General features: G+C 45.7%; 4 protein-coding genes across 6 annotated transcripts; 3 read left to right on the top strand and 1 right to left on the bottom strand.

Annotated features, from left to right (window-relative positions):
- Positions 1-4,395: 4,395 nt before the first annotated feature.
- On the top strand, positions 4,396-124,798 carry SEPTIN11 (septin 11). Of its 3 annotated transcripts, none has more exons than XM_056855146.1 (10): positions 4,396-4,425; positions 57,350-57,464; positions 61,839-62,034; positions 77,073-77,259; positions 82,667-82,828; positions 86,409-86,505; positions 90,160-90,328; positions 95,572-95,704; positions 96,351-96,538; positions 124,678-124,798. In XM_056855146.1, the coding sequence occupies exons 1-10, from the start codon at positions 4,399-4,401 to the stop codon at positions 124,691-124,693; spliced, it is 1,290 nt and encodes a 429-aa protein (XP_056711124.1). In that variant the 5' UTR covers positions 4,396-4,398; the 3' UTR covers positions 124,694-124,798. The 3 variants fall into 3 exon arrangements, with proteins under 3 accessions (XP_056711124.1, XP_056711122.1, XP_056711123.1); XM_056855144.1 differs by lacking the exon at positions 124,678-124,798 and adding an exon at positions 120,195-120,305; XM_056855145.1 differs by lacking the exon at positions 124,678-124,798 and adding an exon at positions 111,905-112,110.
- Positions 124,799-131,748: 6,950 nt separating this feature from the next.
- CCNI (cyclin I) lies at positions 131,749-160,234 on the bottom strand. Its single transcript, XM_056855147.1, has 6 exons — positions 160,078-160,234; positions 143,604-143,738; positions 139,235-139,309; positions 138,283-138,423; positions 134,935-135,165; positions 131,749-132,210 (listed from the first exon to the last, which is right to left on the bottom strand). The coding sequence occupies exons 1-6, from the start codon at positions 160,189-160,191 to the stop codon at positions 131,749-131,751; spliced, it is 1,158 nt and encodes a 385-aa protein (XP_056711125.1). The 5' UTR covers positions 160,192-160,234.
- Positions 160,235-231,071: 70,837 nt separating this feature from the next.
- CCNG2 (cyclin G2) lies at positions 231,072-240,774 on the top strand. Its single transcript, XM_056855311.1, has 7 exons — positions 231,072-231,202; positions 233,372-233,509; positions 234,532-234,782; positions 235,662-235,740; positions 235,828-235,926; positions 238,140-238,345; positions 240,521-240,774. The coding sequence occupies exons 1-7, from the start codon at positions 231,074-231,076 to the stop codon at positions 240,639-240,641; spliced, it is 1,023 nt and encodes a 340-aa protein (XP_056711289.1). The 5' UTR covers positions 231,072-231,073; the 3' UTR covers positions 240,642-240,774.
- A 13,530-nt stretch (positions 240,775-254,304) lies between these two features.
- TMEM237 (transmembrane protein 237) lies at positions 254,305-280,462 on the top strand. The gene is made up of 13 exons (XM_056855676.1): positions 254,305-254,322; positions 259,726-259,757; positions 259,984-259,994; positions 260,704-260,760; positions 263,090-263,203; positions 263,686-263,779; positions 265,868-266,022; positions 268,047-268,170; positions 268,561-268,752; positions 276,134-276,207; positions 277,032-277,125; positions 278,800-278,921; positions 280,360-280,462. Exons 1-13 carry the CDS (start codon positions 254,305-254,307, stop codon positions 280,419-280,421), a joined length of 1,149 nt encoding a protein of 382 aa, XP_056711654.1. The 3' UTR covers positions 280,422-280,462.
- Positions 280,463-287,792: the final 7,330 nt, after the last annotated feature.

Raw genomic sequence — 287,792 nt, forward strand, 5'->3', positions numbered from 1 at the left:
TTCTGAGATCAGTTCAGGGCAAGTAGGTTTACTCAAGTCTGAAATCACCTGCCATATATCCTCAATCCCACTCCTTAATAGGGAAAACCCTTCAGGATTGGGGACGGGGGCCGCCTACCCTTGATCAAATGGACCAATCAACACCATGTCTCAGAGACTGCAAGTGGCCGGGCTTCCAGATAGCCAATCAGGGGCTGCATTCGCACATTGCAATAGAGCAATCTCTCGCAACTGGATTGTCTTGTCCACACAGGAAAATTCAGTTGTGGATTACTATAATGCCACAATAGTGCAATATCCAACAATGTGTGGATACATTTCAAGTAACTTATAGCAAGATGATATTTCCATTCTCCTTCCTAAAGGTAAAGGTCCCCTGTGCAAGCATCAGGTCTTTCCTGATCCATGAGGTGATGTCACATCCCGACATTTACTAGGCAAACTGTGTTTATGGAGTGGTTTGTCATTGCCTTCCCCAATTCTCCTTCCTAGTGAAGGTTAATTTTAATTAAGCACTCTCAGCATTGAGCCACTGGTTAGTACAGCAGGGAAGAAATTTCTAGTTTACATTTCTGGATAATATGGCCAAGAACTTGGAAATAACCACTGAGTATTTTGAAGGATATTCTATTTGCTTAACTGTCTAGAAAATGGAAGGGAAAGCGCAGAATGGAAACAGGAAAGCGCAGTTTTGTTGCCTAACACTGCAACCCAAAGTGGACTTGTGTGTGTGTGTGTGTGTGTGTGTGTGCGCCATGAAGTGGACTGATGCCCTTCTAAACCCATTGAATGAGTTTAGAAGGGCATAACTCAGCTCAGGTTTGCAGGGTGGCAGATTAGTCTGCAATCTCCTTCCAAAAATGTGATTTTGTAGGGGGGAGTGGATTTTAACATGAAATCCAGCAATGTCAAGCTGGCCAAACCTTGAGTGCTAATTCTTTTACTTACAAATATTTTGGGAAAGTGATCCAAGTGATATTGATGACTACGTAAACACCAGCCAGTAGGTACTTACCGTTTTCCCTTGTTCAAACTGAAAAAAATAATAATCGTGTGCAACTGTTTCTTTTTTTCAAAGCTCCCCCAAATAAAGAAAAAATTACTGCTAGAGAGACAGTTGGGAGAATTTGCATGCCTGTGCAGGATTAAGGATGAATGAGGTTTTTGGAGCAACAGAAGTTTGCATTGAGGTGAGGGGGTGTTTGATGCTGCCATATTGTTCTGGGTTGTAGGAGAAGAGAAAGCAGAACCGGCCAAAGGTCGTCTGCATATCTGCCCAAGCTCCATCTGATACACGTAGACATTCTACAGGCACCAAAGGGCAACGCGGCTGCCTTTTGAAGACACCTTGTAAGTAGGGGAAAGGACGAGTGTTAAGAAAGTGGAATATGCCATGGGAGAATATGCCATGGGAGAAGAATGTTTACTGTCATTATATGTAAAGTGAATATATCTGAAATGGACACAGCATGGTGTAGTGGTTAAGAGTGGTGGTTTGGAGCGGTGGACTCTGATTTGGAGAGGGGTTTTATTCCCCACTCCTCCACATGAGCGGTGGAGACTAATCTGGTGAACCGGGTTGGTTTCCCCGCTCCTCCTCATGCAGCCAGCTGGGTGACCTTGGGCTAGTCACAGCTCTCTCAGCCCCACCTACCTCACAGAGTGTCTGTTGTGGGGAGGGGAAGGTGATTGAAAGCAGGTTTGATTCTTCCTTCAATGGTAGAGAAGAACCAACTCCTCTTCATTTCTTGTCTTTCCCTTCCTCTTCTCTATACCTTGGTTTTCTTATAGATTGTTACAGCATTTCGGCAGAGACCAAGCAGCCTGATTCTTTGCATAGTGCACACTTTTAAAGCAGTGGTTTAAATAACAATAAAGACACCAAAACAGGAAGCGTCATCATAGGTATGAGCTTTTGTGAGCAACAGCTCACTTTTTCGGATATATTAGCATTGGTAATGAGACAGGAATCCCAAGTCTCTATTCAATCCAGGAGTTGTAATTCAGCAGTCTCTCTTTCTAATCTCCCTTTGAAATACCTTTGTAAGAGAGTTCTCTTTCAAAGGGATTTCAAAGGGAGATTAGAAAGAGAGGCTGCTGAATTACAACTAATAATGAAAATCAAGACTATGCATTCTCCTGGATTGAACAGGGACCTGGGATTCCTGTCTCATTATCAATGCTAATGTCTCCATGCCTACTCCTCCTCTGCATATCACACCTAATCCAATCATGCCTGCTAATGTCATTTACTTGCTTTTGACATTTACATTGCCGTTGTGTGTTTAATTCACTCTTCTCTACTTAAGGACAGATGGACTCATGTTCTAGCAGTGTTTGAAGAAGTGAGCCAAGGCTCACAAAAGCTTCACTGGGACAGCTTTACTCATGGAGAACTGTGTGATTAGAGGAGGTAGTGCACAACTGTAGGTTGCACCCTGTAGAGGTCGCTCTGTCCATGATACAACATACTTGGCAGCTTCAGGCCCTGGGTTTTGGATGCTCTTAAGGGCGGGTGAACAGCCCTTAACAGTCTGACCTCTGTGTGGCAGAATCCAACAGAAGGTTGACTTGCAGGAAGCTGATTGACATTGAAACAAACTAGAACTGCCAGTCGTTCCTTCCATTCATTTCAAGGAGACTTCAGTGAGAACCTCCTATCCCGTATGTATTTGGTGGGCATCTGGGTTTGCGAGATCCTGCAGATGATTTTATTCATTTCCTTTGATAGTTATACCCTGCTTTTCTCTCTACAGCAGATTGCAACCATTCTCCCTGCTTCCAAAATATTGTCGAAGGCTTTCACGGTCAGAGTTCATTGGTTCTCGTAGGTTATCCGGGCTGTGTGACCGTGGTCTTGGTATTTTCTTTCCTGACGTTTCGCCCGCAGCTGTGGCCGGCATCTTCAGAGGAGTAACACTGAAGGACAGTGTCTCTCAGTGTCAAGTGTGTAGGAAGAGTAATATATAGTCAGAAAGGGGTTGGGTTTGAGCTGAATCATTGTCCTGCAAAAAGTAACCAAGGTAATGTGCTAACCATTGTCCTGTAAGTATCCAGATAATGTGCTAATGAGGGTGTGGTATGTGAATATGGAACCATTGTATCCTGAAGTGATCTGTTAATGTGTGAAATCCAAAGCTAATCTGCACGGCTACTGTTGAATGTAGTCTTTGTTAGTCTGGAAAGACTACACTCAACAGGCTCACGAAAGCTCATACCCTACCAGAAAATATTTTTGTTCGTCTTTAAGGTGCAACTGGACTCTGGCCCTTTTTGAGAAAATATTCTTGTTAGTTTTTAAGGTGCTACTGGACTCTTGCCTTTTTTGAGAAAATATTCTTGTTAGTCTTTAGGGTGCTCCTGGACTCTGGCCCTTTTGGAGAAAATATTCTTGTTCGTCTTTCAGGTGCGACTGGACTCTGGCCCTTTTGGAGAAAATATTCTTGTGAGTCTTTAAGGTGCGACTGGACTCTGGCCCTTTTTTAAGAAAATATTCTTGTTAGTCTTTAAGGTGCGACTGGACTCTGGCCCTTTTGGAGAAAATATTCTTGTGAGTCTTTAAGGTGCGACTGGATTCTGGCCCTTTTTTAATAAAATATTCTTGTTAGTCTTTCAGGTGCTCCTGGACTCTGGCCCTTTTGGAGAAAATATTCTTGTTCGTCTTTAAGGTGCTCCTGGACTCTGGCCCTTTTGGAGAAAATATTCTTGTGAGTCTTTAAGGTGCAACTGGACTCTGGCCCTTTTGGAGAAAATATTCTTGTTCGTCTTTAAGGTGCAACTGGACTCTGGCCCTTTTGGAGAAAATATTCTTGTTCGTCTTTAAGGTGCAACTGGACTCTGGCCCTTTTGGAGAAAATATTCTTGTTCGTCTTTCAGGTGCTCCTGGACTCTGGCCCTTTTGGAGAAAATATTCTTGTTCGTCTTTCAGGTGCTCCTGGACTCTGGCCCTTTTGGAGAAAATATTCTTGTTCGTCTTTCAGGTGCTCCTGGACTCTGGCCCTTTTCTACGGGTTCAGTAGAAGGCAGCTTGGTGCCACAAGTCCCCTCCAGGCAGAGCCCAGCTCAACCCCGCCCAGCTCGGCCCGGACTCGGGCATTGCGCGCCCGGGCGGGGGGGGGGTCCGCGCGCGCCCTTGGCCGGGCCTTGGCCACGCGCGGCCGGGGGGTCGGTGGTCGCAGGGCGCGCCCTCGGGCGGGGCGAGGGGGGGCGGCGGCCGGCCTGCCACGCCGGGTCCGGGCCGCCCGCTTTGCCGGGGGGGGGGAGACCCCCGCCCCCTCCCCCCCCCGGCAGGCGAATGGTCGCTCCCGGCCGGGCGGGCGGCCGCCTATAAGAGGGGGCGCGGGCGGCTGGGCGGCGCGCGCGAGCGAGCGGCAGGCAGGGAGGCGGCCCGGCGGGAGGATGGCGGTGGCGGTGGGCAGACCGGCGGTGAGTGCAGCGGGCAGGGGGCCCCGGGCCGGGCGGGGACGGCTTGTTGCAGCCCAGCATCCCCCGGCGCTTCCCCTCCAAGGCGCTGGCCTCGCCCTTCATTCCTGGAAGAGGAGGGGGGGCGCGTTCACACGTTACGCCGGGCCGGGAAGGGGGTCCGCTTGCTGCGCGCGTGGCCGTCGCTGGGGAGGGTTTTGCAAGGGGGGCGGCGGGCTGGGCCGAAGGGAGGGCGAGGCGAGCGGCCGGGCGGGAGCGGGGAGGGCGGAGGACGCGTGTCTGGGACCGGGTGGAGGAAGCCCGGCGGCGACCCTCCGCCGGGGATGGAAAGAACCACGAGGGCCGCCGTGGGAATCAGTTGGCTTGGAGGGGAGGGGAGGGAGCCGGTGGGTTTGGCCCGGAGGCCCTCCCTGCAGGGCCGTTTTGGAGATGGAGATGGCTTTGCTCGGGGTTGGTTGGCGGTGGGGCCTGACCCGGAGGAGCCGGGCTGGCCGGGTTTCGGACGCCAAGCAGGGTCGGCCCTGGTTGGGACTTGGCTAGGAGGCCACCTAAGAAGTCCGGGTCGCAGAGGCAGGCAATGGCAAAACACCTCCGCGCGTCGCTGGCCTTGAAAAGCCAAGGGGTCGCCACAGGTTGCCTGTTACATTTGCAGGCCTGTGACGTTAGGGGCCTTGGAACAGAGGCAGGATGCTGCTGCTGCTGTCGTCTTGCTTGGGGGCTTCCTAGAGGACCCTGGTTGGCCACGGTGTGAACAGACTGCTGGACTTCATGGGCCTTGATCTGATCCAGCATGGCCTTTCCTATGATCTAAAATGAATACTAGTCCCGATGCATACCTATTCTCTCTACTGTCAGAGGAGCATGCCTATTATACTAGGTGCTGTGAAACACAGGCAGGATGGTGCTGCTGCAGTTGTCTTGTTTGGGGCTTCCCAGAGGCCCCTGGTTGGCCACGGTGTGAACAGACTGCTGGACTGGATGGGCCTGGGTCTGATCCAGCAGAGCCTTTCTTATGATCTTATGTTGAATGTGACTTGAACGGCACTTTCCACCAAGAGTTGGCCACTGAGGACAAAGCATGTGGCTTGGAAGTTGTTGAGGTCTCCACCCCACTCCAAATCCTGTTTTTGTTATATCACCAAGCTTGATACAAGAAAAGCATCAAGACAGTAGCCCTGAATCTTCTCAGCCCCTCTTTTATTTGCAAGCAGGCAAAGGGCTTTGGTCAAGTCATGAGACGACAAGAGTCACTGGAAAAGACAGTCATGCTAGGAAAAGTTGAGGGCAGCAGGAAAAGAGGAAGACCCAACAAGAGATGGAGTGACTCAATAAAGGAAGCCACAGCCTTCAGTTTGCAAGATCAGAACAAGGCTGTCAAAGATAGGACATGTTGGAGGACTTTCATTCATAGGCTCGCCATGAGTCGGAAGCGACTTGACGGCACTTAACACACACACACACAAAGGGCTTAACTCTGAACTTTGACTGCATGGATCTTCTTTTCTCCTTCTCTCTCTGTTTGTTTTCTTCTGCTCTTTTTGGTTATGGGGGCCAAAGAATGCAACCACGTGATGGGTTCACCACCACCGCAGACTGTCTTAGGAAGAGCTGGTAGAGTGTGGGGGCTCAGAGAAGAAGGGAAGGTTCCCAGTTCAAATCTTTTCTAAGGGCAGCCGTGTTGGTCTGACTGTTTCAGTAGAAAAGAGTGAGAGTCCAGGAGCACTTTAAAGACTACCGAAATTTCTGGCAGAGTATGAGCTTTCGTGAGCCACAGCTGAAGAATTTCTTCAGATCTGAAGAAGTGAGCTGTGGCTCATACATACCCTGCCAGTAATTTTGTTAGTCTTTAAGGTGCTACTGGACGCTTGCTTTTAAGCTTCAGCCCATTGAAATTAATGGGTTAGACTGGAGTAACTCTGTTTAGGATTGCACTGTTGTGATCCACATTTGTGGGTTATAATACTGACTTATTTTGTTGGATAAAAATATACATAATGATGCACCCCTTAAACACTATGAGAGCAATCCTAAGCAGGTCTACTCAGAATCCCACTCAGGTCAATTCAATAGGACTTACTCTCAGGAAAGTGCTCTTAGGATTTCACAGTAGCCCTGACCCACCAGTTGAAGGCTAATATTTTAGCAAACCTTAACCCCCCACCCCACTCACTTCTAGATTGATTTGGCCAAGCTTGGTATTTATCCAAGGAAGTTTTACACCTATGAAGACTTTAGGCTGTTGTCACTGCAGGCCAAAAAACTGGCGCGGAACTTATTAGAAATAGGGTGTGTGGTTTGCAGTGTGCTGCTTGATAAAGAAATTATCTTGAGGGAACCTTTCCCTACACTTTTGCGGGGAGAGGACCGCTGTAGGGCTGCAGAATTTCCCATTTACCACACCTCTCGCAAGAGCATGCGGGACATAGGAAGTCTGTCTTTTAGGGCCGCATTCTTGGGAGGTTTTCAAATGTCCTCTGTTCGGGTGGCTGGCGGTGGTGATAACGGAGTACCGGATGGAGATTCCTGAATCCGGCCCTCTCGTGTTTCATCCAACCATTGTGGTATCCTTTGGGGGTCAGAGGCAGAGTTGCGTGGAAAAGCAGCAGAGAGGCAGCAAAGAAGGAACAGGATTGTAAACAGACCAAACAAAACCCACACACAGCCAGGTTGGGTACAGTATAGAAGAAGAAGAGTTGGTTTTTATATGCTGACTTTCTCTACCACTTAACGGGGAGTCAAACCGGCTTACAATCACCTTCCCTTCCCCCCACCCCCACAACAGACACCCTGTGAGGTGGGTAGGGCTGAGAGAGCTCTGAGAGAGCTGTGACTAGCCCGAGGTCACCCAGCTGGCTTCATGTGGAGGAGTGGGGAAACAAATCCAGTTCACCAGATTAGCCTCTGCCACTCATGTGGAGGAGTGGGGAATCAAACCAGGTTCTCCAGATTAGAGTCCATGTAAATGATAACTTCTTGAGCATTCTTTCTCTGTATGAAGTTCCCTCTAGAATAAAGATAGAAAAGAAGTATGGTGACTCAGATAATATGTTTGGTCTTCGTGGTTTTGGCAGAGCGCTTTCCCACACTGAAAATGTTCAGCTGCTGGGCCAGCACTGTACAGTTGTGGTTTGTTAAGGTGAGAAGGCACCGAAGAAGAAAAAAAGTTCACTTTGCAGCAGAAAGCGAGGTTTGCCGACCTCCAGGTAGGCCCTGGAGCTCTCTTGGAATTTCAGCTGATCTCTAGACTACTATAAGACATCACATATGACATCACATCCCTGCTGATCTCCCTCGGTGAACCCCGCCCTCCCCAGGGTCCACCCCCAATCTCCAGGAATTTCCCCACCCAGATCTGGCAACCCTACAGCAAGTCAGTGTTTTTAGATAAAAAATGTAAAAGAGTCCTGCATTACCTTAAAGACTGATAACAGAGATTGTGTTTAAAAGCCTGCTTTGGCAGATCAATGTAGTAGAAGAGAAAGAATTGGCTATTTTATATTATGCACACGCAGGATATAGGATTAGCCAAGGAGCTGTTATGCAAAGTGATTTTGGGAGACATGACTCTGCAATCCTGTGCCGAGTTATTTCTGTCTAAGCTTATTGATTTCAGTGGGCTTGGATCGGAATAATTCTGCATAGGATTGCACTGAGAGAAACTTATTCTCTCAAGGTATTTCACTTCAGGCCTTCTAACAACTGCAAACAGTAGAGCTGTCCCTGGGGAAATGCTGAAATGAAATTAGATCTCTGAAGGAGCTTTTGTATGGGGTTTTCTCCCCCCCCCCTTTTTTTGGTAGCTATGAATAAATCAGTTTCTTTTGAGAAGATGTGGACTTGGATTTTGCAAACTTCCCAGACAGCTTTACATAACAAGATTCTTACTGAAAGAGAGACAGAGCAAGAGACAGAAATCCTTTTTATTATGTCTATATCTTACAGATATGTTGGTGGAAGTAAATGCCGAACATATGAAGGTACTCTTATGCATCATCAGGCAGAGGAGAGGATGGAAAGGGGGGGAAGGGACTTGATTGACTTTTTCCTGTTCGTTTTTTTAAAAAAGTGCATGCCAGCGAGCCAGATGTTGCACATGAGCAAATGATTTCAATGTGGCTACTTTGAGAATGTGAAAAATAGCATCTGCTTTCAAGATGTGACCTGGCTTTCCTAGTTTTGGTTACTGTTTTATAGTGCAATTTGGAAGGGGCTCCTCAGTTGCATTCTAATTTTACATCTCCATTAAAAAAAATGTGTTGCTCTGGTGAATGGCAGAACGATAGAAGAATTTCAGAAGAAATGGGTGTTTTATTTTGATTATATAAAGTAGAAACTGTAACTTAGTAAAGAAGGGCTGAGGTATGTTAATAAATAAATGAATAACAATATAAAGGCAGTAGATTTATCATGTATATGAAATAGTTAAGTTTAGAGCAGCAGACAAAGAATAAAAGTAAAGTATAGAAAGGGTAATATCAATTGTATTAAGTATCAAGTATTGTATCGACAGATAGTCTGAGAAGTAGTGGAAATATGGATAAAGGATTTAGATAGATTATAGGTTAATTCAAATAGAACTCCCCGAAAGATTGTCTACGCTTTATGTATGTGTATGATTGAGAATGTTATGTTTGTTTGAAAAGTTCTAATAAAAATATTTTTTAAAAAATATGTGTTGCTCTGATTGCAGGAGGGGGAAAGTTGCATTGATAATTTTATGCAATTTTTAAAAAGTTTTAAGTAAAGGAATTCTTCTCCTACCACCCCCTATTTATTGAGGCTGCATTTGGACATCACATATAACTGTGGTTATGGAAAAATGCTGCAGGTTGTCAAATGTTATTCCTCCCTCTTCCTTCTCACATTGAGGATTGTGGTAGAATTGTGACTCTGGTTACCCCTGACATAGGAGGGCAGGCACATGGGTGAAGCAGAGCTGGATTTCCTCCCTCTAGCTAGGCTCATAAGCCAGGGTTCAATCTAGACTTAGAAGCCCCGGTTTGTGGAGAGGAAATGAGCTCATGTTAAACCTGGTGTTTGCATTGGTAGTTCATGGTAACCTCTCAGTTAGTATTTAAACATGACTTTTCTTGTGTGTGTGTCTGATTTGCACATGTGAACCTGGTAGCCAGCAGGATTTATGCATAGCTTTCCTTAACCGCAGTTATCGGAATGCAGATTTGGAATTTGTTTCCTGCTGAACCCAGAACTTGGAAGGGCTTGGTAGAAATCTGGCCACATGTGAGTTCTAGGGACAGGCAGTAGCGTCACAGAATCAGGTTGAGGTGGTGAGAAAAAGTGGGTTGAGGGCAGGCTTGTGAACAGACGCTTGCCTGCTCACCTATGGTGAGTAAGTATCAGATCCAGGTGACCAGACAGGAATTTGGGGGGGGGACTGAAAAGCGGGAGGGTTCTTCTGCACTTTCAACATGCTTATTTAGCCTTTTATATATTTAAAACACTTATACTTTTTTCAATCAGGAGTCACAGAGATGGCTAACATCATTTTTTAAAGTGTATAAAATCAAATACTAAACTTAATAAAACAGTATAATTGTTTTTATAAATCACCACGCACAGAGTGAGGGGCTGTGGCTCTGTGGTAGAGCATCTGCTTGGCATGCAGAAGTTCCAGGTTTGGGAGATCATGATAGAATAATAGAATCCTAGAGCTGGAAGGGACCACCAGGGTCATCTAGTCCAACCGCCTGCACAATGCAGGAAATTCACAACTACCTCCCACCCACACCACCAGGGACCCCTACATGCCCAGAAGATGGTCAAGATGCCCTCCCTCTCATGATCTACTTAAAGTCATAGAATCAGCATTGCTGACAGATGGCCATCTAATCTCTTCTTAAAAGCCTCCAGGGAAGGAGAGCTTACCACCTCCCAAGGAAGCCTGTTCCACTGAGGAACCGCTCTGACTGTTAGAAAATTCTTTCTGATGTCTAGACGTAAACTCTTTTGATTTAATTTCAACCCGTTGGTTCTGGTCTGACCTTCTGGGGCAACAGAAAACAACTCGGCACCCTCCTCTCTATGGCAGCCCTTCAAGTACTTGAAGATGGCTATCATATCATCTCTCAGTCTTCTCCTCTTCAGGCTAAACATGCCCAGCTCCTTTAACTTTTCTTCATAGGACTTGGTTCCTCATAGGATAGGGTTGCCATAAGATGGAAGTGCTTTTATGGCACATAACACATACACAATTGTTGGTTGCACATATAAACTGTCAAGGAGAGTTCCTCTGAGCACGTGTTGAGGTCTGCACTGACTCATCGTAGCCAATCTTCATAGCCAATCACCACACCTTTGGAACCAGGGGGCTTTCATGAAGTATGCTACTTCTGCATCCCGTTTCTTGAAACTGTACCCACTCTCTATGTGTGATATGCCCTAACTTGGCTGGGCCAGGCATAGTGCTAGAGTGTTGGATCTCAGAAGCTACACAGGTTCGACCCGGTTAGTATTGGGAGGGGAGACCACCATCGAAGTCCTGGGTTGCTGTGCAGAGGAAGGCAATGGCAAACCACCTCTGTTCGCCTCTTGCCTTGAAAACTTTATGGGGCCGCCATAAGTCCCTTGCGACTTGATGGGGGAAAAAGAAGTGTGATATGCTGTAGGGACAATCCTTGAGAAGTGTAACTCACCCACATGGAGAGGGGCCCTTTTTCCATTTTAGAAAACCTGGCCTCATAGCTTCCAAAGTTTATTGCATACAATCAAACCTTTTATCTAAACCCTCTCTTGCCGTATCTTTACCGAAGCCTGGCTATTGTGTTCATGGTCAGATGAGCTGGTTAATTAAGTTAATTGTTAATAAATTGCTAGGTGTGGCTGAGGGAAAGGCAGTTTTGAGCTCCTTGTGTTGCTAACTCTGGAGGGGGGGGGGAAGGGTGCGGAGGGATATGACCCGAAGCAGGCAAAAATTAAAGGGTGGTTTTGGATTGATCAACCCAGTGGTTCCCAAACTTTTTGGGCCACAGCCCCCTTGGATCCACAGACTCAACCCCAGGGCCCCTTACCCTATCCCATCAAAAGCATTATTCAAAATTGGGGTTTTCGTGATGAACTAAAGAAGATAATAACAATAAAATTTCAATACAGTAACCATGAATTGCACATCTATTCAAAATCAGATTAAAACTTTTTGGTTGAAATTTATTCAACAGAACTGATGGATTTGACCCAGTGGTACCAGCTCTTCAGAGTCTGTAAAAAAAATTCTGATCGTTCCCACCAAATTTGGCAGCCTGGTGCCAAATGTAAATTAGTGAACAACACAGTTGAAGGGGCCCACCTCTAGCACCCCCCTGCTGCCCCCATGCCTCTTAGTACCTCCGGTGGTACTGCCCACTTTGGGAACCACTGGATTAACCGAACCAAGTTAACTTTCTTGAGTCAGAGAATTTCTGAGATGGTTTTGGCAAGACAAGTTATCGGGATTTATAAAAGCAGGCATCTAAAGTAACCGAGGCAAAGATTACCAAGCACAACCCCTCTGTTGCTCTCGTTACTTTTTATGAGCAACCTTACCTAAGGTCTAACATTCTCTACATTTTGTAATGGTATAGTTGCTGTTTGTTTCTATCCTCTAGCAGTGGTCTGGCAACAGAAGGCAAAACCTCCCTAGTTCTTAATCAGGTGCCTTGTGGCACTTGGAAGACGAGCGCTTTTCTAATGTTGTTACTTGTTTTATTTAACACACTTTTATCCCGCACTGCATCCAAGAAGCTCAGAGTGGCGTGCATTGTTCTCCCCTTCCCTCCATTTTTATCCTCTGAAAAACTAGGTTAATCTTAGAGATGGTGACGGGTTGAAGATCACCCAGTAAGGTTCATGATAAGTGCGAATTTGAGGTCTCCCCAGTTCTAGCCCAGCACTAACTGCTATCTAACACTAAACATCCTAACTGTGCCCACATTTATTCTAATCTTTTGAGTCTCAGCTGAAATGTGTGAACTGACCCTTTCCTTTGCAAAGAGCTGTGTCGTAGAATCATAGAGTCAGAAGGGACCACCAGGGTCATCTAGTCCAACCCCCTGCACAATGCAGGAAATTCACAACTACCTCCCCCCGTGCACACACTCAGTGACCCCCTACTCCATGCCCAGAAGATGGCCCAGGTGCCCTTCCTCTCATCATCTGCCTAAGGTAATAGAATCAGCATTGCTGACAGATGGCCATCTAGCCTCTGCTTAAAAAACCTCAGGGGTAGGAGAGCTTACCACCTCCCAAGGAAGCCAGTTCCACCGAGGAACCGCTCTGTTAGAAAATTCTTTCTGATGTCTAGACGGAAACTCTTTTGATTTAATTTCAACCCGTTGGTTCTGGTCCAACCGTCTGGGGCAACAGAAAACAACTCAGCACCCTCCTCTATATGGCAGCCCTTCAAGTACTTGAAGATGGTTATCATATCCCCTCTCAGTCTCCTCCTCTTCAGGCTAAACATACCCTGCTCCTTCAACCTTTCCTCATAAGACTTGACCTCCAGACCCCTCACCATCTTTGTTGCCCTCTTCTGGACACGTTCCAGCTTGTCTACATCTTTCTTAAATTGCTTTGCCCAAAACTGAACACAGTACTCTAGATGAGGCCTAACCAGAGCAGAATAAAGCAGTGCCATCACTTCGCGTGATCTGGACACTATACTTCTGTTGATGCAGCCCAATATCGCATTTGCCCTTTTAGCTACCGCATCACACTGCTGACTCAGAGCATGAAAGCTCTACCTGTGATGGCTCCATTCATCCATGCTGGTCATCACATGGTGTGGAGACATGTGAACATCGACTCTAAAGATGCACCCAGAGGCAGAATTCCTAACATTTGTGAGACAGAACAGGGAGCGGAGGCAACAGGCTAGTTATTGTTTGTTTTTAAAAAGCATTTCTTTAAAATATGGCTTCGTCCTGAAAGAAAAACTTTGGTGACTGCCATTCAAGCCGCTCCCAGAATTGGCACTTGGCATATGCATTAGTAGGGTGGCGAGGTGAAAGGTCTGCACTGATAGAATTGGCGCTGGATCATTTGCCCCTCCCCCCCACCCCTCTGAACCTAGTGGGTGTGCGATAAGAACCAGTAGGAGAGGTTCTGTGGGATCCACACCCTGCTTGTGGGCTTCCCAGAGCCATCCGGATGCCGGGTTAGATGGTATTTTTTTGTCTGATCCAGCTAGGCTTTTCTTGTTTTTCATGCATTTTCAGTCACAATTTTAAAGATTCCTTTTGTTTGCAATTTGACATACACGCCGCACATGGGAAGCCGCTTTTCCCAGCAACAGACTGCATGGGCACTCCCAAGCCAAACAGTAACATGGGAATATGATACGTACTCTTCTTGCTTGTACAAAAACCCTTGTTCTGTAGCTGCTTTTTGCCAATACATGGTTGGCTTACAACATAATAAAGGATACTTTTTTAAAAAGGCTGTATCTGGTTTCTAGCAGGGCTGTGGGGTTTTTTTTAAGCATTTTTTTCCGGTCACTGCAGGGTTTTTTTCTTTCCAATTTCTAACCCTAGAGAGGCCGGCTCAGTCTCAGGGAGCGTGGGAAGCCGTTGAACATCTTCCTTAAGTAAGCGGGGTGGGGGGGAGGCCAGATTCGGAACCCTTTCAGTGCCGGCAATTACTCTGCAACATCATTCTCCCTAAGCAAAAACAGTTTCATTTAAATGTTTCTCCCCCTCCTTGGTATAAACTTTTCTTCTCCAGAGCAATACTTTCCTGGCTCCGCGCCTGCACTTGAAGGAATCTGATGGGTGTTTTCTTTTTTCTATTTCTCCTTTCCCCTTTGCCTCCTTCTCAGGAATTTATTCTCCTTCTCTTTAGGAATTGAAAATTCAGGGTAACTACAAAGGGTTTCTTTCTATAGAGGGCACGGATTGCATGCTCGATTGCCGGGAAGGTGGAGGCCCAGTCATTTGCCTGTGAGTTTCCAAGTGAACTTGGCAGCCTTTAGATTCCAAACAGGGTGCGTTTGCAATCGTTGGCGTTAGATGAGCGGGCAGTCACAGCGATTGCTCATTGGGCCCCCTTGAGTAGCTGAAAGTTGCCTGATGCTTTCCTTCTAAGTATGTGTCAGTTGTTTCTTCCAAGAGGAAAAAGTTTAAAGGATAAATAAGCCTGCCTCTTCCCACGCTGGAAGAAGAAGGAGAGTTGTTTTTTATATGCCAACTTTCTCTACCACTTAAGGGAGACTCAAACTGGCTTACCATCACCTTCCCCTCCCCTCCCCTCAACAGACACCCTGTGAGGTAGGTGAGACTGAGAGAGCTGTGACTAGCCCAAGGTCACCCAGCTGGCTTCGTGTGTAGGAGTGGAGAAACCAATCCAGATCACCAGATTAGCCTCCGTCGCTCATGTGAAGGAGTGGAGAATCAAACCCGGTTCTCCAGATAAGAGTCCACCGCTCCAAACCACTACACCACATTGGCTCTGACCAGTACTTCTAGGCATTTTAAGACCTTAATAGCAAAACAGTTTCAGAGGGTAGCCATGTTGGTCTGCAGTAGAAAAGCTTGATTCGAGTCCAGCAGCACCTTAGAGACCAGCAAGATTATCAGGTTATGAGCTTTCAAGAGTCAGAGCTCCCTTTGTCACCAGAGCGGTGGACTCTGATCTGGAAAACCGGTTTTGATTCCCCACTCCTCCACATGAGCAGTGGAGGCTAATCTGGTGAACTGGATTTGTTTCCGCACTCCTACACACGAAGCCAGCTGAGTGGTCAAATCAGCTTCCAAGGCAGCATTTGCAGCTTGAACTCTACCCTCGTTGGGACCGAACTGACCACAGTGTTGTGCTTTAAAAAGGGAAATGAAATGGGAAGGCAGACTTCAGGGTTCATAGATCCTGGCTTGGCAGCCAGCCCTGTGGTTGCCGTTGATCCCTCCCCTGTCCCAAGTCCTAGGCATCATGCAGAGAAGTTGGGGGAATGAGTGTTTTTTCCTCTGTCCTTGTGCTGAACTCCTGTAGATGTCACAGCCCGCTGCGGTTGCATCCTGCACAAGCCCCACATGAAGGCAACAAACCACTGTTATGTTCACCTAGATTCTCAATGAAGAAGATGAGTTGAAAAAGAGTTGGGTTTTATACCTCGCTTTTCTCTACCTTTTAAGGAGTCTCAAAGCGGCTTACAATTGCCCTCCCCACAACAGGCACCTTGTGAGGTAGGCGGGGCTGAGAGAGTTCGGAGAGAACTGTGACTGGCGCAAGGTCACCCAGCTGGCTTCATGTGTAGGAGCGGGGAATCGAACCCAGTTCTCCAGATTAGAGTCCACCACTCTTAACCTCTACACCACACTGGCTGTAGAGTCCTCAGTAAAGGAACAGGTTTATAAGCAGTGGCTCAAATGGGAGGTAGGGAGGATTCCAGCTCCCGCTGCTGGAGAGGAAAGGGAATATTTGGTGCCCTTGGCAGTGGATGTCAGGAGTCAGACATCTCCAGCGCTGTCCACTGGAATTAGTGGCACTATCTGCCATGGTTGCAAGTGATGACATCGCTTACCGGTGCCGAGTTCGGTTCTCCACTCAGTAGCTGTGCCAGCATGGTTCTGTCTATGGTGTCTCTGTCGCCACCTCCTGGCAGCTTTCAGTAACAGCACCCACATTTCCTTCTTTTTAGTGGCTGTTAGTGGTGGGAGCTAGGATCTTTCCTGTGACCCACCTTGTGAGCCCCTGCTGGTTTTTAATCTGCATTCTTCATATTGCCTTCCTTCAAGTCTTTGTTCGTGGAAAACTCAAGGGAGGGCATCTTTGTACTGGTTCCTGTGGGAGAGGCTGTGCACCACTGGCGAGGAGAAGAAGAGTTAGTTTTCATATGCCCATTTTCTCTGCCTTTTAAAGAGAATCAAACTGGCTTACACTTCCCCTTCCCCTCCCCACAACAGACACCCTGTGAGGTAGGAGGGACTGAGAGAGTTCAAAGAGAACTGTGACTAGCCCAAGGTCACCCAGCTGGTTTCATGTGTAAGAGTAGGAAATCAAACCCGGTTCTCCAGATTAGAGTCCACCACTCTTAACCACTACACCATGCTGGCTCTCCTGGGCAGAGCCTAACCTTTCTCTCCAGTTTTGGCCCACGAGGCTTATCGTCCTGGCTCTCGGATCAGGATGGTGACAATTCCCCTGATTTATCTAAGTTCATCCTAGCCAAAAGCCTGTTGTTGCTCTTCCCTTAGGATTGCAGCACACAGCAGCTGGAACTCATCTTGGGAATCCTTATCTGAAAATCCCGGCCTCTGCTTGTTAAAAATTGTGGAAGATCCTGATGTTGCAAGGGACTTCCCCCATGCATGTACTTTGTTGCCGCAAACAGAGATTATGCAGGCTTTTGATATGCTTGCAGAATAGGAGGTACCAGCTTCTCCTATAATAGTTGTGGTCAGGCATTAGAAGGACTCTCATGTTCCTTTATGACAGGGATCCTTGATGTGGTGCCCGTGGGCCGTGGTGCCTGCTAAGACCTTTCCTGGCACCCTCTGGGTTTGTTTCCCCACTCCACATGAAGCCAGCTGGGTGACCTTGGGCTATTCACAGCTCTCTTAGAGCTCTCTCAGCCCCACCTACCTCACAGGGTGTCTGTTGTAGGGAGAGGGAGGGAAGGGGATTGTAAGCCAGTTTGATTCTTTCTTGAGTGGTAGAGAAAGTTGGCATATAAAAACCAACTCTTCTCCTCCTCCTCCTCCTCCTCCAAGTGTTCTTAGAAAATGAGCAGGGTCTGGTGCGGCTTTTGCCCAGCAGGGCTTCTGATTGGTTGGCTGTGCATTTCCAAAAACCTTTGCTTTGGCTGCAACTGCCACCACAGCATAAGGACCGTCACTCTGTGACTGAAGGTAAGCTGCGTGTAAGCAACAAAATATTTTCTAGCAGTATGTACATTTAAAATGGCCTCCTCTTAACCATGGCTTCTTCTTGAATTTTGAAGAGTTACTTTTAGAGTTATGCATAACCTCTTTCCCTGACATTTTGTGGTTGGCTCTGCCTCTTGTGGCAGCCATTGTGTGGTTGTGCCCACCACCCTGTGTCAGAATTGCAAAGGTGCCCATGGGCTGAAAATGTTGGGGCGGGGGGTTGCTTTATGATGTCAAGGAGAAAGATCTTGGTTTCTTCAGGGCCGGGCCTTTCTGAGCGAATGCTGTCTAGGCTGCCAACCTTCAGGTGGTACTACCAATATATAAAGAGGGGAGTGGTACCTGAACATAAACCAATAGAAACCAATACTACTATACAAATACAAGTCTATTTTATATACATTCATTAATGGTTCCAAGAACACATGAAGCTGCCTTATACTGAATCAGACTATCGGTCCATCAAAGTCAGTTATAGTCTATTCAGACTGGCAGCGGCTCTCCAGGGTCTCAGGCTGAGGTCTTTCACATCACCTACTTGCCTGGTCCCTTTAACTGAAGATGCCGGGGATTGAACCTGGGACCTTCTGCATGCCAAGCAGATGCTTTATCTCTCAGCTATGGCCCTTCCATTACATCTATAAGCTTTTATACAGATATTGTAACATAAATACATAGGCTTTGACAAGGACCTCTTGGGACTGCAACTGCTCTTCAGGTAACAGAGATCAGTTCACCTGGAGAAAGCAGCCGCTTTGGAAGGTGGACTCTATGGCATTATAACCCAGTGAAGCCTCTCCCCAAACCCCACCCTCCTCAGACTCTACCCCCCAAACCTCCAGGTTTTTCCCTACCCAGAGCTGACAACCCTAGCTGCTGTCTGGGCCAGCGTACAACTGTAGGTGAGTGTTGATGTCAGTTCCTGAAGCTCAAACCGGGCACAAGTAGTGAGGCCGGCACAGCTAAGGATCTGAACAAAACCTCGCCAAGTTACAGCAAGCGAATGGGAGATGAGCATAGGCGAGCAAGTTAATGGAGCCCGAGAGCCGCAAACAGAAGCTGCTTTGTTTCACGGACAAAGCCTGCTAACAGGAAAGAATGGTTTGTTTTGAAGCAGGAAGGGCTGCCCATCACACTGGGGAAAGGTGGAATGGGAGCCTACAAATAGGTCTTGGGGCCCAGAAGACCTGGGGTTTCCCACAGAGAACCCAGCTCCGGGGACACTTGATACTCCATCCTGCCCATGGCCGATGTCCAAGCGGCCAGTTCTTAACCAAATAGTTTTCTTCCACAGAAATATTTTGACTGCTTAATCGTTCTCCATAATAACGTCTGGTGTTGCCTTTCTCCTTAATATTAGGGACCCAGGGCAGTTAGCAACTGGGTACAACAGAAATATTGTGCACTTCTAAAATTCAGTATAACTGTGTTCCATAGGTCAATGGGGAAATGTCCTAAGCCCTCTTAAAATCACAGAATCACAGAGTTGGAAGGGACCAAACAGGCCATTTAGTACAACGCCCTGCTCAGTACAGGATCAGCCTAGACTAGAGCATCGGTTCCCAAACTGTGCTCCACAAAGCATTCGGTGCTCCACGAAACATCTCCTAGTGCTCCATGAAGAGATTGGAAAGAAAAATATTACTCGGTTTAGTATATAGCTGCTTGGTGAACATTAGTGCTCCGTGACTAATTTCTCTCCTGAAAAGAGCTCCACAACTCAAAAAGTTTGGGAGCCACTGGCCTAGAGCACCCCTGAAAAGTTGTTTGCCCAGCTGCTGCTTGAAGACTGCCAGAGAGGGGGGAGCCTCACCCACCTCCCTAGGCAGCCGATTCCTCTGCTGAACTATCCTTACGGTAAAAAAAAAATTCTACTATCCAGCTGGTATCTTTCCACCCATAAAAAAGTGTCATCTTGCAGCAGACGTTCCTCAGCATTAAGAGGGAACAGCCCTTCCTCATACTGTCAGGGAGGCTATTTTGGGGTGGGTGGGGTTTAACAGAGACATCGTGGGATCCTGCCGACCCTGCCTGTACCTCTTTACAGAGTGGGGTTGACAGGAGAAGCTGATCTAAGGGGCAGAGACCTCTGCGATAATTTCAGTTGAGGAGGGAAATACTTATTTGCATCATTTATTCTCCTTTGTCGCAGAGACTCAAGGTGGATTACAAAATTTTAAAACAACGTAGGCTAGCCCGATCTTGTCAGATCTCGGAAGCTAATCAGGGCCAGCCCTGGTTAGTATATGGATGGGAGACCACTAAGGAAGTCCAGGGCTGGTATGTAGAGGCAGAGCGGGGATTTGAACCTGGGTCTCCCAGATCCTAGTCGAACACCTTGACCTCGACACCATGCTAGCTCTTGTCACGCAAGCCTCCGTATCTTCTGGGTCACTGTTTTCTGCACTCAAGTCTGCTTAGGCTCTCCAGCACAGTTCTGCTAGAGTTACTGAGAAACTAGAGTTCAATTGGGAAGAGATCCAAACAGCTGACCTTTCACAAGTGCTGCTCAGATGCGAATTAACTGCAGTTGGAGAAAGAATTTCTTTGGTCCACTTGATGCTCTCTTAAAAAATGAAAGGCTTGGGTGGCAGCCTCCAAGCCGATGTTATGCCAGTGTAAGGACCCCCCTCTGTTTTAGTGGCCTGTCCTCAAACGTAACATTGGAAAATAAGAGTGAAGAAGAAGAGTTGGTTTTTATATGCCGACTTTCTCTACCACTTAAGGGAGAATCAAACTGGCTTACAATCACCTTCCCTTCCCCTCCCCACAACAGACACCCTGTGAGGTAGGTGAGGCTGAGAGAGCTGTCACTAGCCCAAGGTCTCCCAGCTGGCTTCGTGTGTAGGAGTGGGGAAACAAATCCAGTTCACCAGATTAGCCTCCGCCACTCGTGCGGAGGAGTGGGGAATCAAACCCGGTTCTCCAGATCAGAGTCCACTGCTCAAAACCACCGCTGTTAACCACTGCAGCATTCTGACTCTCCTTAACCACTACACCATACTGGCATGTGCTTTGTCCGCACCATTTTACTTATTTATTTTACAACATTTATATTGTGCTTTTCCGAGACAGGTAACCATTTAAAACATATACAATAAAATCACATTTTAAAACTGTTAAAATCAACCTCCCCCCAAAAAACACATATAATTTAAACAGTTAAAAACAGTTCAAATACATACGAAGACGTAAAAACATCAATTAAAGCATTGGTCGGGAAGGAGGGATTTGTGTTGCCCTGTATGCGTGAATTAGGTTGATGTGGAAGTGTAGTCGTAACATAGATCCTAATTGGTTAAAAGGTAAAGGTCCCCTGTGCAAGCACTGGGTCATTCTTGACCCATGGGGTGACGTCACATCCCAACATTTTCTAGGCAGACTTTGTTTATGGGATGGTTTGCCAGTGCCTTCCCCAGTCATCTTCCCTTTACCCCCAGCAAGCTGGGTACTCATTTGACCGACCTCGGAAGGATGGAAGGCTGAGTCAACCTTGAGCCGGCTACCTGAAACCAACTTCCGTTGGGATCGAACTCAAGTCGTGGGCAAAGTTTTGGACTGCAATACTGCAGCTTTCCACTCTGTGCCACGGGGCTCCTAATTGGTTAGATTTTAAAAACTAGAGATCAGTAAATGACTCTAATCAAGCAGCAGATTTTGAGAAATAAACAATTTTTGTGTGTGTAAGTTCTCACAAAAACAAATACCAACTTGGGCTGCCTCGTTGGATATTGCGTCTTTGTGTTAAAGCAGTGTTTCGCAAACCGGTTGTGTTGTGTTTGTACAGGAGAAACCATTGGCGAATGATTGCTATATAGTGTGATTTCCAGTGATGTCTGGATATACCTAAAACCAAAGAAATTGCGCCATTTTCCTTAGGACCCTTGCCGTATTCATATGCCAATTCAATCAGATTGAAATCTGTTCAAATCTCATACGATTTTCTTTAAGCAGGTGACAGCCTGAACATCTGTTGGAAAAATGAGACTCTCTTGTAACGAGGACATGACAGCGTGTCTCTTTTGGCTGGGGGAGGGCACATGGAACAGCGATCCAGTACACACAGCAGCTTGATCCATTTGCTTGTCAAACGGCCAAAAAGCCAAATTTGCAAAATGTGCATTTTTTTGGAATAGCGACCATCTCTGCCAGGAGAAACAAAACACGCTTCAAGTACCAGTTGTGACCTCAGATGAGCTTTCTTGCTTATGTTTTTAAGCTTGCTATTGAGTGACACCCCCCCTCCAAACTTTAGTGGAAGAGTCTTACTTGGGGTTTAGGTTTGCCTGTTCTAGAGTCACAAAAGAAATGTGTGTATAAGTCTATGCAGATGGGAGACTGACTGCACCAATGCAGTGTGCAGATGTGAGAAGAAGAAGAGTTGGTTTTTATATGCCAACTTTTCCCACCACTTAAGGAAGACTCAAACGGGCTTACAGTCGTTTTCCCCTCCCCACAACAGACACCCTATGAGGAAGGTGGGGCTGAGAGTCCAAGGTCATCCAACTAGCTTCATGTGCAGGAGTGGGGAAACAAATCCAGTTCACCAGAGTAGTGTCTGCCACTCATGTGGAGGAGTGGGGAATCAAACCCAGTTCTCCAGATCAGACTCCACCTCTCCAAACCTCCGCTCTTAACCACTACACCATGCTGGCCCACTACACCATGCTGTGAGATTCAGCTTCCAGTTAGGAATGCTCCTTTTGTACTTAAAAAAATAATAACCACTTCATGGAAAAGTTGGGGAACCTTACATTAATATTTCCTCTTCCCCCCCTTTCAAAATCAGTAGCAATTCCTCCCCCCAAGCAAGCCTCTTCCGTGCTCATATATAGTTTTTGAAGAGCATTTCCAAAATATTGCAGGTGGTACTAAAAAACTGTTACGTTATGCGCTTTTTAAAGGCCGCTCTGTTTTGCCACTGAGCATCTTCCATCGTGTAAAAGACGCCAGCTTAGCCTTGCTGTGATCCATCAGACTCATTAATATTGAAAACTTGTCACTTTCATATGGCTGCTGATGCAAAGCAGGAATTTTCGGCAAATATCTTGACAACTGCAGGTGTAGAATTACCCTTCAATCTGGAGCAAGCAGCAGCTATATATTAAAATAATCAGCATTTTCCTGGTAGCATATGACCTAGTTTGCTTTTCCTTTCTTTGGCTGTTTTTAGGAATCTGGGCTAGACGTAGTACATGCATATTTTATGCGCTGATTTACTAAAGATGTGGTGGGTCTCTTCCGGCATGAACCAAATGTGTTTACTCAGAAGTAACTTGCTGAGCTCAATAGGATATGCTGTTTGTTACACATAAAGCTTCCTTAAACTGAATCAGACTATCGGTCCATCAAAGTCAATATTGTCTACTCAGACCGGCAGCGGCTCTCCAGGGTCTCCGGCAGAGGTCTTTCACATCACCGACTTGCGTAGTCCCTTTAGCTGGAGATGCCGGGGATTGAACCTGGGACCCTTCTGCTTTCCAAGCAGATGCTCTACCACTGAGCCACGGCCCCTTCTTCAAAGCAAGCCTGCAAGGGACTGCTTTTGTAGTTTATATTGGGCCCCATGCATGTCTAAATCAGTTCCAGGTCTCAGAGATCTCCATTTTGGCTTATGTTTGACAAAATGAGCTTTGACTCTCAAAAGCTTATACCTCAAAGATCTTTTTGGTCCCTAAGGTGTTACTCGACTCGAAACTAGCTCTTCTACTGCAGACCAACAGGTTTACCCTCCGAATCTATACAACGTTGTTCATCCCATTTTAAAATTTGTTCACCTTCTTTTCTTCCACCTGTTTGTCGCGTGGGGGTGGGGGGAAGGACGCTCCCTCCTTTCTGCCTGAATATTTTTTTTTCTTTTCCTCCTTTGGTTTGAGCTGGCAGAATCACACAACTGAACATATGGGTAAAATCCAGAGAAAATTAAGCAGGTTTATGTTCCGTTGAAGGCAGTGGAAATTAAACACACAGTTAACGTAAAGGTCCGTTGATGCTCTAGATTTAATGGCCTTAAGTTACAGGAGAGTTGGATTTTGGATAATCATGAGGAGACACTTCCTAATGGTAAGCTTTCGAAAGTCAAAGATCTCTTCATCAAATACCCTGGAAATCTTGTTGGACTTTAAGATGATACTGGTCTCAAATCTTACAGCCGACCAACATGGTTACCTTCTAAAACAACTAGTTCAAGTTGCCCAAAGATGCTTTCGGCTCTTCCCCATTGACAGCAAACACCGCCCCCCCCCCCTGCAATCCACATGGCAAACTGCTTTTAAAAAGGTAAAGGTAGTCCCCTGTGCAAGCACCGGGTCATTCCTGACCCATGGGGTGATGTCCCATCCCGACCTTTACTAGGCAGACTATGTTTACGGGGGTGGTTTGCCATTGCCTTCCCCAGTCGTCTACACTTTACCCCCAGCAAGCTGGGTACTCGTTTTATGAACCTCAGAAGGATGGAAGGCTGAGTCTACCTTGAGCCGGCTACCTGGAACCGACTTCTGTCGGGATCGAACTCAGGTCGTGAGCAGAGCTTGTTTTGACTGTAGTGCAGATTGCCCCTCTGTGCCACAGGGCTCCTTAAACTGTTTTTGAAACTCCGGAAAAGTTCCCAAAGCACAAAGAAGGATGTCAGTTGATTGCTTTTAGTTGTCTTATACCTTTTTGTTTTTTTCCTCTAATTACTCATTTCAGCAGGAAGCTCGTTTTGGCCTGTTAGCCCCACCCCCATCAAATGGCCCTTTTGCTTTTGCTGTGGGCAGTGTCCAGACTATAATATTTTACAGATCCCCCCAACGAAGTCTGTGCAAAATGCATAGGGGTCATAGATTGAACTAAATCTCCCATCGGTTCTCTTGTGTGTGTTTTTTCTCCTCTGGATTTAGGGTCATTTCAGAAATTCTTTAGCCCCTCAGCCTTTCAAATGGCTGCAGTGTTGTCTGCCCTTCTGAAAGGTTTTGGAAACAGGGATGCCGACCCCTGGGTGGGACCTGGGAATCTCCCGGAATTGCAGCTAATCTCCAGATTACAGTTTTCCTGGAGAAAATGGATGCTTTGGAGGGTGGACTGTACGGCATTGTACCCTACTGAGGTCCCTGGAATATCCAGGAATTTCCCAACCTGGATCTGGTAACCCTACACCCCCTGCCCCCCACCAGTGGCCATAGGGAACCTGGCCACCCTATTTGGAACTGTGACCAGCCCTGAAATCTTGGCCCTTAAATGACCTTCAGTTTTTTCTGCAGCTTCCGATCTGTTTTTCCAGGCCTCCTGTGAACTGAGGGAGAATGTTGATTGGAAACCCGGAGGGCAGGCCAGAGGAAGCTGGAAGAGCAGTTGACTTTTTGACAGATCGGGAGTCATTTTAGAGATTGAGAGTTCGTGGCTTCCCACCCATTCTCCCTCCTGCTGGGCCTGGAGTTGTTAAGTGGTGGGAACAGTTTTGGTTGCTGGGAAAATGCAGATCTGTTGCGACTTATGGGAAAGATGTTTGGATCCCTCGCTGCAATGTCCTTGCAACGACCCATGCATTCCTAGTAATAGCTGCAGACTAGCTGTCTTTTGTCAGCGCTTGGAAGCTAAGCAGGGTCAGTACTTAGATCACAGAATAGAATCATAGAATCTTGGAAGGGACCACCAGGGTCATCTAGTCCAACCCCCTGCACAATGCAGGAAATTCACAACTACCTCTCCCCCCCACACACACACAGCAACCCCTACTCCACGCCTAGAAGATGGCCAAGATGCCCTCCCTTTCATGATCTGGCTAAGGTTATAGAATCAGCATTGCTGACAGATGGCCATCTAGCCTCTGCTTAAAAACCTCCAAGGATGGTAGGCCACTAAAGAAAACTGGGGCTGCTATATGAAGGAAGGCAATGGCAAACCACCTCTGCTCATCTCTTGCCTTGAAAACCTAATGAGGAGGCACAATATCAATCTCAAGGATGAATAAGTTCTAGCAAGATTTTTTGCATATGATATAGCTTGTATTTTGACTTTTAATATGTTTTATTTGTTTGTATAATGTTAACCAAATATTTACTTGTATAAATTCAGTAATGTAATTATTATTTATTACGGATTCCCCTGAAGAAGCCCTCTGGGCGAAACGCGTAGGGAATTTTTATTCTGAGTAATTTAAAAATCTGTTTACCTATTTTGCACCATTGGCCTTGGCCTTATTTTTATTCCCTGTTACTGGTGCAGCCCTTTTATTTCTTTTTACTTCATGGGGTCGCCATGAGTTGGCTGCGACTTGAGAGCATGCTTTATCTTTACCTATTCCACACCTTTAAAATCACTATACACCTTTCTCGCCCTGATGTGGATGGGCCAGGCTAGCATGATCTCCCTAGATCTTGGAAGCTAAGCCGTGTCAGCCCCGGTTAATACTTGGATGGGAGACCACCAAGGAACTTCTGGATTGCTACCCAGAGGCAGGCAATGGCAAACCACCTCTGTTCATCTCTTGCCATGAAAACCCCATGAGAGGTTGCTATAAGTTGGCTGTGTCTTGGAGAGGGGCTGTGGCTCAGTAGTAGAGCATCTGCTTGGCATGCAGAAGGTCCCAGGTTCAATCCCTGGCATCTCCCGTTAAAGGGCAGATAGGTGATGTGAAAGACCCCTGCCTGAGACCTTAGAGCCGCTGCCAGTCTGAGTAGACAGTGCTGACTTTGATGGACCAAGGGTCTGGTTTAGTATAAGGAAGCGTCAGGTGTTCATGTGTTCACTTTCCATCATCACGCATTCCTAGTGCAGAGACACAACTGCCCAGAAAGCTTTTTTGACGTACCAACAGTGATTTAAAAGTATGGGAAGCTATCCTCTGGGTGTACTCCTTTCAATGAGGGCTGTGAAAAGCTCTGTATTTAATTTAAAAAACTGTTCCAAAGTAATCCAAATTATGCACTGTTAGAATTTTCTAACAGTTAAGAGTGGTTCCGCAGCGGAACAGGCTTCCTCGGGAGGTGGTGAGCGCTCCTTCCCTGGAGGCTTTTAAGCAGAGGTTAGATGGCCCATCTGTCAGCAATTCTGATTCTATGACCTTAAGCAGATGATGAGAGGGAGGGCATTTTGGCCATCTTCTGGGCATGTAGTAGGGGTCGCTGGGGGTGTGCAGGGGGAGGTGTGAATTATCTGCATTGTGCAGGGGGTTGGACTAGATGACCCTGGTGGTCCCTTCCAAGATTCTATGATTCTATAAGCTAAATTCTGTGTAAATGATAAAAATGTGCATCTATTTGGTTATGCTGCTTTCCATATTTTACATTGGCTCTGGGCATGGGCAAAGGGCTCAGCAGGATACTGGAACTCTGTTCAGTGGAAATCTTGCTCAGATTCTTCTCACCCCTGAGGTCTTGCCTAATGTTTCTATCACATTTTCAAGTATGTTTTCACAGCCCCAGGACTAGAAACTTGAAAAAATAAATAAAGAAAAGCTGGAGTTCTTAGGATGCTGAATTCTACGCTCCATGTGAATTTCATCTTTCAGGGGTGATGGGGCTACAGAAGTACCTTAAAGTGTTTATCTAAAAGGTGCGTTTGCAATCGTCGCAGTCACAGCGAATGCTCATTGGGCCCCCTTGAGTAGCTGAAAGTTGCCTGAAGCTTTCCTTCTAAGTACGCGTCAGTTGTTTCTTCCAAGAGGAAAAAGTTTAAAGGATAAACTTTAAAGGATAAACTCCCCACGCTGGAAGAAGAAGAAGAGTTGTTTTTCATATGCTGACTTTCTCTACCTCTTAAGGAAGAATCAAACTGGCTTACAATCACCTTCCCTTCCCCTCCTCACAACAGACACCCTGTGAGGTAGGTGGGGCTGAGAGAGCTCTAACAGAGCTGTGACTTGCCCAAGGTCACCCAGCTGGCTTCACGTATAGGAGTGGGGAAACAAATCCAGTTCACCAGATTAGCCTCCGCCGCTCACGTGGAGGAGTGGGGAATCAAACCCGGTTCTCCAGATCAGAGCGCAGCGCTCCAAACCACCACTCTTAACTACTACACCACACTGGCTACACATTACAGAGTCCTCACGTTTGTTGGGATCATACTTGTAAACCTTTTTGAGTCACATTGAGAAAGGCAGACTGTAAATGAAAATAATGACAACAGAGGACGGTGCATCAAGTGCACAGTGGGAGTTTTCTGCCTCCCGCACACCCCCCCGCTCTATTCTTCTTGTCACAAAAGCAGGCTGTTTTTGCATTTGGGAACTGGTGGAGTGGCTGTTGGCTCTTTTGTAAAAATAACATTACTTGCATTAAGTTTCACAAAGGAGCCAACACTGGCTCCACTGGCTATTAGCAAATGCAAAAGATTTTTAGTGTGTGTATGTATGTATGTGAGAGCCAGCATGGTGTAGTGGTTAAGTGCAGTGGACTCTAATCTGGAGAACCAGGTTTGATTCCCCATGCCTACACATGAGCGGCGGACTCTAATCTGGCGAGCCGGGTTAGTTTCCCCACTCCTATACATGAAGCCTGCTGGGTGACCTTGGGCTAGCCACAGTTCTTTTCAAACTCTCAGCCTCACCTACCTCGCAGGGTGTCTGTTGTGGGGAGAGGAAGGGAAGGAGATTGTAAGCTGGTTTGATTCTTCTTAAAAAGGTAGAGAAAGTTGGCATATAAAAACCAACTCTTCTTCTTTCTCCTTACTTCTTCCAGCCTTTCCCTGCCTGCTTTGGTCACAAGCAGAAAAGAGTCAGTTTGTATGTGGGAGGCAGACAATGCCCATCGGGCCTCTGATACACAACTCTTGGGTTGTCCCTCAGCAAACACATGAACTTTGCAACATGTAGACAGACCCGTGGAGATAGCCATATTCCATGGTTCACAGGGAAATAGCAGAACTGGTGGAACACCTCCTTTGCATGCAGAAGATCCTGGGTTCAATCCCTGATGACCCCTGTTAAAAGCATTTTGGGTGGCAGTAGCTGGAAATGGATGTTCTTTGCTTGAAACCCTGGAGTTCTGCTGGCAGTCAGATGGCCCATCTAGCTTGGTAATGGCCTGACTTGGAATAAGGTCTCTTTAAATGTTCCATCTGGTATGCAGGCCTAATTCTGGCTTCCAACTCTGCTTGGATGCAGAATGAGCACCACAAGAGTTGGATCTTGATCCAAAGGATGGTGCTGATTCCTGAACTTACTCCCCACCGAACTCCGGGACAGTTCCAACAAAGGCTTGCATCTTTGGCTGGAAGCTTTTTTTTTGGGGGGGGGGGTCGTTAAAAGCAGCAATTCAATCCCGTAACTGTCCTAAATCCAAAGAAGGAAGCTTGAACTGAAAAAATGAAACGAAACAGCTTTCCACCCCCCAAATATCAAATACCTTCCAGGACACCATGACTGGAGATGAACTGGCAGGTTTGTTTATTGTCAGAGTCCTCGGCCAAAAGAAGCGGGTATTGAAGCTCATCAGCAGAAAAATCCAGATCTGCTTATGGAAGTGGAGTTTCTCTCACCCCCCCTCCTTTGAGCCTCCTGCTCACCCCCGTTGAAGGAACTCGGCAGAACATTTATTTAGAGAACCTTCCAGCTCCAGCAGGCTGCGGGAACCTTGCCACGTATCTATATATTTTACTAAGCAACACTTTAATCCTTGTGTTGTACAATATTGTGACTACCAGCTTAAGAATTAAACCAACTTAAGTCCTATCAAGCCAACTGCAGCTAAACTCTAATTTGGTCTTGTTCCTTGTATGCTACAGACACCAATTGAGAAGAAACTGAAGGTTTAGAAGTGTTGCAAGGCAGATTTTGGCTAAACATTGAGGGGGGGTTGCTTTCCTAACTTTGAGAGCAGATCAGTGATGAACATGAAGTTGGCTTATACGGAATCATACCATTGGTCCATCAAGGTCAGTATTGTCGAAGGCTTTCACGGTCAGAGTTCATCGGTTCTTGTAGGTTATCCGGGCTGTGTGACCGTGGTCATTTGGTATTTTCTTTCCTGACGTTTCGCCGGCAGCTGTGGTAGGCATTACTCCTCTGAAGATGCCTGCCACAGCTGCTGGCAAAACGTCAGGAAAGAAAATACCAAGACCACGGTCACACAGCCCGGATAACCTACAAGAACCGAAGGTCAGTATTGTCTACACAAACTGCCAGTGGCCCTCCAGGATCTCAGGTAGAGATCTTTCACATCACCTACCGCCTGATCCTTTTAGCTGGAGATGCTGGGGATTGAACTTGGGACCTTCTGCATGCCTAGCAGATGCTCTAGCACTGAGTCACAGCCCCTCATGATGGTGCAAGAAGGCGGTGGAATGCTCTTCTTTGGAGGCTTTCAAGACAAGCTTGGACAGGCATCTCTAGTGGTCTAAGCAGGAAGTAGTTCAGAGGGGCTTGTAAGCACACCCCTTCTCTTTAGCCATACCCATTTAACACCATCCCCTTCCTATTAAAAACAATGCCTTTCCTTTGGGGGGAGAGCTAAGCAGTGTATCTTTCCACAGTGCCTGGATTAGATCCAGCGGAGAGCCCCCCGCTTCCCAGCTCTCAGGAGCCAGAAGGAGAAGCAGCCAGCAGTCATCTTTATCACACCTGGGCCAGGATCTCACTGAGAACCAAGAGCTCAATCCATTTTCAATAGACATGTTAAAATTTGGCTTTTAGTTGCCACAAACTGCTCTGAGGACCAGTTTTTGGCTGAAATGGATAAGGAGTCCCAAAGGCCAAAGGAGTCCCAAAGGCTAAAGGAGGTGAGGCAGGATGGTGGGTGAAGGGACCAGTGGAGGAAAAAGAAGGGAATGAGGGGCTATGGCTCAGTGACAGATCAGCTGCTTGGCATGCAGAAGGTCCCAGGTTCGATCCCTGGCATCTCCAGATAAAACTGTCAAGTAGTAGGTGATGTGAAAGACCTGTGCCTGAAACTCCGGAGAGCTGCTTCTGGTCTGAGGAGAAGACTGACCTTGATGGTCCAATTCAGTATAAGCTGGCTTCCTGTGTCCGTGTGTAACTTGGTGGTTGCAGTCTCATTTGCAATCAAACATACAGGCTCCATCTCAAGCTGTGGGGTCGCCTCACTCTGACGTCTGTGGGATATGTGATATGGGGAAAGCACACTAAGTGGTGTGGTGGTTAAGAGCGAGAGACTCTAATCTGGAGAACCGGGTTGGTTTCCCCACTCCTAAACTTGAAGCCAGCTGGGTGACCTTGAGCTAGTCACAGTTCTCTCTGAACGCTCTCAGCTCCGCCTACCTCACAGGGTGTCTGTTGTGGGGAGAGGAAGGGAAGGCGATTGTAAGCCGATTTGATTCTCCTTAAAAGGCAGAGAAAATCAGCATATAAAAACCAACTCTTCTTCTTTCTTCTTTGTCAGTATGCTTGTGCCTGGTTCCCTTTATGCATTTGATTCACCATGCTTACGACTCATGTGTCGAATGCTTTCAAACCATTGGCGTTGGATAGTAAATACAATAAATTCAGAAAGGGGCCCCCTAGTTTATTTTTAAATGAGAAATGCCAAGGAGCAGCCTCACTTATTATGAATACCATTCAAAGAGTAATTAAATTATCACAAACTCTTGTGGTTTGTTATGGAATTAATTGTGAGTATTTGGTACAGCATGCCTGTGTCTTTCTGCGTTCGTTGTTTGTGTAACTTTTTCCTAATTGAATTTTGAAGAATAATTTTTTAAACACTGACCAAACCAGATGTTTTCTTCTAAAACAAGTCAGCCAGAAAACCTGAAAAGTAAATCTAAGAGGACCGAACATAATCCCCACTTCAAAAACTGGCTGGTGTTCTTATTTTGGACAAACTCGGCTCTTTTTCTTGGGCTGAAATGCAGAATTCTGCACTTCACTGCATGCTTTATTTTTGACATTTAATCCATAATGAGTTGTACAGGTACAATACTCCTTGCAGTCAGATCCTAATTTGATTTACTCAGAAGGAAGCCCGCTGAGAACAGTACGGTTTATTTTATTTTAAGGTTTTTTTACTATGTTTGCATTATTCTGTTCTCCATTTTAGCCTCACAATAACCCTGCGAGGCAGGCTAAGCTGAGAGTGTCTGCCTTGTCCAAAGTCGCCCAGCAAGCAGAGTGGGGATTTGAAGCTGGGTCTCCTAGAACCTCGCCTGCCACCCTATTAAGCACACTTCTCAATACAAAGCACACTTCTCAAGCAAAGTACTTAGAGGTCTAGTGTTGCAAACAGGCCTGGAAAAAAATGTCCTGTCCCTTTAATTTAGGATGAATGTGTGGTAAATGGGCAGCTGAGGCTTTTCATGGTGTGGAGGCAAAGAACATAATCACGTGAACACGTACACATGAAGCTGCCTTTGCTGCATCAGACCCCGGGTCCATCAAAGCCAGTATTGTCTACTCAGACCGGCAGCGGCTTTCCAGGGTCTCAGGCAGGTGTCTTTCACATCACCTCCTTGCCTAGTCCCTTTAACTGGAGATGCCGGGGATGGAACCTGGGACCTTCTGCATGCCAAGCAGATGCTCTACCCACTGAGCCACGGCCCCTCCCCATCTGGTGAATAGCATCTCATTTAGTCTATATTACAGGGGTGGGACCCTTTTTCTCCAGGCAATTGGTAACCCTAAGTGCATCCTTGGTGGTTCTTTGTTTTAGGCCTAATTTAGGACCGCAACAGCAGCAGTAAAATGCCTTTGGTCAAGCAAAAGTTAGTCAGTGTGGTTTCACACATGCGGGACTTGGACTACATAACTTCAGACTGTAGGCGGTAGTTTGCACTTTTGAATGGCCTTTCGCGTTCATAAGTGCAGTGCGCATGGAAAAGTAGCACTGCAGGGGAAAAGCTTTGATTATTGTGATGGCTTTCTATTTGCAGGGAGTTAATTTTTTTTTGGAGAATTCCAGTATTCAGTCCTCTGTAATCCTCTGCCTGAAGTCTGAAATAGAATGTCTTCCAGCAAGTTTCTGCGCAAGGGAGGCAGGGGTTCAGAAAATCACACACACTCTTTGTATACACATCTGTCTTAGATTCCCCATGGGAGAGATCACTTACATTGGCCCAGTCGAGGAAGACCGTGGCAGGGGGATGGCAGCCCCCCGGGATGGAGGCTGGGCTGTATTTGGGCCTCTTTTTCTGCAGCAATCTGTTGACAGCTGACGGAGACCACAGCAGACTGCGTGGGAATGATTATTGGATTTGGAAAGCTGCCCTTGGATAAAGCACGATGTGAATATTCATGGTCTGTATCGCCCACCCGCCCCTGAAAATATGTTTTTCCCCCCCTTGAGCATAGCAAGAGGAACACAAACTACTGATGTACATACTGCTGGTAGGGGGTAGGGGAGGCACCACAGAACCCTTTCTGATAGTGTTAGTAGCTTGATTTTTTTAAAGAAAAGGCAACAGCAGAGTGGGATGAAAATAGTCAATTTAGTCATACGAGCCAGTGTGGTGTAGTGGTTATAGTGCCAAACTAGGATCAGGGAGACCCAGGTCATTTATGCATGAGAGTTTTACTAGAGGTTCGTTGCTTGCTGGACCCACACCTTCCTGTTGGGAATCTCTGACCCAGAAGTCTCCAAGCTGAAATCAAGTCCCCGCCCCTTGAAATGCTGCTCTGTAATTGGCTTACCTTGCAGAGCTTATGGTGAGAGCAAATTCCCCGCCCCCGACCCAATTGCTCCATAAAAAAGCATTTTAAGAACAAAAAACAAATGGAGCAATCTGAAAAGGGGAGGAGAGAAATCCATGCCTCGGTGTTAAAAAGCCTTTCTTCTGCTCAGAAAGAGCTCAGAGGAAGCAGGAAGCATTTGAATCCCCGCCTCTTTATACGCTGCTTTGTAATTGGCTGCATTCTTTCTGTGATAGAAACCAAGTTTGGTTATCCCGTGCTTTGCATTATGCATGGGGATTTCATCCAGGCTGAGCTCAGGGGGGAGGGAAGAATTGGGTTAACGGAGGAACGGGAAGTCCCGGGATTTGTGAGGGCTGACAGCGAGGTCATCTCTAATGGACGGAAAACTCATGCATAACTTCAAGGAACAAACGAGACAGACTGGGGGCAAACGTGAGTGAAAGTACCTATGCATAAACAACCCCAGGCTCAAATCCCCATTCTGCCATGGAAGCTTGCAAGGTGAAGCTGGACCAGTCTCATACTCTCAGCCTAACCTACCTCACAGGGTTGTTGTGAGGATGAAATGGAGAACGGGAGAATGTTGTGAGCCGTTTTGGGTCTACGTCGGCAAGAAAAGCAAGGTGCAAATGAAGTAACACAAATGGTATTTTGCTTGTTCAGAATTCCGGTCTTACCGTGGATGGTTTAATTTTGCCAGTTCTGTTTTGGCTCAAGGCCTCCCCCCGCCTCCCCTTTCAGTCTGGTCCAGTGAATTTGTGGTGGAGATGCGCCTTGCCTGGTTTAGTTAATTTGTGGCACAGACATGCCTTAACACTGAATCATGACTTTGAGCTTTTTCAATTGCAAAATTCTTTCCAAACAAAGCTTACCGCTAAAATTGTCTGCACAAAGAACAAGGGGGGGAGGGGTTCCCCCCCCCAATGCAGCGACATATGAAACAATTGTTTAAGTAAGTGGTAATTCCAGCCAAGTATCCAGAAATATTGCAACGAGCCAGTGATTTATTTAAAGTAACCGTGGGTGTTAAAGGTAGGAGGAAATTTCACAACCTGCGTGAAGCATTAATCATTGTTGGATTCAGGATGCAGGTTTTTTTTTCCCTTTTTCTTTGTTAGTTTGTTCATTTGTAGGATAAAGTGTTTTCTCTCTGCATCCCAGATGACACCCCCCACAACACAGAGCAAATTGTGTATTTTATTGGTACTTCACCATGATCAGTATACGCGTAGGGGAGGAAGGATGGGTTAGCAGGTGAGAAGAAGGGGGGCTAGAGTAAACCATGGTTCACACACTGGCCGCGGCAGAAGCTGCGTGCCTTCTGAGCATATGTAGGCTGTGTTCTCCTCTACAACAAATCCTCCCCATGCTGTTCTCTCTGTTGATGAGGGAGGGAGAGCAGGAGCTGTTGCACCAAGGAAGCCCTGCTGTGATTAGGTATTGTCACGGAGACATCCGGACCACATGCTCTTCGAGGGGGCGCGATGGAGAGGAGGCCCTGCCCACCTGTCCCGCCATTTTATCAGGGGCGAGGCCAGCGTGGGAACAGTGGCCAAGAAAGACAAGATCTGGACTTAATTTTCTATTATTACTATTAACAATTTTCAAAACTGTTTAGTCACTTCTGCGGAAGTCAGGTGATGGGTCACTTTTTAAGGTGGGTGGAGGGTCAAAAGGGTATTTTTGCTTTGTTGAATCTTATAATTTTGTATAATTATAATTGATACTCTTTTGTATTTTCTTTTTTTGTTTTGTTATTTTTGTATTTGTTTCTTTTGTTTTATATTATAAAAGTAAAAAAAATTTACAGCAAAATTCCCCCACAATCTGGCAGAAAGAGAAGAAGAGGAGTTGGTTTCTATATGCCAACTTAAGTTGGTTGTATATTGATCTTATTTCTTTTGTTTATTCCCCGTATGTGTTTTTGTGCTGGTCGTGGACCGTAATAAAGTTTTAGATTAGATATGCCGACTTTCTCTACCTTGGGCCAGTCATACACACTCAGCCTCATCTACTCCACAGGGTTGTTGTTGTGAGGATAAAAGAGAGGAGAGGGGAATGATGTGACATTGGGTTCCCATGAGAGAGAAAGATGGGATGTAAAAGAAGCAAAGAAGTATTTATTTATTTATTTAGAATATTTCTAACCCGCCCTTTTCAGAGTCCTGCTCTGTATATAAATAAATAGTATTGTGACAATAATATTGTATTGTTTTGCTATGACTTACTGTGTATCTGTTGTTCGAGCACATTTTATGTTTTGGATAAACATAATTCTGCACTGTCTGTTGCACACACCTAACCACATTTTCTGTAAGCACACAAAAAAAGAATCCTGTGGTACCTTCAAGACCAAGGTTGCCAAATGCCAGGTGGCACCTGGAGATCTCCCGGAATTACAACCGATCTCCAGACTACAGAGAAGATGGAGAAAATGGCTGCTTTGGACGGTGGGCTCTATGGCCGTGTATCCTACTGAGGTCCCTCCCTTCCCCAAACCCCACCCTCCCCAGGCTCCCCCCCAAACCTCCAGGAATTTCCCAACTGGAAGTTGGCAACCCTGTTAAACACTGGCAGATTCATTGTTTCCAGGCCCAGAGCCCCCTTCATCAGATACAGGAAGCATCGTCCTCATTTGGCAGATCATTAAAAAGGGGGTGTTTTGAGGGGAGAAAATGGTTATAGAAACAGAATCATAGAGTTGGAGGGGACCACCAGGGTCATCTAGTCCAGCCCCCTGCACAATGCAGGAAACTCACAACTACCTCCCCCACACACTCCCAGTGACCCCTACTCCATGCCCAGAAGATGACCAAGGTGCCCTCCCTCTCATGGTCTGCCTAAGGTCATAGAATCAGCATTGCTGACAGATGGCCATCTAGCCTCTGCTTAAAAACCTCCAGGGAAGGAGCACTTACCCCCTCCCGAGGAAGCCTGTTCCACCGAGGAACTGCTCTAACCAGCTGCAGCTATAGAATTCAAGACAGGCGAAGCTCAAACTATACGAGATAACCCCAGTCGCCATTCACAACAACGATGATTTGGCAATAACATCAAGCTTCCTAGCATTAGAGCACTGCATGCACAGGGCAGGGACTTTTAAGTCCTTGCTGGGCATGGCCTTTTCATCTTGGTGTTTACACTTTCTTTTCATCTCTACCCTACTGCCAGCTGACGATAGTGCTATTCAAATGAGGAATTGGACTCTCATCCGTGGACATTTATGCCCCAGTAAATCTGTTACTCTTGAAGGTGAAACAAGAGTTTTAAAAAGGTTTGCTGTATCAGACAAGCATGGTTACCACTCAGGAATTTGAACTAGGTGTGGAATTCAAGACTTCACCAAACCTACTTTGTTATTTCTAAAAGGGTGGATCAACCTACCTACTTATTACTGTTTGGGGTTCCCATTTAACCTTTTATTTGTATTAGATCAGTAGAAATATTTAGAAAAGTAAGTTTGTTTTCACTGAAGGATATATGTACACCCACATACTATTTAAGGGAGGACCGCTTTTTTATTTTATAATCAAAGGGGTACAGAAAGGAAAAAAGGGGAAAGAAAAAGCTAGAAATGTCCAATATACAATTGCAAAAGGTACAAATGTTCAAAAACAAGTCAAGCAGACTACATTACCCTGCTATTCTACTCCACTTTACAGTCAAATAATTGCCCAGATTGCACAATAAAAAAGAAAGAGAATATTCAGACCAGTTAAACATACAATATTTTCTGAAAAAAGCACCTATTTTATCTATCAAACATGTTTAATATCTCTACAATTGAGCTTTAAACTTAAAATATAAATGCCATTGGTTAGTATTTGCTTTTTTATTTTATTTTGCTGATATTAGTCTTCAACATATTTATCAAATAGTTTCCATTTCTCGTGAAACTGTTCATGGCTCGTATCACTGCTTGTGTTTATTGTATTGGTCATTTTTGCCATAGTGGCATATTCCATTAATTTATCTTTCCCTTCTTCAAGATGTGGAAGAAGGGATGACAGATTTATTGATGCTGTCCAGATTTCTAGTTCTTCTTTTGTGGTTGGGTAGGGTTGCCAGGTTCCTCTTTGCCACCGGCGGGAGATTTTTGGAGCGGAACCTGAGGAGGGCGGGGTTTGGGGAGGGGAGGGGCTTCAATGCCATAGAGTCCAATTTCCAAAGCGGCCATTTTTCTCCAGGTGATCTGATCTCTATCGGCTGGAGATCAGTTGTATTAGCAGGAGATCTCCTGCTACTACCTGGCAGTTGGCAACCCTATGGTTGGGGCATGCCATGCTAGTCTGGATTACTTTAGTTTAATAGTGGTGGGACCTACCTTCCTGAGTGAGGATTCATCCCCCGATTTGAGTCCTTGGCCATGATACTATGCTTAATGATGCAGATGGCCAGTTTGCTACTAGGCAGATGTGAAATTACTCCAGAATGTTTTGGGTATTCTGCTTGACACAGACTTTTATGTGCCTGAAGAAGAAGAGTTGGTTTTTACATGCTGACTTCCTCTCCCTTTTAAGAAAATCAAACTGGTTTACAATCTCCTTCCCTTCCTCTCCCCACGACAGACAAACTGGTTTACAATCTCCTTCCTTTCCTGTCCCCTACAACTCCATGTGACGTTCATGGGGCTGAGAGAGTTCACAGAAAACTATCACTAGCCCAAGGTCACCCAGCAGGTTTCATGTGTAGGACTGGGGAAACCAAACCAGTTCACCAGATTAGAGTCCACCGCTCATGTGGAGGAGTGGGGAGTCAAACCCAGTTCCCCAGATTAGAGTCCACCGCTCTTAACCGCTGCACCACACTGGCTCAAAGCTCTGCCCTCCCATAATTTTGGTCCTGTTTTGTTTACTTGGCAGCTAGATAGCCTAGGTTAGCCTGATCTCGCCAGATCTCAAAAGCTAAGCAGGGTTGGTCATAGTTAGTACTTGGATGGGAGACCACTAAAGACACTGGGGTTGCCATGTAGAGGCAGGCATCGGCAAACCATCCCTGCTCGTCTCTTGCCTGGGATGCCCATGGATGGGGTCGCCATAAGTGGACTGAGATTCTTCTTCTTTACTTACTCAGTTCTCAACTCTATATTTCCAGTATGCTAATTTGCAAGTATTAATAGGCTCTAAGGGATGCTGTGGCGTTTCCTCTTGCGCCTGTGTTGTGTGTGAACAGAACTTTCATTTTTACATCTCCCAAGAGCTTAGTGGAACCTGCTTTCTGTGAGACTGATGTACGCATGAAGCTCCCTTATAATGAACACAGGAAGCTGCCTTCTACTGAATCAGACGCTTGGTCCATCAAAGTCAGTATTGTCTACTCAGACCAGCAGCGGCTCCAGGGTCTCAGGCAGAGGTCTTTCACATCACCTACTTGCCTGGCCTCCTTAACTGGAGATGCCGGGGATTGAACCTGGGACCTTCTGCATGCCAAGCAGATGCTCTACCACTGATCCACCGCCTGCCCCCCTTGTTGTATGTGTGCAATTGACTGCAAACATAGGACGCTGCCCTAGAACCTAACTTGAAGGAAATACATTCGGTATTCCCTGTGATGCAATCTAAGCATCATGTGCTATACTTCATCAGAAAAGAATAAAACATGGCCTCATGGTTATCTTTGAGATCCCTCCCTAAACCCAGCCCCCCTCAAGCCCAAAATCTCCAGATATTTCCCAACCCAGAGTTGGCAACCCTAATTTAGAAGGCCGTGCTGCAGTGTGTAATGTTAGATAAGGCTGCAGTTTTTCAGCTACTGATTCTAGAGTATTCTCAGCAGAATTAATTAGATGCGTTGAAGAACTTGGGGCCAGTGAGCGAGAGAAGTGGTTTTGGAAATGCAACAAGAGTGAGAATGAAACCAATGAAAGCACCTCACAATTGGGGCTTTGTGAGTGCAATGTAATGTACTGGTTACAGGGCCTTGGGGAGAACCAGGTGCGAATCCCTGCTGTGCTGTCGAAGATTGCTGAGTAACCTTGGGCCAGTTGAACTCTCTCAGTGAGACCAACCTCACAGGAATGATGTGAGGAGAAAACTGAGAAGGAGACAACCATGTATGTATGCCACCATGATCTCATTGGGAAAAAGCCACCATGATCTCATTGGGAAAAAGCCACCATGATCTCGTTGGGAAAAGGGCAGGATTTAAAATAAAATTCTGAGTTTAATGCTGCACCAGCCATCAATTTAATGCTTCTGTTTAATAGGAGACAGTGATTGGTTCTTGTAGGTTATCCGGGCTGTGTGATCGTGGTCTTGGTATTTTCTTTCCTGATGTTTCGCCAGCAGCTGTGGAAGGCATCTTCAGAGGAGTAACACTGAAGGACAGTGTTACCCCTCCTTCAGTGTTACTCCTCTGAAGATGCCTGCCACAGCTGCTGGTGAAACGTCAGGAAAGAAAATACCAAGACCACGGTCACACAGCCCGGATAACCTACAAGAACCAATGAACTCTGACCGTGAAAGCCTTAGGCAATATTTAGGAGACAGTGATGCTTATATATGTCTGTTTTTTACATTTATAGTAGAGTCAGAATTGGTGAGCGTCAAAAGTGGACAGCTGAATGCCTGGTAGGGCACATAAAATATATTTAAATCCTCATTTGCTTTTAGAAGGCAAGAGTTTGTTTATACTGGCATAGATTATTTTTGAGCTTAGTACAAATTGTTAACAAATATTTAAATTGTTATAACATGCTGACAACCCTTGGTAGAGATTTTCACGTGCACACAGTGGGGGTTTAACTTTATTAATACGGTCAATTAACCAATCACATGCCAACACATCAAAATTTCCAGACTCAGTAGTTTGGCACCATAGAATCACAGACTCCCCGTCCAAATAAAGGTGTTAGAACAATAAAAACAACCCCTGATTAAAATTATCACCTTAAAATTTGCAAAATTGTAAAATAGTCCAACAATCATTCTCTAATAAAGTTCTGCATATTTTAATAGCAACAGCGCAGAACTTGGCAGTTTGGAGTGTAAGCTGAGGATCTTCTCCTAATAGGAGCCACACAGTGGGGGTTGGGAGAACTCATTGCAACTTGGTCGTAGTGAAATTTGAGCCACTGGCAAGTGAGAATGAGGAGACGCCTTGCGGATCCCATGAGACCCGCTGTCAAAGGGGCACCTTCCTGATAGCAGCTGTAGCACTGTGTAGAGATTTAGTGGTGTTACTACTGCTGAAAATGGCGGGGGACCATACCCATTGTGTGACCTGGAATTTCCTAGTGTATGTAGGGTGGGGCTCCCTCCTAAAGTAATCTACCCAATGTTTACCACCCGCATCACGCTGGGCTTTCAGCCAATAGTGGGCAAGTTTATGGCAGCGTGTGTAAAAGCAGATGGGATTTTGGAAGCGGCAGCATTCCTTAGCCCTGCTTTGCAGTCTACAGTTGCCAAAGCTTCCTCTTAACGATCCAGATGACTTATCCCTCCTGGCATGCGGCAATCCTAGTGGCTAGCAGATTCTCCTCCCTACATTTTGAACCTTGATGGCATATTTCTATCTATTCTAGACAAAACAGTAGCTGTGCCACACCAACGCTGTAATTAAACCTCAAAAAACAAAAGTATGTGGCTGAGGGACATATACTCATAAATATAATTTATCATGTACAAACATTATGACTACCTATATATAGTAACTAAAATACATCCACGGTTACAATCCACAATAATTCTACTGGCATAGACTCAAGAGTCCTGTTGCAATCCTTTAAGTTTGTTCTTCCGTATGGTGTGGATATTTCCTCAGCGATGCAACACCAGTAGATCAGCTGTAAACCAGCTCTTCAGTTATCAGAAAAATAGCAATAAATCATCTTCCTCAGTACTATTAGAAAAATATGACGGGTTGCCGGCTCCTAATCCCGTTTCGTAAAGATCTTCATCAGAACTTCACATTTGTCTTTTTTGTCCAGACTAATATATGATCTCTATATTACTATCCAGATCTTCCTCCTGCTTGGAGGCCGTGTACATATTTCTCCCCTATTTTATCTGCAAAACAATCCTGCAAAGTCAGTTGAGCTGAGAGACAGTAACATGCTCTTGGACTGACAGTATCATAGCAGAGCAGGGACGAGCTGGTCTCCCAGTCCTAGCCTGATATTCAGGGGTCTGAAAATTTGTTGCGCCTGTAGGCGCCTTTGGAATTAAGTGAAAGGGGAGTGGGTTCCAGAAGATGGCTTCCATGGGAGGCAGGACTGAACACAAAAGCTTCCTTGGGGAGGGCAATTACAAAATGGTGGGAGGTTTCAAATCGAGCATCCTTGTATGGTGGGGGACAGCTTTTTCTGAACGGATGTTCAATGCAGGCCGGTGATGCCTCCTGGGATATGAGGTAGAGGAATGCCAGGATTGGATCTTTGTTTTGGGAAAGAACTATTTTGGAGGAGAAGCAAGTGGGCACCATGAAACATGCCAGGGGACCACAGGTTCTCTGGGGTAGATTCAAGTCTAGTAATGCCTTAGAAACCGACAAGATTTTTAGGGTACAGGCTTTCGAGAGTCAAATCCCCCTTCGTTATCTAATTCTCAAAAAGCTCATACCCCCAAAATCTTGGGGTCTCTGAGGGGCTACTAGACTTGAATCTAAGGGTGAAAACGCATGGTCACTTTATCCTCCTTTAATCCCTGTTTCAGCCAGGATTCAGCCAGGATCAGACGCATGCGTTTCGCTTAATGTGTGTTCGATCCTGGTTAAAACAGGGATTAAAGGAGGATAAAGCGACCATGCGTTTTCACCCTAACTGTTCTACTGCAGACCAACATGGCTGCCCTCTTGAAACTGGCTCTTTGAGGGTATCTTTTTTGTGAAATTCTGTCAGCTACTTGAGGACATTTGGGGAAACATTGCATTACCGACAGGTCGATCGGGGTATTAAGCCAGTTTTTCTAAAAGCTCCTCTCCTTAACCACTTCAGCCGTGTGGTTTTGCAGGCACTTCTCTTGCCATTTTCTGGCTGGCCTGAAACACGAGAAGCGAATGTGCTACGGAAGGGGGAAATGTTTTATGATGTGGCTGTGTGGGAAACAACGCAACCGGATAACATTTCGCTCGGGAAGCTTGTTCGCCATAAAAGCAGGTCTTGTAATTTGGCTGTCGCTTGGTTGGCAGTATTACCTTATTGTGGACAAAACTGGGGAGGCCCCAAGATTTTCCTCAGCTAGTGGGGTTAATCTTTGACCCCGGAACCAGGAGGTAGATAGCTTAAACACCATGTTGAATGGAAGGTTGCACTTGTCTACTAACAACATAAGATGTTGTTATGTGTGTAATTAATAGCATTTATTTGCCCTCTTTCCCTAAACGGTGTATGAGATTATAGGAAGCCATTTTAAAGTGGTCACCAGTATGTCCTCGTAGTAATTGGGGGAGGGGGTGCTACTCCGGTGAACCCTGGTCTTTATGCAGATGTATATTTTGGCATAATTGAGGAAAGGGAAATTGTATGACACTAAGGTGAAATCAGGCTTTAATCTCTGAAAGGCAACCAAAAAAAGGCATGGTAGGCTTTTAGTGTCCCCAGCTACTAAACAGTTAACAAGTAGAGTTGCCAGGTCCCTCTTCCCAACGGCGGGAGGTTTTTGGGGCGGAGCCTGAGGAGGACGGGGTTTGGGGAGGGAAGGGACTTCAATGCCATAGAGTCCAATTGCCAAAGCAGCCATTTTTCTCCAGGTGATCTGATCTCTATCGGCTGGAGATCAGTTGTATTAGCAGGAGATCCCCTGCTACTACCTGGCAGTTGGCAACCCTATGTTTGAAAATATCTTATGATGGTTGTTGTGCCGATTCTCTTCTGCTGGCCTTCTCGGTTTTTGTTCTCTTTTAAGTGCTGATCTTGTGATAATCCTTTTATGTGTTAACCATTTTGTGGCTCTATTCATCTGCAAAAGTGGAACGATATCTCAAGTCAACAAATAAGAATAGCAAGAATAGTAACTGGACTGGACCAATTTAATTCCCCTCCCCTCACTTTAGAAGAAGAGTTGGTTTTTATATGCCGACTTTCTCTACCACTTAAGGAAGAATCAAACTGGCTTGCAATCTCCTTCCCTTCCCCTCCTCATAACAGACAACCTGTGAGGTAGGTGGGGCTGAGAGAGCTCTAAGAGAGCTGTGACTAGCCCAAGGTCACCCAGCTGGCTTCATATGTAGGAGTGGGGAATCAAACCCGGTTCTCCAGATTAGAGTCCACCACTCCTAACCACTGTTCTTAACCACTATACCATGCTGGCTTGGTCTAACCACTACACTTCACTCTTAACCACTACACTGGCAACAGATAATAGCTTACTGAACACATGAAGCTGCCTTATGCTGTATCAGACCATTGGTCTATCAAGGTCCATATTGTCTGCTCAGACTGGGTCTCCAGGTTCCCAGGTAGAGGTCTTTCACATCACCTGCTACCTGACCTTTTCAACAGGAGATGCCAAGGATCGAACCTGGGACCTTCTGCATGTCAAGCAGATGCTCTGCCAATGAGCCACACCCCTGCCCAGTAGAACACCAAGGTATTATTGTGGGCTGTACCACTTCAGGCCGTAAAGGGGACTGTGGTTTGGGTTTTGTTTTGTTTTTAATTCATGCAACAAGAAATCTAGCAAACCAGGGGGACAGGTTGTGGCCCAACACCCTTCTTCAGCTAGAAAACTAGTGCAGCAAAGAGTTATTTTCAGTGGAAATTCAGAAATACACACCTACAGTTTGAATGGTACACTCTGCTTCCTTTCCATTCTGATGTACGCGTAAAGCCACCATAGGTTAGAGAAGTATTAATTGTTCCTGTGCTGCGGGTGTTTAATTATCAGGCTCATTATGATTCTTTTATGAGAATTTAGCACTCTGGTATCCCCTGGGTTTCACATGCATCCGCTTTCGGAGACTTGTTTATGGTTGGAAATATCAGTGTGCCATTGAGAGTAATATAATCAAATGCATCAACGTTCCACTTCCCTTTGGGAGAACTGGGAATTTCCTCCAACACATCCTTCTCTCTGTTCATCTATGAAAAGAATGTTTGGGGTTTCTTTTTTATTATTATTTTGTTTCACTCATGCTGGTCGAGTTCCAGAAAGCTTAAGTATCTATTAATGCAGGGGCATGTGAGACGAATCCCATCAAATGGCCTTGTGGGTAGATCCCTTTTCTTTCCCCTCCTGCTACTTAGGTATTTCATTGCAGTATTTATTATGACTCCCTTTCAGAAGTGAGCAATAACCACAGCTGGGGGAGCTCTCTGAGGCATGGCTAATTATATATAAATTTCCCCCTCTGTTTGCATTTTGGCTTAAAACCTGTGATTTAGTGCCCAGTGAGAGATTTCAGCTATGGCTCATAGATCATTCCTGCACATAACAGCACCGTGACTATGATTATGGTTGAATTTAAACATAAATAACGATCTTTTTTTTAAAAAAAAAACCAAATTAGTAAATAAAACCCTAGACAATGGGTAGCCCATTTCTGAAGTGGGGGTGGGGACCTCCTTTGGAGCTGGCGTGACATCGCGTCAGCGTGGGTTCCACCATATCATGGAATAAGGTGGCATCTACGCTGGCGTGGGGGCAAACACACTGGCATCCAGGAGCTGTCAGCCTCTCTGCCAGCACAGCCACGCTGGCAGGGCTTTCCCACAAGGGAAAGTCTGCACCGGCTCTGTGTGTGTGTGTGTGGGGCTTTTCCAGGTGTGGAGCTGCCTTTGGGCTGCTTCCTAACCCTGTTTGCCCTGGAAACACCCCTTGGGCTGTGGTGGGGCTGTGCCACCTTTTTTGGTGGCACAGCCTCGCTTTGTTCAATGGGGCATTTCCCCCTTTTTATTATCACCTCTTAGTCTTTAGCCTGAAGAGGAGAAGACTGAGAGGGGATATGATAACCATCTTCAAGTACTTGAAGGGCTGTCATAGAGAGGAGGATGCCGAGTTGTTTTCTGTTGCCCCAGAAGGTCGGACCAGAACCAACAGGTTGAAATTAAATCAAAAGAGTTTCCGTCTAGACATTAGGAAAAATTTTCTAACAGAGCGGTTCCTCAGTGGAACAGGCTTCCTTGGGAGGTGGTAAGCTCTCCTTCCCTGGAGGTTTGTAAGCAGAGGCTAGATGGCCATCTGTCAGCAATGCTGATTCTCTGACCTTAGGCAGATCACTAGAGGGAGGGCATCTTGGCCAGCTTCTGGGCATGGAGTAGAGGTCACTGGAGGTGTGGGGTGGAGGGGGTTGGAATAGATGAGCCTGGTGGTCCTTTCCAACTCTATGATTCTATTATTTTTATTTTTTAAATCCCCCTTTCTTGCCTCCGTGGTGGCCGGGAGCGACGGAGGAGTTCCGCCTCCTCAGAGGCTTCCCGCACCTTGAAAACCCTTGCCTTGAAAACTGTCGCTGTAGGTCAGCTGTAAGGCACCACTGGACTTTTATTGTACTATAACAGGCCCCATGTTCCATGGGAGAGGTGGAGACAATGAAGCATGTCTTTTTCCGACGCCCATATTATAGTGGTCTGAGGAGTTTGTCCATCCTCTAATAGTTAAATTCATAGAAAGTCCAGAGCAGGTATGGATGGATAAATTATTAGTTGACGAAAACCCTACGATCTCAAAACAAGTGGCCAGTTTTTGTGCTGGTGAGATAGAAGCCCGGAGCAAGAAAAGGGCTGATGGAAAGGATAAGGAAATTTAATAAGTATAGTAATTCTGCTCCAAATTTTACACTGCTGATAGTATTTTGTCTGTATTTTATTTTGTCTGTTACCAGTTTTTTAAATGTAAGGTTTTAGATTTTGGATTTGTAGCATAGCAATGTAGTGTGATATTTACTGGTCTATGACTGCAATAAATTATTATTATTACTATGACAGGCTGACACAGCCACCCCTCTGCAATCAACCAGTTTTATTTACAGAGATGCATGTGTGTGTATTTCTTGTACTTGCAGCCTGGTTATGAGATTCGGTATTGGTCACAGAACAATTTAGCATCCAGAAAGTCTTTCATTCAAATATATGTGTGTGTATGTGTGTGTGTGTGTAAGTGCTGTCAAGTCCCTTATGACCTATGGCAACACTACGAATTAATGGCCTCCAAAACATCCTATCATTGACAGCCTTGCTCAGGTTTTGCAGACTGAGGGCCGCGGCTTCTTTTAGTGAATCAGTCCATCTCATGTTGGCTTTTCCTACTGCCTTCAACTTTTTCCTAGCATTATTGTCTTTTCCAGTGATTCTGGTCTTCTCATAATATGACCAAAGTACGATAGCCTCAGTTGATTCATGTTAACTTCTAGGGGGAGTTCAGGCTTGATTTGATCTCGAACCCACTGATTTGTCTTTTTGTTGGTCCTGCACAGGGGACCTTTACCTTTAAACTCTCCCGTAACACCACATTTCTGCTTGATTTCTCTATTGGCCCTCCAACGATGTCAACATATACAATTGTCTGTTTGACTGCCTGGTGTGCTTGCAATGAACAAATTGTTTCATTCAAATGCAAGGTGTTTTTCCTCCTAATCCTCAGGGTAGGCAGAAACAAATTTGCAATGCATAAGAAGCATCTGATAAAATCTGGAACTCCAGAGGAGAGCTGGATTTGCTGAAGTCAGCAAGGTGGAAGGGAGATAGTTTAGAAAAAAGCCCAGTTCTGATCCTCATCTACAAGACTCTGATACGGTTGACTGACTGCTGGACAGAAAACAAAACTGGTCTGACCACTCCAGAGCCTTAAACGGAAGACTGATATGCAGAAATATCTTCATGGTATACTTAGAGATGTGAAGGCCTGGGGATGGGGGGAGGATTGTGGGGGAAAGACCTTTTCCTCTTTTTTTCTGTACTGAAAAAACTTCATATGAAAACATTTATCTTTTGGACTAAGGGAAATGTTTTTTAAGACAAAGCTTTAATCACTCAAAGTGTCAATTACTCAGGTTTTTATGCAAGATAATCTACAGCATTGGAGGATGTCAATTCATGTGTATGTTGTATAAACGTACAATTTTTTCAGGGATATACTCCCCCCCCCCCGCAAAGGGTTGTTGCTATATATTTATTTATTTTATTAAGCTTCTACCCTGCCTTCCACAGCCAAAACCGGGCTCAGGGCGTTTTACACAATAGATTAAGATAAAATACAGTAAATAGAGTAAAAACCCATTTAAAACTTCAATTAAAAATCAGGAAACAGAGGACAAGTCCAACGGCACTTCCCAAGTGTATAGGGTTGCCAACCTCCAGGTACTAGCATCCTGCCATAGAGATCAGTTCCCCTGGAGAAAATGGCCGCTTTGGCAATTGGACTCTATGGCATTGAAGCCCCTCCCCTGCACAAACCCTGCCTTCCTCTGACTCCGCCCCAGAAATCTCCTTCCGATGGCTAAGAGGGACCTGGCCACCCTAGGCGGAATAGCTCAGTCTTGCAGGCCCTGTGGAACTTTTTAAGTTCCGCAGGTCCCTGGTCTCACTGGGAGGGGCTGTGGCTCAGTGGTAGAGCATCTGCTTGGCATGCAGAGGGTCCCAGGTTCAGTCCCCAGCATCTCCAGTTAAAGGGACTAGGCAAGTAAGTGATGTGAAAATACCTCTGCCTGAGACCCTTGAGAGCTGCTGCCAGTCAGAGTAGACAATACTGACTTTGATGGACCAAGGGTCAGATTCAGTATAAGGCAGCTTTATGAAAGGCAGCTTCATGAGAGGTAATTCCACCAGGCGGGGACCAGGGCAGGGAAACCCCTGGCCCTGGTCGAGGCCGGCCAGACACTCTTTGGGCCGGGGACCACCAGCAGATTGGCACATGATGAACGAAGAGTTCTCTGGGGAACATACCAGGAGAGGCAGTCCCACAGATGGGGTTGCCAACTGTCCTGTCCCTTTAATAGAGGCTTAATGGGCTGTTATTTGCTGGGTGATATTATTCACTTTTCTCCAGGCCTGTTGGCAACCATACTTGCTGCAAAGATAGAATGGGGAAGGAAAAACTCTGTATGCCACCCTAAACTTCTTGGACAAAGGATGGGGTAAAACACAATAGACAGCCGGATAGAATTTTTGAAGTTAAACTCCAGTTCCCAGGATCTGGGGAAAGGAATACGTTGTGGCAGTTAAGTTAGTTTCAAAACTGGTTTTAGATTTCATTGGCCTTTAAGGCCCTTTTACTTTAACTGGTGCTTGCAAAATTATAAATACCCAGCTCATTTTTCTTTGAAATACTTGGCCTCACCTTTCTTACTCCAGAGGTGGTTTAAGGAAAAAGCAGGAACTGGGTGAGCATGAATGCAGCCAGTGTGACTGGGAAGAGATAGAGAGAGACTGTTCCTGTCCTCTAGACTTTCTTTTGGCTTCTTGGGAGTTGCACAATTTCATTTCACCCTAGACTCCATCTTTGAAAAGAAGGAATAATTTGGGATTTCCGCCAGACGTCTTGGAAAGGGGCTGATTTTCTCTGTGCCTTATAGAATCATAGAGTTGGAAGGGACCACCAGGGTCATCTAGTCCAACCCCCTGCACAATGCAGGAAATTCACAACTACCTCCCCCCCCACACACACACACGCAGTGACCCCTACTCCATGCCCAGAAGATGGCCAAGATGCCCTCCCTCTCATCAACTGCCTAAGGTCATAGAATCAGCATTGCTGACAGATGGCCATCTAACCTCTTCTTAAGAACCTCCAGGGAAGGAGAGCTTACCCCCTCCCGAGGAAGCCTGTTTCGCTGAGGAACCGCTCTAACTGTTGGGAAAGTCTTCCTAATGTCTAGAGTAGACAGAAACTCTTTTGATTTAATTTCAACCCATTGGTTCTGGTCCGACCCTCTGGGGCAACAGAAAACCACTCGGCACCCTCCTCTCTATGACAGCCCTTCAAGTACTCGAAGATGGTTATCATATCCCCTCTCAGTCTTCTCCTCTCCAAGCTAAACATGCCCAACTCCTTATCTTCAGCGCAGCAGTTCGGAGTGGCACTTCAAGACCGGGCATGTGAAATAGGGCGAGCATCTGTTTTCCATTGGGCTTTGCCTTTCGAAATTCTTCATGGTTGTCACACTGTGCGCTCTCTCACTCTCCCCCCTTTCCTTTCTGTGAACTTCACAAGGCTCGCTGGAATGTGTACACATGGTTCTTATCTTCCACCTCCCCGCCAGAAAAAAACCCAACCCTCTAGCTTTCTGCCGGTTAGCAATTTGTGACATGAGAACGGGTCTATGCCTTAGTCACTTCTCCTCCAAATAGAAACGTTTGGGGGAGAGGGGGAAATGTTAAGGAAGGGAAATGGCCTTTTATGTCATTTCTTGGCAGTTGTGGAGTTGTTACTGCTTGAAGTTTGTGCTGACCTTCTAGCCAGACAGTTTGCCTGGAAGAGAAATATTTGTTCTCCCTGCCCGGAGCAAAGCTGAATTGTCACTGTCAGCTGTGGTTCTCTGAAAATGCAGAGTAGGGGGAAAGACAGGCACCAGAGGCAGAGTGGAAGCAATAGGCTATCTCTTCCCCCAACCCAGGAATCATGGCAGGGGATAAAACCTATGCCCCCCTTTCTTCCTAGAAAGTCTGGCCCTCAGTGATCCACCAAGAATGTCTTGATAAACAGATATGTCACCAAGCTCCTTCTCCTCCATGTTCAGCTGTGGCTAGGGTTGCCAGCTCCAGGTTGACAAATACCTAGAGATTTTGGGGGTAGAGCCTGAGGAGTGGGGGAAGGGCTTCAGCAGGGTATAATGGCATAGAGTCCACCTTGCAAAGCATTGAACTGATCTCTATTGCCTGTAATAGCGGCAGATCTCCAGCCACCACCTGGAGATTGGCAACCCTAGCCATGGCTCAGTGGTAAAGCATCTTCTTGGCATGCAGCAGGTCCCCGGTTCAATCCCAGGCATTTCCAGTTAAAGGGACTAGGCAAGTAGGTGATGTGAAAGACTCCTGCCTGAGACCCTGGAGAGTCGCTGCCAGTCTGAGTAGACAATACTGACTTTGCTGGACCAATGGTCTGCTTCAGTATAAGGCAGCTTCATGCATACTTCCTTTGAGCCCTTCAGAATTATTCAGCACTTCTGCCGCCCTGCTCTTCTTTCTACTCTTTTTCAGAGTGAAAGTGAAAACTGGGAAAGTACGAAACCTTTGTTTTATTTTTGTGGGTACTTCTGCCTTCCAGACCCGTTTCCTTGACTTGGGAGCCCATAAGTGCAAAAGCGCTTGTGATTTATTTATTTATTTTGCAAAGCAAACCCGATCAAATTTTTCTGCGTGGCCATGTGTATTATCTAACATTTTTGCTATGGCTTTGAGCTAATGCAGTAAAATGAACAGTATTATCTAAAATTGTTCTCTGTGTAAAAATGCAGACATCTGTGCACATATGAATCATGATTGCGTACCCTTCAAGTGATTAACTTAACTGTGCAACAGGTTGCTTATTCCAAAGCCATCATAGGAAATTGATTGAGGCCTACTCTAGGTAGGCCAATGCTGCACGTTTTTACTTTATATTTATTTACAATTTTTAAATATTGATTTATGAAATTTGTATCCCGCTTTTCTGCCCTCACAAAGGCCTCAAGGTTTGACTCACTAAATTGAACAGCAGCTTGCAGGGGCCATGGCTCAGTGGTACAGCGTCTGCTTGGCATGCAGAAGGTCCCAGGTTCGATCCCTGGCATCTTCAGTTAGAGGGAGAAGGCAAGTAGGTGATGTGAGAGACCTCTGCCTGAGACCCTGGAGAGCCACTGAGTAGACAATACTGACTTTGATGGACCAAGGATCTGGTTCAGTTTAAGGCAGCTTCATGTGTTCATGTACCACTGTGTGTGAGTGTGTATCCAGTATATTCACAGACCGAGGCTGTGGTCAGATAGCAAACTATGCGCACAAGCCTGGCTTGTTCCTTGGCTTGTGCATGCGCCTTACTCTGCCTCTTCCCCCCTCTATTCTCGCATGCGGCATGAAACTAACTCTGACTACCATTGACATTTGAATGCAAGAGTGTAACTTGACTGAAGCTAGTGTTCCCCTCTTCTGCTAGTCTGCAGTAACATGACACAGGGAGCCGGAGTTCATTGCTCCATTCTTGCTGTCTGCATTCAACGGTGGATTGGTCCTTTACCTTTCTGGGAAAGTTCCTGGTGGGCCTGTCTCGCGGAGGGCTGCTGCTAGCCAAGAAGAAGCCAGTCAGAGCTCCGTCCATGCTGGCAGCATCACGGTAGGGACTGCTTGCTCAGACCCAGCCGACAGCAAAGATGATGGGTTGGCGTGCCATACTGCCTCAGCAAATGCTGGGAGACTTTAAGGGCAGTCCCTGGGGACAGTGGAGTTTTGGAGAGGATGTGACGTAACTTCTGGGTGATGCTCTAGGAAGTTGCCCTTACCTCTATGGCAAAGACCTTGCAGACGTGGGGAAATTCCTAGAGTGTCGCTGTGGTGGCCATTTTCCAGTCATCTTTCTCCTGCTTGTCAGTTTCTCAAGAGTGGGGGATTGGGGCCATGAATGGGCAAATGGCAAGGCGAACAATGGGTGTAGGCCGCTCCTCCCATGGCACTGCCAACTGGGTCTGAGCAGAGTGACCTCTATCAGAGCTGCTCAGCTTGGCATACTCCTGGGATTAATGGCCTAGTTCACCCTTTTACACATGAGAAAGCATGGGGGAAGAATGAGGTGTCTATCTCGGTTCACACACGTTTTATCTTAACCCCGGTTACGTTTTCTGTTCAAGTGCAGGCACTGTTAGTGGATCTGGATTTTTCTCCACACCGGTGAATACGTGGGGCTTGCAAACAAAGAAAAATCAAATGTCCGTAGCATCCCTACTCAAAATGTAACCCTTTCCTGAAAGCATCTCCAACACCAAACCATGCTTCTCCAAACAGAGTCACCTAGTAGCAAGAATGACTCTCGGTTACAAATGGAAAGGCCAGCTTCACTGAATTCCAGGTTTGCTGGTTCGGTTCCCACCATCGGCAGTTGACTCCCGAAACTGCTTTGGCAGGCAAATGATTGCAACGGGTTTTCTTTGAGCTTTGGTGCCTTAGAAAGAAGAATAAGCTGACCAACTTTTAATGTGCTTGGCAAGGGAAAGTGGTGGAAGGGACAGGAAGGACTTAAAATCAAATGTGCTCGCTCTCTGTTCGTTTCTCCTGTTGTGCTTACTGACCGGCTTGGTATGCTTTGTCTATGTGGCAGCTCTTAAAATTAGCACAGTTGGGGCAGGAGCCAGGAAAAGCAGTATAGCTTGAAAAGCATGTTAACCCAGCAAGGAGAACTTTGGGGATGGAATTAAGGAAGTGTGATGCAGCACAGGCAATAACTTTAAAGGGGGAGGAGGCCGTGCAAACCAGCCCCGCAGGGTCGGGCTCCTTTTTCCCACCTATGGCATGTTGGTTTGCTTTTTGGTCCTGTTTGCTGGCCTCCCCCTATAGTTGCTGCTGTGTCTGTCCTCTTGTCAGCACCCCCCATATTGCAGCAGTACTCAGAGAATGGAGATATCTTGAGAACACCATACTAGCTGCTAGCCCCTGTCTGTGTTTTTGCTTGGCAAGATTTCCCTATGTGGAAGCCATGCCAATCCTCTCTCTGCAGGGCTTGTTCTCCTGTATGTATAACCATTCCTGCCTTCAAACTGCTTTCCAAAATCATACCTTGGGCAGAAGAGAAGGAGGAGAAGAAGAAGAGTTGGTTTTTATATGCTGACTTTCTCTATCACTTAAGGGAGACTCAGGAGGTTACCGCACTTGTATTCCCAGCGATGTATTAAGAGTTTGAAAATGTTATAAAAAATACTGTTCGCACTTTCTATGTATTCCCACCGATTTATTAAGAGTTTGAAAACGTTCTAAAAAATACTGTTCGCACTTTGTTTGGCCCCTTTAGCCGTGAAGACTTCTTCCAACCATTTATTAGCCGTGGTTTCCAAAAACCCTTTTAAAGCGATGTTTTTTATAACATTTTCAAACTCTTAATACATCGCTGGGAATACAAAGTGCGGTAACCGCCTCAAACCAGCTTACGATCACCTTCCCTTCCCCTCCCCACAACAGACACCCTGTGAGGTGGGTGTGGCTGAGAGAGCTGTAACTGGCCCAAGGTCACCCAGCTGGCCTCCTGTGCAGGAGTGGGGAAACCAATCCAGTTCACCAGATTAGCCTCTGCCGCTCATGTGGAGGAGCGGGGAATCAAACCCAGTTCTCCAGATCAGAATCCACTGCTCCAAACCACCGCTCTTAACCGCTATACCACGCTGGCTCCTATTCCTATTGCATTTCCTATTTGCGGCATTGCTTGAGATCTACTATCTTGAATTTCCTGGCTTTGGATGCAGTATCCTAGATGACATCAGAAATGGATAGATCTTCCATCCTGCCTGAATTGCTGCCAGCAACAGAAAGCCTGTTACAATCATTTGAATTAAAAAAGAATCTTATACTGCTTCTGGAAGATGCCCAGGTTTTAGTTTGGCGAGTTTGCAAGGGAAGAAAGCTTTGCTGCTGAGCCACATCTACTGAGAGCTCCTTTCTGTTTGCGTTTGCTGTCCTGATGGTATCCTGTGGTGCACAGATAATGGTGACTCGCCTATGGTGAGTCACAGTTTGCTTCCAGGTGAGCAGACAGGAAAAGCTATTGTGAACTGTAAATCATAGGACTCCTTTGTCTCAAGCTTTCAAATTTTGCCATAAATGGAGTGCTGTGCACGCTTACTGGAGAGTAAGCCCCATGGAACCTCAAAAGATTGCTTTGGAGTATGCATGCATAGGCTTGAGTTGTAATCACTTTTATATAGAATCATAGAGTTGGAAGGGACCACCAGGGCCATCTACTCCAACCCCCTGCACAATGCAGGAAATTTACAACTACCTCCCCCCACACCCCCAGTGACCCCTGCTCCATGCCCAGAAGATGGCCAAGATGCCCTCCCTCTCATCATCTGCTTAAGTTCATAGAATCAGTATTTCTGACAGATGGCCATCTAACCTCTTCTTAAGAACCTCCAGGGAAGGAGAGCTTACCATCTCCAGAGCCTTTTTCACTGAGGAACTGCTCTAACTGTTAGAAAATGCTTCCTAATGTCTAGATGGAAACTCTTTTGATTTAATTTCGACCTGTTGGTTCTGATCCAACCTTCTGGGGCAACAGAAAACAACTCGGCACCATCTTCTATGTGACAGCCCTTCAGGTACTTGAAGATGGTTATCATATCACTTCTCAGTCTTCTCCTCTTCAGGCTAAACATACCCAGCTGAAATGGGCGGAAATGTTTGTGTGGACAAGACACTTGCGTAGACGTCTTTGCAAGGTCAACAAAAGAGAGCATTTCCAGTCTCTTTTAAAGGGCTGTCAGGTCCTGCCTGGCCTGGGAACGAAGTACTGTGGTTAGCCAGGTGCTAGCCCCAAGGTCGCAAGTAGGGCTGGGACAGAACGTTAGAACTGAAAGGCAGCATAACGTTTCTGTTAGTTTGCTAACAAGATTGGAGTCAGCATCTGTGGCTTAGAATAGATATGTCTTGTCAGAGCCGCAAGTGTGAATTGTTTCTCTAATTATATATGTTGAGAATATTCACATCTATTGCTTCCTTAGTGTGGGTTGAATCTTAAGCTGCAGGAGATTCTTGGGGGGGGGATTCTCTCCCTCTCTTTCTGAGCTAGAGGGATTCTCTGTCCTCACCTCCCTTCCCCAGGGCCTGCTGAAGGACAGCGGATGACTTTGGGCACAGTGGTGCCGTTTCAATTTATTAGCTCCGGTTAGCACAGCCTGGGTTAGTTTATAAATAGCAGCCCACAAAGCGGAGATGATAATTCCAGAAGTGGCTGCCAGTCACTTTCCTTTTGGATTACTACTGAAGGAGACCTTTGTTGCCAGGACTCCTCTTGTTCTTACTCTCTCATGTTTATACACTTTCTGTTGTTTTCCTTGTCTTTTTTCTTTACACACACACACACGTTCTTTGAGCAAGGTGGGAGACACACTCTCCCATGGCCACCTCTGCTCTTGTTTGTGGGGCAGGCCAAAACTGCAACAGGAAAAAAAGGGACTCTCCAGTAGGATGAATTGTATCCTGCAGCCAATTAGGAATATTTCAAATACCACCACCAAACCAGCATCCTTTATTAAGCAGCAGCCAACATGGTTAGAGCATCAGATTAAAAAGGTAAAGGTAGTCCCCTGCGCGAGCGCTGGGTCATTACTGACCCATGGGGTGATGTCACATCCCGTTAGGATCTGGGAAACTCAGGTTTGAATCCCCACTCTGCCATGGAAACTTGCTGGGTGACTTACGGCCAGTCATACGCTCATCATAATCTACCTCATAGGGTTGTTTTGATGATAAAGTGCAAAAGGAGAGGACAATATAAGCTGGTTTGGGTACCTAGTGTGGAGAAAGGCATGGTATAAATGAAATAAAATAGATTTTTTAAACGAGTCTCACCAAGTAAGCCAAGGTGTTGGATTTAGGAAGGACCTCTGCTTTGCATGCAAAAAATGCCCTATCATCACTACTTATAAGATTTTAGGTGGCAGGGCTGGGAAAAACCTTTTTGTGCCTGAACATAAGATCATAAGAAAGGCCTTGATGGATTAGACCAAGGCCCATCAAGTCCAGCAGTCTGTTCACACAGTGGCCAACCAGGGGCCTCTAGGAAGCCCACAAGCAAGACAACTGCAGCAGCATTATCGTGCCTGGTTTCCAAAGCACCTAATATATTCAGCATGCTCCTCTGATCCTGGAGAGAATAGGTATGCATCATGAGTAGTATCCATTTTGACTAGTAGCCATGAATAGCCCTCTTCTCCATGAACATGTCCACTGCCCTCTTAAAGCCTTCCAAGTTGGCCACCATCACCACATCCTGGGGCAGGGAGTTCCACAATTTAACTATGCATTGTGTGAAGAAATACTTCCTTTTATCTCTTTATCTGTTTTATCACCCTGAAATGCTAGACAGCTGCTGCTAAGCAGAATGGAGCAGTAAGAGAGGGATAGAGGCAGAGCACAATCTTTGCACGCGGAAGAACCAGGCTCAACCCCTGGTACCTCCCAGTTACAGAACCTGGGAAAGGCCCTCTGTTATTGCCAGAGTGATAGAGATAACACTGTAGGTCTTGGATAGCAATGCTGAAACAGATCTCAGTCTAAAACCCTGGAGAGCCAGTTGCCAGTATAAGATTCTGGATTATAAATGGACCGATTGGCCTCACTGGATATAAGGCAGTTTCATGCATTCACTTTGTAGCATTGCCCTTTTTTAATATTCTTGCCAAGCAGCACTGTGGGTCTATATAACGCATTTTCAGTTGATTTTAACAAAATGCATGCCAAAGGATGAAAAGAAAACCAGTTTGCATATGCCCTTGACTTCAGTAGAAGTGCCTTTTTAATGCTGCAAAGATTCAATTTCTGAAGCCCTTGATTAAAAAAATCAACTCACTGTCAATAAGGCTTGTAAGGCGAGCAGTTTGCACACTAAATGTTCAATGTTTCTGTTTTATTGTGAGCCGCTCTGAGTCCAGCCTGGCCGGGGAGAGTGGGATTTAAGAGTGATGAATGAATGAATGAATGTAATTTATACTAATGGAAATGTTGCAGTGTAGGAAGAAGAAAAAAAGAATAAAACCTGTATATAGATTCTTCCATAGGATGGTCATAAGGGTATGAAATTAACTCTGGTTGCTGTCCTACACACTCGTTTGGTTAAGCGGTAACTCTTGCCTATCTCCTAACCATGATATCCAGAGCACTTTATAGGTTTATGCATGTTTTCGTATTTCCTCTTCCCTGGCATGCTGTTTCCTGACACACCCCAATTTAATTTCCAATATATTTGTAGCAGAATTCTCCATCAGCCCTTCCCCTTCTTACATGTGAGTTCCCCATCCCTTTCCTTGGTAGAGCTAACCATGGTGCATTCCACCTGCTTTGGTGTTTATTTGCAGCCATGGTTGCAAAATGCTTAGTAGCTTGCTGGGATCATACATATGCAGCTGTAATGCAACTCGTGGAATTTGACCTGCCTAACTATGACCTGGAGCAGATGTAATGCTGCCTGATCCTCCCAGTCATTGTTGGGAGATCAGGCAGCATTCACCACAGCGAGCACAGTGCTACCTGATGTCCTCACTAGAAGGTCAGGAAATATTCTGTTGGGCTATATATATATATACACACACAGGTTACAACCCTACACACAATATATATATATATATGTGTGTGTGTGTATGTGTGTGTGTGTGTGTATTGTGTATAGGGTTGTAACCTGTGTGCACACAAGCAATTGCTTTCATGCAACCTTCTTGCTTTTCTGTACTTCCAGAGTAGTCAGTGAGTAATATGTAAAATCGGAGATCTTGGAAGAGCATCCAGAAAACCTGAACAATCAGATAAAATAAGATAAAAGTAATGCTAATTATGGAGATTTAAATGGAGAGCATCCCCCATTATGTCAGACAGTGAGGGGGACAGGTTATGTGTTTTACCTCCTGTAAGTAAGTAAAGTGAAAATATTCCCTGAAAAAACCTTGAAATTATTCCTCTTTGACATTTCAGAACGATGACCTTCGAAACCTGTCCCTATCGGGCCATGTTGGTTTTGACAGTCTTCCCGACCAGCTGGTCAACAAGTCAACCTCGCAGGGTTTCTGCTTCAACATCCTTTGCGTCGGTAAGTGATGCTGTTGGGCCTCTGTACAAAGAGATTTTCTGCATTCTTTCTAGCAGCAACATGCAGGGTGTGTGATATAAAATCCCCCCCTCTAGATACTGACACGGGTGAAATGTGAAGCATTGGCAAGAATATTTTAATAGAAAACAGACTGCCTTTTGCAGGTTTCAAATTGGGGGGGAAATAGCAAAATTATTTCTGTGTTTTAATGTTTCATACTGTGAATGACTAGTTCTGGATAGATGGGATATGTTTTCCCTCCATCTATATTAAAATTTGAAGTGTTCTTATGCTCAAACATTTGCATTAAAAAAACAAACCCTTAGCTTCTGAGGTCTGACGAGATCAGGATAGACTGGGCTATCCAGTTTTCATGGCCATCACCAAATCCACTATGTATAGCATATTATAATTTCTCCTGTTTTTCCTAATTATCTAGTATATTAAATTATGTATTTTTGGTCATCCCAATTGGCCCGACATTTGCAAGCACATTGTTGGATGAGGGATAAAAACTTGCATATTAAAGTAAATGAAACTCTGAGATGCATAGGAAGCTGAATTCCTCACCTAGTACTGCATTCTGTGCTTTTCCTGTGCCCCAGAAGGGTTGCAATGTAGGAACAACCCAGTATTTTGAAGGTTGCAGCCAGAGTCATCTTGAGTCTTGGAGTCAAATTTATCTGTGGAATGCAAACCCAGTCTCTGCCTCTGCTTTGCCCTCCTTTAAGGATTAGGACTTCTGTCTCCGTCAAAGTTTTAAAAGTTATGTGGTGAAACCACAGCATGCTGTGGACAGAGTGGTTTGAACTTCTCCAAAATTGGTCGTAGGGAGGGGGTGTCTTTTCCTGCACTTTCTCGCCTGCATTCCCTGAAAGGCGTTTTCTGTGTGCAAACCGGAAGGGTTGATCTTTGCACTCAGTTTGGCCGGGCCAAGCTATTCCCATTGCTGCCTGTTTATATGAAATCCAGTTTGTTTTTGCAGTGAAAGTATGAGGCAGATTCATTCTTCCCTTTCAGAAGAAGGAGTAGTAGTAGTTGGTTTTTATATGCCGACTTTCTCTACTACTTAAGGGAGACTCAAACCGGATTACAATCACCTTCCCTTCCCCTCCCCACAACAGACACCCTGTGAAGTAGGTGGGGCTGAGAGAGTGTGACTAGCCCAAGGTCACTCAGCTGGCTTCGTGTGGAGGAGTGGGGAAACAAATCCAGTTCACCAGATTAGCCTCTGCCACTCAGAGTCCACTGCTCCAAACCACCGCTCTTAACCACTACACCATGCCATCACATCACAGGCAACCCATGGCAACCCTGTAGGCTTTTCAAGACAAGATATGTTCAAAGATGGTTTGCCATTGCCTGCTTCGGCATAGAGACCCTGGCATTCCTTAGTAGTTTCCCATCCAAAGACTGACCAAGGCTGACCCTGCTTAGCTATCGAGGTCTGACAAGATCGGGCTAGCCTGGGCTATCCAGGTCAGGGAGCATAGACAGACAGACAGGCGGACTGACAGACTGGAGTTTTACTGCACTGTTTAAAGTGCAGACTGTACTGCATGACTTCCAGCTCATTGAAATCCAAAACTGGCTGGTGGGGCTTGGATACTTTTATGCAAATGCACGTTGAAGAAGCAGGGCCAAATGGGGCTACGCAGGGCCAAATGGTGCAACTGGTCTCTGTAGTCTGGACGTCAGTTATAATTCCAGGAAAACTCTAGGCTGTGCCTACCTTGAGAAAATAAACCATCCCTTGACTTCTCAGCCCCACTGCTTATAATTTGCCCTTTCCAATTAACATTAGGCCTCCCCACCAATGACCAGTTAAATTGCCTGCAGTTGCAGCCATGATGCTAATTGACACAGTTTTCTTTACAGGGCTACCATTTAGAAATGATATGCAAAAATGTGAGCCAGCGTGGTGTAGTGGTTAAGAGCGGTGGTTTGGAGCAGTGGACTCTGATCTGGAGAACCGGGTTTGATTCCCCACTCTTTCACATGAGTGGCGGAGGCTAGTCACTCTCTCTTTGTTGTGGGGGGGGGGGGAAGGGAAGGTGATTGTAAGCCAGTTTGATTCTCCCTTGTGGTAGAGAAAGTCGGCATATAAAAACCAACTCTTCTCCTTCTCCTTCTTCCCATTACCAGTTTTTCCCTGTTGTTTCTTTTTAACCTCCCAACTGTAGTATTTGGGTTGACATTTATAAATGGTATTATATGGCGCTTGCATTTTGGATTTTACCCTTAGTTTGCTTAAGTGATCCTGGGGGGAAATCCCTCTATAAGCTACCGTGACTGGGATGATAGGAAAATTCTTGAAGAGAGTAGTGGCTAATTCAAGGAAGCTGCTGTTTATTTTAAAAAGGTGTTCTTTATAAGTAGGCAATGGTTCCTGAATGTAAAGAGGAACTGTTTTTAATCCAGGCCGCGTGCTCCTGATGCAAACATTTCCTGGACAGTATAAGACACATGGTGGTTGGTGCTTGGTCTTCGCAGCAGGGTTTCCAGACGTTTCTGTCAGCTGTGAGGAAATCTCTGCGGATGGCATCCGCACCAAGCAAAGACGTTTGGTTACAGCCTGGCCTGAAGCAATCTGCCAAAACATCGGAAGGCATCGGATGAAATCTTAAAACACCCAGCGCTCTCCTAATAGGGAATTCAGAGTATCTGTAAAGTTACTCTTATAAATATGCTGAAAGTGGAACATGTAGGTCTGGAACTGGGAACCAAGCTGCTCTTTCCTCTTCCTGTTGCCATCCCCATGCTTCCCAGAAAGCTGCTCCTGAGAGTTGGGACCCTTGGGAATAGCAGGGGTGTCGTGTGGAGGGTCCTAACCTGGCTGGCCCAGGCTAGCCTGATCTCGTCAGATCTTAGAAGTAAGTAGGGTTGTCCCTGGTTAGTACTTGGATGGGAGACCACAACGGCAAACCACCTCTGTTCGTCTCTTGCCTAGAAAACACTACAGGGATGTAGGGTTGCCAGCTCTGGGTTGGGAAATACCTGGCGGTTTTTGGGGTGGATCCTGAGGAGGGCGGGGTTTGGGGAGGGGAGGAACTTCAATGCCATTGAGTCCAATTGCCAAAGCAGCCATTTTCTCCATGTGCACTGATCGCTTATTGGCTGGAGATCAGTTGTAATAGCGGGAGATCTCCAGCCACTACCTGGAGGTTACAACCAAAAAATAAACACCCAAGTGCTGTAATACTAGTAGTTAGGAAATAAACAGCACACAAGCTCAATGTTATACACAATACTCCTACTTTTATAAGTTCAATTTTTACAAAATGTTAACACAGTATAAATACTCACTATATTCTACTATCAAATGAATGTACACACATACAAATATGTCTCTCAACTGTGGCAGTGCCCTTTATATTTCCAGGCAACAAAAAACCTCAACTCATTGGCATCATGATGACATTTAACAAAATGGGAAACCTTATAATGAGAGGAACGTGTCTACCTGGAGATTGGCAACCCTACAGGGATTCCATAAGTCAGCTGCAACTTGATGCTATTTCACACACACACACACACACACACACTTTGTGGGGAAGGGTTTGCACCCCTGGGAATGGCTCCATACTCTTGTGTGAGTAGAAGCATGCTTCAGTTTGCAGAAATTGGAGTTTCGATCCAACTGCTTGCATCAAGGAGCCAGTTTTGTACACGGGACGGCTGATAAATTTAGCTACCAGTTCTAGGAAAATCCTGGAGAGCTGCTTTACAGAGGGTCAGATGAGACATTGGCCATTTATGCCTGGCTGTTTCCTTGTGGTCACCCCACCGACTACTTCGGGGCTTTGCCTTGATTATGTATTCGTTTTCTGACTGTCAGAGGTCGCCTCGCTTTCCCCGAGTGTTTCCCTGCATTTTGCCCAGGTTTTCTGGATGCTGTCTAAACACGAATCCAGAAAACACAGGCAAACTGTGCAGGCACTTAAGGGGAGAGCGAGGCAATTGCATGCATAATCAAGGCAAAGCCCCAAAGTAGTCAGCGGGGATATCCTGAGGGAACAGCCAAGCATAAATGGCTTTTGAGTCTGTATGTATAAGGAAGATCCTTTTATCTGCTCATTTTGCACTGATATCCTGAGTCCAAAAGCACTCTTTTCCAGCACAACTGGCTGGATATTTTGAGACACTTCAGTGAAATGCGTTTTCAGTTGGCAATTAAGATTCCGCAACCAAGTGGTTACTTTGAAAATGTTGGTACCACAAAAGGAAGTTATGCTTAAGTTCATGTACTACGCGGAGCTCCCAAAAGGTATAGTTTGTTTGACGTTTTTCACTGCTAGTTCAGAAGCAGAAAGTCAAGGGAAAGTTTCTAGAAATGGGTATTCTTAATAAGGATATGGCTTTTTCTCTTTTTAGGGGAAACTGGCATTGGCAAGTCAACACTTATGGACACTCTGTTCAACACAAAGTTTGAAAGTGATCCTGCCACTCACAATGAACCTGGCGTGCGGTTGAAAGCGAGAAGTTATGAGCTTCAGGAAAGCAACGTCCGTCTGAAACTGACGATTGTTGACACAGTGGGATTTGGGGACCAGATCAATAAAGATGACAGGTAATGTGAAACTACTTGCCCTTTGGAATGGATTCCTTGAAGGTCAGATCATTTGGGATATTAGCAACAATTCAGTAAGCTTGCTGTATGAAGGGAGCATAGAATCATAGAATCATAGAGTTGGAAGGGACCACCAGGGTCATCTAGTCCAACCCCCTGCACAATGCAGGAAATTCCAAACTTGCCTCCCCCCCACACCCCCAGTGACCCTCTACTCTATGCACAGAGGCTGGCCAAGATGCCCTCCCTCTCATCATTTGCCTAAGGTCATAGAATCAGCATTGCTGACAGATGTCCATCTAATCTCTTCTTTAAAACCTCCAGGGAAGGAGAGCTCACCACCTCCCAAGGAAGCCTGTTCTACTGAGGAACCGTGCTTAACTGTTAGAGAATTCTTCCTAATGTCTAGATGGAAACTCCTTTGATTTAATTTCAACCCGTTGGTTCTGGTCCACCATCCTCTCTATGATAGCCCTTCAAGTACTTGAAGATGGTTATCCTCTCAGTCTTCTCCTCTTCAGGCTAAACATACCTGATAAGGGGTTCTCTTGAAATAGGGGGAATGCATACATCAGGAGCTTCGAACTCAATTTTTACAAGGCCAGATGTGACATAAATGTCACTTGGTCGGGCTGGGCCATGCTCGCGGGCCGGATAAGAGCTCTCAAGGGGCCAGATCTGGCCCCTGGGCTGTATGTTGGACACCCCTAGCATACATCCTTAGGTGGTACAGCCCCACGTGAGAGGACTATGCAACGTCAGGGAAAAAAACTCCGATTTGTGTTTGTTCGGCTGACCTCATTCATTATTTTTCTGGGTGCTCATATTACACCTTTCCTCATACCCTATCCCTGATCTCCTTTGGCACTCCACAGCTACTTCAAGGTTAGGAACTGCTGTGGCTCAGTGGTAGATGACACATTGTGTATTCAGAAAGTCCTAGAGTTGATGTTAGGTATCTCTAGAAGGTGTGTTGGGAGGACCCCCCTCTGCCAGAGTCCCTGTCAGGGACAGGCCTGGACCGTCTCCTGAGACCCTGCTGTCAGTGCTCTGACTTGGTGTAAGGCCCTTTGTATGTTTGTTGGTTGTTTACATGGAGTGACTATAACTACTTTGGGCTAGAGCTGCTGCCCTGTGAAGAGCTGTTAAAACGCTTAGGGCTGTTTAGCTTGGAAAGAAGGCAGTTAAGGGGAGACATAATAGAGGTCTATAAAATTATGCATGGTTTGGAGAGAGTGGACAGGGAGACGTTTTTCTCCCTTTCTCGTAATACCAGAACACGGGGTCATCTGCTGAAACTTGAGGGGGAGAGATTCAAAACAGATGAAAGGAAGTATTTCTTTACAGGATGCATAGTTAAATTGTGGAACTCCCTGCCCCAGGATGTGGTGATGGCTGCCAACTTGGAAGGCTTTAAGAGGGGAGTGGACATGTTCATGGAGGATAGAGCTATCCATGGCTACTAGTCTAAATGCAGACTACTCATGATGCATACCTATTCACCAGGACCAGAGGAGCATGCCTATTTTATTAGGTGCTGTGGGATACAGGCAGAACAATGATGCTGAAGTCGTCTTGTTTGTGGGCTTCCTGGAGGCACCTGGTTGGCCACTGTGTGAACAGACTGCTGGACTTGATGGGTCTTGGTCTGATCCAGCATGGCTTTTCTTATGTTCTTATGGCTTGTGTTTCAAGTATGCATCCCAAAGGAACAAAACTTTGCTTTAAAAAATAAACTTGTGTTGAGTGACTGATTTGTACAGACAGCATTACTAATGTATCTATCTATCAAATTATTTTTTATGCTGCCCTAACCTCCAAGGAGCTCAGAGCAGCATGCTTGGTTCTTTCTTCCTCTTATTATCCTCACAGCGACCCTGTGAGGTTTGTTAGGCTGAGAGATAGAGAGGCCTCACAGAGAACGGCTGCTTCATTGTCTGTATTAGTGAGTTCTCTAATAATGTTGGTTGTACTCACGGTATTGTTCTTACCTCTTTGTTTTCAGCTGTAGTCCGCCTTGAGTCTCAGCGAGAAAGGCAGACTATAAATGAAGCAAGGAAATAAACTCATTTCTGAGTAGCGATTTGAATGCCACTCAAAGTAAAGTTGCCATTTATCAAGTAGTGGTGGTAATCCCTGCTTTTCAACACCGCATTCCTATGTTTTTCCTCTGGGCAACAAGAGGGAAATGGGAGCTGAAATACAACATTGCCAACACCTCGACATCCTTTCTTGGTTGAAACCTGGAAGTGTTGTCACACACACCCTGAGACTCTCAAGGAATCCTCCTAATCTCTATTTTACCATAGAGATTTGGGTTCCCTAGAGAGTTGCAGAGGTGTGTAGGATGTGAAAATTCAGAAGGGACATCAAAGCATCAGCGCTGCTATTTTTCAAGGGCTCTGCCCCAAAAGCTACTGCTGTTTGCCAGCTTCGGACTGACAATCATAACTCAAAGCCCAGCTTTGAATTATACAACATTTGCTTGCATGTAAACTTTTGCTACTTAGGCTTAAATATATATATCTAATTATGGGTCCTTTAAATCTTCTCCTTCCTCCTGAAAATTTTTTCTCCCTCCTCCCCATTCTCAACTGTTCTAAAAAACCTCAATTAAAAAAAAAAAAGATCTCCGTTTTTTGCGTTTGCAGCCAAACACTTTTGTTACGCCTTTTTCCTATTCTCTGGGTTGGAGCTTTCACGAGGCCTTGCAAACAGTTGTGTGTATGTGTGCATATGAACACATGCACTGCAGGAACTCCACAATTAAAGCCGTATGTAAGTTCCCAAGGCGAGGTACAGGGCAGGGGGCAATCGTGGGGGAAAGGGAGCAGGTGTTACGAACGGCCTGCTTTGCATTTCCTTCATTCAGCGCCAGAGAGCCGACAGCATTGTTCCCAGTTACCCGCCAAGACCCCCCCTTTTTAAAAGCCTTTCAGCTCGACTCACTCAACCCTCTTCTTGAATAGGAGAGCCGTTATCTGCTCCGCATGTTGTCACAATCGGACACTTGTCCCAAGCTCTTGTAATCTAAGCATGGCGACTGGAGTTACTTGCAGGTTTGGTTGCCAGTTTCTTTTTATAGGAGGCTCTTTTCTTAAGTTCAGGGCAGGACAAGCTGCTTTGACAGCCTGCTGATAACTGAGGCCTTTTGTGGGAAGCTCAGGGTAAATGCAGTCGGTGTCCGAAAAGGGCCAGGCTGAAGAGACACAGGTCCTGTGGACTGAGACCCCGATAATGTTTTTTTTTCCAGCTTGGGTTTCTCATCCGTTCTGCTGTAACCATATGACTTTTCCCAGGGTTTCTTCAGCCATGTTTGTCTCAGGATCAACTATAGATGTGTGTTTGCGTGGCTGCTCTATTGTATATACACATTGAGTAAGTAAAGTGAGACATCAAGTCGCAACCTACTTAGAGCACCTACTACATAGGGTTTTTCAAGGCAAGAGACAAATAGAGGTGGTTTGCTATTGCCTGCCTCTGCTTATCAGCCCTGGACTTCTTTGGTGGTCTCCCATCCAAGTGCTAACCAGGGCCGACCCTGCTTAGGTTCTGAGCTCAGATGGGATCAGGCTATGCTGGGCTATCTAGGTTGCTATATACCTATTAACTCCCTCAGCATTATGTTGTTAGCCAGTCTGTCCCTCATAGACTGCAGCATTGTATATTTCTACAGCTATGGTTCTTGAACTCTGAAGCAGTTTTACCTGAAGAGGGATAGGCAGTTGTTGAGGAGTAGAAATGCATCCCTGCCATCCCCATAAGCCCAATATTTAAGAACATAAGAAAAGCCCTGCTGAATCAGACCAATGGTCCATCTGGTGAAGCATCCTAGAAGGAGGAGGTGGAGGTGGTGGTGGTTTTTATATGCCAACTTTCTCTACCACTTAACGAACAATCAAACCGGCTTGCAAGCACCTTCCCTTCCCCTCCCCACAACAGACACCCTGTGAGGTAGGTGGGGCTGAGAGAGCTCTAATAGAGCTGTGACTATCCCAAGGTCACCCAGTTGGCTTTATGTGTAGGAGTGGGGAAACCAACCCGGTTCACCAGATTAGCGCCCGCCGCTCATGTGGAGGAGTGGGGAATCAAACCCTGTTCTTTAGATTAGAGTCCACCACTCTTAACCACAACATCACCCTGGCATTCCTATTTCTTGACTCAAGGCAGGAGGTGTCCCCTTAACAATTTGTGCTGACCAGTGATGGCTGGTAACTTGGACCAAGAAGACCGAGTCCGATCAGAAGAGGTTACTGGGTTTAGTTACTTCACAGGATTGTTGCGAAGAAGAAAATGGGACGACTCCATCCCTCTCCCCCTCATCGTAAGTTCCTGAGAGGAAGAGGGAGGAATAAGGTTGCCAACTGGCTTAAAGAAAAATGTCCTGTCCTTTTTTAATAGAGGCTTAATGGGATGTTATTTATCTCTATGCCATGAAAAGCTTCAACGGCCCACTTCCAGACACTAAATCTCTATTAAAGGGACAGGCATCTTTCTCCAGCTTAAAACTGGCTCTTCATGATCCTGAAGCTTAATGATCCTGCATTAAGCAGAGGATTGGACTAGGTGGCCTGTATGGCCCCTTCCAGCTCTTATGATTCTCAACTGCCCACTTCCACACACTAAATCTCTACAAAAGCTTCAACTGCCCACTTCCACACACTAAATCTCTATTAATGGGACAGGACATCTTTCTCCAGCTAAGTCGGCTACTCTAGTGACGAAGAAATGGCCCTTTGCTGCTTGATTCCATCTTGGTTTTTTCTGTTTTTGTTCAGAAGTAGAATGGGTACCAAAAAGTAGGTTTACAGGGTGAGAGCCAGATGCAGGTAACTGTCTCCCTCCCTCGCCTCCAAATCTGACAATCGAATCACCCTAGTAAGCCTTAGGTGGACTCACCCAGATAGAAGCAGTTTGGTTAAAAGGATTAAAATCATAACCCAGGCATTCCCAGCTTCTAAACAAAGTGAATAGACCAACCCAAACAGGGCCAGAGGATCGGCTGACAGTCCCAAGTCCATGATTCAGTTCAAGACATGATACCAAATTATGGTTTGGGAAGCTTTAATGTGCCAGCGTGGTGTAGTGGTTAGGAACGGTGGACTCTAATCTGGTGAACCGGGTTCGATTCCCCACTCCTCCACATGAAGCCAGCTGAGTGACCTTGGGCTAGTCACAGTTCTCTCTGAACTCTCTCAGCCCAACCTACTTCACAAGGTGTCTGTTGTGTGGAGGGGGAGGGAAGGCAATTGTAAGCTGGTTTGATTCTCCTTAAAAAGGTAGAGAAAGTCGGCATATAAAAACCAACTCTTCTTATTCTTCTTCGTCTTCTTCTTCTTCGACAAGCCATGGATTTTGATCTGCCAGTGAATCAGGATGTGGAAGTACATCTACGAGTGGGTTAGGACAAATCATGGCTTGCAAATGAATGATTAATAATGAGTCGACAAGCCATAGTGATGCACGTGCTTTTTTGCTAGTTAGTTGTATTTATTTCGCTAGTTAGTTGTATTTGGTTCTTGTTTCTCCTTTTCTTCAAGGAGCTCAGGAGCAGCTTGCAGGGTTCTTCCCTTTCCATTTTGCCGTCTCAGTGACCCTGTAGGCTGAGAAAGAGAGAGAGAGAGGCAGGCTTAAGGTTACCTACCAAGCTTTCATGGCAAAGTGGGGGTCCAATCCTGGGCCTCCCAGATCCTAGTCTGATGCTGTAACCACTACACTGCTGGAGTGCTGGTCGGACGGAAAACAAAAGCAGGCAAATTCCACAAGGAATTCAGTGGAGCAGTGGAGGAAAAATGGGACAGGAAAATTGGCTTTGCACCAATGGCACAATGGCACTTCTGACAGATACCTGGAAGTGACATTACTGTGCAGATACAATGCTCTAGGAGTCACCCAAGCTTTTGGGTGACACCTAGGGTGTCACATTGGCACATTGATGTCACTTCTGGGTATTCACCAGAAGTGATGTTTAACTGTTGGTGTGATGTCATTCTTCTCATCTCCATCCCTGATCACCCAGAGAGTTCTGAGAGCCAGCGTGGTGTAGTGTTTAAGAGCAGTGGTTTGGAGCAGTGGAGTCTGATCTAGAGAACCGGGTTTGATTCCCCACTTCTCCACGTGAGCGGTGGAGGCTAATCTGGGTGAACTGGATTGGTTTCCCCACTGCTACACACACACACACACACACACACACACACTCACACTCACACTCACACACACACAGAGTGGTGGAAAGTGCCATCAAGTCACAGCTGACTTATGGCGACCCTGTAGGGTTTTCAAGGCAAGAGATGTTCGGAGGTAGTTTTTCCCTTGCCTGCCTCCGCGTGGGCTGAGAGAGTTCTGAGAGAACTGTGACTGGGCCAAGGTCACCCAGCAGGCTTCATGTGGAGGACTGGGGAATTGAACCCAGTTCTCCAGATTAGAGTCCACCGCCATTAACCACTATACCAAGCTGGCTCTCTCCCATTATAAACTGGAGTGGAAGTTCATAGACTAGATGGGCCTGATTCCTTCTGTTTCCTGCTTGGACTGTTGCCAGCAGCACAGCTATTTTAATGGTTTCATCTGCATTTTCCCTAAATAGGGAACTTGTGACTTGAAGATTGGAATTCCTGGAATGTGTGGCTTGCAGGGAAGAATGCCCAGCTTGCTGGCTTTTGAACCCATTTGGTGCTGTAGTATGTTGTCTTGTGTGGTGGAGCTAGGTGGGGTTTTGCAGCAAATGCAAAGTGGTACAGCAGGTGGCTCAAATGTAAAGGACCCCCACCTAGTTCAATCCTTGGTATCTCCAGTCAAAGGATCTCTTCTTGCAGGACTAGGAAAGACCCCTGCCTGAGGTCTTGGAGAACTTCTGCCAACTGCAGTGCACAGTGGTAGGAAAAGTGAGCCCTTGATCAGACACTGTATGAGGCAGCTTCCTATGTTTATCACTAGGACGTGCTGGGTAAAGGGAGAGGCGGGGCTGTGGCTCAGTGGTAGCGTATCTGCTTTGCATGCAGGGGCCATGGCTCAGGGGTAGAGCATCTGCTTGGCATGCAGAAGGTCCCAGGTTCAATCCCTGGCATCTCCAGTTTAACGGACTAAGCAAGTAAGTGATGTGAAAGACCTCTGCCTGAGACCCTGGAGAGCCGATGCTGGTCTGAGTAGACAGTACTGACTTCGATGGACCAAGAGTGTGATTCAGTATAAGTCAGATTCATTTGTATTCATCTTTAGGGGAGGGGCTGTGGCTCAGTGGAACAGCCTCTGCTTTGTATGCAGAAGATCCCAGGTTCAATCCCCGGCATCTCCAGTTAAAAGGATCATGCAGTAGGTGATGTGAAAGAGCTCTTCCTGAGACCCTGGAGAGCCATGGAGAGGGGCCGTGGCTCAGTGGTAGAGCATCTACTTGGCATGCAGAAGGTCCCAGGTTCAATCCCTGGCATCTCCAGTTAAAGGGACCAGGCAAGTAGGTGATGTGAAAGACCTCTGCCTGAGACCCTGGAGAGCTGCTGCCGGTCTGAGGAGACAATACTGACTTTGATGGACCGAAGGTCTGATTCAGTATAAGGCAGCTTCATGTGTTCATGTGAGCATTCCTTCTCGGGACTGTTGGTCTTTATGCCCCATGCACATGAAGCTGCCTTATTCTGAATCAGGCCTTTTGGTCCATCAAGATTGGTGTTGTCTACTTAGATTGGTAGCAGCTCTCCAGGGTCTCAGATAGAGGTCTTTCAGATCACCTACCGCTTGATCCTTTTAACTGGAGATGCTGGGGATTGAAACTGGAACCTTCTGCCTACCAAGCAGATGCTTTACGATTGATCCACAGCCCCTCCCCATAGAAACAAAACAATTAAACAGAAAATGCTCTACAATCCAGACTTTGTGCAAAGGTAGCATTGCAGACAAAATAATTTAAAACTATTTAATTATCCAGAATTTTGGAGGCTTGGGAAGCAAGAGAATCTTAAATAATATTTGCAGTTCAGGTAGAATTGTCGCTTCCTTTGGATATCACATCCACTATCTGCACAGAGGGGAGTTCCCAACTGTCCTGTAGTTGTATGTGTGATCCTTTATCTGTAACCAGAGGTGTGTATATGCCACCATGGCTGTGCATTGTTATAATCTGCATAAATCTCAATTTCTTCAGAACCTGGTTCTTGTTTTCTTAAAGGAGCATAAGAGCTGTGGAGATCTGCTTGGAAGTGGGTGCAGAATGCCTGCTGAAAATTTTAGCCAGACAAGTAGACAGATATTTCCAGGAACTGAGTCTTCCTGTTCCCTGCCTAGCTCCCTGCCTGTGACTGGCAGAACAGAAAATGTTATGTAAAATAATATACTCATCAGATCTCAGAATCTAAGCAGGGTCGACCCTGGCAAGTATTTGGATGGGACACCTCCAAGGAACACCAGGGTCCTGACACGGAAGCAGGCAATGGCAAACCACCTTTAAACATCTCTTGCCTTAAAAACCCCACCGGGGTCGGCATAAGTCAGATGTGACTTGACGACAAAAAAAAAAAGTGGGGTCAGCCCTGGTAACTATTTGGATGGGAGGACCACCAAGGCTCGGGTCGTGACATGGAGGCAGGCAATGGCAAACCACCTCTGAATGTCTCTTTCCTTGAAAACCCCTGTTGGCTGCCTTGGGGAGGGCTTATATTTGGCCAAAGGTGGGGTATGAAAATATATATATATATAGAGAGAGAGAGAGCGCATGGGCTACACATAATCTTTATGCTCTCTCCTGCTTGCCCCCTGCTTCCATCATCTGTTCCCCCAGACCTTCCTCTTTTTGAGAGCCAGCATGGTGTAATGGTTAAGAGCGGTGGTTTGGAGCTGTGGACTCTAATCTGGAGAACCGGGTTTGATTTCCCCTCTCCTCCACATGAGCGGCGGAGGCTAATCTGGTGAACTGGATTTGTTTCCCCACTCCTCCACACAAAGCCAGCTGGGTGACCTTGGGCAAGTTACAACTCTGTAAGAGCTCTCTCAGCCTTCCCTACCTCACAGGGTGCCTGTTGTGGGGAGGGGAAGGTGACTGTAAGCCAGTTTGAGTCTCCCTTAAGTGGCAGTGAAAGTCGGCATATAAAAACCAACTCTTCTTCTTCTTTCCACTTCTCCACATCGCCCTTCCCTTTTCACTCCTTAACTCACCCCTTTCATTCCACAACTATGCAAAAGACCACAAGGGCGGTGTGGGCATTGCAGAGTTCTGCATCATCCCCACATCAACAGGGTGATGGGTTGTCTCCAAACTATGAAACATGAAACAGAGCTTGGCCTCTCCTGGGGTTTTTTAGTCAATGCTGCAAGAGCAGCCAAATTCCTGACAGCTGCATACCGTAGACCTCTTGTGTCCAAGAGCTATAGAGAACCCAGCTGTGACTACTTCTCTCTTTTCCCCATCCCTTTCATGTTCCAGCCAGTTTCGGTTTTTACAGGCCAAAGAGTAGCCGAAGCACAGGAGCATCTTTGGTCACAGAGATTTCTGTGTACCCCAGCCATTACATCAGCATGGTGGCTAATTATCCCAGTACTCACAGATGGGTTGCCTGACACACATTTACTTCTTCCGCAAAGCCTCCTTTCCTCAAAGCAAAGAGCGGATCCTGGTTTCCCCCTCATAGGGGTAGGAGGTGCTTCAGAAGAGCCCAAGATACGCGGCCTTTGTGCCTGAGGATGCGTGGCTTGCAGTCTCCCAATGTTTCGTGATTGGCACCAGCCCCCATGGCAGCCATTTTGTGGTAGCATCCACCTCCCATTGTCAAAACCCCCAAAGCGCCAACAGGTTAGTTGAGATTGAGAATTCCTGGGTTAGAGTGGTGGACTACAACTGGAAAGAGACAGGTTGAAATTCTGACTCTCAGCCTAACCTACCTCACAGGTTTGTTATAAGGATTCTCTGGAGGAGAGGGGGACCATGTATACTTCCCAGTAACAAAATATGTGTATTAAGTGTCGTCAAGTCGCTTCCAACTCATGGCGACCCTATGAATCAAAGTCCTCCAAAATGTCCTATCTTTGACAGCGTTGCTCAGATCTTGCAAATTGAGGGCTGTGGCTTCCTTTATTGAGTCAATCCATCTCTTGTTGGGTCTTCCTCTTTCCCTGCTGCCTTCAACTGTTCCTAGCGTGATTGTCTCTTCCAGCAACTCTTATCTTCTCATAATGTGACCAAAGTACGACAGCCTCAGTTTAGTCATTTTAGCTTCTAGGGTCAGTTCAGATTTGAACTATAACCCACTGATTTGGTTTTTTGGTGGTCCAGGGTATCCGTAACACTCTCCTCCAACACGACATTTCAAAGGAATCTACTTTCTTCCTCTCAGCTTTCTTCATTGTCCAGCCGTCACACCCATACTTAATATATATATATATATATATATATACACACACACACACACACACACACACACACACACACACACACACACACACAAAATAAAATACATATATATACTAAATGAATAAAATAGGTCAAGTGGCTGTATCACTGACACAATGTCCAGGGCTGGAACTCTGTTCATTTTGAAAGGCATATAATTGTATTTACTTCATTTCTACTCCACCTTTCTCTCCAGTGGGGTTCCAAAGTTTCTTTCATCATTCTCCTTGTCTCTGTTTTGTCCTCACAACAACCCTGTGAGGTAGGTCAGGCTGAGGGTGTGACTGGCTTAAGGTCACCCAAGAAGCTTCCATGGCAGAGTGGAGTTTTGAACCTTGGTCTACAGATTCTAGTCTGATGCCTAGGGTTGCCAGCACTGGGTTGGGGAATATCTGGAGATTTTGGGGGCGGAGCCTGTGGAAGACAGGGTTTGGAGAGGGGAGGAACTTCAGTGCCATAGAGTCCAGTTGCCATTTTCTCCAGGTGAACTGATATCTGTCTCCTGGAGATCAGTTGTAATAGCAGGAGATCTCCAGCCATCACCTGTAGGTTGCAACCGAAAATCAAAGCACTTCCGTGCCACTACCGTAAGGTTTGGAAATTAGCACAGGAACGATATAGTACAATGTAACAACAACTATATTGTGTTTAAACATGCAGTAATAAACAAGCAAGTGGGAATACACACAAGTAGCACATTTACAAATATATACAAAATATACAATCCACGTTCGATGCAGTCTTTGTGCAATACAATTTTCTCAATACATATTTGTAGGAATATTCATTAAAAAAGTCCATAAGGTACATTCTTCATTCGGAGGGTATAGATGGGGGACGGCCGTTTCAAGAATATTTCCTCAGCCCCAATTCTATTCAAGTTTCCAAAGTAATTCAATATCATGCATCATATAGTCAATTCACTGGTTCCCGTAGGATACTCCCAAGTGTAGCCAACAGCTATGCTCGTCCCTACAACTGCAGTAGGAGAGGTTTTCTTCCCACAATGAATTTGGTTGCCTAATTGCGTGACATGTTTTGTGACTCCCAGCTGTGCCGTCCAAAACATTTGCATTGCACAACCTCTCTTTTAAAGATTAGTATTCGCAATGGATCCTCCCCACCCCGAATAGCGGCTTTCCCCCCTTTAAAGCTAACAAACAGGACACTAGGAACAGCTGTAGCACGTATTAGCTGCTTTTAAATTTAGCTTCCAGTGTGCAAATAGATGTCCTGACAGCCGGGCACTCAGTCGGAGCGAGTCCCATCTCGTTAGGAAATGCTTTGACAAAGAAGGTTCATCTTCTGTCGAAAAGCCAGCTGTGACCAATATTTCTCTAAAAGTGCAGAATTTAGAACCCAGTCAGCACACAAAACCCACTTCCTTTCCAGACTGTAGTGGTACATGGATTTGTAGCTTAACATTTCTTGCCCCTCGTCTTATGAGGCGAAGAACCGGTTTGCCAGAGTGCCCAGGGTGGTGGTCACATTTTCGTGCGTGCCAGTACTATGTGAGGTGCCGGGGGCCAACTGCGTGACATATCAAACTTGAGCAAAGTTGGCCGTCTGCCTGCCATCTTGTCCCATGATTGCACAAGACGCTGGTCAGATGGTGGGTGTGTAGTCAGAGAAATCAGCAATGCAACCAGTGTCTGCTGGTCACTCAATTCACTCAATTAATCTCTTGGTCTGCATGGATACATCATAAAATGGGTTCTCTGACCTTTTGTGGGCATTTTAAGGTTGGGATTAGTGGTGATGGAAGACTCGTCTTGTGGTAGATGGTAGTACTTGAAGGGAACAATTAGAGATCTGTTTTGCTCTCCACTTACTAGCCCTTCTCTTGAACACACATGAAGCACATGAGATCCAGCATGGTGTAGTGGTTAAGAGCGGTGGTTTGGAGTGGTGAACTCTGATCTGGACAACTGGGTTTGATTCCCCGTTCCCCCACGTGAACAGCGGACACTAATCTGGTGAACTAGATTTGTTTCCCAACCCCTACACATGAAGCCAGCCGGGTGACCTTGGGCTAGTCACACTCTCTCAGCCCCACCTACCTCACAGAGTGTCTGGTGTGGGGAGAGGAAGGGAAGGTGACTGTAAGCTGGTCTGATTCTTCCTTAAATGGTAGAGAAAGTCATCATATAAAAACCAACTCTTCCTCTTTGTTATACTGAATCAGACCATGGGTCCATCAAGGTCAGTATTGTCTGCTCAGACTGGCAGCAGCTCTCCAGGATCCGGGCTGAGGTCTTTCACAGCACCTAATACCTGGTCCATTGGAGTGGAGATGCTGCGGATTGAACCTGGGACCTTCTGTGCATGCAAGGCAGAGGCTCTTCCCTTGAGCCACAGCCCCTTCTCTTTGATGTGTGCCTGAGGTATGATGGGATAGCTGCGGGGCATGGGGGAGAACTGGGGCTAATCTCTTCCACACAGACCCTCCCTTGGAAGCAAATAATTTGAAGCTTCTGTAAACACGCATTCGTTGCTGTGTTACTCGCTTCCTCCTCCTCCTTTCCTCTAGCTCAAAGAGTGCAGGGGAGAAAGAAAAATGAGACAGAGTGTATGAATTAGTCATTTTCTGTGTACCTGTTCGAAAGACACACGACTTCCTGGAGATACATTCACATAAACAATTGCTTCTATTTAAGGAGCCCTTGGCAACTCCTTGGTTCCCGATTTCTCTTGCAGAGGCTGGCACACAAAAATGTATTAACATAGGTGGTTATGTGGGGAGCCATCCACTGTCTGAATGTAAAAGTGGAGATTACTGTTGTCCTTGTAGATCTGGCAGGGGAAGGAAAGGATTGCGTGGGGGCCAAGATGGTATATTTCTTACAAGCCGTGGAGATCCCAGGTCAACAAATCTGTGTCATGGTCTCCAGTGCTCAGAACAAGTCAACTGTGTTAGGTTTCTGGTTCCACTCTTCTCATCGCTGGAGGTTGCTGTATAAATACGGTGTCACGGCCCAATTTTTCCATTTCTGTTCTGGAATAAAGAGCAGAAGGATTTCCTTCTCCTTCCACAGGCCGCAGTCTGGATTGAAGGGCCGCTAGGTGTTCAAAACTCACGACTCCTAAAATCGTGTCTTGTTCCCCACAGCAACATCATGTATATATGAAGCTCTTTTCTGATGCTGGACTGGTGGTCCCACCACTAGGGCTGCCAACTCTGGATTGGGAATTACCTGGAGATTTTGGGGGTGGAGCCTGGGGAGGGTGGGGTTTGGGAACGGGAGGGCCTCAGCGAGGTATAATGCCATAGCATAGAGTCCACCCTCCAAAGCAGCCATTTTCTCAGGGGGAATAGATCTCTGTTGTCTGGAGATCAGTTGTGATAGCGGGAAATTTCCAGGCCCCATCTGGAGTTTGGCAATCCTAACTACCTAACTATGGGGAGGGGCCGTGGTTCAGTGGTAGAGCATGTGCTTGGCATGCAGAAGGTCCCAGGTTCAATCCCCGGCATCTCCAGTTAAAGGGACTAGGCAAGCAAATGATGCAAAAGACCTCTGCCTGAGACCCTGGAGAGCCGCTGCTGGTCAGAGTAGACAATACTGCCTTTGATGGACCAAGGGTCTGATTCAGTATAAGGCAGCTTCATGTGTACCACAGCCAGCCTTGCTGCATGAAATCCTTTTAACTGGGGACCTTTGGGCTTTCAAAGAAATGCACCCGGCTGTGAGCATATAGCGATGCTTTATAGGGAATTAGAACACTGGCCTGCTGGATATTGTGTCTGGCAGTGGATTTCTGGGATCCCCAGTCTTTCCCATCATTTGCTACCTGATCCTGTAATTAGAGTTGCCTGGGGCTTTTTGCATGCAGTTCATGTTCTCAACCCCTGAGCTAGGGCATAATGGATTCCCTCTCCCTCTCCTTTAGCATGTCTCACAGTAGGGCTGGCTTTGGGTATGTCTCTGACCCTTGTTAATAGGGTTCTTATTTGCCTGCTCATGGCAAAAGAACTCCAGCCAATTGTAGCCTTTGTCTGCCAATGCTCAGCTGGTTGACAGGTGGAAACTAGGGCCAAAGGGGAGGTAATCATCCTGGAGAGAAAAATTAAAAAAGAAAAATAAGGCCTTGGTTGCTAACCGCAAGTTCTGACTATAGAGGTCCTGGCGATTCTTAGAGCAGCCTGGAAGAGATAAGGGTAGCTCTAGAAATCACCAGGAACTCAATGGTCAGAAGAAGAGTTATTTTTATATGCCGACTTTCTCTACCACTTAAGGTAGAATCACACCGGCTTACAATCACCTTCCCTTCCTCTCCCCACAACAGACACCCTGTGAGATAGGTGGGGCTGAGAGAGTTCTAAGAGAGCTGTGACTAGCCCAAGGTCACCCAGATGGCTTCATGTGTAGGAGTGGGGAAACCAATCCAGTTCACCAGATTAGCCTCCGCCGCTCATGTGGAGGAGTGGGGAATCAAACCCGGTTCTCCAGATCAGAATCCACCCCTCCAAACCACCGCTGTTAACCAATACACCACGCTGGCTTTCCAGTCAGCTGCCAAGACCTTATTTTTTTTAATTTTTCTCCTAGGACTCTGTCCCCCCCTACACACACACACTCATTAAAGTAGTGGCTGCTATCTTCAAAGGAATCCTGTCAGTAATGAAAATTGCAGTGTAATTTGACGTGGCCCTCTTCTATTTCAGCTACAAGTCCATTGTGGAGTACATAGATGCTCAATTCGAAGCCTACCTGCAGGAGGAACTAAAGATCAGGCGGTCTCTCTTCAATTATCACGACACCAGGATCCACGCATGCTTATACTTCATCGCACCCACTGGCCACTCGCTGAAGTCTCTCGATCTGGTCACCATGAAGAAGCTCGACAGTAAGGTACACCACTACTTGCTTTGATACGAAGCAGAATCAGGTATTAACCATGCATGCGTTGTCTGACATGCTAGCTAAGCATGCATAATGCACTTTGCACAGATGCCAACCCAGTTCAAACAAGATGATGGACGTGTGCAAAGTTGCATGGGCAGATTTGTATGTTTCTGTTATTTTCTCTTTCTGTTATTTTCTGTCTCTCTTTCTCCGTCGCTCTCTCCCTATTAGTGATGCCTGGCTCTCAAATTCCAGAAGTCTTGCTCCACTGTTTCAAAGAAACTTGAACAACAAAGTGCTTTTTCACGAAGCATATAATTAACTTGTAGAATTCGGCACCACAGGATGTGACAGCCACTACTTAGAAAGGCTTTAGAAATACCAAAGAGATTTGTAGGAGGATAGGTTAATCAATGGGTGCTGGCCATAGAACCTCCGTATCCAGAGACAGTGTACCTCTGTTTAGGATTTTTTAGCACAAACAGAAGGATGGCTACCACTTTGTTTTTACGCACTGTTTGTGAGCTTCCTGAGGCACCTAGTGTCTGCTCTTGGGAAAAGGATGCTGATCTAGTTGGAGATCCAACTAGATCAATCCTTATGATCTGATAATGTATGTGTGTGGTTGTGTATGTATACACAGCTAGGGAGAAGTGCTCATTTCAGAGAGTAATTGCTTGTAATTTATTTACAAACCCTGTATCCCATCTTTCTGCCACCAAGGTGGCTACAATTTAAAACATACATGATAAAATTACATTTTAAAACCATTAAAGAGAGCCAGCGTGGTGTAGTGGTTAAGAGTGGTGGTTTGGAGCGGTGGACTCTAATCTGGAGAACCGGGTTGGTTTCCCCACTCCTCCACATGAAGCCAGCTGGGTGACCTTGGGCTAGTCACAGTTCTCTCCGAGCTCTCTCGGCCCCACCTACCTCAGGGGGTGTCTGTTGTAGGGAGGGGAACATGATTGTAAGCTCGTTTGAGTCTCCCTTAAGTGGTAGAGAAAGTCAGCATATAAAAACCAACTCCTCCAACTCCAACTCCTCCAACTCCTCCTCCTCCTCCTTCTTCTTCTTCTTCTTCTTCTTCTTCTTCTTCTTCTTCTTCTTCTTCTTCTTCTTCTTCTTCTTCTTCTTCTTCTTCTTCTTCTTCTTCTTCTTTCCTCCCAAACATGTGTCACTGAAAGTTTTTAAAAGAGTTAAAATACATACAAAACACAAAAACATTGGTCAGGAAGGAGAGATCATTGAGGGAACGCCAGACGAAACGAAAAAGTCGTCACCTGCTGGTGGAAGATGGCAACAGGACAGACAAATCTCCCTGAGGAGAGAGTTCCAGCGCTTTGGTGCCATGACCGAGAAGGCCCTCTCCGGGGATGCCACCCGCCCAACCTCAGAAGGCCTAGGTACTCGACGCAGGGCCTCCGAAGATGACCGTAGTGTTCGGGCAGGTTCATAAGGAAGTAGGTGGTCTGTAATTAGCTGAAAGGATGCCTTTTCCATCAGCTGAGCCTTCCAGGCAGTTGAGTTGACTAAAATTCCTTATGTGGCTTGACCCAAATATAATATATTGTGCATATTCTAGAGCCGGGGTGGGGGAGTGTTGTACCCTCACTCATCACAAGGCACCCCTTCTTATCCTTTTGCTTCTTATTCAATCTGGGAATAAGGAATAATTTGGAATAAAGAAACATTCAGGATTGTGGAGATGAGGAGCTTGAAAGAGCATTTATTCTTCCACCAGGCATTCTTCTTAATACTGTAAAAAAACAAACTTAAATCCGGTGGAGGGAGGGGTACGAGCCTAGATATTTGCAGAAAATAAAGCATGCAATTTTGGCTCAAATGTTTGCTTTTCATCCAAATAAGGATTAGCAGCATCTACTAGAAGGGACAAGTTTATATAATATAAGAGGATTTTCAAGCAACGTCAGTAGTTTAAAAAAAAAAAGCCCTCTTCATTTCTGGGTCAATGTTAAGTTCGTACTTACTCTAGGCTGGAATGGGGATGGTCTTTAAGTAATCATGGATCTTGGGGAGGGGCCGTGGCTCAGTGGTAGAGCATCTGCTTGACGTGCAGAAGGTCCCAAGTTCAAGCCCCAGCATCTCTAGTTGAAAGGATTGGGTATTTGGTGATGTAAAAAACCCTGGAGAGCTGCTACCAGTCTGAGTAGATAGTGCTGACCTTGATGGGCCAAGGGGCCAATTCGGTATAAGTAGAGTTCCCAGATCCCCAGTGGGGGATCTCCTCCCCCTGGTGCCATTCAGATAGCTGGTGGGGTGGGGTCATCCCAGCAGCAAGCTAAGGCCTTGGCCTCTGTGGTCAGTGATGCAGTGATGTCACTTTCGGGCCATACCGGAAGTGCTGACATCACCCCACCCCCACCCTGGGGACTCTCTGGTATTTGGGCAAATCTCTATGGTAAAAACAACTTCTTTTTGCCCAATTGCAAGAGCGTCCTCATGGCACCAGGGACATGATGATGTCACTTCTGGTGCATACCGGAAGTGACATCACTGCATTGCCAGTGACAGTGGCCTTGGCCTCTGTTTGATGCCAGTTAGTCTCTATCCCACCCCATCCCATGCCAGTTGCCAGAGAGTACCTGGCAACCCTAAGTATAAGGCAGTTTAACGTGCGCTCATTTTCGTGTGACGTTTGCAGCATCGGGGCAAATATATTCTAAATGAATTTCACCATGCCGTGTAAAGCTTCAGCTGTTTATTTACATACATTAAGCCTCGATTAAAGGGACAGCGCACTTTCCCCCTCTAGGTTGTTGGCAACCTTAGTATGTAGTGGTTAAGAGCACTGGTTAGGGGTGGTGAACTCTGATCTGGAGAACCGGGTTTGAGTCCCCACTCCTCCACATGAATGGCAGACACTAATCTGGTGAACCGAGTTGGTTGCAAATAAAGTTTCATAGATCCAAAGATAACTAATTTCCCTATACTTTCTTCCCCATCTTAAGAGCACTCACACATTCGCACAAATGGCAATTCATGGGCTGAAAAGCGCATTAAGTGCCATGTATAAAAATGCTCTTCGAGTTCACTTTTGCAATGACTCTATTTCCTCTGCAGCAGCCTGTGCAACAGACAGTATTTCCTGTTCGCGGCTGTTGTAGAAAGAGCAGAGGAAACAGCCACTTGCCTCCGTGAGTGTGTGTATGGGGTGACTTCTATTTATGGATATCTTTCTTTCTCTGAAATGCAAATTGCTGGATCTTATCTCTTTGGCTGCACCTTTACTAATTTAAAAAAGGAGAGGGGAGCAGGAAGCTAAAAACTGTAGAAAGGTCAGCAGTTCCCCCATCAAGTGCATTTGATAAGGTCTTCATTGTAGAGCAATTTTAAAAGCTGCTTTCCATTACCTGGAAAGCCTAACTTTGCAAGTTCAGCACAGACAGTAGGGCTTATTCAGTTGGCTCAAATTATGCATAAATTCTAGAGGGGTAGCCGCAGCCAAAAAAATAAAAATAAAAAGGAGCGTCTTGTGACACTTCAAAGACTAGCACATTCATTGTGGCATAAGCTTTCATGGGCCTGAATCTGGTACAAATGCCAAAGTGAGCTCTGACTCACAGGAGGTTAAATTATACATATCTGTCAAGTTGGCAATTTAAAGGGGGCCAGCTCTGTTTGAAAGAACAAGGGCTGATTTGAGTGCTTCACCCTCCACTAGGGGCATCTGTAACACAAGGTAAGGCGAGGCAGCCATTTGGGTGGTACATCTGAGTTTCCGTTGAAGAGAAAGAGGGAATCTGACTGATGGGACGCAATCCACTATCCTCGTCAGATCTTGGAAGCTAAGTAGGGTCAGGGCCTGGTTAGCACGTGGATGGGAGACCACCAAGGAAGTCCAGGGTTGCTACACAGAGGCAGGCAATGGCAAACCACCTCTGAGTATCCCTTGCCTTGAAAACCCCATAAGGGATCACCGTAAGTCGCCTGTTACTTGATGGCACTTTCCACCACCAGCTTCCTCCAGGCCAGATTGGCCAGGGATCCTGGAAGATTTTTTTTTACCATCTTCTGGGCGTGGAGTAGGGGGTCACTGGGTGTGTGTTGGGGGGAGGTAGTTGTGAATTTCCTGCATTGTGCAGGAGGTTGGACTAGATGACCCTGGTGGTCCCTTCCAACTCTATGATTCTATGATTTATGAAGCACTTTGAACACCAAAATGCTACATAAATTCTAAGCATTAATCATAGAAAGGTCTGTAGCTTATTGTGTGAAGATGATCCCAAGTTCAATTCCAGGCATGTCTACTTATAAAATGATCTCAGTAGCAGATATTGGAGGAGACCTCTATGTAGAAAGCCAATGCTGGTTAAAGCAAGCAAGCCATACTGGGCTCCACGTACCCATAGTCTGACTTGGAGTAAGGCAGTTTCTTTCACGTGTTATCTCACTTGTGCCATTTAATACCCACCAAGAAAGGAGTAGCAGCCTCAATAGCCCAAATAGCCTGCTCTCATCAGATCTCAAAACCTAAGCAAGGTCGGCCCTGGTTAGTACTTGCATGGGAGATCACTGAGGAAGTTGAGGGTTGCTATGTGGAGACAGGCAATGGCAAACCACCTCTGAATGTCTGTTGCCTGGAAACCCCCATGGTCCTAGGGTCACCATGGTCATTTATGCATGGGTACTTTCATTCACGTTCGCCCCCGGTCTGTCTTGGATGTTCCTTGGAGTTATGCATGAGTTTTCCGTCCATTAGAGGTGACCTCGCTGCCAGCCCTCGCAATGTCCGGGTCTTCCCATTCCTCTGTTAACCCAACTCTTCCATCTTCCCTGAGCAAAGCCTGGGAGAAATCCCCATGCAAAAGGCAAAGGTCGGGGCATGCAAGCTTGGTTTCACTCACAGCCAATTAAATAGCAGCATGTCCCAAGGCGGGGATTGAAATACTTCCTGCTTTTTCGGAGCTCTTTCTGAGCAGAAGAAAATCTTTTTAAAACAGGCTTGGATTTCCCCCCACCTCCTTTCAGATTGCTCCGTTTTTTATGTTATTGTTCTTAAAATGCTTTCTTTATGTGGCAATTGGGTTGGGGGGGATTTTCTCTCACAATAAGCACTACGAGTAAGCCAATTAAAAAGCAGCATTTAAAGGGGCGGGACTTGATTTGAGCTTGGAGACTGCTGGTGCAGAGATTCCCAACAGGACAGTGTTGGTCCGGCCAGCAACGAACCTCAGGTAAAACTCCCATGCATAAACAACCCATGAGTCAGATGTATCTTCACAGCACACAATTACTAAAACAGGACTGCGGCAAGCCATCACTTTGATATTACACAGAAAGGCCTGCTGTTTTATAAGGAACTCATTCCCAAGTCTCCAAAGGAAACTAGCCCTCCTCTTTCCCAGCAAGCCGCCAGCGCAGTGTAACAGCCATGTTCTCATCCACGTTGCAGGTGAATATCATCCCCATCATTGCCAAAGCCGACACCATTGCCAAAAACGAGCTGCACAAATTCAAGAGCAAGATCATGAGCGAGCTGGTCAGCAACGGGGTCCAGATCTATCAGTTTCCGACGGACGAAGAGACGGTGGCCGAGATAAACGCCACGATGAGCGTAAGTCTTGTTCTCTCCCATCTGCCTTGAACAGAGGGGGTTTGCCATTGCTTGCTCCCATGTAGTAACCCTGGACTTCCTTGGTGGGTCTCCCATCCAAATTCTAACCTGGGATAACACTAGCGTGGTGCAGTGGTTAACAGTGGTGGTTTGGAGCGGCGGACTCTGATCTGGAGAACCAGATTTGATTCCCCACTCCTCCACATCAGCGGCGGACACTAATCTGGTGAACTGGATTTGTTTCTCCGCTGCTCCACATGAAGCCAGCTGGGTGACCTTGGGCTAGTCACACTCTCTCAGCCCCACCTACCTCACAGGGTGTCTGTTGTGGGGAGGGGAAGGGGAGGTGATTGTAAGCCAACTTGATTCTTCCTTAAGTGGTAGAGAAAGTTGGCATATAAAAACCAACTCTTCTTCTTACTTACAAGATCTGAGAATATTGCACTAGCCTGGGTGATCTAGGTCAGGGCAAGCTCTTCAGGATTAAGATCTATATGGATTCACTCATTGATGGGACTTAGACTCTCCATTTTGGCCTTTCACTAAAAGAGGCAGGAGGGGAACCCCTTCCCTTTCCTGATTCTTCAGCCATGCTGGCAGTGAGAATGACAGAAGGGTTCAAATATGTAAAGGTATAACTTAGCCTCGAGGAGATGTTTGTTCCAAGACAGCCACTGCACAGAACAGAAGCGGATTGAGGGGCGTTCCTCACAAAAAGAGAAAAATGCAAAAACGGAGAGGAAGAGATCAGTGCTGTTTCTTCGGCCACAGAAACGTCCTAGCTGCGGCCAAGAGCTTCTCCCTTTCCTACACCCATCTGCCAAGTTCTTGGCTTCCTCGGGCTGGGCATGGCCTCCGGCCTGTCCCCCAAATGCAAACCAGCCCTTCAGAATTGCACACTTCGTAATGAAAACACCACCTGGATGACTCTCGGGAGACTGACAGGCAGGCCTGGCTTCCTCTTGGCTCTGTCTCTGGCTTTTAAACAAACAGTATCCTGGACGGGGTGGAATCCCAAGTGCTAACCAGGCTGGCTTGGGCTTTACATTTTTAGACAGTTGCTGTTTACTCTAAATTCCAAAAGCTCCGATGTGGCTTTGAGGCTTTGGTTGGGAGCTTAAGGAAATGCAGGAGGAAATGAAGTACTCCGTTTTTGCCAGGCTTTGTGCGTTTTAATGCTTCGTGCGGCTGAAAGTTTTTAACAAACATAGAATGAGAAAGAGTAGTTAGAGAGCCAGAGAATGTATACATGTGGATTTCCTTAAATGCTGAATGACTGTAATCAACTAAAACATGCCAGGGGTGAGGAAGCAGAGCTGGTTCGGTAATGAGGTGACCTGATGCAGATTTTGGGACGGCAACCTCCTATATAGGGTTGCCAGCCTCCAGGTACTAGCTAGAGATCTCCTTCTATTGCAACTGATCTCCAGTCGATAGAGGTCAGTTCAATGGAAGAAAATGGCCTCTTTGGCAATTGGACTCTATGGCATTGAAGTCCCTCCCCAACCCTGCCCTCCTCAGGCTCTGCCCCCCAAACCTCCCATTGGTGGCAAAGAAGGACCTGGCAACCCTACTCCCATCCCACTATGGTTGCCAACTCTGGGTTTGGAAATTCCTACAAGAATTGGGGGTGGAGCCTCTACCAGTTCCTCTGGAGGTCCTGCAACAAGGAATAGAGGCCAAGGCCCCTTCCCCTGATGTCATCTTCCAGCACTGGTATTCACAGGTTTACTGCCGCTGAATGCGGAGGCTCCCTTTAGAGAGCCAGCGTGGTGTAGTGGTTAAGAACGGTGGTTTGGAGCGGTGGACTCTGATCTGGAGAACCGGGTTTGATTCCCCACTCCTCCGCATGAGCGGCGGAGGCTAATCTGGTGAACTGGGTTTGTTTGTTTCCCCACTCCTACACATGAAGCCAACTGGGTGACCTTGGGCTAGTCACAGCTCTCTTAGAGCTCTCTCAGCCACACCTACCGCACAAGGTGTCTGTTGAAGGGAGGGGAAGGTTTGATTCTCTCTTAAGTGGTAGAGAAAGTCAGCATATAAAAACCAACTCTTTTTCTTCTTCATTTGTCTTGGCCCTGACAGGTATTCCCCCCCCCGTCCTGCTGTTTAGTGCGCACGCTAATATTATCACCACTATTATCTGCTGTTCAAGTAGATACCGCTGACATTTTTGAAACCTGAAAGCTTAAGAATGTCCCCTCCCAGGTTGCTTTGGCAGCCCGGTTTGTGGTAAGCAGCCAGGCTGTTTTTATTATGCCTCCTTTTCCTTCCTCCTTTAGTGAAAGCTAATAAAATTGGGTGGGAGTCGGAGGCAGCTTGACTTCCTTCCCTTCACCCTGCCCTAGTCACTAGGAAGCGTCAAAGATTGCTTCCACTGCAGCCCATCAATATGTAACTGTGATTCAAGGGGACAAAACAGGCACTGAAGCCTGTGCTGTGTTCGAGTCCACAATGCTGTCCCGTTGCTGCCCCTTGCCCAGGGCAATTAATGCCTCCATCAGACCATTAATTACCTTCTTGCCTGAAGATGCTGCTTAGCCATCCAAGAAGGAAAGTTCTTCGAATTGCTGTGAATTGTATGTGTGTTAAGTGCCTTCAAACCGCTTCTGACCTATGGCGACCCTATAAATTAACGACCTCCAAAATGTTCTATCATTCTATCATAACAAACCAAGGGCTGTGGCTTCCTTTATTGACTCAAGCCATGTCTTGTTGGGTCTTCCTTGAACTTTTCCTAGCATGATTGTCTTTTCCTGTGACTCTTGTCTTCTCATGATGTGACCAAAGTACAATAGCCTCAGTTTAGTCATTTTAGCTTCTAGGGTCAGTTCAGGCTTGATTTGATCTATAACCCAGTGATTTGTCTTTTTGGCAGTCTATGGTATTCATAAAGCGGTATAGCCCTATGCAGTGATAATTTAGATTATCATTTTTTAAACGGATATGCAGCTTTCTAGTCCTTTCGGCTGCTAAGGTGTTTTTGAAAGTGTGCATCCACGCAACGTCTGCTGAAATCTCCAAATCTTGAAGAGTGGGGGGCGGGCAGGTCAATACTTACAAACTCTTTCTCCCTCCACTGGAGTGAACTACATAATGCCAATATTAATGTATGTGTTGCACTATGAGAAGACAAGACTTGCTAGAAAAGACAACAATGCCAGGAAAAGTAGAAGGCAGTAGGAAAAGAGGAAGAGATGGATTGACTCAGTAAAGGAAGCCACAGCCTGTAATTTGCAAGACCTGAGCAAGGCTCTTAACAATGGAATGTTTTGGAGGTCATTAATTCATAGGGTCGCCATAAGTCCAAGTGACCTGATGGCACTGAACACACATTGCGCTATGACACAGATGCGAAAAGTTGTAACAGGGAAGGAGACAGCTCTGGTCTTCGTTGCCAGCAATTTCATCCTTGAAAGACATTGGCTTCATTCCAGAGGCACTTGAATAATAATAGATCATCAAAGGTTAGCGTGGTTGACATCAAATAGTATCGTTTTTTAAAAAAAGTTAGAAAATGTGCCTGGCAGAGAAACCACAGAGGGATTCCCCTGATCTTTCCTAGTGTTTTGCATTGCAGGTCCATCTCCCGTTTGCTGTTGTCGGCAGCACCGAAGAAGTGAAGATTGGCAATAAGATGGCCAAGGCCAGGCAGTACCCGTGGGGCGTCGTGCAGGGTATGTTGAAGTCCACACACTGAACTTTCCCCCCTGGTTGTGTGGACGGAAATGTTCTGTATATTTAAATGATAATGTATTGTTGAATAATATGCTACGAACCAGTTTCTTGAAGAGGTGGAACGCGAAACAAAGAGAATGAAGGGGTGGGTGGGATGTCAAGAGCTTCTTATTTTCCTCTCTTGAACTGCAGACACCCTCCAAGGACCATATCATGGTATTCCTGTTCCCATAGCCTGATCTTGGACAATCTCAGAAGCTAAGCAGGGCCAGCCATGGTTAGTACTTGGATGGGAGACCACCAAGGGTCAGGGGGCGAGAGTAACTGCCCTGTGGGGAGCTGTTAAAGCACTTAGGGCTGTTTAGCTTGGAAAGAAGGCGGTTAAGGGGAGATATGATAGAGGTCTATAAAATTATGCATAGTATGGAGAGAGTGGACAGGGAGAAGCTTTTCTCCCTCTCTCATAATACTAGAACATGGGGTCATCTGCTGAAGCTGGAGGGTGAGAGATTCAAAAGAGATAAAAGGAAGTATTTCTTCACACAACACATAGTTAAATTGGGGAAATCCCTGCCCCAGGCTGTGGTGATGGCTGCCAGCTTGGAAGGCTTTAAGAGGGGAGAAGACATGTTCATGGAGGATAGGGCTATCCATGGCTACTAGTCAAAATGGATACTAGTCATGATGCACACCTATTCTCTTCAGTATCAGAGGAGCATGCCTATTTTATTAGGTACTGTGGAACACAGGCAGGATAATGCTGCTGCCGTCATCTTGTTTGTGGGCTTCCTAGAGGCCCCTGGTTGGCCATTGGGTGAAGAGACTGCTGGACTTGATGTGCCTTGGTCTGATCCAGCGTGGCTTTTCTTATGTTCTTAAGGAAGTCCAGAATTGCTGTGAAGAGACATACAATGGCAAACCACCTCTATTCGTCTTTTGCCTTGAAAAATCCATGGGGTTGCCATAAGTTGGTTGTGACTTGCTGGCACTTTTCACCACCACCATGTGGGGCTGTTGTTTAAGACACGCAAGGCTAGCTCTTCTCTCCCCTCCATTTTGGCTGCATGGGTTTAGTTGCTTGCTTCTTGAAATCCTTAGTTTCAAATTCTGGCATGAAGCTCCGTGTAAGCTCTGGTGTCCACATGGAGCTCTCACGTGCAGCTAGGAATTCCCATCAGAGGCTGTTGAGTAGGGTTAATAATAATTCATGCTTCCAACTTTGTACATCGCTTTGGGTCTTTTTCTTATCAAAAAATCTCTCATGGGTGTAAAAAAAACAATTTAATTTTTTAAAAGTCATAATTAAATTCTGTGCACCCAATAATGCACTCCATGGGGGGGGGGGGAAGTTCCATCTCCTCCATGGATAGTTGTTGTGGGGGGAAGGGAAATTAATCCAATCCCTTCTTGTGCGGTAATATCCCAGCACTGACTAGATGCAGGATATTCCACCTAACAGCAGAGTTCTTAAACAGCCAATTCTATGAATGTGGAGGAATTTTGAATAGCACACGTATCAAATGCTTAAGGAAAACTGTTTTAATAAATGTTCATAAAGTCTTTCAATATTTTCTTTAAGAGGTTTCTGTAACTTTTACCTCATCTTAACTAAAACAGTGTAACGTCTTGGTAGAGAGTGTGAGGCAGAGACAGGCAGTTGTCAGTGGCAGTGAGCAGCGTCAGTTAGTTACAATAACTGTCAACAGAAGGGAGGGGCTGATTCCGGAGGAGGAAAGAATCCTCTGTCACTCAAATTAGGCTCCAGATATTTTTCCAATAATACTATCAGCAGGACCTCTACACCTTCAGATGGCAACTGCCTCTGCTTTCGGCACTGTTGTTCCGAGCACCTATAAAAGTCTTTCAAAGGCATTGACAGTTCTCTGTGTGTCTTGCACAGTGAATATAGAAGGCTGGATCTCCATTGGGAGTTCTCAGATTGGCTATCTGGCGCAGTTGAATGATAGAGGCCCAACACCATGGTGATGCTGTGGTGGTAGAATGAACTGCACAGCATCAGACTGCAGGTTGGATCACTATATTTTGGAGGATGCTCAAGACTCCCCGAGAGCAGAAAGCCAGTGCAACAAGCAAAGGGGAGGGAAGAATCTTTCCCCATGGTGTGCTGTTTTCCATCTACTTAGAGTTTGGTATGTAAAGGAACCTTCAGAGCTGGATTCCTTTGCTGGTGCCTTCCTTTCTGCCATGTTGTCCTTTAGTGTGTGTGAAGAAGAAGAGTTGGTTTTTATATGCCGACTTTCTCTAGAAAGAATCAAACCAATGTACAATCATCTTCCCCTCCTCGCAACAGACACCCTGTGAGGTAGGTGGGACTGAGAGAGTGTGACTAGCCCAAGGTCACCCAGCTGGCTTCATCTGTAGGAGTGGGGAAACAAACCCAGTTCAACAGATTAGAGTCCGCCGCTCATGTGGAGGAGTGGGGGATCAAACCTGGTTCTCCAGATTAGAGTCCGCTGCTCCAAACCACCGCTCTTAACCACTACACCACGCTGGCTCTTGCCCAGACCAGACCTTTAGACCTTGGAACCTCTGGATTCAAATCTGGCCTCATAGACCAACTAGGTGGCTTTGCACAAGGGATTGTGGTGTGTGCACAATGCACTTCATGATTGTATGGATTCTGCCAGTCAGTGCTGTCTTCATTGGTCCCATTATTGTGGATTAGGAATTTGCTAGTACTCCCTCAGTGTAGCTCCCAGAATGAATAAACTAGTCTCCGTTCCCTATAAACAGTAAGAGGCACATTTAGGTGCAATGCTGAGTTGGATTTAAATTGCCCCTTAGTGTAGAAATTTGGGGGATTTGGGGATTCTAAAGCACTCAATATAGAAATGATGGTGGTGGAAAGTACCATCAAGTCACAGCCGATTTATGGCAACCCCATAGGGCTTTCAAAAAGAGAGGTAGTTTGCCATTGCCTGCCTCCACCTAGCAACCCTGGACTTCCTCAGTGGTCTCCCATCCAAGTACTAACCAGGGACGTCCCTGCTTAGCTTCCGAGATCTGATGAGATTGGCCTTGCCTGGATCATCCAGGTCATTGTGAAAAGATACAGGGTTAATAATGCACATTTTCGGAGGTGGTGTCTTGTTATGAGTTGTGTCTTTCTTTTGTCCCTTGCAAAGAAATATCAGTTGGGGCCCTTGTAGCTTTCTTTGAGTGGTAGGTCACAAAGGATTGTCCCATCTAGAGCAGGTGCAGTAGAGTGGTTAAAGAACACGAGCCAAGGAACCCTTAATTGATCTCTCAAGAACTTCCTGAATATTCTTAAACAAGCCTACCTTATAGGGCTGTTGTGAGAGTTGCTGAAAAATTGCATGCAAAATCCTTTGAACTCTCAAGAAAATGCTTTTGCACATGGGCTGGTATGGTGTAGTAATTTGAGTGTTGGGCTAGCCTATGGAAGACAAGGGTTCTAATCTCCACTTTGCCATAATTGGCTCACCCAGCAACCTTGGCCTGGTCACTTGCTCTTGGCTTCTGACCTACCTCGCAGCTGTGTTGGGAAGGCAAAACGGGTGGGTGAGAGAGCTCAAGTCTGGGACCAGGATAGATTTCCATCCCAGTCTTGATTTAAATGGCCATGCTTCCCCCCCATATGCACCTTCTTCCTGTTCCCTCCTCTTTTGTAGTTGAAAACGAAAACCACTGTGACTTTGTGAAGCTGCGTGAAATGTTGATCCGAGTCAACATGGAGGACCTGAGGGAGCAGACGCACAGCCGGCACTACGAGCTTTATCGCCGTTGCAAGCTAGAAGAGATGGGGTTCAAAGACACTGACCCAGACAGCAAACCTTTCAGGTAAGAAAATGGCAGGGGAGCTGCAAAACCAGCAGGCCAGGAAAGCACAACCTTTTCCTCAAACGCAGAAGGGGACTCTCATATGAGGATGCCGCAGCTGGTGGGCCGTAGCCTGGCCAGGGAGCCCCCAGTTTGAATCCTGGCTCTGCCTTGAGCTCACTAAACAAACAGCCTTAGGAAAGCTGTGAACTCTCTCCTTTTCGTGGGCAGTGCTGGGAGAAAGAACAGTGATATACTTCATACTGTTGTTGTACAGGATTATGACTGAGCGCTGGAACACCTGGAACACACAAAATTTTTAGTAGCTTTTCCTTTCCCTAGATTTAACATTGGCTATTCATCTACCTTTTCACACTTTAAAGAAGGGGGAAATGAAATTTAATTTTTCCTTGACACTATAAAGAGAAAAGTTGCCACATCTCTCACACAATTGACCGATCTTCTTGACAGCAGATAATGGAGTAACCACTTGTCAGAAAGTGGCTTTAGCTGTTTTATCCAGGGAGTGATATATTTATTTCGTGCAGTATTATTTTGTGGACATGATAAAACAATGTGGGTTAGGGAGTCTACTTGATCCAGACAAAATGGGCATTTGCATTCTTCTGCGATAATTTAATTGTATCGCCCTTGTGTCTCAGCTGAGTCTAAGGCATTACATCTTGCCAATAAGAAAGCTTATCTAAATTTATGGATTTCTAACCAGCAGAAATAGTCTGGCAAGGAGAAAGTTCTGTTAAATTTTATCTAGAAGAAGCAAGGTGAATATTAACGATTTGCATCCTTAAACACTATGGACTGATACTCATTTAAGATCTTATTTTGTAATTGTTTACAGCTTGCTTTTCGAATTCTATTCCTTGCAGCTTTCAGTTGTTCTATTGGAAGGGAAAATCTTTTGTCTAACCTACTAGTCCAAGTGGACACAGCTATTATTTAGTAGCATGTTAGAAATTAAGAACATAAGAAAAGCCATGCTGGATCAGGCCAAGGCCCAACAAGTCCAGCAGTCTGTTCACACAGTGGCCAACCAGGTGTAGTAGCGTTATTATATTCCCAAGATTTCACAGTCTTGGGTACATACTTTAGTGAGAAACAGAGTCCAATCCAAGGATGCTCTTTAGGGAGGCCAAAAAAAAGAAAAGTAGAACGTAGCATACATTCAGCCCAGTGTGTGCCTAGGGGTGTGTGAGTTCACAGTGCAATCTCAGATTGTTCCAGGCAACAGGGTAATCTGTTACGTGAGCCAGTTGGGGGGGGGGGGTTAGTTCGTTGGACTAGAATTTGGGAGACCCAGCTTCGAATCCCTGCTGTGCCGTTTCATAGAAGCTTGGTGGGTAACCTTGGGCCAATCACATGCTCTAAGCCAAGCCTAGAGAAGAACAATGTAAGCCAGTTTTGGTCCCCATTGGGAAGAATGACAGGGTATAAATGAAGTAAGTAAATAAAGAAGATGGCATGGAATTTTGAATTCTGATCATCTTGGCTTGGTCTTCTTATTCCCTAAAAATTCAAGACTTTGTGAAATATGTTCATTGCTAGAAATAAATCATGATCAAGAAGGGACAGAGAAGATCTAGGCACTGAATTTTCACCTCCTGAGCCCTTCGTTTGAATCTCCTTCAGTGATCTCACTAAATACTCTCTGTATGTTTTCAAATTTATCTGCTCAGAGGTCATGGAAACAAGGAAAGGAAAGCTGAGCTAGGCAAGATGATGGACTGCGTACCAAAGGTCAAATTCTTTTATTGCATGGCAATCCCACGGATGCAAAGAATGCACATAACCCTGAATATATGTCATTAGTAATGCTTTTAGCCTCGCAAAGAATTCTACAAAAGTCATAAAGCGTTTGTCTACTTCCTGCCCCCGCATGTATACGGGTTGTTGTACAGGACTTAGACATTTGAGGTGCATCAGTGGCTCACAGGAAAGTATCATGTTCCCCTTCTGATTTGTGAACCCTTCTCTGGCTGTCTGCCTGGAGGGGATTCTTGCTGCCCAGCTGGTGATATAGGGCAAAAGGAAATTAATGAGCCTGATCAATATTTTATTGAAAGATGAGGTTTGGCTGCTTCTTTTCTCAACCTTCAACCTTTTCTCAGCCTTCAACCTTGATGGATCTGGGATCCACCTTTAAGACTAAGCTGTTACATGGGAGCTTTTTCTGCTCCTGTCTCTCACCCTGACTTTTTCCTTATCTCCATGCCTCTACCATCTCTCTGGTTCTCCTTCTCTATAAAAAAATTGCTTTTAAAAAAAGATAGTTGCTCGGGGCCCTAACCCAACTTGCCTTAGGTAGACTTATGACCCAATTTTGGGTCCTGTGCCATCAGCTGACAAAGTACAGAATGTTTTATGGTATACAGTTCCCTGACCAAGATGTCCCAGGCTACCCCATCAAATCTCAGAAGCTAATCAGGGTTGGCCCTGGTTAGCATTTGGATGGGAGACCACCAAGGAAGTCCAGGGTCTCTACATGGAGGAAGCAACGGCAAACCACTTCTTGCCTTAAAAACCCTACAACGACTTGACGGCGCTTTCCACCACCACCATAAATTGCCACTAATTATCCATTTCATTCACACCAAAGCCATTTCTGCAATTGTTTTGATGAATCATGCGAACAGAGGAATAAAGTTTTGGGTCCCGTCTGCTTCAAATTGCTCCCTTGTAATGGTCTGATCTGCCTAAGCTAAGCTCAGTTCCTTTGCCATGCGCTAATGGGTGACAGATGATGCTGAGTTCTCATTACCCACCAGCCCTCTTCTGTTTTTCCCCCATCCATGCGGCTAAGCAGGTTGGCTCCATACCTTGCCATTCTTTACTTGGCCAACTTCATTCAGGTCCAAAGTCTGGTTCCTGTTTAACAGTGGCGGATTCAGCCTATGTCTGATGAGTTTGTTATGAGGGTAGCATTTTTCAACACATCTCCCATACTGAAGATGGTTATAATTTTTAATTGGACTGCATTGTTTCCCAAGAATGCAAATAGATTGATATGGTGGCCCAAAGAGCTAGAGACAGCAGGAAAACAAATCATTTCTTTTCCTGCTTTCCTAATCTTTGCTTCCCTTTTGCTAACATGGAAGGTGCCCTGTTGACTTCAGTGGGGTTATTTCAGAATTGGGGGAACACTGAGCCCCACAACTTGGAGAATCAAAGTTTCCCAAAAAGACATACTTCCTGGTTCTCCACATCAGCCTCTTTTCTGGGCAGTGTTGGTTTTGTTTCCCTGTTGCGAACACCGAAGGAGTACCCAGGATGTGGTGATGGCTGCCAACTCGGAAGGCTTTAAGAGGGGAGTGGACATGTTCATGGAGGAGAGGGCTATCCATGGCTACTAGTCAAAATGGATACTAGTCATGATGCATATCTATCCTCTCCAGGATCAGAGGAGCATGCCTATTCTATTAGGTGCTGTGGAACACAGGCAGGATAATGCTGCTGCAGTCATCTTGCTTGTGGGCTTCCTAGAGGCCCCTGGTTGGCCACTGTGTGAACAGACTGCTGGACTGGATGGACCCTGGTCTGATCGAGCATGGCCTTTCTTGTGATCTTATGTTCTTACCATTGAGGGGAGGTTCTGTGGCTCAATGGGAAATCATAAGAACATAAGCCCTGCTGGATCAGATCAAGTCCAGCAGTTTGTTCACACAGTGGCCAACCAGGTTGGCAAATCCTCTGCTTTGCATGCAGAAAGTCCCTTGTCCAATCCCCAGCTGCTGCCAGTCTAGGTAAATAATTCTGACCTTGATAGAATGATGGTTTGATTCAATATAAGGCAGCTTCATGTGTGTTCATGTGGGTGTGAGACTTCTGTGGCATCGGGGCACACTGAGACCCCAACATGGATAAGAAGAAGTAGAGTTGGTTTTTATATGCCAAATTTCTCTACCACTTAAGGGAGACTCAAACCGGCTTACAATCACCTTCCCTTCCCCTCCCCACAGCAGACACCCTGTGAGGTAGGTGGGGCTGAGAGTGACTTGCCCAAGGTCACCCAGCTGGCTTCATGTGTAGGAGTGGAGAAACCAACCCTGTTCACCAGATGAGCCTCCACTGCTCATGAGGAGGAGTGGGGAATCAAACCCAGTTCTCCAGAGCAGAGTCCACTGCTTCAAACCACCGCTCTCCCAGGTTGTCACCTTCCTAATCTCAGAAGGCGGGGGCCACCTGAAGCAGGGTTGGTTGTAACAGGAGGGAAAGGTGTGCAGGATCATGGAGCCTAAAGTAACTCTTTTTGCCAAGGCAGATGTCATTTCCAGAGAGGAAAAGGGGAGGGGAGTACAAGATACTATATAGACCATTCTTTGTGTCCCATTGTGAAAATCAGCAAATCAAGACATTCCCTCCAATGAACTGCAGACTCCATCTTCTCAAGCCAGCCTGGCCTCTTCAGCTGGCTTACATTCCTTTCTGACAGAGAGTAGTAAACGTTCCATAAACTCTAAAACCAAGTTGGATAAGAGTCAAGCGGCAAACCGTTCGCTTCACAAAAGGACGTGGCAAATGAGGAGTAATAGAGACGACAGGCTTCCTCAGCGGTAGGGATAGTTAAGCAACTCCTTGGTTCCTCTGGCAGGCAGTTGTAAGAAATGGCACCGCGGCTTGTGCTGTTTGAAAATAGTTTTTAAGAAATGTGAAAACCAAAGCAGCATCCATGCGCAGCCCACAGTTTCTTGTCTTGGTCTGTTGAGCATAAATGAACAGAAACGAGGTGACAGGGAGGAGGGAGATGAGTTTTTCACCACAGAGAAACATCTATGATGACACACATACACCCATGGAATAATCTTTTTGTAGAACTTGCCCTCAGGAGAGTTTCTCTGGATGCCTCCATGATACAACTTGAAGTAAACTTAGTGTAACCCTTTGGGCTTGGCTCTGTGGAGAGGTTTGGGAGGCGGAAGGGTTTTTGTCCCTGTGGGGGAGCAATAGGTGAGGAGAAAAATAGCAATGGAGATGTTTTTCTGAGGAAAAGAGGAGAAGGGGAGAAGAAACTCTGAGGCGAAGGAGTGTCCTGTGCTTCCTTTTTCAAGGGGCATTCATGTGGTTGAAGAATCACACCAGTAGTACCTCCTTGGTATGAGGGCGGATGATATAATGGGAGCTGAGGGGCTTGAGGAAGCGATGAGAATGGGTCCTGGTGATGATATTGCTGACTCTTGGTATTAACTTGAGATTTGGTTTTCTCTTCTTCCTTGTCCATCCTTCTGCCATAATTCTTGTTTTATGATAAGTCTCCAAGAGACCTACGAAGCCAAGAGAAACGAGTTCCTCGGTGAGCTTCAGAAGAAGGAGGAAGAAATGAGGCAAATGTTTGTCATGCGAGTGAAGGAGAAAGAAGCTGAGCTGAAAGAAGCAGAAAAGGATGTGAGTGTGGGTCATAGTGGGTTGGTTACAGCTGGAGGTTTTGGCCTCTTGTCAGTGAGGCCGTGGGATGGTACCGGCACCGTTTGGAAGCGCAAAATAGATGGAAGGTTGGCTTTCGGACAGGCGAAATGTTTGTGTCCCCTTTTGGAAAACAGCTAGGACACTCCAGGGCTAGGCATGGTCAAACTTAAGTTCAGACTTGAACTCTTTGAATTCCCAACACATGGTCACTGAAGCTAGGAGATGAAGCGGTGGGTGGTGGAGGGAGCAGATGGAAGCAAGACCAAGGCGTTGAGCTACTGTCCAATGTTCAACAGGAAGAAGACATGCCTCTGTTGAGAATAGACGACTAAACTCCTGATATAATTATCAGGCCTTGCCAATCAAGAGACATCACACTATCTGTCAACCATGACTGGTGTTGCTCACCCATAATCCCCTTCTAGGATTTTGAAGCCTGTTCTCATGAATTCCTGAATATTTCACTCTATTAGGTCCCACCCTCAGGTGATGAGATTCTTGGTTCGGGTCCTGGAGGGGGGAAACTTCTTTCCTTCAAGGCCTGGCTCCAGTTTCCCAGTAGAATTTTCTGTACCTAACAAATCATATTTTTCTTTCCCTCTTCCAACCGTTTTTTCCTGGACAGCTTCATGAGAAGTTTGACCACCTAAAGAGGACCCACCAAGAAGAGAAGAAGAAGGTAGAAGACAAAAAGAAAGAACTCGAGGAGGAGCTCAGCAACTTCCAGAAGAAGAAAGCAGCGGCTCAGCTATTACAGTCACAGGGCCAACAGGCCGGCTCTCAACAAACCAAGAAAGAGAAGGACAAGAAAAAGTAAGCCGTTGTCTCCAGTCGAGCTCTGTGGGCTTCTGTTCCAGTGTGCTTCTGTTCCTGTTGCATGTCTGTATTCGCTTCTTCCCATTATCAGACTGGAAACTGAGCTTTCCTCAAAACCTCCCCCTCCCCCCAATTTTTTGAAAAACCCAGACTGATGAAATAAAATATTTTTCTTCCTAAGAGACAAAGGGGATGGGTGGGGAGGGGGCTCCGTCCTATTTTTTTATACAGAAGGTTATCTAAATACTATTTTGTTAATCGGACTGTTTGGATAGTAGAAGTGATAGCAGTTGGAAAGCAGAGACCAATGAGTGAGCCATCTAACACTTGGCTGAATCAACTTGGCAACAGGGACCGATTTCTGTTTTTGAACTGAAACTTGTAGTAGCCTCTTAAGTTCTTACTCCAACCCCCCTCCACCCCCAGGTGCTATAAAACAAAAACACTAAAGCTCGATAGGCCGGCTGTGCAGATTCAAAGCTGTCATGGAAGTTAACCGTAATTAAGGGATCAGTGTAGTTCTGTAGGATCACGTCTGTGTGTTCCAAAATCCAGGCCAGAAACACCCCAAGCTTGTTTTAATGATAAATAAGGAGGCAGGGAGTGTCTGAAAGCAAAATGCTGGGGGGTGGGGGGAAGCACAGGACCCTGCAGCCTGATTCTTTATTCATAACGGACACCCAAGTTAATGCTGGATGCACGCCGGTGAGTTGTTTTTGACACAGACTATTCTGGTGCCAAAAGTGAAGGGTTGGTGTTGTAACTAGCAAGACCTTTGGTTAATGCAGTGAATGTATTCTGTGCAGTGCCAAGTCAATATCTTCTCCTAGCCAAAGCTGTCTAACAGGAATCATGTCCAGTATATTGTGGAACTCCCTGCCGCAGGATGTGGTGATGCCTTGGAAGACTTTAAGAGGGGGGTGGACCTGTTGATGGAGGAGAGGGCTATTCATGGCTACTAGTCAAAATGGATACTATGCGTACCTATTCTCTTCAGGATCAGAGGAGCATGCCTATTATATTAGGTGCTGTGGAACACAGGCAGGACAATGCTGCTGCAGTCATCTTGTCTTCCTAGAGGCACCTGGTTGGCCCCTGTGTAAACAGACTGCTGGACTTGATGGACCTTGGTCTGATCCAGCATGGCCTTTCTTAAGTTCTTATTGCTCTTGCGACTCTTATTAGAAAAGTTCAACTCACTGGCTGTAATCCCATGAGCCTCTCCCACGCATGGGCAGCCCATATCTTGCTGTCTGGTAGCGATGGAGGGGTAAGAAGGCCTTACTGTGCGTGGTGAGCGCCATCTGCCTACCATCCCTGGTAATGGGAGCACCGCACATATACAGGACTATGATCTTTGGCTGCACGTGGATCCTCTAGTGAAGGAACAAGGGAGCTTTCAAAGGCAGCATGGATTCCCCTTTTCATTAGTGACCTTTTAGCAAACACATGAAGTATTGTTGCAGAGTTGGTCTGAGAAAATGGAAGATGCAGAAGGTACAGCCCTGTTTCTTAAGACTACAGGTACATCGCCAAGTCCTTCCCCCTCCAGCAGGAGCATGGGATAAGTGACGGCCCTGGGACAGAGTGACTAGCCCACAAACAAGGCAAGCAGCTCTGCTGTCCAGGTATTTCCTTGGTTACATTTTTATGACATCGGAATGCTCTTGTAAGCTACTCCTGGGTAAAGTACATAGGACTCTTTTCAAATCATGCACTAAGTATATTTGCGTGTTACCTCTGTGTGTTACCTTTTTACAGATTTTGTGACCAAAAGAATGGCTTGTGGGAGCCATCTTGTATCATAAAAATGTAATCTGGGGGTGTGGCTTGGCCTGGATGGCACAATCTAGCCCAGTCTCATTAGAACTTGGAAGCTAAGCAGGGTCAGCCCTGGTTAGTCCTTGGATGGGAGACCCCCAAGGAAGTTCAGGGCCGCTACACAGAGACAGGCAAATGGCAAACCACCTCTGTTTGAGGTGATTTGAAAGCCTTCATCATAAGATGGCCGTGACTTTCCACCACCAATCTGAGATGTGTCTGAGCCTGCTTTATAGCACTTGTCACTCTGGTGTGTGTTGTGTTAAGTGCCGTCAAGTCGCTTCCGACTCATGGTGACCCTATGAATGAAAGTCCTCCAAAATGTCCTATCTTTGACAGCCTTGCTCAGATCTTGCAAATTGAAGGCTGTGGCTTCCTTTATTGAGTCAATCCATCTCTTGTTGGGTCTTCCTCTTTTCCTGCTGCCCTCAACTTTTCCTATCATGACGGTCTTTTCCAGTGACTCTTGTCGTCTCATGACGTGGCCAAAATACGACAGCCTCAGTTTATGGGCAATGCTAATAAGCAAACGGGAAGTGCACCTTGAAGAACCCAATTTTAAAAGTACTAGGGAGGGGCTGTGGCTCAGTGGTAAAGCATCTGCTTGGCACGCAGAAGGTCCAAGGTTCAACCCCCGGCATCCAGTTAAAGGGACTAGGCAAGCAGGTGATGTGAAAGACCTCTGCCTGAGACCCTGGAGAGCCACTGCCAGTCTGAGTAGGCAATACTGACTTTGATGGACCGAAGGTCTGATTCAGTATAAGGCAGCTTCATAGATTCATGTGCTCATCTGCAGGAGTTTAAAGCTCCCGCCTATGTTGCTGTGATGGCAGTTCTGACTTCCCTGCTGATCCGTCTTGGGATCACCCCTCTGAACAAGACGACTTGCAGGCAATGGCCTCTTTAGATCAGAGCGCTGATCAGCTGCAAAGCCATTTGTGTGGGAATTCTCTTAGCTGCACCTCCATCAGCAGAAGCTGATTCACCTAAGTATATTTTCATGTGTGTTCTCTCTCTCTTGTCACTCTTTCGTTAAATTAACGAAAAAAGTTTTGGTGCACTTTAAAGACTAACCCGTTTGTTGTGGCATAAGTTTCCATGGAGTAGAACCCAGTTTGCACTAACTGGAATCCAGGTGGAGTAGTGGTTAGTGTCAGAGTAGACTCTGGGAGACCCAAGCAGAGGCGGATCTACTGTGAAACTAATGAAGCTTAAGCTTCAGGGCCCCTAATCCTGGAGGGGGCCCCTAAAGCAACTTTTTAATGAGTGAATTTCTCAACAAAATTGATGGAATTTTTTAGTGATCGTATCATAAGCCAGTGGGTTGAAGTACTTAATATTGACTTTAGAATATGCTCAAATACCCATTTCATATGGCCTGAAAATGTCCCTGTGGTCAAATTTCAACATTTTCTCGGGGGCTCGAACCCCCAGTTGTATGGGCTCACTGAGCTCACCAGAATATTCGCAGCCTACATTTTGGCACCTGGATCCTCAAATCCTTCGTTGGTGCATGGCTTAATAGTTCTGTAGTTTTATTTCGTCACTGTATGGCCCATTTTCAAGGACTCCACCCTACCACCCTGTTCTCCACCATTTCGGCCTCGAGGTCCTTGCAAGGGTAGCAAGGCCCTTTGGACCTTGTTGGACAATGCCCTATTGTTGCTGGTTGCGAAGGGGCCCCCATAATATTTCAAACTTCAGGGCCCCAAAAATGTAGGTCCGCCACTGGACCCAAGTATGAATCCCAACTCCCTTATGGAAGCTTGCTGGGTGACCTTGGACCAGTCATGCACTCTTACCCTAACCTACCTCACAAGGTTGTTGTGAGGATAACATGTAAGAGTAGAGACCAGTGTAAATTCCCATTGGGAGAAAAGTAAATAAATGAACTAAATAAAATAATAAAAATAAATTGGTAAAGAAGAAGAAGAGTTGGTTTTTACATGCTGATTTTCTCTACTTTTTTAAAGGAGAATCAAACTGGCGTGCAATCTCCTTCCCTTCCTCTTCCCACAACAGACACCTTGTGAGGTAGGTGAGGCTGAGAGAGCTCTAAGAGAGCTGTGACTAGCCCAAGGTCACCCAGCTGGCTGCATGTGGAGGAGTGGGGAAACCAACCCGGTTCACCAGATTAGAGTCCACTGCTCATGTGGAGGAGTGGGGACTCAAACCCGGTTCTCCAGATTAGAGTCCACCACTTTTAACCACTACACCACGCTGTACATGGATACAGTGTACCGGGGAGGAGGAAATGGGTATAAATGTTGGTTCCAAAAAGCCTTTAAAATCAAGGGGTCGCAGAAGATTTCTATGATAGGTATATATAAAACTGCCACTTTATGGCACAGCTTTTTGCATCTGATGGTCTCTTGCTCATGAAAGCTGATGTCACAATTACTTAATTAGCCTTTAGCATTCCATAAGAGTGACAGTTTGTGTTTGCTAGAACAGACTAGCTCAGCCAATCCTCTGCTGTTAATTATAAATTCTAATTCCTAATTTTATAAAAATTAAGGAATGAATGGGGTCCCCAATGGTAGGTTTTGCTTCTTGCCTGAGGAAAAGGAAGAAAAATCAATGCATTCATTTTATTATTATTTTTAAATGATAATGAAGAATCTTTTGAAAGATGTCTATTTTTTGATGAAGCTCTCTTTACGGGGGAGATATTCTAACATTTGCCGGTGAAACTGTTTCCATTTTTAACGTCCGTAATGGTGATAGCTGAGGAGGTCTGACTCCAATCTCAGTTCAGTTTGTAAATAAAAACTTAGCATTCTGCTCTCAAACATTACACATTCCGGATTTATGCTGTCTCCTTTTATCTTGTATATTTTTTGCCGGTCTGCACTGGGGTGGGAGGGCTGTGGCTCAGTGGCAGAGCGTTTGCTTCGCATCCAGAAACTCTGTGGTCCAGTCCCTGACTTCTCTAGTTAAAGGATCTTGTGTAGCAACCGTTAAGAAACAGCTTTCTCTGCCTGTGACCCCGGAGAGATGCTGCCACTAGGAAGAGCTGGATGGACCAATAGTCTGATTTGAGAGAGGGCAGCTTCAGATGCTTGTAATAAATATATCACGGCCTGCTGTATTCTGCGCCTGTTAAGGAGCGTGGGAAAGATTCTGCTGTGGAAAACCCCACCGAGTTGAAAGACGGCTGCTTCAGAACATGTAGCGATGCTCTTAACCCGCTCCTGTTCGTTTCAGCAGGACGAGCGCGGGAGAACTTCCTGACGGATGGTGACTGATGTGTTCAGTTCTCTGCTGATGTTCAGTCTCAAAATGAGTCTCTGTCCGCACATATTTTATGCTGTTGGGATGTCCTTCTCTATAACCCCAGATACGTTAGGCTGGGTTGTGATTATTCATTGGTGAAGGGGAAGCACTCTGTGCATGTTCAGAGGCACTTTTCTGTTGTTGCTGTTATGTCTTCTGGAGCTGCGCGCTGGCATTGGGTGGGAGGGGAAAGGATTCAAGGTATGAGCCCTGCTTCAGGTACAGCTTCGATTGCTACGTCCTTTTCTCTACAGAAAAGTGTGTGATATAATATGCATTACAAGACATCACCTTTTCTGTTTCAAGCCAGAAGTAGCCCTCCTTTGATTCACAGCTTGGATTTTCATTTTAGATATCTTATCAGAACATATAAGTGTTAGTGAGGGAAGAAAAACAGGTATGGTAAAAGCCTGGTGTAGTGGTTAAGAGCGTTGGACTCTAATCTGGTGAACCAGGTTTGATTCCCCACTCCTCCACATGAGTGGTGGACTCTAATCTGGAAAACCGGGTTTGATTCCCCACTCCTACACATGAAACCAACTGGGTGACCTTGGGCTCATCACAGTTTTCTCTGAACTCCCTCAGCCCCACCTACCTCACAATGTGTCTGTTGTGGGGAGAAGAAGGGAAGGAGATTGTAAGCCGGTTTGATTCTCCTTTAAAAAGGTAGAGAAAGTCGGCATATAAAAACCAACTCTTCTTCTTCTTTCTTATCCAGCACCCTCAGGAAATGGGGGATTCTGGCTGATCAAATGTGCTGGATACTCAAGCTTATTATTCTGTTCTGTCCTCTACGTGGAGGAAACAGCAGTGACCAAACCTCACCCCATTGGAAACGCCATGGTGATAATGCCTGGTAGGACCCTAGCTCATGCCTGGTAGGACCCTTCCCCTTCCCCCTCCAACCACAGAGCTATCCTGTGTAGCAGGTAGACAAGCTGATGGCCTGTGTGGGAATCTTCTGACATAGCTGGTCCCCAACAGCCCAAGGCAGCCAGAGTGGGGAGTAGGAGGAGTAGGAATTTGTTTTTATATGCCAGCTTTCTCTACCACTTAAGGCAGAATCAAACCGGCCTACAATCTCCTTCCCTTCTCCCCACAACACCCTGTGAGGTAGGTGGGGCAGAGAGAACTCTAAGAGAGCTGTGACTAGCCCAAGGTCACCCAGCTGGCTTCGTGTGTAGGAGTGGGGAAACCAACCCGGTTCAACAGATTAGCTTCCTCCGCTCACGTGGAGGAGTAGGGAATCAAACCCGGTTCTCCAGATCAGACTCCACCACTCCAAACCACCACTCTTAACCACTACACCATGCTGGCTCTCCTGAGGAGGCACCTGAGGAGGACGTCGGCTGACCGTCAGAAGCTGAGCGGCGGCTGAAGGCATCAGGCTAGCTGGCTGGCTGGCGAGTTGAGAGTGGGGGGGGAATGTGTGCCTAGAGACAGAGGGTTATGGTGGCAGAGTGGGGAGTCTCAGCGGCACTGGTTAACAAAGAGTTCTGGATAATCAAGTGCTGGGCAACAAAGCTTTTACTGTATTAAGTTTGATAAGCACAATTTTGCGTTTCAAATTTGTGTGGCAGATAGGATTGCCAGTTCTCAAGGCAGGGCCTGGAGTTCCCCTGGGATTGCAACTGACCTCCAGACTAGAGATCAGTTCCCCTGGAGAAGATGGAAGCTTTGGAAGGTGGACTCTATGGCATCACATCCCTGCTGAATTCCCCCTGCCCCCAAGCTCTACCCCAAATCCCCAGGAATGTCCCAACCCAGAGTTGGCAGCCCTAGTGCCAAAACATCCGCTCCACCCCCATAAAGTGTGAAGACTTCAGGCATGGAGATGTATCGACCCTCCCAAGGGATTTAGCATCAAGATCTCTGGTGGCGGAGGACATAAGTTCTGAAACCCCCGGAACAGGGACTCTAGCATCTCTGCCCTAACAACAAAAATGCAACATATCGCCCAAAGGTATTCCAAGAGATAAAAATGGGAGAGAACAGGGGAAGTGATTTACCACAGACAGATGCTAGAAAATCAGGCTTCTGCCTGGCAAATGAAGCATATGATTTTACCATATGCTTCAGACATATGCCTGGCTTATGAGGCTCCAAATGTCATTTTTATATCTTTGTTTTCATTCCATCTCAGGATTATTAGGCCTTTGGTTACCTGTGTGTTTGTTATAATCTAGTTTTCTGGAGGTCTTTCCCCACCCCTCCACCCAGTACGGCTGTTCTTCGTCACTGCGGTTATCAAAGAAACAGGACATTCATACTTGAGATTCAAACAGTTCTAAGGTTGCCAACTCTGGCTTGGGAAATTCCTGGAGATTTGGGCGTGGAGCCTGGGGAGGGCAGGATTTCAGGAGGGGAGGGGCCTCAGTGGGATATAATTGAAGAAGAAGAGTTGGTTTTTATATGCTAACTTTCTCTACCACTTAAGGAAGAATGAAACCAGCTTACAATCCCCTTCCCCTCCCCACAACAGACACCCTGTGAAGTAGGTGGGGCTGAAAGAGTGTGACTAGCCTAAGGTCACCCAGCTGGCTTCATGTGGAGGAGTGGGGGATCAAACCCGGTTCTCCAGATCAGAGTCCGCCGCTCCAAACTACCGCTCTTAACCACTACACCACCCTGGCTCCCATTACACTCTCTACAACAGCCATTTTCTCTGGGGGAATTGAACTCTGTTTTCTGGAGGTCACTTGTAATTCTGGAAGATTTTCATACCTTAAGTGGAGTTTCATACCTCCACAGTTCTTATGACCCTAGACTGTCACAGCATATTTATACACGTATATCTGACTGCATGTTTTTACGCTGGGAGACTGCGATTGGACAGTACTTCCCAGTGCATGCCTGAGATGAAGCACATGCATTTGATAGGGCAGGGTTAGGTGCTGTGGGCATCTGTGCCTGAACCCAGAGCTAGGATAGGGGTTGTCCGCTGATGGAACTAGTGGAGTATAGTTGGATTCAGAGCCTGAAGGGTAGCATGTGGAAACTAGGGCTCTGTTGACCTCAAAAGGACTGGTGACTGATACTTCTGCCAGGCTTCTCTTTGGCTGCTGGTTACAAGACTTAATTCCCTTCTGTGGTTGAATAGGGCTCTCAACCTTAGCCCATGAGGAGGGGCTGTGGCTCAGTGGCAAAGCATCTGCTTGGCATGCAGAAGGCCCCAAGTTCAATCCCTGGCATCTCCAGTTTAAGTTGGTGTTATGAGTGACCTTAGCCTGAGACCCTGGAGAGCCGCTGCCAGTCTGCGTAGACAACACTGACCTGGATAGACCATTGCTGTCATTCAGTATAAGGCAGCTTCGTGTGTATTCATGTGTGTGTTCATGAGGAACAAGCCCCAGAATCCCTGATGCTGTGTTCCATCATCACATGTGGTGATCCCCATATGAATTGCATACTGTTTCCTACCTGCTTTCAGGTAGTCTTTGAGTGAGCTAATGTGTCTTGCTCTAGGACACATTTGTCTTTTTAATGTGTCGCTTGCTATCAGATGCTTTAAATAGAAAAGCACGTTGAGACTGAAATCTTGCCCAGATCGCTCTCTGGAAAGGTTTTTCTGGTTTCTTACTCTTCTAATAAAACACCCCAGGTTGCTGATGTGAAGGAAATGTGTTGAGTTTGAATTCTAAATAGATCGTGATCTTGTGGATTATTGTACACACGCACACAAAATAAAGGACTCTGAACTTGTAGCTTCCTTTTAACTGAACAAACGTTTGCTTATTATAGGGAGGGTAAACATGGGATATATAATAAAAGCTGTCATGTCGCTTATAGTTTGAGGAATATGTCCTCTTTCATAGCCAGTCTGTCTCGACAACTTAAAACGGCAGTTTAACTGCAGCCCCTCAGAACGCAGCAGAATGTCACATGAATAACACTATGTGCTGCAGCACTGTTCCCTGAGATCATGCAAATAAATAAATACATTTAACTAGCATTCCTGATCCAGACAAAACTCGTCGTCCAATTCCCAACAAACCCCTTTTCGAGTTTTAGTCTTTGTCAGGCATGCAAACACAACCTATCACGCAAATGCTTAAACTGATGTCTGTTAATTGGTTTTGTTAGTATGTCAGCCACCATTTCTTTTGATGTACAGTATTTTACTTTTATAATCCCCTTTTGTTGCTTATCTTTCACTGAGTCAGTTTTAAGTCTAAGATGTTTCTTTCCTTTTCTGGCAGTCTCACTATTCAACAGTGCGATGCACGCTTGGTTGTCTTCAAACATGGTGACAGGTGTAGTTTCAGTTATATCAAGGTCGCGCAATAGTTCTATAAGTTCTTCCAATTCTATACATGCACTGCTAGCTGCAATATATTCAGCTTCTGTTGTCGAGTGTGCTACAATTTGCTGCTTTTGACTAGTCCAGTTGATTAAATTATCTCCATAGTAAAATAGATATCCACTTGTTGATTTACTATCTTCTATGTCTCCGCCCCAATCTGCATCCATGTATCCAATCAGTTGTGGTTCCTTACTTGGTGTTATCTTTAACTTCAAATCAACAGTTCCTTGCAAGTATCCTGTTAGATGTGTTATTGCGTTCCAATCATATTTAGTTGGTGAGCTGATTCTTCTACTTAGAATTCCAACTGCTGCGCTGATGTCAGGTCTGGAAACGTTGCTTAGGTATAAAAGTTTTCCAATTGCTTCTCTGTATTTATGATTATTGTTTAGTGGTTCTCCCCCTTCTAGCGTCTGGTATGCTGGATCAAGTGGGGTGCTCTTTGGCTTGCATTGTGACATGTTCATAAATTTGAGAAATTCAAAAATTTTGTGTTTTTGACTGATGACATATCCACCATTTGCAGTTCTTTCAATTTCCATACCAAGATAGCTTTTCACTTCTCCAAGCAATTTTATTTCAACTGATTTGTTTAGTTTATCAGCTATTTCCTTTGCTGCTGATTCTGTTTCACAACATATCAGGATATCATCTACAAATGTAAGTATGTATTGGCATTGTCCACTTTTCTTTCTGCTGAACAAACATTTTTCTATATTTCCTTGTTTGAATCCTTAATCTTTTAACAGTGTTGTAAATTTCTGATTCCATGCTCTGGCTGACTGCTTTAGTCCATACAATGTTTTCTGAAGTTTGTAAACTTGTTGATTATTGACAGAATCCTTTAGTCCTGGTGGAACTTCCATGTAGATCTCTTCTATTAGTTCTCCATTTAAGAAGGCTGTTTTCACATCAAGTTGGAGTATATGCATATTTCTGGATGTTGCTATACTCATCAAAGTGCATATTGCTGTATATCCAATGACTGGAGAGTAAGTCTCTACATAGTCAGTCCCATATTTTTGGGTAAATCCCTTAGCAACAAGTCTTGCCTTATATTTGTCCACACTTCCATCTGTATTCCTTTTTATTTTGAATATCCATTTGCATCCTACAGGTTTTCTGCTGAGTGGTAATTTGGTTAAAGTCCATGTTTGGTTCTTTTGTAGTGAATCAATTTCTTCTTGTACTGCTTCCAACCATTTGTCTCTTTCACTGCTGGGTAACTCTAGCATTTCTTCCCAGCTTAGAGGCTCAATTTGTCTTTGCGTTTCAGTATAATAAGTAAGTTTCTCTGCTGGTATGTCTTTATTGCACCTACTAGACTTTCTTATGGTAGGTAAGATCTCCTCCTCTTTCTCAACTTCGGTACTGCTCACATCTGCTGGTCCTTCCTCCGGGATAATTCCCGACTGGCATTCGATCACAGCAGGCGGTCTGAACTCCCATGCTGAAAAGGGAATCATTTCAGCTTCTTTGCTGATAGTTGTAATAATAGAGCTTTCATCATCAGTGGCATTCAGTACATTTCTTTCATCAAAATACACTGCATTGCTTATTTGCACACTGAGTGTCTTTGGGTTTAGGATTCTGTAGACTTTTGAAAATTCATTGTATCCAGCCAAAATGCCAAGTTCTGTGGTAGCTTGTAACTTGCCCCTTTTCTCCTTGGGAATGTACGCATACACTTGTGCACCAAACGCTTTCAGGTGTCTTAGCCCAGGCTTCCTTCCATACCATTTTTCAAATGGGCTGATATGAATAGTTCTGCAAATTGATCTGTTGTATAGATAAGCTGCTGTGTTAACACATTCACCCCAACATGCATCTGGTAATTTAGCCTGCATAAGTAGACATTTTGCACTTTCAATCAAACTTCTATTGAATCTTTCAGCCAGACCATTGTGCTTAGGTGTATAAATGACAGATCTTGCATTTACAATTCCTTCTGATTCTAGGTACCTCTGAAATTCATTGTTGGTGTATTCAGTTCCATTATCAGTAAACAAAATTTGAGGTCCTTTTCCAAATTTATTCTTCACCACTGCAACATATGATTTGAATTTATCAGGCACTTGAGTTTTATTCCTTAGCAAATAAACACATGTGAATCTTGAGGCACTATCAACAAAGCTTAAAATATACTTTGCTCCTCAAATGGATGGCTGTAGAGGTCCAATTAAGTCACTATGTACTTGCTCTAAAATCTCAGCTTTCACATCACTAGCATTCTGTACATGCCTTGGTGCTTTTCCCTTTGCTTTAATACAAATTGTACATCTCGCATGACCTTTTTCACAGTCATTCGCCACTATTCCATACTCTGAGAGTAGCTGTTTTACAGAGTTGAAATTTCTGTGTCCCAATCTTACATGCCAGGAATACACGCAATTTGTATGATCACATTTTCTTTCTTTTAATTGCATGACTCCTTTGTTATTTCCAGTTAGATGTTCCATTTCTGACCCAGCCTTATCTGAATCAGAGTCTTCACTGTATATTTGTTTATCAGATTCACTTTTTGATTGTAAATACTCATCACTGTCCTCATATTCTTCCATTTCATCAGCTGTATTATGCAAATAGAAGTGTAGTCCGTCCACTTCCACATCATATCTCCTTCCCTTAGGACAGGGGTGGGGAACGTCAGGCCCGGGGGCCGTATAAGGCCCTCAAAATCATTTCGTCTGGCCCTTTATGGGTCTTGGTAGATCTCTAGCTCAGAAGGATGCTGCCCTGCCTGAATCTCCTGGGCCCAGGTGGCGACAGCAGAGCTCAAAAGCGAGTCGCTCTATGTGGCAGACACTCGGAGCCGTCTCCGGTCATGCCTCTTGGCTAAATGTTTGACCAAATATAGCAGGCTAATTTTTAAGATGATAATTTTGTATGGCCCCCGAATGATGTTATAAATATCCAAATGGCCCTTGGCAGAAAAAAGGTTCCCCACCCCTGCCTTAGGATCTATCAAGTTACAATAGCCATTTTCCATTTCAATTTTAAAGTTAGCCTTAAGCATCTTGCCAACCGATATCAAACATTCATTGGCTTCAGAAATAAACATCACATTTTGCAGATTGATTTCCATAACATCACCACAAAAACTTTCAATAAAGGTTCTTACTATTCCATTTTCTTTGCACACAAAGGATTGCCCATTAGCTGCAACCAAAGTTTCTTCACATTCCTCCAATGAAATAAAACTTTCTCTGTCATTGAAAACATGGCATGATGACCCAGTGTCTAGTAAAATCCTTTTCATAGTTTTTGATTTCGATTTATTTCCTTCTAAATTATAGTTGCTTAACATGAATGCAGCCTTATCACTGGAAAGTTTCTTATTATTGATACCCTTCCTAGTGGCCTGTTTCGTGTGCTGCTGCCTCTCAACTCCTCCGTTCCAATCACAATTTCCCCTTTTGTTTCCCTGGCTATTTTGAAATTGGGGAGTAGGAATATTTTTGAGAATTTCTCTGTCTACATTCGAAGGATTTGTGCCCATTTCTTCCACACTGAAAACATCTTACAGGTTTTGAACGGTTTAACCTTAGCACAGACATTCCTCTGTTTAATTCATCATTAAACAGTCCTGTATCTAGGGTGCAAGCGTGCTAGAAATATTGTCAGAAATTCCTCCTCAGATAGAGGTTCTTCATTCAATTTAATCTCAGTTGCCAAATCCTGCATATATTTTAAATGTTCAGTCAAATTTGTATTGGATCCCATTCTGGCAGAATAAAGTGAAGCTTTTAATGATCTGATCTGCCCAGCACTTGTCTTTCCATACTTCTGGTTCAAAATTTCCCATATTCTTTTTGCAGATGAATTACTTCTCCCCAATGGAGCTAATAAAGAGAAATATTACTTGCGATTCATTCTTTATTAAATCTTTATCATCTTTATCATCCTGTCCTGGCTTGTCTCTTGTAAGAACCTCTTTTATGCCCAGGTTTTCAAATGCATTCTCTACTGCACACCTCCATAGCATAAATGGCATCTGATTTAGTTTAGGAAGAGAAATTGCTGGGGGTGTTTGAAATGTGTAACTCACGTGACCTTTGCACGAACTTGTTTCTTCTGAATCACTGGCCATGGCTTGAAGATTACTCAGTTTTGAAGCTGATGCTGATTTTCTCTCAGTCCCCTAGATTTTCCCCAGAAGCACTGAAGAGAGTTAGCTGAGCTCTCTGAACTTATTTGTAATCCAGCTCCTTGAGGCAAAAAGAAAACTTCCCCAGTTTCTTCCGTTTTAAAATAAAAGGTGTATCCACAATTCTCATCCAGTGAACAACCATCCTCTGCTACCAATTTTGTTGAGTTTGAATTCTAAATAGATCGTGATCTTGTGGATTATTATACACACACACAAAATAAAGGACTCTGAACTTGTAGCTTTCTTTTAACTGAACAAACGTTTGCTTATTATAGGGAGGGTAAACGTGGGATATATAATAAAAGCTGTCATGTTGCTTATAGTTTGAGGAATATGTCCTCTTTCATAGCCAGTCTGTCTCGACAACTTAAAATGGCAGCAGAACGCAGCAGAATGTCACATGACCAACTGATCAAATAACACTGACTATGTGCTGCAGCACTGTTCCCTGAGATCATGCAAATAAATAAATTTAACTAGCATTCCTGATCCAGGCAAAACTTGTCGTCCAATTCCCAACAAAATGATAGGTGACTGGCTAGTGTGAAGTTTCTACTCCACAGTGCAGGCAAGGATTATGTGTACTGAATCTTCCCCCTGGGCAAAAGCTCCTTGTATGTAGAAAACTAGCAAAAAAATAAAGAAGGGTTCTGTGGTAGCGTTCTCCCTGGTATACACCTTTTCTATCTGAAGAGAGATATTTTTCCATGGAATGCATTTGCTGGTATTCTGAAGTGGCATAGAGAGGAGAAAGCTGCATTCTGTAATGGTCCAGCATGTTAGATGAGCGCTCTGAGCTCATAATCTTTATTCATCATTTTTAAACAAGTAATTTATTATTCCTGGGAGACGCGTAGCTTATTTACTATATCAGCATTGCTAAATAACGCTTTCCTGAGATCCTTATGTGGCTGAGCTGTCTAGTGTTTCCTTGCTCAGCATTCCTTTGTTTAAGCAATAATATTTATGGCGCAAGAATAAAGTATGTTCCGCAGGGCTTGTGACTCACCAGTAACTAAATCCACAATTGGATGTTTACATCCCCTAATCTGTTCACTGCATGCTTGGATAGCGGTCGTCTGCAGCAACGTTTGCATTCATTTCAATAGAGGGAGCATGTTACAGAAATAGTCCCTCCATTGGAGTGAATAGGGCATCCCACACACAAAAGATCCACGCACCCATCTAAGGTTCACGTCAGTGGTGGAGGACCTGATTCGCATGCAGAAGGTCCTGGGCTCAGTCCCTGGCATCTCCCATTAAAAGGATCCCAAATAGCAAGTGGTGGGGATGATCTCTGTTTGCAGCCATAAAAAGCTGCCCATCAGATAACAGAAAAGCTCGTTCAATGGTCTGATTTGGTACAAGATAGCTTCCAATGACCATCTCTTTTAGTAATTTAGTAATTTATTATTACAGTCATTGGCCAGCATAGACCATCTCTAAATCGGAGCATAAATTGGTGAAATGCACTGAGATCAACCAATTCAAGCACACAATTTATCATTTTAATTTATTCCATATTGTCGGACGAAGCCCTGAATTTTAAAATGCAGTGTTTAGCTTGGGTTTGTGTTGCATCATTGCTTCAGGTTTCTTGCTTGAGCACAATATTATAGTTAGCATGGAATTTTAATGTCAAAGGGATGATATTTTGTTTTTCATTCCTTCTTGTTCCGTAACAATCCCTCTGCATGAATCTCCACCAAGAGGCAGAAAGCTGGGAAAACTTTTCCCCGTTTGTTTTTCATTTTCTTTTATTTTTGAATTGCTATTATTTCTAACATTTTTGTTTTTGTTTTTTAATTTGCAGTTCAAGCTTCACATAAAGCCTGCCAAGTCAAAGGACGTTCCTGCATTCACCTGCTTTTGTAGTAATGTGTTTCAGCTATCTTATCTATCTATATTCTTCTTCTTCTAAACACAAATTGTTCTTATTAACCCAACAGTAACTGGATGGGTGGGGAAGCCAAGGCACCTAACCTCGGATTTTATTGGTATGATCCTGTCTGTGGTCTCTCGGGAACCCAGTGCTTGAAATCCGTGAACTGGGAGCGAGACCAAGATTGTAATACATAAAATTTGGATTTTATTTCCCTTCTCCTACACACGAAGCCAACTGAGTGACCTTGGGCCAGTCACACTCTCTCAGCCCCACCTACCTCACAGGGTGTCTGTTGTGGGGAGGGGAAGGGAAGGTGATTGTAAGCTGGTTTGATTCTTCCTTAAGTGGTAGAGAAAGTCGGCATATAAAAACCAACTCTCCTTCTTCTTCAATTTACACATTATACTTGGGTTCATGGTAGGGTTGCTAACCTCCAGGTGGTGGCTGGAGATCTCCCGCTATTACAATTGATCTCCAGGTGATATAAATCTGTTCCCCTGGAAAAAATGGCAATTGGACTCTATGGATTGGAGTCCCTCCCCTCTCCAAACCCCACCCTCCTCAGGCTCCAACCCCAAAATCTCCAGGTATTTCCCAACCCGCAGCTGGCAACCCTAGTTCACGGCTACCTCATTGGCCACAATCCAGAGAACCCCTTGAGGAACATGAGAAGGACTGCTCGTACGTATTAGAACTTCTGAATTTTGTTTTCGGCTGGCAAGATCCATGCCTCAACCTACCTGGCTTCCCTCCCACAATTCACTGCAAACTGAAGGTTCTGTCTAGCCAAAATCAATCCTTTGAAATTCCCGCTGTTTATTGGGAGGCTTGAGCACATGTCTACATTTCCTTGCCTTTGAAATTAACGGGGGTTTAAAATGGCTGGATGGTGCCCTGATTTTTCTCCAAAACAAGTTTACTGTGCAGTGTGCTGTTTTGTGGGGTGGGGGTGGAGAAAGTCTCCCTTCCTTATGGGTTCTCTGGATTAGGGCTAAACAAAAGTCTTGTGGTACCTTTAAGGACTAGCAAATTTTTATTCTATCTTAAGCCAAAGTGGACTCTAGTGCATGAAAGCTTATACTAGAACAAAATAGAAACTTTTTAAGCTGCCGCAAGAGACCTTTGTCTTTGCTGCTCTGATCTTCGAAAAACATCACATCCATTTATGTGGTAGGAGGTTTTAAGCACAAATAACCATAATCCACGAGAGCTAAATATGAGTCTAGTAGTACCTTAGAGCAATGGCAAAAACCACCTCTGCTTCTCTGGCCTTGGAAGCCCCTTGCTGGGTTCCCCATACCACGATTGTGACTTAACAGCACTTTACATACACACACAGTACCTTGGAGACCAACCAGATTTTCAGAGTATAAACTTTCCAGAGTCAAAGCTCCCTTCGTCAGATACAAGATAAATTATAAAGGGATCTTTGACTCTCAAAAGCTCATACCCTGAAAATCTGGTTGGTCTCTAAGATGCTACTGGACTTGAATCTTGTTCTTCTACTGCAGACCAACGCAGCTACCCGTGAAACATAGTTCACAAGGTTTATCCCAAGACACTGCATTCAGTTTCTACTGCTCTGATTGACTACGGATATCTGTTTGCCCCCAAACAAAAGCTTACAACTATTTTCCATAGCTTCAGTAGAACAAAGGCAATTGTCCCACCTGTCCAGTATTGGGTGGATATGGTTGACTGTACAGTGTACTCTCGACAGCTCTCTGGGAAAAATCATGGAGGTCGTGGGACCGTAGGGGAGAGAACTACAGGATCCAAGATCACCCCTATGGCAGACATAGCCTTAGCCTACCCTTTTAGCCAGCTTCAGGAAGAATTGGTTCAGATCTGAAATTCAGTGAGGGTTGCCAGGTCCTGACCCAGAGACCCTGCCTGTTTCTGTAAGAAGCAACCAGTAAGTTGTGAATACAACCCTGATGTGTATTTAGCTATCAAGTGATCAAACAGTAGACAGTGATCCATTGTTGGCCGACCTTCTCTGAAACCGCCTTGTTCTTCAATAAGGAGGTTCTCGTCCTCAAGCCAGTGACTTACGTTCCAATATAGGTGCCTTGCGTAAAGTTTGGCTATGGTACTAAGCAGACTAATTGGCCTGTAGTTTTGGGGATCAGTAATAGACCCTATTTTGTGTATCGGAACAACAACAGCCACGTCCCATCCTCTAGGTAATCTTCCCATTTTATCAATAAGTGTAGAGTTTGGCTAGTGTTGGAATCCACCATTCCTCATTACTTTTAATTAAATCAGGGGGAATCAGGTCATATCCAGGGACTGAATACAACCCTATTTTTGTCATGCAGCAGGCGGAGGAGGAAGTTGAAGCCCCAGCACTGCATACTGTCTTTCTCTTTCCAGGTTCTGGAAGAGATGGGTGGTCTCTGGTGCAAGACCTGCCCACTGTAAATATTATTCTGACATGCCCTTGGTCATGGTGCATGCCAGAGGTAGACAACTGCCAGGGCCCAGAAGTGAAGGTAGACAACTGCCAGGGCCCAGAAGATTCAAGAGCTACCCTTGCCAAGATCAGCGTTATCATTTTGGTTCTTAATTTGATGTAAGATGTGGCCTGGCCAGAGGCATTGTGCGCTATCTCTGCCTCATATGAGGTGCTGTCCAGAATATTTTGTGGACACATGAATGCCTCTGTGGCTTTTCTCTCCACACTTGTGGGGTCCCCTGTGGTTCTGCACACATCCACATTCAGGCTTCTACCACACCCAAATAGTTACAAGACCTTATAAAGCAGATTCACCTGAAGTCTTATAGGATATGGCCTTCTCTTCGAAAACTGGAGTATACTTACCTGATCCTGTGGTAATACCAGTCTGAATAATCCAATGGGGGGGGGGGGCTCCTGAGCAGCAAATGGAGTTTAAGCAAGGTATCCCCAGCCTGTCACCAAAGCATAAACCCATTCAGGTCGAGGGTTTCTTCAGGAAGCAGTTTGTAAGAAGCCCCACTGCTGATGACTTTCTCTGTGTCTTGTATTTAATGGGGTTTTTTTGCATGGCTTTCCTGCATGCACGGTGCCTTTCCTTTCTCCTGGGTGCTGTTACTCTAACCTGCACTTCTTAGCCTGACTCCCAACATGTTTGGTTCCTCTCTAACAAGACTTCTAAGGTGATCAGACTAACAAAATGCATGATATGTCCAAACCAAAGTTGTGAATTGACAGGATGGTTTTCTGTCCTAACTTCTTTGATGTAAAGAAGCCCAGAAAAGATGTATCTGGAATGTGCTTTCCACAGTTAAGGCACTGGTGATCTGCCTATTCTGAAGTGGAGAAATTAAATTTATCCCCTTAGGGATGCTTAGAATACAGCCATAATTGTAGTTTCTTGTTTGATGATCTTAAATGGATGCCTGAGCTTGGTGTAAAAAATCAGGTTTTCAGTTATCAATTCCTATAAGTCACTCCAGGGATCCTTAGCATCACACAACGGATGTGGGGAGTAGCCATATTTCCCTTCTGACATGACCACATGAAGCTGCCTTATTGTGCTGCCCGGTACTTATACTGAATCTAATCCTTGGTCCATCAAGGTCAGAATTGTCTACTCAAACTGGCAACAGCTCTCCAGGGTCTCAGGTTGAGGTCTTTCACATCACTTACTACCTGATCCTTTAACTGGAGATGCTGGGGATTGAACCTGGGACCCTGGGCATGTCAGGCAGATGCTCTACCACTGAGCCACGACCCTCCCCATTAGTGGACATGGATCTCCCCACTTCTAAGGTTTAAAAAGTGATGCGAAGTGAGTCACAGAAGGAAGCAATCATGATGCCCCTGTGACGAAAGAACCATCCTTCAGGCTTGGTCCAGCCATGACTAAACATCTGCAGTGAACCTCTGATTGGGTTAGGGGCTGTAGCTCAGTGGGAGAGCCTCGGCTTTGCATGCAGAAAGTCCCTGGTTCAGTCCCTGCTGTCTCCAGTTTAAAAGGACCAGGCAGTACGTGATGTGAAAGATCTTTGTTTGAGACCCTGGAGAGGCGCTGCCAGTCTGAGTAGACAATACTGACCTTGATGGACCGAGAGTCTGGTTCAGTATAAGGCAGTTTCATGTGTGTCAGGATTGCTGCTGCAAAGACCAATCTAGTGAGAGTCAAACAAGGACACACAGACTGCTGCGAAATGGGATAGACCCTCTGTGGTATTACCAGGCTGGGGTCTCAATGTTCTGCCTGAGGGCCTTCACACAATATGTGTTTAGGTGTGCACCTAAGCTTTTTTGTTTTTAAGTATTCATCTAAAAATGGACAAAGGGAAGATGAGAAACAGAGTTGGCTGCGGCTCCATCTTGAATACACACCCCCTGCTTAAACCCAGGTTTGCTTTTCCGGAATGGCTGTTGGGATCTAGAAAGGAGGGGGAGAATATTGACAAGGAGGAAATCAATGTACTGGGAATAGGAGGTGTTGGGGATCTGCAGGGTCTTGTGGAAAGTGGGACTGTCTTGACAGGCGTCAAGAACATCTGGGCTGCCAGATGTACATTTCCAGTGGTGGCAGTTCACAGACGATCCAGTTTAGTGTGGTAGGCTAAGGCCCATCAGGAGGACTGTTTCTTGCCCTTCCAGTAATGCTGAAACAGTTTGTCTTATGGATTGCATGTCTGCATTAGATTGGTCTAAACATTGTGGCTTCCCTTTCCCTCTGGAATCTTGAGAGTTGTAGTTCAGCAGACAGGACAGGATCTCATTTCCCAGGTTTCTTAGGGGACGGAGGGAGCCAGTTAAAACATTTTAAAGCCAACTTCCACGTGTTTCCTCATCATTGTTCTTGACTTTTCTTCCTCTCGCAAATGGTGCTCACCAGCAGTTACCCAAATGAAATCTCACCTGCTGCAGGCCTCTTTATTAAGAACTGTAGAACTGCCTGAACTGTAGAACTGCCTGAATTGTTCAATCCCTTGCATTTTTCTCTACTGCTCCTTTCTGGAAAGAATCGTTTTCCTTTCTGGTACCTTCCAAGAGGCCTCTGATTGCTTTCTCTGCAGCTGATGTACTGTCAGTTTTCCTTCAGCTCCTGGCTAGGTAGTCTCCTGTTTCCTCTCTTTCTTCAAGCACTCTTTGAAACCCTCTCCACACCTAAGTCAGTGCTCCGCTGCCCTTCACGTTCCAACTTGGCTCACTCCTGCCAAATTGGTTCAGCGTGGTGTAGTAGTTAAGAGCACTGGTTAGGAGCAGTGGACTCTAATCTGGAGAACCGGGTTGGTTTCCCCACTCCTCCACATGACGCCAGCTGGGTGACTTTGGGCTAGTCACAGTTCTCTCTGAACTCTCAGCCCCACCTACCTCACAGGGTGTCTGTTGTGGGGAGGAGAAGGGAAGGTGATTGTAAGCCAGTTTGATTCTTCCTTAAGCTGTAGAGAAAGTTGGCATATAAAAACCAACTCTTCTTCTTCTTTTTCGCCTAAACATGATTTTTAGAGAGAAGTCAAATGTGACTGAGAGCAGCTCAAATGGAGACAGAGCCGTAACACCCCAAATGTCAAGTTTGGAGCTACGCTGTAACATACATGAGTATGGATGAGGCGACAGGCAAAGCAAGCCAAATAAAAAGCCAGATATCCATGCAGCTCACCTTCGGGTCTCTGGGCCTAAGTCAGAAGAGGCCAGTTTCCTAACCATGCTCTACGGCTGTCTGTGAATATTTGTGTTCAAGTTTTCCGAAGCTTGAATACTTGTGTGGTGTTTGCACTGGCCGTGTCTGTGCGTGTCCTATTTTTAATCAGCTTTTGTGCTTGCTTAATTGGTTAACTTTATTTTTTCCCACCCTCATGTTTAGTCTAAAGAATCCTTCTGAGAGATACTTGAGAGGGTATGCGATTTAGGCCCTGTAAGATTCTGCAGTCATTCAGGAATATGCATAGCCAGCGTGGTGTAGTGGTTAAGAGCGGTGGTTTGGAGAGATGGACTCTAATCTGGAGAACCGGGTTTGATTCCCCACTCCTCCACATGAGTGGTGGACGCTAATCTGGAGAACCAGGTTGATTTCCCCACTCCTACACACGAAGCCAGCTGGGAGAGGGATGGAAGGTGGTTGTAAGCCGGTCTGATTCTTCCTTAAGTGGTAGAGAAAGTCGGCATATAAAAATAAACTCTTCTTCTTTTTAATCAGCGCAGAGCAACTTTATTCAGGAGAAACAAAGATAAGAACACAAGGCCTAACAGAGTCCCTCACAGCTGTTCTTTGGCCAGTTTACCAATCCTGGGTTGGAACTGCTCCAGATTCTAGTATCCTGGAACTAAAATAAAACAAGAAACAGACTACTGAACATTACACGCCCCACCCTCACATTCATACTTAACTTGAGATAAATGCAGGCAGCCATTTAGAATCATAGAGTTGGAAGGGACCACCAGGGTCATCTAGTCCAACCCCCTGCACAATGCAGGAGATTCACAACTACCTCCCCACACACCCCCAGTGACCCCTACTCCATGCCCAGAAGATGGCCAAGGTGCCCTCCCTCTCATCATCTGCCTAAGGTCACAGAATCAGCATTGCTGACAGATATCCATCTAGCCTCTTCTTAAAAACCTCCAGGGAAGGAGAGCTCACCACCTCCCAAGAAAGCCTGTTCCACTGAGGAACCGCTCAAACTGTTAGAAAATTCTTCCTAAGAATTTAACAGAGGCTGACTTAACCACAGGGAAGGCGGCATGGTATAGCCTGATCTCATCAGATCTTGGAAGCTAAGCAGAGATTCAGAGACCTGGAGCATATGGTTGGCAAAGCAGTCCAAATAATGACCTTACCAAATATCAACAACTTTATAAAACAGGCCCACAAAAAAGGACTGCAAGCCCACTGAAGAAATGACTAACCCACCTGCTAGGTTTGCCAGCCTCCAGGTGCTAGCTGGAGATCTCCTGCTATTACAACTGGTCTCCAGCCAATAGAGATCAGTTCCCCTGGAGAAAATGGCCACTTTGGCAATTGGACTCTATGGCATTGAAGTCCCTTCCCAAACCCCACCCACCTCAGGCTCTGCCCCAAAAACCTCCCACCGGTGGCAAAGAGGGACCTGGCAACCTATCACCTGCCCATAAATTCCAGTGTGAATTGCTTGTGGCCCATCAGCTGTAGTGGTTAAGAGTGGTGGTTTGGAGAGGTGGACTCTGATCTGGAGAACCGGGTTTGATTCCCCGCTCCTCCACATGAGCAGCGGAGGCTAATCTGGTGAACTGGATTTGTTTCCCCACTCCTCCACACAAAGCCAGCTGGGTGACCTTGGGCAAGTTACAGCTCTGTTAGAGCTCTCTCAGCCCCACCTACCTCACAGGGTGTCTGTTGTGAGGAGAGGAAGGGAAGGAGATTGTAAGCTGGTTTGAGTCTAACTTAAGTGGTAGAGAAAGTCGGCATATAAAAACCACCTCTTCTTCTTCTACAGCAAATTGAACAGCTTCCCTGGGTTTATTAATGGGCAGTGAGGTTCCCAGTTAGCCCAGCTGAACATTGTGCTTACTAATGTGTGGGTTGTATTTACATTTGGAGCACCCCTTGAGAAAGAAGAAGTAGGGCTGTTTACCGAGAGGGTTGGCCACAACAGAAACTGGGACGGCGTATTTTTTTAAAGGCTGCCTATATAGTGTCTGGGAACCACTGGGCCCAAAACCAAAGAGAAAACCTTGAGGCCTACACACACACCCTTAATAACCCTTCAGGGCTTCTTGCTGCCAGTCTTCGAAGCCGACTTCTTTGCCAAAACGCATTCCATGTTTTCTTCCCATTTCTTTTCACAAGTTTGTTTTCCTTCCAAGAATGAGCTTATTAATCCGAGACAATTAGTTCCTGGAAGGAATTAAAATCTTTTTTTAGTCTCTTTTTACCTTGGCCCACTTAGAAGAAAATATAGATGATTTGCGGCCGTCAGTGAATTTGCTGACACCTCCCCAGTTGGAGTTGCATTGCTCTTAAGCATGGCAGCTTACACCACAATGTGTATGGGCATTTGAGTATACATCCCATGGAAAGAAATACGGTACAGATAGACCACATCCACATTTGGGAGCGCATCCTGCCACCAGAATCTGCTTAGCTAGATCAGGACACGGGTTTAGTAGCCGTGGAGCCGGGTTCTTGTCCAGTTTCAGCAATTCCCTGCATCGTGTTGAGCTTGCTTACAACTGCACATGCTTTTCTTTTCTTTTCTTTTCTTTTCTTTTCTATATCTATGCCTTTCTTCACAGCAGTCCTTGGCTCTGCACAGAATAATGTCCCTCTTCCAAGCTAATTGGATGTGCTTTCACCTTTGCATGTAAGTACAGCCGCAAAAGGCCCTTCTGCCCACCCAAAGGACGAACTGAAGGGCTGTTTTGCAGACGGGCGTGTTTTGCAACGAGAGATGGTTTCAGTTCTGCAGCCGTCAGCTAGGGCAATCAGCAGTTCCAGAAGTTTCTGGGGGCTGATCCAGCAACAGGCAGTTGCGCACATTAGACTAAAAGTTGCGCGTGTTAGACCAAAGTTGCGCATAGACTAAAATGGACTGGGAATGGAGTCTTAGACTAAAATGATTTCAAAGAACCCTTATTGCTTTCAGCAGGACTTGAACACCACTAGCTTTCTCCGAATTGTGCCACTCCTATATAGCACCCGTGAATCCTATTCTTCGTTAAGCATGCTTGGAGTGGCAGTCTGGCACCCTCAGATGCCCTGATTTGAAAATAAGTCCCAATCAATTTCAGTCTGCAGCCTCATCCTGTGCATGTTCCACCAAGTTCAATAGGGTCTACTTCTTAGGAAGATTCGAGGCTAGTAGCCACTTAGAGACTGAGCCAGAGCCCTTTGGGGGAGGGTCCGTGGCTCAGTGGTGGAGCATCTGCTTGGCATGCAGAAGATCCCAGGTTCAATTATCGGCATCTCCAGTTAAAGGGACTAGGCAAGTAGGTGATGGGAAAGACCTCTGCCTGAGACCCTGGAGAGCTACTGCTGGTCTGAGTAGACAATACTGACTTTGATGTACCGAGGGTCTGGTTCATTAGAAGGCAGCTTCATGTGTTCAAGTCTCACTGAAGGACATGCTTCTGAGTATGAGTTCTGTTGAGGATTGCATGGCCAGTCGAATTTCTAAGCAAATTTCATCCACAGATCAGTGGGACCCACTGTGAAGTGAAGATGTTTAGTCTTTGAGCATTAAACACCTTGTTCTCCTTGACTGTCCCTTTAAAAAATCCAACTTGGAAGTAAAAGCCATTGTAATATACATGTTTTATCTGTGTGATTTCCTACATTATGTATGTTTTAATATACCGTCATGAGTGTTGGAGGTTGGGTTGGCCAGCAACCGTGGTGGTGGTGGTTGCTTTTCCCCCCGATCAGGCTAACCATTGATCCCACACGGTATTCGGTTCCTGGAGGCAATTAGGGGAGTGTTAACAGCTTCCCCATGTGTAGATCCAAGATCTTTTAACGTGGCCAGTTCTAAAGTAGCCAGGCAGGAAGATCCGAAACGCGAAGAAGCTGTCTTTCATTTATATTGGAAGAAGTTTGGTTTAAAAGGAGGAAAACAAGGTTCGAAAGTTCACGCAACTGTTTTTTTTAGATAAACGCACCGAGTGAGGCAAGTGGAATAACGTACCATCAAAGTAACACACGTAGCACCAGGAGCAACACTTAGGAGCTACTGGAAGCTTACTTACTAGATCCTAGAAACCACTTAAGCTCAGGATACATGAACTTCAGCTAGTTTGGTGGTGATAAAGATCAGTGGGTTTCTCGGATAGGTGAACTCTAAGAGACAAGCTGTACCATTAGGGGGCAATGGAAAGAGAGAACACTTACTTTGGACATATGCTGGTTTATACCCCAACCTTAATTTGCACCGACACCCTTTGAAACACTTAGTGTGTTGCACTGTTAAAGCCCCAGCCTCGCCTTAGAATCATAGCATCATAGAGTTGGAAGGGGCCATACAGGCCATCTAGTCCAACCCTACTCAATGCAGGGCTGTGGCTCAGTGGTAGAGCATCTGCTTGGCATGCAGAAGGTCCCAGGTTCAATCCCTGGCATCTCCAGTTCAAGGGACCAGGCAAGTAGGTGATGTGAAAGACCTCTGCCTGAGACCCTGGAGAGCTGCTGCTGATCTGAGCAGACAATACTGACTTTGATGGACCAAGGGTCTGATTCAGTATAAGGCAGCTTCATGTGTTCATGTGATCAGCCTAGAGCATCCCTGACAAGTGCTTGTCCAGCCTCTGCTTAAAGACTGCCAGTGAGGGGGAGCTCACCACCTCCCTAGGCAGCCGATTCCACTGTCTTACAACTCTTACTGTAAAAAAACTTCAATTTAAACCCATTATTGCGAGTCCTATCCTCTGCTGCCAACAGGAACAGCTCCCTGCCTTCCTCTAAGTGGCAGCCCTTCAAATACTTTCAGCAGCCTGGGCTCCTTGCTTGCCCATGTTATTAGCCACCGGCCGCTGACGTTTTTATTTAGTTTCGAAATGACTCTTGCTGAACCACAGCCATGCTCCTCAATGAGTTTAAGCCAAAATTTATCAGTGGAGTTTAGTCCTGATTGCGCTAATCCTGCATGCGCAGGGAAGCTCTCCTGTGTCAGGGCTGCCTTATTTGCATTAATGGAGAGGGGGCTTCTTTGGGCGCCCCTTTTTTGCAAGTATTAAGTACATCCTCCATTGCAATAAATGAGGCAGGAGCTGTATCCGCACACAGAAGCTCCTACGGGGCTCTGAACCAAGATACGCTTCTTCCCTGGGCCTGAATCCTCTGAAGTCCAAAACCTTCGTCTTAATTGCTTTTTGGGTCAGCTTGTAAATGTTATTTCGTTGCGATATGATGGCGGCAGACACAACAACCCCTTGTGTGCATTTGTTATATCGGTCCATCTGAGATGTGTCTGTGATTTGCCTGTTCTCGCACATTCAGGTCTTTATTCTCTCCTTTTGCCATATCTCCCCATTGAATAGGGAGGGGGAAAACATGGTTGCATTTAAGTTATATAATATCCGTTCCTATCTAGCTGGACTTTGACAGTGTAGTCTTGAAACATAAACATGAAGGACTGTTTTGTCTTCCCCCCCCTGCTCCTAATTAATTGAAAATAAAACTGTGAACGGCTGTAGGAATACATTGTCTGTATACTTCTTTTTGGTGGGTTTTGTTTTTTTAATCCGGTTTGCTTGTCTTACAGCCTTCTAGGTATAGCGTTTTCTTTTTTTAAATTGCCTTCCTGTTTTGAAAGTATCCTCTGTTTCCTTTTACCAGAACGACTTTGTAATCGACTTCCAGTGTTAATATAGCATTATAAACATTATGTATCTGTCCATTAGAATTGTGTTACCTTTTTTTTTTTTTTTTTGCAATGTCAAAAGGAAATGGCGTCCTTTTTTTCAAAGTACATGAATTGTGGGAGTCTTGTGCATTTGCCAGACTTGTGTTTTTTTTCTTTTCTTAATATGTTCTTGAAGGTTTGCTTCTCAAGAGTCTGAACACATGAAGTGGGAAGGAGAAAATACCATTTTTCTAAAAAAAAAAATATCCCAAACATTGTTTTTGCGTGTGGCTTTCATTTTTTTCATTTGTGCTGGATGTTTCTGTGGTGTGGGCGGAAGGGGATGGGATATAATTGGAAGAGCGCAATGGGGTTTTGTGGCGTTTTCTTTCCCCCTAACATCTTTGCACCCCCTATCACCCGTTTGTTGGTTCTGTTACTTTCCGGGGTTATCCACAGAGCATTTGAAAGGCCGTTGAGAATGCCTGTTCGGTGCTCTCATAGCTGGATGATGGCATCCTGCCCTGGTCCAAACCTCTCTATGCTTTCGTTTCTGCATGTTCTGCCTCTGATATAGTCGGGGCTGTCTGACGATTCTGACTACAACACATTGGTGGGATTTGGTATTCGGGCTAGACTCTTGTGCCAGGGAGGGGCTTTGGCTCAGTGGAAGAACCTCTGCTTGGCACGGAGAAGATCCCAGTTTTGATCCTGGGCATCTTCAGTTAAAAGGACCAGGCAGTAGATGATGTGAAAGACTTGAGACCCTGGAGAGCCGCTGCTAGTCTGAGCAGATAATACTGACCTAATAGACCAGCAGTCTGATTAAAGATAAGGCAGCTTCATGCGTGCAGAGTCCAACTTTCTGTTTAAAAATGTGTTTGGTAGCAGGAAGAGATGGCCAGGGTCTTACAAGACCAGAACAGAGGTTGCAGTGGGCAGAGAGGGGGCTGTTGCTCAGTGGTAGAGCATCTGCTTGGCATGCAGAAGGTCCCAGGTTCAATCCCTGGCATCTCCAGTTCAAGGGACTAGGCAAGTAAGTGATGTGAAAGACCTCTGCCTGAGACCCTGGAGAGCCGCTGCCGGTCTGAGTAGACAATACTGACTTTGATGGACCAAGGGACTGATTCAGTATAAGGCAGCTTCATGTTTTCATTCCTGGTAAGAGGAATTATTTATCATCCCTCCTGTGGGGAATGCAGTAAGCTATGGAATAAAGTAGGCAGCTAACATGTAAAAGTGTTTTGCTTGTGGAATATATTTAAACAGGGGGTACTGGTTTAATTTGACGCAGAGTTTTGATCAGTGAAGGGTCAGCCCCGACTATACAGAACCTCTTTCCACTTTCCCCTTGCTATTTAAAACACTGTTGTTACCTTTTCTTTTCCGCTTCCTCCTCTTTTGGATTCTGAACTTTCTTTTTCTTTCTTTCTTTTCCGTAGCTTCTTCTTTATGTAGCTGTCAGTCACCTCGGCAACTTCCACCTCCCTTTCTCCTAGTGGCGCGTTAGAAGAGGCCACCGATGTGCCACATGTACACACACCCCACTGGGAGACGAGTTACCTCATTCTTCCGCCTTTCTGTCCTTTTTAAGACTGTGACTCGCTGCGGTGCGTGTGTGTGTGTCCTTTCCACGTGCGTGTCCGCTCACCACCGCTGGCCTCCAAGTTGACTTTTCAAAACTGCCCCGATCTTTAGAGATGAAGCAGCTGAGTCAACTTCTGAGATTTTGCACTGGGGATGTCCTCCTTTCCTTTTGATACAGCAGGCACCTGCCACTCATTGTAAGGACAAGGAGAGTATGAACTGAAACCATCTGTGTGCGTGTGTACATATATGTGTGAGTGTGTGTGAGAGAGAGGGGTATGTATGCAGGAGCCAGAGGCTGATGGCACCGAGTGTTTACGTCCCTACGCAGATTTAACCTAGCACTGAATCGAATTCTCTCCGAGAGATCCTGTAACCTGGTTACCCTGAAAGCCATATGTACTCTAAAGGATTCCCACCACCTGTGATAACGCTCCTTTAGTTGAGATGGGAGGAGAGGAAAAGGTCCATGAAGACATAACCCAAACTTATCTCTCGAACCGTATCTTCCTTCAAATCAGGTTTCATTAGCTTCCAGCTCTCTGAAAACTGGAAGTTCTGTTCGTGGCCTCTCTGTTACATTTAGAGGCCCTGCAGCACCTTTTCAGCACAGGACATTTATTTATTTAAGGATAATTTTTTAAAAAAATCTTGCCTAACAACAATAGCAACAGAAACTGATACAAAATAAGATCAATGAATCACACACCTCAGTATCAAAAAAAAACCCTGTTTTTTTAAAAGTAACCAGCAGCACCAGAATTTTAACACAATACTCCTGAATGCCCCTCTAGAATAAAACAATCCTGGGAGAACCTCTGAAGACAATGTGGGTGAGGATTTTTGTTTTTTTAAAGGGGGGGGGGTTTCCCACACAGTGGCCAACCTCTGATCACAGGTTGCTATGGATGGAGACAACAGAACATTTGCCACCAGAATCGGGTGAAAGTAAGTTGGTATAGGACCGTTCCTGCATACAGGTAAGAAAGTGGCACCTTTCATCATATACTCCAGTGATTAGTCAGATCTCGCTGGTTCTATGACAGCATCAGCATCATCTTTATTACAGCCAAAGGCCAGCATAAAATATATACATCCTTTGGTAAAAACCACACCGCTCCCACTTACATCATCTCATCCATGCTTACTGAAGATTTATCCATAAAGATAGGTAATAGAAATTCAAGTTACTCCCCTCCCCCTGCCTAAACTACACATGACGGAACAGACTCTAATTCATACATCACAGTTTTTCTTTTAACTGGACACTTAAATTTTCTTTTAAATGGAAAATAAAGGAAACGTGGGATGGTCATCTAGTGGTGCTTTTGCTTAGCCCAGTTTGAGGGAGTGGGAGACTGTGCCTCGTGTGTATTTAGGGTTGCCGGCTCCAGGTTAGGAAATTCCTGGAGATTTGGGGGTCATGCCTGGGAAGGGTGGGGTTTGGGGAGGGGCGGGAGCCCTGCGGTGTATAATGTCACAGAGTCCACCCTCCAAAACAGCCATTTTGTCCAGGGGAACTCTCTGTCGTCTGGAGAGCAGTTGTAATTTCAAGAGATCTCCAGGTGGCACCTGGAAGTTGGCAACCCTATGAGTACTGTAGTTCTCAAAAACACGGGGATTTGGTTCATGGGCCCTCAGCATCCTTTGGATTTTCCAGCATGCTTGTTTGAACTGCTGCTGAATCCAGACTTGGACCTCTTTTTTCAGCTTGAAGACTGAACGTGCTCTGTGTGTTCCATGATTTTATGCCAAGCATAAAAGAAAACACGAGTTGGAATTGGGTGAAGAATCCAGCAGCTTGAAAGAGTTCATTCTTACTATTTCCCCCCTGTAAAAATGAACTTTCTAGCCCTTTTGGTTTCAAGGAGAGGCTTGAAAAGTATATGTGCATATTTCTGACAACATCTCCAAAGAGAAAGGAGAAATGAAGGTTTATTCTGCTTCAACTTCTGCACTTCCCCATGACCAGGAGACCTGGCATGAATGAATCGTAATTAGTAAATGTGCTTTGAGTGTATAATTTATACAGCTGGTGGATTTTTTTTCCCTGAGTGCAGAATCTGATCTATCGAAAGTTCACCTGGCCCTGCCTACACCCCATTAAATATTGGTTAATATGTTAGATTTGTTGATTCAAAAGATGTTTATGAATTAAAAGATGCCCTTGATTAATCAAGCAGCGGGCTGGGGTTTTTTTTTTCCACACACCAAAAAATGAGTTGTTTTTCAAGCAAAAATGAAGGACAATAGCCGTCCTAGGAGAGGCATTCTCTCTTCTCATGCATCCAGCAGGGACTACCTCTCCTACATCTGTGCTGCTACAACACACACACAGCAATTAGCTGCAGCCAGAAGCAGGCTTCTGGTCTTCTGAATGGTTGCTTATCTATATGCAAATATGTACAGGTTTAGTCATTTAATTGATTAACTGATTGCAGCACGCATGAGTCATTGGCTGGGGCTTCTTTAATGAGGCAACGCCTTGGATTTGCCGCTCAATTATGTGCACATTTTCCCCATCCAAATTCTCAAAACTAAAAAATAAGTCCCCATGCAGACTTTTGAGAATTTGGATGGGGAAAATGTGCATCTGTGGCAAATCCAAGGCAAAACCTTCTGGGCATAAACTGCCTCAGTTAAATCAGTAAGGCCCGTGGATTTAGTGGGGACTTTGAACACACTCCTGTGGTTATTATCCTTGGGAATGCAACGTCAAGCTACACCTTTGCATTTCTGAAAAGAATGTTATAAACTGGCATAGGCTGTATTGTAGTGAAAGGGGAGGGTAGAAATGTCAAAATTAACAGAACCCCCGGGCTGGGAGTCTCCCTCCTATCTGCATTTCAGGGTATCTTTCTCCCACTGTGCCCAAGCTGGAGTTTGGTGTGTTCAGAAGCGCAGGGCCAACCTTGGTGTGCAGAAAGGTTGCCAACGACTAGTTGGGAAATTCCTGGAGATTGGTGGCAGATCCCGGGGAGGGGGAGGCTTGGGAAGGGACGTCAGCAGGGTCCGATGCCAGAATCCACCCACCCCCCTCCAGAGCAGCCATTCTCTGCAGGGGAACTGATCTCTCATTGGGAGATCAGTTGTAATTCCAAAAGTTCTCCAGATCCCACCTGGAGGTTGGCGACCCTGGAGCAAAGATACCTATGACCAAAAGCCACCTGTACAAAAAAAAATTAAAAAGCAGTTTTGGTTACCTGTATACAACCTATTTTTTAAAAAAAATCTGGCTTAAAGCCTGAAGCGTGAAATACTTTAGAAGTGACTAGTGATTGGATCCACTGGAGGGCACTAGAGGATTCCTTTCTAAGTCTCCCAACATCTGCGCACCTCCCCTTGAGCATTGCTGGGCTGTTCTTGCTGTGTTTTCTGGCACATTCTCCAGAGTGCAGGATCCAAGTGTGTTGACACTGAATTCATATCATGGTAAAGGATTGGAGAAATTTGGGGTCTTTGAGCCACAGGAGATAAATAGGAGGCACCATAAATAGGAGTGCCCAATTTGCTGGGGGTAAAGGGAAGATGACTGGGGAAGGCACTGGCAAACCACCCCATAAACGAAGTCTGCCTAGTAAAAGTCGGGATGTGACGTCACCCCATGGGTCAGGAATGACCCGGTGCTTGCACAGGGGACCTTTACCTTACCTTTTAATCTGGGACCAGAAAATACCACTGTAGAAAAACAGCAAAGAACAAAGCTGACACAATGGTCATTTATGCAGGGGAGGTTTTGCCTTGGATTGCCCGCTCTCTAGATGCACATTTTCCCCATCCGAATTCTCAGAACTCTGCATGGGGGCTTATTTTTGAGTTTTGAGAATTCGGATGGGGAAAATGTGCATCTAGAGAGCGGCAAATCCAAGGCAAAACCTCCCCTGCATAAATGGCTAATGACTAAAGCAGAGGGGCAGATCCTACAATTGACATCAGTCACCAGTTGCTTAGCCTGCCTCGGAGGATGTGCAGGTTAAGGAGGAAGATGGCGTCAAATAAAATGAATGCCCAAAATAAAGTGCTTCCACTGCAGACCAGGGATGGAGGTGGTTGTGAGACAAATATTGCAACTGTCTGGCCTGCCAGAGCACCCCCATGCATTTGGTATATTTCTGTACCCCTACCCATCCACCAAGGAGCACGGCACTTTGCTAAAAGAGTTGGTTTTTATATGCCGACTTTCTCCACCACTTAAGGAAGAATCAAACTGGCTTACAATTGCCTTCCCTTCCTCCCCCCACAACAGACACCCTGTGAGGTAGGTTGGGCTGAGAGTTCAGAAAGAACTGTGTCTAGCCCAAGGTCACCCAGCTGGCTTCATGTGTCGGAATGGGGAATCAAACCCAGTTCTCCAGATCAGAGTCCACTGCTCTTAACCACCACACCATGCTGGCTTTCCTATCCATTTTGTCCTCACAACAACCCTCTGAGGCAGGTTAGGCTGGAAGAGAACACGACCAGCCCAAGGTCACCTAGCAATCTTCTATGGCAGAGTGGGGTCTTGAACCCACGTCTCCCAAATCCACGTCTGACACCCTAACCGCTATACCATGCTGGCTCGTTGACACAAGGAAGGCCCATAGCTCAGTGATCTGACATATGCTTTGCATGTAATAAAATCCCAAATTCTGTCCCCAGCATTAAAATGAGTTTACCTACTTTTACCTTGTCCTCCCCTGGCTGGCCCAGGTTAGCCAGATCTCATCAGATCTTGGAAGCTAAGCAGGATCAACCCTAGTTAGGACTTGGATGAGTGACCAGCCAGGTCACTATGCAGAGGCAGGCAATGGCAATTCTATGACCTTAGGCAGATCATGAGAGGGAGGGCATCTTGGCCATCTTCTGGGCATGGAGTAGGGGTCACTGGGGGTGTGGGGGGGAGGTAGTTGTGAATTTCCTGCATTGGGCAGGGGGTTGGACTAGATGTCCCTGGAGATCCCTTCCAACTCCATGATTCTATGAAACCACCTCTGTCTCATGCCTTGAAAACCCTACTGGGGCGCCATAAGTCTCCTGCAACTGGATGTCACTTTCCACCACTGCGACTGTCACTTTGCAGTGGTTCCCAACCTTTTTTTGACCAGGGACCACTAGGACTTTTTTGTTCGGTGCAGGGACCCCAAGGTTCAAAATAAAAATTCCGAGAATTTGAAAATAAATTTTTAATCATAACTGTTAGTTAAACATTCAACTTAGAATAATATTTGAATATATATTTTTATAATAGAGAACTTTTAATTGAAAATATTAATTTATTATGGGTTTATAACTTTGTTTCGCAAACCTTAATTTAGTTCTCGCGGACCCCTGGGGGTCCACGGACCCCTGGTTGGGAACCAGTGCTTTACAGTGACTAAGTGATGAAGATTAGGTAGCATGGGAAAGAAGAAGCCCCTTATAAGTTCTTGGGCAGGCTAGCTTAAAAGATCTCATGGCATATGCCTCTGTGCTTCAATGGAGCGGTTTTGTTTGTTAATTAAACTTTGGTGGGATTGATAAAGTGCATCGTGGAACGGGAGAGTTTCCTCAGTCTTGGCAGAAGATGGGAACAGAAGTTGAACACGCAAGAGACAACAGCTAAAGGTTTGTGAGCCCCTTCATGCAATTCAGCCCCCTCCCCCTTGCCCAATACTTTTAAAAAAAGAAATGAGAGAGACACAATCCAAGGACAACATTGTTTTATTGCTACCAGAAGGCTTAACTGAGTATGGCCACTGAAAGCAAATACCTTCCAAAGGGCTGTGGAGGGAACTTTGAAACAGAGATTATTCCAAGAAGCAGAGTCGGGATGCTGAAAAACAAAACTCTTTAAAAACTTCAGTGCTCCCCTCCCCGTCCCTCCCCAGGCTTCTTGTTAAAAAGTTACATTAGTCTAAAAATTGTGGGAGCGAGGGGAGGGAGAAGCAGAAGGGAATTCGCGCCTGATCCTTTACACACAGTGAAAACTCAGGATTGCAGAAATGCCCCAGCAACGCCAACATTTATCTTAATGTTGCGGTTGTTTTTGCTGCACAAGATGGGGGGGGGGGCTAAAATAAGCTTGCACATTTTTGGACATTGTAATGTCACATTTTGGCTTGGGCAGTTACCGGGGGGGGGGGCGCTGCCCATTTTGTGTACACCATTAAAACCTGCCAACTCTTGCCTGCAGATGATCTAAAACCAGGATCCAAGGAGACATTCCCTGGGATCAGCGCATCTTCGGTTTTCCATTGACACTGCTCTCGTTTTTTTGGTGCCGGGCAGATGCCAAGCAGCCCCCTCCCTTTAATTCCCTAAATTTTAAATGCAAGATCTAGTTTTAAATAACACATTTTAAACACCAAAGTGCTAAATGACAAAAAGCAAAGAGGACTTTTGCATTTGGTTTGGAAATAAAAGGAAAGGCTATCTAAGTAAAAAGTGCCAAAGTACAGAAAAGTCATGCACAAGAGACAACCAGATAGCTTTGAAAAAGGTAGAATTTGGGAAAGGAAGTCCTCAAAACGATGCAAAATTCAGAATCTGAAGAAGTGACATTGCTGGAAATTTGGAACATTTTTTTTTTTGCACATTGTGTGAACTCACCAACACGGCAGATGGAATTACGATACACAACAACAGATTAAAAACAGTGGAACAGACAACACAAGAAAGAAATAAAATTTTGCTACTTTTTTTGTGTGGTTTTGGGTCTTTTTAAAAAGGTTTTTTATACTTTTTTTTTGCTTTTTAAGTACTTAAATAATAGGTGAACTATAATTAGCCGCGCAGGGTGGGGGTCTGGGAGGGGGAAGAGAGGATCTTTTAAAAAAGATAAATTGAGCTCCCTCCTGCTTAGCCCCGTAAGGTACCGCCTTCGCTCTACTGGCCGGTCGTTGCCTGATGTGGCGTGCATGCGCACATGACGTAGCAGCTTTCCACAAAGGAGCAGGGTAGGCGCACGACTACATGACGGAAACGGGCTGCAGCGGAGGGCACGGGGAGACGCTCCCTCCTTGCCGGGAGACATCGGCGCCGCATGCTGAGGAGGCCTTCCCTTCCAAGGCCGCCCCTTCAGGCGCATTCTCCTCATTGTAGAGCCGCTTGATCCCATCGTAGAAGTCGTCCACCTCCATCTCTTCCACTTTGCGCTTGGCCGTCGCCTGCTTGCACCTGCTGGGGGCCGGCCGGCGCAGGCCCAGCGCAGCGGATCCTCGGCTTGGCACTTCTGGTTTGCGGTTGTCCTTGGCGCCCGGGCCTGGGACCAAGGAGGGGTGGAATCGAAGGCCTCCTGCGTGGCAGGTCACCAGGTTGTGCTTCAGGGGGGTGTAGACGTAGACGGAGTTGGGCGGCAGGGAGGAAGGCTGCAGAGGGGAAAGGTGGTGTGCCACGAGCTCCCGGCAGTGGATCAGCTGGGAGCTGTCCATCTGGGCAGAGGAAGAAGAAGAGTTGGTTTTTATATGCCAATTTCCTCTACTACTTAAGGAAGAATCGAACCGGCTTACAATCACCTTCCCTTCCCTTCCCCACAACAGACACCCTGTGAGGCAGGTGGGGCTGAGAGAGTTCAGAAAGAACTGTGTCTAGCCCAAGGTCACCCAGCTGGCTTCACGCACAGGAGTGGGGAAACCAACCCGGTTCACCAGATTAGCCCCCACCACTCATGTGGAGGTCTGGAGAATCAAACCCGGTTCTCCAGATCAGAGTCCACAACTCCAAACCACCACTCTTAACCACTACGCCATGCTGGAGGGAAGAAGCTGAAAGAAGAGCTTGGTGGAGAGGACGTCTCCTGCCAATAGGGTCCCTCCTGATGTATCTTGGTTTTTTCCTCCCCTTTTCTCTCTCCCCCATGCACGCACGGTACATACAACCCACCAAAAGCATCAATGCCCAATATAAGAAGACACGTGTGCTAGTTGTCTGTGCACATTTACTCAGAAGTAAGTTCTGGTGCAGTGGTTGAGAGTGGCGACTCTAATCTGGGAGAACCGGGCTCAATTCCCCACTCCTCCACACAAAGCCTGCTGAGTGACCTTGGGTCAGTCACAGTTCTCTCAGAACTCTCTCAGCTCATGCGGAGACAGGCAATGGCAAACCATCTCCAAACATCTCTTGCCCTGAAAACCCTACTGGTTCCTCCTTAAGACAGCTACGACTTGACAGCAAACACACACAGACACAATTTCCTCTTGACACAATGGGGCTCACTGACAAATAAGTGTTCAAAAAACCCTATCCCTCATTTCCACACATTTGTTTATTTATTTGCTTTACTTATATGCCGCCTTTCTCCTCAGTGGACACCAAAGCAGCTTAGGGTATTCTCTTCTCCTCCATTTTATCATCACAACCATCCTATGGGGTAGGTTAGGTCTGAGAGAAAGTGGTCACCCAGCAAGGTTCCATGGTTGTGGGGATTCAAAGCTGGGTTTCCCAGATCCTAGTCCAACACTACTACTCCACTACTCCATTCCACACCCTGTAGAAATGTTTCTTTCCAAACCACTAAAAATAGTTTCTTTTCCTCTCGGTAGGTGGCTTCATAATATTCAAATATTTTTTCTCAAAGCCCTTGAAACTCACTCCAGGACTAAGGTCACCTCCTTCCATCACAAGGGATTCCCTAGCACAGGGGGTCCCGGACGTTGTTGAATCTGTGGGTAACTTTTGGAATTTCGAAAACAGGTAGAGGGAACCACCACAAAGTGGCCTCCGATTTAGGGGAATGATAAAATGACTGCCATGAGATGCAGGGGTGGGTGGGACTAATCCCACAGTGGCTGCCATGGGGGCTGGGTCCAATCGTAAAATGTTAGGAGATTCCAAGCCAAGCATCCTATCATGGAGGCAACTGTCTTTGAATTACTCCCTGCTGACACAAATCTGATCCCTGCAGGGCACTTCTGAAGAACCTCCTGCTCTAATGAGGGGGAGGAAAGAGTGGACCAGCTTTTTGCTTTGGGGAAGAAGCAACTGAGTGCCAGGAAAACACCACATTAGAGGTCTGGAAAGGCACTATACCAATTTTCTAAATAAACACTAAATCACTGCTCTAGCACTAGGGAAGACCAGCAGGCTAGCCCAATCTCGTCAGATCTCAGGAGCTAAGAAGGGTCAACCCTGGTTAGTATTGGATAGGAGACCTCCAAGGAAGTCCAGGGTTGCTACACAGAGGAAGGCAATGGCAAACCGTCTCTGTTCGCCTCTTGCCTTGAAAACTATGGGTTTCTCCATAAGTCATCGAATCATAGAGTGGGAAGGGGCCATACAGGCCATCTAGTCCAATCCCCTGCTCAATGCAGGATCAGCCTAGAGCATCCCTGACAAGTGTTTGTCCAGCATCTGCTTAAAGACTGCCAGTGAAGGGGAGCTAACCACCTCCCTAGATAGCTGATTCCACTGTCAAACTACTCTTACTGTAAAAAACATTTTCCTAATATCCAGCCGGTACCTCTCCGCCCACATCTTAAACCCATTCTTGTGAGTCCTATCCTCTGCTGCCAACAGGAACAGCTCCCTGCCCTCCTCTAAGTGACAGCCCTTCAAATACTTAAAGACAGCTGCAACTTGATGATGATGAAGAATTGGTTTTTATATGAGTTTCTCTACCACTTAAGGAAGACTCAAACCTGCTTACAATCACCTTCTCCTCCCCTCCCCACACAGATACCCTGTGAGGTAGGTGGAGCTGAGAGAGCTCTAAGAGAGCTGTGACTAGCCCAAGGTCACCCAGCTGGCTTCATGGGGAGGAGTGGGGAAACCAACTTGGTTCACCAGATTAGCGTCAGCCACTCATGTGGAGGAGTGAGGGAATCAAACCCGGATCTCCAGATCAGAGTCCACCTCTCCAAACCACCGCTCTTAACCACTACACCACGCTGGCACTTCCCACCACCAGCACTAGACTAGCTTTATGAGCCAAGGCTCCTTCCTCCTGGAGGTGAGTCAATGGGCCTCGATTACGCTATGGCAGGAAACAGCTAGGCCCAGAAAATAGTTCCGGCCTCCTGCCATCGGGCCGAAAGATCAACTCCCCTCCCTGGCAAAACAGCTTCAAGCTCATGCAGAGTGCGAGGTGGCCCTTCCGAGGGAAGACAGGGCAGCTCCTCGAAGGAGCTGGGGGGGGCATCGCCCGCCAACCGCTTTACCTGTGCCTTCTGGAGCAGTTCGATGATGAGGGCGAGCCAATCAGGGACCAGTTTCTCCACCTCCAGGCTGACGATGGCCAGGGCCAGCAAGGAGCCCTTGAACTGCCGGAGCTGGTAGCAGGCCAGGCAGTGGAGCAGCTGCTTGGTGAGCAGGGCCAGGTGCTGGGATGGGCTCATCTTGGGCAAGGTGGTCAGCAGCTGAGGCCTCGTTGACAGGGCGGCTGCATGGAACTGGATTTGGGGGAGGAGGAAGAGAAGGAGGAGGAGGAGGAGGAGAAGAAGAGTTGGTTTTTATATGTCGACTTTCTCTACCACTTAAGGAAGAATCAAACTGGTTTATAATCCCTCCCCCTCCCCACAACAGACACCCTGTGAGGTAGGTGGGGCTGAGAGATATCAAAATAGAACTGTGACTAGCCCAAAGTCACTCAGCTGGCTTAATGTGTAAGGGTGGGGAAACAAATCCAGTTCACCAGATTAGCCTCCGCCGCTCATGTGGAGGAGTGGGGAATCAAACCTGGTTGTCCAGATCAGAGTCCACCGCTCCAAACCACCGCTCTTAACCACTACATCACGCTGGGGACTTGGAAGGATTGCTATGCTGGGGCAGCTAGAGCCAAGTCTTACTTGAGAGCCCTGATGATGGCCAGCTAGATTCGAGTCTAGCAGCACCTTAGAAAGCATCAAGATTTCCGGGGTATAAACTCCCAAGAATCAAAGCTCCCTTCATCCCCTTCTCCCTTGGTATCTGACGAAGGGAGCTTTGACTCCCGGAAGCTCATACCCTGAAAATCTTGTTGGTCTTTAAGGGGCTATACTGGACACGAGCCCCGTGGCACAGAGTGGTAAGCTGCAGAACTGCAGTCCAAGCTCTGCTCATGACCTGAGTTCGATCCCAACTGAAGTTGGTTGCAGGTAGCCGGCTCAAGGTTGACTCAGCCTTCCATCCTTCCGAGGTCGGTAAAAGGAGTACCCAGCTTGCTGGGGGTAAAGGGAAGATGACTGGGGAAGGCACTGGCAAACCACCCCATAAACAAAGTCTGCCTAGTAAATGTCGGGATGTGACGTCACCCCATGGGTCAGGAATGACCCGGTGGTTATACAGGGGACCTTTACCTTTATACTGGACTCGAACCAAGCTATTCTACTGCAGAGCGACACGGCCACCCTTTCAAAACATGCTCTTTTAAAATCTTTGAAACATCACTTTGTTTGGAAACAAGCCGTGGGAAGAAGGCAACCAAAGAATGCATTTCCCCCCGTTGGCAAGGGAAGCAGCGAGGAATGCCGCCATGCAGGTGACACAACCCAAATTAAACCATTATATGAACAATTCCCTGGCTCTCATTACTGAATATTGTATTGAACAACTCTATAAACAACATTAACTTCTACCTCATTTTTGGGGGGGAGACTGAGATCCAACACATGTGGAACAGGCTTCCTCGTGAGATGGTGAGCTCTCCTTCCCTGGAGGCTTTTAAGCAGAGGCTAGATGGCCATCTGTCAGCAATGCTGCTTCTATGACCTTAGGCAGTTCATGAGAGGGAGGGCACCTTGGCCATCTGGGCACGGAGTAGGGGTCACTGGGGCTGTGTGGGGGGGTAGTTGTGAATTTCCTGCATTGTGCAGGGGGTTGGACTAGATGACCCTGGTGGTCCCTTCCAACTCTATGATTCTATTCTATTAATTTGGCAGGGAGATTATGTGTCCCTGGGTAGCACAATCCATGCATACCTGGAAGGAGCAGCCATATCCCTTCTGGGCAGGGATGGTGCACTTCATTCCAGAAAATTATTGGATGTAGATTCAGGGTGGACAAAAGGAAATACTTCTTTACACAACGAGTGATTAAAATCCAGAATTCGCTGCCAGCGGATGTAGTGATGGCCATAAGCATAGACAGCTTAAAAGGGGATTTTACAGATTCACTGCAGATAGGTCTACTGGTGGCTAGCCAGGGTGACTAAAGGGAACCTCCACATTCAGAAGCAGTAATCCTTTGAATCTCAGAGCCAGGAGGCAACATCAGGGGAAGGCCTCAGCCTCTATGCCCTGTTGTTGGCCCTCCAGAGGAACCGGTTGGCCACTGTGTGAGACAGGATGCTGGACTAGATGGATCCTCACTGATCCTGCAGGGCTCTTCTTACATGCCTTCACAAGCACAGTTCTCAAGACTCCTCAGTGGAACATAAGAACATAAGAAAAGCCATGCTGAATCAGATCAAGGTCCATCAGGTCCAGCAGTCTGTTCACACAGTGGCCAACCAGGTGCCTCTAAGAAGCCCACAAACAAGACGACCGCAGCAGCACCATCCTTCCCGTGTTCCACAGCACCTAATATAATGGGCATGCTCCTCTGATCTTGGAGAGAATAGGTATGCATCATGACTAGTATCCATTTTGACTAGTAGCCATGAATAGCCCTCTCCGCCATGAACATGTCCACTCCCCTCATAAAGCCTTCCAAGTTGGCAGCCATCACCACATCCTGGGGCAGGGAGTTCCACAATTTAACTAAACTGAGGAAGTCTGAATTAAACCAAGGAAGTCTGAAACCAGTTTAAAACAATTGCCCGGGCCTGCCGACTCTCGGTTTTGGTTTTATCCTGAACAGGAAAGGGCAGAGAAACATTTCGCTTCCTTTGGCAACAACGCATGAGAATGAAGTACAGAGGGAAAAACATCTCTGACCAAGTTATGCAAATTAAGCCCTTGGAAGAGGCAACGCCCCTTTTCTCAGCTTCCAATGTTTCCATCTGTCATCAAACAGCCAGCTTCCAGAGATAAGGCCTAGAAACCTTTTGATAAAATGCAAGGCTGTATTCACAGCATGCTCAGTTCTATATCTGTTTTCTACACTTGGGAGGAACGTGGCCACGAAAAACACACAGCAGCATCAGCATCCGCAGGCCAGTTTTGGTTTACTTGACCCTAAAGGCCCTCATTAGGTAATGATACTTGGAAACAGCCACCGCATCAACACATGAACACATGAAGCTGCCTTATACTTGGTCCATCAAAATCAGTATTGTCTACTCAGACCGGCAGCGGCTCTCCAGGGTCTCATGCTGAGGTTTTTCACATCACCTACTTGCCTAGTCCCCTTAACTGGAGATGCCAAGGATTGAACCTGGGACCTTCTGCATGCCAAGCAGATGCTCTACCACTGAGCCACGGCCCTCTCCCCATCCCCCTCTCCTCCAGCCTAGGCGCTCTGTGTTTCCACCCTTGACTCAGTCTCCCCTGGGCTTCCTTCCCCCTTCCCTGGGCACGACCTACTCTCTCTCTCTTTCTCTCCTCTTCTCCACCCCCTCCAGCAAGACCAAGCGCAGGCAGCATATTTACAATGTGGAGGAAATCCAGCGGGGTTGCTGTGTGAAGGTCCCAGTTCAGTTTATCCAGAATGATCTTCTCCATCCTGCGAATTTCTGCTGGAGAACAGCCACAAAAGCTGTCTCTGGCCAACACTTTCAGTACTGGAATCCTCTGCAAAAAAAAAATGGAAAGAGGAAAAGGCTGAGAAAGAGACAAACAACAACCGCCGCTTTAACGAACATTCCCAGGAGATGGGCCAGAAGCAACAGGAGGGGGCTGCCCTGGCGAAGCTTAGCAGGATTTGGCCTGGCCAGGGCCTCCATGGGAAGCCTCCCAGGAAGGAGAAGGAGGAAGAAAAGGAAGAAGAGGAAGACGAAGAAGAGTTAGTTTTTATATAGCAACTTTCTCTACCACTTAAGGAAGAATCAAACCGGCTTACAATCACCTTCCCTTCCCCTCCCCACAACAGACACCTTGTGAGGTAGGTGGGGCTGAGAGAGCTCGAAGAGAACTGTGACTAGCCCAAGGTCACCCAGCTGGCTTCATGTGTAGGAGTGGGGAACCTTGACCTTAGGGTACTTAATTCTGTAGTTTTTAGAGTTAAGTTTTCTTCCCCTTTTGTTGTTGGCACCCCATTCTGTCATACAGGCTGAGTAGGGGTTAAAAAACAAAAAGATCCTCCTCGTTCAACCGCTGCCTCAGGACGGGGTGAAGCAGAAGAAACAGGAGTCTAGTATCAGCTTGCCAGCCGCCACAACCATCAGCCAAACCCAAAAGGCAGCTCCAGATCCTCAGGGGGGCGGACTGCACGCCGACTGCCCCACCTTTGACCCCACGGCAAATTCAGCCATCAAAGCAGACGACGTTTTCACTCCTGCCTTGGCAAGGCAGCAGCGACCACAAACAGGTTAACTGCAGGTTTTCAAGACGTGCGTGCACAACTCGGTGCCGTTGCTCTTCACCCTTAGGGGAGAACAGTTACCTCATCTTCCTCGATAGTCTTGGCGGCGAGGAAGAAGCAGCTGATTGCAATACAGTTCAAGTACTTTGGACGGGCCTAGAGAGAGAAAGAGAGAAACAAAGAAAGAGAGGAGGTTACACAATGCAGATGTTCAGCTTGCGAGAGCAACTCTGTCCCACGCGCACTGTCCATGAGAGATGGACAGCAAACGCCGCACATCTGGATCAATAAGGTTGCTCTCTTCCTTTTGCAGCTCTCGGGGAGGAGGGAGTCACAGGTGTCCCTTTTGGGGTGATCCAACATTCAACTTAGGGTAACTATGCACTGATAGCAGCCCAGTTACAAGAGCTAGACCAGGGGCGTCAAACAGAAGGACCGAGGGCCAGATCCGGCCCCTTGAGAGCTCTTATCCAGTTGAAGCAGCCACACACCCCAGTCCCAATCTGGGCTGGTGAGCCCGCTGTGGGCTCGCCAAAGGAGGCAGCCGATCCCCCCACCTTCTCCGGGCTGGTGAGGCATGGCCCGGCCTCACCTACATCACAAGGTGTCTGTTGTGGGAAGAAGTAGGGAAGGTGATTGTAAACCACTTTGAGTCTCCTTAAAAGGTAGAGAAAATCGGCATATAAAAACCAACTCTTCTTCTTAATCTGGAAACCTTTTGAGGCCTAGAAAAGCTAAGAGAGCCTAACTGTCCCAGGGGGAGGATGCCTTTTGGCTTTCTCCGAAGATATTCCATTAGGAAAGGCAGGCCTACCACCTGCCAAGGACATCGCCATAGGAGCTACCCCAGAAACGTCCAGAGGAGGGTCGGCGTGTGAGCGGCTTCACTGCTAGCAACAAAGATCTTTCAAGAAGAATCGGTAGGGAGCCTTAAGCAAGAGAAACCCCAGTGCCTGACCACATGAAGAAAGTCATCCAAGTCAGATCCTGCCGGCCTTTCCTGCCCCTAGCTGCACGAGAACAAAAATCGGGAAGGATCGCAGCACATTTCGACCTCATAACGGCCCCCGGGAAAGGCTTGTAAACAAGAAAGAATTGGCCCTGGGCAGAGAATTCTTGGCAAATGGGGAAAGAGCAGCTGCTTCTCTGTTCTTCTTCTAGAGCGGTGGTTCTCAGGCTTTAGCAACCTCTCCTCTTGATTTATACATTTTCACAGACTTCCAAGCCCCACCCCACCCCCGCCGATTCTGCCAAACACTGGACACAACTCACAATGCATCAAGAAGAGGTGTGGGGGATCAGTAGAAAGCTACCCCTATCACACACTTCTTTTGGTGAAAATTGTACTAGTAATGGGTCTAGCTTCTCTGAAGCACGACCCTTTCAAATCCTCATGGCGAAAAATCTTAGATGAGAAATTGTCATTGTTGGGCTTCTCGCAGGATCTGTTATTAGTTCTTGGGAAAACTGAAACTTTCACCAAAATTAAAAAGGGCATTAAAGAGCTTGATTATAGCAGCACTACTTTTTGTGCTTGCCGCGTTTGTTCATCCCAGTTCTTCGGAATACCACCACCACGCGGTTTGCCCGCTTATACTTATTATTTGACAACTCCTCGTCTTTCTAGAGTCTTCTGTTTAGCTAGACTGAATGCTAACCCCTCTATGGTTATGCAGGGCAGGATTTTGAACATACCATACCCAGACAGGACTTATCCTTGCTCTTCTGGCTCTATTGATTTATTAGTTCCATGCCCTTTTGGGATGCTGCTTTTATGAGGAACTTCAATCACGTTATATCTCTCCCCTTTTAACATAAATCTAATGCCTCTGTCTCTGACATAATGCCTTTTTTATTAAGTGACAGGGATCCCAAGGCTACATTGTCAGTGGCAAGATTTATTTCGGTCCTTATGTTCCTCAAACATTAGATTTACACTGCTCAAGATCAATGGGTCAAGGAGCTTCTAAGGGATAAAGGAAAGTAATGGGTCTAAAGCAGAGCCAGAAAGAAACACATACAATTTGAAAACCAGAAATAGGAGAAAAGAGCTTTAGAGCAGTAGCTACGCAGAGAAATGCGAGTCTGAAATCTCAGCCCCATGGGCTGAGTCCTTCCTTTCTGCCCAGCCAATAAGTCATAACCACAACGGAAACAGGGAGGTGGGAGGGGAGTTTCCAGGGATCCTCTGGGGACCACAGCAGGAGAAATGAGGGGGAAAGGCCATTTTTAGTAGACAAATCTCCCAACTTTAACCTCAAATCATCTAGAGATTAATTCCTGCCAGATGGCTCAACTTTATACTCCGGCAAGCAGACTCGCAGAAAGCAGTAAGTTATGGAGAAACAAGAAAGATTTGAGGGTTAAGCAGCTTCAATAGCTTGCATTCCTATTAAAAGAAAAATGGATTTAATTTTTCATTTCAGTCCCTCAAGATGATTTTTTGTATAGAGAACCACACAGGGGGACTAGCGGCGGCCATACCGGGGTTTCAATCCGGTCTTAAGGGGTTGGTTACTGGCAGACTTCACGGGCCACGGCTTCCTTTCAATCCTATAATTCTGTGGGGGAAAGATCTCAAGAAAATGGACTGACACGACTGAGCAGGGACCCCAGGCCCCAAGTCTAAAAAAATAGATGGATCCCATTCTCTGCCCCAGTACCGGATATTTTGTTAGCAAGTGATACAATATTCAGAAATCGCTTCTAAACAGCCACTGATACTTCTTTACAGCTCCCTCCTTCTAGGCTCTTGAATGAAGATTTAATTTATACGAAAATGGAAGCATTTTCCCCGCTCTCTCCCAGGAAAAGCAAGAAAATGATTATGATTTCTACAGGGACGCTTTATCCAGTCTGGCAAACAGCAAAATGGAATTATTCTCTCTCATTTTTTCGACATTCATAAAAGCTCAATGGAGCGAGAACGTTGCGGGTTTTTACAGCGTCAGAGGCTGCGTTCCCTTAGGTGGGCATCGCTTTTTGAAAAAGAAGGAACTCCATGACTTATAGTGGGAAGCAGAACCAATAAAGCCATCTTGGCATCCTATTCTAAACAACGGGCCAGCTACTTCGGCACAAAAGTTCCATAACTTACAGTCTGCCCAAGCTGGATGCTGCCAAGAACATAAAATTTAATTTTATATGTGAGACTAAAAACAGCAATTAAGAACAAACTTAACAGCACAACCTCGTGCTCGTAATATTAATCCTCAAAGAGCATCTTCTGAAACACGCGGGTAGCAAATAAACAAGAGACGACGCAGAGGGAGAATTAATTTTAATTCAGCTCTGAAACACCTACGTGCTTTGCATTGGGAGATCTGTAACTTATACTCGGAACGGTTCCCAGAATAACAGAGTTTGAGCACATGTACCCGAGCATCTAAGAACACCGCCACTATCCAGAACACCATGCCTGGTAATTCTAGAGGGAGGCCACAGGTCACTAGAAGAGCTTTGCTTTCAAGATGTCCTGGGTTCAATGCCTGGTATCTCCATTAAGAGCAAATATCAGACGATGGAAAAGACCATTCTTTGCCTGAAACCATTCAAGCAGACAACACTCAGTAAGAACCAACCGTCTGACTCAGTATGAGGCTGTTTTGTGTGGTCCAAGAGCTGCCACATGAGCCATGGACACCTGGATTTTTCTCCCTGGAGCAGCAAACCACCAAGGCTGACTGCAAACGGCCCCAAACAGCTTCCCCAAGTTTCAAAAGTGGCTAACACTGGAGAGTGGGACTGTGACACAAGAAAAGTAACTCCATGGGCTCAGAGGATAGCCAGTGTTTGTGCTCTTGGGATCACAGCCTACATCCATTTGTCTCAGATACATTCACTGAATACACCTGAGAGTCATAAGTCATTTGGCATCTGTAGATTCTTGGGAAGAGGGCAGAAGTATTTCTTCACACAATGCATAGTTAAATTGTGGAACTCCCTGCCCCGGGATATGGGGATGGCTGCCAACTTGGAAGGCTTTAAGAGGGGAGTGGACATGTTCATGGAGAAGAGGGCTATCCATGGCTGCTAGTAAAAATGGATACTAGTCATGATGCATGCCTATTCTCTCCAGGATCAGAGGAGCATGCCTATTTTATTAGGTACTATGGAACACAGGCAGGATAATGCTGCTGCAGCTGTCTTGTTTGTGGGCTTCCTAGAAGCACCTGGTTAGCCACTGTGTGAACAGACTGCTGGACTTGATGGGCCTTGGTCTGATCCAGCATGGCCGTTCTTATGTTCAGAAGGGGGGAATCTCCAAGTAGTCCCCATAGAGGAAGCAAAAAGTTCTGCATGGATGGAACAGTAGACAGGGAGGAAAGGTCTGAAAAGGAGATGCCTTGGGTGAAAAGCCCCTGCTCCTCGCCACGGAGGGGCCAAATCCAGGGAAGAAAGTAACTTTTATAAATGGGCCTTCTCAAGATTCCAGTTGTCAAATATTTACCTTCACGGCAGCTAAAAACCTGTCCAAGAGGCTGACAGCCAGGGCGAGCGTTTCTGGATAAAGATGGAACTGGCACTTGAGTTTGGCCAGCCAATGGATTACTTCGTCCCGCTGGGTTGGAGAAATGCCTACATCCTGTATGGGGGAAAAGAAAAACCTCAAATGAGAATCCCAAACGCTTTCAAATACTCATGGAGGAGAAAATAATGCACAATGTGTGCAGACAGCCCAAATCCATTTTAGATGCATCCACATAAGAACAACCATGCAACTGGTGCGTACATCGTCACATAAAAAGTTATTGTGTACATATGTACTGGGAATGTGAAATGTGAGGCTGAGAAAGAAATATAAAAAGAGAGAGCAAAAGAGCAAGACAGCAAAAGAAAGTGAACGAGAGGAAGTGTGTGATAGTGGAACAGAAAGAAAAAGAGAGAGTGAAAGAGAAAAGGAGTGAAAGAGCAGGAGACAAAAAGGGCACAAAAGAGAAAGAAAAAGCAAGTGAAAAAAAAGTGAGAGCAGAAGAGCAAAAGAGAGAGTGAAAGAGAGAAAAGAGTGAAAGAGAAAGGAAATGCAAGAAAGAGAAAAAGAACAAGAGACCGCAAAAGAGAAGGGGAAAGAAAAAGTGAGAGCAAAAGCGCAAAAGAAAAAAGTGAGTGAGTGAAAGAGAAAAAAAATCACCAGTTAAAGACAGAAAAGCAAGAGTTAAAGAAAAAGCAGGAGTGAAAGAGCAAGAGAAAAGTGAGAGTGAAAGAGAGAAAAAGAGAGTGAAAAAGAAAGCAAAAGCGAAAAACAGAAAGAGATAATAAATGACACTCTAACCACGACCCTATCACGCCAAAGACACTTATACAGCGCTTTCTCAATGTATTCGGCGGCTGCTCCACTGAAATACAAAAAATACCAGCCTGGGGAAGGGCTGTGGCAAAGAATCTGCTCCGTGTGTTCAAAGGTCCCAGGTTTGATACCCAGCGTCTCCAGTTAAAGGGCTCAAGTAGGAAGTGACGTGAAAAACCGTCTACATAAGACCCTGGAGAGCCGCTGACCTTGATGGACCAACGCTCTGATTCACTAAAAGGCAGCTTCATATGTACATATGAACACTGGCTTTCAAGTAAAACCATTCAGGACAGACGACATGATTCTCCCCAAAGGCAACATAGCTTTTAAAAAAAGGAATAGGGTTCCTGGGAAAGTTGCTGGAGCTCGGAACAGAGTCTCCTTTTCTACAAAATCTCTTCTGACTTGCAAGGCCGTGACCCCTTGCTCGTATTCAAAAGCTCTCATTATTACTGTTGATCTGCGGTAACTGAAGAGCCTCTTTTCAGCCGGGCTGAGAAAAGATCTCTGGCTGCGGAGCCCGGAGCAGAATGGATCACAGCTTGGATCACCTCTAGGTGTCCTTCAAAAGCCACAATAAGCGGCAGGTAACCCATATGGTTGGCCTCCTCTTTGAAGGAACAACTGTTGCTGCTGCTGAAGTAATACCTTGGCACAGCTCTTAAGAACTGCTTGTCCCAGTTTAAAGAGGCCCTTTGGCGACAGGCCCAATTTCCTCTAGCCTCTCTCTGGATGAGATACACCTCTCCCCTCCCTGCTCATTACTACGGTTCCTCAAAGCTGATGCCTCGGCATTTTCTTCTCAGCCGACTTCCGAGCTTCTCGTTGAATACCAAGGACTCTACCACTGTAACTTGTGAGTCTGCTTGAAGCTGCTATGACTTAACGGCAGGTTTTCTCCTCCTTTGTCCCAGCACCACTAGGGCCACCACCCTCCAAGTAGCGCCTGGAGATCTCACATGAAGCTGCCTTCTACTGAATCAGACCCTTGGTCCATCAAAGTCAGTATTGTCTATTCAGACCGGCAGTGGCTCTCCTGGGTCTCAGATCTGGAGAGGTCTTTCACATCACCTACTCGCTTCGACCCTTTAACTGAAGATGCCGGGGCTTGAACCTGGGGCCTTCTGCATGCCAAACAGAGGCTCAACCACTGAGCCATGCCCCCTCCCCTGCTATCTCCTGCTATTACAGTTGGTCTCTAGATGACCAAGATCCCCTGGAGAAAATGGCTGCTTTGGAGGGTGGGCTGTAAAGCATTATACCCTGCTGAGGTCCCTCCTCTCCTCAAACCCTGCCCTCTCCAGGCTCCTCCCCTCAAATCTCCAAGTATTTCCCAACCCAGAGCTGGCAACCCTAACCACCACCCTTTAATCCAGCTGCAGATCACTGCCTTATAGCTAGCTGCGTGGAAAGAAGTCCAGGCATGCTGACTATTCCTTTATTAATTATATTTAATAGCCCAATAGCATCAGCAGCCCAAGTGGTTGCTTAGGGCACAATAGTTTCAAGGGTGCTGGAAAAGCAGTATGAGATCTGCAAGGTGCATTTTAGAAGTCTCTGAAATGTCTCGGAGAATACTGGGGTACAGTCAGATGCCAGGTAACAGCCTGAATAACCCAGACTAGAAGCTAAGGGGAGAGGCCGTGGCTCAGTGGCAGAGCATCTGCTTGGCATGCAGAAGGTCCCAGGTCCAATCCTTGGCATCTCCAGTTAAAGGGACTAGGCGAGTAGGTGATGTGAAAGACCCCTGCCTGAGACCCTGGAGAGCCGCAGCCAGCCTGAGCAGAATACTGACTTTGATGGACCAAGGGTTTGATTCAGTAGAAAGCAGTTTCATGTGTTAATATATAAGCAGGGTTGGCCATGGTTAGTTAAACTGAAAACTGAAGAGATCTGCCATAGCAAGCAAGGTTAACCCACGAATCCCTGGCCTATTGCCTAAATGCTGTGTTAAATATAGAGCTACCCCATCTGCAAGACATACCCCAGCCTAGATCTGAGGACAACTCTCTGCTGCAATCAATGTATTTATTTCGAACATTTCTCTGCTGCCTCTACAGAGAATGTGCCCAAGGCATTTTACAAACTAAAACATTAAAATCATAAATAAATAAAAATCTTTAAAAGCAATCACTATTTCAAAACCGAGACACAGCATAAAAACAGCAAAAAAAAAAATCAGCAACTTCAAGCACATCTCATAGAACAGTTCTCAGGCTAGAGGCAAACTATAAAAAACAACTTTGAAAGATCAACAGCTGAATCGTATCGGTTGATCAATCAACTAATTAATACTTTGTACCAGCTAGCAATATTTTAAAGATGCCCCCAAGTATTAACTCAAAGAAGAGCCCCATGGCGCAGAGTGGTAAGCTGCAGTACTGCAGTCCAAGCTCTGCTCACGACCTGAGTTCAATCCCAACAGAAGTCAGTTTCAGGTAGCCGGCTCAAGGTTGACTCAGCCTTCCATCCTTCCGAGGTCGGTGAAATGAGTACCCAGCTTGCTGGGGGTGAATGGAAGATGACTGGGGAAGGCACTGGCAAACCACCCCCTAAACAAAGTCTGCCTAGGAAACGTTGGGATGTGACATCACCCCATGGGTCAGGAATGACTCGGTGCTTGCACATGGGACCTGTAACTTTTTTTTAACTCTCCCCCACATACACACACACAAACACAACACAGTGGGGATAAATACAGTATAAACATCTCTTGGCAACTGTACACCTCTACAACAGCTGGGCGTGGGACTCCAATTTTCACATGGGCTCAAAACCTAAAAGGCCACTTCACAAGTGACAGTTTCACTACATGGATGGTCTTTCCGAGTCATGCACCCACAAGCTACTACAACATGATAGGTTGCCACACCAAAACACCGGCTTGGAGGGGGGTTGCCCTCTGAAGGCTCACAAGGATGCTATTGGTCAAGCATACAAGGGACCTATGCCTTTTGCCTTATTGATAGAGCAAGCCTATGCAGAGTTACTCCAGTCCAAGGAAATGGAAATCTCTTTAACTTAAGATAGAAAACAATGGGTAGCCGTGTTGGTGTATCTTTAGCAGTAGAAAAGAGCAAGAGTCCAGTAGCACCTAAATATCTGGCAAGGTATGAGCTTTAACTCAGTGTCTGGCGGGGTATGAGCCAGCGTGGTGTAGTGGTTAAGAGTGGTGGTTTGGAGCGGTGGACTCTGATTTGGAGAAGCGGGTTTGATTCCCCACTCTTCCACATGAGTGGCGGAGGCGAATCTGGAGAACTGGATTTGTTTCCCCACGCCTACACACGAAGCCAGCTGGGTGACCTTAGGCTAGTCACAGCTCTGATAGAGCTCCCTCAGCCCCACCTACCTCACAGGGTATGTGTTGTGGGGAGGTGAAGGGCAGGTGATTGAGAGCTGGTTTGATTCTGCCTTAAGCGGCAGAGAAAGTCGGCATATAAAAATGCTTCTTCTTCTTCTAACTTAAGAATCTCTGAAACCATTTCAGTGGAAATTTTCAAGTGCAAAACTCGTAGGGTTCTGACCATGAGCGGAGTGGAAAATTTCTGTCCCGAGGCAGTTTTATTTTCCCTCTCCCTGCAAATTACGCGCCGTTCGGGGAGGAACAGAATGTCAGGCCTAAACAGGGCGCTTGCTGCCGCCGCCGCTGTCAAAACGTTCTGTTCTGCCCTATACCCAGAGACTTGGGTCTTTTGAAATATTTACCATTCAGCCGCTTGGCAGCGCAAAGCAGGACTCTCCCTCGGGTGATTTTTTAAAAACCTGCCGAGCCAGAGCGTTGCCAAGAGAAGTGAGATGCCAATCAGTGTTCCTGGAATCCCTGGAGTGGCGCAAAAACGCAGCTTGCAAACGGAGGGCAGGATGGGGAACAGGCTTTACCGCAGTGCGTGAATTACTCTGGGGAAGGGTAGCGAGGGGGTCGGCTCCGGAGTCCCAATCTCCCCCTTTTATTAAGCCTGGCAACAGCTCTGCATTAAGAGAGCTGGCGCATGACAAGAATGTGGGTTCTGCATTCTGAGGACATCCACTGAGGATCTGCAAGTGCGTACACACACGTGTGCGCACTTGTTCTACACATATGGGTCCATTCACACGGTGGCCAACCAGGTGCCTCTAGGAAGCCCACAAACAAGACAACTGCAGCAGCAGAATCCTGCCTGTGTTCCACAGCACCTAATATAATAGGCATGCTCCTCTGATCCTGGACAGAATAGATATGCATTATGACAAGTATCCATGTTGACTAGTAGCCATGGATAGCCCTCTCCTTCACAAGAACATAAGAGAAGCCAAGCTGGATCAGACCAAGTTCCATTATGTCCGGCAGTCTGTTCACACAGTGGCCAACCAAGTGCCTCTAAGAAGCCCACAAACAAGACGACTGCAGCAGCATTATCCTGCCTGTGTTCCACAGCACCTGATATAATAGGCATGCTCCTCTGATGCTGTAGAGAATAGGTATGCATCATGAGTAGTCTTCATTTTGACTAGTAGCCATGGATAGTCCTCTCCTCCATGAATATTTCCACTCACCTCTTCAAACCTTCCAAGAGCTCCAGTTGGTTCTTGGGAGTCGAAAGAGATACATGAGGAAGCAACATTTCCCCATGGTATGAAAAGAAGCTGGCTGAAGAAAACTTGGAACAGTTTAACATAGATGGAGGCTGCATTTTCACTGGTCAGAGAACCATCTAACTGGTGAGCTATGGAACTCTTTCCATCTGCTCTTATATTTGGAAGTTTTATATCTGGGAAGAGTTCACAAATAAAGCACACGAAGGATGACCCCATGTCCAGTCCGCTATCTGCTGTCAACCAGAACTCATGTATCATAGACAGAAACGGAAAGACCTCTGCTCAAGATCCTGGAAAACCACTGTCAGAGCTTACAATACTGGGCTCGAATGATAAACAGTCTGACTCAACCCGAGGTAGTTTCACATGCATGGACAGGAGAGTCCATTGTTGCCGATTCAAGAGGCATTGTCTAGAAAGCAGGTACAAAGCGGAACAGGAGAACCACCTGTCAACACTGCACATTGAGTTGTGGTACACAGTACATTCTTTGACTGCTCTTATCTGCCCTGTATGGTGGCAGGCACCTGGCATGGGCCGGAGACTGGATTGTGTGTGGTTGGCCCGAGGTCACCCAACAAGCTTCCATGGCAGAGTGGGGATTCGAACCTGGGCCCCCTAGATCCTAGTCTGACACTCTAACCATTACAATACACTGGATCTCTAACACACGGGATTCTCTCCCCACAACAGGTATCTTGTGAGGTAGGTGGGGCTGAGAGAGTTCAGAGAGAACTGTGATGACTGCCAACCTGGAAGGCTTTAAGAGGGGAATGGACATGTTCATGGAGGAGAGGGCTATCCATGGCTACTAGTCAAAATGGACACTAGTCATAATGCACACCTATTCTCTCCAGGATCAGAGGAGCACGCCTATTATCTTAGGTGCTGTGGAACACAGGAAGGACGATGCTGCTGCAATCATCTTGTTTGTGGGCTTCCTAGAGGCCCCTGGTTGGCCACTGTGTGAACAGACTGCTGGACTTGATGGGCCTTGGTCTGATCCAGTATGGCCTTTCCTATGTTCTTAGAATGGTGCAGAATTTTGATTGGTTGGGTGTAGAATATTTTTTAAAAATCAACACACAGCCATATGCAAGCCTAGACCGTTTGGGCCCAGAATACAAAACTAGTTGGTTTTTATATGCCGACTTTCTTTACCTTTTAAGGAGAATCAACCCATCTTACAATCTCCTTCCTCTCTTCACAACAGACACCCTGTGAGGTAGGTGGGGCTGAGAGAGTTCAGAGAGAACTGTGACTAGCCCAGGATCCCCCAGCAGGCTTCGTGTGGAGGAGTGGGGAAACCAATCCAGTTCACCAGATTAGAGTCCACCGCTCATGAGGAGGAGTGGGGAATCAAACCCGGTTCTCCATATTAGAGTCCACCGCTCTTAACCACTACACCACACTAGCTCTCATTCCTCCTTCACACTATTTTAAGAGTGGCCTGAGTAACAATACTATCTATATGACAAGTCAGCATAGCTAGGGCAAAGAGACAACGTTCTTAGCAGCTGACCCACACCTGTGAAACTCTGACTTTTCCCTCTTTGTGCCAGGGGACTGTGGTTCACAGCTGTGCTGTCCTGACAGCCCTCAGGCCTACCTACCACCCTCCCTAAATCCACACCACTAGGGTTAGGAAATCTAGGATAATCGTTGGTATTTGTGTAACGCTGGAGGCAATTCTTGGATGCCTACACAAATGCCAGAACAGGAAACCTACCTGGGCCTGGTGCCAGCTTGAGAGCTTCTTCTAGAGAGATTATGCAGAGCTGGGAAAAAGTACGATGTTCCCAGTCAGACAAATTCATTCTCCAGTATAGAATCGAGTCTTTGTGGAAAGGACATGCTTGGTCGCCTACGGAGAGTCAGAACTACCTCCAGGCGATCAGGCAGGAAAGCTGTCATAAACTGGGATGCAGCCGATTCTTTTTCTCTTTAGGCCTCTGCTGCACCACACATGAATGAAGTAAGTATGCATGGCTAGACAACTTTTGTTGGATTTATTTTCAAAATAGACCTAATGTAAATGTTAACAGGGAAAATCATAAACTACATTTTTTGGAACAAGATAGTTGCTCTGCGGCTTAAAAAAACATTCTGTAAGCTCAAGACACCATTCTGAGATGGTGTAAGCTCATGACACCATGCTGAGAGCCAGCATGGTGTAGTGGTTAAGAGCGGTGGTTTGGAGCAGTGGACTCTGATCTGGAGAACCGGGTTCGAGTCCCCACTCCTCCATGTGAGCAGCGGAGGCTAATCTGTTGAACCGGGTTGGTTTCCCCACTCCTACACACAAAGCCAGCTGGGTGACCTTGGGCTAGTCACAGCTCTCTTAGAGGAAGAAGAGTTGGTTTTTATATGCCGACTTTCTCTACCACTTAAGGGAGGCTCAAACCAGCTTACAATCACCTTCCCTCCCCCTCCCCACAACAGACACCCTGTGAGATAGGTGGGGCTCAGAGAGCTCTAACAGAGCTGTGACTTGCCCAAGGTCACCCAGCTGGCTTCATGTGTAGGAGTGGGGAAACAAACCCAGTTCACCAGATTAGCCTCCGCCGCTCACGTGGAGGAGTGGGGAATCAAACCCGGTTCTCCAGATCAGACTCCATCGCTCCAAACCACTACACCACACCGGCATCTAAGAGCTCTCTCAGCCCCACCTACCTCACAGGGTGTCTGTTGTGGGGGAGGGGAGGGGAAGGCGATTGTAAGCCGGTTTGATTCTCCCTTAAGTGGTAGAGAAATCTGGCATATAAAAACCCAACTCTTCTTCTCCTTCTTCCTCATCCACCTTTACCAAAAGTACAGGAGAGACGCTTGTAGAGCCCACAGAATGCCCTGCAGCTTCGCAAATTTCAGGAAAGTTCCAAAACAAACACGAAAGACGGGAGAGGAAAAAAACAAAGCTGCCTGGCAAAGACACAGACTTCACATTGTTTCTCAACATAACTGAAAAGAGCACCTCTCGTTCAGAGAACAAGTACGCTTTGACACCAGATAGAACATAAGAGACAGGTGGCTTTGACTCCAGATAGAGCATACATTGGGGGGGGGGATCAAACAATAGTACAGAGTTTCATCACCAACCACCGCCTCTGAAAGCCACAGACACGACAGGATTGACCAAGCTAGAATGCCTCTGACGCTGGTCATCTTATCCCTTTGCAATGTTTCTGTACCGCAGTTCATTGGTTCTTGTAGGTTATCCGGGCTGTGTGACCGTGGTCTTGGTATTTTCTTTCCTGACGTTTCGCCCGCAGCTGTGGCAGGCATCTTCAGAGGAGGAACACTGAAGGACAGTGTCTCTCAGTGTCAAGTGTGTAGGAAGAGCAATATATAGTCAGAAAGGGGTTGGGTTTGAGCTGAACCATTGTCCTGCAAAAAGTATCAAAGGTAATGTGCTCAACCCCTTTCTGGCTATATATTGCTCTTCCTACACACTTGACACTGAGAAACACGGTCCTTCAGTGTTACTCCTCTGAAGATGCCTGCCACAGCTGCGGGGGAAACGTCAGGAAAGAAAATACCAAGACCACGGTCACACAGCCCGGATAACCTACAAGAACCAATTTCTGTACCACTTTTAAGCCAAAAAGGCTCTCGGGCAATTGGCAGCCCAGCTCCCCTGAACAGCAGAAAGGACGACACACAGGCGATGCAGGCCCATGGCCTAGTTCTGACGGAGCGGATAAACCCGAGGGCTGGATCCAGCAGATTTTTCCGCTGACGGAGGGGGTTTTCACTGATTTCCCCAGTCCTACTGCAGACCTCCAACTACCTTCTTGCGATGCTCCGGGGAGTGAGTCGCCCGTCCCCCAGAAGCGGGATTTCAGGGGAGTTCTGAGCTGCAGCAGGAGGAAGGGGAAGTGAGGAAGTCTCACTACACCACTGGTTCCCAACCGGGGGTCCGTGGACCCCCAGGGGTCCGCGAGAACTAAATTAAGGTCCGCGAAACAAAGTTATAAAGTTCCCGGAATATAACCAGACCGAATCAAAAGATACCCAAAAGCTGATTTGCAATCCTTTTGGTATTGCTGTTGAAGAGGTTGCAGAAGAAATCCAGGAAGAGCTCACTGAATTCCAAAATGATAGGCACTGTAAGGATGAGTTTGAATCAGTTTCTCTTGAAGAGTTCTGGTGTAAAAAAGCAATTTCATATCCTACAGTTCGGGGATTCGCCTTGCGATATCTTATGCTCTTCTCCACAACTTATTTATGCGAACAAGGTTTTCTGCTTTGCTTATAATTAAGAAGACCAGAAATCGATTGGAAGCAAGTGATGATATTCGTGTAGCTCTGAGCAACAGTATTAGCCCCAGAATTGCCCAGCTTGTAAAAAGGATGCAAGCTCAAAAATCACATTGATTTTCAATTAAAAGTTCTCTATTATAAAAAATATATTCAAATATTATTCTAAGTTTAATGTTTAACTAACAGTTATGATTAAAGTTTATTTTCAAATTCTCTGAATTTTTATTTTGAACCTTGGGGTCCCTGCACCGAACAAAAAAGTCCTAGTGGTCCCTGGTCAAAAAAAGGTTGGGAACCACTGCACTACACTGATGGAAATCCCTTCTCGTCGGCAGAGATTTTTTTGCAGGACCCAGCTCCGTGCCTGCATAATTTCAGATAGCAAGTAGGGTTCACGTGACAGAATCACACACACAAACATCTTTCTTTGTGGATAGCTAGCCTGCAAGGGTAAAGAATTCGACCCTAGTCTTCTCCCTGAGATTAGGGGGGAAATATACAGTAATAGTTTTACAGTAATAGTTATTCGACAGTGGAATCGGCTACCTAGGGAGGTGAGTGAGCTCCCCCTCACCGGCAGTCTTCAAGCAGAGGCTGGACAAACACTTGTCAGGGATGCTCTAGGCTGATCCTGCATTAAGCAGGGGGTTGGACTAGACAGTCTCAATAAATCAATCAACTTTATTACGGTCATTGACTAGCATTACAAACAATAATAAAAATCAGTCCAACTGCCCAAAACTTAGCTTATGGGAATAAATTTAAAATGTGACCTTTGAAAACCCATTTAAGACCATTAAAGACATGGCCCCTTCCAACTCTGTGGTTCTATGATTCTAAGAGAATGGCAAGCAAAGACTGTTGTGGGACTAAAGGGCTTCTTAGGGATGATTTACAGAAAGAGGGAAGTTATAAAAGGTGAAGAGCTGCCAGGAATCCAAGTGTGAACCATGCAAAGATTTATGCCAGTATGCTAAAACAGTCACATGGGCTGCTCCTCCCACCCACCACCCACCACCCACCCCCATTCAGATTTTTATTGTTTTCTACATGGGATAGTAAATATTACAACAGCAAACCCCATATAACCCAACCACCCAGCCTCTTCCCCAACATAGCCCATCAGCAAGAGAAGAAAATAAGAGAAAAAGGAGAGAATGAATTTAGCTAAAGAGGAAGCATCACTGCTCAAGGGGAGAGAGAAAGCTAAATTCGAGTACCTTAATTTACAAATTCCAACCTACTTAAAGCTGCTGGCACTTAAAAAATAATAATGTTGTATTTCATATCAGGCCATTTACCAGAAATTGCAGCTTCTGAAGATCAAGTCTGAGACGACACCGTTTTAAAACAGAAAGAACTTCCTGGCCAACGGAAATAAGACCAACAAGATTTTCGGGGTATAAGCTCCCAAGAGTCAAAACTCCCTTCGTCACATCTGAGTCTCGAAAGCTTATATCCCAAAAACCTTGTCGATCTCTGAGGTGCTACCTGGACTCGAATCTAGCTGTTCCACTGCAAACCAACTTGGCTACCCTGTGAAACTATCTTCAAAGAGTGAGAAGAAATTCTACCCTGATCGGGGGTGAAGGTGCTGCTGTGTATATTTATTACTTTTTATGAGACCTCGTGTGTGTGTCACTTCCTAACAATGAACTCGCAACAACCAGTGTTTGGGTTGCCAAACCATTGTAGATTGTTAATCAACCTGTCAGGTATTGGTAGTGTTAAGAAGAAAAGTTGGTTTTTATATGCCGACTTCCTCCACCACTTAAGGCAGAATCAAACCGGCTTACAATCCCTTCCCATTCCCCTCCCCACAACAGACACCCTGTGAGGTAGGTGAGGCTGAGAGAGCTCTAAGAGAGCTGTGACTAGCCCAAGGTCACCCAGCTGGCTTCATGCAGAGTGGGGAAACCAACCCAGTTCACCAGATTAGAGTCCACTGCTCATGTGGAGGAGTGGGGAATCAAACCCGGTTCTCCAGATCTGAGTGTACCGCTCCAAACCACCATTCTTAACCACTACACCACTCTGGCTGCATAGTTTTGGTTGTGCAAATGGTCTTTCTTATTCTGGCTTTTTTTTTTAATCTCCTGCTCTGAATTTTGACATTGTTTGCAGAACCCTGAGTTGAGTCTGTCTACATTCTCCTCTGGGATCTTGCATTTGGGAGCAGTTTGCAGATATTTTTATAACAGTATTTCCATTGGCCAGGAAATTCTTTCAGTTTTAAAACGGTGTCGTCTCAGCCTCGATCTTCAGAAGCTGCAATTACTAGTAAATGGCCTGATATTAACTATAAGGTTATTTTTTAAAAGTGTCAGCAGCTTTAAGCAGGTTGGAATTTGTAAATTAAGGCCTGGGATTTTTAAAAGGTAGGCAAGCGGCTGGAAATTAGGAAGTAAAAATGCCTCACAAATGTCACCCGAGATATCATATATAGTCTTTGATTGTTTGACAATCCGAGGTTTATTGTAGTAATATAACATAGTTCATTTTCGTGCCAGTGTAGACATAAAATATATAACAAGGGACTCTGGACTTTGCAGTCGACACAAAGTCATTTTGGTTTAGCATTACTTGCTGAGATATTTCTTCCCATTCATGATGGTAGAAAGTGCTGTCAAGTTGCGGCTGACTTGCAGTTACCTTGTAGGGGCTTCAAGGGAAGACATATTTAGAGCTACCCTGGACTTCCTTCTCGATCTCCCATCCAAATACTAACCAGGACCAACCCTGCTTGGCTTCTGGGATCTGATGAGATCTTGCTAGTCTGGGCCATCCAGGTTTTTATTCATAAGTCAACCATATCTTCCTGTGGGTAGCTATCTGAAGAGATGAATTAACTGATTACCCTAGGAGTTTATGTCATTTAAACACTATATTTGCTCCAAGCACAGCAGTACCTATGTCCAGGAATGAATTGGTAAGTTAAAATGCCCCAGAGGTGAGCCAGGCTGAGTGAAGAAGAGGGAGAAGAGTTGGTTTTTATATCCCGCTTTTGCTCTACCTTTAAGGAGTCTCAAAGCGGCTTACAATTGCCTTCTCTTCCCCTATCCTCACAACAGACACCCTGTGAGGTAGGTGGGGCTGAGAGAGTGTGACTAGCCCAAGATCACCCAGCTGGCTTTACGGGGAGGAGTGGGGAATCGAACCCGGTTCTCGAGTCTGCCGCTCTTAACCACTGCACCACGCTGGCTCTCCCTGCAGCAGGGGCTACACAACTCAGATCTGACCAGTGGTGCCAGCAATTAGTGTTGATTCACCTGTTGCTCCTTCCTGCCCTGCTCCTGTTGTAGTGGGTGAGCCAACACCCATGGTCGGTGCTGCCGGCAGCAAGCGTAGTCCTTTTAAAAAATATCTTGCATCTTGGTGGCTTAAATTCTGCAATAATTAAGGCCGACTCGTAGCCTGCATACATTATGAAAACTGGCTTGATCTAGCTTCTATTTATTTTGTATCATTTTTTCCCTGCACATTTTTGCTGGGTGGGCAAAAGGTTCACAAATTTACTTGCCTCCTAGAGCAGGCCATGCTTCTTATCTCCCTCTGTTTTAACCTTTAAGTGACTCTGAATATTCTGTGCCCCTTAGAGCATGCTCAGTTCTCAACAAGGACTTTTCCTTTCAATTAATTTAAGGCAAAGGTAGTCCCCCTGAAAAGTGTAAGGATGTGTCATTGGCCACCAAGATCAGGTTAATTCATGCCATCGTATTCCCTATTACTATGTATGGGTGTGAAAGCTGGACATTGAAGAAAGCTGATAGGAAGAAAGTAGATTCCTTTGAAATGGGGTGTTGGAGGAGAGTGTTACGGATACAGTGGACTGCCCAAAAAAAACAAAGCAGTAGGTTATAGATCAAATCAAGCCTGAACTGTCCCTAGAAGCTAAAATGACTAAACTGAGGCTGTTGTACTTTGGACACATTATCAGAAGACAAGAGTCACTGGAGAAGACAATCATGATAGGAAAAGTTGAAGGCAGCAGGAAAAGAGGAAGACCCAACCAGAGATGGATTGACTCTATAAAGGAAGCCACAGCCCTCAACTTGCAAGATCTGAGCAAGGCTGTCAAAGATAGGACATTTTGGAGGACATTGATTCATAGGGCAGCCATGAGTCGGAAGCGACTTGACAGCACTTAACACACACACACAGTCCCCCTGTGCAAGCACTGAATCAATACTGACCCATGGGGTGACGTCACATCCCGACGTTTACTAGGCACACTTTGTTTATGGGGTGGTTTGCCAGTGCCTTCCCCAGTCGTCTTCCCTTTACCCCCAGTAAGCTGGGTACTCATTTTACCGACCTGGGAAGGATGGAAGGCTGAGTCAACCTTGAGCTGGCTACCTGAAACCGACTTCTGTCCGGATCGAACTCAGGTTATGAGCAGAGCTTGGACTGCAATACTGCAGCTTACCACTCTGCGCCACGGGGCTCCTCTTCATTTCATTTAATGTACACAGCCAAATTGTTTGCATACTTGAGTCCCTTGAGTATGTTTGGGCAGCTTGGTTTCCCTGCTTTCACAATGAGCCCAAGGCACCTGCTTTATTTTGAGACCCGCTGTCTTACAGAGCATATTTCCAGAGTGCAGAGTGCTTCGCATAGCTTAGTCCCTCAGTTTTTACAACCACCATGGCATGTATTGGCACCTCTTCCATTTGAACCAAGAAACCTTGCATGAATAGGGGAGGGGGAGCTGCCCATTTAAAAATAACAAGCAAAAATAAATTGGCCTTGCTTTGCTTTGAGAATAAGTCAAGAAAAATCATAAGCTCACAAACAGTTTTTACAAGGCTAAGGCCTGGTATACCCATTGGAGGAGCAACAAACTGTCTGCATTGTAGCAAACCTGGTTCTCCTTCAGTCTACAAAAGAATCCCTGCCTTCTCTCTTGGAGGCCATCCTTGCTAGCTGCAGGCCCATCACTATTCTCTCCAGGATCAGAGGAGCATGCTGTGAAACACAGGCAGGATGGTGCTGCTGCAGTCGTCTTGCTTGTGGGCTTCCTAGAGGCACCTGGTTGGCCCCTGTGTGAACAGACTGCTGGACCTGATGGGCCTTGGTCTCATCCAGCATGGCTTTTCTTACGTTCTTAAAGAAGGTGCTCTACCAATGAGTCACAGCACAGAACTCTGCATTGTGTAGAAAGAGTTCTGTGCAAATAAAGAGCAAGATTTGAGTCCAGCAGCACATTAAGGACCAACAAGATTTCCAAAACGTACGCCTTTGAGAGTCAAATCTCCTTAAGGTGCTACTGGACTCGAATCTTGCTCTACTGCAGACCAACACGGCTACCCACCTGAAACGGTGCAAATCAAAGCTCTCTACCTTATTCTACCAGCCAAAATTCACAGCCTCTCTTCCTCTCTTTCCTAAATAAAATAAATTCCTCTGCCACCTGTTAGTAACTGATGCAATGATTCAATTAAGCTAAGATAATACGCTGGCCCCAGAGCTAATGTTGCACAGAAACCATGAGGAAAGACCCTATGAATTCTATGGAGCTGCTCACAAGGCCGTTTCCATGGTTTTAAAGCACGCTGTGCATAGAACCTCCATGGGAGCCAAAGACATTCCCACCCACGTTTTTTATGGATGGCAGCAGGCCAGGTACAAACACCAAACCAAATGACCAAATGAGAGCCAGCATGGTGTAGTGGTTAAGAGTGGTGGTTTGGAGTGGTGGAGTCTGATCTGGAGAACCAGGTTTGATTCCCCAGTCCTCCGCATGAGCGGTGGTGATGGAAGGGCCCAGAAAAAGGAGAGAAAGAGGGGTGGGGAAAGAAGAAGAGTTGGTTTTTATATGCCGACGTTCTCTACCACTTAAGGAAGAATCCAACCGGCTTACAATCCCCTTCCCCTCCCCACCACAGACACCCTGTGAGGTAGGTGGGGCTGAGAGATTGTGACTAGCCCAAGGTCACCAAGCTGGCTTCATGTGCAGGAGTGGGGAAACAAATTCAGTTCACCAGATTAGCCTCCACCACTCATGTGGAGGAGTGGGGGGTCAAACCCAGTTCTCCAGGTCAGAGTCCACCACTCCAAACCACTATACCATGCTGGTGTAGAAAGAAAGTGGCTAGGAGGGAGAAATTGGAGGCCATGGGGAGCAGATGTGATTTCTCTCTCTTGTGAGTCTCGCAGGTCCCTGCCTGTATGACACTGATTACCTTACAAAGCTCTTGTCGTTTTTTTATTCGATTCAAATGCCCTTGGAACATTCCACAAATTTATAAATGCTAACTGTGTTTGTACTTTAACCATAAGTGACAAGCCAATACATAGCAAGGTCAAGATGTGCCCGTACAGGAAAATTAAAGCACCACCTAGCACATTCCCATTCATTGCAACAGGATTTGCACAGGAAAACTTCCTGGTGAATCAAGCCCTTAGACCTTTAATATATGAACTCACCTCAGGCATTTCCAGAAAGAACAGTACAACAGCTTCCACCCATCAAATGTCAATTTTAGCAACACAAGAGTGACAGGGCAGATCTGAATTAAGTTGTGGCAACTGGCGTGCTTTTAATATCAGTGATTTACCACAGTAGGCTGAACGGCACAGTCTGTTCCTTAGGCTTTGGAGCATAAATTCCACAAACAAAGCATTTCTCGTTCTGGAGAATTAAAAGGCTAGGTTCCACCTTGACATAAATGGCAGGGATTTGTACTGAATGGATTTTAGCTATTTGCTAAGCAATGACGTACAATCCAGCACGCCGGTCCCTGTGAGTAGGAAAAGGTGCATGACTTCAATGGAGGGGAGAAAGGTGAAGAAACGTTACCTGATTGGGCTGAATTTTGGGCACATGGACTTTCCACATCTGAGCTTCCCTAGAGATTGCCATCTCCAAGAGGAGAGACAACCTCTGGCTCTCCAGGGGTCCTGAAAACTTCATGGTACCCCTTGGGTCTGCCTGCCACCCAACTGGATACAGCTACCTGAAAAAGCAAAAGAAGAAAACGTCAGCAGTTCAGCCCTGCCAAGCACAGACAGTAAAGAATGAAGGAACTCAGTCCCACAAAGGTACGCAACCTTGAATTTTTTGACAACAATCCTGTGGGATAAATTGGACTGAGAAATAGTGAGGTCTGTGGACACCAAGAGACCCTCACAGGATTTGAACAGCAGGTTTCCACCGCCCACATTTCCGTATCGGGTACCACTTATGAAATAAAAGCAAGGAATGGACACTTGCTTCCTTGCTAAAAGACCACGTGAGATATCGTTCAACATTAGATGCATGTGTGTGTGAAGTACCATCAAGTCGCTTCTGACTCATGGCGACCCTATGCATTAATGACCTCCAAAACATCGTATCATTAACAGCCTGGCTCAGGTCTTGCAAACTGAAGGCCTCCTCTTGGATGCACACCTTAACGTGGCCGAGGGGGTTTGTGTGTGTGTCAGTGAAGCGGAGAGCAATACCATAAGGAGTTTAGTCTCTGTCAAGAGGCTCAACTCCTAGCAGAGTCATTCAAGGTGGAAGATGTCCACTGAAATGTCTGTGAGGGGGATTACATGCCCTGAATGGACAAAAGCAATGCAGGGATAATAAAGTGGCTTCAATAAAGAGAGGAATTGTCTGAGACCAAAGGCCAAACTATACAATATGGTTTTAAAGGCTAAAGGGGTTGTGTGTTTATGTACTGACAAGTCGCTTCTGACTTGTGGCAACCCTATGAATTAATGACCTCCAAAACGTCCTAACCTTAACAGCTTTACTCAGGTCTCGCGAATCGAGGGCCGTGGCTTCCTGTATTGCTTATATCATTCAATGGTGGTGGATACATTCATTTCTTAACCAGCTGCTTTCTATACTGGCTCAAATATTCAACTAAATGGAGCTTTTAAAGCAATAATGGAATTATTATGGAGTCGTCCTGAGCCCGGCCTTGGCTGGGGAGGGTGGATTATAAATTTAATTAATAATAAAAATAATCAGAAATAAGGGAGAAGATGGGCAAGGGTTAGGGGTTAGCTTTTCGTTGCAGCGAAGATAACCAGGGCTATCCTATATTTCTTTATATATAACATTTTTGTCATAGCTTTAACAAAATTACCTGAAATTGTGAAGAGGTTAGGGATTAGAAAATAATGGTAATTAGCATACGAAAATCAGAACACTGGAAAACGAGTCTGGCCCCCAGATTTTTGGGCTGGCTCCTACAGCCAAATAAAATTTGTTAAGACCTGCTCTTCAACTGTTGTGTAGCTGCAGGAAAATCAAGTCGGCTCTGGGAAATCTGAACCTGACTCACAAAAAAAATGCATTATATAGTTTGGCCCTGAGTGAAAAAGCTGGCTGGATCCAATCCCCTAGTCAAGATTCCTTAACTATGGTGTGGCATGATGTCTGAACGGAGCCAAAGACGCCCAAGAAACCTGGGCCAATACTTATCCTACCTTTCATAAAAGAGATTATCCCTTACTGTTCCTCTCCTATGCTATGCTGCAGTCTTGAGATAGAGCAAAGATCACATTCTTCGACACACCAACTAGACAATGGAACAACAAAGAGCCGGTACAATGCAAGCTACACAATGTACACATTTGGGATTCATGGGGGTGGGAGAGAGATGTGGAAATTCAACTTATGCTATGTTGAAGGGGCAGGGAGACTGCAGTTGCTATTCTCCACTGCACCACAAAGACTCTGGGGCGGGGAGGGAGAAAGAGAGAAAGAGAGAAAGAGAGAAAGAGAGAAAGAGAGAGAGAGAGAGAGAGAGAGAGAGAGAGAGAGAGAGAGAGAGAGAGAGAGAGAGAGAGAGAAAGAAAGAAAGAAAGAAAGAAAGAAAGAAAGAAAGAAAGAAAGAAAGAAAGAAAGAAAGAAAGAAAGAAAGAAAGAAAGAAAGGAAAGAAAGAAAGAAAGAAAGAAAGAGAAAGAGAGAGAGAGAGAGAGAGAGAGAGAGAGAGAGAGAGAGAGAAAGAAAGAAAGAAAGAAAGAAAGAAAGAAAGAAAGAAAGAAAGAAAGAAAGAAAGAAAGAAAGAAAGAAAGAAAGAAAGAAAGAAAGAAAGAAAGAAAGAAAGAAAGAAAGAAAGAAAGAAAGCAAGCAAGCTTGGGACCAATATGTGGCTTGTCATTAGTCTATTTTAGCATGCCATTTAAAATGTGTGGTTCTTCAAATTTTGTATTTATTTTTTTAAAGCCAGGTCTCCTTTCTTAAAATAAAAAAGCCTGAAGGCAGACAAGGACCTCCCCTACCCACCTCTCACCAGCTGCTGTTATTGAGAAGAAACACACCTCCTCTCCCAGTGTAATAAGTACTCTGGTTAAAAACAATCCAGCCCGCAGGCTCCAAGTCCATGGGAAAGCATTTCAACACTGCACAACTCTGTGCCTCCTTGCGAAATGTGAAACCCAATCTGTAGGCCCTTGGCCAGCTTGCTGGTCAAGCTGTTGACAAAGTCTGCAACTGTGAGATGTATGTACAGTCTGTGTGCACCTGTTGGATTTAAACTGGGGGCAAGAGAGTGTGGCCGCTTGTTTACAGGCACATACTGTACCGCTGAAGTCGGGGTGGCAAGCCAAAACTCAGCTCAAAAGTCAGACGAAAACTAACCCATTAGCCCTCAGAAAGCATTTTTGAACTCAGCAAATTCCAAATTCACAGAGCAAAATGAAAATGACCTTCCAGACACAATTTTTAAAAATCTCAAGGCAATGATAGGACTATCCATGGCTTCTAGTCTAAATGCAGACTAGTCATGATGCATACCTATTTTCTCCAGTATCCAAGAAGCATGCCCATTATATTAGGTGCTGTGGAACACGGGCAGGATGCTGCTGCTGCAGTCGTCTTGCTTGTGGGCTTCCTAGAGGCACCTGGTTGGCCACTGTGTGAACAGACTGCTGGACTTGATGGGCCTTAGTCTCATCCAGCATGGCCTTTCTTATGGACAATGCGGCTATCGGTGGCAACTAGTCAAAATGGTTACTAGTCATGATGCGTGCCTATTCTCTCCAGAATCAAAAGAGCATGCCTATTATATTAGGTGCGGTGGAACACAGGCAGGATGGTGCTGCTGCAGTCATCTTGTTTGGGGGCTTCCTACAGGCACCTGGTTGGCCACTGTGTGAACACACTGCTGGACTTGATGGGCTTTGGTCTGATCCACCACGGCTTTTCTTATTCTTATGAGGGTTGGTGGTGGAAAGTGTCCTCAAGTCGTAGCTGACTTATGGTGACCCCGTAGGGTTTTCAAGGAAAGAGACTAACCAAGGTGGTTTGCCTGGCTCTGCATAGCGACCCTGGACTTCCTTGGTGGTCTCCCATCCAATTACTAACTCGGGCCAACCCTGCTTAGCTGCCGAGATCTGACAAAATCAGGCTAGCCTGGGGCAGCCAGATCAGGGTAATGAGGGCTGGGTCTTGAAGAGCATGTCCATCAGGCCTTAACCAAACAAGGAAGTTCATTGGTCTCCTGCAGCAGCCTATGTGTATACATCCCAAGGAACACTCATACACTCCATTATCAAGTAATATGGACCAGGCTCAATCTCCTTCGTGACTAAACCCTCAACTGCATGGAGACTAGAGGGCAGGTCCAGACAAAGCAATCCTGACCTCTGCCCTTTCTCCATATCCACTTAACATTTGTCCAGAAGAAGAAGAGTTGGTTTTTATATGCCGACTTTCTCTACCACTTAAGGGAGAATCAAACTGGCTTACAATCACCTTCCCTTCCCCTCCCCACATCAGACACTGAAAGAGCTCTAAGAGAGCTGTGACTAGCCCAAGGTCACCCAGCTGGCTTCATGTGGAGTGGGGAAACCAACCCAGTTCACTAGATTACAGTCTGCCGCTCATGTGGAGGAGTGGGAAATCAAACCTGGTTCTCCAGATCAGAGTACATCGCTCCAAACCACCACTCTTAACCACTACACCACGCTGGCTCCAGCTGGGTTACTTAAACCTACAGACCTATGGAAATATTCTCCTGTGGCTCTTATCTGTGTTCTAATAAATGCCACTGCACTATGCAGTTCTGAGAGGCAAGGTCTGGAAAATACGCTGAGGCTGGCCATTAAAAAGGACACTTGGAAGCGCCCGATGTAAAACTGCAAATAAGAAAGGAGGGTGGAAGGGAAACAAGTTCCATGACTGGCCAAAGAGGGAAGAGGGTTTGTTTCAGTTCATTTGCAGGCATGAACTCTCTTTAGAAAAGAACGGTACTTCCCAACTTTCAGTATTTGTTTTCCATCATAAAAAGCACCCGGGTTGGTTCTGCTCTTGCCTGGGCGAAAGTTCACAAGGGGAATTCTCCGGGAGTTGACGGAACTGTAGATGTAAGAAAACTGGCACCCAAATGCCATCAAAACTCCCTTCACTCTCAGCCAATAGCCAATCCCAGACAACACAAGAACACATGAAGCTGAATCAGTATTGTCTACTCAAACCGGCAGCGGCTCTCCAGGGTCTAAAGCAGATGTCTTTCACATTACCGACTTGCCTAGTCCCTTTAACTGGAGATGCCGGGGATTGAACCTAGGACCTTCTGCATGCCAAGCAGATGCTCTTCCATTGAGCCACAGCCCCTTTCCTAAAAATCTATCAAGTCACAGCTGACTCATGGTGACCCACCCTGTAGGGTTTTCAAGGCAAGAGAAGATCAAAGGTGGTTTGCTATTGCCTGCTTCTGCATATGCAATGGACCCTGGACTTCCTTGGTGGTCTCCCATCCAAGTACTAACCAGGGCCAACTAGTTTTATTTTATATATCCACATTATCTACATTGTCAGGGATTGCCTGTGTTCCACAGTACCTAATATAATAGGCATGCTCATCTGATCCTGGGGAGAACAGGTATGCATCATGACTAGTATCCATTTTGACTAGTAACCATGAATAGCCCACTCCTCCATGAACATGTTCACTCCCCTTTTAAAGCCTTCCAAGTTGGCAGCCATCACCACATCCTGGGGCAGGGAGTTCCACAATTGAATGATGTGTTGTTGGAATACTTCCTTTTATCTGTTTTGAATCTCTCGCCCTCCAGCTTCATCAGATGACCCCGCATTCTGGTATTATGAGAGGGAGAAAGGCTTCTCCCTGTCCACCCTCTCCATACCACGCATAATTTTATAGACCTAGATCATGTCTCCCCTTATCCACCCTCTTTCCAAGCTTAACAGCCCTAAAAATGAGGTGAGCAGTAGCCAGAGATGAGGCTTTTTCAGTACAGCTGCCCGTTCTTTGGAACGCCTTCCTCCTTCGGGCTGACCTGACATCTCCTTTGAAAGTCTGTTAGCTGCCAGGCCAAACCTTTCCTTTTTACCTAAGCTTTTAATTAAGGGGTTCCGTTTTTCGAAAGCAGTTTCTATGGTCTGCTTCTGGCCCAAGGACTGTTTTACGCATATTGTCCCAGATTGTTTTCTGTTGTTTTCAAACACATCCCTGGAGAGATGGTATATAATTTCCCCCCCTAAATAAATAAATATATATCCCCAGCAAAATTTCAGGTAGATGGTATTGAGGGGGAAATCCCTCCTCTGTATAAGGTGCTGGAGGACTGGCTGCCAGTCAGAGCAGACGGTCCTTTCAGCAGCTGCTCCCGTTCACTCACCTTCACTTCCTGTTCACTGCAGTGGTCCATACTTCCTTTCCTAACCTACTAGGTACAGATTCCCACAGGGCTGCCCATTTTTTCACAGTCAGTTGACTTTGCTGTTCTGATCTGTGCGCTGTCCTTTTCTCCACGCCAGAAGCGATCTGGAGAGTTTCCCTTTTTCTGTCCGAGGGAAGAGGAAGTGATGCAAGCGAAAGCAAAAGCAATAAATGAAGTGACTCAAGGAAGGGGAAGATAAGCATTCCCCCGTCACACTGCGGGTCTCCACCTTGGATGATGCAAAAGGCCTTGGTTCTTGCTGTAGTTTAAGCCGGCAGCAATTGGCTGAATAAAGCGTCAGCATGTCACATGAACACATGAAGCTGCCTTACACTGAATCAGACCCTTGGTCCATCAAAGTCAGTATTGTCTACTCAGACCGGCAGCAGTTCTCCAGGGTCTCAGGCGGGGGTCTTTCACATCACCTACTTGCCTGGTCCCTTTAATTGGAGAGGCTGGGGGTTGAACCTGGGACCTTCTGCATGCCAAGCAGATGCTCTACCACTGAGCCACGGCCCCTCCCCAAAAGGGCTGAACACATGAACATATGAAGCTGCCTTATACTGAATCAGACCCTTGGTCCATCGAAGTCAGTATTGTCTACTCAGACCGGCAGCAGATCTCCAGGGTCTCAGGCAGGGGTCTTTCACATCGCCTACCTGCCTAGTCCCTTTAACTGGAGATGCTGGGGATTGAACCTGGGGCTTTCTGCACGCCAAGCAGATGCTCTACAAACTGAGCCACAGCCCCTCCCTCAACACTGCTTGAGCCACCGTTTTTTCAAATTTGTAAAGAGAGATTTTTAGGCATATGCCTAAAATGTGAATAAGGCAAACTCTTCTCCATTCTCAGCAGCCAGTGTTCTGCATTAGACACTTTGGCCACAATTAACTTCCCCACTCCCAGAACACTGTAGCTAAAAACCAACCCGTGATCTGTGACATATGTGGGCACACAAATTAATCTCGCATACGAGGAAGGGAGCCTTTCACTGTCGATAGTTTATATCCCGAAAATCTTGTCGGTCTCTAAGGTGTTACTGGTCTTGAATCTAGCTGTTCTACTGCAGACTAACACGGGGACCCTCTGAAATAAAATGAACTCCAGTCCATTCTTTCCTCTCCAAGCCTAGATTCAAAGCCTGGATTTACAGTGCAAACCCATGCTAAGTTGTTGTTGGTGGAAAGTACCATCAAGTTGCATCCGATTTATGGCGACCCCATCGAGTTTTCAAGGCAAGAGTCGAACAGAGGTGGTTTGCCATTGCCTGACTCTGCATAGTGCGGTTTGTTTATTTACGGTCATTTGACCAACAGATAAACATCCTTAACATTGATAAATACAGAGCCAGAATTACAATTTCGATACACTAACCAGAGCTCTCCACACTCTAGTGGCAATGTAACAAAACTTTGCCACCATGTAGGAAATGTTGGCATCTTTATCCTCAAGTAAATATTTAATAATAAAATCATCCGAATGTCTAAAAACTCTGGTCAACAAGGGCAAAATCAGCCTATTTCTGACATCCCAATGAAATTCACGATACAATAAAATAAGGGTAATTGTCTCAACATCAGAGTTACAGGGGCACAACCTAGACTCCAAAGGCAAATGCTAGAATCTCCCACTGAGCAAGGCCGACGAAAAGACCTTAAGACAAGCTCTTGAAAAAGCCCATCGAAATTTCATAAAAGTAATAGAGGTCAGTTTTTAACTGTAAGGATGTGTCACTGGCCACCAAGATTAAGTTAATTCAAGCCATCGTATTCCCTATTACTATGTATGGGTGTGAAAGCTGGACATTGAAGAAAACGGAGAGGAAGAAAGTAGATTCCTTTGAAATGTCGTGTTGGAGGAGTGTTATGGATACTGTGGACTGCCAAAAAAACAAATCAGTGGGTTCTAGATCAAATTAAGCCTGAACTGACCCTAGAAGCTAAAATGACTAAACTGAAGCTGTCGTACTTTGGTCACATTATGAGAAGACAAGGGTCGCTGGAAAAGACAATCATGCTAGGAAAAGTTGAGGGCAGCAGAAAAAGAGTAAGACCCAACAAGAGATGGATTGACTCAATAAAGGAAAGCACAGCTTTCAATTTGCAAGATCTGAGCAAGACTGCCAAAGACAGGACATTTTGGAGGACACTGATTCATAGGGTCGCCATGAGTCGGAAGCGACTTGACGGCACCTAACACAGACACACACACACACACACAATGGAGGTCAGATAATGCCTCTGCATAGCAATCCTGATCTTCCTTGGTGGTTTCCCATCTAAGTACTAACCATGGCCAACCCTGCTTAGCTTCTGAGTTCTGACGAGATCAGGCTAACCTGGGCAAGCAAAGTTAGGTCCTTGTAAGTTTATTGAAGTCAGCATTTAATAACTACACTGTCAGAATCCCAATTCATTTGAGGGAAGGTTAACGCCACTTAACCCACACACCTGCATTTGTACATTGCAGGTAACTAGAGCTAGTTTTTAACTGCAGTTCTTCACATCAGGTTTGTGCGCAAACAGGGTTCATGCACATCTGCCCTTAACCCCAGTCAAACGTAACATCTAAACGCAGCCCACGATTCCCAAAGCTCCCATCTCAAACCGAAAGTCGCAGGTTTGGAACAAAAACAAAAACAGAAAACCCTACACACAACATGTTCCTTGCTGTTCAAAACAATGCACACCCTCTGCACACACCCAAACACATACTTCATTCATTACACCTGAACGCAGGCCTGGTGGTGTTACAGTTCAGGCAAAGGGGAGGGAAGAGGGGGAAAACATGTCAGTGCAAAATAGCAAAAAAATTAAAATGCAAGTAGTCGAGTGTGCTTAAGCATTATTATATAATTAAACATGCTACTTAATTTTATAATAAAGACAAGCACCTTCTGCCCCAGGTGCTGATCAGTCATCTCTCGTTGATGCAAATGCTGAAAGCTGGAGGCAGATTTATTCTTGCCGAGCAACTGAGTAGAACACTGCTGGCATTTTTTTTTAATTTTTATCTCTGCCAGCAAAAGAGCTTTTTTAAAAATATAGCTTTTATATATGTGTACAATGAAAACTGAAAATGCAGGGATGGGATTGGCTTGCCTGTTGAGGTCAGGCTGGCTCCCATGCTTTTATCATTCCACAGAATGCATAAAACAGAATTGTTCAAGAGGTTGGTTCAGGGTAAACCAACGAATGCTAAATGCTCAAGGTTTGTCCAGGCCTGTTAACGTTCACCTAATTTCACACAAAGGGAGAGGGGAAATAGCCTGTAGTTTGCCCGGGGGGGGGGGGGAGGGAGAAGATGCACCAAGCATGCTACCATGCAAAACGGGAGGAAATTACTACTGTCTCCTTTAGAATCATACAATCGTAGAGCTGGAAGGAACCACCAGAGTCATCTAGTCCAATCCCCTGCACAGTGCAGGAAATTCACAACTACCTCCCCCCACGACCCCAGTGACCCCTACTCCATGCCCAGAAGATGCCCCCCCCAAAAAAAATACACCCTCCAGGATCCATGGCCCATCTGGCCTGGAGGAAACATTACTTCCTGACCCCAAAGTGGCAATTGGCACTACCCTGGGCATGCAAGAAGGGGCCAGAAGAGCCAAATGCTGATGCAAAACTTCCTGCCCTCCCTCTCATGATCTGTCTAAGGTCACAGATTTTGCCCTATGTATTAATGACTGGGATGGGGAAGGGTGGGGTTTGAATGTTTCACCCCAGACTCCAAAATCCCTTCTGCTGGTCTTGAGGCTAGGAGAAATCAGCTTCTGGAACACAGGCTGATCCAAAGACCAGCTGCTTGTATTTCCCCCAACACAGGGGACCAAATCCTTAGCAAGATTTCAGTAAGGTTTCTCTCTGACAACATGAAGAACACAGCAGATGGCCCAAAGGGAGTTTCAGAGGGTAGAGCCATGTTGGTCTGCAGTAGAACAGCCAGATTTGAGTCCAATCGCACCTTAGATACCAACACATTTTTGACGGTGTAAGCTTTCGAAAGTCCAAGGTCCCTTTGTTAGAAAGGGGCTTCGATTCGTTAAAGCTTACACCCTGAAAATCTCGCTGGTCTCTAAAGTGCTACTGGACTCGAATCTATCTGTCCTTACAGGCACTTTTCCCGGAATCCCCTTCGTAAACCCATTTCAGGTCTCCTCCTGCCTAAACTGGAATGCTAATCATGGTGCCACTGCTGGGGTGGGTGGGTGGGCTGGACATCTGCCAAATGCAAGAGACAGAGAACGTGAGATTTGTTTCAGTATGAGGAAAGAAAGGAGAGAAGGAGCCATAAATACGCAAGCACTTAAAGAGGGCACTTTCCAGACTGAGCAGCAAAGGCCTCTGCGGTGCCAAAAATTCACCCTGGCGGCTCGCCAAGCAGAACAGAAATTGCAACTCATTTCCATATTGTGTGTGTGAGTGTGTGTGTGTATACACACACACATATATATACACACACTAGGGTGGCCAGGTCCCTCTTCGCCACTGGCGGGAGGTTTTTGGGGTGGAGCCTGGGAAGGGCGGGGTTTGGAGAGGGGAGGGACTTCAATGCCATAGAGACCAATTGCCAAAGCTGCCATTTTCTCCAGGTGAACTGAACTATGTCGGATGGAGATCAGTTGTACTAGCATATCTCCAGCTAGTACTTGGAGGTTGGCAACCCTAATACACACGCACGCACCGCCCCCAACAGAGATTTGAGTCAAAGGAATGCATTTTTGTTTGTGTTAACAGGCTTGGAAAGCACAGCCAGCGTCTTATAAGACATGCACATACCAGAGTAGCAGAGGGGTTTATGCTAACCTAAAATTCACCAGTCTGTTTACTGCTTTATTGCAAGAATGATATGGGGGCGGGGGGGGGGATTACAAGCCACTTTTTCTGCTTGGATCCTTGAAAAGTATTCCAATTTAAAATACAAGCCCACCCACCCTTCTTCTGGACTGGCTCCCATTTCATATATCCATGGGCAAAATTAGGCAGCGTGCGCTGGGAGGGAGGGGGAGAAAGAAAAGTAGCCGCTTCCCGAAAAAGGTCTTTCTCTCCTTTGGCATCCAAACTGGGTGTCTTTGTTGGTTTGTTGGTTTTTGTCCACACTATGTTGTCGTTTTTAATGGTGCTCCAATAGTCCTTTTACTGTTAACAACTGTGATACTTTACCCAAACTGGGCACTTAATTTTTCTATTAAAATGTACAATTCCTCCCCCCCAAAAAACAAGCACCCTTCAGCATGAGAGAGAAAAACAGCCAAAATTAGTACAAGATTATGAACCAGGTCCACGTTGTCTTAGTTTTAACAAGGATGCAGTATTGGTTAGCCACTGGGACCATAAATGAGAATGTGCAGAGTTATAAACAGGCATAGGTCTCTCTTAGAGTTTTTTTTAACGGGGGGGGGGAGGCTAAGTGATTGAAAACAGAGGAAAGCTCAGAAGTAATGTGTGCATTCATTCCCATCTTTAAACAAATGAGTTCTTCCTTATTGAGAGCCAGTGTAGTGTCGTGGTTAGAGCATCAGACTAGAATCCGGGAGACCCGGGTTTGAATCCCCACTCTTGCCATGGAAGCTTGCTGGGTGACCTTGGGCCAGTCTCACACGCTCACAGCCTAACCTACCTCACAGGGGTGTTGTAAGGATAAAAATGGAGGAAAGAATTATGTAAGGCACTTTGGGTCCCCATTAGTGAGAAAGGTGGGGTATAAATAAAGTAATAAAATAAAATCTGTTAGTTCTGTAGGCTAAACATTTCAAGCACTGGTTTGCAAAGAATGGAAACACTTTTTAAAAAGACCACATGACAACAGCCTTATTTATTCCGGGGAAGGGCTGTAGCTCAATGGTAGAGCCTCTGCTTGGCATGCAGAAGGTCCCAGGTTCAATCCCTGGCAACTTCAGTTAAAGGGACTAGGCAGGTAGGTGATGTGAAAGACCTCTGCCTGAGACCCTGGAGAGCCGCTGCCAGTCTGAGTAGACAATACTGACTTTGATGGACCAAGGGTCTGATTCAGTAGAAGGCAGCTTCATATGTTCAACACCTAAATGGGTTGTCATAGGGATATTCTCCAGGTACTGATTGAATAGATATAAGTGACAAAATGTAAGCCTGTGTGCCCCCCCCCCCCGTTCTAGTGCACAATGAAAATCCCTATTTACACTTGGAGACAACTAAGGCTATTATTCAGCCAATGTATCAATGATGGAGTGTTATCTAAGTCCACAGGACAGGAAGTACTGATTTAGATTGGCACAGAAAAGGCAGACTCTTGCCATTTGCTTGGGTGACTAATCTGACGGCTGTCCTCTAAAAAAATGCCACTCAAAGAGTTTTGGCAGTACCTCGCCATTAATAGGTACATTTCCATCATGTTGTCAGAGGTTTTCTCTACTCTGGGAGATTTCGCTGTGCAGTACAGCAGATCTTGGTTTGACAACAGATTTCCAGATTTAAAAGCTCCTTAGTACCGAGATGAATATCTGCATTGCTATCGCTGCAGCAGCTAACACAAGGGAAATTTAAGCATTGGCTTGAGGCCTCTAAAGATATTCACACCCTTCCCATCCAAAAAAGAACAGCAGACCTAGTCCATGGAGCACAGGAGTATCTGAGAGGGTCATACGCGGTGGGGATGGTATCAAGGATGAGCATGATAAGGCGGGGCCCACAACCAGTCAGAGACCCACAACAGTCAGAGTTGTGGAACGGGCTTCCTCGGGAGGTGGTGAGCTCTCCTTCCCTGGAGGTTTTTAAGCAGAGGCTAGATGGCCATCTGTCAGCAATGCTGATTCTATGACCTTAGGCAGATCACGAGAGGGAGGGCATCTTGGCCATCTTCTGGGCACGAAGTAGGAGTCACTGGGGAGTGTGGGGGGGGGGAGGTAGTTGTGAATTTCCTGCACTGTGCAGGGGGTTGGACTAGATGAGCCTGGTGGTCCCTTCCAACTCTATGATTCTATTCTATGATCTTTGGCCCGCCTGTTGTCACCAGGAATGGAAGACATCAGAGGAGTCATTGCCTATTTCAGAAAGGCACCAGGAGGCTCTTTTGCACTCCTTTCATCCCAGTTAAGGCTTGAAGGAGCATGAAAAGTCATGCTCCCCTTCTTCCCCAAGGAGCATGCATGAAGGTATATGTAATGAGGTGGCATGCTTAGTAGGGCGTGTGTGTGCATAGGAGGAGATTTTTCCCAGGCCTACTAAAACCCGGAGAGGGCCCTGTACACAAACCAGAAAAATCACTGGTCCAAATCCCACTTCAACAGATCATCTCGGGTTCCCCTCATTTCCAAAACTTGCAATATGACAAAGAGGAGTACTAATAGACTACCTACATGGCTGTCATAAGGATTATGGAATAATACATTCCTGCAGAACAACATTAACAGAGTCTGTGGCGAGCAGCTGCTTCATATAGTAAAACCGACCATGTCTTAGTTCTGACTGCTCCTGATTATTACTGGTCAATAAGCTAGGTGGAGCCTTCCGGCAAGTGACCACTGGAAGGTGGTCAGCTTGGAAACTTTCTTTTTTGTGCTGTTCGTCCTGCAGAGCCAGGATCTTTGGTTAGAGTGGAGGTATCCATTCCTTAGGAACATCAGAAAGTAAGAAAGGCCATGCTGGATCAGACCGAGGTCCATCAAGTCCAGCGGTCTTTTCACACAGTGGCCAACCAGGGGCCTCTAGGAAGCCCACAAACAAGACAACTGCAGCAGCATCGTCCTGCCTGTGTTCCACAGCACCTAATATAATAGGCATGCTCTGATCTGGAGAGAATAGGTATGGATCATGACTAGTATCCATTTTGACTAGTAGCCATGAATACCCCTCTCCTCCATGAACATGTCCACTCCCCTTCCAAGTTCCTTCCACTACCTCCTGCTCCGCCTTTATTTCTTTTTCAGCCAAGCTAATTAAATGTGGTTACTGAAAATTGCTGTTTTTAGTGCACTTTTAAAGCTATTGAGCCTCAAAAAAAAAAAAAAACCAACACAGTTATGAAGACTGAACTAGAACTTGCCTCTTCAGAGGTGGCATACTCTCTGTAGGTCTAATGATGAGGGTAAATAACCAAGGAAGGCTGACTCTACCTGCGTGATTCCCAAGCAATGGCAAACAGTATGCTGGATGACTACAAGCACGTGTGGTCCTGTCCAGCAAGGTAGTGTTTATGGTTTTGTACAAGCAGGGATTGGCCCTTTCCCGGGTGGTGCAACTGCACGGACTGATCCTCCACTCTCATCTACCCAGGTCACTGCAAACTGGATAAGCTTGTACGGTGAGCATCATGAGGATATGGACTCCTCTGGCAGGCAGAACGGGCAGCAGAGACCAACCCTGACACTTCCTTGAAGTAGAGGCCAAGGCCAGTTCGGGTTGCTGAGTAGGCTGACAAACAGCAGCGCAGATGTATTTACCGCAGGGGTTTTACGGAGGACAGCATGCATACGACCTGCACTGAAGTGTGCCACAAGTATTTTTAAAACACAGAAGTTCTGATGGTAGTTTGCTCCAGGGAGGATTTTACTACAGGACACATGAGGGGAAAAACCCAAACTGGGCGACTCCCTCTATAAAAGGCAGTGCAAACTGAGATCACCCGAGGCCACAGATTAGGCACTAGGCAGGCTTGCTTCTGAAACATGCAGAGCAGGAACACTGGCAGGGAAAAGGCTGAAGGAGAGAGGGTGTCTAACCCCTTCCCCACCAGGACAGGGAGAAGCTTTTCTCTCTAATAATTCTAGAACGAGGGGTCATCTGCTGAAGCTGGAGGGTGAGAGATTCAAAACAGATAAAAGGAAGTCTTCTTCACAAAACACATAGTTACATTGTGGAACTCCCTGCCCCAGGATGTGGTGATGGCTGCCAACCAGTAAGGCTTTAAGAGGGGAGTGGACATGTCATGGAGGAGAGGGCTATCCATGGCTACTAGTCAAAATGGACACTAGTCATGATGCATAACTATTCTCTCCTGGATCAGAGCAGCATGCCTATTATATATTAGGTGCTGTGGAACACAGGCTAGGATAATGATGCAGTCGTCTTGTTTGTGGACATGGCCGTTCTTATGTTCACTGGCCACTTTCCCTCCCTCCTTTACAACTCTTTCTAAACAACCACTCTCCCAATCTTGACCAGGAAAGCCCACTCAGGGCTGGGTGGGGAAGGCAGCAACCAGAGAGGGATTGTAGATGAAATCTGCTCCCCCACATCCACATGCACTGCCGTTCCTCTGCAAAAGCCTGCCCCTGCTTTGGTGGCAAATCACACAATTGGGGTTCCAGAGCTGCCTGATCCCTTGCGGCATCCTGTGGATGTGCAAACTTTTAGGCAGTTAAATAAATTGCCTGTGTCTCCCTTTTCATCTCCCCTCTCCCCCAAGGTAGCGAAGTTCAAAAGAGGATTATATACAGGATTCAACCTCTTGGGACAGAAAAGGTCATAAGAACATAAGAAAGGCTATGCTGGATCAGACCAAGGTCCATCAAGTCCAGTATCCATTTTGACTAGTAGCCATGGATAGCCCTCTCCTCCATGAACATGTCCACTCCCCTCTTAAAGCGTCCCAAGTTGGCAGCCATCACCACCTCCTGGGGCAGGGAGTTCCACCGTTTAACTATGCGTTGTGTGAAGAAAGACTTCCTTTTATGTGTTTTGAATCTCTCATCCTCCAGCTTCAGCAGATGACCCTGCGTTCTAGTATTATGTCCACTCTCTCCAAACCATGCCTTTGACATGGAGAGGGATTCTCAGTTAATGATGGATCTCAACAGGGGAAAGATAACTGTCCCTTCTGTCTGTGTTTAGGTTCTATTCAGACATCATGACAAGCTCTATTTAAAGGCCAATTAAATGCCAACAGGGTGCAAGCACCGTTGCTCAGTTCATGTACATTGCTCACTGCTTTACCTGCAGAGAATAGGATGTAGGTGGATTTACTGTAGGTGTTCCTTCTCCATGGGAGTTAGCACAGCATTAAGCCCAAATTCACTGTGATGTCAAATTCACTATGGTGAACTCGAGTTTGTTCACCCCAGACAAACCAGGATTCTTAACTGGGATTACACTCGTTTAGAATCCCACTTTGTGTGGAGTCAGCAGTTCAACATGGGGCTTGCATTTGGATGTCAGTTACGCCTGGTCAAGCCAGGAAGTTCTCCATGCATGAATGGAGGAGAGAAGAGCAAGGGATGCACCAAAAAATACCTAATTTATTTGGGGAGGGGCTGTGGCTCAGTGGTACAGCATCTGCTTGGCATGCAGAAGGTCCCAGGATCAATCCCCGGCATCTCTAGTTAAAGGGACTAGGCAGGTAGGTGGGCCAAGCTGGTTTACCTTGCTTCTGTCTGGGAACATGGTCGCCTAGACACGTGACTTCTCTGTGTGCCCATGATGAGCTGGATCCTGTGCATTATTTCTGTTTGTGGTAGAGCTCTCATGCAAACAGAAACCCTTGTGCTTAGTCAGACTGATGGGGTTGTGGCTCAGTTTGTAGAGCATCTGCTTGGCATACAGAAAGTCCCAGGTTCAATCCCCGGCATCTCCAGTTAAAGGGGCCAGGCTAGTAGGTGATGTGAAAGACCCCTGCCTGAGACCCTGGAGAGCCGCTGCTGGTCTGAGTAGACAATACTGACTTTGATGGACCAAGGGTCTGAGTCAGTATAAGGCAGTTCCATGTGGTCAATCAGGGTTTAAGCAGAGCTTCTCATAACATCTGAACGCATCCAGTGTGTGGGATGGAGGGAAGAAGAAACCTAGCATAGATCATCTCAAGCTCTTTTTACAACACAATTCTTAGGGTTGGTTCAATTCTCCCTCTGAAGGAGGACAATCCATGCTGACTATGACAGAGATCTGTTTCAAAAGTGTAAAGTGCCCTCAAGTCGCAGCCGACTTATGGTGACCCCCCCCCCAAGGGTTTTCAAGGAAAGACATTCAGAGGTGGTCTTCCATTGCTTTCCTCTGCGTAGTGACCCTGGAATTCCTTGGTGGTCGCTCATCCAAACTACTCACCAAGGCTAACCCTACTTAGCCTCCAAGATCTGACAAGATTGGATTAGCCTGGGCCATCCAGGTCAGGGTTTTTCAGAAGAACCATTGAAAACTTTTACAATGCTTGTACCAGGCCTTTCAACTGGAAAAGTTTGCCAGGGTTGTTAACAATCAAATTAAAACAATATACACTGTAAAAAAAAAAAAAAAGGAGCCATTTAAAATGAACCAAAGTCACAGCCGCCCAACAGCTGAACAACCAGAACAAACCAGAAACTAACGAGAGGATAAGATGTAGTCACTTTTTCATTGCACTCTAAAAGCAAGGATAAAGGTTGCATTTCAGGATTCACAAAAACCACCATTAGGAAAGGGATAATAGGTGGGTAGCTGTGTTGGTCTGCAATAGAAGAGCAAGTTTCGAGTCCATTAGCACCTTAACGACCAACAATATTTTCAGGGTATAAGCTTTCACATGAACACATGAAGCTGCCTTATACTGAATCAGACCCTTGGTCCATCAAAGTCAAGATTGTCTACTTAGACCAGCAGCGGCTCTCCAGGGTCTCAGGCAGAGGTCTTTCACATCACCTGCTTGCCTCGTCCCTTTAACTGAAGATGCGGGGGATTAAACCTGGGACCTTCTGCATGCCAAGCAGATGCTCTACCACTGAGCCACGGCCCTTCGAGAGTCAAAGCTCCCTTCATCAGATAAGAAAGGGTGAACTACTTTGCTAGCAGGACTCCCAGAGGCAGACTCAGCATCCCACCAAGGGTAAAGTGTTAGGAAAGACATTTGTGTGCTATAAACAGCAACCAGGTATCGCTTACTGGGCAGAACGTGCCCATGCAAACTCTGCGGTGGTTTCATTTTGTCCTTACGAGTTTGGGTTGGTTTCCAAAAGAGAGACAGACAGAGAAGGTGCAGAAAAGAGCAACCGAAATGATCAGGGGGCTAGAGCAACTGCCCTATGAGGAGCGGTTAAAAAGCTTAGGGTTGTTTAGCTTGGAAAGAAGGCGGCTGAGGGAAGACATGATCGAGCTCTATAAAATTATGCATGGTATGGAGAGATTGGACAGGGGGAAGCTTTTCTCCCCCTCTCATAATACTAGAATGCAGGGTCCTCTGCTGAAGCTGGAGGGGGAGAGATTCAAAACTGATAAAAGGAAGCGTTTCTTCACACAACGCACAGTTAAATTGTGGAACTCCCTGCCCCAAGATGTGGTGAGGGCTGCCAACTTGGAAGGCTTTAAGAGGGGAGTGGAGATGTGCATGGAAGAGAGGGCTATCCATGGCTACTAGTCAAAATGGATACTAGCCATGATGCATACCTATTCTCTCCAGGATTGGAGGAGCATACCTGTTATATTAGGTGCTGTGGAACACAGGCAGGACGGTGCTGCTGCAGTTGTCTTGTTTGTGGGCTTCCTAGAGGCACCTGGTTGGCCACTGGACTTGATGGGCCTTGGTCTGATCCAGCGTGGCCTTTCTTATGTCCTTTTTGGGGGGGGGGACACAGGAACACATCTAGTGGAAACCATTGCCTTAAAAATGCTATCCTGAACACGGCCATTATAACTTTCACTACCCGTATTAAAAGATGAGGAAGTTGGGGAACTCCCGCCTCCGGGAGGTACAACCAGCAGCATCAGCACCGGCCTTGTGGTGCTATTTGAAAACACATCTGTTCCAGAGGGCCTCCAAATGTAACCGTTTCCTCCCTTGAGGTTTGAATGCCGTTTAGATTGTTATTTCAGCTACTTATATTAGATTTTGATGCCCAACGGGACACTGTTCCGTTTGCGGTTTTGTCCACCACAGTTTTATTTATTTTTACTTTATTTATACTTTGCTTTTCTCCCCAATAGGGACCGCAAAGCAGCTTATGTCATGCCCATCTCCTCCTTTTTATGCTGACAACAATGCTGTGAGGTAGGTTAGGACAGGCACACAAACTTCACCTAACCCCCTTCGCAGAGATGTTGTGCAGACATGATAGGATGATCCCACATACACCGAGGACCCAAAACAGCTTACATCATACTCCTCTCCTCCATTTTATCCTCACAACAACCTTGTGGGTTAGATGAGGCTGAGAGAGTATTACTGGCCCAACGTCACCCAGCAACCTTCCAGGGTGGAGTGGGCATTCAACCCTGGGTCCCCCAGATCCCAGTCAGACACTAAACCACACTGGCTCTCAAACCATGGGAGCTTCCCCCCACCCCAAACAGCAGGATATACATTTACTAAATGGAGAAAGACCCGAAAGATTGTCTATATGGTCCAGTAGTTCACATGAAGAAGAAGGAAAAAGAGTTAGTTTTTATATGCCGACTTTCTCTACCACTTAAGAGAGAATCAAACCGGTCTACAACCACCTTCCCCTCCCCACAACAGACACATTATGGGGTAGGTGGGCTGAGAGAACTCTAAGAGACCTGTGACTAGCCCAAGGTCACCCAGCTGGCTTCGTGCGTAGGAGTGGCTTCATGCGTCCGCCACTCATGTGGAGGAGTGGGGAATCAAACCTGGTTCTCCATATTAGAGTCCACCACTCCAAACCACCGCTCTTAACCACTATACCATGCTGGCTCTCAAGAAAGCCAACAGCCAAGGTCATTTTCAAAACACCCCACTTAGCCTTTAAATCTTATTTGGTACAGGTGCCGCCTTTAGACATTTTTTTTAAAGTAGCATGGCAAGATCATTTTATTTGCTACAGCTTTTAATGGGGTGTAGGCTTTAGGTATTTTGGGTGGGAGTTACTTGGAGATTTATTGTATTTGTATATGTTTTTACATTTGGCATTGTAAGCTGCTCAAGCCACAAAGGAATGGCAGGGTATAAATATTTTAATTAATATATTAATACAGAATCATGGGTGGGGGATGCTCAGAGCCAATTAACAACCAAATACTAGTGTTTCATGTTTCCCCCCAGTGAAAGGAAACCTTTTCCAAAGTCATTTGCCGTGTAAGAAAAAAATACAGGCACTCATGTTTAAAGTAGAGAGGGGTAGGATTTGCACCAGAGAGGCAACCCTGCTGCAAACCAGGGTTAGCTTTGCAATGGGCCACCCACCAGCACATGCAAACTTATGAAAGCGATTGGCCTCTTCTTTTAATTTTATGCTGAGAACGAAAGAAGGGCCTAAGAAATTTCTGTACAGACCTGAATGGCCCAGGCTAGCCTAATCTCGTCAGATCTGGGAAGCTAAGCAGGGTCTGCCCTGGTTAGTATTTGGATGGGAGACCACCAAGGAATACCAGGGTTGCTGTGCAGAGGAAGGCACTGGCAAACCACCTCTGTTCATCTCTAGCCTTGAAAACCCTAGGGGGATCACCATAACTTGGCAGCGATATGATGGCACTTTCCACCACCAACCAAGGTATTTAATATGGCCATAAGAAGCCAGATCTTTTTTTTTTAATGCCGAGAATAGGCATGAAATGTTACGTTTGGAATTTCCAAAGGACCGTTGGGAATGATTAGGGACACGTATATATTGAACATCTCAACTGACTTAAGAGAAAATTTTATGAAAACTATGTACTGCTCGTGTCAGACACCTTACACAGGGGCTGTGGCTCAGTGGAAGCGCATCTCCTTGGCATCCAGAAGGTTCCAGGTTCAATCCCCGGCATCTCCAGATAAAACGATCCGGTGGTAGGAGATGGAAAAGACCTGTATTCGAGTCCTTGGAGAGCTGCCGCCAGTCTGAATAGACAACACTTACTTCGATGGACCTACAGTCTGATTCAGCGTAAGGAGGAGGTTCATGTGTTCAGATTACCTCATATATACTCTGGATACCAGGATTTATGTTGGAGATATTCCCTTATATCAGTCCAATTTCTTTTTCTATTAACAGGCCATGATGTACCATTTGATCCTGTGGCTGCTTTATTGCGTTATGTTAAAGACTGTGTACCTGCCTCAGATAAGACAGCTTGTCATTATCCTGCCAACTTCCGCAAGATAAACGCCTCATGTTCTGTTAGAAATCCTCTGTGGCCCCAATATTAACGATCAGATTATGGGAGTATGGGAAATTGATCTCTTGTCTAAAATTATATGTCAGAATGGAAGTACCAATCAAGGAGGGATGATTAATTTATAGAAAGACAGGCTTTGCTTATAATGTCACGGAGTGATAAAGTTAACAGTTTTTTTTTCCTTTTGTGCTTTTTTAAACTTTGTAATGAGTGATTTTTTTTTATCCCCCCCCCCCATTTTCTTGTCAACAGTGCTTTGTAGTCTGGGTTCCAGCTGCAAAGTGGGCCATTCCCCATTAGGATTTCTACAACTCTGAGCACAGGCGGCTGGGAAGTTTGAATCCTAATAAAATGTCCTCGGTAATACATAGTAGATGGGTTTTCATTCATGCCTATGGTCTGATTGCCTTACCTGGGATGGAAAGGATTCCCCCCACCCACCCACCCTCAGATCAGGCTGGTTCTTCAAGTCCTTCTTAGCTCGAGGGGAGACCTCTATCATTGTTGGTCGAAAAGTATTGTTGTGCCCACCATGTTCATCTGGATTGCTGTTCCTTTATAGGCTATTTTAAACCACGTTCTTGACATTTTATTAGTGTTTTACAGTGATGCTTTGACACTTCATTAGCTGCCTTGGCACTCATTAAATAAAGCCAATAATAAGAAAGGCAATCTTGTTTGCTTTTATTTTATGGCTATCCTCATCACAGGCACTAGCCAACAGGTATCCACAAGGTACCCGAGATGAAATATTTCACTGAACTATATTTTGCCCCTGATTTGCAGCTTTCGGGGGGGGGGGGGACAACTGTATGGTATTTGAGCCCTTTCAGGGCATTTTTTTAAATACAAAAAAGGTGCAACTATTCATTCAGCTTCTTAATATTACTGTTATCCCCTCTTTCATTGTATCACTTTTTCAATAAATATTCTGAATAGGTACCCCAAGTGTCTTTTTATATAAAGAAAAATGACCCCCAACAAGATACCCACTAGTGCATTTCCTGGCACCCTCTTGCTTTGTCCCCAAAGTGCCTCTTTTCCAAATCAAAGAAACAGTCTTGGCTTTCTTCCATCTTGTAGGAGAAGGAAGAACAAAGATGACCTCAGGAGGCGTCACCTTTGCTGCCCCCATCATAGGAGTATGCTTGGCTTGACACTTCCCAGTCTTTTGGAACTGCCTCCCATGGCAGCCATTTTGTGATGTACCCCACCTCCCACGGCAGCCATTTTGTGAGTGACCCCACCTCGTGTGGCAGCCATTTTGCGGCAGTGCCATTACCCTGTCTCAAAACGGGACATTGGACTTACCGTGAAGGTTCCTTTGGTTTGAGAACAAGGAGGACTCAGATGCTAACTTAAAAGCATTAATCTTTGATGGGTCGTTTCCCCCCAAAAGAAACTATACACTTCAAATTTAAGATAACCAGCAAGCCCCAGATGGGACATGATTAGTATATACATGTCAACCCTCACAGCAATAGCAGAACCTCTCCTTATCCAAAATCTTATATACAGTTCTCAATCTGAGATAAAAAGCAGCATAAGTCAAGCATACAAGGCATTTCTAACTTTCCTGGAAAAAATACCAAGTTTCTGGTCACTCAACTTTCTGCAAATTTAACATCAATGCCTTAGAAACCCATGAGGCAATGGGAAAAATCTCAGGTGCCTGGTCATGCAAGCTCCTGGAAATATCATACTGATGCCTACGAATAGAATATATATCCCCAGTCTTGGTTTAGATCAGTACGGGAAACGGGGAATGCCTAGTCTTTGTTTGTTTCAAGATGAATCACATACTTGACAACGTGGCTCAGTCAGGGAGGTGAAAGGTGCCACCGTTAATCCACCTGAACCCTTTTTTCATAGTAGAAAAGGGCAAGAGTCCAGTAGCACCTTAAAGACTAACAAAAATATTTTCTGGTGGGGTATGAGCTTTCGTGAGCCACAGCTCACTTCTTCAGATCTGAAGAAGTGAGCTGTGGCTCACGGAAGCTCATGCCCTACCAGAAAATATTTTTGTTAGTCTTTAAGGTGCTACTGGACTCTTGCCCTTTTCTACTACTGCAGACAGACTAACACGGCGACCCACTGTGAATTATCTTCATTTTTTTCATAGATGAAAACATAACTGTTACAAGGATCCAAAAGGAAATCTCCCGAGACAAGCAATTAATTCTCCACGGTGACTTTGAGAGAGTTTCGTTTCAAGGGGGGGGGCGATCCTAGCGCCCGCAGGAGTGCTTTCCCCCCTTCTCCAAGGGGACGACCAGTATAAACAAAAACGCTGCGATCAGCTATATGCTTGAGACTGCAGAAGCCGGAACCACAAAGCCGTTCGTTGCCTTGGAACAGCTGAAAACATGAAAGCAGGCAAAAGAAGATTTAGAGGCCTGTGGCTGGAGGCCAGGTTCAAGACCAGCCTTCGAAGAGGGTGTGAAAAAAAGGGGGGGGAGCATTCCCTGCCATCAAACACACATTCTGCAAACTATCATGTTGAACCCACAAAAAATATAAATTCTGTGCTTTCAAAAATAAGCCTTAGTCAAGCAATGACATCTTAGCCGTCTATCCGCAAGGCTCGGATAAGAATACTGAACCACCTTGGTGGCGGAAAGTTCTGCCAAGTGGCAGCCAGCTTAGGGCGACCCTCCAGGGCCAGGGGGTGTTGAACTCGTTTGTTACGAGGGCCGGATACGACACAGGTGTTGCTCGGTCGGGCTGGGCCACGTGTACCATAAAATTTAATGCCGGGAACCGGAGATACAAACTTTAAAGAAGACCCAGGCCAAGCCCGTTAACAATATGATTTGGTACTTAGAATTAAAACATGCTTAAAACAATAACACTCTTACAGTATTTCCTTTTACTCAACAGTCTTCGATCATTGACACCTTGGGACTGGGGTGTGTGTGGCTGCCTCGGCTCTCAAGGGGCAGGATCCGGCCCCTGGGCCGCATGTCTGGCATCCCTGCTCTAGGGTTTTCAAGGCAAGAGACAAACAGAGGCGGTTTGCCGCTGCCTGCCTCTGCATAGCAACATGGACTCCCTTGATGGTCTCCCACCCAAGTACTAACCAGGCCCTGACCTTGCTTAGCTTCCGAGATCTGACAAGATCAGGCTACCCTACAGCTGTCCAGGTCGGGGTACTGACTGAACTACCTTTCTGAATTGTAAGTATTCACGCAAGATAATTTAGGTACATCCTTTGAGCATTCTGAAAGTGCTATATAAATGCCAGGTTCAGTTACTACCGATGTAAGCGATCTCTGAATCATAAAAAAACGTTTTCCCGGCTGTTTTGCCTCGCTTATGAGAAATAACACAAAGGCTAAAGTGTGTACAAACAGCTCAAGCACGGGCAATCTAGAGTGTGCATTAAGGAAAGCTGAATTCGGTGACCTGCACGCCCAATGCAAATAAGCAGGTTTGTTTGGTTTTTTTCTATTTTGCATAATTTATTCTGGCTCTGATATTCATGCGAGCCCGACAAGGAACTATACCACCACTGAGGACACACCCCCAATTACTGAAAATCTTGCTCAGCCAACCCTCTGGCTTCTGAGATTTTAGTACATACATATCCTCTAATGTTTATGCTCACATGAGGGCACATCTGTGGTAGCAAGGGTTTATTTTTTGCAATGAAACCTGAGGTTCACATAAAGCTGAATTCTAAACTCAGTAACATGATCATTACTTTCACATATTAGTACACACAATGCCTCATCCAAAGTAACTTTCATTTTTATTTAAAATATTTATATCCTGAGTTTCTGTTAGAGAGCATTCAAAGCATTTAATTGCTAAATACCAAAAACTGCAATATGGGGGAGGGGCCATGGTGGAGCTTATGCACGGGAAGGGAGGGAGGTGTCGATGACAGACTACCTGCATTGCATGCAGAAGTCCCAGGTTCAATCGCTGGTATCTCCAGTTGAAGTATCATTGAGGAGGTGATGCGACAAAACTCCAGGCCCTGGAGAGCAGCTGCCAGTCAGAGTAGACAATGACTAAGCTAGAGAGAGACCCATGGTTTTACTCAGCATCAAGCAGATTTGCAGGATCATTCTTTTGTAACCTGGATAGCCCAGGCTAGCCTGATCTCATCAGATCTCAGAAGCTAAGTAGGGTCGGACCTGGCTAGGACTTGGAGGGCAGACCACCAAGGAAGTAAAGGGTCGCGACACAGAGGTAGGCAATGGCAAACCACCTCTGAGCATCTCTTAGCTTGAAAATCCTATGGGGTCACCATAAATCAGCTGCAAATTAACAGCAAAAAACAAAAACCCTTATCAGTACTGACAGATTGGGGGGTGTCTCCCAAGTCCCAAGGGGTATTCATGGCTACTACTTAAAATGGATACTAGTCATGATGCATACCTACTCTCTCCAGGATCAGAGGAGCATGCCTATTCTCTTAGGGGCTGTGGAACACAGGCAGGATGGTGCTGCTGCAGTCGTCTTGTTTGGGGGCTTCCTAGAGGCCCCTGGTTGGCCACTGTGTGAACAGACTGCTGGACTTGATGGGCCTTGGTCTCATCCAGCATGGCTTTTCTTATGTTCTTACGTCCTAATGGGCGAATTGGTGGGAATGGATGCAACCTTAGATATGAGTACCACCACTTTTTAAATTTTAAAAAGCACTAGACCAGGGGTGTCGAACTCATTTGTTATGTGGGCCGGGTACGACATAAAATATCATTTGGTCGGGTGGGCCATGCCTTACCAGCAGAGATCGAGAATGAGGGTGGTGGTTTCCTTGGCGGGCGAGCCCACAGCGGGCTCACCAGCCCAGATCGGGACTGGGGGGGGGGGTGCCTGGCTCTGTTGGCTCGCGGGCCGGATAAGAGCTCTCAAGGGGCCAGGGCCAGCCCGCGGGCCTTATGTCTGACACCCCTGCACTAGACAGCAGATAAATTCTGCCCGAGCCAACACTTTGACCTTGACGCAGCGTTTCCCCATAGCAGAATGCAAGTTTTTCACAACAGGGGCGTGTTTCTTGTTTTTTTCATAGAATCCTAGAGTTGGAAGGGAACACCAGGGTCATCTAGTCCAACCCCCTGCACAATGCAGGAAATTCACAACTACCTCCCCCCCACACCCCCAGTGACCCCTACTCCATGCCCAGAAGATGGCCAAGATGCTCTCCCTCTCATCATCTGCTTAAGGTCACAGAATCAGCATTGCTGACAGATGGCCATCTAGCCTCTGCTTAAAAACCTCCAGGGAAGGAGAGCTCACCACCTTCCGAGGAATCCTGTTCCACTGCGGAATTGCTCTGTTAGAAAATTCTTCCTAATGTCTAGACGGAAACTCTTTTGATTTAATTTCAACCCGTTGGTTCTGGTTTCTTGTGGAAAGCACCATGCCTGCTGGCTGCACTATGTTAATAATATACAGATCATCCACCGTGATCTGTTTTCGGCTACTGCGATGACCCTTAGCTTTGGAAGGTTTTTTTCCCCCTCCTTTACTTAATATTGGCTGACATTATGTGGCTGCAACACTATACCAGCGAAAGGGGATCTCTAGTCCTCTTGGCACGGCTAGGTGGGTGCTGAATGGCTACTTTCCCAACCAACCCCCACCACACCCCCACCTGCCCATTTCGGATTTCTGCCAGCCTTATGCAACCACTGTCCTGAACTATGGCACCAGTTCACATCCTGGATTGCTTGAGGCAATGTTACAATTAATACACAGGTCCCATTGAAAGAAAACAATGTAAAATGAGTCAGCTGCCTTCCCACTGTGGAGAAAGGCGGGGTATAAATGAAATAAATAAATTTAAAAGGCCTTTAGACCCACAAGGGTCTCCTTAGAAAGATTCTTCTCTCCAGAGAGATGCAATATAGCTGTGCAGAAGGATTTGGAGGAGGAGGAGAAAGAAGAGGGTTTTTATATGCCGACTTTCTCTACCACTTGAGGGAGAATCAAACTGGCTTACAATCACCCACGAGTATAGGGGCCTTGTGCTAATCTATGTATGTTGTGACTTGCTGTCAATGAATAAATAAATATTATACTAACTGGAAAAGACAATCATGCTAGAAAAAGTGGAAAGCAGCAGGAAAAGAGGAAGACCCAAGAAGAGATGGATGGACTCTTTAGAAGGAAGCCACGACCCTCAATTTGCGAGACCTGAGCAAGTCTGTTAAGGATAGGACATTTTGAAGGGTTGCCATGAGTCAGAAGTGACTTGACAACACTTAACACACACACACACACACATTATAAATATTATAAACTATAAATATCATGTTATACTGTTCAAACGCTTGTGTTTATTAGTCTTTGCTGTACAGCATGTTTTTAAATGTTTAAATACTGATTTTGTTGGAAGTACCAATAAAAGAATCTTTAATTTTATTGACCATTTACATTTTTATTCCTGTGAGTGGTTGTGTAGGTAGGGGCCCCTGTGCACTGCTTTGCCCAGCCGTCTATAATGCTGTTAAGATGGCCCTGGGTATAATGCCACAGAGTTCACCCTCCAAAGCATCCATTTTCGCCAGGAGAACTGATCTCTGCAGTCCGGAGAGCAATTGTAATTCCAGGAGATCTCCAGGCCCCACCTGGAGGTTGGCATCCCCACAGTACTCTGGGGCAACTGCTGCGGTTAAGTTCAAGAGGGACCAACCAGCGTTTCAAATGCAGCCCCAGATAGCCTGCACAATGACGTAACCAGCAGCGCAGAGCAGTGGAGGTAAACAAGAGCTAAACTGAGACAGAAGCCAGAGACACAATCCCCACTAGGTTTTGATGGGAAAACGCTCTTCAAAAATAGTCGCTCAACCATATTTGAGTAACGTCACAGCTAAACGTGCGGAAGCTTTCAGGATTCCCAAAGGGATAACTATGAAAAGGTTGAGACCTTTCACCAACAGCTCTCCGCTAAATATTTTAGTATTTTCATGACAACAGAGTTATCGTCAGTTCACAGAGAAATAAACTGAGCACAGACCATTGAACTTAATCAAGAGGACCATTTCCTAGGAAAAGATCCAAGTGCAGACCACACCGGCACCAGATCTGATGCACATCTACCCAGAAGAATGCCAGTGTGGTCTAGTGGTTAAGATTGTCGCACTAAGATCACAGAACATAAGAAAGGCCATGCTAGACCAGACCAAGGTCCATCAAGTCCAGCAGTCTGTTCGCACCGCGGCCAACCATTTTCTGGGAGATCCCGATTCGAAGCCCCATTCATGCCATGGAAGCTCGCTGGGTGACCCTGGGCCAGTCGCGCACTCTCACCCGAACCTACCTCACAGGGTTGTTGTGAGCATAAAGTGGAGGACAGGAGAACGACGCAAGCGGAGTCCCCATTGGGAAGGAAGGCGGATATAAATAAATAAATATCCCCTCCCCACCCACACACACACACACACACACTTTGTTGATTATTTTGCTCCACCTAGCTCTGATATGAAAAGTGATCTGAACTGGGGAGACAAGAGCTTGGAGCTACAAAGCAGAGCAAAAATGCTAAGGGAGGGTTCAGCTCCCTTTAAGGAGGGTTCAGCTCCCTTTAAGTAGGTGCATAAATTTATGCATTTATTTCATGCATACATTTAATTTATGCATTAAATAAATTAAAAACAAACCAAGTCTCGTGAGATTCACCGGGACCTGACTACAGCCCTCCGCTCGTCTACCCACTCTGCTCCTGTAACATGCTGGGCAACCCGCATTAACGTCATCCTGCACCGCGCACATAAACCTCGCGCGGCGTTATTGCAAAGCCCGTGTGCACACAAAACAGATGCAAGTCGCGCCCGTAAGGGTTTGCACGGGGAAGAAGCACGCCTATTGCAGGGCCCGCACGTAGCAGCACGTCCCTCGGAGGCGCCCGCATGCATTAGGTAAACAACAACACCACGCAGGCGAGGCTGTGGCACCACCTCTGACTTGAGGCACGCACCGCCCGCATTATTTTCCAAGGCCCTGCACAAGTGCATCCTCGCAACAGCAGCAAAAAAAAGCCTCAGGAAAAGGGCACCGCTTTTCCACGCGCGGAGAAAGAAACTGGTCATTTATGCACGGGAGATTGTGCCTGGGGTTGGTCCCTCCCCAGATGTGCATTTTCCCCATCCGATTTTCCAAGACTGTGCACGGGGGGGCTTTTTTTTTTGAGTTCTGACCATTCCGGCGGGGGAAATGTGCACCTAGAGAGCGGCAAACCCAAGGCATCAACCTCCCGTGCAAGAAAGACTCTGGCCATTCATTCATGGAAGGTTTTGCATTGGATTTGTCACTCTATAGCTGCACATTTTCCCCATCTGAATTCTCAAAACTCTGCACGGCGGCTTATTGTTGAGTTTTGAGAATATGGATGGGGGGGAAGTGCATCTAAAGAGTGGCAAATCCAAGGCAAAACCTTCCATGAATAAATGGCCTGTCTTTGGAGAGCCAGGGGTCCCTTCCTCAGCAGATGCAAGCAGGAGCGGAGACCCCGAGCCCCTCTAGCCCAGTCTGGAGGCGGGGAGGGGTGTTGCAAAGAAGGGATGCGGGGGGGGGGGATAATGCAAAATTGCCAACAGCTTGGTTAGAGCGGAGGGGGGAGGGGGAGAGAGACAGGTCATTTATGCATGGGAGATTGTGCCTTGGGTTTGCCCCTCTCCAGATGCACATTTTCCCCATCCGAAATTTCCAAACCTCTGCATGGGGGCTTATTTTTGAGTTGAGAACTCGGGTGGGGGGAACGCGCCTCCAGAGAGGGGCAACCCGCGAGGCAAAACTTCCCATGCATAAATGGCCATCTCCTTTAAAACCGGAGGGTTCCCACTTGTCTGGCTGTGGCCTACTGGGGAGTTGTTGGAAGGTTCCCATTTGCCCGGGCGTTTGTCTACCCAAAGATTCATTTGTGCAAAAAAGCGAGCTGCAGGCCGACAACGCGCCTGCTAGCCAAAAAGGGGCAGCAGGAAAAGAGCAAGACCCAACCAGAGATGGATGGACTCGATCAAGGAAGCCGCGGCCTTCAATTTGCAAGATCTGAGCCAGGCTGTCAAAGGCCATTTATTCCTGGAAGGTTTTGCATTGGATTTGCCACTCTTTAGATGCACTTTCCCCCCATCCATATTCTCAAAACTCAACAATAAGCCGCCATGCAGAGTTTTGGGAATTCAGATGGGGAAAACGTGCATCTATAGAGTGGCAAATCCAACGCAAAACCTTCCATGAACAAATGGCAAAAGAGAGGACAATTTTGGAGGACTTTCATTCATAGGGTCGCCCTGGGTCGGAAGCGACTGGACGGCACTTATCCCAAACAAACGACCACGACGGTGGTTTGCGAAGGAGCCGGCTGAAGAATGGACGGCCGCGGGGAACCACCGAGGTCAACCAACCGATCCGCCCCCTGATCAGGCGCAGGGAGGAGGGGGAAGGAAGGGGCCGCGGCATCCCCCCCAAAGCGACGTGCCAGCACCCGCGCAGAAACAAAAGCAACATGGACCCGCCAGGCGGCCTGGAAGAAGCGGCCCAAGTTGCAACGGATCTCGCGCGTGCATTTGACTTTCCTGGTTGCATTTCGGCTTTTCTGCTACCGCAGACGCGTGCATTGGGTTTTCTGGTTGCATTGGCGGCTCACCTCCCCTGCGAAGCGGTCAGATGCCCGGTCGGACGCGGCCAGCATCGGGCCCATCAAAACGCCATGGTGGCGGCTCCGGCGGAGACCTGCTCGTCTGGCGGGGGCTCCTTTGCGTTTTAGTTTCCTGCCGGCTCCATGCTCGAGGAGGCGGCCGAGGCGTCCATGTCTCCGTGCTGTGGACGGGGAGGGGTCGTTGTTTTTTTGGGATGGAGGGGGGGTGTAGAAAATACCCCTCTGCTTGTCCGAGGCGACCTGGCCCGGTTGTTGTGAGCGTTGCTGCTGCTGCTGCTGCTGCCCCCAGGGCAGAGGAAAGCGTCTTGCTGGCTTGCGGAGGAAAGGGGAGTTTTTTTTTTTAAAGGGGGGTGAAAGCAAACAAAGGGGGGAGGGAAAGGGGGGGTGGAAAAATAAAATAAAGGCCGAGAGAGTGAAGCAGAGAACCAGCCGCTTCCCGGGGGGAGCAGGGGAGGGAAAGAAGGGCCGGCAGCGGGCGACGGAGCCTCCTCCCCCGGCTGGCTGCGGCTGCTCCTCCTCCTCCTCTTGCGCGCAAAGGGGGAGGGACGGGGGGGGGCGGGATCTCTTTTGTTTGTTTTTTTAAAATAATTTTCTATTTCCTTCATTTAACAGATCAACATCGGAACAATATCCAATACTAAAAATAATAGTCATAATAATAAAAAAAATATCACTAATTTCACAATGAAATGACTTCCCCCTCTCCCTCTAGAAATAAATTGCATAAACTTTGGCTAACCGGACTCATCCCGATATTATTTTAATTAGCCTGTGCTTATCCTATCCCAACATGATTAAATCAGTACCTGATATAAAATCAATACAAAGTATAGATAAGGGATTAGATCAAAGAGTACCCTTTAAATCAGTGGTTCCCAGCCTTTTTTTGACCCGGGACCACTAGGACTTTTTTGTTCGGTGCAGGGACCCCAAGGTGCAAAATAAAAATTCTGAGAATTTGAAAATAAACTTTAATCATAACTGTTAGTTAAACATTAAACTTAGAATAATATTTGAATATATATATTTTTATAATAGAGAACTTTTAATTGAAAATATTACTTTATTATGGGTTTATAACTTTGTTTCGTGGACCTTAATTTAGATCTTGCGGACCCCTGGGGGTCCATGGGCCCCCAGTTGGGAACCAGTGCTTTAAATGGTCCCATTGGAAATTGATTTTCACAGTAAGTTCTCCACGCCTCCCATTCCCCCCAAAAATCGCACATTATCATTCTGGTTTATCAAAGCTGTAAGCTTCGCCATCTCAGTCAATTCCAGCATCTTTTTTTATCCAGTCTTTTTTGTCTGGTATCTCAACTGTCTTCCATTTAGCTGCATATATCAATCGTGCAGCCGTGATGACATAAATCAAAAAGGTTCGGTGAGTAAAAATGGTATCTGGTATCATATTTAATAGCATCATTTCAGGTGTTTTAGGAACATTTTGTTGTAGAAGCGGGGCGGGATCTCTTGGGGACCTTTCCAGAAGAACTTTTTCCTCCCGGTCAACAAAGCCCAAGAACATGAGTGCTCAACAAGGGGGGAATTCCCCCTCGGTGGGATGTCCTGTATATTATGTACGATCTGTAAAATTGTAGTTTCTTTTTAATAACTGCTAGACTATCTTGGGAAGGGGGAATTCTACTCGGAACAATGGTGAAAGGGGGACATGGAGCAAAAAAGGTCGAGAACCACTGCCCTAGCATCATAGCGTTGGAAAGGAACACCAGGCTCATCTAGTCCCACCCCCTGCACAATGCAGGAAATTCCCAACTACCTCCCCCCCCCACACACACACACCCAATGCCCCCTACTCCATGGCCAGAAGATGGCCAAGATGCCCTCCCTCTCGTGATCTGCCTAAGGTCATAGGATCAGCATTGCTGACAGATGGCCATCTAGCCTCTGCTTAAAAACCTCCAGGGAAGGAGAGCTCACCACCTCCCGAGGAATCCTGTTCCACTGAGGAACCGCTCTAACTGTTAGAAAATTCTTCCTGATGTCTAGACGGAAACCCTTTTGATTTAATTTCAGCCCGTTGGTTCTGGTCCAACCATCTGGCTCACAGAAAACCACTCGGCACCATCCTCTCTATGACAGCCCTTCAAGTACTTGAAGATGGTCATCATATCCTCTCTCATTCTTCTCCTTTTCAGACTAAACATACTCAGCTCCTTTAACCTTTCCTCATAGGACTTGGACTCCAGACCCCTCACCATCTTTGTTGCCCTCCTCTGGACACGTTACAGCTTGTCTACATCCTTCTTAAATTGCGGTGCCCAAAACGGAATACAGTACTCTAGGTGATGTCTAACCATGGTTTCATATACAACACCCCCTCTTTGTTTGGGGGGGCGGTTTTATAGGGTTGCCAACCTCCAGGTCTCCTGGAGATTGCCCGGAATGGCAACTGATCTCCAGACTACAGAGATCAGTTCCCCCGGGGGAAACGGCAGCTTGGGAGGATGGACTCTATGGCCATACATCTCGGCAGAGCTCTGTCCCCGCCCCAAGCTCCTCCAGATCTCCATGACCGAGAAGGCCCTCTCCCGGGTTGCCACCTGCCTAATCTCAGAAGGCGTGGGTACTCAGAGCAGGGCCTCCAAAGATGACCACAGTGGTTGGGCAGTTTTAAAGAAACTAGGCAGTCCTGCAAGCAGGGCCGGTGCTACCATTAGGCGAACTAGGCTGTTGCCTAGGGAGCAAACCTCAGAGGGGTGCAGAACTGGCCTAAGGGGCACAGTTTTAAAAAATACTAGTTTATCGAAAAAAATTCAACTGACAATTTATATTTTTTATTTTAAGGTAAGTACCACAACAGTGCTATGGAATATAATTAATTACGATGTCTTATAAAAAGTTTTGTGCTTTTTTTTTCCCTACAAGACATCTGTTTTTGAAAATTGGTTAGCAATGGCACAAGTAGTTAGCCTTGCCTAGGGCACAAAAATGACTGGCACCGGCCCTGCCTGCAAGTATGTTGGTCCCAAACTGAAGAAGAAGAAGAAGGAGGAGGAGGAGGAGGAGGAGGAGGAGGAGTTGGTTTTTATATGCTGACTTTCTCTACCACTAGAGGAAGAATCAAACCGGCTTGCAGTTCCCTTCCCTTCCCCTCCCCACAACAGACACCTTGTGAGGTAGGTGGGGCTGAGAGCAGAGAGAACTGACTAGCCCAAGGTCACCCAGCAGGCTTCATGTGGAGGAGTGGGGAAACCAACCTGGTTCTCCAGATTAGAGTCCACCACTCTTAACCACTACACCACGCTGTAGAGAGCATGGCTACCCACCTGACACTTCTTTTTATGTTCTCTGTGCAGGGCTTTTCGAAACTGGCACATTATGATCCTTCCTAATTCATAAAAATAAGCAGGCATCTCTTGGCAATTGAAAAGCTAGCAATATTTTATTCCACTGCAAGCTTTTGTTGACTGGAGGCCGCTTCTTCAGATGCAATGAGTGCATCATTTTACAATGGCATAGTAAAGAAGTGGCATGTAATCCACCAAAATGTATGCTGGAATCAAATGTCATTAGTCTTCACATTGCTGCAAAACTCCTGCTTGTTTTCGCTGCAAGAGACTAGCGCAGCTACCCCTCTTGAACTGGTGCTTCCATGTCATGGGGTTGTATGGTATCTGGCCGGATGAACTTACTTCTAGGGTGACCACATTTCTTCAAACTGGTCCCGCGGCTCTGCCTTAACAGCAGCCAAACCACAGGACTTCTACAAGTGACGCTTTTCCTGGCACGGAGGTACGTGACGGGAAAAGGCTCGCTGCTTCATTTCTGTGCCGGTGCAAAAGATTGCAACCCTAGCTGCTTCAAGCCACCGTGTTATTATGTAGGTGTGTTGCCATTGCACGTAAGAGTGCTTGCAGAATAAGGGTTGGGCAAATGAGGAATGCAGGAATACATTTATGTATGTATCACACGGGCAGACCTTGAGCCTGCCAAGGGAACCAGGCATGCTTTGCTTGGGAATCCGTGTCATAGGTCGGAGGGGAAAGTATCAAGAACAGGTTGAGACCTTCAGGGATAGAGACTGCAGTGTTTTGCTTCCTTTCATGTAAACATACAGGCCTGTGGCATGTCAAAATAAATAATGACTATACTATGTTGTGATATTTACATTTTAGAATGTGCAAAGTATCTTGCATACATTGGGTTGGATCCCACCAGCTTTTCCACTGCAGTCTCGCCCAATTCCCACCCTTAGTACAACCCCCATCCCATGTGGCTTTGGTTCATGGAGGTGTGGTGATCCCCTGCATAGCCTTTTTTGCTGGTCAAACGAGACCCTTCCTCTTTTATCCATCAGCAGAATAGTTGGCTGGATCCAACCAATTCTCTCTCAGGAATCTTTACAACAACCTTGCAAGGCAGATCACTATTATCACCCCCATATCACAGACAGGGAGTTGAGGCACATGGCATGCCTAAAGTGCCCAGTAATGATTAGAACGTGATTTGAACTAGGAATTTCTCAGTGGGTGCTCTCCGTGATTACACCACATCATCCTATAAATACATCCATTGATTTCAAAGAACAATAAGTTGTCATTGAAGAGAACACAGTTGTATTCAGTACACACAATGAACGTGTATTTGCTGATTTAAAACCTAGAGCAATAATTACACGTACTTCTAACACAATAGAAAATAACGCACATTCTAAAAAAAAGAGAGAGAGATTGTATGGATGACAAAAGCAATTAAGCGCAGACGGACACAAACAGATTAGAATTAATTAAATAATAATATCACTGTATATTGCCAAATTCTATGGATGTGTCACACGGTCATCATTATTGCACAATAGACAATCTAACACATGTATTAAATTGACCCATTATTTGATTCTCTAGACCAGTGGTTCCCAAACTTTTCGGGCCACCGCCCCCTTGGTTCCACAAACCCAACCCCATTGCCCCCTACCCTGTCCAACAACACAATTGAAGGGGCCCACCTCTAGCACCCCCCTGCTGCCTCCTTGCCTCAGTGCCCCCCTAGGTAATCCCACCGCCCCCAGGGGGTGATACTGCCTACTTTGGGAACCACTGCTGTAGATCTCCTTCCCAGTACAAATTAAGTGATGCATCAGTAAAATGTTATTTGCTATGAATGGATATGGATGAGTGTAGTTTTGCAGCGCAGATGTTGACATGTGACTTTTTTTTTTTTGCCATCAATTCGCAACTGACTTATGGCAATCCTATAGGGTTTTCAAAGCAAGCGGTGTTCAGAAGTGTTTTGCCATTGCCTGTCTTTGCATAGACTGTGGTATTCCTTTGGTGGTCTCCCACCCAAATACCGAGCCAAACCAGACAAGGTTGAGGAACAAGGGTATTTATTTATTTATTGTCATTCTTATATCCCACTCTCCCCGGCTAGAGCTAGGATATACATTAAAAATCAACCCCAGTGTTCGAAATCAGTGTAACAAAGTAAATATCTTTTAATAAATGAACAACACACCTATGCTCTACTGAACTTTCCTATTGTAAACCTCCAACCTTTGACAAGGTTTGTATCTTTTCTGGCTAATGCTGTAATAATAAATCTAATCTAATCTAAACCGCCAACCAACACACAAACCGAGCCAAACGAGACAAGGTTGATGGACAAGAATATACATTAGAAACAAGCCCAGACTTTGAAATCAGTACAGTCTAAACAAAGTAAACATCTTTTAATAAATGACCAACATGCCTTCAATCTGCAGAACTCTCCTATTGTAAACCATAAAAGACCAGCAAACCTTTGTGACCATTGATGAAGGCAATACATGGTATTTCATGCTTTACAATAGGAATATTCTGCAGATATGTTGTTCATTTATTAAAGGATATTTAATTTACTTAGATTGCAATGATTTTGAAGAGCGGGCTTCATGTTAATTTATATCTTTGTTCCTTGGCCTTTTCTGGTTTGACATGTGAGCAAGGCCGTGCTGGCTTTGTTCCTTACAAAAGTCTCATCTATTTATAGACTGAGTTATGCTGATTTATATCTGAATAAATTGATTTCAGTTTGACGTGAACCTTGCTTGTTATTCTCTTCCACTGAAATCTTTTGTGGTGTGTGTGTGTGTGTGTGTGTGTGTGTGATGTTGGGAAGGGACTTGTTTGTTCATTCTAGCCCAGGCAGATGTAGCCCAGTAAGCAGCAGTTTCTATGCTCCAGCATGCACAACCCTTCATCTCCCTTCCTGCTCCCCATTCAAAGGAGAGTTGCATGCACATGAATGCCAGTTAGGCAGCGGCTGCTGGAGATGGCAAAAATGTGAGTGCGTGTGGGGGGGGGGGAGGGAATGACAGAAATGTAAAGCTGTAAGAGGAATGCGTGTGTGCGTTTATGCTCATTCCACTATCCAGCCATTCTATGGAAAAGAAGAAGAGGAGGAGGAGGAGGAGTTGGTTTTTATATGCCAACTTTCTCTGCCACTTAAGGAAGACTCAAACCGGCTTACAATCACCTTCCCTTCCCCTCCCCACAACAGTCACTCTGTGAGATAGGTGGGGCTAAGAGAGTGTGACTAGCCCAAGGTCACCCAGCTGACTTCAAGTGTAGGAGTGTGGGGGGGAATCCAGTTCACCAGACTAGAGCCTGCCACTCATGTGGAGGAGTAGGGAATCAAACCCGGTTCTCCAGATCAGAGTCCACCGCTCCAAACCACCGCGCTTAACCACTACACCATGCAGTGCTACATCTGAAAATATGTGTTCTGTATACAGGTTATAATGTACACAAGAATAGCTGTGGGAATGCTTTCTGAGCACTTTTGAAATAGCTAACCTGCAAGCAGAGCATATTTTGCTTTGTATAATGCCTAGGATCTTGGACCCTTAAGAAATTATTATTTATTAGTGAAGGACTTCTGTTAAGAGTCGTCTGGCAACTCATATCGGATTCTGAGGGAAGGAAGTTGATATTATATTAGGATCTCATTTGGGAGCTACTGCAGTGGTAGAGGCCCCACGCAATGTGACAACCCTCCCCACACCAGCATTGCCCCAGTCTTTAGGAAGCTAAAGCTGCCTTAGACTGAATCAGACCTTTGTTTCATTAAGGTCAGTACTGTCCATTCTTACTGGCAGTGGCTCCTTAGGGTTTCAGGTTAGGGTTGCCAGGTGCCTCTTTGCCACCGGCGGGAGGTTTTTGGGGTGGAGCCCAAAGAGGGCGGGGTTTGGGGAGGGGAGGGATTTCAGTGTCCTAGAGTCCAATTGCCAAAGCAGCCGTTTTCTCCAGGTGAACTGATCTCTGTCGGCTGGAGATCAGTTGTAATGACAGGAGATCTCCAGCTAGTACCTGGAGGTTGGCAACCGTGTTTCAGGTAGAGCTCTTTCACATCACCTACTACCTGGTCCTTTTAACTGGAAGTGCTGGGGATTGAACCTGGGCCCTTTTGCATGCAAAACAGAGGCTCTGTCATTGAGCCACAGCTCCTCCCCATCCAAGGTGCTGGTGTGGGCAAGATCAGAAGTGTGGCCTTCTCCCACATGCCCCAAGGCATGTTTTTGCTTGGAAATGCTTCAAAACAGGGAGGAGCTGTGGCTCAGTGGTAGAGCATCTGCTCGGCATGCAGAAGGTCCCAGGTTCAATCCCCAGCATCTCCAATAAAACGGACTAGGCAAGTAGGTGATGTGAAAGACCCCTGTCTGAGACCCTGGAGAGCCGCTGCTAGTCTGAGTAGACAATACTGACTTTGATGGACCAAGGGTCTGATTCAGTAGAAGGCAGCTTCATGTGTTCAATGATACTGACATTCTAGGCCTGTGACGCTCTGCTTACAAGAACATTGTTCTTTTACCACGCAGAAGTATTCACAGAAGGGTATCATGGCTTAAAATTGCCCAGCTTCCGTTGCTTTTTGTTTAAGACCAATAGAAGGAGAGACAGCCGTGTAGACAAGTGCAACTGAGATCCGATTTCAAACCATTTAGCTGCCATGCCTGCCCTTACAAATTGTTATGAATTGCCTTTAAAGCATGAGTCACACTTTGCTGGGCAGCCCTGTTGGGGGTGGGGGGGGGGGGGAGAAGCCAGATACAATTAAACGTTGGTAGAACTAATGATGGAAGATGTTTGGTTGCTGACGGAAAACATTTCATCTCCAGTAAATCAAACCTCAAATTCTGTTTTCAGCCGCAGTCCTGTAAACTCCCCATAACCTGCATTTCTGAACTGTATATGGGCTCTCTTCTTTATCTGGGGCCACGACAAGGAGATTTCTACAGAACTGCCACAGAATCAGGTATATGATGTAGATTATCTGAAAGACCCCTATGTTACGTTACAAAAAAGAAGTAAGTTCTAGACCTCATGGCTTCAAGGGAAATGCACGAAAATGTGTGGCCACTGGCCAGGGAAGATTTCAGTGGTTAATATAGCTTCTTGTCCTTTACTTTGGCTTCTGTTCTCCTATGCTCATTCTTCCTTTGATTACCTCGATTGTTGCCAATAAAAATTGACATTACTGAAAACTTGGCATTCACAGGCAAGGTTTGCATGTTTTATTATGATTACAGGACTAGGCTTTTCCTTGCTCTCATCTTTCACCTTTGCCTGATTCATAATTAAATCAGTTCTCATTGAACTTTTAAAAAACTGCATAGAAATTTGAGGTTCTATCATAGTGCAATAGTTTTCCACAAAATGATGATGAATATACTGGGGGGAAAGGGTCGTGCTGCTCTTCATTCAATAAATGCTCTATTGTTTTTCAAGATCAGCACCAGCTTTGACTATTCTTATTTTACTTTCGTTCCACCAAACGGTAACATTTTTGCCTCAAGAAAATCCATGTCATCTTTTCTGAATATGCATAAGCAGTCGTGGTTAATTACAATTCCAGAAGGCTACAAAATCTATGATGGAGTAGGACTTTGAGCAATTTAATTGTTAAAGGTGCGTCAGCATTAATGGGACCTTCTGAAATCCAAAAGAAGATACGGATTTCCTGTGGGAATCGGAGGCAACAAAGGAGATTTCAAGATGGAACTTCTCCTGGAAGCTTCTGCATCCCTAATCTATCAGTTTATCCCTGAACCATGAGGAAAGGCAGGGTATAAATATTTTAATGAATAATAAATAAACAAAATATCCTGGCCAGTTTCCTAGTCCTTATTTTGTACAGGATGTTTACTTCCTTCTGACCTGGCAGTGAGTCATTTTTCTCTCTGCTACTGACATTTTGTTTTTAAATACTACCCTGAAAGTAATTTTCAGACCCGGATCATAACAACAAAACTGGGCCCTTATTCTGCAAGTACTCTGAATTTACCACGCGTGTTCTAGTGTCCTAATGGTTTGAGTCTCTGCTCGTTATCTAGCCAGGCAGACACCTTCAGTCTAGCTAGGTGGTGGCAATCCGCTGAAATGGGGACATCATTGTGGTATGACACACTGCTGTGATGTTGCGTAGACTATTAGACAATAGAAATAGGTGTGAGCAGCCTTCCAGCCCTTGAGGTAGACTAAGGTTGCAATTCTAACAACATTTAACTGGGAATAAACTCACTTCCAAGTACACCTGCTTACGCTTACATCCTAAATGCTTTTCTTGAGCGTATTCTTTTCTTGAGCGTATTCTTTCCATCAAATATAATAATAATAATAATAATAAAATAATAAAACCTATTTGCATGTTGAAAAGCCAGTCCTTTAAAATACATACATCTAGAAATCATGTGTGTGTTTCATTCTCAGTATCCTGGGCAATTTTTATTCTGCCAAAAACCTATGTAATCCTATTAATCTTTAGTTGCCTGAGTAGTATGATATTCTAGTCAAACAGGAATTTGAGAGGGGTGATTTTCTTCTAGCTATAAGGAGGACTTAATCTGTAGTGGTTACTCCAGGTTGGGATATTCCTGGAGATTTGGGGGTGGAGCCTAAGGAGGGCAGGTTTTTGGGACAGGAAGGACCTCAACGGGGTATAATACCCCAGAGTTCACCCTCCAAACCAGCCATTTTCTCTTGGGGAACTGATCTCTCTAGTCTGGAGATCAGTTGCACTTCTGGGAGATCTCCAGGCTCTGCCTGGAGGTTGGCAACCTAATCTCCAAATCGAAAAGATTCAACCTCTCCCTTGGTATAATGGCTTAGGTAATCATCCACATTTGTCACTTCCTTGGCAAAAAAATTTTTTTGAAACAGACTTCTGCAGGAAGCGGGGATGACACCGTCATTAGGGCCTGCCAAGTATTCCTTTTCAATTAATAATGAAACATCCCCTGCACATTGAAAACTAGATTTCCAGAAGGAAGATTCTCTAGTCTTCTCCTGGACTCTCTTGTCTTTTCATTTCCCTCCCATTCCATCCCATTCACTCGAGACTTGCTTCCATACTGTGAATCCAGACAGGGGTTTATTATGTACGAAAGAACTAGATCCAGGGCGAAAGTGACTTGGATTTGTTACTGGTACGGTCTCTCTTTGGGGGGGGGGGGGGCTCAAAGCAGAAAATGAAAAGTATCACTTCTGTCAGTGACTTTCTGACCAGTACTCTGTACCAGCTTCCTGTCACCCTCTACTAAATCTCAATGGAAGAGGGTTGCTTCCTCTCAGAGCTCTTGCTGCCCTGCCCCCACAAGCAGCATTTTTTAATACTTTTAATAATTTTGTAATAATTGTTACACACTCATGCACTTTCTGGGTTTGTCCCAGCCCCACTATAGGTTTCTCCCAAGCTGCGTTGGTACAATCTCTCTGGAAAGATTATACCCAGAGTGGGTTTGGGGAAAGTGTGGAGTGGAAGGAGGGGCTGTGGCTCAGTGGTAAAGCATCTGCTTGGCATGCAGAAGGTCCCAGGTTCAATCCCTGGCATCTCCAGTTAAAGGGACTAGGCAGGTAGGTGATGTGAAAGATCCCTGCCTGAGACCTTGGAGAGCTGCTGCCAGTCTGAGTAGACAATACTGACTTTGATGGACCAAGGGTCTGATTCAGTAGAAGGCAGTTTCTTGTGTTCAAGGAGGAGATTTCCATACCTCTCCAACAGTATCCACTGCCATTTCCCCTCTCCCACCACAAGGTTTTCTGCCAGCTTTTGAAAATTATTGATTGTTGGTATGTTTCAATAGTGTTTTAACTATCCCTTCTACCTCCATTAAAAAAAAAAAAAGATAAAAAGCTCACCAGATGTGTAGGAAAGAGAAATGGGCATGAAGGGAAAGCACAGAAAAAAATTGTTGTGAATGTCTTTGCATTCACAGCAGCAATAAGAGTGAAATGGGGAATCCCTGCTGTGTGAAAGAATACAAATTTTTCACCATGGGGGGAAGGGTTTGGAAAGGACTTTTCCCAGTGTGTCTGTATGTGGCAGGAAAAGTGTCTTCCTGTGCTATTACATTAATTTGGCTCATTATATTAAATTGCCTCATTATATTAATTATGTCAAGTTACTTGGCTTCAGAGCCTCTTCCTGTACTCCAGCTGTTGTCTGCTTGTATCATATGGCAGCCTTGGATTATATAGATTGATACAGGATGCCTGGTATGGCAGGGAGATTGACCAGATAACCCTGTAGTTCCTTGCGACTGTGACTCGCACCCATAGACCGTATTAATAAACTTGACTTGACTCGCACCCATTATGCATAGGAGGTTTAGCCTTGGGTTGCTGCTCTCCAGATGCACATTTTCCCCATCCAAATTCTCAAAACTCTGCATGGGGGCTTATTGTTGAGTTTGGAGAATTCAGATGGGGAAAATGTGCATATAGACAGCAGCAAATCTAGAGAGCAGCCAGTCTAGAGAGCAGCAAAACGGTCTGACCAAGTCCTATGAGGAAGGTTGAAGGAGCTGGGTAGCCTGAAGAGAAGACTGAAAGGTGATATGATAACCATCTTCAAGTACTTGAAGGGCTGTCATATAGAGGATGGTGCCGAGTTGTTTTCTGTTGCCCCAGAAGGTCGGACCAGAACCAATGGGTTAAAATTAAATCAAAAGAGTTTCCATCTAGACATTAGGAAGAATTTTCTAACAGTTAGAGCGGTTCCTCAGTGGAACAGGCTTCCTTAGGAGGTGGTGAGCTCTCCTTCCCTGGAGGTTTTTAAGAAGAGATTAGATGGCTATCTGTCAGCAATGCTGATGCTATGACCTTAAGCAGATGATGAGAGGGAGGGCACCTTGGCCATCTTCTGGACATGGAGCAGGGGTCACTGGGTGTGTGTGGAGGAGGTAGTTGTGAATTTCCTGCATTGTGCAGGGGGTTGGACTAGATTAGCCTGGTGGTCCCTTCCAGCTCTATGATTCTAAATCCAAGGCAAATCCTCCCATGCAGAAATGGCTAAGTTTTTTGGAACCTGAGGTCTTTACTCACATGACTAATAGGTACAGGGAGCATTTGCTGAAAACAAAGTTCTAATGTTGTCGAAGGCTTTCACGGTCAGAGTTCTAATGTATTTATTTATTTGTATCCTGCCTTTCCTCTAAAGACCTTGAGGTGCCACAAGACATTGTGTTGGATTTTAAGCAGCAAGAGCAAAGTTGTGCCATAGAAAGGTTATCTGCCTCCCTCCCCCCACTAAAGCCTTCTGTGATCCCCCAAACTATGCAGTAGACCTAAAAGGACAGTGCAGGGTTGTAGTGGGAGACTGCCGCAGGATCAGGAAATCAGCAAAAATAGGACTCCCCACCGCAGATGGAAAAGCTGTTCTGTCAAAGGAAATGCGGTTACACCCACCGTAGGAGGCAAGCCTCTGTTATTTTGGCAGCAGCACAGCTACGCTGCTGGATTTTTTTTTTAATGCACAGCTGTTCTCCACACAGATCAGCTGATTTACACCACTCCCCTGTTAACTTTTTATTTTTGGCTGTTTATAATACCCTGTTCCAAAAAGTAAAACACCCAATCCATTCTTAAAAAGTGGTGGCCAAAAGCTTGGTCGAAAGAGTGCTTCACTCACGCTGGTGGCAGCCAGTTTCCCCAGAGCTGGCTTTCATCCTGACAGTTTCTTGTCTAGGAAAGCAGCTGCTGCAGTGAGAGAACTGTCCCCTTGTCCTCTTTGTGATGGTTGCGCAGAACAATCTGGAGATTTTTCCTTGCTGAGAGTAGGAAGGGCTGTGGCTCAGTGCTTGGCATGCAGAAGGTCCCAAGTTCAATCCCTGGCATCTCCTGTTAAAGGGACTAGGCAAGTAGGTGATGTGAAAGACCTCTGCCTGAGACCCTGGAGAGCCGCTGCTGGTCTGAGTAGACAATACTGACTTTGATGGACCAAGGGTCTGATTCAGTGTAAGGCAGCTTCATGTGTGTTCATGTGTGAAGGTAGGAGGAGAAAGAAAGGCTGGAAGGAAAGCTCCACATCTATTTGCTGCCAGAAAAGGGGAGCCGTTTTTCATCTTCAAGAAAAGCAGGAATTTTAAGAACCACTGTGGGTCCCAGGTGAAGATTCTCTGTCCCCCACCCTTCCTCACACCACATAGACCTAGGGTTGCCAACCTCCAGATGCGGCCTAGAGATCTCCTGGAATGATGACTGATCTCCAGGCAACAGAGATCAGCTCACCTGGAGAAAATGGCTGCTTTTTTGGGTGAACACTATGATATTATACTCCATTGAGATCCCTCTTCTCCCCAGATGGGCCCTCCCCTGCCTCCACTCCCAAATCCCCAGGATTATCCCAACCCAGAGTCAGCAGCTCTAATGAGACCCAACCCAAATATCATATGAAAACAAATCACATGACTTCATGTCAACATTAATAGGATTATAACTGGATGTTATGTCCATTTGATTTCTCAAATTTATATCCCATTCCTCCTCCAAGGAGCTCAGGGTAATCTACATTTTATCTTCGCAACAACATTGCTGGGTAGGTTAAACTGAGATGGCTCCATCATTAACCAAAAGGGAGACTGCAGCCAACAAATCAGAAGGAGATTGAGACTGGGAAGGGCGGCCATGAAGGAGCTAGAGAAGATTCTTAAGTGTAAGGATGTGCCACTGGCAACCAAGATCAGGTTAATTCATGTCATCGTATTCCCTATTACTATCTATGGGTGTGAAAGCTGGATAATGAAGAAAGCTGATAGGAAGAAAGTAGATTCCTTTGAAAAGTGGTGTTGGAGGAGGGTGTTACGCATACCATGGACTGGCAAAAAAAAAACAAATCAGTGGGTTCAAATCAAGCCTGAACTGACCCTAGAAGCTAAAATGACTAAACTGAAAGCTAGGGTCAGAAACTGAGGCTATTGTACTCTGGTCACATTATGAGAAGACAAGAGTCACTGGGAAAAATAATCATGCTAAGAAAAGTTGAAGGCAGCAGGAAAAGAGGAAGACCCAACAAGAGATGGATTGACTCTATAAAGGAAGCCACAGCCCTCAATTTGCAAGGCTGTTAAGGATAGGACGTTTTGGAGGACATTGATTCATAGAGTCACCATGAGTTGGAAGCAACTTGACAGCACTGAATACACACAAAGTTCGCACCCAAAGCAACAGCTGTGTATCTCCTCAGTAACATTCAAAGAGGGTGCATGATGTGTCTGCCTCATCATCATATTTCCCCTGTACCTTGGCACTGCAACCAGCAACCAACTAAGCAGATCAAGGGTGGGGAAAGGCTGAGGATGGACACTGCATTTTCTTTAATTAAATACGAATATTACCACAGAGATTGGGGAACAGATGTGGGTGGTTGACAGCCATCGCATTCCTATAATTCTGAGTATGAATTAGCTTCTAGAAATGGACAGAGGCAAGCCATCTGGGACTGACAGGAGCACACTGCAGCCGCATCTGCTCTGGCTCCATATTGTCCTCCAAGTTCAAATCAGAGGCAAATCCTTGTTCGTCCAACCCCCCACAGAAGACTGGGGTTCCGTTGAGGATACACGACATGAGGAAAATGGAGTTAAGTTTTTCCTCATATCTGCACAACAGCTCTGTCACAAGATTCATGGACCTCAGTGCCAAGAGAATTGTTACCTCTGCTCTGCTATCTACTCTACCCTGTGAACTTCAGTCTCCTTTCTGGAGGTCCAGAGTTCATGGGATTATTGGTGAATGGACAGCCAAGTGATTTGTATCCTGGGAGCCCTAGAGCCATTAGCTTTGGTCACCGTATGATGCAAATAGACCCCACCTAGTTGGCAGAGAAAGGATGGGCTCCTTCTGAGGGGAATAAATAGTTGTTATACTATTTATACTGCTATACTAACTTTGTCTGTGAATGGTGGGGATTGGGTAGTAAATGAACACTGTCACCACAACCAGTAGAAAGAAAGACAAATAGAGTTCTGAATCATTATTGGCAGAGTTTGCCAGATAGAATCAGGAGTCACAATGATTCAGTGATTCCCCAGTCCCCCGCTGCCCTGACCTCTATTGAAGAGGAGTCACCAGGCACCTGAGTAAGAAATAATGGCTTTTTTGCTCTCTTGCCATGAGACGCCAGTTAATAATTACTGGGGGAAATGCTGCTCTAAACCTATAACTCAGCGGAAAATTCTACGTTCTAAGGGTTCCTCTTATAACAGCTTGCTTACATCCATTTGTACCTCCTGATAAGAATGAGAAGTATGGAGCCTGCAAAGACATTTTAAAACAAGTGCCAAGAATGTATTTATCCTTATATTCAACAGAGTGGCCCCAAATCCCTGGTGGGAACAGATCGAGCTGGATTTAGCAGTCTGAATTCTTGGAATGGTTTGGCATAGAGGGCAAATGCCTCCCTGACGCATAGGGTTGCCAACCTCCCGGTGGGGACTGGAGATCTCCCAGAATTACAACTGATCTCCGGGCAACAGAGATCAGTTCCCTTGGAGAAAATGGCTGCTTTGGAGGGTGGACTCTATAGCATTGTATGCTGCGGAGGCCCCTCCCCTCCCTAAACCCCACCCTCCCCAGGCTCCACCCCCAAAATCTCCAGGTATTTCCCAATACAGAGCTGGCAACCCTATCAACACACAATTGGGTGGATCTGACCCCTATCCTAACACTCCAAGGAGCAAACTTGGAAGCCTTCTTCCAGCCTAAATAAGGAACCTTCTTTCAGATTAAGTGGCTCTTCTTCTAATGAAAAATCGCTTAAGTTGGAGGAAGGCTCCTTAGGTTGGTAGAAGGTTGGATCTATGCCATTGTATCTATATATATCACATGTGCTTTCTTGACAGCATTAGAGAGGAGCTGCAGATGTGAAGAGATTGAAATGGCCCAGCTGGTCCTATTGTGAGGTACACCCAGGCAATGAATTGGTAGTCCCATTTAGTCATGAGACATTTAGTCCAAACTATCCCATCACTGGCTCAATAACATCAACCTCTTGAAGCACAGAAGTGCCTTCAAGATGGCACTGGGCACCTGTGTTGTGTGCAGGCTTTCTAGATACTTACCTGTAGCACTAGCATGGAACATAAGACTGGATGTGGGGGTTATCTTGAGCAAAAGTAAACATAAGGGCATAGTAGGGTTGCCAGGTTCCTCTTCGCCATTGGCTGGAGGTCTTTGGGGCGGAGCCTGAGGAGGGCGGGGTTTGGGGAGGGACTTCAGTGTCCTAGAGTCCAATAGCCAAAGCGGCCATTTTCTCCAGGGGAACTGATCTCTGTCAGCTGGAGATCAGTTGGAATAGCAGGAGATCTCCAGCTAGTAACTGGAGGTTGGCAACCCTAGGGCATAGGAAAGTAGCAACCTATGTTAAAAAAAATAGGGTCCCAAATCAGTGAGAGGCATGTGCTTTCTTGTCCCCCTCCCCCTGTTCTGTTGCTTTAGAGCCAGAATTAATTCACATTTGGATAGGGATGTGTCCACTATCATGAGTAGCCCCATCACTTTCACAGGGCAACAGAGGAATCTTATTGTGTCTGCCGTATGACTTCATCCCTCTCCTTGCTGAGATTGAGCTAAAAAAGCTTACCATGTTGGAGTGGATATCTTTACTATTCCGGAGCTTAGGACTTGAACCTGGAACTCTACAGCTTCATTCTGATTCTGAAGGCTCAAACAGAGGTGACAAAGAACATGAGTCTCTTAAAATAAAATCCAAGTTGCAGGCTCCTGACACCTTGCTTTGTTTTTGGGGCTGCGCAGAAAAGGGTTAACTCATCAACCTCTATTCAGTTTCACTATTCAAAACTGCCTTTCCTACATTTTAACGAAGAGAAATGCATTTTCAATGGGCAGGTGTGTATTCCTTTGAAACCTAACAGTAAAGCAGGGGATCTGGTTTCAAATTCCAAAGCAGAGTTTGACAACAGCCCACCTTCCAAAGCAGCCATTTCCTCTAGGGGAACTTATCTCTCTCATCTGGAAATCAGTTGTAATTCTGGGAGATCTCCATCCCCCATCTACTTAAGGGGAGCTGAACCCTCTCCTTAACTTTTTTTGCTCTGCTTTGTTGCTCAAAGCTGTTTTCTCCCCAGTTCAGATCACTTTTCATATCAGAGCTGGGTGGGGCAAAAGAATCAACAAAGTGTGTTTGTGTGCGTGGGGGGGGTTATTTATTTATATCCCACCTTCCTCCCCAATGGGGACTCAAACCAGCTTATATTGTTCTCCTGTCCTCCGTTTTATCCTCACAACAACCCTGTGAGGTAGATTAGGCTGAGAGTAAGTGACTGGCCCAAGGTCACCCAGGCAATCATCCATGGCAGAGTGGGAATTCGTACCTGGGTTTCCCAGATGCTAGTATTTTTTCTCATTCTTCCTCTCAGATGTACAAGGTTTTGTACATGGTTCGCCACACCTTAATTTTGTCCTCACGATCACTCTGTGAGGTAGATTAGGCTGAGAGAGTGACTGCCTTGGTCACTGGAACATGAACATATAAAGCTGCCTTATACCGAGGTGGACAATTGGTCTATCAAAGGTCAATGTTATCTAGTCTGCATGCTCTCAAGCAGGGGTCTTTCACATAATCCACTACCTGATCCTTTTAATTGGAGCTGATAGAAACTGAACGTGGGACCTTCTGCTCAAAAAACAGGTGCTCCCCTACAGAGCTTTACAGCCGAGTCAGGATTTGAACCTGGGTCTGTCCAGTTCTAATACTAACAACTGCATCACACTAGCTCCTCTCTTCCGCACACTCCTTTTGAAGTAACAATCAGATCCCATCCCTCTAATTTAGATGTGTACAGGCCACACACGTGAATAATACACATAGCTGCCCCTTTGTGTCTTGCTTGGCCCAGAGGATGAAGGGTGGGGTAATGCATTGATTTTTGCACACAATGAGGGGAGAGTTCCAGAAGAATGTATGGGAGTAGTTTGTGTACACAAGGTTTGTGTCCTTCACACAGTGGCGTAATGAGAGGTGACAGATGTGACATTCTTTTGGCTGACAAATGCTGTAGCTCTCACACAAGCTCATAACACAAAATCAGTGTGTTTTGAGGACACAAAATTAATAGGGATGGTGCCTTTTTGCTCCTCTAGACAAGATCATTGGCTCTTACGATCCTATGAGCGCTCTGCAGGCAGACACAGAAAGCTCAAGGTTACCTTTAGCTCTCATACAAAGCAATCAACGTACACTCACACATTTTGTCAAAATGTCTTGATCCACAGTCCTAACTGAGCTCTTTTCAATGATTGGTTCAGGTCCTTAATGGCTTATATCTATCACTGAAACAATGCAAAAGCATTTTCATTTAATACATTTTTATATTTCTCTACCTCCGAGGAGTTCGGCACATTTTCTCCCCCAACTCCTGTTGGATTGCACAACAACCCTTTAGGGTAGGTTAATTGGCCTAAAGTCAGCCAGTAAGCTTCATTTAGTGGGAGTTATTTCCACTACAAATTCCACCTGTGCTAAGCTCCAACAACTACTGCTGAAAGTTGAAATTGTTCAAGACTTTCTATTCCTTGGCTCCACCATCAACCAAAAGGGAGACTGCAGCCAAGAAATTAGAAGGAGATTGAGACTGGGAAGGGCAGCCATGAAGGAGCTAGAAAAGATTTTGAAGTGTAAGGATGTGACTCTGGCCACCAAGACTAGATTAATTCATGCCATCATATTCCCTATTACTATGTATGGGTGTGAAAGCTGGACAGTGAAGAAAGCTGATAGGAAGAAAATAGATTCCTTTGAAATGGGGTGTTGGAGGAGAGTGTTACGGATTCCGTGGACTGCCAAAAAAAAAAAATCAGTGGGTTATAGATCAAATCAGGCCTGAACTGACCCTAGAAGCTAAAATGACTAAACTGAGGCTATCGTATTTTGGTCACGTCATGAGACGACAAGAGTCACTGGAAAAGACCGTCATGATAGGAAAAGTTGAGGGCAGCAGGAAAAGAGGAAGACCCAACAAGAGATGGATTGACTCAATAAAGGAAGCCACAGCCTTCAGTTTGCAAGATCTGAGCAAGGCTGTCAAAGATAGGACATTTTGAAGGACTTTCATTCATAGGGTCGCCATGAGTCGGAAGCGACTTGACGGCACTTAACACACACACAAGCTCCAACACCTGCTAAAAACGGCAACCAATTCTTATTTATGTATTTAGTTTGCAAAACCTGAGCAAGGCTGTTAATGATAGGACATTTTGGAGGACATTAATGAGTTGGAAGCGACTTGACTGCACTTAACACACATAATAGTTCACTCCAGCCTGGATGGCTAGGGTAGCCAACCTCCAGGTACTTGCTGGAGATCTCCTGCTATTACAACTGATCTCCAGCTGATAGAGATCAGTTCACCTGGAGCAAATGGCCACTTTGGCAATTGGACTCTATGGCATCCCTCCTCTCCCCAAACCCCACCTCCTCAGGCTCTGCCCCAAACATCTCCAGGTATTTCCCAACCTGGAGCAGGCAACCCTATGGATGGCCCAGACTAGCTCGGTCTCGTCAGATCTCAGAAGCTAAACAGGGTGGGCCGTGGTTAGCACTTGGATGGGAGACCACAAAGGAAATCCAGGGTTGCTACACAGAGGCAGGCAATGCCTCTAATGGCTATTAGTTAGAATGGATACTAGTCATGCTGCACACCTATTCTCTCTAGTATCAGAGGAGCATGCCTATTATTTTGGGTGCGGTGGAACACAGGCAGGATGGTGCTGATGCACTCGTCTTGTTTGTGGCTTCCTAGAGGCACCTGATTGGCCACTGTGTGAACAGACTGCTGGACTTGATGGGCCTTGGTATGATCCAGCAGGGCCGTTCTTATGTTCTTAATGGCAAACGACCTCTGAACGGCTCTTGCCTTGAAAACCCTATGGGGTCACCATAGAGCAGCTGTGACTTGATGCCACTTTACAAACACACACAGCACACACACACTGCTTTCCTTTTTATAAAAGAATCCTAACATTATCAAGGTTTATCCTGATAAATTGCAAAAAAGCTGCATGGGAGTAGGAAGCATAATATTAAAAAGTCCAGGCAGAGAACTGCAATTAAAAAGTACAAGTAATTTATTATAAAGAACATCAGAATTCTAATGTGTAAAGAAAACACAAGAACATCTAAAACTGAAAACAGCAGTAAAATACATTCATTCTACATCAGGTGGTACCGGGTCTTATGCCAGGAAGGGCACCAAACCTCCTTGAGTTACAAACAAGTCTTTGTTCAATTCATTTTCAAAACGGAGTCAGGCAGATGACTCGGTTTCACACAAAGGGAGCAATATTTAGTAGGTCTACTCAGAACTAAGCCCAATGTTAGTCAATGGGGCTTACTCCCAAGGACGAAAGTCATCTCTATTATGTGTTCACTGTGATAGAACTTAGCTCTTACTAGCAACATTGCTTTTCTCTACCTCTGAATCGCACAGTTTCTTGGGTGGGATGTAAAGGAATCCTTATGCATATGAAGACCACCTATCCATGACCAAAGAAAGAAGGACAAGAGCCCTAAAAAATACAACATTTGCATATACTAACTAACTTTTATAGATGCAAATTTACATATAATTACTGGAACAGATATATAATTCACCTGGGGAAGCAGACAGCTCCTTGAGTAACAGCCCATCATTCAATTTTTTTACAGAAAGTATAAGTCAAAAGAAACCTGTTTCAGCTGGTTGTTACTGGACAGAAGAACCAGGATGTTTCAGAAGACAGACCTCAGAAAACAAGAGGACCACCTGGTCCCTCCACAGCCTGAGCTAAGCAACTGTGGAGTACCCAGTCATTACACCGACTAGACCACTTCACACACCGGGTTAAGTCCATCTATTATTTAAAGAAACTGTTCCCTGAATTCAGAAATACTCATAGAAAAGGAGAAACATACTTAACTGTAAAAGAGAAGGAGAGAGAGGGAGAGCGAGTGAGCACAATTTTAATGCATTACGAGGCTGTTTATTTATTTTCGGAATATGTATGCCACCTCTCCAGAGACCTGCTCCAGGTGGCTCACAAGTAAAAACACTGCCAACACTGCCAACAAAAAATAGTAAGTATCACGACACACCTAAGTTATTTTCCTACAGTCTTACAATGTGTTCCCTATTTTGGAGCCCTTCAGGTGGTGATCCTAAAAGGAAGGATATTACCCTAAAGAATTTCCAACACTCACACTGCTATCATAATGTACAAAAGCTTGAGTACAGGTTCTGCTAGGAATGACATACACAAAGGAAATGTCACATTCATGCACAAACAGATAAGCAATGGGTGTTGAATTCAATTGATACGAGGGCCGGATATGACATAAATGTCACTTGGTTGGGCTGGGCCGGGCCATGCTCGCCAGCCCAGATTGAGAGTGTGGGGGTGGCTACCTTGGCTGGCTTGTGGGCTGGATAAGAGCTCTCAAGGGGCCAGATCCAGCCCGCTAGAGCTGGTCAAGCTGACCCAACACAATTGTGTCCAGCATCCTATTTTCCATAGAGGCTGGTCAGATGTCATAGGGAAGACCATAAGGAAGGCAGAAAAGCAATAGCCCACACTTAGGGTTGCCAGGTCCCTCTTGGCCACCGGCAGGATATTTTTGGGGTGGAGCCTGAGGAGGGCGGGGTTTGGGGAGGGGAGGGACTTCAATGCCATAGAGTTCAATTGCCAAAGCAGCCATTTTTCTCCAGATGATCTGATCTCTATCGGCTGGAGATCAGTTGAATTAGCAGGAGATCTCCTGCTACTACCTGGCAGTTGGCAACCCTACCCACACTCTCTGGCTGCTGGTCTGCCAGGCCTAACTCAACATAGTCACTATACCACACTAGTGCACCTTCCTCCACTTCTGGAGGCCCACACATTCCCAGAAGTACAGTCTAAATGAGATTGTACAAAGATGGATGAAATGTACCGCTGAGAACTAGTAAAAATGGATACTAGTCATAATGCATAAATATTCTCTCCAGGATCAGAGGAACATGTCCATTATATTAGGTGCTGTGGAACACGGGCAGGACAGTGGTGCTGCAGTTGTCTTGTTTGTGGGCTTCCCAGAGGCACCTGGTTGGCCACTGTGTGAACAGACTGCTGGACTTGATGGACCTTGGTCTGATCCAGCATGGCCTTTCTTATGTTCTTATGTTATCTTCTTAACTCACATTGACGCCATGCACTTAGACTGCTGGTTCCCCTGCCCAGGTTGCTGAAAATGGCAGACTCTGCTGCAGAACATGACTAAGGAGAAGGCCACAGTGATGTCAGGTGCAGCTACAAGGGCAGCAACACCCAGGAATTTGGGTGAGCTTCTTGCACTGCAAGACTACACCTCGTTTGGCCTTGGGAGCAGCCACCGGTTCCCTGAACAAAAAATGGTTGGGGAATACCAGGGCATGCTGCTACATATGAGTGATTGTTCTTGATTAATGAAACCCAGCCCAGCATTTCCATCACCTCAGCCACCAAAACCCACATTCCTCATTAATTCTAGCCTGAAGGTGCAGGATGCCTAGGCTATGACTGAAGAGACCCAAATGTGACCTCTCTCTCATTATGACCAACACTCAGCTAGTAAATTAATTATCTGGCATTTTATAACCAACATAATCAACTGGGAATAAAGTTCCAAAAGTAAGCTCCAACTCAGAAAAGCTTAAGCTGGACTCCTGTTTAATTTGCTACAACAGACTAACAAGGCTACTAGTTAGGGTTGCCAACCTCCAGGTACTAACTGGAGATCTCCTGCTATCACAACTGATCTCCAGCCAATAAAGATCAGTTCACTTTACCTGGAAAAAATGGCCACTATGGCATTGAAGTCACTCCCCTCCCCAAACCCTGCCCTCCTCAGGCTCTGCCCCCAAAATCTCCAGGTATTTCCCAGTTCAGAGCTGGCAACCCTACGGATGGGGCCTAGAGATCTCCTGGAATTACAACTGACCTCCACACTACAGAGATCAGTTTCCATGGAGAAATTGGCTGCTTCGGAGGGTGGACTTTATGGTATTATTCTCCACTGAGGTCCCTCCCTTCCCAAACCCCACCCTACCCAGGCTCCAGGCCATTTCCCAATTCAGAGTTGGCAACTCTACCTACAACCCCTCCAGAAAGGGATCAACTCTGCTGGTTTCCCCCTCATATTCATCTATACCAGGGGTGGAGAACTTTTTTTCTGCCAGGGGCCCTTTGGATATTTATAACATCATTGGCGGGCCATACAAAATTATCAACTTAAAAATTAGCCTGCTATATTTGGTCAAACATTTAGCCAAGAGGCTCCGAGTGTCTGCCATGTAGGGCGACTCGCTTTTGAGCTCTGCCCATCCCCAGCTGGGCCCAAGAGATTCAGGCAGGGCAGTAAACACAAGATGGAGTGAGCGACAAGCCGCTCGGGGCTTGTCGGCGAAGGAGCCCGGTCCAGTAATGCCCCAATCTGGCACTTTCCGGCCCTACACGTCTTTTGCAGGACTTAGAGGGGAAATAACCAGAAGGGAGAGGGGGTACCGACCAAGCCCCAAGCAGGCAGCTGCCCAGATAACCCCCCCACGGGCAAGCAGGCAGGCATCCAACTGGTGGTGTACTCACCCACCTGGTGGCACAGGATGGTCTGTTGCACCAGCTGGGCGTAGCCATCCAGCCGCACACCGGAGTTGCTCCTGCTCCGCATGGTCGGGGCCGGATTCTATAGCTGGCTCCTGCTACCTCCGCTTGCAGGGATGAAATGAGGCCACACTGGCCAAGAACTCGCCCCCACGCATTCTGGTCCTGCCCCCTTTAACCCCTCCATTGTCACCACTTCTGCCCCCAGCCATCTTGTAGTACAGAGGGAATATGTTTCTCCACGGCCTGGGTTGGAAAGGGTTAATACAGTTTCTTGGGTGGTCCTAGCAGCTCCATAGCTAATGACTCTTCTGCAAGGGGGAAAGAAGGTTCCTTTTCTCAGCAAAACAAACTCACATCCATCTTGAATAAAGGCTATTCCTGTCCGCCAGAGGGGGCGGATCGCCAGTCTTAAATCCTTCTGAGCTAGAGATCTGCCAGGACCCACGAAAGGCCAGACCAAATGATTTTGTGGGCCTTAAACGGCCCCTGGGCCTGACGTTCTCCACCCCTGCTCTTTACCGAGATAGAGAAAGATACAAGACATCAGATCATGAGAAAGAAATACATTTGGTTGCTTCCCCGCCCCCTCTTCATCATTTAACCTTGTAATTACTATAATTTCAATTGCATTGTACAGCTTTCCATTCTGTAAGCCCTTTGAAAATATGTACAGACTTCCCCGCTGCACAGTTTTTTTTAAAGGAAGGGGGGAATCCTACCCTCAACTCTCTAAGTACCAAGATGACTAAAATTACCTCATCAGTTAAAATAAGAACGGTTTTAAAAATGTAATTTAAAAAAAACCTGCAGTGCATGAAACCCACCTCCAAGTGACAAACGATGTCATTATTTCAAAGAATATAGGAAGAGGAATTTTTTTGACACAAGGCAAGGCCTTTTATACATCCTTGCTTAGACAAACTGGAGTCAGTGAAACATACCGACACCCTTTCAGACAATTTAACTTGCAGAGAAGGCAAATAAATAATCAGGAGAAAAGCACAAAAAGCAGATTGTTCTGGCATCTACATTGCTGTCATTCCACTGACATGGAAAGAAATGAGACAAATAGAATTTCGCACCACAGACACTGAGAGACCTTTTGAATTTGTGTTGCTACAGGTTGAGAGAGAGAGAAAAGTGCCCTTTTTATCAGCAGCCTACATTGCTATGTTCACTGGGATTTACTTCGAAGAAACTGTGCACAGAGGATTGCAGATTAAATTATTATCACTTTTATTATTTGTCTTTTTAAATTTATTCTTCAGCAAACTTTCAGGAACAGCATTAGTATGGATCTGTGAGGGGCAAGATCGATGGAAATCACCACCCTCTCTTATGAAAATTTAAGTGCCCTTTTGGAATGAGGTTGGATACAGTCTATTTAAGGTTATCTGCCCCAGGTGCAATGCTGTTGGGAAACAGGTTCTTTCCCCCAGATTTCTCATAGCATGACGGTGCATTTGCGTACCTCCCAGTGTTTTCCCAGCATTACTCCAATCTTTCTCAAACCGGCTTTGCTGTGATGTTTTGGGGAAGACTACAGTAAAGCCTTAGGGTTGCCAACCTCCAGATATTAGCTGGAGATCTTTTGCTATTACAATTGATCTCCAGCTGATAGAGATCAGTTCACCTGGAGAAAATGGCCGCTTTGGCAATTGGACTCTATGGCATTGAAGTCCTTTCCAAACCGCGCCCTCTTCAGGCTCCGCCCCCAAAACCTCCCGCCGGTGGTGAAGAGGGACCTGGCAACCCTACAACTGAATATTGTTACATTTATGCTACTATGATAATACATGTAATAGGTTTCCGAATTCCCAGGTTTCGTTATAAAAAGGATCTAGCCTATTTCCTTATAGAGATATACCTTTCCCCTCATATCTTGCCCGAGCATGGGCTATAAGATTTCTTTACTTATGCTTTCCTTCTTCTTCTTTTTTACTCACTGCCTTGGCACGTGTGACACACAAAAATGGGAGAGTCACTCTGCTTCAGGGCACTTTACAATAGCAGTAGGAGGAGCTGCACATTTACACAGTAATCCTCTTGTCTGCCCCTCCCCTGTACCAAAGTGAGCTGTTGTCTGAGATCAGAATGAAAGACAGCAATCATGAAACCACTTTTGGCTAGGACACACGAAACCAGTGTGAACACATACAGAGCGCATTCCTTTTAAGTCATACATGCATTGTTACAAACAGGGGCATCGGACCATATATCAAAATACTGTTCACACTGCTGAATGTAAATATCAATGTGGTAAAATCAAAGGCCATCTAATAATATATATTCACTTCATGAATTAAACATGCCAGGTCTTTCAAATTAGCACAATGGGCATATCTAACCTACAGAATTATATTAGCTTGATTATTGTAGCTCCCTTTCCTGCTCGTTCTTAAAAGTATCCTGGGAATTGTAGTTTCGAGAGGGCGATGAGAATTCTCTTTTAGAGATTTATCTCCCTGCACAAAATTACAGGGTTAATAGGAAGGAAATGACAATTAAGAATTCCTGTAAGAACACATACACTCATTGCCTTCTGTCTTTAGCCTGAGAGGGCGTTGCTGGAGAACAAGACAAGATGAAGCCAGGAGATCAGCTTACATAATACGAAACCATCGCCAGGGCTGTGGTAAACACACCACCTTCAGATCCTGGTTTTAGATCCTGACTTGGTGGACACAAACTAACCACAGTTAGTGAAATGGCCTGCACTCGAACACTGATACTAACCAGAGTCAAGTGAATTAAACCATGGTTTCGCACAGTGTCTGAAGTAAGCCATTATCTGCATCACAGGACTTCTAAGTTCAGCTTGCTGGGGGTTTTTTTGTTTTGTTTCCTGGAGTTACATGTCCCTTAACTGGATAGCCCAGGCTAGCCTGATCTCGCCAGATCTCAGACGCTAAGCAGGGTCAACCCTGGCAAGTATTTTGATGGGAGACCTCTAAGGAATACCAGGGTCATGGTGGAGGCAGGCAATGGCAAACCACCTCTGAACAGCTTAAGGTTGCCAGGTCCCTCTTCGCCATCAGCGGGAGGTTTTTGGGGTGGAGTCTGAAGAGGGCGGGGTTTGGAGAGAGAAGGGACTTCAGTGCCACAGAGTCCAATTGCCAAAGCGGCCATTTTCTCCAGGTGAACTGATCTCTATCAGCTGGAGATCAGTTGCAATCGCAGGAGATCTCCAGCTAGAACCTGGAGGTTGGCAACCCTAGAACACCTCTTGCCTTGAAAACCCTACGGGATCGCCATAAAAGTCACCATAAGTCAGCTGTGTTACTTGTGATGAGTTTTTCATGAATAAAAGTTTCACTTTCTATGTGTTTTGTTTAAAAATAAATACCCCATAATATATTCACGCTTACAGATCCACATGGATCTAGGGTGTTTCCTGTTATGAGAAAACAGCCACGAAGAAGCATTTGTCCAATTATAAAAGCAAGAGGGATTGGGTGAAGGTCAGGAGTGGGGAGCTAGCATGGAGTAGTGCTTGGTGGTTTGGAGTGGTGGACTCTGATCTGGAGAACTGGTTTTGATTCCCCACTCCTACACATGAGTGGCGGATGCTAATTTGTTTCCCCACCCATGAAGCCAGCTGGGTGACCTTGGGCTAGTCACACTCTCTCAGCCTCACCTACCTCACAGGGTGTCTGTTGTGGGGAGGGAAAGGGAAGGTGATTGTAAGATGGTTTGATTCTTCCTTAAGTGGCAGAGAAAGTTGGCGTATAAAAAGTACCGTAACTCTTCTTCTTCTTGCTTGTACTGAAACCAGGAAGTGAAACATAGATCAAGAACAGCCAGTAACAAAAACAGAACTCCTCTACCCAGGACTACACCTACTGGTTGTGCTATTTTCACGATGTTTAATATGGAAACTATGACTCCTACAACTTGGTGCACACGAATGCAAACAAATATAAAACAGAACCAATCTTGCACGTTGTGGAATCTTACATTCTCTAAGATGTGATTGCAGACAGTGCGCAGAGGAGGAAAGCATTCTGGTGTTGAGCAGAAGCAGCTTCATAGCCAGCGGCTGACTTTGAGCATGGCTCAGCAATGAGAGAATGTCCAGAAGGGTTTAACGCAGCTGAGCAGCAACCTACCTCCCTGAATAGAAACCCAGCTGGTGTCTGAAACATGGAGGAATGGAAAATAGGCACTGCGCTCCTCCTTCTTATTATGACCTGCTTCCTGTGGCAATATGGAGGCATTTCCAGTGGTGGCCTCCATGTCCCAATCCTTGAAGACAGGCAAAAGAGAAATCAAGCTGCCGCATCATTTACAGCGTTTGCCAAAGTATGAAGGATGTATACAGTTGTTCTTATTACATCTTTTGTTGATAGGAGAGAAAGACCGAAGCATTTTTATTAGAATGCAGTCTAGATAGGGTTGCCAACCACCAGGTTTTAGCTGGAGATCTCTTGCTATTACAACTGATCTCCAGGCAATAGAAATCAGTTCCCCTGGAGAAAATGGCCGCTTTGGCAATTGGACTCTATGACATTGAAGTCCCTCCCCAAGCCCCGTCCTCTTCAGGCTCCGCCCCAAAAATCTCACGCCGGTGGCAAAGAGGGACCTGGCAACCCTAAGTATAGAGGAGAAATTAAACAGTTATGGTTCCATTAACCCTGATGTTCCTAATAGGCACAATCCCATTAAAAAAAAAAGGTAGATTGTTTACTTTTCATTGATTGTTAAGGATTCTCTGTGATTTATTTCTGTTGTTAAAAGATATAAAGAAAAATGAAATAAAATAATAGGAAATACCCACTGAAAATTCATGTACTTTATATGCCCTGCATACATTATTGTTGTTATTTAGGGTTGCCAGCTCTGGGTTGGGAAATTCCTGGAGATTTGAGAGTGGATCCTGGGGGAAGGTGGGGTTTAGAGAGTGGGAGGACCTCAGCCAAGTATACTACCATACAGCCCATCCTCCCAAGCTGCCATTTTCTCCAAGGGAACTGGTATCTGTAGTCTGGAGATCAGTTGTAATTCTGGGAAATCTCCAGGCCTCACCTGGTGGTTGGCAACACTATAATGTTATTTGTGGTTGCATGTCCAAACTAGTATTGGACAAGAGCATTGACAAGGGGGAAAAGTTTGCTTAACAAGTGAATGTTTTTAACAAACAAAAAGATAAATGCAAAAGACCAATATTACTACTACAACAACATTGTTATTGTATACATTGTACAATGGGCACTTACAACATGACTTGCATTTTAGATTGGGGGCAGGGAGAACTGGGTTCTCATGAAATATTAGTAAGTCGCATTTCCTTGTGATGTATGTTGCATCACAAACAGATTTGCAAAACAGGCCTGGCTTCCTTTCTGAATCATCCCACAGTAGTTTTTAAAAAATGCTGGGCGAGCAAAACCCACTCAGGCTTTATCAGCTTAAAACTTAATCTAGTTGAGGGTCATATGTAGATCTGGTATTGTCCCAGGTGAACCGACATTATTTTTGACACCTCCTTAAACATACCGGTCTTTCCTCACAGCAAGCCTCCGGGGTTGCTCATTCAGGTTTTTCTAACCTGAGGGAGGCTTCAGTAAGAAATGTTTTATCTTACTTTCTGGAGGAGTATTCCCAACTTGTATGATTAACATTATTGCTGTACCAAGGGTGATAAGCTTGCTACTCTGCGCAGGGTAAGACTTTCATTGTTCCTTTTGAAACAAGTCTAACGCAGCGGCGAAGAGAATAGCTATGAACTCATATCTAGGGTTGCCAGCTTTGGGTTGAGAAATTCCTGTAGATTTGGGGGTGGAGGGTACAATGCCATAGAATCCACCCTCCAAAGTGGTCGTTTCCTCCTGGGGAACTGATCACTGTAATCTGGAGACCAGTTCTAATTCTGAGAGATCCTAGGCCTAGGATTGCCAGGTCCCTTTTCGCCACCAGCGGGAGGTTTTTGGGGCAGAGCCTGAGGAGGCCGGAGTTTGGGGAAGGGAGGGACTTCAATGCCATAGAGTCCAATTGCCAAAGCAGCCATTTTTCTCCAGGGGAAATGATCTCTATCAGCTGGAGACCAGTTGTAATAGCAGAAGATCTCCAACTAGTACCTGGAAGTAGGCAACCCTGCCTAGGCCCCACCTGGAGGTTGGCAACCGTACCCAGTTCTCCATTGGATATCTGGCAGGTTTCCCTTAAAGTGGGAAATTAAAAGTTACTCACAGGCTGCCAGCTGGTTATCTTGGAAATATATGCATGCCTCGGTTTTATTCCATTGCCATCAGCACCCCTGGGCATGGAACTGTCTTTCCATAAACCACAGCTATTATTTCCATGGCTTAAAAACTGCTCTGAGTCTTGGTCTTGCATGGCAAAAGGAATTGGCCTGCAGGCAAATTACAAAGCCTTAGTTAAATTAGTACTCCCAAGAGTCCTGAAAACTCCAAATTGGGGTTGCATCAGCGCAGTCATGCTTTTCAACTGATGCTGGTTTTGGTATTACGTAAAATAAACCAGCTTGGTGACCATCATGGAGATGAAATGCTTCATGGGGATTTGTAATAAACTACAGAATAGCATGCCTGCACCTGAGGGTTGCCAATCTCCAGGTACTAGCTGGAGAGCTCCTGCTATTACAACTGATCTTCAGCCGACAGAGGTCAGTTCATCTGGAGAAAATGGCCCCTTTGGCAATTGGACTCTATGGCATTGAAGTCCCTCCCCTCCCCAAACCCCACCCTCCTCAGGCTCCACCCCAAAAAACTCCCGCTGGTGGCAAAGAGGGACCTGGCAATCCTACTGCACCTTAGCGGCCCACATAGCGCAGCAACAAAGGGAAGACTGAAAAGCATCAACAGCCACATTTATTCAAAACAAATACCATATTGCTTTGTGAAAATACAGTGTTTATACCTAAAACATATCAACACCCAGAAAAAATGGAAGTGGGTAATATTGCTGAGCAACTCGCATGAGTCAGAACTGTTCAAAATATTTACCTTTAAAACTAAAATTTTCCAGGCAGGGCCCTCTCTCAGAGGTGAGTATTGCTTTCAAAAATTCCCATCCAAAAAACCCTAACTAGAAAGGACGGCCAGTCTAGCTAGGGTAGCTAATGTTTTTTTGTTTTTTTTAACTGCCCGACTGGGGGAGGGGGATGTCAGGAGCTATATCAAAGCAGACCGGTAGAATCTAAAATGTCCTAATTTTTCTCTGCCACTTCTGCTTATTTGGCAGAACGTATATTTATTCGTAAAATTCTTTTTACCTAAATCCTGCCCAAACCAAGCACTTTTCAGTCCCGCTGACTTTTATTGGAAACAGCTGAGTACCCATTGAGATCTGTAGAATTTAGGACTAAAACAGAAGTAATGCCAAGGGACTTGTTAAGGGGATTCCCACTTACATTTGAAAGAGTAAATAGCAGCTACAAAGGGGCCCAATTTAAATTGGACCTGCAGGGGGTGGGGGAGGGAGAAATGACAACAATTTTTCCTTTATTTTCCCCACTGAGTCTCAATCCCCCAGGGGAAACTTAGTCATCAGTATTGACTTAAGGTTGCCAATCTCCAGATGGGAGCTGGGGATCTCCCAAACTTACAGCTCATCTCCAAGTAGGGTTGCCAACCTCCAGGTACTAGCTGGAGATCTCCTGCTATTACAGGCTGACGGAGATCAGTTCACCTGGAGAAAATGGGCACTTTGGTAATTGGACTCGATGGCACTGAAGTACCTCCCCAAACCCCACCCTTCTCAGGCTTATCCCCAAAAACCTCCCGCCGGTTGTCAAGAAGGACCTGGCAAACCTATCTCCAAGTACAGAGATCAGTTCCCCTAGAGAAAATGGCTGCTTTGGAGGGTGGACTCACAGTGCTGAGGTCCCCCCTCCTAAACCCTGCCTTCCCCAAGCTCCACCCCCCCAAACCCCAGGAATTTCCCATCCTTGAGCTGGCAATCCTACAGCTGGAGATTTTCCAGAATTATAACTGACTACAGATATCAGTTCCCTTGGAGAAAATGGCTGTTTTGGAGGGTGAACTCTATGGCATCAGATCCCTGCTGAGCTTCCGCCCCTCTGCAACCCCCACAATCACCAGGATCCACCCTTCAAATCTTTAGGAATTTCCTAACCTGGAATAGGCAACCCTGAAATTGGGGCCCTACAGCTGCAGCTTACTGTTAAAAAAGAGACCCATTCACAAATTTCCTGATGTCACAGTTAGTTTGGCCCCAATGCTTAAAGAATTAGTTTCAAAATATAATTCCCAAGATACAAAGAAAGATATCCCCAGTATTACAAGCAGGATTGCCTACCTCCCGGTGGTATATCAAAACTATTCACTGTGCGATCAGGTAGGGCTGGAAAAAAATTATCTACACGCTGCTCATATGCAAAACATATATTCAATGGAGAGACAAATTAAAACAAAGCCGGTTTTGGGATCTTGATCAGAACCTTTTGAGGTCCCTAGACATTTGCCTACTATGGAATTGTTATTGAATATTACATGCCCTTGCGGCTGGAGAAGCCAATATTGGTGAGAGTGTCTATTACCTGGAAGACGTTTCCATTTGTTGTGCCAGTTTGGTCTGAATTAGAAACTTCCCCAGCAACTTTGCGTTGTTGTGGAGCCTGGACATTGACACATACCCAACACGAAGATTTTCCTTTCCTTTATTTTCTACGGACCGGCCCTTCAAGGATTGTTATATCACAGAAAGTCTCATGGACTCATGGGGAATTTTTGACATAGATTTTGTATATAGTTTGGGTATATGCGTATTGTTTATTGTTCCCGTTCTGATGTCTGACGTTCTTTCACTTGTAGATATTGTTGCACTGTCTTTGTTCTAGTTTGTCTCTCCATTGAATATATGTTTTGCATATGAGCCGCGTATAGATCATTTTTTACCTCCCGGTGGTGGCTGGAGATCTCCTGTTATTACAACTGATCTCCAGGTGACAGAGATCACCTGAAGAAAATGACCATTTTGGAAGGTGGACTCCATGGCATTATATCCCATTGAAGTCCCTCCCTTCCTCAGGCTCCACCCACAAAACCTCCAGGTATTTCTCGACCCAGAGCTGGCAACCCTAATTACAAGTGAATATAGCTAGAGAAAGGATTATTTTATTTGCACTTTCCTTATTAAAAATTAATCACTTTGTAGACCTTTTTTACAGACTTAGGCAGGGCCCCACTATTTTTATGTCAAAAATCCTAAACGCTCTTGCAGAGAATTCAATCAGGTTCTATTGAAATCAGTGGGAGGGGACGGTTCATAAACCATTGTTTTTAATGGAGGCCTTCACATGACAATTAGCATCCTGATAATATCCCACTCTAATCCATAGGTAGCAATTCGCCGCCATAATGATTCTCAATCAACACCAGGGCTGACTAGCCTGGACATGCTGATTCACGCTGAGAGAATGGAAGTGGGACTGGGGCCGTTTCATCACTTTTATGGTCTGAGTTCAGGAGATCTGAAGTGCTGCACGTTCTCATAGCAATGTGCTGACTTTCAAAAGGTTTCCCAGATTTCTTAAAACTTGACAGGCAAGCAGCAGGGTGAGGCAGATTTCTCCTGCAGCCCCAGTTTTGGAATTCCCTCCCCACAGTGGCTCACCAGGATTCAAATGTACAGACCTTTTAGGGGTCTGGCAGGGCCAATTTTACATTTCTTAAGGTTTTAAGACTTTATCTGCCCTGTTCTGTTAGTCCCACTTGTTTATATTTACATTGGTTTAGAGTATTTTAATTACTCTGATGATAACCCCTGGTTTCTCTTCTATTTTGGTTGGGGTTTTTAAACTTGGAACACTTATGCTCTCTTTTCAGTGCAACTTTATTAATTATTGTATTTCTTTTTTTTCTTTTTCTTTTTGGTGTTATGTGCCGCTGGTGTTTAGTTTAAGTTGGTTTGCCATTTCAAGGGATGCTGAAAGCAGCATTGGAAAAGTTTTTTTTTTCTTAATTGAGAACACGGGCATAAATATTTTTTTAAATGGCTATGTTATTATTAGCTAAATAAGATAAAAATCCAGTAGCACCTTAAGGACTAACAACATTTATTTCAATATGAGTTTTTGTGAATCAGAGCTCACTTCTTCAGATATGGTGAAAAAGGCAATCTGTACCCTGGGGATTATTAGAAAAGAGATTGAAAATAAAGCGGCTGACGCTATAATGCCTTTGTATATATCTATGGTGCTTAGGGTTGCCAGCTCTGGGTTGGAAAATACTTACAGATTTGAGGGGTTCATCCTGGGAAAGGGAGAGTTTGGGGAGGGGGGGGACCTTAGCAGGGTACAATGCCATACAGTCCACCCTCTAAAGCAGCCATTTTCTCCAAGGAAACTGATCTTGGTTGTCTTGAGATCAATTGTAGTAGTAGTAGATCTCCAAGTGCCACCTGGAGGTTGGCAACCCTAACATTGGTGTGGCCTAATTTGGAATATTGTGTACAGTTCTGGTTACCATATCCTAAAAAGGACATTGCAGAGCTGGAAAAAGTACAGAAGAGATACCAAGATTATTAGGGGGTTGAAGCACCTTTCCTATGAGGAAAGGCTGAAGTCTGAAACTTTTCAGTTTAGAAAAGAGATGACTAAGGGGAGATGTGAAGATTATAAAATTATGCATGGGGTGGAGAGAGTTGACAAAGAACTTTTCTCTCTCTCTCCCAAAATACTAGGACTGGGGGCATCCAATGAAGCTGATGAGTTGTAGATTCAGGACAGACAAAAGGAAACACTTCTTTGCACAGCAAGTGATTAAAATGTGGAATTTGCTACCAGAGGATGTAGTGATGGCCACAGGCATGGATGGATTACAAGGGGATAGGCAGGTTCATGGAGGATAGTCTATCAATGGCTTCTAGCCATAGTGACTAAGGGGAACCTCCACATTCAGGGTCAGTAAACCTGTGAATACCAGTGCTGGGAGGCAACATCGGGGAAGGCCTCGGTCTCTATGCCCTGTTGTTGAACCTCCAGAGGAACTGGTTGACCACTGTGTGAGGCAGGATGCTGGACTAGATGGACCACTGGCCTGATCCAGTGGGACTCTTCTTACGATCTTACGTGAAGAGGAAATCATTTCGGAAATTCTTATAGAGAAAATTACAGAAGGGGTGTGTGTGTATTTTCCCTATAAGAATTCCCCAAACTGGAAACAACTAGAGGATGTATTAATTAGTATTGCTAAGCATATATGTTAGGCATCGACTAATCGTGGTATTATTAAAAAATGTTAATTGATTTCCCTAGAAGAAGCCCAATCTGTATGCGAATGGGTATGTGTATGTTAAATGTTTGTAATTTTTCAAAAAAATGTTAATAAAAATATATTTTTAAAAGAATTCCCAAAATGACTTTCTCTTCATGTATCTGAATAAGTGAGCATTCTCATTAAATCATATATTGAAATTATATTGAAAGTGCCACTCGACTCTTGTTTTGCAACAAATAGACCAACATGGCTATCCTCCTGCAATTATCATAGGCGGCACGTTAAGAAGGGGCTGTGGCTCAGTTTGTAGAGCGTCTGCTTGGTGTGCAGAAGGTCCCAGGTTCAATCCCCAGCATCTCCAGTTAAAGGGACCAGGCAAGTAGGTGATGTGAAAGACCCCTGCCTGAGACCCTGGAGAGCCGCTGCCGGTCTGAGTAGACAACACTGGCTTTGATGGACCGAGGGTCTGATTCAGTATGAGGCAGCTTCATGTGTTCATGTGCTTAGCTTCATGTCAGACACACACAACAGGCGATGAGTGATGCGCACCTGTTGAATAACTGCCTGCCATACATTGTCAAAGGCAATAAGCACCAGGGCAGAAACATATGAGCCAATCCTGCAAGAGGAAACTTAGTGTGGGGATGAAACCAGGTCCCAGCCACAGAACCGGCAGCTGACTTTTCAAAAGGGGCCTCGTGAGACTTTGGTCCCGCGCTTTGTTCCGCTCAAGGCGAAACTGCCTATCCATTTTCGTCCCCTGTCAGGTAAATGACAGTTATGACCGTTGGCCATGGCATAAAAAACCAGCCTGGGGACGGGGAGGGGGAGGAAGAACAAAATCCTCTTCTTATTGGTCAGTTGCGAGCTCTGCCGTCACCCGCCGCCCCAACAACACACAGAAACCCTTCGCAAAAACATCCGGGAAGGTCTGGCAAGGCCTCTGCCCAATCAGCACTCGCGCCGCGCCGACCAATCCGCACGCGGGCATTTGGGCGGACTTTTCAAAACACCGTTTCCCTCCGCCCCCTCCCTTGTCCCTTTAAAGGAGTGCTTCGACCTCGGTCTCCTTCCGCCTTTCTGTCGCCTGAAAGCTAACCGAGAGAAAAAAACAAGAGCAAAAAACTCAGAGTGACGCTGACTGCGCAATCGACACTCGCGAGAGAAAGCAACCCGCGTCCCACTTTAGACTCCCGTATTTAAAAAGGAGAAGGACCTTAAAAAAAAAAAAACACCCATGAAGGGACCGCATCACTCGGCTCGGTGTCCTTCCGCGCGGGAGGAAAAACAAAAGCCACAGGAGGAGGAGGAGGAGCGGCGGTGGGCGGGTCCCGCGAGGAAGGGGGCGTGGCCGGGGAAGGGGGCCGCCGCCGCTCTCGGTCGGGCCCGACTCCATTTTGATCTGCCTCTGAGGCGCTTCTGGCTCGGCTGCCCCTCGGAGGCGTCCGCAGCTGGGGGACGGCGATGGTGCTGCCGCTGGCCTTGCGCTGACTCCGGGGTCGGGGCGGGCGGGGGGAAGATCGGGGCCTGAAGAAGGGGGCTGGGAGGGGGGCGGGGACCAAGGCGCGGGCCTGGATGTGCGGGGCCTCTGCGGGGCAAAGGGCCGCCGCCGTTGCTCTGGGGCTCGGTCGCTCCTGTTTACTTCTTCAGCCCCCGACCTTCCTCCTCCGTCCTCTCCGCGGGAAGCGCTGCTAAAGTAAGTGGGGGGGGGGGCCGTCCTCCCCTTTGGGGAGGGGGCAATGTGGAATTGACCTATTGGCTTTGCCAGGCTGAAGCCCTAGGGCCTCAAAATCTAGGGAAGGTGTATAATATTCCTCCCCCCAGGCACTAGCGTAGTTAATGTATAGAAATTTAGGGGTTTTCAATGCATCCTTTGCTAATGATGTTTATTAACAAATCGTTATTAACAAATTGTTAATAACAACAATGTTATTGTTGTTGTTAACAACAATAATGCCTGCCACAGCTGCTGGCGAAACGTCAGGAAAGAAAATACCAAGATCGCGGTCGCGCAGCCTGGATAACCCACAAGAACCAATGTTGTATAGGTGTGTATGATGAGGATATGATGTCTTTGTCCGTAAAATGGAGTAGAGTACAATGTGTATTAAGTACCACCAAGTCGCCTCCGACTCATGGCGACCCTATGAATCAATGTCATCCAAAATGTCCTGTCTTTGACAGCCTTGCTCAGACCTTGCAAATTGAGGGCTGTGGCTTCTTTTATTGAGTACAATAGCTATGTATTTAGATTAGGGATTTATCACCTTGGATTAGAGATGTACTGCATTGTTGTAATGGTGGTATCCAGTAGTTTTAACATGGCTGGTGCTACATCAACTGCTGCTGGTCTTTGACTGCAAATAAATTTGGATTTGAACCACTAGGGTATTTAACAATAACATGTCCCTTAAAGGAGGAGTTGTGAATCGCGGGATTTTGGATACCCATCATAGTCCTTGGCTTCACTGAATTTTGTTTAAAACATTCTCCCATTTTCCTCTAGCCCTGAGGGGGGGTGTTGGGGGGGGGCTCACAAGTGGAATAGCCTAGGGCCTCTCTTCATCTAAATCTGGCCCTGGGAGGGGGGCAAGAGGAGAAGATGCCCCCTCAAATGCCTGGGATTCCTCCCCACCCTCTTCAAAAAGCCTGGTGGGACGGGGTGGGGGAGTCTTTATTTCAGAGGCCGCTGTGGGGTGTGCCTTGGAACATCTGCTGCCGCCAGATGTGTTGTTGTCGTTTGTTGGGGGGGGAGAAGTTTAATCTGTGAATAAAAAAATCTGGCTCAGCTGCAACAATGACGAGAAGGCTGTCCCATATGACCCACCCACTCCAGACCAAATTGGCCAGGGATCCTGGAGGGTTGTTTTTGGTTTTTTGCCATCTTCTGGGCTTGGAGAAGGGGGTCACTGGGTGTGTGTGTATGGGGAGATAGTTGTGAATTTCCTGCACTGTGCAGGGGATTGGATTAGATGACCCTGGTGGTCCCTTCCAACTTTGTGATTCTATGACCCTCTTCTCAAGATGGCTTTAAAGGGGAATGTGAGGGGCATCCAATGAAGCTGACAAGGAAATATTTCTTTACACAGAGTGATTAAAATGCAGAATTTGCTACCAGAGGAGGAAGTGGTGGCCACAGGCATTGATGGCTTTAAAAGGGGATTAGGCAGATTCATGGAGGAGAGGTCTATCAAGTGGCTACCAGCCACGGTGACAAAGGGAGCCTTCACCTTCAGAGGCAGTCAGCCTTCGAATACTTGTGCCAGGAGGCAACATGAGGGGAAGGCCTTGGCCTCTGTGCCCTGTTGTTGGCCCACCGCAGTAACTGTCTGGCCGTTGTGTGAGATGGGATGCTGGACTAGATGGACTGCTGGTAAGAACATAAAGAAGTGCCCCGCTGGATCATAGACTGCATCCTGTCTCTGATCTGGCAGGGCTCTTGTTAGGTTCTCATGACAAAGGGAAGCAGCAGGACCCAGATGAGAGGTTGGTTTCCCTGAGGGGGAGCCCTGCCGAGGCCGTTGCTGCAAAAGCCAGCCAACAGAGGAGTCTTGCAGCATCTTAAAAGACGGACTACTGATGAAAGCTGAAGCTGGAATAAAATCTTGGGGAATCTTATTGAGAGCTGAGATTTTTGGGGGGAGGGGGAGGAAGAAGGACTTCCTGGCCCCCAGTTTCAGTAATTAATACCCTGCCTCTATACAGTACTCTTCAGCAGTGTGCTTCCTTCTAGTTGATACTTGTCTTTGCAGCTGCTTCTTGCACCAACTTCTCCCTCCCCCTCCCCCCTTACACTGAGATTTACACTTGAAAGACTCATGATGTAATTGACACCCAGCCTGGGCTCCCAGCCCGGTGAGATTTCCCAGTGTGATTTTCCCACTGCAGATCTCTCCAGCAAAGGGGTCCGGGTCTCACGAAATCTCATCTTGACACGAATGTCCTCAGTCTTCAAGATGCTACTGGACTTCTCCTTTATTTTGCCGTGACGGGTTAATGTCACCTTTACGTTCTTTAGAAATTGGGAAGGTTTTCTGTGGAGGGTTTGCTCAGCCAAAGGTGGTAGTGGAGAGTGCCAATTAGATGGGTTTTTTTTTTTTGCAATGGCAAGAGGTTGGCAATGTTTTGAAGTGCTGGGGGAAGGATCATTTATTGAGGTAGGGTCTGATTGCATGCCTCGGAGGGCATGTTTCGGAGGGCAGCGTTGGGAAATGAAGCAGATTGATGTTGCTTTTCACGTCAAGCAAAAGAGATTCTTGAGGAATCAGAATCAGAGTTGGAAGGGGACACCAGGGTCATCTAGTCCAATCCCCTGCACAATGCAGGAAATTCACAACTACCTCCCCCCCACACCCCGTAACCCCTACTGCATGCCCAGAAGATGGCCAAGATGCCCTCCCTCTCAAGATCTGCCTAAGGTCATAGAATCAGCATTGCTGACAGATGGCCATCTAGCCTCTGTTTCAAAACCTCCAGGGAACGGAGAGCTCACCACCTCCCGAGGAAGCCTGTTCCACTGAGGAACCGCTCTGACTGCATGAGGTGCTGTGTGTGTGTGTGGGATTCAGGGACTGTTCAGGACTTGACCAGCATGAATTGTCTCCTGTATATGTAGGGATCTTTATAGTAAGCTAGGATTCTGGACTGTTTGCATTAATCGTTTTTATTTATGTACCAAAGGCCTCAAGCAGTGGGGGGGGGGGGAACTTGACTTCGAGGTCAATACAGATGAGAAAGTAGATGGGGATCAGTACTTGATCTACTCCCACCTCAGCTTCTCTGGATTGTGTCTGCATGTGGTATTTAGAGGTTGAACAACATTGCATTTTGGGAATTCAATAAAACTTTGTGAGAACTCCCAAAATTTGGCAGAAAGTGCAGGATCAAAAGGCCATAAACAGCCACTAGAGGACATCTGTTTTGTCTTCCTGAATGGATCATCTGAGCCTAAGGTTTCCTCGGATTTTAGCCCCATTGATTTTGGTGGGTCTGCCGCTTGATGTTGGAGGGGATTGCTCATCTACGTGCACGCATGCTTCTCTCCCCCCCTTCCCTTTTTGGTCATATATGGCAATTGCTGCCACCCTGCGTATGTGACAACTGCTCTTCTACACCCCCCTCCCCTCCACAGCCTCTCCGTTAAAGGCTCCCTGTGAAAGAGGGGGAGGAGTTCCATTGTTTTCAACGTGAGCCAGGATTCATCATACCTCTTGTCTCTCTCTTCTCACTGTGTGGCTTTGACATCCACTGTAAAAAAGATTAGACATATGGAGGTGGTAAAATACATAGTTAAGATTTTTTTTCAGGAATTGTTAGCTTTTTAGATGTGGCAGGTGAAGGCAGACTAGAATTTCATCACTTGTCTTTGGGGTTTGTTCATTACATATACCTCATAGCTGTAAACAAATGTACCATTTCAGATATTTTTTTCCTCCATCTGAGAGCATTTGCATACTTTTTCCCCCCTCTTCTAAGATGAAGGATCTCGGAGCCGAAGAACAGATGGGCACTTGGCTCTTCAAGCAGCTGAAGCTCCATTTAGAGCAAGAATGGAAATACCAACCTCAGGAGAAGGGCTTGAGCCTGATCGAGTGCACTGCAGAGGTGAGGAGGTGCTTGGGCCTGGGATTGATGGTGGAGCTGCAGCCGTGGCAAAACCTACGGAGGAAGTGGTCATAGAAGTCATAGGATCATAGAGTTGGAAGGGGCCATACAGGCCATCTAGTCCAACCCCCCTGCTCAATGCAGGACCAGACTGCAGCATCCCTGACAAGTTTTTGTCCGGCCTCTGCTTAAAGACTGCCAGTCAAAAGCATTCTGTAGCCAGTGTCTTCCTTTTGCAAGGAGAGAGTCTTCTTTTCAGCCCATTCTAGCTCTTTCAGCATTGATTGCAACCAAGCCCCAGTTAAGCCCTGCCAAATCCTGTCAATCTTAATTAGAGCGATTTTAGCACGTGTGTAACAGTCCTGTTCCAATCAATGAAGCGTTCAGCTGGCATGTTCCAGTTGTCAGCACTGGCTAACAGTTGTAAGCACTAGCTAATATTGGCAAGTAGGTGATGCGAAAGGCCTCTACCTGAGACCCTGGGGAGCCATTGCCAGTCTGTGCAGTCAATGCTGACTTTGATGGACCGAGGGTCTGACTCAGTATAAGGTAGCTTCATGTGTTCATGTGTGATGTTATCACAGGAACATAACACGTATTCGTGTTGGCACAATCTCTTACGCCTAGCAACCATTTCTTGTACAGTCTGTCCCAAAGCAATGCTCTCTTGAGAACCCAAATGGTGCGAGGCTGGTCCTTAAAAATGAAAGAACTATTAGGAAAGTCGCTCAGCCTGTGTGACTATGGGAGCTTGAAAACGCTCAAGTCACGCTCCTTCTCAGCATTGCCTCCCCATGTGATTTCAGTCAGGAGCTAGGCCCTAAGCATTGTAAGCGGCATGTACTTTCTTCTGCAAGTGCCCGTTGGAAAAATAGAAGACCTATGGGAAAATTTCAGAAAAGATGGAAGCTTTACTTTGATTATGCCCAATTGAACCTTTAATTGTTTATATTAGATTACAGTAGAGTATACCGAATTAAAACATTAATTTTGACTAAAGTAGTAAAAAAAACCGCAGGGTAGCCTTAGAGGCGAGTTTTATAAAATGGAATTAACAGTGTATAATCTGACTAATTATGTAGGTTAAGTAATGGCTGAAATTTAAAAGCAGGGATCTATTATATAGAATTGCAAAAAAATCAGTTAAGAATGTCGGTCTTTTGTGATAGTAGCTATGTTATTCTTTGAGACTAATCCTGGTTATGCGGATAAAATGCTTTAAATATCTAGCATCCTTTGGAAGATCTAATACACTGTATGTTTGGTTAGTATGTATGTTGCACCTTTTTCTTTAATAAAATATATTTTAAAAAGGAAAAATGAAGCAAGGAAACTAGGGCAGCCTCTTATTTCTCCATAGGAGAGCCTGCCAGGCATCCGTTTTGTGTATCGTCGTTTAGCCTGGCCCCGAGTGGTTTACTGTGCAGTGACCTCAGTGGCCAGTAGGAGCAGCATCTCCTGGGTTCTATTGGGATGGACTGGGAGTGGGATGTAGTTCTCACCCAGGGCAGCTTGGCAGGAGAGTGTTTCCCTGATCGCACCCCCCACTCGAAGAAGCTTGTCATCACTCCTATATTATGATGTATAGGCAGGCATCCCTAAATGTCGGGGAAGGGCTGTAGCTCAGTGGTAGGGCTTCTGCTTGGCATGCAGAAGGCCCTCAGGTTCAATCCCCGGCATCTCCAGTTAAAGGGACTAGGCAAGTAGGTGATGTGAAAGACCTCTACCTGAGACCCAGGAGAGCCACTGCTGGTCTGAGTAGACAATACTGACTTTGATGGACCAAGGGTCTGGTTCAGTATAAGGGAGCTTCATGTGTTCATGTGGATCGCCTGGTATTTGATTGCATCTGCTCCTCCTCTGACAGGGAGAAGGGTATGGGCTTGCCCCGATGTTGCACTGACTTTAGGTCCTCTCTGAAAGAAGCAAGGCTTCTGTCTGCTTTCTTGTGGTCTTTGTGGCTGAGTGTGATCAAGGAGAGCCCCTGCCTTGTCCTTCAAGCCTGGAGGCAGGCAGGAACTCTCTCCGACACGTAGATTTTGGAGGTCTCCTCTCAGCGTGTTTCTGAGGTTCAGTGCTATGTCTGGGAGCATCCCTGTGCTTCTGCTCCTGGCGACAGGAGGGACTCTGTCTGCCCTCCTGATGAACTTAACGTTTGTCTTGCTACAGAATGAAAACACTTTATGTCCAAGACTAAGGAATGCAAAAGTAGAAGATCTATGGAGCCTAACCAACTTCTTTGGGTTTGCCATGGAAACATTTGTCCTGGCGGTCAACATTCTGGACAGATTTCTGGCACTTATGAAGGTATCTAAAAATGGAAGGAATTGTTGTCTCTGTGTCCTGATTGTCTTCAGTCAGGGGCCCCAACCTTTTTGAGCCCATGGGGCAGAGCACCTTTGGAATTCTGACACAGGGTGGTGGGTACAGCCACAAAATGGCTGCCTCAGGAGGTGGAGCCACTCATAAAATGGCTGCTGCAGGAGGCAGAGCCAGCTGCAAAATGTCAGGGTGTGAGTTGATATATAACTAATAGTACCTCTTCAGCACTTTAGGCCAAAGCTCTGTTTAACAGGATGCTTTTTAATCTGCACAGCCAGTGAAAAATCTTGCTGGGCAAAAGTCTTACCTGGCCCCTCCCACTTTCTAAGAGCATTTGGTGGGTGCCAGGAAAGGTATCCGTGGATGCCATGGTGCCTCTACACATACCACATTAGGGACACCTGGTCTGGAGTATGGACTCCTACAGATTTCGACACCAATTTTTGAGTTAAAGACAATAAGAGGATTAATTCTGGGCATCTAGAGCCATTCTATGATAAATTGTGTTCAGAATGAGGAAGTTCACTTCAGGACATCTCATTTTGTTAAACATTGCCATGTACACATGTAATATTTAGCAATCCCATGTTTTTTTTCTTCTCCAGTTTCCTGCCTGTGCCTCTTGGTACCTTGATCTCAACCCTGATTGCCGTCATGCCCTGTTTAATGTGATCAATAGAATCCTTTTGCCCAGTTCCAAATGTGTCCTCATAAACAACCTACTGCAGACATTCTAGTGATGCCCTTTGTAACTAGCTGTGTAAATGTGGGTCACTCTACAGTTATGGCCTGAGTTAGCTGCAGTCTGTTTTAGTACTGCAGTAGAGTCTAGCTCTCTGATGCAAGGGCCTTGTCCTAGTCTCTGTAAAAATTGGATTTCAACACGGCGCATAGAACATCGGATGAATGCGTGGGCCATTAGTGTCAGATGTCACATTTGCCATCCTTATGTATTATTGCCTGCTGCTGTGGTAGTCATTCTTAAGTGTTCTTTTCCTCCTCTTTAGGTGAAACCAAAGCATTTGTCATGCATTGGAGTCTGTTGTTTCCAGCTGGCTGCTCGAGTGATCGAAGAGGAATGCAACATCCCCTCCCTCCATGATGTCATCCGCATCAGCCAATGCAAATGCACTGTGTCCGACCTGAAGCGGATGGAAAAAATAATCTCGGAAAAACTGCACTTTGACTTCAAAGCTACTACTGCCTTAACCTTTTTGCATTTGTACCATACTATTGTTCTGTGTCATACCTCAGAAAGGTAAGTGTAGGATCAGTTTATTTACCCGTTCTTTATTTACCGTCCTCCCTGGTAATCTTTTCCCTTTTCCCTGTGCCATCTTTGTTTAGACTTCCTTAACTGCTTGTACTGGTTTTAGATAATCCAGTCCTGCTTGACATGTTATGTTTCATATTCTCATGTACAGTGGGATACCGCTTGTTATCATAGAATCGTAGAGTTGGAAGGGACCACCAGGGTCATCTTGTCCAACCCCCTGAACGATTGCAGGAAATTCACAACTACCTCCCCTCCACACACCCAGTGACCCACTACTCCACAGCCAGAAGATGGCCAAAAAAATCCCCCTCCAGGATCCCTGGCCAATTTGGCCTGGAGGAAAATTGCTTCCTGACCCCAAAGTCAGCACTACCCTAGGCATGTAAGAAAGAGCCATGACAGCCAAACACTTATTCAAATCTTCCTGCCCTCCTTCTCATGATTTGCCTAAGTTCACAGAATCGGCATTGCTGACAGATGGCCATCTAGCCTCTGCTTAAAAACCTCCAGGGAAGGAGAGGCGACCACCTCCCGAGGAAGCCTGTTCCACTGAGGAACCGCTCTAACTGTTAGAAAGTTCTTCCTAATGTTTAGCCAGAAACTCTTGATTTAATTTCAACCCGTTGGTTCTGGTCTGGACTTCTAGGGCAACAGAAAAAACTCTTCACCCTCCTCTCTATGACAGCCCTTCAAGTACTTGAAGATGGTTATCATATCGCCTCTTGGTCATCTCCTCTCCAGGCTAAACATACCAAACTCCTTCAACCTTTCCTCATAGGACTTGGACTCTTTGCAGGTTTCTTTGTCCAACTCTTTGTTTCTTTGTCCAACTCTGCTTTTTCTTCAACTTGTTCCTTACAGGAAAGAATTGCTGAATCTCGACAAACTGGAAGCACAACTTAAAGCTTGTAACTGCCGACTAGTTTTTTCAAAGGCAAAAGTAAGTAAACTGGATGGTTGTTCAGAGGTTAAGAATCACAGTATCCTCATGAGTTACTGAACTAAACGTGTGTTTGTGTGTTTTCAGCCCTCCATCTTGGCCTTGTGCCTTCTCACTCTGGAAGTGCAGTCTTTGAAATCCATCGAATTGTTTGAGATTGTCCTGCGTGTTCAAAAGCATTCAAAGGTAAATATATATAATGAGACTATGTGTGTTCCCCCCCACCCCACCCTTGGGCCCTTGATTCCTCTTGGTGTAATGAAATGAGGAATTGAAATTTTTGAAGTCTTTCTATTCCTTGGCTCCATCAACAACCAAAAGGGAGACTGCAGCCAAGAAATCAGCAGGAGATTGAGACTGGGAAGAGCAGCCATGAGGGAGCTAGAGAAGATTCTGAAGTGTAAGGATGTGTCACTGGCCACCAAGATTAAGTTAATTCATGCCATCGTATTCCCTATTACTATGTATGGGTGTGAAAGCTAGACATTGAAAAAAGCTGATAGGAAGAAAGTAGATTCCTTTGAAATGTGGTGTTGTAGGAGAGTGGTACGGATACCCTGGACTGCCAAAAAAAGAAAGAAAAGAAATCAGTGGGCTCTCGATCAAGTCTGAATTGACCCTATAAGCTAAAATGACTAAACTGAGGCTATTGTATTTTGGTCACATTATGAGAAGGCAAGAGTCACTGGAAAAGGCAGTCATGCTAGGAAAAATTGAGGGCAGCAGGAAAAGAGGAAGACCTAACAAGAGATGGATTGACTCTACAAAGGAAGCCATGGCCCTCTGTTTGCAAGATCTGAACAAGGCTTTCAAAGATAGGACAATGATTCATAGGGTCGCCATGAGTCGGAAGTGACTTGACGGCACTTAACACACACACAAACAACCAATGAAATGCTCCTTTGGAAACTATGGAGAGGCTCTTGAAGGAAAGATTCCACATACACAATTGAAAGGCAGACATCTTAAGGCCAGAAGGCAAACTTTGGAAGTAAATATATATATATAAATCTTTTTGAAAAGTGAAATGAAAGTAGTCTCACCCCATTGCGTGTCAAGTGGGGATTGTGAAGAAGAGACGGAAGCTGCAGCGATGAGGCCTCAGGCGAGAAGTACGTTCTGATTGCTACTTCTGAGCAACTCATATCCGTAGCAACATATCTAACAGTGGAGGCTGTGCAATTGCCAGCAGTGTACCCTGCCACCTAGGTATAAAGTTGCTAAAAGTTAAACATCCGGCCTCACTCTGAAGGTGAGAGCCAGTGTGGTATGGCAGACAGAGTGGCGGAGGAGGACTTGGGCAACCCGGGTTCGAGTCCCTCCTACTGTGGAAGGCCGCTGGGTGACCTTGGGTCTGTTACAAACTCAGCCTGGCCTGCCTCACTAGGTGGTTGTGAGAAAGTGGAAGAGGGGAGAATGATGTTGTAAAGCTGCTTTGAGTCCCAACTGGGAAGAAAAGCAGGATATAAATAAATGCATTAGAGGAGGGGCTGTGGCTCAGTGGTAGAGCCTCTGCTTGGTATGCAGAAGGTCCCAGGTTCAGTCCCTGGCATCTCCAGTTAAAGGGACTAGGCAAGTGAAAGACCTCTGCCTGAGACCCTGGAGAGCTGTTGCCAGTCTGAGTAGACAATACTGACTTTGATGGACCAAGGGTCTGATTCAGTATAAGGCAGCTTCATGTATTCATGTGTTCAAACTGTGTAGTGAGTATCTTTTGAAAATACTCCCTTGCCTGCAAAAATCCAGTATTAGTTGCCGAAGATTTTTATAAGATCTCTACTCGCTCAGCATTTGATGTGAGAACTGGTATGTGAGAACCAGCAAATAAGCAGCAGCAAGAACAATGAGTATAGCTGATAGTCCAGCATGTTTGTAAGGCTGGTCATTGTGGAAAGTGCCGTCAAGTCGCACTGGACTTCTCGCAACCCCTGTAGGCTTTTCAAGGCAAGAGATGAGCATGGGTGGTTAGCCATTGCCTGGCTTTGCATAGGGACCCTGGACTTCCTTGGTGGTCTCCCATCCAAGTATTAACCTAGGCTGACCCTGCTTAGCTTCCGAGGTCTGACAGGATTGAGCTAGCCTCGGCTATTCAGGTCAGGGCTTGTAAGGCTACCCGAACCTAAATTTACCTGTTCAGCATATCACTTGGACTACAGTCCTTGACAGACTTATTTGATCTAAATTCCTTTGGAATTTCCGTATTTAATTCAGGCAAGTATGATTAATGTGTTTGAAATCCATCTACAGCTTGATCTTGAGAACCTTTGAAGTTCCACTGTGTTCATGGGGGGTGGGCTTACTCCCAGCTCATCGGATTGCAGCTGTACTAGATTTGTTATCATTCCCTTCTTTTGGAAAAACTAATGCAACTATAAAAATTCTTTGTTTCTTTGTTCAAGATAAGCGACAGTGACTTGCTCTATTGGAGAGAGCTGGTCTCAAAATGCTTGGCAGACTACTCTTCTCCGGCGTGCTGTAAGCCAGATCACAAAAAGCTAGTCTGGATTGTTTCGAGACGTACCGCCCAAAACCTTCAAAACAGCTACTACAGTGTTCCTGAATTGCCCACCATCCCTGAGGCTGGATGCTTTGATGAAAGTGAGAGGTAGGTCCCAGTGACACGGGAAATGGCAATCGAACCACTGAGGCAACATGCAAACAGGTTTATGATGAGCACCTCTGACAGCGCTCACTATCAAGTGACAATAGGATAACACAAGGTTATGGATGTCTTCTTTTGGAAGTATCCCTGGAATTGGAAGTATCTTTTTGGAAGTATCCCTGGAATTGCTACGTAGTCAACCAGCAACTGGCCAGCGGTCCAGGAGAGAATCACCCCATTTTTGATTGCTGCTGCTTTTACAGTTCTTGGCAGCAGTCACTTGAAAAACACCAATCCTCAGTTTCTGCACTAAAGATACGGGTGATCAGAACATGAAAATACCCATCACGTTTCAAACAATACATGTTTGTTCCTGGGTGCATCAACAAAATATGGCTTTGAAAGCTTCTCTACATAGAATCATGTGTTTTCTACAGGGAGTGGTGGCATAACCACGTGCTGTGGTGATCTACAATGAGTAAGCGGTGGCATAACTGCATGATGTGGTGAATCAGCTGGCATAACTGTAATCCTTAAATGTCTAGGAGCTGCTGACCAAAAAAGCCTCCCCCCCACACACACACACAAAGGATTTAGATCTACTGCTGACTACTAGTGGAAATTTCATAGTTTGTCACTGGCTTTGAAAACAGATTTAAATGCCAAAGGCCCTTTTTAGGAAGGTAGCTTTATTTAGCTAGCCTCAAGCAAGTAGGAGATATGCGGGTGGAAACGGCAGTAGCACACAATCCCCTTTATATTTTCAAGTGAAGACAGCTTCCCTTATAGTGTGTTGACGCCTGCAAACATTTTGGCGCCCCATCCTTAAGGAGTCTACGGAAAGCAGCCTTCAGATCTAGCAGGACACATTTTGATGAAATTATTTGCATGATGCCATTTTGGTAGGCATGCCACAGCCCTGCTGTCTGATCTAGCCTGCCATGCTCTTTTGGCATTTGGGGCAGCCGGAGGTGACTAGTGGGATGAGAGACCGAGCTTGGAGACAATTGCCAGAAGTGCTCTCCTCATCTCTTTGTGCAGTTTTTTCCCAAGCAAAAGTGGTTAGACTTTGAATTTTACTCATCACTGATGGCCCCTAGTGTCTTTATTATTAAATCTTGGGCAATGATAGCATCAAGAAAAGGACTTGAGCCTGGGGGTACTCATGGGCCCGGTTTTGCTATTTGGAAAGCAAGTAGGCACAGTGGACAAGATGACCTTAGGCACAGTGGACCAGATGACTTTCTGTCAGCTGCATCTGGTTCACCAGGTCTCTCCTTTCCTTAGACTAGGCCTGCCTGGCCACCCCAATCCAGGCTTTTGTAACTTTGCAGTTGGTTTAATGGAACATTCTCTGCACTGAGCTGCCCTTTAGACCACCAGAAACTGTAGCTGGTCTGGAATATGGCAGCCTGATAATTTCCAAGGGCTAGCTGACGGGAACATACGTTGCCCATTTTGGACCAGCTACATTGGTTGCCATTTTGTTTCAGAGTTGCATTCAAGATGCTGGTTATGACCTTTAAAACCCTTCATGGCGTGGGTCCCACACAACAGGCATCTTTGGAGGGGGAGGTATTTGGGGTTTTATTTGGTTTCATCAGCGCCTTGATCATGGTTTGTATGTTGCGTTGAACCAGGCAGAAAGGCAGGGCATTATAAAACTAAACCGCTTGGTTAGCCAAACTAATTTACTATAAGAAGGGGTTTTGGTATGAGGTAGTATTTTGCAATAAGACTCTCCCTATCTGCAGATGGAAATATTAGTCAAAATGCCTGGCATTTTCTTCTGAGTAATAGTTTGGATTATTAATACCCTGAAAGCTATATCTTTTTACCTCATTTTCTCTCTTATGGAGAGAACTTCAGTTTGCTGTCGCCTAATTTTTATTGAGCTTGGTGGGAATTGGTGACCATTGTGCATTTTTAACAATGGAAGGAATTTAAAAAATTTGGTGTTGTCACTTGTAAGCACTTATACTGTATTGTGAATGCCAGTTGGTCTTAGGAAAAGTAGATTTTTATCATATCGTAGGTAGCTTGAATTGAACCCTTTCACCAGTTTTGGAATAACTGATTTTTAAAAAATCCTTCTCTGTCTCTGTGTGTGTTTTGTATCTGTCTGGATGAAGTTATTGCCTTGACTGATCTATGGTTTATTACTCCCTTCTGTTCCAGTGAGGACTCCTGTGAAGATATGAGCTGTGGAGAAGAAAGTCTTAGCAGTTCTCCACGTGACCTGGAAAGCACTTTCTTCTTTGACCTCAAACCCAAAGTGAAGTGGCAGGCTCTCTTTTGAATTGGTGTGCTGCATGGAGCTGTTAATGTATGGTAGTACTTTTAACAATAAGTAGCTACGCGCACTCTGAATCTTGGCAGGAATTCTCACTTAAGTACCCAAACTGTGTAATGTACTTTCCCTTTAGTATGGCAGTAAAGTCAGATGTAGCAAGGTAGATCTCTTTGGCCAGCTGTGGCTTCAGCAAGATGCATTAAGGGCACGCTGCCTGTTAGTAATTTACAAGATGGCTATAAATGTGCTGGAACGCCCTGGTGAATTGGCAACCCGGGGTATATAAGGTTAAATCTGAATGAGAGGCTTTGTGGGTAAGCTAAACTGCAAAGAAGTATGTGCTTTATATCATTTGGGACTGAAGTACTTAACCAAAACTTTAGTTGTGCATTCTTTTTAAGAAAGGAATTTCTCTTTTTTTAAAGGTTTATTCAATTTCAGCAAGCATGGTGTAGTGATTAAGAGCAGTGGTTTGGAGCGGTGGAGTCTGATCTGGAGAACCGGGTTTGATTCCCCGCTCCTCCATATGAGCGGCAGAAACTAATCTGGTGAACTGGATTTGTTTCCCCACTCCTTCACATGAAGCCAGCTGGGTGACCTTGGGCAAGTTACAGCTCTGTTAGAGCTCTCTCAGTCCCACCTACCTCACAAGGTGTCTGTTGTGGGGAAGGGAAGGTGATTGTAAGCCGGTTTGATTCTGCCTTAAGTGGTAGAGAAAGTCAGCATATAAAAACCAACTCTTATTATTATTATTTAATTGGGCAGATGCTCAGATTATTTAGGGAGCTTCCTAGAGGCACCTGGTTGGCCACTGCATGAACAGACCCCTGGACTTGATGGACTTTGGTCTGATCCAGCATGGCTTTTCTTAGGTTCTTATGGAGGAGTCTGAAGCCAGAGAACAGCTAGTTAATATGCGCTAGGGTTTGTATTAGTATTAATTTATGAAGATCTGCTTTGAGATCTTCACATTTCCTTAGAAGACTGCAGTGTTAACATTCAAAAGCATTACTTTGAAATTAGAAAGATTGGCATTCAATGTAAATTCTACATTCCCTTTAACTTCTAACCCCTGTAGCTTATTCCAGTATTTTTCCATTGTCATAAGCAAGTCCATATCATAACGCATTTGCATGCTTAAGCGAAATCTGTTAGCGGAAAAACTAGTTGATTATGCGGAAGTGTTGGTAAAATGTGAAGTTGATAAAAATGGTTGTGATGACACTTAATTGCTTGCAATTTTTTTTCTTAAAGCACAGACTTTATGGTTGCATTCCTTAGTATTTTGAAACGTATGCAAAGTGAGCAAAAGAAGAAAATGTACTATGTAGTATGATAACGTAACTAGCAATGCCATGGTAGAAATGAAGGGGCATCAGAAATTAGGGTTGTGGCCGCAAATTCTGTAGCTGTTTGTGTAGGCGGAAGTGCCGATGTGAATGGTCATGATGTGTGGTGTGTGCTCTGATTTTTATAAAGGAAGAAAACGTTTACAAAAATATGTAAAAAATGTAAATTAAAACTTGTATAAAAATTGAAAAGGCAAAATAAGCTGAAATACTGTATTTTTACAGTGTATATGTAACTTTCTATAGGTATGTTGCATGTAGATAGTAATTTATTGTATCTTGTATATGATATAAATACTGTATATTGAAGGCTTGCTTTTTTTTGGTACTGCAAGCCTGAATGTCAAAAGATGTTTTCTGGAAGCTATTTTCTCTCAAAGATAACTCGGATCTCTTTGCTCCAATTCAATAAAACCAAATGCATTTCCTATCAGAGTCTGTTGTGGTTTCAGCAAGGATACCCAAAGCTCAACTGGGCTCATGGTAGAAATGGCAGAATGAAGCTTTCTGTGGTGCTGAAAGCTTGAACCTTACACATCTTGGGGTCAGAACACGATTAGTTCAGACATCCTTTCCTAGATTTCAATTGAGGTAGAGCTAAACATCCCTTACTAGGTTCTCCAGCGTGAGAGCCAACATGAGTGTAGTGGTTAAGAGCAGTCGTTTGGAGTGGAGGACTCTGATCTGGAGAAGCGGGTTTGATTCCCCACTCCTCCATATGGGTGGTGGAGGCTAATCTGGTGAATTGGATTTGTTTCCCCACTCCTACACATGAAGCCAGCTGGGTTACCTTGGGCTAGTCACACTCTCAGCCTCCCCTACCTCACAGGGTGTCTGTTGTGGGGAGGGGATAATGATTTTAAGCCAGTTTGAGTCTTCCTTAAGTGGCAGAGAAAGTCAGCATATAAAAACCAGCTCTTCTTCCAAGAGATAAGAACATAAGAAAGGCCCTGCTGGATCAGACCAAGGCCCATCAAGTCCAGCAGTCTGTTCACACAGTGGCCAACCAGGTGCCTCTAGGAAGCCACTAACAAGACGAGTGCAGCAGCACCATCCTGATCTATGACAGTTAACAATTACTGTAATGCAAATACAATACAAGCAGTCTAAGGCTATTCCCAGTTCATACTTGTACACTGGGTGGCTTTTAAGATCTTCTAAAATGGGAGAGTTTTAGATCAGCGAGCCTCTATCAAGTGAATCACATCCTCATGGGTAAAGCCCTAGATTTGGCTACACAACTCAACCAGCAGGGAACGTTTCCTGCAGACTTGTCTCCATTCACCTCCATGAAAAAATGTGTCCATTTAAAATGGAAGACAGGCAGTGCATGTAGCTCTAGTGCCACTTGATGGGCTCACCATCTCAAAAACCAGGCCTTGGTATACGTGGAAACATGCACGAGAGTGAAGATGCATCTCATCTCCCCCCCCCCGTACTTCCAGAAACTCAGAGTGGGCTGAAACCTGAATGTCTCCTCTCAGTCTGTAGGGAACGAAAAGGGCAGTGAATTAGCAACAACAGGTTTGCATCCGAACTACATTTATCTTGTCGAAGGCTTTCACGGTCAGAGTTCATCAGTAAGAAAATACCAAGACCACGGTCACACAGCCCAGATAGCCTACAAGAAATGATACATTTATCTTCTTTGCTCTTTTTCAAGAGTGGTTCTGAGGCCGACCTTTGCTCACCCTTGGAAGTTTCCTGCATTTTATCAGGGGGAAGTGGCAATGAGAGGACTGAAGCAGTAATGACATGGTTTTGTCCGTGGCCTTCATGGACTTTTCCCGTAAAGAGGCCTTTAGCCTGGAAGCCCTCTCATGACGGGCTTTGGGGATAAAAGACTTACAGATGGAACACGTCTCCAGAATATGTCCTTCCCCCAGACAAAATAAACAGCTCTGATGGTCGTCTCTCTGGGCCATCTTAGTGCCACATTCTTTGAATAAGGCCATTTTCTATAGCAACTCCTCTGAAGTCCACGTCCTTTGCCCACAGCGGCAAGAAGAGAACTGAGGGAGGAGTGGTAGCCCCGTCCCATCACATGACCCGGTCCACTAGCTCTGAAGCTTAAGAAAAGCTTGTAAAAATGTTCCCGCGGCTAGCCTGCACAGTCCCATGCGTGCCTGCACAGAAGACACTCGATGAACAACAGTTACAGGTAAGTGCAACACTGTTTTCCTGCTCTGAGGAGGAGGGCATCTTGAACATCGGGTGATTCCTACTGGCCTGTTAGGGAGGCAGGATCAAAGTTCCTGTCTCCTCAGTTGGAATCTCCTGTGGCCCATTTTTCCTTCTGTCTTGTCAAGGAGCAGTAGCTTAGAGGATCCTCTTGAGACTACCAGCCTAGCAGTCTGGGAAAAATTCTCTTCCTACTACTGCTGATTTACTTACCTACTTATCTAATCCCTATCTATTTAGCTAATTCCTTGCTAATGCTATCAAAAAAGCCTCTCTTCCTGAGGAGAAAACCGCCCAAGGCCTCCTTGTTGATGTTCATCATGAATATCTGGGATCAGAAGCCCATGAACTCAGAGGTCCATGATGGAGGGGAGGGTCTCAGCCACCCCTCAGTTTTCTCATCGCAGCCATGGAGAAAGGACGTGTGGCTTGCTTCGGTTTCCATTTCTGCTCTACTTGTTGTTAGCGATTATGGCTCTTTTAAAAAAATTGTTCCTCCTGGAGTGTGATCCTTGCTCAGCTCATGCAGTGCCTGAGCAGGAAGTGCAGAGGGAGGCTGAGACAACAAGGTCACATGATGGAGGGGAGGGTATCAGCCACCCCTCAGTTTTCTCTTCGCTGCCATGGAGGAAAAACGTGGATTGCTTCTGTTTCCATTTCTGCTCTACTTGTGGTGGTTAGCGATTAAGGCTCTTTTAAAACAAATGTTCCTCTTGGAGTGATCTTTGCTCAGCTCCTGTGAAACGCATGTAGTGGCCGGGCAGGAAGCGTGGAGGGAGGCAGAGGCCGTCAAGCCAGTTTGTGGAGCTGAGGAGAGAAAACCGTCCAAGGTCTCCTCGTCAATGTTCATCATGGATATCTGGGATCAAAAGCCCAAGAAATCAGAGGTGAATTGCCAAAGCTTCTGGCAGTTCAGCTACTCTGAAGACCAGTTCCGAAGTGGTGGCCCTGGCTGATGGTTTTCTCATTCGTCAGGCAGAGGAGAAGAAGCTTGCCAAACAGATGTGGGGTCCATTTGTGAAGATGGAAGCTGAGACGACAAGAGCTTCATCAGAGGAAGGGCAACAGGCCTGAATTTAGATGACTGGCTGCTGGTGGATTCCTCCCCAAAAGCTTTATTAGATAGTGTGGCTACCACCACTGCCCTACTCAATGAATTAGGCCTGGTTGTCAACTTTGAGAAGAGAGATTGAATTCATTGGGACTGTGCTGAATTCACAACTGAGCACAGCTCTTCTGCCCACGGCAAAGAATTAGGGCCATACAAAGCTTAGTCAAAACTTTCACTTGTGTGTGACTTCAGAAGGCGATTAAAATTCAAACGACGTTGGGCCGCATGGCCTCCACTACAGCTATGGTTCCACATGCCAGGTTGAAGATGTGACCACTCCAACTGTGGTTCCTATCTGCCTTCAGGGTTAATGTGGACTCCCAGAGGAAAAGGTTATCTGTTCCCTGTTCAGTCATATGATCCCTCTCTTGGTAGAATCAGGAACAGATCATATTACAGGGAGTTCTATTTGGTGTACAGTCTCACGACCGTCAGGTCTTCACAGACGCCTCTCTAGGGGGTTGGAGAGCTCAATGTGGGCGACTCTCAGCCAAAGGCTGCTTGTCTACAGCAGAGGTCTCCTTACATATAAACCCCTTAGAGTTACAAGCTATAAGGCACTCACTTGTGTCTTTTACAGGAGTTCTACAAGGCAAAAGCGTGCTGATTGCCACAGACAACACTGTGGCAAAATACTACGTGTCCAAACAAGGTGGGACAGTGTCTGCTGCCCTGTGCAAGGAGGCCATTCTGATATGGGAGTGGGCTATCGACCACCAAGTCACCTATCGGCTATCCATTGTAGCAGGAGTGTCCAATACTCTCACAGACGCCCTCAGCAGAGACACGGTCATTCAGCACAAATAGCAAATACAGGTGGAGGCCCTGACCTGAATCACCGGGCTAGCCCAATCTTGGAAGCTGGAATAGCTGGAAAATATCTTCCCATTTAGCACTCGTCAGTTATGCCAACTTGATAAAGGTTTTTACGGGATAGCAATGTTGACTGTGCACCTTTGGATTCTGTATACAAGTTGACGGTACAGATTTCTCCTCTGTAACTGGAGCCTGGCTAAATTGCTTCAGCCAAGAGAGGGTGGCGGCGATCTGTGAATGTAAGTTACTGTAGAGTAACCCCATCAAAATAAACAAGAGACTTTAAAAGTAAACTAACAGCGCATTCCTGAAAGGAATGCCCATGCCGGGCTTAGGAGGCAAACTGGCATCGTTGCTCTGCCCAGCACCAAAAACCCGTGCAACCCTCATAGGGTTGCATGGGAGAGCTGGCATATCTTTACAAAAATAAAAGGGGCATTCCCGAGCCAAAAGTGCTCGGGAGGCCGACTAATGTCAGACCCGCCCTACAGCCGGCGCCGTCACACCCCGGGGACGCCTCCCGGGGTGCCGTCATGCCTCTCTGTGCCGGCGGCAGCAGTCGGAGAGTGGTGCCTGGCCCTGCACACCACCGCTGGGGCCACTAATGCTGGCGTGCGCCTTCTGGGTGCCGACGGTGTGGGCCCCTGCGCCGGCGGAGGCCGTAGTCGTCCTCCTAAGGACTTTGGGCCCAATTTTCAGGAATGGGCCCTAACTCTGTCGCTGTGCTTGCTAGACAGGAGTCTAAACTGTCCTGAATCATTTGGGCCTGATGCTGTAAAGATAGAAAGAAATGTGAGGTTTGGTGATTCTAGTGATTCCCCTAAAATTAATTTTCCGTTGTGTTGCATTCGATCATCACTATATCTAAATCATAAAATGGCTGGTTCCTGTGTAAAAGGCTTGAAAATACAAAAGAGAAAGAAAATAGTCACAATGGCCTAATGAAGAATGAAAGTACTCCAGAAGGCTGCAATCCTGAAAGGGGGAGCGAAGCTCCTTAGGAGCTGGTGTGACCCTGTGCTGGTGTAAGTGCCCATTTAATCCAGGATAAGGGGCACTTACATTGGCAAGGGGGACATTCATGCCAGCCTCGGGACACCAGGCTGCTGCATGGGACACGGGTGCCAGCGCAGCCTCCTGCCAGCGTTCTGCTGGCATATTTCCCCACAACAGCATCCTGGGAGGCTGTCCTGGGGAGACCCCAGGAACAAAGCTGCCTTTAGGCAGCTTCTTAATCCCTTTTGGGTCAGGAACACCCCCTTTGCCCTTATTGTGAGTTACACCACCTTTTTAGGAGGCGTAGCCCCGTGGAACGCTGTGGAGCTGTTCCACAGGGCTTGCTAGTAAGGGAAGCTTTCTGGCTTATGCGGAGGAGGCTGGATCCTCCTTAGGAGGTGGCGCAGTGGCGCCGCTTCCAGCCACACAACCTAACTACCCCCCCCCCTGCCCAGGAATAGGCTGCCCATATGATCCAGGTGATGCAGAATGTTAAGAGAAGCTGAGTATAGGGATGCCAGTTCTGGATTGGGAAATTCCTGGAGATTTGGGGTAAAGCCTGGGGACCATGGGGTTTGGGGAAAGGAGGGACCTGAGGTATAACGCCATAGAGGCAGACGTTTTCTCCAGGAGACTCATCCTTGTAGTCTGGATTTCACTTGTAATTCTGGGAGATCTCCAGGTCCCACGTAGAGGTTGGCGACCCTAAAGGAAGCATAGAATCTGGAGGGGGGATTTGGAGAGGATTTACAAATTATTTATCCCCCACTTGCAATTCCTAATAGGCACGTTTTTCTTCTTCTTCTAATAGTAAAGTGGCTAGTCCTTGTGAAAAATAACACAATGGGGCCAGTTAAAAAAAAGAAGAGAGATTTCAATAGTCCTGGGGCAACATGTGATATGCAGAAAACCATGGCTTTCTCCCTTCACCCCACAAAAGGGGCTAATGGAAGCCCTTACTTTACCCTCTGATAGACTAAACAGAGGCATATGGCTTTAGGTTTGCTTCATTTCAGCCACAGCAACCTGGTGTCCTGGAATTTCTTTTAGGCACCCCGGGTCACCCTAAAGGTCGAACCTGTGAACAACCACACCCAAACCAGAAACTCCTTCAACAGAAAACAAAATTTATTTAATGTGCACAGGTCCAAGAACAGAAGAGTGCTCAAGTACCCCTGCTGGAGTTTGCATCACAGGCACCAGCTAGATCATCAGCAAATGCAACAAGGACCACGAGATCAAGGGAGTTCTTCTTGATTTCTCTTGGGCCAAACTTGTTCCAGGGTCTGCCTTTCCCATAAATCTCAGTAGCAACAAAAGGTGAAATCTTAAAACGCATTTGACAAGTAAATTAAAACAGCAAGGTCTTATGCCTTCTTAAAGGCGAACAAATTGGCAGTGCCATCCTAAAAACACTTTCTTGGAAGTAAGCCCCACTGAATATACCTGAGTAGGATTCTGAGTAGACCTGCTTCAGATTGCTCTCTACGCCCTTCTGACTTCCGTAGGGCTTGCATGCTAAGGATCCGGCAGATAGTTCCACTGAACTCAGGGGGCTTGCTTCTGCAGTTGGATTCCCTTTTCCTTGCCCTTTGGAAGCAACCAGACATCTCTTTGTTTTCTGTCTACCAGAAAGTGAAGGCAGATCAAGCCCCCACGTCTTATCTTAAAGCTAAGCAAGTAACTGCAACTTAAGCAAAACTAAGAACATAAGAAAAGCCCTGCTAGATCAGAACAAGGTCCATCAAGTCCAGCAGTCTGTTTGCACAGTGGCTAAACAGGTACCTCTAGGAAGCCCACAGACAACTGCAGCAGCATTATCCTGCCTGTGTTCCACAGCACCTAATATATTTGGCATGCTCCTCTGATCCTGGAGAGAATAGGTATGACTACTACTACTATCATGACTAATATCCATTTTGACTAGTAGCCGTCGATAGCCATGTCCTCTATAAGAACATAAGAAAGGCCCTGCTGGATCAGACCAAGGTCCATAAAGTCCAGCAGTCTGTTCACACAGTGGTCAACCAGGGGCCTCTAGGAAGCCCAGAAACAAGACGACTGCAGCATCGTCCTGCCCGTGTTCCACGAAAGCTCATACCCTACCAGAAAATATTTTTGTTAGTCTTTAAGGTGCTACTGGACTCTTGCCCTTTTCTACTGGAAACTCTTGCTACTGGACTCCGGCCCTTGTGGCTCACGAAAGCTCCTACCCTGCCAGAAACTATTTTTGTTAGTCTTTAAGGTGCTACTGGATGCTGGCCCTTGTCCATGTTATGTGGGATTCACAGGCTCACGAAAGCTCATACCATGCCAGAAAATATTCTTGTTAGTCTTTAAGGTGCTACTGGACTCTTGCCCTTTTCTACTGGAAACTCTTGCTACTGGACTCTGGCCCTTGTGGCTCACGAAAGCTCCTACCCTACTAGAAACTATTTTTGTTAGTCTTTAAGGTGCTACTGGACGCTGGCCCTTGTGGCTCACGAAAGCTCCTACCCTACTAGAAACTATTTTTGTTAGTCTTTAAGGTGCTACTGGACGCTGGCCCTTGTCCATGTTATTTGGGATTCACAGGCTCGAGAAAGCTCATACCCTGCCAGAAAATATTCTTGTTAGTCTTTAAGGTGCTACTGGACTCTGGCCCTTTTCTACTGGAAACTCTTGCTACTGGACTCTTGCCCTTGTGGCTCACGAAAGCTCCTACCCTGCCAGAAACTATTTTTGTTAGTCTTTAAGGTGCTACTGGACGCTGGCCCTTGTCCATGTTATGTGGGATTCACAGGCTCACGAAAGCTCATACCATGCCAGAAAATATTCTTGTTAGTCTTTAAGGTGCTACTGGACTCTGGCCCTTGTCCATGTTATTTGGGATTCACAGGCTCACGAAAGCTCATACCATGCCAGAAAATATTCTTGTTAGTCTTTAAAGTGCTACTGGACTCTGGCCCTTTTCTACTGGAAACTCTTGCTACTGGACTCTGGCCCTTGTGGCTCACGAAAGCTCCTACCCTGCCAGAAACTATTTTTGTTAGTCTTTCAGGTGCTACTGGATTCTGGCCCTTGTCCATGTTATGTGGGATTCACAGGCTCACGGAAGCTCCTACCCTGCCAGAAAATATTCTTGTTAGTCTTTAAGGTGCTACTGGACTCTGGCCCTTTTCTACTGGAAACTCTTGCTACTGGACTCTGGCCCTTGTGGCTCACGAAAGCTCCTACCCTGCCAGAAACTATTTTTGTTAGTCTTTAAGGTGCTACTGGACGCTGGCCCTTGTCCATGTTATGTGGGATTCACAGGCTCACGAAAGCTCATACCCTGCCAGAAAATATTCTTGTTAGTCTTTAAAGTGCTACTGGACTCTGGCCCTTTTCTACTGGAAACTCTTGCTACTGGACTCTGGCCCTTGTGGCTCACGAAAGCTCCTACCCTGCCAGAAACTATTTTTGTTAGTCTTTCAGGTGCTACTGGATTCTGGCCCTTGTCCATGTTATGTGGGATTCACAGGCTCACGGAAGCTCCTACCCTGCCAGAAAATATTCTTGTTAGTCTTTAAGGTGCTACTGGACTCTGGCCCTTTTCTACTGGAAACTCTTGCTACTGGACTCTGGCCCTTGTGGCTCACGAAAGCTCCTACCCTGCCAGAAACTATTTTTGTTAGTCTTTCAGGTGCTACTGGATTCTGGCCCTTGTCCATGTTATGTGGGATTCACAGGCTCACGGAAGCTCCTACCCTGCCAGAAAATATTCTTGTTAGTCTTTAAGGTGGCCCTTTTCTACTGGAAACTCTTGCTACTGGACTCTGGCCCTTGTGGCTCACGAAAGCTCCTACCCTGCCAGAAACTATTTTTGTTAGTCTTTAAGGTGCTACTGGACGCTGGCCCTTGTCCATGTTATGTGGGATTCACAGGCTCACGAAAGCTCATACCCTGCCAGAAAATATTCTTGTTAGTCTTTAAAGTGCTACTGGACTCTGGCCCTTTTCTACTGGAAACTCTTGCTACTGGACTCTGGCCCTTGTGGCTCACGAAAGCTCCTACCCTGCCAGAAACTATTTTTGTTAGTCTTTCAGGTGCTACTGGATTCTGGCCCTTGTCCATGTTATGTGGGATTCACAGGCTCACGGAAGCTCCTACCCTGCCAGAAAATATTCTTGTTAGTCTTTAAGGTGCTACTGGACTCTGGCCCTTTTCTACTGGAAACTCTTGCTACTGGACTCTGGCCCTTGTGGCTCACGAAAGCTCCTACCCTGCCAGAAACTATTTTTGTTAGTCTTTAAGGTGCTACTGGACTCTGGCCCTTGTCCATGTTATGTGGGATTCACAGGCTCACGAAAGCTCATACCCTGCCAGAAAATATTCTTGTTAGTCTTTAAAGTGCTACTGGACTCTGGCCCTTTTCTACTGGAAACTCTTGCTACTGGACTCTGGCCCTTGTGGCTCACGAAAGCTCCTACCCTGCCAGAAACTATTTTTGTTAGTCTTTCAGGTGCTACTGGATTCTGGCCCTTGTCCATGTTATGTGGGATTCACAGGCTCACGAAAGCTCATACCATGCCAGAAAATATTCTTGTTAGTCTTTAAGGTGCTACTGGACTCTGGCCCTTTTCTACTGGAAACTCTTGCTACTGGACTCTTGCCCTTGTGGGTCACGAAAGCTCCTACCCTGCCAGAAACTATTTTTGTTAGTCTTTAAGGTGCTACTGGACTCCGGCCCTTGTCCATGTTATGTGGGATTCACAGGCTCACGGAAGCTCCTACCCTGCCAGAAAATATTCTTGTTAGTCTTTAAGGTGCTACTGGACTCTGGCCCTTTTCTACTGGAAACTCTTGCTACTGGACTCTTGCCCTTGTGGGTCACGAAAGCTCCTACCCTGCCAGAAACTATTTTTGTTAGTCTTTAAGGTGCTACTGGACTCCGGCCCTTGTCCATGTTATGTGGGATTCACAGGCTCACGGAAGCTCCTACCCTGCCAGAAAATATTCTTGTTAGTCTTTAAGGTGCTACTGGACTCTGGCCCTTTTCTACTGGAAACTCTTGCTACTGGACTCTGGCCCTTGTGGCTCACGAAAGCTCCTACCCTGCCAGAAACTATTTTTGTTAGTCTTTAAGGTGCTACTGGACTCTGGCCCTTGTCCATGTTATGTGGGATTCACAGGCTCACGAAAGCTCATACCCTGCCAGAAAATATTCTTGTTAGTCTTTAAAGTGCTACTGGACTCTGGCCCTTTTCTACTGGAAACTCTTGCTACTGGACTCTGGCCCTTGTGGCTCACGAAAGCTCCTACCCTGCCAGAAACTATTTTTGTTAGTCTTTAAGGTGCTACTGGACTCCGGCCCTTGTCCATGTTATGTGGGATTCACAGGCTCACGGAAGCTCCTACCCTGCCAGAAAATATTCTTGTTAGTCTTTAAGGTGCTACTGGACTCTGGCCCTTTTCTACTGGAAACTCTTGCTACTGGACTCTGGCCCTTGTGGCTCACGAAAGCTCCTACCCTGCCAGAAACTATTTTTGTTAGTCTTTCAGGTGCTACTGGATTCTGGCCCTTGTCCATGTTATGTGGGATTCACAGGCTCACGAAAGCTCATACCCTGCCAGAAAATATTCTTGTTAGTCTTTAAAGTGCTACTGGACTCTGGCCCTTTTCTACTGGAAACTCTTGCTACTGGACTCTGGCCCTTGTGGCTCACGAAAGCTCCTACCCTGCCAGAAACTATTTTTGTTAGTCTTTCAGGTGCTACTGGATTCTGGCCCTTGTCCATGTTATGTGGGATTCACAGGCTCACGAAAGCTCATACCATGCCAGAAAATATTCTTGTTAGTCTTTAAGGTGCTACTGGACTCTGGCCCTTTTCTACTGGAAACTCTTGCTACTGGACTCTTGCCCTTGTGGGTCACGAAAGCTCCTACCCTGCCAGAAACTATTTTTGTTAGTCTTTAAGGTGCTACTGGACTCCGGCCCTTGTCCATGTTATGTGGGATTCACAGGCTCACGGAAGCTCCTACCCTGCCAGAAAATATTCTTGTTAGTCTTTAAGGTGCTACTGGACTCTGGCCCTTTTCTACTGGAAACTCTTGCTACTGGACTCTTGCCCTTGTGGGTCACGAAAGCTCCTACCCTGCCAGAAACTATTTTTGTTAGTCTTTAAGGTGCTACTGGACTCCGGCCCTTGTCCATGTTATGTGGGATTCACAGGCTCACGGAAGCTCCTACCCTGCCAGAAAATATTCTTGTTAGTCTTTAAGGTGCTACTGGACTCTGGCCCTTTTCTACTGGAAACTCTTGCTACTGGACTCTGGCCCTTGTGGCTCACGAAAGCTCCTACCCTGCCAGAAACTATTTTTGTTAGTCTTTAAGGTGCTACTGGACTCTGGCCCTTGTCCATGTTATGTGGGATTCACAGGCTCACGAAAGCTCATACCCTGCCAGAAAATATTCTTGTTAGTCTTTAAAGTGCTACTGGACTCTGGCCCTTTTCTACTGGAAACTCTTGCTACTGGACTCTGGCCCTTGTGGCTCACGAAAGCTCCTACCCTGCCAGAAACTATTTTTGTTAGTCTTTAAGGTGCTACTGGACTCCGGCCCTTGTCCATGTTATGTGGGATTCACAGGCTCACGGAAGCTCCTACCCTGCCAGAAAATATTCTTGTTAGTCTTTAAGGTGCTACTGGACTCTGGCCCTTTTCTACTGGAAACTCTTGCTACTGGACTCTGGCCCTTGTGGCTCACGAAAGCTCCTACCCTGCCAGAAACTATTTTTGTTAGTCTTTCAGGTGCTACTGGATTCTGGCCCTTGTCCATGTTATGTGGGATTCACAGGCTCACGAAAGCTCATACCCTGCCAGAAAATATTCTTGTTAGTCTTTAAAGTGCTACTGGACTCTGGCCCTTTTCTACTGGAAACTCTTGCTACTGGACTCTGGCCCTTGTGGCTCACGAAAGCTCCTACCCTGCCAGAAACTATTTTTGTTAGTCTTTAAGGTGCTACTGGACTCCGGCCCTTGTCCATGTTATTTGGGATTCCAGCCATCAAGCGAAGAAGCGCCACACCCCAGCAGGGGGCGCCCGCAGCACAGCCGAAGCCGCGTTTCCTTCTCTCCCTTCTTTCCCACCCGGAAGCGGCTTCTCGGCTCCCCCCGCGTGGCCAGCCGCGTCGTGCAGGCGGGGGCTTCCTCGGCGGGGCTGCTCTGCAGGGATCGCCTCGGGCGGCCGAGCAGGATGGAGACCGCCCGCCCGGTGAGGGAGCCCCGAGGGGTTGCTGCTCAGCATCGTTTTGCTGGGGGGGAGACCTCTTCGTGGTGGGTGGGGATGCTGACCGTCTAGAGCAGTGGTTCCCAACCTTTTTTTGGACCAGGGACCACTAGGACTTTTTTGTTCGGTGCAGGGACCCCAAGGTTCAAAATAAAAATTCCGAGAATTTGAAAATAAACTTTAATCATAACTGTTAGTTAAACATTAAACTCAGAATAATATTTGAATATGTTTTTTTATAATAGAGAACTTTTAATTGAAAAGATTAATTTATTATGGGTTTATAACTTTGTTTTGCGGACCTTAATTTAGTTCTCGCGGACCCCTGGGGGTCCATGGACCCCTGGTTGGGAACCAGTGGTCTAGAATCAACCTGATCGGGCTTTGCAGCTGGGTGTGCGTATAACCCTATACCTTATAGGCCTAGACAGACCCTACAAATAATGTCATTTCAACCTCTCCTCCTCGAGCACGTCAGGAGTTTTGCTAAGGAATCCTCAGCCCCGGATTTATTTACAGCATTGTTTCCAACAGGAGCTGATTTGGGTGGCGCTGGCTTCTGGTGACTATAGCAACTTATGTTGTGGGTTTCTCTCTCCCGCACGCACGGTGGGGCGGAAACGCATGGGAGGTCGATGCCTTGGGGTTTGCCGCTCTCCAAACGCACATTTCCCCCCCCCCCGCCAAGTTCTCAGAGCTCAAAAACAAGCCCCCCTATAAACCTTCAATTCGTGACTGGAGAGAGAAGTTGTGGGTGCATAGGAGGATGGCCAAAATAACAGAATTCCTACATGGCAAAGATATGGAAGAATTAAAAAAAACTTGGGCAAAGGCCGTCACATATTGGGATAAACTGGTAAAAATGGTCCTTGTGGGTTATCCGGGCTGTGTGACCGTGGTCTTGGTATTTTCTTTCCTGACGTTTTGCCAGCAGTTGTGGCTGGCATCTGCAGAGGAGGAACGCTGAAGGACAGTGTCTCTCAGTGTCAAGTGTGTAGGAAGAGTAATATATAGTCAGAAAGGGGTTGGGTTGGAGCTGAATCATTTTCCTGCAAAAAAGTATCAAAGGTAAAGAACAAAATAGATGTGCTTTCTTGTTCCGAGGTGTTTCCAATCTCCGGGTCTGTTGAAATATTTCCTCCCCGTAGAGGCGTTCAAAATATTGTCGAAGGCTTTCACGGTCAGAGTTCATTGGTTCTTGTAGGTTATCCGGGCTGTGTGACCGTGGTCTTGGTATTTTCTTTCCTGCCGTTTCGCCCGCAGCTGTGGCCGGCATCTTCAGAGGAGGAACACTGAAGGATACTTTGATACTTTTTGCAAGGACAATGATTCAGCTCAAACCCAACCCCTTTCTGAGTACATATTACTCTTCCTACACCCTTGACACTGAGAGACACTGTCCTTCAGTGTTACTCCTCTGAAGATGCCGGCCACAGCTGCTGGCGAAACATCAGGAAAGAAAAGACCAAGACCACGGTCACACAGCCCGGATAACCTACAAGAACCAATGAATTCTGACCGTGAAAGCCTTCGAAGTTATTTTGGCAAAAATGGATTTTACTATTTTAGTTAGTGAGTTCTAGAAACAAGTTTTATTACTTTTTTATTATACTGTTAATGGAATTTTTTAAAACTGTTAAGGCACTTCTTCAGAAGTCTGGTGATGGGTCACTTTTTAAGGTGGGTGGAGGGTCAAAAGGGTATTTTTTGTTTTTTGAACTTTACAATTTTGTAATTATGAATGTATTAATAAGAGCATATGATTGATACTCTTTTGTATTTTCTTTTGATTTCTTATTTTTTATTTTTTATTATTGTTGTATTTGTTTGTACTTGTTTGTTTTGTTTAATGTTATAAAAATTAAAAAAAATATTATAAAAAAAAAAAAAGCCCCCATGCAGAGTTTTGAGAATCCAGATGGGGAAAATGTGCATCTGGAGAGGGGCAAATCCAAGCCACAACCTCCCATACGTTTGCGCCCAGACACGAGTGGAGAGTAGTTGCAGAGTTGGGGGCGAATTGAAAATGCTCAGGCTGAGACGGGACCTGTGTCACCCTCAGTATGTGAATGTCTGATTCCCACTTGAGGGCCAATTTGCATGTTAATATCTGCGTTGTAGAGGATGATTTGTACAGGTTGAGTATCCCTTATCTGGACTGCTTGAGACGAGAAGTGGGCTGTATTTCAGATCTTTCCGTATTTTGGAATGTTTGCACATATCTAATGAAAAGGGGCTGTGGCTCAGTGGTGGAGCTTCTGCTTGGCATGCAGAAGGTTCCCGGTTCAATCCCCGGCATCTCCAGTTAAAGGAACCATGCAAGTAGGTGATGGGAAAGACCTCCGCCTGAGACCCCAGAGAGCCGCTGCTGGTCTGAGTAGATAATACTGACTTTGATGAACCGAGGGTCTGATTCAGTTTAAGGCAGCTTCGTGAGTTCATGTGAGACATCTTGGGGTTGGCACCCAAGTGTAAACACAAAATTCATTTACGTTTTATATACACTTTATACACGTAGTAATTTTAAACAGTATTTTAAATAATTCTGTGCACATTGAACCATCAGAAAGCAAATTGGTGTGCTGCTCGGGTCTGTGAGTAATGCCTGCATGCCAGCTCAAAATGTCTGGTTTTTGAGTCAGTCTGGATATGGGATGTCCGGATAAGGGATACTCAACCTGTATTGCTCAGTGTGGTTCCTGTTAAGCTGTTTGCACGTGGGACCCGTTTTTAATTTAATTTTTAATTCTTCCTAATGAATTATATTTTTGAGGAATCCTAATAAAAGTACCTTAGAGTAACAAGGAAGATTATACTTTGTCATGCTGTAATTACTACTACTTTCTAAAAAAAATAAATCTATTATCGGACATTGCCAGAATATATGCAGAAAATCTGTTCCAGATCCTTGACGGCAACAACCACTATCCAGCAATGGGGTATATAAAAGTAAAGGTAAAGGTCCCCTGTGCAAGCTCCAGGTTATTCCTGACCCATGGAGTGATGTCCCGACGTTTAATAGGCAGACTTTGTTTACGGGGTGGTTTGCCAGTGCCTTCCCCAGTCATCTTCCCTTTACCCCCAGCCAGCTGGGTACTCATTTTACCAACCTCAGAAGGATGGAAGGCTGAGTCAACCTAGAGCCGACCTGAAGCTGACTTCCGTCGTGATCGAACTCAGGTCATGGCAGAGCTTGGAGTGCAGTACTGCAGTTTACCACTCTGTGCCACGGGGCACAGTAATGGGTTATATACGCAGCTTAAATTGTAAAGTTTCAGTTACTACTGGAACTGGCCTTCACATGAACACATGAAGCTGCCTTACACTGAATCAGACCCTCGGTCCATCAAAGTCAGTATTGTCTACTCAGACTGGCAGTGGCTCTCCAGGGTCTCAGGCAGGGGTCTTTCACATCACCTACTTGCCTAGTCCCTTTAACTGGAGATGCCGGAGTTTGAACCTGGGACCTTCTGCATGCCAAGCAGATGCTCTACCACTGAGCCACAGCCCCTCCCCAGCCTTCAAAAGTTTTCGCTTAAGTCTGATGACATTAGGTGACCAAATCCAAATCCCAGTCTTCTTGGGTGTCATTTTCTGCAAAACTTACAAATTTCTGTGAAGTCACAAAGAGCCTGTATGTCATTCCAGCCTATCCTTTTGTGGTATTACCTTCCACCTACAGTTCATAATCAGATTTGCTTCTCAGAAATAAATGGTTACTCTGTAGTATCATTAATATCATCTGCTTTTAATGTGTTGTCTTTACCTTGTAATCCGCTTTCTGTGTTGTTTACAGTACACTTTGCTAGTTTGTGGTTTGCATTGTTTCCTAATTCTGTTAATCCTAGCCCTATTGCATCGGTAATTTGTTGTTCTTTGCTGTCTGACTGCACTGTTCATATTCTGTAATTTTCCTTTAGTCTCAGCAAGAAAGGAAGATTATAAATAATGTAAATAAATCATAAGTACGCCTAGTTTGAAAATACTGAATAAAGTCAGTTTAAATACTGAATAAAGGCATCTATCACTTCAGTCACTTATGTAAGAACTAAATTACTGCAGAATAAGTTTTATCTATTGAGGACAGTCCAGATTTCCCCCCCAGTTATCACTATTATCTGGCAAAGTCAGTGCTTAGTTTCTTCATTATAAAATATTGACAAAAGAAGAGGAGCTGAGAGAATCTTTATTTCCACTTATACTAAATGATTAAGACGGGAGAATACTGATGGAATCTCTTCCATTCTTTTTCCTGAAATCAAATTATATTGTTTGTGTGTGTAACCCTAAAATATATTTATCTTAATTTTTTTCCATTTCTTGATTGTTGCCAGTTTAGTTGCTTCATAATGTGTGTGTGTTAAGTGCCGTCAAGTTGCTTCCGATTTATGGCTACCCTAAAAATTAATTTCCTCCAAACTGCCTTATCATTAACAGGTCTTGCAAATTGAAGGTCACGGCTGTCTTTGTCTGTCTATCTTATGTGGGGTCTTCCTCTTTTCTTGCTGCCTTCCACTTTTCATAGCATTATTGCCTTTTCCTGTGACTCTTCTCATAACGTGACCAAAGAACAATAGCCTCAGTTTAGTCATTTTAGCTTCTAGGGAGAGTTCAGGCATGATATGATCTATAACCCACTTGTTTGTCCTATTTATTTATTTATTAAGTTGCAAGACAAAAAAAGTTAGCTCTAAGAGGGTTTGTTTTGCTTCAAAGCCAATAGTTAGAACACAGAATACTATCACAGTTACTGCCACAGTTTTCACTGCAATGAGCATTGCTGATGGCGGATGGATCAGAATATTGGATTTGAACAGCAAGTGGTATTTAAGGAGCTGTTTCGGTGGCAAATTAGAAACCACACTTAAATGAAAAGCACCATCAGGCCTTTAATCAGGAGTTAACACTTCCAGCTAATCCTGGGCATTGGAAGTTTATTTTTAGAGCTGGATTAATAAGGGTCACTGGGATTGCTTTTAGGTTGTATAGAATCTTGATTGCAACATGGGCAGGAAGCAAGTGGTAAGCATTGGTTTCTTCTTAAATTTCTGTGTTTAAAAAGTGAAAAGATTTTGTCTGACTGTAGGAAATCAGTTTTGCTTTTGTCTGACTGTAGGAAATCAGTTTGCTTTTCGAAATCTGATTCTTAAACTGTGTTGCTTGGGAGAGAGCTACCAGGTTTGTAAGCCATCCTTTAGTTAACCCAGTAAAGAGGAATACTTCTTGGTTGCAAAACTTGCATTCCAAATGTCCATACTTTTCATTCTGCTAATAAGCATGATTAGGTTGAGCAACGTGTGATGGTTATAAATAATCGATTATTTTCTTACGCTAAGGACAGGCTACCAGCATTTAATACACTAACATGTATTTGTCCTCTCATTTCAGTGTCCGCCCCGTGTCCTTCCACCAGTACCAAGGTAAGATTAACTGATTCACTGGGAAATTTGACAAGTCAAAAGATATTAGGGGAAGCGAGGGAATATTTCGTGCCCAAGGGCTTATCGTCTTTGGAGATTTTGAAAAAAAACCTTACCTCATACACTTGAGAGTTTTAACATTTTTAGTTGCTGTTTGTTCCATACTTAACAGTATTCTTTCTTTCTTACCTTTTTCACCTTGATCGGAAACGTTTTTGATCAGCAGTGAAAATCAGGGTGAGTTTATTCATTGTTCAATAGTCAGTTTGAAATATAAGACAGTCAATATTAAATAACAATCAATCAATCGACCTTTATTGGCATATACTCAGAAACATGACGTAAGCAGTACACAAAATTCACTGTCCATACATTTTCGATATAAATATGGTTTAGACTTTAGTCCTTATATTGACAACTTCCATCAAAAAATCCACCACCTTTAAAATGACTTCAGGAATAGTATCATTCAACAAAAACCGGCATACAGAGAATTCTTGGCTAAATTTCATTTTATGACTGTCTTATATTTGTATTAAATTAGGCAGCTGACCTGTGGGACAAGGTATAGGGAAAGCCATACAATATGCTTTTCAGCAGTTGGTTGAATTTTTAATTTGTGTCTTTGGTCACCCATGGTTTGAAGGTGTAACATTCTGCACTAAAATGTTAATTACTGTTTTAATGTAGAGATGTTTTAATGTTCCAATGTTTGCTGCCCTGGGGACCCAATTTGAGTGAAGAGGCAGCATAGAAATGTTTAAAATAAGTAAATAAATAAAGGGGGGGGGGCTTTTCAACTGAATTCTGGGTGGTACTTGGACACAATCCTCCTGTTCATTTTTTAAAACTTAGATTCCTATCCCATCTTCCTGCAAGGGCTCAGAAGAGATGACAGAAGTGAATTTCTTCATGGGATATAAACTTGTTTTGTTCTTTACTCTAGATGAAATTCCTCTTGGTCGGTCCAAAAGGAAAAAGGCTAAGGGGACAAATTCGTTAGGTAAGAAGGTGGCTTGGTCAAGAGCAATACATAGAAAGTAGTATGGAAGTAGGATATACCATACTTGATCTTGCAACATAGTGGATGGCGTAGCCTTTACGTGATTCTTCCTTGTGGCGTCAGTTGGCTTGGACTACATTATGCCTCTTCTGTGTGTACTCCTAGAATCCTTGCCTAAGTATTAGTCTAAACCAGGGGTGTCAAACATAAGGCACAAGGGCCGGATCTGGCCCTTTGAGAGCTCTTATCTGGCCCGTGAACCAGCCGAGGCAGCCGCCACCCCCACTCTCAATCTGGGCTGGCAAGGCATGGTCCGTCCTGACCAAGTGACATTTATGTCATATCCGGCCCTTGTAACAAATGAGTTCAACATCCCTGGTTCAAACTCCTTGTGGTCTCCTCACCGTGAAGCAGTAGCGGCTGACAGAGGAACGAAATAATCGCGTAATTACATTGTCTCAAAGGTAAAGGTGCAAGCATTGGGTCATTACTGACCCATGGGGTGATGTCACATCTCAACATTGACTAGGCAGACTGTTTATGGGGTGATTTGCCAATGCCTTCCCCAGTCGTCTACACTTTACCCCCAGCAAGCTGTCTTACACATAAAGAAATGGCAGACTACTACACCAGCATGTAGCTGGCTAAGCTCACCTCACCTTCTAAAGCAGGGGTGGGGAACCTTTTTTCCGCCAAGGGCCATTTGGATATTTATAACATCGTTCGCGGGCCATACAAAATTATCAGCTTAAAAATTAGCCAACCAAGCCCCAAGCAGGCAGCTGCCCCAGATGACCCCCCCAAATGCGGGCAAGCAGGCAGGCATCCAACTGGTGGCAAACTCGCCCACCTGGTGGCGCAGGATGGTCTGTTGCACCAACCGGGTGTAGCCGTCCAGCCACACACCAGAGTTGCTCCTGCTCCGCATAGTCAGGGCCGGATTCTACAGCTGGCTTTTACTAACTCCGCCTGCAGGTGTGAAATGAGGACACACTGGCGAAGAACTTTCCCCCACCCCTGCGCATTTTGGCCCTGCCCCCTTTAACCCCTCCATTGTCACCACCTCCGCCCCCAGCCCTCTTGTACAGAGGGAATACGTTTCTCTACGGCCCAGGTGGGAAAGGGTTAACACAGTTTCTTGGGTGGTCCTAGCAGCTCCATAGCTAACGACTCTTCTGCATGGGGAGAAAAAGGTTCCTTTTCTCAGCAAAACAAACTCACATCCGCCTTGAATAGAGGATATTCCTGTCTGAGGGAAGGGGCGGATTGCCAGTCTCAGATCCTTCTGAGCTAGAGATCTGCCAGGACCCACAAAGGCCAGACCAAATGATTTCGCGGGCCTTAAACGGCCCCCTGGGCCTGAGGTTCCCCACCCCTATTCTAAAGAGATCTCCTTCTTCTCCTTGACCTGTAACAAACTGCTCCTGAAACTTGCAGGAACTTTGAGAGCAGCTTCCCACACACATTCCAGGACCTGTGGTTGGAAACAGGGAGTCTCTGATGTTGCATGCCTAGGGAAATCTTTTCAGTTTTGGTCTGTTCATTCTAGTTTTTGATGCAGTGTTCTTCGCAAGTATCATCATAGAGCTGGAAGGGACAACCAGGGTCACCTAGTTCAACCCCCTGCACAATGCAGGAAATTCACAACTACCTCCCCTCACACCCCCAGTGACCCCTACTCCATGCCCAGAAGATGGAGGGGAGACCCTCCAGAATCCCTGGCCGTACCTTAGGAGCTGTTAATATGTCTGGTAATAAGAGTTTGGATAGTGCAGCAAATAGCTAGATAAAATGGGATACTAGTAAAAATGGATACTGGTCATAATGCATACCTATTCTTTCCAGGACCAGAGGAGCATGCCTGTTATATTAGGTGCTGTGGAACACAGGCAGGAGAATGCTGCTGCAGTCATCTTGTTTGTGGGCTTCTTAGAGGCACCTGGCTGGCCACTGTGTGAACAGACTTCTAGACTTGATCGACCTTAGTCTGATCCAGCATGGCCTTTCTTATGTTCTTATGTAAGAAGTAGAATCATTGAGTTGGAACGGGCCATAAAGGCCATCTAGTCCAACCCCCTGCTCAATCCAGAACCATTCTAGAGTATCCCTGACAAGTGTTCATCCAGCCGCTGCTTGAAGACTTCCAGCGAGGGGGAGCTCACCACCTCCTTAGGCAGCCCATTCCACCGCTGAACTACTCTTACAGCAAACAAAAATTTCCTAATATCCAGCCAGTACTCATAAAATTAGTCACGTGCATAGTTTACAACGGATACTTCAGTAACGACTGGTGCTGACTGAAGTTATTCTTTGATGTCTGCTCTTTCAGGTAGTATTGTTCAAACTGCTGTTCGTCGGCCATTTGAAAGCAGTGACCCTCTGACTTCAGAGGGCCCAGGCATTGCCCCTCAGAGGAAACGCAAGAAAAAGAAGATGCCTCCAGGTAGGTGGACATTTGCAGAACAGGGGTTTTATTTTTCCAGCTGATTTATGTTCAGTTCTTTGCCACACCTGTTTTGAGGTCTGTTTCTGGTCTGAGGTTTTTTACAGATAGCTTTATGCAGTTTTTAGGTCCCTGGGCTTGTTTTAATGACCCGTTTGTTTTTATATTGATAATTTAGTGTGTTAACTGTGAGCTACTTCGAGCGGGACTCAGGAATGGTGGCATCAGAATTTCCTAAATAAATAAATGCAGGTCTTAATGGAATATTGACAGTTTTATTACTGCAGTAAAAGAGCGCTAAAAAGAGTGCTAAAATTAAGGTTTGTGGCTGTGTTACTAAATATATCCAAATTAACTTTTTGATGTTGAAATCGCAGGAAAAAATGCTCTGTCTGCCCAACATTGTGATGTTCCTTTTTGCATAGACTGTATTGCTGACTCGCAATACAGATTATCTTGTTTCCCCATTTTTAAACATTCAGAATTGGAGAGCTGTTTCACCAAACAGTATGGAAACGGTTTGGATTCTCATCCGGTTGAAGAGATTCTAACCCGTAAACATTGGAAAAAAGTCAGGTAGGGATTTGCAGTTGGATTCTCATTTCCCCCCAAAATATTTAATGACAAGAGTTTTAGTGGGTTACCACACTTTGTATTCCCAGCGATGTATTAAGAGTTTGAAAATGTTATAAAAAACATCGCTTTAAAAGGGTTTTTGGGTACCACGGCTTATAAATGGTTGGAAGACGTCTTCACAGCTAAAGGGGCCAAACAAAGTGCGAACAGTATATTTATAACGTTTTCAAACTCTTAATACATCTCTGGGAATACAAGTGCGGTAACCCCCTTATTATTGCTTTTTGACAGCGTTACATCTGGATGACCATTCCAAGTCTCCACAGTTAATTTGCTCTTATAATATCATGGCATTTTGATAATTCAGAGCGCTACACCATACATGATCTCAGTAAACTGACTCACAATCCTGTAAACTTGAATTAAGAAATGTCCCTCTCGTACACCCAGATGCATACATCCCTTTGCTTCAGGAGCTGAAGCATTAGAACTAAGGCCAATAATGCATGGGAGGTTTTGCCTTGGATTTGCCGCTCTCTAGATGCACATTTTCCCCATCTGAATTCTCCAAACTCAACAATAAGCCCCCATGCAGAGTTTTGAGAATTCGGACAGGGAAAATGTGCATCTAGAGAACAGCAAATTCAAGGCAAAACCTCCCATGCATAAATGGCCTTAGTACCCAAAAAATCACACCTCTATATCTTAAGATCTAATGCACAAAGTCAGTTTAGGAACACACTAATGAGGCTCTATACAAATATCATTAAACCATTTATCTCACATAGTCAAAATATTTACATACTTTCTTTGGACTTTCATTAATTATGTAACAGACAAATATACCAAAAGTCCAAGAAGTACTTCTTGCATACTATTTGCAATCGCAAGTCCACTTCATAATGACTTCACAGCAATTCTCAAGCTCCTGTCGATCCTTCACATGTGTGTTTCCAGCTTCACAAAAAATGTTAAGCAAAGCACATACAGCAATCGAAATATTCCACTGTTTTGAAAAATAACCTTCTTCAATGTTTCATTAGTGAGCTTATCCTCTTTTAATTTTATTCATGCTAAATTGCACTGCATATTCAGAAGAGGAGGTAAATTGTGAAGTCCAAGTCTCCACAGTTAATTTGCTCTTATAATATAATGGGATTTTGATGACTCAGAGCACTGTACTACACATGATCTCAGTAAACTTGACTCACGATTTTGTAAACTTGAATTAAGAAAAAAAAAAAACGCCCATACACCCAGACACACACATCCCTTTGCTTCAGGAGCTGAAGGAGAATTCCTTGTGGCATGACAAACTGAAGGGGGGGATTTGGGGAGAGGCCGTGGCTCAGTGGTAGAGCATCTGCTTGGCATACAGAAGATCCCAGGTTCAATCCCTGGCATCTCCAGTTAAAGGGACCAGACAAGTAGATGATGTGAAAGACCTCTTGCCTGAGACCCTGGAGAGCCGCTGCCGGTCTGAGCAGACAGTATTGACTTTGATGGACCGAGGGTCTAGTTCAGCATAAGGCAGCTTCATGTGTCCCTCTGCAGTGAAATGCAGTTTGCATTACTTTAGCAATCACTTGATTATGCCTGTGCATGATTGTGAACTCCCTAACTGCATGTAGCTGTTCCAGATCTTTGAGTCGTGTGTGTGTGCGTGCGTTAAGTGCTGTGAAGTCGCTTTTGACTCATGGCGGCGCTATGAATCAGTGTCCTCCAAAATGCCCCGCGCTGGAGCGAGGACGCTTTTCCCCACCGAGGGGCTGCTGCCTGTCACCGGTGACCCATTTGGCCCTGAATATCATGGGCAGATCTGTCAGGAGAGAGGAGGGAAGAGCTTGGGGGCGGGCCGGTGCTGCGGGCATCCATTTGGGCCGCCTGCAGGGCTCTCCCTCCGCACCCACGAGTGGGGCTGTCTCTGTCCAGGCCCCAGCCATGGTGCGCATGTGCTGCCGCCCCCCCTCTGCATGGCTCTCAAGGCAGGTGTCCCCCTTCACCCCCTTAGATCAGTCCCTGTTCCCCAGCCCCAAAGGGAGAATCACTGTTCTGTTTTTTCCCCCTTTTCTGCTTTCAAACTGATAGGAAAACTCGGCCTGCAGAAAATTCCAACGAATTAGGTGTGGAGGAAGAGGATATAATTGAAGAGGACCAAGTCAAAACCTCCGAACCACATCCTGTTTTTTTTGCTCCAGTCGGTGTTAGCCAGCCTGTCAGCAAGGTGTTTGTAGAAAAAAATCGTAAGTAATTTCTTAGTCTTTCAACATCACAATAGATATAGATTATTTTTTAAAATAAGAAATGCCTATGCTGTTAAAGATGCTTTTAGGCAGGTCAATCTCTGGAACAAGTCAAGATTTTTTGTATTCTTAGGTAAGGCATTTGTTAAGTATAGTAGAAATGGGCCCTGACTTGGGTGGTCCAGGCTAGTCTGATCTCGTTAGATCTCGGAAGCTAAGCAGGGTTGGCCCTGGTAAGTGTTTGGATGGGAGACCACCAAGGAAGTTGTGGAGGCCTCACTTCAAAAAGGATGTAGACAGAATTGAGCTGGTAGAGAGATGATCAGGGGCCGTGAGAGCAAGCCCTACGAGGAAAGGCTGAGGGACTTGGGAATGTTCAGTCTGGAGAAGAAGAAGAGTTAGTTTTTATATGCCGACTTTCTCTGCCATTTAAGGAAGAATCAAACCGGCTTACAATCACCTTCCCTTCCCCTCCCCACAACAGACACCCTGTGAGGTAGGTGGGGCTGAGAGAACTGTGACTAGCCCAAGGTCACCCAGCTGGCTTCATTTGTAGGAGTGGGGAAACAAATCCAGTTCACCAGATTAGCCTCCGCCATTCATGTGGAGGAGTGGGGAATCGAACCCGGTTCTCCAGATCAGAGTCCACTGCTCCAAACCTCTGCTCTTAACCACTACACCACACTGGCTCTCAACCCTCTCAAGTAGCCCGGTTTACTGTTTGGATGGGAGAACACCAAGAAAGTCCAGGGTCGCTGTGCAGAGGCAGGCTCTTATCTTGAAACCCCTGCAGGATCACCATAAGTCAGCTGTGACTTCACACACTCCACCACCGTTAAAAATACGTTCCTATGTTCAGGCCCACCATAATTTAATTTAAGGGCTGCCATATGAACCTACCTTACCACTCCAGTCATCTTCGTGGGCCCTGCTTTGGGTGCCCCCACCATCTGAAGCTAGACAGGTGGCAACTGGAGGAAGGGCCTTCTTGGTCATGGCCCTTCTTCCTTTCCCCACCTCCCCTGCTTTGCTCCCCGGGGCTGGTCTTGTTCCTGCCTCCGCAGTGGATGGCTGCAGGTTTCCCCTGGTCTGCTCCCCTATTCACAAGGGAGAAAAGGAAGCACATTTGGGGATGGGCTGTAGCTCAGTGGTAGAGCATCTGCTTGGCATGCACAAGGTCCCAGGTTCAATCCCCGGCATCTCCAGTTAAAGGGACTACGCAAGTAGGTGATGTGAAAGACCCCTGCCTGAGACCCTGGAGAGCCACTGCCAGTCTGAGTTAGGGTTGCCAGTTCCGTCTCCACCACCGGCGGGAGGTTTTTGGGGTGGAGCCTGAGGAGGGGGGGTTGGGGAAGGGAGGGGCTTCAATGCCATGGAGTCCAATTGCCAAAGCAGCCGTTTTCTCCAGGGGAACTGATCTCTATCGGCTGGAGATCAGTTGTAATAGCGGGAGATCTCCAGTTAATAGCTGGAGGATGGCAACCCTAGTCTGAGTAGACAATACTGACTTTGATGGACCAAGGGTCTGATTCAGTAGAAGGCAGCTTCATGTGTCCACGTTTTCTTCAAAATCTTATTTTTACCCCGATCTATGCACACACTAACTTATGGAAGTTCCATTTTGTTCATTGGGTTTACAAGCAAATGAGTGTAAGATTGTATACTTGGTACGGTAATGACAAGGGTGGTTCTGTAGAGAAAAGCAGTGAAATGAGCTCTGTCTTGTTATAGCAAAAAGCCTCCTGGTACAATCCAGAACCAGTAATAAGTAGCCCTGCACACAGTTTAAGGTTGCCAACCTCCAGGCGGGGCCTGAAGGCCTCACAGAATTATGACCGATCACCAGACCACAGGGGTCAGTTTCCCTGAAGAAAATGACCACTTTGGAGGGCGAACTCTGTGGCATTATACCCAGGTGGGGTCCCATGCCAGGCACTGGCCCCAAATTTCCAGACATCTCCCAAGCTGGTGTTGGCAACCCTTAGGCGAAAAGAAGTAACTGAGCCTTCTGTTTCTCTCACAAGGGCGTTTCCAGGCAGCTGACCGCAATGATTTGATCAAAACCACCGAAAACATCAATGTGTTTTTGGACGTGAAGGCTTCTTGGACTACCAGGGATGTGGCACTCTCGGTTCACCGGGGTTTTAGGTATGAGACTGGGATATCATCATTTGAGGCGGATAGATAGCTTAAATATTTGGATGAAATTCCCCAGAGGTTCCTTTCCCAGAAATTGCAGTTATTTACCGGCCCACTCCTCCACATGTGTGGCGGACGCTAATCTGGCAAACCAGGTTGGTTTCCCCACTCCTCCACATGAAGCCTGCTGGGTGACCTTGGGCTAGTCACAGCTCTCTTAGAGCTCCCTCAGCCCCACCTACCTCACAGGGTGTCAGTTGTAGGGAAGGGAAGGTGATTGTAAGCCAGTTTGATTCTTCCTTAAGTGGTAGAGAAAGTCGGCATATAAAAACCAACTCTTCTCCTCCTCCTCCTCTCATACCTGCTTAAACTTTGCCAAATGTTTTTTCATCCATTTAGAGTGGTTGGACTTTTCACTCACGGCTTCCTTGCTGGCTATGCCATCTGGAACATCATCGTGATTTATGTCCTGGCAGGGAACCAGCTGTCTACTCCCTCTAACTTGCTAGAGCAATACAAGACATTGGCTTACCCTGCTCAGAGTCTCCTTTACCTTCTGCTCACCATTTGCACCGTTTCAGCCTTCGACCGGTACGCTTTTCATACATTTCTCTAGCGTTATGGTAGAACTTATGGTTTCCTTCCAAAGTCATCAAAGCGGTGAAAATAAATGGTATATGCCAAATGTACCAACTGTGTACCGATGGGTGTGTAAACGAGCTGTTTTCCATAGCATTTCAAAGTGCTGTGCAGCATTAAAAACATAGACAGCAACTGCATAGTTAAACTGTGGAACTCCCTTCCCCAGGATGTGGCGATGGCTGCCAACTTGGAAGGCTTTAAAAGGGGAGTGGACATGTTCATGGAGGAGAGGGATATCCATGGCTACTAGTCAAAATGGCTACTAGTCATGATGCAGACCTATCCTCTCCAGGATCAGAGGAGCATGCCGAATATATTAGGTGCTGTGGAACACAGGCAGGATAATGCTGCTGCAGTCATCTTGTTTGTGGGCTTCCTAGAGGCCCCTGGTTGGCCCCTGTGTGAACAGATTACTGGACTTGATGGGCCTTGGTCTGATCCGGCATGGCCCTTCTTATGTTCTTATGGAAGTATGATGTTTAGGTGAAAGTAGTGACAACAGTGTACTACAGGTATATCCCCCTTGTGCTCTGTTTCCTTGCATTTCCCAACTCTGTGCCAGCTTTAAGTGCTACCAGTGGTGGAGCGTCTCCAGGATCTCAGGCAGAGGTCTTTCCCGTCACCTACTTGCCCTTCTGGATGCACACCTTAACGTGGTGAGGGGGTTTGTGAGTGTCAGGGAAGCTGAGAGCAATACCGTAAGGGGTCTAGACTCTATCAAGAGACTAAACTCCTAGCAGAGTCACTCAAGACGGAATGGTCACAGCTGAGACACCAGACGAAGATGCATCCACCCCCTTAAGGGATCAATGGCCACATCCGCAGAAGAGAACAGGCAGTTCCAATGGGGATAGGGGTAGAGGAATCCCTGAAGGTTAGCTACTGGGCAGCAGCAGTAGTGGAAGGTGACACTGGCGAAAGATCTTTCGTAGACAACGGCAGTGCCACTACGGCTAACTCTGGTTAGTACTGCGCAGAAGAAGGCACTGGTAAACCACTTCTGACCAACCTTTACCTTGAAAACCCTATGATGAGACAAACCAAAATGAAAAAAGATATAGTGCTGGAAGATGGGACCCCCAGGTCGGATGGCACTCAATCTGCTACTGGGGTAGAGCAGAGGACAAGTACGAGTAGCGCTGTTCTTAATGATGCGATTGGACTAAAGCCGAAAGGACGTTCAGTGGTTGACATGAATAGATGCAAAAGGAAAGTCCGAAGCTGTTCGACGCATAAAATAGGAACATGGAATGTGAGAAGCATGAATCAGGTAAGCTTGAAATTGTTAAACAAGAAATGGAACGTATGGAAATTTCAGTCCTGGGAATAAGTGAATTAAAGTGGACTGGATTAGGACATTTTCAATCAGAAAATTACAAAGTGTTTTATTCGGGGAATGACAAAAAGAGAAGAAACGGAGTTGCTTTAATAGTGAGGCAAGATGTAGCAAAGGCAGTCAGGAGCTATAATGCAAAGTCTGACCGAATAATATCAATCAGACTTCAGGGAAAGCCTATCAACATAAGCATCCTTCAAGTTTATGCCCCAACTACAGATGCTGATGAGGAAGAAATTGAAAGTTTTTATGCCAGTGTTCAGGAAGAAATTGATCACACACCTAAACAAGATATGCTGATAATCATAGGTGATTGGAACGCAAAAGTAGGAAACAAAGCAGAATCAAATGTTGTTGGCAGATTTGGGCTAGGAGCACGGAATGAAGCAGGAGAACGCCTCGTAGAATTCTGTGAAGACAACTATCTGTTCATTGCAAACACATGTTTCAGGCAACCAAATAGACGATTGTATACATGGACATCACCAGACGGCCAGTATAGAAATCAAATAGATTATATAATTGGAAGCAGAAGATGGAGAAGCTCTATTCTCTCGGCCAAAACAAGACCAGGAGCCGACTGCTGAGAGCAATACAGATCATGAATTGCTAATATCGAAAATAAAGATAAAGCTTAAGAAAAACACCAAAACATTCATAGCACCAAAATACAATCTAAGCAATATTCCGGAAGAGTTTAAAGACCATGTAAGGAACAGATTTGCATTACTAAGTTCAAGTGAATGTAAACCTGAAGAACTATGGGTGGAAACTAGAGATATTATCAAGGAAGAATGTGCAAAGACTATTCCTGTAGCCAAAAGAAAAGAAAAACCTCGATGGATGTCTGAGGAAACTCTTAAAATTGCCAGAGATAGACGAGAAGCAAAAGTAGAAGGTGACAGAAATAGAATCAAAAGTCTAAGTGCAACGTTCCAGCGACTTGCATGTAGAGACAAAGAGACCTATTATAATAGCCAGTGTAAAGAAATAGAAGAGAACAACAAAAAAGGAAGAACGAGATCTATTCCACGAGATCCAAGAAATCAAAGGGAAATTTAAAGCACGGTTAGGCATGCTGAAAGATCAGCATGGAAATACATTAACTGAACAGGACAAAATAAAGAAAAGGTGGGAACAATACACTGAAGAACTATACAGAAGAGATGAAAGGATAAAAGATTCTTTCCAAGAAGAATCTTTTGAAGAAGAACCTACAGTTTTAGAAAGTGAAGTGAAAGCTGCATTGAGAGCAATCGGGAGAAACAAATCACCAGGAGCAGATGGGATATCAATAGAGCTATTCCAAGCCACAGAAACGGAGTCCATCAAAATCTTGACAAGAATATGCCAACAGATATGGAAAACAAAACAATGGCCCACAGACTGGAAACAATCCATTTACATTCCAATTCCCAAGAAAGGAGACATCAGAGATTGCAACAACTATCGGACCATTGCATTAATTTCTCATGCAAGTAAAGTGATGCTCAAAATCTTACAGCAAAGGCTGTTACCATATATGGAACGAGAAATGCCTGATGTTCAAGCTGGTTTCAGAAAAGGAAGAGGCACTAGAGATCATATTGCAAATATACGCTGGTTACTGGAGCGTACGAGAGAATTTCAGAAGAAAATCAGCTTGTGTTTCATAGATTACAGCAAAGCTTTTGACTGTGTGGATCATGAAAAGCTATGGCTGGTTTTAAAGGAAATGGGTGTGCCACTACATCTGATTGTTTTGATGCGCAACCTGTACTCTGGACAAGAGGCCTCAGTTAGAACAGAATATGGAGAAACGGAATGGTTTCCAATTGGCAAAGGTGTCAGACAAGGATGTATTTTATCTCCCTATCTCTTCAATCTATATGCAGAACATATAATTAGGAAAGCTGGATTAGATTTAGATGAAGGTGGAGTGAAAATTGGAGGGAGGAACATTAATAATTTGAGATATGCTGATGACACTACATTATTGGCAGAAAATAGTGAAGATTTGAAACAACTATTGCTGAAAGTTAAAAGAGAAAGTGCCAAAGCAGGACTACAGCTGAACATCAAGAAAACAAAAGTAATGACTACAGGAGAATTACACAACTTTAAGGTTGACAATGAGGAAATTGAAATTGTTCAAGACTTTCTATTCCTTGGCTCCACCATCAACCAAAAGGGAGACTGCAGCCAAGAAATTAGAAGGAGATTGAGACTGGGAAGGACAGCCATGAAGGAGCTAGAAAATATTTTGAAGTGTAAGGATGTGACTCTGGCCACCAAGACTAGATTAATTCATGCCATCATATTCCCTATTACTATGTATGGGTGTGAAAGCTGGACAGTGAAGAAAGCTGATAGGAAGAAAATAGATTCCTTTGAAATGTGGTGTTGGAGGAGAGTGTTACGGATTCCGTGGACCGCCAAAAAAACAAAACAGTGGGTTATAGATCAAATCAAGCCTGAACTGACCATTGAAGCTAAAATGACTAAACTGAGGCTGTTGTATTTTGGTCACGTCATGAGACGGCAAGAGTCACTGGAAAAGACCGTCATGATAGGAAAAGTTGAGGGCAGCAGGAAAAGAGGAAGACCCAACAAGAGATGGATTGACTCAATAAAGGAAGCCACAGCCTTCAATTTGCAAGATCTGAGCAAGGCTGTCAAAGATAGGACATTTTGGAGGACTTTCATTCATAGGGTCGCCATGAGTCGGAAGCGACTTGACGGCACTTAACACACACACACTTGCCTAGTAAGAGCCTCGTGGCACAGAGTGGTAAGCTGCGGTACTGCAGTCCAAGCTCTGCTCACGACCTGAGTTCAATCCCAACGGAAGTTGGTTTCAGGTAGCTGGCTCAAGGTTGACTAAGCCTTCCATCCTTCCGAGGTGGGTAAAATGAGTACCCAGCTTGCTGGGGGTAAAGGGAAGATGACTGGGGAAGGCACTGGCAAACCACCCCGCAAACAAAGTCTGCCTAGTAAACGTCGGGATGTGACATCACCCCATGGGTCAGGAATGACCCGGTGCTCGCACAGGGGACCACCTTTATCTTTTTACTTGCCTAGTCCCTTTAACTGGAGATGCTTGGGATTGAACCTTGGACCTTCTACATGCCAAGCAGATGCTCTACCACTGAACCACAGCCCCTCCCTCAGGTGTTCATCGTATCGGAGCCCCAATCACAGATGAGAGGTGGGAACTCTGCTGATTTAAATCCAGAAACAAGGACCCCTCTGTGCACATTTCCTTTGGAGCATTGCGAAAGATGTCAGGTGTTGCTTCTGCGAGCATGCGTTAATCCGTGCCGCGTGGATGAAGGCTCTCAGATCCGTTGGGACTCCAGGCCACCTGAGCTGGCAGAAGTGCAACTTGCGGGTGGGTTAAGTGCCGTCAAGTCACTTCTGACGCGCAGCAACCTTATGAATCAATGTCCTCCAAAACATCCTGTCATGAACAGCCTTGCTCAGATCTTGCAAACTGAAGGCCATGACTTCCTTTGTAGTCAATCCATCTCATGTTGGGTCTTCCTCTTTTCCTGCTGCCCTCAACTTTTCGTAGCATTATTGTCTTTTCGTAGCATTATTGTCTTTTCGTAGCATTATTGTCTTTTCGTAGCATTATTGTCATTTCTTAGCAGTATTGTCTTTCCTAGCATTATTGTCTTTTCCTAGCATTATTGTCTATGACCTTAGGCAGATCATGAGAGGGAGGGCACCTTGGCCATCTTCTGGGCATGGAGTAGGGGTCACTGGGGTGTGTGTGGTGGGGAGGTAGTTGTGAATTTCCTGCATTGTGCAGGGAGTTGGACTAGATGACCCTGGTGGTCCCTTCCAACTTTATGATTCTATCCAGTGACTCCTGTCTTCTCATTATGTGACCAAAGTAGGAAGTGCAACTTGCTAGAGAGCAATTACCTTGAAGTCGAGTTCTTCCCCCTCCCCCGTAGTTTTTGCATTCTAGCCTTGCTTCCTGCTCCAGACTCCCTCCCTGGTTTCTTTTGGGAAAACACACCTTTGCAGCTGAGGCTCTTTCAGTTTTCCCTGAATGCATAGAACAACTTTTACAACCTTTTGGCTTTTGCCCTGGAGCTGAGAGCCTGCCACACCTTGTTTTGTCTTTAGTACTGTGTACATCGTAGCCTGAATAGCCTGGCTTAGTCCTGGCTGGGGAGCCAGCGTGGTGTAGTAGTTAAGAGCGGGGGTTTGGAGCAGCGGACTCTAATCTGGAGAACCCGGTTTGATTCCCCACTCCTCCACATGAGTGGCAAACTCTAATCTGGTGAACCGAGTTGGTTTCCCCACTGCTCCGCATGAAGCCAGCTGGGTGACTTTGGGCTAGTCACAGCTGTTTTAGATCTCTCTCAGCCCCACCCACCTCACCGGGTGTGTCTGTTGTGGGGAGGGGAAGGGAAGGTGATTGTAAGCCGGTTTGATTCTTCCTTAAGTGGTAGAGAAAGTCAGCATATACAAACCAACTCTCCTTCTTTGTGCAAACACACCTTTGCAGCTGAGGCACTTCTTTCTGTTTTCCCTGAATGCATAAAACAACTTTTACAACCTTTTGGCTTTTGCCCTGGAGCTGAGAGCCTTGTTACACCTTGTTTTGTCTTCAGTACTGTGTGCATAGCAGCCTTAATAGCCTGGTTTAGTCCTATCTCATCAGAGCTTGAGAGCTAAGCTGGGTTGGCAACAGTCAATACTTGGATGGGAGACCACCAAGGAAGCCACTGCTCATCTCTTACCTAGCATACCCCATGGCTGGGGTCACCTCGAGTTGGTTGCACGTTCTTCTAGACTGGGTGCATAATTTATGCAAGTCTACCTGGTAGCTGAAAATTCTTGAGGTGGATAAAAGGGAGGGTCAGGGAATGTGGTGTAGTGGTTAAGCATGGTGGACTCTAACCTGGAGAACCAGGTTTGGTTCCTCGCTTCTCCACTCTCACTTCTCCACTCTAAGCTTGCTGGGTGACCTTGGGCCAGTCACAGTTCTCTCCGAACTTTCTCAGCCCACGCAGCGGCAGGCCATGGTAAATCACCTCTGAACGTCTCTTCCCTTGAAAACTCTACGGGGTCACCATAAGTTGGCTGTGACTTGACGGCATTTTACACACAAACACAAATTTGTTCCTAGGATGTTGGAATATCATTGAATCCTGTGAATATCCCTTGTCTAAGAACTTTCAGTTCTAATGCCATCCATTTTTTGCACGCATTTCCCTTTATGCCTCCACCATCTCTCTGGTTCTCCTTCTTTGTAAAAAATTGCTTTTAAAAAAGGCAGGTTGATGCTCGCAGCCCTAACCCAACTTGCCTTAGGTAGACTTATGACCCAATTTGGGGTCCTGTGCCAGCAGCTGAAGAAGTACAGAATGTTTTATGGTTTAAATTTCCCTGACCGGGATGGCCCAGGCTACCCTGTCAGATCTCAGAAGCTAAGCAGGGTCAGCCTTGGTTAGTATTTGGATGGGAGACCACCAAGGAAGTCCAGGGTTGCTACATGGAGGCCAGCAATGGCAAACCACCTCTGATCATCTCTTGCCTTGACAACCCTACAGGGTTGCTATAAGTCGGCTGTGACTTGATGGCACATACACTGAGCGTCTCTGGCTGCATACCCAAGGACAGAGTGATGCAGAGGGACAGCCAGTTGGCTTTTAGCAGGAGCAGAAGTGGTGGATATTCTACCAAGGAGGCCTCAGACATGTAAGAGTGTACAAATTGAGATAGGAGGGGAGTAATTAAACGATTTCTGCCATCATCGTAATGTTCACAATGGAGCAAAATATGTGTTAGTGTCTCCACCATATAAATGGAACAAGAGCATTTGTGTGTCTCTCTTGGGCAATGAAGAAAAGTACAGCAGATGGAAGGGTATCAAATTGGGACCTAAATAACATTCAAAAGAAATTTTCCGTGGGCATGGGCTTGCTGCTTATCAGAACAAGATATGCTATTGTTGGGCTGCATTATAAATGAGCCTGTTTCCTCTCCTCTCCTCAGGATTGACTTGGCTAAAGCACCAGTAGCTGTGCGGGGCTTCCTGACCCTGAACCCAGCAGCAGTCGCCTCTTTCAGTGAGTATGTGAGCCAGCGTGGTGTAGTGGTTAAGAGCGGTGGTTTGGAGCAGTAGGCTCTGATCTGGAGAACCAGGTTTGATTCCCCACTCCTCCACATGAGCGGCGGAAGCTAAACTGGTGAACTGGATTTGTTTCCCCATTCCTGCACATGAAGCCAGCTGGGTGACATTTGGCTGTCACACTCTCTCAGCCCCACGTACCTCACAGGGTGTCTGTTGTGGGGAGGGGAAGGGAATGTGATTGTAAGCCGGTTTGCGTCCCCCTTAAGAGGTAGAGAAAGTTGGCATATAAAAATCAACTCCTCTTCTTCCATCCTTCTGAGGTTGGTAAAATGAGTACCCAGCTTGTTGGGTAAAAATGTAGACGACTGGGGAAGGCAATGACAAACAACCCCGTAAACATAGTCTGCCTAGTAAACGTCGGGATGTGATGTCACCCCACGGGTCAGGAATGAACCGGTGCTTGCACAGGGGACTACCTTTACCTTTTTAGAGGGTTGCTGAAGTAATCTTGAGGGGTTTCTCACACCACTTTTGTTTCCCTGATAAGAACATGTGGAAGATGTCCCAAAGAGGAAGAACAGCAAGACATGTATTTCCTGATGCAGAACATTTAGCGATTTTGGTAGATGGACAATCAGAAAACGGCTCAGGGTTTTTGCAGGGGGCTGTGTCTTTTGTTTTGTGCTGCTGAAGAGGGAGATCTAGGTACTGGGTGGATTTGGAAGGCAGCAGCCACATAGGGGTGCAACAGTTTAAGTGACATTGGGCTTATGAAAAGTCTACGGATGGTACTGATTTCACTGATTTTCCCCCCCTCAGTGTACTTCGCTGCTCTCATCTTGTCACTGAGCCAGCAGATGACAGGCGACAGAATCAACCTCTACACGCCACCTTCAGAGAACGGCAGCCTCTGGTAGGGTTTCCTTTCCTTCTCAAAGATCAACAATTTTGTGCTAAGCAATAAATCAATATTAATTGTTGCTTGGCTTGTGATGTACTGTACTGTTATTGGTCTTGTCACACTCTTGAAATGCTCCCCTGGTCACTTTGGGAGCCAGATATCCTCATTACTGTTTTCTTGCAATCCCCGTTCTATAGCTATAAAAAAGTCATATCACCTGGTCCTTTTTAGAGTTCCCCTAGATGACGATGAAGAAGAAGAGTTGGTTTTTATATGCCAACTTTCTCTACCACTTAAGGGAGACTCAAACCGGCTTACAACCACCTTCCCTTCCCCTCCCCACAACAGACACCCTGTGAGGTAGGTGGGGCTGAGAGAGCTGTGTCTAAACCAAGGGCACCCAGCAGTCTTCATGTGGAGGAGTGGGGAAACCAACCCAGTTCACCAGATTAGCCTTCACCACTCATGTGGAGGAGTGGGGAATCAAACCCGGTTCTCCAGATCAGAGCCCACTGCTCCAAACCTCCACTTCTAACCACTACACCACGCTGGCTTCCCCACCTTTCAATTTGAGAAATTAGGCATATCGTCTGTCTATGAAGATCCATAGGTTATTTGTCCCTCTGGATGTGTTGGTACAAGATTTTGGTACAAGATATGCGTGGCCTAAAACTCTTCTCATCAAAAGACTGTTAACTGGCCAGAGATGGATGCATTTTTCATATGGTTTTAAATCTGAGCTTCCATGATTTCCCTGTCCTGTCCCTCAACCACTGTTGAGCCAAGCATGAACGGTACTGTTCAAGGAGTGACGGGAACCCTCACGCCCCCCAGAACTAAAAATGTTCACTGTGGGGTTTTTTTAAACAACGATGCAGCAGTATTTTAATGGCTTTCAGTCTTATGCTGTTTCGCAAGGCAATATACCCTCATAGTAAACACTTCTTAAACATTTTGACCAGTGTTAACAAATTACATTATCATCTGCCTTAGAAGCTATTGTGCCTTTCATGCAGTCTTCATAGAGTCACAGGTATGATTTACTAATGTGTGCCCATATGGGACGCGACTGCAAGGAGCCTTAATTAGGTATTTTTTTTGCAATCACTGTACTTGTTTTTAATACACACTTTTTTGAATTCTTAAGGTTCTTGTTAATGACCATTTCATTAATATTATGTTTACCAGAGAGCCAGTATGGTGTAGTGCGTAGATTGTTGGACTAGGATCTGGGAGACCCAGGTTTGAATCCTCACTTTGCGGTGGAAGCTTGCTGGGTGACCTTGGGCCCGTCACACACACTCAGCCTCATCTACCCTGCAAGGTTGTTGCGAGGATAAAGTGGAGGAGAAGAGAATGATGTAAGCTGTTTTGGATCCTCAGCGAATGTGGGATCATCCTATTCCTTCTTCACAACATCTGTGTGAAGGGGGTTAGGTGAAGTGTGTGTGGCTGATTCTAGGTCACCCAGTGAGCAAGGAGTTGAACCTAGGTCTCACTGATCCATCCAGATCTATCCACTCTATGCAGACATCCAATACAAATACACACCGCAGATGTAGAGTATGAATTGCCCTGTTAATGATAAGACATCTGAAATGTAGATTGGGGTCCTTCTGTGCTTGTGCCCGTGACTGCCAATGTCACATCTCTCTTGTCTTTAAGTACTTGTATATTTATTTTCAGGACCTCAGGTAGAGAGGAAGAGATTCTTCAGCCCTGGATGGTGGTCAATCTAGTAATAGCGCTCCTTGTTGGTGTCTCCTGGCTTTTCTTGTCTTACCGGCCTCAGCTAGATTACAGTGAAGGTACAGAATGGGGGTGGGGAGGGCATATTGTGATCCTTAAGCCATCTTAATCTTCTAATTGTCAAATTGCTCATTGCGGTGCTTTGACATGTAAATACTGTCCTGGATTGCTACATGGAGGTGTGTGTGTGAAGTGCCGTCAAGTCACTTCTGACTCATGGTGACTCTATGAATCAATGTCCTTCAAAACGTCCTATCTATGAATCAATGTCCTTCATGAATCCTTCAAAACGTCCTCCAGATGTCCTCCAGTGTCCTCCAAAAGGTCTTATCAATGAATCAATGTCCTCCAAAAGGTCCTATCTTTGAATCAATGTCCTCCATAAATCCTTCAAAACGTCCTCTAGATGTCCTCCAGTGTCCTCCAAAGGGTCCTATCTATGAATCAATTTCCTCCATGAATCCTTCAAAATGTCCTCCAGATTCCTCCAGTGTCCTCCAAAAGGTCCTATGTTTGAATCAATGTCCTCCAAAACGTCCTATCTTTAACAGCCTTGCTCAGGTCTTGCGAATTGAGGGCTGTGGCTTCCTTTATAGAGTCAATCTATCTCTTGTTGGGTCTTCCTCATGGAGGTAGGCAATGGAAAATCACCTTTGCTCATCTCTTGCCTTGAAAACCCTACAGGGCAAAGTCGGCTGCTACTTGACGGCAAAATAACCCAGATGAGTAGCATGGAGAAGGCAGTGAAACATGGAAGCAGAAGGCACAGCGGAGAGTGAATGAGTGGTGGGTGGGAGACTACCTCACTGTGAGAATTTCATTCTCACTCAAAGAGGGGGGTGACCTTGATGGGACCTTGATCTCCCATTGGGATCGGAGATGGGGACAAAGAACAGCTTCCTGTGATCACTAGTGGGAGGTGTCCTTCATCCTCTTGGGCAGTGCTTTTCCTGCCTGGGTCAAAAGCCCAGGGCACTCTTCACTGTGCTCCTGAGCCAATTTTTACTTCAGCATGGTGTAGTGGTTAAGAGCGGTGGTTTTGAGAGTGGAAAATCTGGAGAATCGCGTTTGATTCCCCACTCCTCCACATGAGCGGCAGACGCTAATCTGGTGAACTCGGTTGGTTGGTTTCCCCACTCCTACACATGAAGCCAGCTGGGTGACCTTGGGCCAGTCACAGTTCTCTCAGCCCCACCTACCCCACGGGGTGTCTGTTGTGGGGAGGGGAAGGGAAGGTGATTGTAAGCTGGTTTGATTCTTCCTTAAGTGGTAGAGAAAGTCAGCATATAAAAACCAACTTTTCTTCTTAAAGGCCCAGGGCATTCCTCACTGTGCTTCTGAGCCAGTTTTTACCTCAGTTTTCTTGTTTTCTACTGGCATCTTTTCTTCCTTCCTTCCTTTCTCTCTCATTTTTCAAGGGCTTCAGAGTTGATTGCTAAATATTGTAGCTTTGAACTGCATTTGAATGACCCTTACTTGCTTTTCCTCCCCTTGTAGAACTGTTTAATGCTGAAATCGAAGACTACCCTCCTCTAGATAAAGAACCCCAAGTCGCTTAATGATACAGAGAACCTCTTCAAAAACTAAAGCTATGACGGCTTTATATATTTATACTTGTATGTAATTTTTATATTTATACTTGTATATATATTTTTGTATTAAAATGTGTTTTCATGTTGAATACTTATTTTGCATTGATATAACTACACTTCTTATTGTATTTGCCATAGTTTTTATTAAAGGGTAAGACTGTGTAGCGGTATATTTCTTTATGAATCTTCAGAAATGACTCCGTAAATTCCTAGTTTTGGTAATATCACTACTGATATGTCAAAGTAAGATGAAACAGGGAAGTCAAAAGTGCCTTTGGCAGCATTCATCTTTAATAGCCACCATTGTGGGGTTTATGTTTTCTAATATTCATCTACTTGAATCGAGTCTTTTGGTCAAATATCCTTATAGCTAAAAGTGATACTCTCTGTAAAGAAAACTGTAAAGATAAGTGCATTTCTGTTCAGAATATCACAATTTTAGTGCCAATTTGTCTAGAAAAGTTTGCAGAATTACAGATTGCTGCTTTATGGTCATGGCTTGTCTAAGGATACTGACATTGATATGCTAGCTCATAAAGTACATGTTGTACAGATGGATTCATAAATCCATTTGGGCAGGAGCATAAATCAATGTATACCTCAGTCTATTACATTCCATGAAAATAAATGCTGTATATATATTTCAATGGAATATACGAATAAGATTTTGATCATGGCCAAAATCTGTTTAAATAAAGCTGCAATTCAGGGGGGAATTTCTTATGAGTAAGCCCTATTGAATAACATACGACTTGCTTCTGAAGTGAACTGTTTAGGATTATTCCCTAAGTATACTCTAATTTAGTTTGTTGAATGGCTTTCCTCAAATACATTGCTTTAATACAAAGTATTTTATAAAAATCAAGAACTACATGTAAGTGAATTTGTAAAACTTTCTTCATGGTACCATCCTGATTGTTATTTTTTGAAACTTGGAACTGGTTTTAAAAATTAGTATAAATCTACCTTTTGTACAACATTGTATAATTCAAAATTTTATGAAAATAAAATTTCACTATTTTGCTTAATGTGATATATTTTTGGGTTCTATTTCCTCTAGGACATCACAGAAATTATTGCTTCTCTTGTCAGTTTGCTTTTGGTTTCTGATTGAAAAAATGACTGTGGAGTACATATGATGCTGAATGCCTAAAGAATGATTTCAGGCTAATTATACTAGAAACTGGATGTGAGTAAATACCGGGTTGCAAAAACAGAGAAGTAGAACAAAAATGGTTTCCTGGTTCCTTCCAGAAACTGCACCAGGAACTTCTTTGCATGGCTACAAATGTAAACATATAGGAACAACCTCTCTACTGAACCCTTGGTCATTAAGAGGTAAAGATACCAGCAGATGGGGAACACACCCAGAAGACTGATGCCAGCGCAACTTCACATTAAAAAAACTGCACGGTGTTCTGTTGCAGCTGCGGAAAATGGTATGCAGCTTGCCTACTGCCAGCAGGCGAAACTGCCAATGTATTTCATTTGTAAACAATGTATACATTCGAGATATTAAACCAGTTTTGTTTAACAGTGACCTGGATGGCCCAGGCTAGCCTAACCTTCTCAGCTTTTGGAAGCTAAGCAGGGTTGGCCCTGGTTACCACTCAGGTGGGAAACCACCAAGGAACACCAGGGTTATGACACTGCAAATCACCTTTGTTCGTGTGTCTTGCCTCAAAAATCCTACAGGGTCACCATAAATCAGATGTGACTTGGCAGCACTCTCCCCCACCAAAGCTTCATTTATGAATCCTTCCTGTAATTTCCATAGTGAAGGGAGGGTAAGACAGTGATAAGGGGAGCTCAAGGGCATCAACAGAAAGGATGGAATCAGAGAACTGCTGACCTATACCTGAGCTACTAAAAAGCCACTGACAATTAATGTACTGGCCAAGATGGATGAATGACCTGACTTCTAGGGTTGCCAACCTCCAGGTGGAGGCTGGAGATCTCCCAGAATTATAGGGTTGCCAGGTCCCTCTTTGCCATCAGCGGGAGGATTTTGGGGCAAAGCCTGAGGGGGGTGGTTTGGGGAGGGACTTCAATGCCATAGAGCCCAATTGCCAAAGCGACAATATTCTCCAGTTAAACTGATCTCTATCGGCTGGAAATCAGTTGTAATAGCTGGAGATCTCCAGCTATTACCTGGAGGTTAGAAACAAAGAGGATAACCTATGCTGGAACTAGTGGAGACTGTTGAGAAGGCAGCACGTGGCTCAATAGTAAAACTAAGTTAAACCCAAATTGGGATATATGTATGAAAAGAACTGCAAGGGAGATTAATTCTAAACCAAAACATTATTAATACACCAACATCAAATAATTAGCATACATCAAATAATGCACAGGAGCTTGAGGGAGGTCATATAATCTGTTGGAATGCACACGGAAACCTCAAACTACCTGGAGGTTGGCAACCCTACAGAATTATAACTGCTCTCCAGACAACAGAGATCAGTTCCTCTGGAGAAAAAGGCTGCTTTGAAGGATGGACTCTATGGCTTTATATTTTTATACTTCTAAAATAGCCTTGTCGGTCTGCCTAGCAACACAAAACACAACCCCCCCCCATGCCCGCCCAACTAGATTGGGTGGCTCCAATGATAGCCAATGAACAGCAGCTTCCATTATATTGTCGAAGGCTTTCACGGTCAGAGTTCATTGGTTCTTGTAGGTTATCCGGGCTGTGTAACTGTGGTCTTGGTATTTTCTTTTGTGACGTTTCGCCTGCAGCTGTGGCCGGCATCTTCAGAGGAGGAACACTGAAGGACCGTGTCTCTCAGTGTCAAGTGTGTAGGAAGAGTAATATATAGTCAGAAAGGGGTTGGGTTTGAGGTGAATCATTGTCCTGCAAAAAGTAACAAAGGTAATGTGCTAACCATTGTTCTGTAAGTATCGAGATAATGTGCTAATGAGGGTGTGGTATGTTAATGTGGAACCATTGTATCCTGAAGTGATCTGTTAACGTGTGGAATCCAAAGCTAATCCGCATGGCTATTGTGGACCGGAGTCTTTGTTAGTCTGGAGGTTTTCAGGACAGGAAGCCAAGCCTTATTCATTCTTAAACTCTCTTCTTTTCTGGTTCTTTTATCCGGGCTGTGTGACCGTGGCCTTGGTATTTTATTTCCTGACGTTTCGCCAGCATCTGTGGCCGGCATCTTCAGAGGAGTAACACTGAAGGACAGTGTCTCTCAGCGTCAAGCGTGTAGGAAGAGTAATATATAGTCAGAAAGGGGTTGGGTTGAACTGAATCATTGTTCTGCAAAAAGTATAATGTGCTAATGTGATACTTACAGGACAATGATTAGCACATTACCTTTGATACTTTTTGCAGGACAATGATTCAGCTCAAACCCAACCCCTTTCTGACTATATATTGCTCTTCCTACACACTTGATACTGAGAGACACGGTCCTTCAGTGTTCCTCCTCTGAAGATGCCGGCCACAGCTGCAGGCGAAACGTCAGGAAACAAAAGACCAAGACCACGGCCACCCAGCCCGGATAACCCACCAGGACCAATGAACTCTGGCCGTGAAAGCCTTCGACAATATCTCTTCTGTTAAAGTTGTGCTGATGTTTATGAATTTCGATGGCTCCCATTGCTTCTAATGGGCCTGCCTGCCAACCCCTCCCCAAGTTTCCCTCCAGCGTCATGGGCTTCTTTGGGGAAGGGGGAGGGGAGAGAATGCTGACGTCAGGCGCGTGCGCGGCGAGACGGAGCACTCCCCCTCCCCCCTCCAGGTCACGAGCCTTTCCCCTCCAATGAGAAGGAGGCTCGCGCTCCTCCTCCTCCCTCCTCCTCCAGGAGCGCGCGCGCGCGCGCTTCGTCCCCTCGCCGGCCCTCAGGGCTTGTTTTCCTCTTTCTGCTTCCGCCGCGTTATCTTTGCGCCGCGCTGGAGACGTTTTGGCGCCTCCCAATGCCGAGTCCCCGCCTTCCCCGAGAGGAGGAGGAGGAAGTGGTCTGGCTCTTCCATGCCTTCCTGGGTTTATCCCCCCCTTCTCTTCATGGGGAGCCCGTTTTGGGCCGGGGCAGAACTGCCTGGTCGGATTGGCGCCCCTGTCCCCTTCCCTCCTGAGGTAACCTTCCTGGGAGGCCTGGTTTTGGGGAGGGGGAGAGCAAGGCGGGATTGATGGGGAGGGAGGTGGTTGAGACAGTGGCCCGGGGTGGGGGGGGGGAGAGGCCCCGAGGGTGAGGTGGTGTTGGGTCTTAGGGAGCGAGTGCCACTGTATTTCAGACAGTCAAGGGTTAAATGTAGTCAAAAAGGGCCAGAGTCCAGTAGCACCTTAAAGACTAACAAAAATATTTTCTGGCAGGGTAGGAGCTTTCGTGAGCCACAGCTCACTTCTTCAGATGCAGCTAGAATGTGAATCCATCGGTCTTTTAAGTAGAGGAACAGTATGTAAATGTGAATAGCAGGCTTGATTGGATTAGGTGTGATATGCAAAGGAGTCTGTGATGTCCAGGGGAGAGATGGGTGTGGAGAAATCAGCATTGGTCATGGGCCATGAATGCAAGGTCTTTATTCAGCCCAGGTAAACGCATTGACTTTAGGGTTAAATGGTTTGTAAAATTGGAGGGAGGGACATTAATACTTTGCGATGTGCCGATGGCACGACATTATTGGCAGAAAATAGCGAGGATTTGAAGCGACTCCTGCTGAAAGTGAAAAGAGAAAGTGCCAACGCAGGACTACAGCGGAACATCAAGAAAACAAAAAGTAATGGCTGCAGGAGAATGACACCACTTTAAGGTGGACAATGAGGAAATTGAAATGGTTCAAGACTTTCTATTCCTCGGCTCCACCATCAACCAAAAGGGAGACTGCAGCCAAGAAATCAGAAGGAGATTGAGACTGGGAAGGGCAGCCATGAGGGAGCTAGGAAAGATTTGGAAGTGTAAGGATGTGTCACTGGCCACCAAGACTAGATTAATTTATGCCATTATATTCCCTATTACTATGTATGGGTGTGAAAGCTGGACAGTGAAGAAAGCTGATAGGAAGAAAATAGATTCCTTACATGCGTTTAAGGAAGTGAACTCTGACTCAAGGAAGTTTATGCTGGGGTAAGTTTTGTTAGTCTTTAAAAAGTGCCATTGGACTCCTGTTTAAGCCTGTGTAGGATTACTTTGGAGTAAGTGTTGCATGGCAGTTGTATTCTCCAGTAGGGTTTGCAGTTCTAGATAGGATTGGCTCTTAATAGGAGGAAGACAGTGTATATAAATATCCTAAATAAACTCCTATTTGGGCCGCCATGCCATGAAATCCCTGTTTTCTGGGCCTCCCCCTTGCTTACTGTCCGGCCTGGAACTCAAAATCTGTAATTAAAAAAAAAAAGATATTTGCAGCTCTTTTAAATAGATCTGCTCCTGTATTTTTGGACAGCTCATAAAGTCTTAGCAAATTTTCAATTTCTTTGGTAGTCTGACACAGCTGAGAACTTTATGACTGCAAGCAGTTGCACTTTCAGGTTATCAAATGTCGCTGGGCCTCACACTTGGGAGAGTTGTCTGTTGCTTGCAGATGTTGCCCCGTGGCCCAAACTCAACATATGTATTGATGATATTTATAGTCCGCCTTTATCACTGGGTCTCAAGGCAGATTACACACAGTGAGTCAATATAATCAATAGGATGGGGCATTCAGTAAACAATGCAATAGGATTAGGGTTATAGAACCAACCAGAAATAATAAGAAACAGAACTGAAGCAAAGCATAATATGACACATTAAATTATGCAGAATTATATAGTGGGGATCCTACTTGCGTCAAACTGTACACAGCAGTATAGACCAAAGCTTCTTAAGCTGTGGGTCGCAACCCCATATGGGGTCGTGTAACTAAATGTGGGGGTCATGAAAAATTTGGCAACAGTAAATTGTAAAATTATATGTATACCAAAGAATTGTTTTAAAATAAATTTCTTTACGATTTATTATCGGTAAATGTTTGATTTGCATACCTACTTTATATACCTATGTATCCATGGTCACGTAAAAATTTCTCGGGCGAAAAGAGGTCATGAGTGGAAAAGGTTTAAGAAGCCCTGGTACAGATCACAGTCCCTAATAATTTTTCTAAGTAACTTTGTGAATCATTTAGTACAGTACAACTCTGTTGCCTGCATAGAAAAGTTATCTTGGTTAATTCAGTTTTACATAGTTTGAGGAACTATGACCTCTTCAGGAAGGCCATTCAACAAGGCGGGGGACATGGCGGAGAAAGCATGTTTATAGGCAGTTGTTGCTTTTGCCCATTTGCAGGTGGGTACCTGCAGAAGGCCCTGCCCCAATGAGCGAAGTTGTTATGGGGCAGCATGAGGGAGAGGCACCCTTGCAAATTGGAGGGTCCATGGCCATGGAGAGCTTTGTATGTGATTTTCTTTTTGCAATTTTGAGTGTAAAGGTGGCACTTACCCTATACAAATTCTCCAGAACTTGTTCATTTGAAGGTATCAAAATGGTTTCAACTTTTTCTCCAACTGAATAAAGTGGGTTCGTAAGCTGATGTTAGGAGGCCCGTGGCGCAGAGTGGTAAAGCTGCAGTACTGCAGTCAAAAGCTCTGCTCACGACCTGAGTTTGATCCCGACAGAAGTCGGTTTCAGGTAGCCGGCTCAAGGTTGACTCAGCCTTCCATCCTTCCGAGGTCGGTGAAATGAGTACCCACCTTGCTGGGGGTAAAGGGAATATGACTGGGGAAGGCACTGGCAAACCACCCCGCAAACAAAGTCTGCCTTGGAAACGTCGGGATGTGATGTCACGCCATGGGTCAGGAATGACCCGGTGCTTGCAGAGGGGACCTTTACCTTTAAGCTGATGTTATATTGGAGAATCACCCAATGAGCTGAATTTAGTTGAAGTGATTCAATTATTGTGGGGGGGGGAAACTTGCCAGTTTATGGAAACTAAGAATTTATTTTTATTTTATTCAGTTTGTACGTTGTTCCCCCCAGCAAAGATGGGCTCAGGGCAGCTTCACACATATTACAATCCAAAATACAATAATAATAATATCACTTTTAGTTAAAAGGAAAAAAAAGAGTTGGTTTCTATACCCCGTAACCATAAGGTGTATCAAAGTGGCTTACAATCCCCTTCCCTTCCACCCTCCCTCACTACAGGCACCTTGTGAGGTATGTGGGGCTGAGAGAGTTCTGAGAGAACTGTGACTGGCACAAAGGCACCCAGCTGGCTTCATGTGGAGGAGCGGGGAAACCAACCTGGTTCACCAGGTTAGAGTCCGCCGCTCATGTGGAGGAGCGGGGAAACCAACCCGGTTCTCCAGATTAGAGTCCACCGCTCTTAACCACTATACCACACTGGCTCTCAAC

The sequence above is a fragment of the Euleptes europaea genome, chromosome 9 (genome assembly GCF_029931775.1).
Source record: "Euleptes europaea isolate rEulEur1 chromosome 9, rEulEur1.hap1, whole genome shotgun sequence".
Taxonomy (NCBI): domain Eukaryota; kingdom Metazoa; phylum Chordata; class Lepidosauria; order Squamata; family Sphaerodactylidae; genus Euleptes; species Euleptes europaea.

What these genes read in the sequence shown, in the direction of transcription:
- SEPTIN11 (XM_056855144.1), top strand. Translation starts at nt 4,399, where the DNA reads ATGGCGGTGGCGGTGGGCAGACCGGCG. An exon ending in TGGCGGTGGGCAGACCGGCG is followed by an intron (nt 4,426 to 57,349) that starts GTGAGTGCAGCG and finishes TTGACATTTCAG; the next exon opens with AACGATGACCTTCGAAACCT. An exon ending in AAAGAGAAGGACAAGAAAAA is followed by an intron (nt 96,539 to 120,194) that starts GTAAGCCGTTGT and finishes CTTTCTTCACAG; the next exon opens with CAGTCCTTGGCTCTGCACAG.
- CCNI (XM_056855147.1), bottom strand. Translation starts at nt 160,191, where the DNA reads ATGAAGTTTTCAGGACCCCTGGAGAGCCAGAGGTTGTCTCTCCTCTTG. An exon ending in CCAAAATTCAGCCCAATCAG is followed by an intron (nt 143,739 to 160,077) that starts GTAACGTTTCTT and finishes TCCCCCATACAG; the next exon opens with GATGTAGGCATTTCTCCAAC. An exon ending in GGTTTTTAGCTGCCGTGAAG is followed by an intron (nt 139,310 to 143,603) that starts GTAAATATTTGA and finishes TTCTCTCTCTAG; the next exon opens with GCCCGTCCAAAGTACTTGAA.
- CCNG2 (XM_056855311.1), top strand. Translation starts at nt 231,074, where the DNA reads ATGAAGGATCTCGGAGCCGAAGAACAGATGGGCACTTGGCTCTTCAAG. An exon ending in CTGTGTCATACCTCAGAAAG is followed by an intron (nt 234,783 to 235,661) that starts GTAAGTGTAGGA and finishes TGTTCCTTACAG; the next exon opens with GAAAGAATTGCTGAATCTCG. An exon ending in TGCTTTGATGAAAGTGAGAG is followed by an intron (nt 238,346 to 240,520) that starts GTAGGTCCCAGT and finishes CTTCTGTTCCAG; the next exon opens with TGAGGACTCCTGTGAAGATA.
- TMEM237 (XM_056855676.1), top strand. An exon ending in AAACATTGGAAAAAAGTCAG is followed by an intron (nt 263,780 to 265,867) that starts GTAGGGATTTGC and finishes TCAAACTGATAG; the next exon opens with GAAAACTCGGCCTGCAGAAA. An exon ending in TCAGAGAACGGCAGCCTCTG is followed by an intron (nt 277,126 to 278,799) that starts GTAGGGTTTCCT and finishes ATTTATTTTCAG; the next exon opens with GACCTCAGGTAGAGAGGAAG.